This window comes from Pipistrellus hanaki, assembly GCF_964339955.1.
Source record: "Pipistrellus hanaki genome assembly, chromosome: 12".
NCBI lineage: Eukaryota > Metazoa > Chordata > Mammalia > Chiroptera > Vespertilionidae > Pipistrellus > Pipistrellus hanaki.
This window is the reverse complement of record NC_140514.1, coordinates 52,032,392-52,259,067: the sequence shown is the minus strand read 5'-3', so window position 1 is coordinate 52,259,067 and position 226,676 is coordinate 52,032,392. Positions and strand designations below refer to the sequence as shown.

General features: G+C 54.7%; 7 protein-coding genes across 8 annotated transcripts; 3 read left to right on the top strand and 4 right to left on the bottom strand.

The window, feature by feature from the left end:
* The first annotated feature begins 9,972 nt into the window (after window positions 1-9,972).
* Window positions 9,973-23,268, top strand: PROM2 (prominin 2). Its single transcript, XM_084900151.1, has 24 exons — window positions 9,973-10,330; window positions 10,958-11,007; window positions 11,400-11,602; window positions 11,694-11,814; window positions 12,037-12,100; window positions 12,339-12,428; window positions 12,740-12,939; window positions 13,262-13,336; window positions 14,112-14,175; window positions 14,409-14,568; window positions 14,882-15,034; window positions 15,889-16,012; window positions 16,488-16,579; window positions 16,711-16,795; window positions 18,780-18,926; window positions 19,426-19,497; window positions 20,228-20,320; window positions 20,445-20,498; window positions 20,795-20,875; window positions 21,056-21,124; window positions 21,720-21,809; window positions 22,017-22,123; window positions 22,392-22,465; window positions 22,727-23,268. Exons 1-23 carry the CDS (start codon window positions 10,096-10,098, stop codon window positions 22,453-22,455), a joined length of 2,493 nt encoding a protein of 830 aa, XP_084756277.1. The 5' UTR covers window positions 9,973-10,095; the 3' UTR covers window positions 22,456-22,465; window positions 22,727-23,268.
* Window positions 23,269-30,069: 6,801 nt separating this feature from the next.
* KCNIP3 (potassium voltage-gated channel interacting protein 3) lies at window positions 30,070-92,042 on the top strand. 2 transcript variants are annotated; one of them, XM_084900778.1, is made up of 9 exons: window positions 30,070-30,162; window positions 42,867-43,032; window positions 83,736-83,860; window positions 84,641-84,656; window positions 84,943-85,013; window positions 88,045-88,152; window positions 88,759-88,863; window positions 89,416-89,478; window positions 90,096-92,042. In XM_084900778.1, exons 1-9 carry the CDS (start codon window positions 30,148-30,150, stop codon window positions 90,141-90,143), a joined length of 717 nt encoding a protein of 238 aa, XP_084756904.1. In that variant the 5' UTR covers window positions 30,070-30,147; the 3' UTR covers window positions 90,144-92,042. The 2 variants fall into 2 exon arrangements, with proteins under 2 accessions (XP_084756904.1, XP_084756903.1); XM_084900777.1 differs by having other exon boundaries at window positions 84,587-84,656.
* Window positions 92,043-98,506: 6,464 nt separating this feature from the next.
* On the top strand, window positions 98,507-107,410 carry LOC311630864 (oxaloacetate tautomerase FAHD2A, mitochondrial). The gene is made up of 8 exons (XM_084900360.1): window positions 98,507-98,736; window positions 101,131-101,379; window positions 102,630-102,846; window positions 105,500-105,559; window positions 105,745-105,907; window positions 106,773-106,881; window positions 106,969-107,056; window positions 107,200-107,410. Exons 2-8 carry the CDS (start codon window positions 101,135-101,137, stop codon window positions 107,260-107,262), a joined length of 945 nt encoding a protein of 314 aa, XP_084756486.1. The 5' UTR covers window positions 98,507-98,736; window positions 101,131-101,134; the 3' UTR covers window positions 107,263-107,410.
* A 183-nt stretch (window positions 107,411-107,593) lies between these two features.
* On the bottom strand, window positions 107,594-172,231 carry LOC311630874 (glycerol-3-phosphate acyltransferase 2, mitochondrial-like). Its single transcript, XM_084900374.1, has 22 exons — window positions 172,110-172,231; window positions 117,281-117,417; window positions 117,033-117,146; window positions 116,301-116,374; window positions 115,773-115,877; window positions 115,466-115,594; window positions 113,140-113,239; window positions 112,565-112,698; window positions 112,191-112,290; window positions 111,889-112,080; window positions 111,417-111,536; window positions 111,172-111,254; window positions 110,751-110,869; window positions 110,016-110,086; window positions 109,677-109,935; window positions 109,448-109,596; window positions 109,244-109,321; window positions 108,743-108,874; window positions 108,545-108,665; window positions 108,389-108,454; window positions 108,111-108,166; window positions 107,594-107,812 (listed from the first exon to the last, which is right to left on the bottom strand). Exons 2-22 carry the CDS (start codon window positions 117,341-117,343, stop codon window positions 107,696-107,698), a joined length of 2,382 nt encoding a protein of 793 aa, XP_084756500.1. The 5' UTR covers window positions 117,344-117,417; window positions 172,110-172,231; the 3' UTR covers window positions 107,594-107,695.
* ADRA2B (adrenoceptor alpha 2B) lies at window positions 170,329-174,554 on the bottom strand. Its single transcript, XM_084900356.1, has one exon. The coding sequence runs from the start codon at window positions 173,453-173,455 to the stop codon at window positions 172,106-172,108; it is 1,350 nt and encodes a 449-aa protein (XP_084756482.1). The 5' UTR covers window positions 173,456-174,554; the 3' UTR covers window positions 170,329-172,105.
* Window positions 174,555-179,034: 4,480 nt separating this feature from the next.
* On the bottom strand, window positions 179,035-189,623 carry ASTL (astacin like metalloendopeptidase; the record flags this gene model as incomplete). Its single annotated transcript, XM_084900977.1, has 8 exons — window positions 179,035-180,307; window positions 180,753-180,907; window positions 180,994-181,075; window positions 183,113-183,294; window positions 184,014-184,131; window positions 184,843-184,933; window positions 186,210-186,271; window positions 189,578-189,623. 8 exons carry the CDS (start codon window positions 189,621-189,623, stop codon window positions 179,805-179,807), a joined length of 1,239 nt encoding a protein of 412 aa, XP_084757103.1. The 3' UTR covers window positions 179,035-179,804.
* A 2,209-nt stretch (window positions 189,624-191,832) lies between these two features.
* Window positions 191,833-193,916, bottom strand: DUSP2 (dual specificity phosphatase 2). Its single transcript, XM_084901134.1, has 4 exons — window positions 193,441-193,916; window positions 193,225-193,346; window positions 192,765-192,984; window positions 191,833-192,657 (listed from the first exon to the last, which is right to left on the bottom strand). Exons 1-4 carry the CDS (start codon window positions 193,826-193,828, stop codon window positions 192,443-192,445), a joined length of 945 nt encoding a protein of 314 aa, XP_084757260.1. The 5' UTR covers window positions 193,829-193,916; the 3' UTR covers window positions 191,833-192,442.
* Window positions 193,917-226,676: the final 32,760 nt, after the last annotated feature.

Below are 226,676 nucleotides of genomic sequence, written 5' to 3'. Positions count from 1 at the left end.
GAGCCACCCAGGCTCCCCCTGCCCCTCTCCCTGGAGCAGCTGAAGGACCCAGCTGCCCTGCCCACACCCCCTTCTTACACACACACACTCCCCAGCCCTGTATTGAGCTGGTCCCCAAAGCTGCCTGGTGCAGCATGTAGCTGGGGAAGGTGGGGTGGAGCTGGCGGCAGACAGTCCCTCCCTATTCCCCTACAGGAACTTCAGGCATGTGAGCTGGGGGTGCCTCTGCCCCCCAGGATAAGGCCCGGAGAAAGTAGCTCTTTACGCTGCAGGTTGGAGACTTGCATCTGGTCAGGAAGACACGGTCTCCCGTGGGGATGAACAGTTTTGCCACTGCCCCCACTCCTTTCACGGGGAGAGTATGTGACTCAGAAGCCCCTCCCTCAGTGTATGGTGCTCTGCTGTTTTGGGGACACAGACTGCTGTGTAACTCACACCCCCACATTGTCCGGGGAAATGCCCACACTTCGTGTCTGTGACACCCGAGTTCCAGTTAGCAGCACGTGTGCACCGGATGCGCCTGCCACGTGGCAGCTCGCCCTGGAGTGCCTTCTCTGGCGGAGGGGCGGGCAGCCTCACTGTGGGTCCCCCAGAGAGGATGGGGCCCAGAAAAGCGGCCATCCGGTTCCTTCCTGTGTACAGCGTCCTGCCTGGGGGCGCGCCTGTGAGGGGCTGCTGCAGGGGGCAGTGGTGCCTGGGACCAAGGGTGTCAGTGGGGTCCCTGTGTCCTCTCCCCTGTCGAGGGGGACTGCGACAACTCCGCCCTTTCCTCAGCCTGGGCGACACACACAAGAAAGGGAGATGCTGCTGAAGTGGGGCCCCAGAGGGCTGGTCTGCGCGGCCCTCATCCCACAGAGGCTGTGAGCTGAGGCTGTGACACTGAGGCTGGGGCCAGGCGTGGGCGGCCAGGTCTGTGAAGGTGGAGGGGGGGTGGGGAGAGGTGGGAGCAGGCAGGGCAGGTCTCTTGGCTGCTTCTTGGGTGTCTGGCCCCAAGAATGCAATGGGGTCTTTCCCTGAACCTCCCTCCCCCCCTTCCCGTGCCCTCCTCCTGGCCCTCGGTGGCTCCCAGCCTGGCACAGGTGCTCTGGCCCTGCCTCTTCTGCTCCCGCCGCCCCGGAGGGAGAAGGTGCCCCCTGCAGAGGCCCGGTGCCACCCTGTGCTGGGAGCCACCGAGGGCCTTAGGAGCAGGGCCGGCCGAGCAGCACAGGGTGGCACCGGGCCTCTGCAGGGGGCACCTTTGACCTCTTGGGCCTCTCGCATTACCAAGGCTTCTTGGGTGTCTGGCCTCAATACTGACTCGTGCTAACTTGCTGTCAGCTAACCCATTCTCCTTTTGTTTCCACAAACGGTTACGCATCTAAGAATCCATCTGCCAATTGGCCAAAATGCTTCCCCAGCTCCATTTCCTGCTGTGGGTTAGAACCCTCCTTCCCGCGGGTGGAGATTCTTCCGAATCCTCGCTCTGTCATCAGGACCAGGCACCTGAGCTCCGGGGTTCGTGTGGTGGTGGTGGCAGGAGGCAGATCCTGAGCCAGAGCAGGCAGCACGCCGCCCGAAACTCCCCCCTCTGGGCGGCACCCGGTCTCCCGGTCATGGCAGGGGGCTCCTCTGCAGCCTCCACTGGAAGGGGCCGCGTGCCTACACCCTGTGTCCGCTCTGCACAGTCTCAAGGGGACCAGGCGGTCAGCTTTTCCAGCTGCCGTAGAAGAGGTGCGCAGGAGGAGGCTCGGGGTCAGACTGAGCTCCACTAGTGGTTCTGCCGGAGCCTGCAGAGGAGGGAAAGACACATGGACTTCCAAAGAGCGGCCTCCCCTCACTCCTGTGACAGGAAGACGGGGCTCAGGCCGGTGCCCACAGGGCCAGCGGCTCATCTCAGCTGTGACTGTTTCCCTCTGACGACGGGCTCCTGAGGGGCAGAGCCTGCCCCCTGATGCTCACAGGCAGTAGCAGGCCCCCAGTGCCCAGGCTCTGAAACCAGACTTCTGCCTGCCTTCTCCCGGGGACCAGGCCACAAGTGTAGCAGGAGAGCGGGGAGCTGACCTGGAGAAGGGGGCTGGAGGAGGTCAGGGGGCTGGGGACCTGGGGGGCTGGGGGCGCCGTGGTAACAAGGAACACGCTGTTTTCTTAGCTGACGCAGACACCAGTGAGGCCAGGCAGAGGGTGCAGAACCTCCCCGGGGCCTGGGCTGCCAGGACCAAAGCCCCCGCGGCAAACTCTCGTGGAGGGCCTCCAGCACTGGCCGCTTCTTCCGGAAGCTCCCCGCTGCCACCGAGAGCCTGTGCCCCTGGGCCCTGTTCCCCTCCCCCACTCTGACAGGGAGGCTGCCCTGTCCTCCAGGCCGTGCCCGGCGGCCCTTCGGGAGCCACGTCTGCGGTGGCCGCCGCAGGAACCTTCCAGCACGTGCCCAAACCCCCACGCGTGTCCTTCCTGCTTGGCAAGGTTCGGGAAGTCGGTCCCAGGCACAAGGTGCTCACCCTCCCTCACAGGCCCACCCAGCCCACGCCCGCAGATTTCAGCTGGAGACACTCCCATCATTTCCAAACTCTGGTCTTGAGAACAGGTTTTATCTTCGAATGTTTTGAAATCCGCTTTCCTCAAGGCCAGGAGGACATTTATGAGCATGTCTGTGTCTGGGGACTGTGCTGGGGCTGAGGTGGGTGATACGAGTCCCAACACGCGGGGAGGCAGACGCGTGCACAGGGAACGTCAGGCCTGCAGGGATCCCTCTCTGCGCTGGGAACGCCAGGGCCTCCGAGAGAAGATGGCACGGATGGGCAGAAGTGGGGTAGAAGAGGCGTGGAGAACAAGGGGGCGGGACATCATGTGGGCAGGGAAGGGCAGAGAGGCGTGTGCAGTGATAGTGAGCACTTCCAGAAGCTGCAGGGGGCTGAGAGCCCGCCCCCTCAGCCCAGCCCCCCCTCCCCCAGTGAGGGACCTGGTGGCACAGATGATGGCTTTCACTTACCCTGAGGCTGGTGCGGGGCGCTGAAGCACTGAAGGGCTTGACGCCAAGGAGTTACATAGTCTGACCTGCATTTTCCATGATGCATTTTTTTTTTTTTTTTTTTTTTTTTTGAGTGGAAGGGAGGGAGGGAAGCTTCGAGAATGGGAGAGATACTCACTGGTTGCCTCATTCATTCACCCCCGACTGGAGCCAGGGGATTGAGTCTGCAACCAATGTACATGCCCTTGACCTAGCATTGAACCTGTGACCCTTTGTTGCAGCGGTCAGCACTCTAACCACTGAGCAACACAGGCTAGGGCTTCCATGGTCCATTCTGGAGACCTGCTTGGGAGGTGGCACAGGAAGGGCACAGTTGATTGTCTGGATGCAAGAATGAGAGACAAGAAACCAGAGTTGGTTCTAGGCTCATGGGGGGTGGAAATTCTCCAACATATTCTCTCCAAGGTAGCCCTTTATTCCCTTTCATGGACTTCTCACCTAAAACTTTCAGAATGACACTCATTGGGTGGTCTATGAATTTGGTGGGTTTTTGGAACAACTGTGCCCAGCACCCTTTGAGTGCTACCTCCTGCTCAGAGGACTCCTTACACACCACCGCCGGCTGTGCTGGCCCAGCAGCCATGCCGGCACCAGGTAAGGCTGCCACAGAGGGCTGGACCGTGGCTGCGGGATGCTGCCTCCAGTGGGGCCGTTGTTTTCTTTCTCCCAAGATTCAGAATGTGGCCTGAGGTGCTGCGGGCTGTGCTGACCGCCTACCTGAGGGAACAGGTCCATTCTGATTGGACACAGAGGATCCCAGACAGTGCGTGCTGGGGAGCCTTGGCCCAAGGACGGTTGGAGACAGAGCAGCGGCCACAGGATCTGGGCTCCATGCCCCCCAGGCCCAGTTCCAGCTCCCATACTTGCACTCATCAAATGCCTCCTATCCCCTCTACAAATCCCCACTTCTCAGATCTCTCAGCGGCCTTAGTGGGTGTTTGCTTCTTGCCATCAAGTGTGTTCACTATGGCAGTGCCCTGCTCTAGCCTCAGCAGCCTGTGAATGCCCGCTCTGGCCTAGGTGGCCTGTGAATGCCCGCTCTGGCCTCCATGGCCCGTGAATGCCCGCTCTGGTCTAGGTGGCCCGTGAATGCCCGCTCTGGCCTAGGGGGCCCGTGAATGCCCGCTCTGGCCTCCATGGCCCGTGAATGCTCGCTCTGGTCTAGGGGGCCCGTGAATGCCCGCTCTGGCCTCCATGGCCCGTGAATGCCCGCTCTGGCCTCCATGGCCCGTGAATGCCCGCTCTGGCCTAGGTGGCCTGTGAATGCCCGCTCTGGCCTCCATGGCCCGTGAATGCCCGCTCTGGCCTCCATGGCCCGTGAATGCCCGCTCTGGCCTCCATGGCCCGTGAATGCCCGCTCTGGTCTAGGGGGCCTGTGAATGCCCGCTCTGGCCTCCATGGCCCGTGAATGCCCGCTCTGGTCTAGGTGGCCCGTGAATGCCCGCTCTGGCCTCCATGGCCCGTGAATGCCCGCTCTGGCCTCCATGGCCCGTGAATGCCCGCTCTGGCCTCCATGGCCCGTGAATGCCCGCTCTGGTCTAGGGGGCCTGTGAATGCCTGCTCTGGCCTCCATGGCCCGTGAATGCCCACTCTGGTCTAGGTGGCCTGTGAATGCCCGCTCTGGCCTAGGTGGCCCGTGAATGCCCGCTCTGGTCTAGGGGGCCCGTGAATGCCCGCTCTGGCCTAGGTGGCCCGTGAATGCCCGCTCTGGCCTAGGTGGCCTGTGAATGCCCGCTCTGGTCTAGGTGGCCCGTGAATGCCCGCTCTGGCCTCCATGGCCCGTGAATGCCCGCTCTGGTCTAGGTGGCCCGTGAATGCCCGCTCTGGCCTCCATGGCCCGTGAATGCCCGCTCTGGCCTCCATGGCCCGTGAATGCCCGCTCTGGTCTAGGTGGCCTGTGAATGCCCGCTCTGGCCTAGGTGGCCCGTGAATGCCCGCTCTGGCCTAAATGGCCCGTGAATGCCCGCTCTGGTCTAGGGGGCCCGTGAATGCCCGATCTGGCCTCCATGGCCCGTGAATGCCCGCTCTGGTCTAGGTGGCCCATGAATGCCCGCTCTGGCCTCCATGGCCCGTGAATGCCCGCTCTGGTCTAGGTGGCCTGTGAATGCCCGCTCTGGCCTAGGTGGCCCGTGAATGCCCGCTCTGGTCTAGGGGGCCCGTGAATGCCCGCTCTGGCCTCCATGGCCCGTGAATGCCCGCTCTGGCCTAGGTGGCCTGTGAATGCCCGCTCTGGTCTAGGTGGCCTGTGAATGCCCGCTCTGGCCTAGGTGGCCTGTGAATGCCCGCTCTGGCCTCCATGGCCCGTGAATGCCCGCTCTGGCCTAGGTGGCCTGTGAATGCCCGCTCTGGCCTCCATGGCCCGTGAATGCCCGCTCTGGCCTAGGTGGCCTGTGAATGCCCGCTCTGGCCTCCATGGCCCGTGAATGCCCGCTCTGGCCTAGGTGGCCCGTGAATGCCCGCTCTGGCCTCCATGGCCCGTGAATGCCCGCTCTGGTCTAGGTGGCCCGTGAATGCCCGCTCTGGCCTCCATGGCCCGTGAATGCCCGCTCTGGTCTAGGTGGCCCGTGAATGCCCGCTCTGGCCTAGGTGGCCTGTGAATGCCCGCTCTGGCCTCCATGGCCCGTGAATGCCCGCTCTGGTCTAGGTGGCCTGTGAATGCCCGCTCTGGCCTAGGTGGCCCGTGAATGCCCGCTCTGGTCTAGGGGGCCCGTGAATGCCCGCTCTGGCCTCCATGGCCCGTGAATGCCCGCTCTGGCCTCCATGGCCCGTGAATGCCCGCTCTGGTCTAGGTGGCCCGTGAATGCCCGCTCTGGCCTCCATGGCCCGTGAATGCCCGCTCTGGCCTCCATGGCCCGTGAATGCCCGCTCTGGCCTCCATGGCCCGTGAATGCCCGCTCTGGCCTAGGTGGCCCGTGAATGCCCGCTCTGGTCTAGGTGGCCCGTGAATGCCCGCTCTGGCCTAGGTGGCCTGTGAATGCCCGCTCTGGCCTCCATGGCCCGTGAATGCCCGCTCTGGCCTAGGTGGCCTGTGAATGCCCGCTCTGGCCTCCATGGCCCGTGAATGCCCGCTCTGGTCTAGGTGGCCCGTGAATGCCCGCTCTGGCCTCCATGGCCCGTGAATGCCCGCTCTGGTCTAGGTGGCCTGTGAATGCCCGCTCTGGCCTCCATGGCCCGTGAATGCCCGCTCTGGCCTAGGTGGCCTGTGAATGCCCGCTCTGGCCTCCATGGCCCGTGAATGCCTGCTCTGGTCTAGGTGGCCCGTGAATGCCCGCTCTGGCCTCCATGGCCCGTGAATGCCCGCTCTGGCCTAGGTGGCCTGTGAATGCCCGCTCTGGTCTAGGTGGCCCGTGAATGCCCGCTCTGGCCTAGGTGGCCCGTGAATGCCCGCTCTGGCCTCCATGGCCCGTGAATGCCCGCTCTGGTCTAGGTGGCCCGTGAATGCCCGCTCTGGCCTCCATGGCCCGTGAATGCCCGCTCTGGCCTAGGTGGCCTGTGAATGCCCGCTCTGGTCTAGGTGGCCTGTGAATGCCCGCTCTGGCCTAGGTGGCCCGTGAATGCCCGCTCTGGCCTCCATGGCCCGTGAATGCCCGCTCTGGCCTCCATGGCCCGTGAATGCCCGCTCTGGCCTAGGTGGCCCGTGAATGCCCGCTCTGGTCTAGTTGGCCCGTGAATGCCCGCTCTGGCCTCCATGGCCCGTGAATGCCTGCTCTGGCCTAGGTGGCCTGTGAATGCCCGCTCTGGTCTAGGTGGCCCGTGAATGCCTGCTCTGCTCTAGCCTCCATGGCCCGTGAATGCCCGCTCTGGTCTAGGTGGTCTGATGACCCGGTCTTTGTCCCCTTGTGTTGGTTTACGACCTGCTCCCAGGCCACAGGTGGATACCCGAGGCAGCAAAAAGAGGGACCAGCCCTCTGGCCTGCTGTTTTCTGAGCACAGCTAGACAGTTCCTCTTCCTCTTCCCAGAGGGTGGCCACAACCGCTGTCCTCCCAACTGCTTTCTGGAGGGTGGAGTCCCTCCCCTTGTCCAGGTCTCCACTCCACACTCCCCTCCCCTAACTCAGGGCTGTAGGGTTTAGGGACCATGGAACTGAGAATGTGTGAGCCAGGGGGTGGGAAAGTGGCCTCAGGAAATGTTCCCAAGGTAACCATGGTTAGCTGATCCCAGGTCAATCAAAGAATGTCTAGGGCAGAAGGCCCCAGGGGGTAGAAGAGGAAGGGACCTGTGCATGCCCACATGCACGGATGCCCAGAAAGGCATGAAGAAAAGGAGGCAGAACAGCACCAAACTTGGAGCCTGCCGGCTGCAGGGGCTGCTGCCAGGGAGCCCAGCCCCCACACAGCCCATTTGCTCGGCCTCCAAAGAGGAGCAGTTCCATTTCCCGCTCTGTCCAGCGCCCATGCGGGCTCCTGAGCCCTGCCTGCTCTTCCAGGTGGGATTGTGGGAGGGGAGGAGTCAGGCTGGCCAGCCAGTCTGATGGCAGATTGCTCCATCAAGATTCTGCTTGGGGCCTGGCCCCAGGGCTCCATCCCACACACCAAAAAAGGTTGCAGATTCGATCCCCGGTTGGGGTGAATGCAGGAGGCAACTGATTGGTATTTCTCTCTTTCTCTCCCTGCCCTCCTCTCTCTACCCACCCTCATGTGAGGATTAAAAGAGAATTACTTGGGAAGGACAGGCCTGGTGTGGCCACTGGCTATGGAAGATCTCTTCTTCCTGCTTTACTTTGTCCATGGCCAACAGGCAGACGCAGTGTCTTCGCCAACCCTCTGCCCTCAGCTAAGAAAGAGGCTGGTCCACTTGTCTTTTCTTGGAGAAATTCTGTCTTTGAGTTAATGGAATACTAGGCCGCTATATAAAAAGAAGGAACTTTTACCATTTGCCACAGCATGGATGAAACTGGAGAGCATTATGCTAAGTGAAATAAGCCAGTTGGAGAAAGATAAATATCACATGATCTCACTTATATGTGGGATATAATCAACATAATTTGATGAACAAGAATAGATCCAAAGACAAATAAATGGTAGGAAAGGAGGTGGCTAGAGAGCAACCAAAGGACTTGTATGCTTGGATATTAGCATAACCAATGGACACAGGCACGGGGCGGTGGGGGCTTGCCCGGGGTGGGAAGGGCTGTGTGTGTGTGGGGGGGAGGTGTGTATCAATAGGAGAAAAAGGAGACTAGGTAAAACTTCAGACAATAAAAAAAAATAACAGGAAAAAAAAAGAAGAGAGGAAGGGTGAGGGACTGGGCCAAGGCTGCTTATGACCCCAAGCCCCAAGGGTTTCTAGTGCTCCCCAGGAAGCGGGGACATAACTGCACTGCCCTCCCTGCGCCCAACTAAGAAAATACCAAAAAAAAAAAAAAAAAAAAAGCCAGATCGTGGCTGCTAATTGCTCCATAAGCGGATGGGATTCAGCTGGGAAAGGGGTGTTTCCATCCTGCTGGTGGCAGAACTGAACTCAGAAAGCCGTCACCAGGTAAGTAACTATTTAACAGCTTCAACTGGAGGAGAGGAAGAGGAGGGGCAGGCGGGGAAGAGCAGCCCTTCCTGATGGCAGCCTGGGGGCAGGGCGCCCCAGCACAGGCGAGTCAGACTGGAAGGGTGGGAGGTGGGCACAGCCTGCATTTATGTGTCAGTGCCAGGGCAGAGTGGGCCTCCCACCACATACTTGCCTTGGGCCTCCAGGGGCAATGCGCCCCCCCACACACACACACCCTGAACCGAGGAGCCAGGACGCCCCCAGCCGGTTCCTCAGTGATCCTCATCTCTGAGTCACCCTTTGATGAGGCCCGTTTCCTGTGTGCACCCCGTTATTAACAGGACTTTTCCTTCCTCCACTGTGCCTCTTGTTCCCCGGCTCTAAGGAAACCGTGGGGCAGCGATGGGAAGGGTAAGGATGCTGCTGCCCACTTGGCCCTGACTCAGATTTAAGGGCTCCTGCCTCCCTGAGCAACCCACTCACCCCGAAAACCAGGGCAGCAGCCCCTCCCGCCAGGGCTCCCATGGAAACTCACAAACTCCTATCACTTCTTTGGACACAAACAGCACATGCGTCCGGCAGAGGCACTGGGCAGCGGAGATGAGCAGGAGAGGATAAAGGTCGCCTGTGATTTTAGCCGGCTTTGCCCAGAGCGCTCCCGTTGCATGTCTTCCCTCGCGTCCAGCTACGTGATCAGCCATTTGCTCGCATTAGTGCCCCGGGAGTATCTTCCGGGTCAAAGAGCCATTTCCACAGCGGTGTCTCTAATGACTGCTGGGGTGTCATGTGAGGTGCTCATTTGACAGATTCCCCCGTCGGGTGGCCTCGGGGTGGGCTTGGTGTGATGGAAAATGCGCCAGGATCATCCCTGTCCGCTTGGCCCATTTCCCCGGGACCTGCCCGGCTACAGGCAGCGTCTGGGGTCAGGCACACAGAGGCCCGTGCAGACGCTTCGCGGGCATAGCCTGGATCAGTTCTCTCAGCTGCGACTGGAAGGGGCACTCCTGGCCCACCTTGGCAGGGATCTGCCCACCCAAAGGCCTGTGCCTGCCTGAGTGGCCCCTCTGAGAGCCACTCCGGTCAAAGCCTGGTGGCCTCTCTGCTCCAGATGGGCCTGGTGTGGGCGAGAGGACCGCGGTCCCAGAGGAGCTGGGAGAGGAGCCTGGCTCCTAGGCCTGCAAGGCTGCTCTTGCCACTCTGCGCCAGGGCTTCTTTGGGTGGGTGTTTTCCCAGCCCCCAGCCTGGGCTGCTGGGCTGAGCACAGAATATGATATTGGAAATTGGGCCACCCTAGCCAATCCGGAGCTACTGAGTGCGTCTCTAACCCGCTCCGAGGCAGCCCTCCCAGGAGGACTGGGGAGGGGCTGGAGCGCCCAGGCTCCCAAACCCCAGGTGCTGAGGGCGGTGCTAACAGGCCCTGCCCCCCACTCCAGGCCTCCGCCCTGGCCTTCCAGCGCTCTGGGCCAGCGCCCAGGTACTCTGGAGCCCAAACCCGTCAGGCCAGTTTTGGGATCTGAAGGACGGAGGCTGGTGAAGGATGCACTGTCGGCCCTGGGCGCCTCCCGCTCCCTCTGCCCACACCCGCCTGCCCTGAGCTGCAGGCGACCTCATGGCGCCTCTTCTGGGCCTGGGCCTGGGCCTGGGCCTGGTGCTGGCCCTGAGCCTGCCGGGGGCGCTGGCGCTGGACTGTGAGTCCCTTGGCCCCGCTCCGCGCCTGACCTTCACGCGGGCAGCCAGGGACCGGTGGCTGGCCCCTCGTGTGCGGGCTCCAGGGCCCCTGGACCACCTCTACGGCACCGTGCGTCGCTTCCTCTCCACCGTGCAGCTCAACCCCTTCCCTGCCGGTGAGTGTGCGCTCCCCAGGGGCCTCGGGCGGGGCTGGGTCCTGGCCAGCACCCTGTCCCCTTCCACCGCGGAGCAGGGCTTTTGGAGGGCGGGATCCCCAGCATTCCCACCCCCATCTTCCTGCCCAGGGGCATCACCTGGAGACCCTTCCAGGACCTTCCTGTGTGACCTCGGGTGAGCCCTTTTCCTCTCTGAGCCTCAGTCTCTGACCTAATATAGAGGTTACGTTAGAAGCTCCCGAAGAGCTGGCTAAGGTTCCCTCGGGGGCTAGTGGTGCTAGGGGCTGGGAGGGGCAGGAGGGGCTGCAGGGCCTCTCAGCCTGCCCCCTGCCTCTCCAGGGGAGGAGCTGCTAGGCCAGGCTCTTCTCCACTCTTAACCAGGCCCATGGCTTGGCTTCCTGCTGCAGGGCCAGCCTGCAGGGTCCAGGAGGAGGGGCTGGCCAGGCCTCCCCCAACCCCTCCGTCCAAGGCCTGGGCATGATGGCCAGGGGCTGTGGTGACACTGCCTTTTCCCAGGTGCCTTGGTGGTGGGAGGAGACCCTTCAGCGAGCCCGTCTCTCCTGGTGTGGGGTGGGAACAGGGCAGAGCAGTCGCTGCCCCAAGCCCCCAGCTTGACTTTTTCCATAGAGCTGGTGCGGGACTTGCTGAACGAGCCGGCCTCCGTGAAGGTGGATGAGGTGAGGCTGGGCAGGGTGGAGAGGGAGTTTCGGCTGAGCCTGGACTGAAAGGGAAGGCCCCCTCAGCTCAGCCCGCCTTGCTGGCTGTCCCCCAGGGTGGGTCTTGGGCATCCCTTCCTCTCTTTCATGAGCCCTGCAGTCAGTCAGCAGACCTGATTTCAAACCACAGCTATGCCCTTAGCTGGGGTTTGCAGTGAACCCCCACCTCCCTGGAGGGCAGTGTCCTCAGCTGTAAGGTGGTAAACAACAGTAAGGACACGTGCGACTTGCACAGGTTCAAGGACATCCGTGAAATGTGCCCTCTGTGGGCATCCGTCCTCCTGGTTGCCCCGGGGTGTCCTGCAGGGCAGGCTGGTCGGTGGGTCAGAACAGCCTTGTCGCCCGCCCCGCAGGTGGTGCGGTACGAGGCTGGCTACGTGGTGTGCGCCGTCATCGCGGGCCTCTACCTCCTGGCGGTGCCCACCGCCGGGCTCTGTTTCTGTTGCTGCCGTGGCCACCAGCGCTGCGGGGGCCCAGGGAAGGCGGAGTACAAGGAGATGGCCTGTGAGCGCGGCACCCTCATGACCTTCCTGCTGCTGACCACCCTCGTGCTGCTGTGAGGGGTGCCCGGCTCGGGCGGGAGGGCGGGCCCAGGCCCAGGTGCCCAAGGACATCCAGCGAGTTCCTTCCTCCGCCCCATCCCACAGGATTGGCGTTGTCTGTGCCTTTGTCACCAACCAGCGTGTGCATGAGCACATGGGCCCCAGTGTCGAGGCCGTGCCCGAGACGCTGCTCAGCCTCCGGGGCCTGGTCTCTGATGTCCCCCAGGTGAGCACCGGGTAACCGCTCACCCACATGAGCACCAGGCCTAGGCAGGTCAGAGCAGAGTGGGTCTTGCAAATTAGCCCAAAGGGGGCCCCTTCCAACATGTACTTGGCTGCCCCCTGCTGGAGAGTCACTGTACTACACAAATGCACCCCTGAGTCAGGGGAAGGAAGGGCTGGGAAAGGATGGAGGGGGCGCGGTCAGGTGACCACCTGTGTTGCCTAGGAGCTGCAGGCTGTGGCACAGCAGTTCTCCGTGCCCCAGAACCGCGTCTTGAAGGAACTGGATGGTGAGGATTAGCGCTGGCTGGCAGCTGGGCCAGCCCCGGGGGCCTGCTGCCCTGGTCTGTCTTGAGAGGCCCTCTCATCCCCTCATCCTGGGCTCCCCGTGGGAACACCCTCACAGAGGGGGGGATTGGGCCCAGCTGGGCAGCCAGGCTGCTGCAGAACCTGGGGAGACTGGATGGACCGGCCCGGAGGGCTCCTGGCGCCCGGGGACCAACCCTCAGACTGCCCTGTGCTCTTCAGGTGTTGCCGTGAGCATCGGGAGCGCAATCCACACCCAGCTCAGGAGCGCGGTGTATGAGACGCTGGCCTCACTGCTCAGCCTGGGCCGGGGTGAGTGGACCAGCGTCCTGGGTGGTGTTTCTGGAGGCCGGCCCCTCCCTCACTCGCCCCGGATTTCTTTAGCTGCCTTAGCTAAGCCCCACCCTTGGCTTTGTCCTAGGATCCCCTTGGGCACCCTTGCCTGAATGCGCCCTGGGGCCATTTCCCTTATAACTGTTGAGGTTAGAGATCAATGTTGGCAGCTCCTTTTGGCTGGGTGGGGACAAGGGGGAGGAGGGGAGATGTTTTGCTTCCCTCCAGGCCTCTGAGGATGCTGGCAGCAGTGGGGGGACTGCTCAGTCAAGATTCAGGGTGTCTCTCAGCCCTGCAGGTCTCAGTGGACCACCTCCGAGCCCTGAATGCCACCCTCCTGGAGCTGCGGGAGGGGCAGCAGGACCTGGATCAGGCTGTTTTGGTGCACCGAGAGCGCCTCCGTGACCTGCTGCAGGAGCCCGGCTGCCAGGGCTGCCAGGAGACCCTGAGCCAGGCCCATGGCCTGGAGCTGGGAGCTGACTTCAGCCAGGTGCAGGCCGGACAGCGGCTGTTAGAGCGAGGGGGGCTGCCCCCGGAGCTGCCCTGGGTCCCCTGTTTCCCGAGGTGGACCCCCACTCTTCTCCACCCTCCCAGGGCAATGCTGGTCATCCTGGCAGAGGGGCAGCAGCTTTCCTACGGCACAAAGTGTGCCATCAGCTCCTCGAGGTGTCACTGCTGCCCAGGACAGAGGGCTGTGCTGGTCCGGGCATTTTACACACGAGGACACTGAGGCTTCAGTGGCCTCTGCCCCCACCCTCCCTCATGATCCCTTTCAGGCCTTTGTCATTACCCCTCCTCCCCCCCAATCTCAGGTGCCCCATGTGGACGATGTCCTTCATCGCCTGGAGGGGGTCCCGGAGGCCAACTTCTCCAGCATGGTCCAGGAGGTGAGTGTCTACCATGCTACCTGGCCTCTCCCCCACCTGGCAGAGAACTCCCAGTGAGGAGCCTCAGTTTCCCCTTTTGGGTGCTTGCCCAGTTGAACCTAAGACTTGGGTCAAAGCAGGGCCTCACCGTCACATGGTACCCAGGGCTGGAATATCCCAATGGATGCCAGTTCTTGAGCGCACATGGTGTGGTGGGGGAGGCAGGCCCAGAACTCAGAAGCAAGAGCTAGGACCTTCAGGGTGTGGGGGCTGGGCAGCCAGGGAGGGAGCCTGCAGCTGAGCCCCGATGGCAGGCAGGATCTCCAGGGTGGACATGGCTGTGGGGAACCCCACAGCATGAGCCAGCACCTGTGACCCAGGCCTGGACCACCTGAGTTGAGACGGTGAGGCTGTGTGAGGTGGCTGCTGCAGCAGCCCCAGGAGGAAGGAGTGGGGGCTGAGGCTGCGAGAGGGGTTAGAATGGACTCTAGGGAAATACACATAGCAGGCCTGTGCAGGATGGATGGGAAACACGGGAGTCTACTGCAGTAGTCTAGGCAGAGGGCTGGGGGTCAAAGGGAGGGTCATCGAGGAGCTCTGGGGAGTTGAGTCAGGCTGGGCCCAGGGAGGGGAAAGAAGCCATGGACCGAGAGAACCAAGGGAAGGCTGCTTCCCGATTTCCAGAGTTGGGAGCAGAAAATGAGATCCCCTCCCCCTGGGCCTGGTGGTGTGGAGGTCCCCACGCGGGGATCCCCAGGTATAGAGCGGGAGGCACAGCTGCCTTTTGCTCTGGCAGGAGAACAGCACCTTTAACGCCCTCCCACTCCTGGCTCCCTTGCAGTTGGCCGATGTGGTCAAAGGTAAGGCCCTGCCCAGGGGCCAGGCTGGCTGCCCAGCATGCCACCCCACTCCACCCCTAACGACAGGCTCGCTGACTGAGGAGTGGGGCCGTGGGTGGAGGCTGACGGCTATTCCTGGGCTGGGCCTGGAGAGTGGGCCCTCTCTGTGGGTCCAAGGTGATCTTCCTGCCCACCCTTCCCCCTGGGCCCCTGGGCGCCTTCCCCAACCCATTAGCCCCTGCTGCTTTGGGCAGAGCTGAAGAAGGCAGTGGCCCAGCAGCCTAGAGGGCTGAAGACACTGGCCAAAGCGTTCCCAAACTGGGAGGCGGCCTCTCGCTGGAGCCAGGCACTGGAGAAGGTGGAAAACAGTAGCCGCCCCTACCTGAAGGAGGTGCAGAGATACGAGAAATACAGGTGCTCCGGACGCATGGGGGTGGGGTTGGAGTTGCCAGCTTCTTGGTCACCTGGACCCCATTACAGTCCCCATCAACTCCTTGCTGTCCTAAGCCCCTGCCTCCTTTTAAGCCAAGATCCTTTACTCCTTGGGCCCTTGAGATCTGAGCCTGTAGACCCTGTAGAAGCAGGGGTTGTGGTGGGGGGTGGGTGTCAGGAAGTATACAAATCTACACTCTAAGTCCCCAACCTTGGGGTTAGTGGCCCCGCCCAGCCACTAGGTCCTTTGCTAGCCTATCCCTTCTCAGTGACACCCGCTTCTTTTCTGTGGCAGGTGGATTGTGGGCTACATCCTGTGCTCTGTGGTCCTGCTTGTGGTGGTCTGTAACCTCGTGGGCCTCAACCTGGGCATCTGGGGGCTGTCTGCCCAGCGGGACCGCAGCCACTTGGAGGCCAAGGGCAGGGCTGGAGCCCGCATCCTCATGATGTAAGAAGGGTGTGGAGAGGGTAGGGTCTCTCCCATCAGGCTGACCAGGTTCCCCTGTGCGCACTGACACGCCTGTCCTGGGCACTGAGAGACTGACTTGCTGGGTGGTCATGGCACATCAGTAACCCACCTGAGCCCCATAACAACACAGAAACATTTCCACCTCCACACCAGTTGCAATGATAGTAACCAAAGGGCCCCCCCCTTGAGCCCAGACAGAGCCTGGGATCTTTCTTCACCCCGCCTCCAGGCAGCACCACCGATAGCAGGTGGCCCCAGAGAGAGAATCTATTTGCTCTGGACTAGATGGTCTCTAAGGCCAGGGCTGCCATTCAGTTGTGCAGGCTGCTCACTGCATTGGGGTACCTGGCCACAGGGGTGGGTGGGGGCTGAAATCCAGCCCACGTTTTACTCTCTAAGCTCAGGCCCGACATGGGGCTGTGCCTGCCTCCCAAAAAAGCCATACAGGTCAGCTGCACGGGTCCTGCTCAGACCCTCTAAGTTGCACCTGCTGGTGGGTCATGGCTGGCTGTGCCAGGTGGCCCTGTTGAGGGCTGAGTTCTGGAGCTGGTCACCTCTATGCGCCCTGGGCCCAAGGGGCAGCAGTCCTGTCTCTTTGAGCAAAACAGTTACACTTTCCTCTATGCTGCCAGGGCCCAGCGACATTGAGGATGGGGATGGATGGGGTGGGGACAGTCAGCATTTCTAATTCCAGGCCAAGGTGGCAGTCCTCTGAGTTTTCCTCCCCAAAGGGCTCTGCCCTGGAGCCAAAATTGCTGACCACGCTGGCCTGGGATGTGGGTGGGGATAGAGGGTCTCTCTCTCCTCAACCCCCACCCTTCTGCCTTCCCCAGTGGGGCCAGCCTCAGCTTCCTCTTCGCTGCACCCCTCATCCTCCTCGTCTTCTCCACCTTCCTGGTGGGCGGCAATGTGCAGACGCTGGTGTGTCGGAGCTGGCAGAGCGGGGAGCTCTACGAGGTGGGTGGAAGGAGATATGAGCAGAGAAAGAGGGTGGAAGGAAGTGGGGGCCTGAGAAGACAAGAGGGAGAGGAAGGGGCAATGATGAAGGCCCAAGAAAGACAGAAAACCACCAATAGGTGAGGAGTGGGAGCGAGAGCCCGTGAGTGCCTGGGCTGATGCCCAGCCCCAGGGCGGGGACTCCCAGACCTCAGCCCTCTTTCTCCTAACTCTGGGAACTGGGGGTCCTGGTTCCTCAGTGCTTCTCGCAGGTAATCACAGATTCTCTGTTGCAGACCAGCTACCTCCCTTAAGATTTGTGGGAAGGGTCCCTGCTGGGTGTTAGGACCCAGGGAGATTGGAGTTGGAGGCAGGTTTGGGCTGGAGTCAAAGGGGTATGTTGTCTGCTAAGCCAGGATATCATGGGATGGGCCCTTGGCCGGGACAACCTTGCCCCTGCCCACTCCAGGCTCATTTCTCTCTGACCCATCTACAGTTTATTGACACACCGGGGAACTTGCCCTCGTCCATGAACTTGTCCCACCTTCTTGGTCTGAAGAAGAACATCAGTATCCTCCTGGCCTATCAGTGAGTAGGAAGCCTGGGCTGGGACAGGGTGTGAGGAGGAGCTGAGGTGAGTGTCCCATTAGGGTGCCGTCAGTCCCCTGGCCATCCCCTTATCTTTGACACCCATTGTCCCCCCCTCCGCCCCTCCCCAGGCAGTGCAGGAAAGGGGCTCCGCTCTGGAGGGTCTTGCAGCTCAATGACTCCTATGACCTGGAGACGTACCTGGACCTGAGCCAGGTGAGGGAACAGAGGCTGTGGGGACTTTCCTACAGATCCCCTCCTCCGGTCTTGCGTCTGTGGTGGGACCATCTCCTTGAACCTAAGATGTCTGCAAGAGCAATTGAGGCCCTGATGGCAGCTCGGGGCCTGGCCAAGGGCTAGAGCCTGGAGGTTTCTGGGATGTGCAGGTTGGCGGCTGAGTGCCTGGGGCCGTGGCCAACTCTGAGCATTGTGCTCCAGGAAAACTGGACACAGCTGAGGCGGCAGTAGGAAAGGCTGGTGACAGTGAGTAGGAGGCTGAGGGTGTGTCCTGCCCGGGACAGGCATTGGTTGGTATGCTGTGGTTGGGAGGGGGTGACGGTGAAAATGATGGTGATGAAGTTGGCCCCTTGCTGAGCTTACGCTGTCAGTCGGTGGCAAGATTCAATCCCTCAGCCGTTGGACTTTGCCAGAGCTTGGTGCATAGAACGGGGGAAAAGGATCCATGCCATAGGAAATAGTTCTGGGACACAGGAGGAAGAGCTACTGCATGAGAGCTGCTTGGAGAGTGGGGTCCTCCTGAGGGTGTATGTCCTCTCCTTTCCTCTCTCCACCCCTAAGGGAGGTGAGTGAGAGTTGTTTGACTCCCAGGCCCCCCAGGAAGCTTTCCCCAGGCATGTCCTGGGAACCCCCCACCCCTGCCCCGAGCACAGTGACTCCTGATTCTCCATCCAGAAAACCTTCCAACTCCTCTTGAACCCACCGCTCATTCTCAGCCCCCAGGGCAGCATATACCTGAGTCCTGCCAGCCAGCATAGCCACATGGTCCAGTGACAGTCCCAACTCCATCCTATAAGTGGGGGCCTTAGCTTTCTCCTCCTCCAGTGTCTCTAACCAGACAAGATGCCCACAGAGCAGGTGATACTGGGTTCTCAGTCACGACAGACACTGCCTGTGGAGGAAGGCTGGCCAGGGAGGGCTTCAGCAGGGGCCTGGGCAGAGGGGCCCTGCTCTGCTGGCTGGGAGTCATGGCTCTTGTGGGGAGGGGTCTCAGCCGAACGTGGGAGGGGAGGGTCCAGCTCACAGAAAAGTCTGACACTAGGGGCTCAGGTTCAGAGGGACTGGGCAATCCTTGGGGCCCTCTGGCAACATCAAATGTGGCCTTAAGAGTGCTTGTCCTCCAGGAGCTGGTGAGGCAGAGATAAGTGTGACAAGCTGTGCTTCCCAGGGCGCCAGGAGGGCTCTGGCTGCCTTCAGACATCTCCCGTCCCTGCCTGTCACCATGCCTCTGAGGAAGAATTAGGCCTTTCTCCCCGGGGGAGGCAGGGTGGTGGGCAGGAGGGGACCAGAGCTGGGCTCCATTCTCTCACCTGCTGTGAAACCTCGGGCAGGTGAGTGCCCCTCTCTGGACTTAGTCTCTCACCCATTAAACATGGCTGAATGACATACCCTTTAAGTCTCCTCCAGCAATGGCTGGGAAATGCTGAGTGTTCCTTCTTAAACTGTGATCTGTCTTAAGTGAGTGTGTTCATTCATTAAGTCACTCAGTCATCCATCCAACCATCTATCCACCCATCCATCCACTTTTATGTATTCAACACACTTGAACCCCTGCTCTGGCCTCCGAGGGTTTGGTTCAGAATGGGCGGAGGAGGCGTTGCTCTCACAGAGCTGATGGCAACGGCAAGTGCACTGATAGACAGTGTCACAGGGACAGGTGCTCTGAAGCCCCTGACACGTGGTGATGTGACAGGTGGGCTGGGGAAGCTATTTTACACTGGATGCCACAGGGAAGGTCTGTGTTGTTGTCTAATAGCCAGACAGGTGCTTGAGGTGGGCTGGGTATTGGTGGGGATGAGTTGAAGGGAGAGGGTGGGTAAGAAGCAGAGGTCTCTGCGGGGGGGTCTGTCTGGGGCTGGGAGGATCCAGAATGGAGGCCCTGGTGACCTCCCATCTAGGACAGCAGTTCTGGGGCCCTGGCTTAGGGCCTGGACATGTCCCTACCCCCTCCCCTCTCTCCCAGTACTCGGCCAAGCTGGAGCAGGAGTTGCAGAACTTCAAAGTGGATATGGAGAGTCTGGACCTGCTGAGCCCAGCTGGCCTCCGGGACCTGAAGGCCCTGCAGAGCAGTGGGCTTAGTGACATCCACTACCCTGGCTTCCTCATCCAGGTCAGCCATGGGCCCCTCAGGCCAGACCTCTGCAGAACAGAGGGGCCTGAGGAGGAGCTGGAGGGGTGCATCTTGCCCTGCCCCAGCCCTTCATCTTTTCTCAAGCCCCCATGTCCCTGGGGGGGGGGGTGTGGGAGGGTTGTCCCCAGACCATGTGGATCCAGACCATGTGCCCCAGGCCTGTCCTGGTGTCCCCATCCTCCTGGGCTGGAGTGAATGTCCCCCCAACCCCAGGGTATGCCGCTGTCCGTGGTTCTGAATCCTATGTTGAGGCAAATGATAGTGAGAAGTCTCCTCTTCCTTGGGGTACACCAGAGGGCGCCTCACTTTTTTTCTTCTATCTGAATAGAAAATGGTGTATGTCAGTCACAGGTTCAGTCAGACCTGCTGATGTGTCCTTACTGACATACTTGGTGTGCAGTACTTTTGCAAAGACTGGAAATTTGAGGGAGGGGGGAACCAGGGTTCATCCCCTCCTGGCCCCTCCATCTGCCCCTAGATCGAGAAGCCCGTGGTGAACACCAGTGTGGAGAAGCTGGCCCATGATCTAGAAGGACTGTCCCACTCTCAGGTGAGAAAGGAAGAGGGACCCCACTGGGCAGGCAGGAGTTGGGGAGAGGCCTGTGCCATGAGAGGGGGTGAGAGTGGTTGGGCAGGGGATGGGGTTAGGGCAAAGGCAGGGGATTGAGGCTCCCACCAGTGAGGCTCCACACCCCCGGCAGGGCTGAAGGGGTTTGCAGCATCAGTTCTGACTCAAGTTCGGCCACCAATTGGCTGTGTGGCCTTGGGCAAGTCACTTACCTTCCCTGGGCCTTATTTATTCCATCTGTGAGGTCAGACGGACTGACTGGTCTGGCATCACACCTTGGGGCAAGTGTTTCTAAGTGCTCAGTGCTGTGGGGCCCCTGGGACAGGTGGAGAGGACAGTGCGATGGAGCAGATATCATGACAGTTGCCCCTCAGGGGTTTCAGCTCCTCTGGGAAAATAGCACTTTGTATTCAGAAATATTTAGAGTTTAAAAGTTACTTTCCGGATAGGTTATAGGCCCCACCCAGCAGATGCCACTCAGACAGGTTCTGTGGCAGACTTAGGGATGCCCAGCAAGCTAGCAGTAGACCTTGAACTTGAGCTTAGGCCTCTAAACCCAGATCCGGCCCAGGAGTTCAAGGAGGCCTTAGTGTTTCACCTGAGCCTGGCATGCACACCCCTCAGCATGTTGGTTGAACAGTTTGGTAAAGGATATGCTGGCAAGGGCTGCTCAGTCCTGGGCAGAGGCCATTCTGTCCCTGTCTCCCCTCAGGGCAATTATGTGCTGGGGAAGCAACTGCAGGACGAGGCCCAAGGGCTCAGAACCCTCTACCAGGAGAAGGTCCTCCCCCAGCAGAGCCTTGTGGTAAGTCTGGAGGCCCAGGGAGCTTGGGGCCTGTGGGGGAGGGGAGGCAGGCAGGGAGCATGAACAGGGAGACAGGCACCAGATCCTGCTCTTGCCCTGACCAGCCCCCATCTCTCCTCCACAGGCCAAGCTCAACATCAGTGTCATGGCTCTGGCATTCTCAGCACCAAACCTCCAGGTGGCTCTGGAGATGGGAGGGTGGGGTGGAGCAGGTGGGCAGCAGAGGGAGGGAGGAAGAGGCCCAGCTGACTTGGGACCTCACCGGCTCTGCCCAGTCCCATGGGAGGTTGAGGGCTGGGTGGGAAGAACTGAGGTGGGTGAGCAGATCCCTGAGGACCACGGTCTGATCCTCTGTGACCTTGGGGCGGAACACCCTGCCCCAGGCTGACGTGCTGGGTACTCTCTGCCGAGTTCATGAGGGAGGCTGCTCCCTGACCGAGCGGCACACTAACTGAGCCTGTCCCCTCTCCCCAGCGGGAGACCTCAGGTGCCCTGGACAGGGTCACCCACCTGAAAGGAGAGCTGCCGGCCTGGGCCAGCCGTGTCCTGAGGAACGTGAGTGTGGGATGGCCAAGGGGTGGCGGCTGTCTCAGAGCCAGAGGAGGGTGGAGGGGCTGAGGCACACAGGGCTCCCACTCGGCCTCTCCTCCAGCCCTGACCTGATGGGACCCCGCATGGGTACTGGGTGCTGGTTCCTGGGACTCCTGCCAGCCCAGGCTCCTCTCCTTTCTACAGGAAAGTGAGTGCTTCCTGACCCGGGAGATGGACTACTTTTCCCAGTACGTGGCCTGGGTGAGAGAGGAGGTGAGTGGGGCTCAGGCCCCTCCTGGCCTCAGAGCCACTGCCGATCACTCGCTTCCAGTGGTACCAGCCATTCACTCTGCTCCACCCTCTCCAGAGCCCCTTGGAGATTCCCTAGAGGTGCCTTGGAACCCAAACTCCCAAACCTGGCATCCATGCCCCTGCTCGCTAGGCAGCCCTTCTCTGAGGCCTGAGTGGGAGCGGGACAGGCCAAGGGTCCCAAACGTGCTGTCCACACCCATCTGCATGTCCTTCCTCGTGCTGGCCCTTTGCCCATCCTGTCTGGTCCACCCCAGCCCTCAGGCCTGCCTCCTCCTGCAGGCCTCACTGACCAGCTTCCACAAGCTGTGCTGCCTCTCCAGGGAGACAGCAGGCACAGTGCTGGGCACACACAATAGGCGCTTAATGCAGGCTGGGGCATGATGGAAAGGGCAGGAGCAGAGCTGTGTATCCTTACAACTCTGTGTTCCTGTGTCCGTGTGTCTGTCCATGTGTTCCTGCGTCCCTGATCTCCCCCATGTGTCCTGGACCTGTCTGTGTCTGCCAACCTCTCTCTGACTCTGGGTCTGCATGTACCCGCCTCCTGTGGATGCCGCAGGTGACTCAGCACATCGCCACCTGCCAGCCCCTCTCTGGAGCCCTGGACAATGGCCGTGCGATCCTGTGTGACATGGTGGCTGACCCCTGGGTGAGTGCCGGGACGGTCCTATGGGCTCATGGACATTAAGGGTCCCTGGGGGCATGCATAAGCAGGGCCTGAGGCGGGGCAAGGTCCCTGCCCCAGGCCTGCACTCAGCTCTGGGAACACTGCTTCCTGCCCCTCACTGAGGCGGTGGGGGCCTGTGGTACTCAGCTGCCTCGCCCCGGCGAGCTAACCCCACACCCTCTGCTCCAGAACGCCTTCTGGTTCTGCCTGGCGTGGTGCACCTTCTTCCTGGTCCCCAGCATCATCTTCGCTATCAAGACCTCCAAATACTTCCATCCCATCTGGAAACGCCTCAGGTGAGGGGCTGCCAGGCCTGTGGAGGCAACAGGGGCCCACACCCCTCCTGAGACGCCCCGCCAGGCTGAGGAGGAGCATGCTAGCCCCAAGGAGCCACGCTGAGGAGCCACCCTTGCTCCTTGCTCCAGCGCACCCAGCAGGCATTGCTGCTCAGATCCACCCCCTCCCCTCCCCCTGGAGAGCATCTGAGGCGGGAAAATCAGGGCTCTGGGCTTGTTCCCCTTGGGCTGGGGTTGTGCGGGGTCCCTCATTCTCTCTCTGCCACAGCTCCAGCAGCTCTGAGGAGACTCAGCTCTTCCACATCCCCCGGGTCACCTCCCTGAAGCTGTAGGACCCCTTGGGTGAGTCACCCCATTAATTCCTTGGTGCCAGGGCAGAGGTTTGGGGGAAGGAAGGGGAGGAGCTGGGGCCCTGAAGCCTTGCCCTGGGTGCATGGACCACCGTCTTCTCCTGTCCTGGAGCCAGGTTTTCTCTACAACTGGGGCCTCCAGGGGGGTGGCAGGTTCTGGGACTTGGTGGGGTCTGGTCCGCCCAGCAGTGGTACAGGCCCTGGCATGTACCCCATTCCTCTCACTCACCTCTTCGTTCTGAATCCATGACAGGTTTGCTGGCTGCAAGGTGATGCCGGGCTGCCGCCTTCCACCTTGACTCGGCCTAGAGGATTCCATTGGATTCCGCCGCTCTTGCCCCCAGAGCCCAGGCCAGCGTCCAGGCCTGGACGGGTCCCCCACTTCCAGCTTCCTGACTCCATCTTGCCTGTTCCCTTTCCACCCCGTCTGCTCACGGCCCCCTTTATTCATTCTCAAAATTGCTGCTGAGCAACAGGGCCCATGGGTTCTTCCAGGCGTCCCTCCTCCTCCTCCTTAGCACGTCAGCACCGAGCAGACCCTGTTCTCCCCCTATTGGAGCCCCTTTCTTAGCACCTTGGGTGGGACAGAGGCCCTGCCCACGCCCTCTGTCATCATCCATCCCTCTCCCTGCACATGCCCCACAGCACTCCCCTCCCTCCCCTCCCTCCCCTTTCCTCAGAGTCACTCTGACCCCTCCTCAGTCACATGGTACATCCTCCCCCTAGGGAAGCTCACTCCCCTTTGTCCTTTCCTTAGCGTATCCCACCACCTTGCTGGTCCCCAGGGACCCCTCCTGCCTGACCAAACTAATCAGGTGAAGCCACTCAGCAGGCAAGGTGCCACCTGGCTGCCGCATGGCCTCTGAACCCACTACTGCCTGGAGACTTGTACCCTCCACAGCTCCAGCCTGATTTCCTGGCCCCCAGCCTGTGTGAAGCCAGAGCCCCCTGCCTGCATCCCTGTTTGGAAACAGTACTGTTCCAAGCAGCTCTCTGAGTATTTGTTTCTGGGAAAGGAACCTGGGACCTGGGACCTGGGCCAGAGCAGGGCCTGGCTCCCAGGAAGTAGCTCTTTGACAGCCCCCACCCAGCTTCCCCAGCCAGGACCTGGTGGCCACAACAGGGTTTTGCACTGTGGCCCTTACTCCTGTGCATGTGGCCTGGGGTCCCCCCGTCCACCCTGTGCTCTCTGCACGCCGAGCCCTGGGTTCCAGAAGAAGGGAAGAGGAAGCGGAGAGAGGACGAGAGATAGGGTCCCTGATCCAGTCAAGTGCTCTCACTTCCTCAGCCGTGGCTCTGGGCCCTGCACGCTAGGTCTCCTAGGATAGAGCCCTGTAAGCAGTCGGTGTCTCTTGAGTGTGGAGAGGAGAACCCAAGGCCTCCTCTGGCCACAGGCATCCAGGGATTCCCCCAGCAATCAGCAGGTGGGGAGGGCCCACTCCAGGAGCAGGCAGACCCGGTCCATGTGCTCGTTCTAACGCTCGTTAGTGGGGGCACCTCAAACATGTTATATGAAGGTCCTGGGCCTCAGTTTCTTCATTTTTAAAATGGGAGCAGAGTCATTGCCTCCTCATAGGGCTGGGGAAAATGTGACAATGTATGGAAAGCCATTGGTACAAAACACATGCTCAAATGCTGCAACGTTTGGCCATGACTGAATCAGGGACAGAGCAGGGTCTGGGCAGGAGTGCGGGAAGCGGGAGGTGGGCCCCTGTGCAACGGCACTTTAAGATTGTGTTCTGCTGAGTTCCGGGAGTGTCTGTGTTTAATTGCATCTTACAAACCAACAACAAAGTTGCTATTAGAAAGTAGTATGGTGCATACACAATGTATTGTCACTGTTATAAGCACACTCATACAAACATCCCAGAATGTAGCACAATCGCCTCTTTTTGGCTTTTCTCAGAGAGTTTTTTCTCTCTCATTTCTTATCTGTTGCCCTGAGCAGGGCAAATGTAGCCCCTGTGTTTTAAGAATGAAATAGATGGGATAAAAAAAGAAACAAACTATTAAAAAATAATTCCTAGCTCTCTATCAAAGTTGTCTATCTTTGATATATTTGAGCATATTAAGCATAGTTATTTTGAAGTTCAGTGACTCCCTAACATGGGGCCTTCACGGGTCTGTTTCTAGTGTCTGTTGTTTCTCTTGTTTGTTTGTTTGTTTTTTTTTTGTTTTTTTTGTTTTGTTTTGTTTTTGCTAGTTTTGTATTCTCTCCTCACATACTTGGTGATTTTTGGCTGAGTATCATATATTACATCTGAAACTTGTATAAGTAATTTGAGGTGTAGGACAAAGTTTTCTTCCCCCACCAGGGTTATGCTTATATCTGGCAGGTTGCCTGGGATCTAGCAAACTGGATGGCTTTCTACTTTCTGGGGCTGAAATGACTTGCACTCCCTTGGAGGGCTGACCCGTTTCCATTCGTAATGTGGGAGTGAAGCTCTCTGGAGTCCCAACCCAAGACATGCAAGGTTTGCCAGGCACCCTTTCTCTTGTGAGGCTTTTACCTCCTTTGCCCCAGAGGCTGTTAACAGCTCTGCTCAGCAGCTCGCTGTCTTGTAGGACCAGCGGGATCCTAGGGAGAAAGTAGCTCCAGATGCCAGGCACACGTCTCTGGGTTCCTTTCCCTGATCTTGGCCCTGTGACCCCTTACTGCCTCGTTTGGCCCTCAATACCCCAAATCAGACTAAAAACATATTGGAGCAGCTTTTAAGTTGACCTCAGTTGGGGATTTAGTCCACACGCCCCAGTCCACCATGATCAGAAGTAGCAATCCTGAAAACATTGATTTGCTTTCCCCTGTGAATTGGGAAAAGGCAGTTGTTGCTCTTTGCTTTCCCCTGTGAATTGGGAAAAGGCAGTTGTTGCTCTTTGAACTTGGTGTCCAGACCCTTGGCCCAGCCATCCAAACACTTAGTTATAAGCACACTCACACACATTCCCAGTATGTAGTACAATCACCTCTTTTTGGCTTTTTCCAGAGGTTTTTTCCTCATTTCTTATCTGTTGCCCTGTGCAGGGGAAACAAGTCCCTGTGTTTTAGGAATCACTGTAAGTTCCAATTTCTTCCCCAAGACTTTGGCACTTGGTAGGGGACAGAGACAAAAATAGCTGCAGAGGAAAATATATCACACATTTCCCTGATTTTAAATTGCTGGGATCCTAAAATCTGAATCCTACTTCACATGTGAAACGAGGCCCTTGTGGCCACAGGCTCATCTGTAACCAGGACATTCCCTGAAGGGGGTGGGGACTGTCTTTGTTTGATGTTCAGCAAAAGAAGCTCTGAGAAGCTGGGTGGCTGGTTCAAGGTCTCACAGGTAGACCTTGTTTGAGATCCAGGCCCCTAGTCTGGTGGCCCTAGAGGTTCCTTCCTGGGCCTGCTGCCAGGACCCATTCCCTGTGGGTCTGGGAGGGAGGCCCTGACTCCAAGGAGATTCTACAAGTATCTTTGCTGTCCTGTGGCAAAAGGGATGGCAGATTGGACATCCTGGGAGTTCTGTCAGACAGTCCAGCCTGGCCATTCCAGAGCAAAGGCCCTGTGAGCCGTGAGTGGCAGATTCTGCCAAAGAAATGCTATATGGGCCAGGGTGTCTGAGTCCCACCTGGGTCTGAGGTCCCAGGTGGCTGACTAGGGCGGTTCTGGCTGGCTCAGGTGTGCAAAAGAAAGGGACAGAGACATTATGGAGCTGTGGTACGCACTAGCAACTGTGCTAAGCACAGGTGAGCTAGAGACCTGCTCGGGCTACCAGGGGACAGAGACGTTTATGGAATGGCGGGATGTACACACTACAAATGTGCTGAGCACTTTACATGAATTAACTGATGGGCTGACGTAGCTACTTACCTGTTTATGGTTGAGAAAACGAAGGCACTGAGACTGTGAGCTGAGTAGAAAGGGCACCACTTGCCCAAAGGAATCAACTGATAATTGGGGCATTTCAGGTGATACCTGAATTCTCTGGGGTCAGCCTGAGGTCCTGCTCTGGGTGGTTACAGACAGACAAGTGTTCTCCACCATCCCAGAGAGCCAGGTCCTCCCTACATTTAACTCCCAGCGCCCTGTCTCCAGGCCTGAATGCCGGGGGCTGAGCCTATACCCTGGTGGGCAGCCCTGTGCACACACCGTGGGCTGTTGGAATGATGCCTTTTCCCCGGGGCCCACAGTTCTCTCCTGTGCTGCCTGGACGTGTCCGTCTTGGAGCAGTTGGCACGCCCCATCTTGCAGACACACACTGCGCACCACGTGAGAAGGCGGGGTGCGCGGAGACGATGTCACCCCTGACCTCCGCCACAGAGGTGCAGAACTTAGGAACCTGGACCCCAACACACTGAGGGGACCCAGGAGCAGATGTTGAGGTTAAAGGAGGGGATTTGGGGTGGGTGAGCTGAGCCCACATAGGTGGGGTGTCTTCACTTCAAGCCAGAAGGAAAGGGGCTTACAGAGGGTCCCCTGGGCTTCATGATGTCCCCGTAGTGCGAGAAAATCCGGGGATGACGTCTCCCCCCAACCCGCTGCTTTTCTGGTCCAGATGAGGGCCCCCTGAGAGGGACAGTCAGCACGGTCCTCAGGGCAGACTGGAGGGTGAACAGGGCTCAGCAGAGAATGTGGAGCTCCCTGGGGTGTTGGAGCTGCAAGGGTTGTTGGGATCCATGTGAGAGCTAGTCAGGGGATGGTAGACATGTGCCCAGCAACGACCAGGTTCTGAGGACCCCTGGGGTGCCCTCAGGGGAAGGGATACAGCTTTAAATCTGCCAGACCCAGAGTGCAGTTCCCGAGAGCTCCCTCTGGAGGCCGATGCTGCCACTGCAGGCCCCGCCCCACCTGAACTGGTGGGGCACCAGGTTGCCAGCAGGAGGGCCCACCAGGACAGGGGCTGGACCAGAGCCTAGATTGCTGTGTGATGTGAAGTGACAGAGACCCACTGGGTCTCCCCACCAAGCAGCATCCCAGCCCTTACAGGCTTCCATCCAGCACCAGAAGAGGTTTCGAGGGCCAGCGGAAGACATAGGCTGTCAGGTGGCTTTCCAGTTCCATAGCTGTGCTGCTCACAGTGACGCCTGGGTGCTGAGGAGTCCAGAGAAGAGCTGGTTTTGGGCAACAGACATTTACTGAGGTCCATGTGCAGAGTGAGACCCACCTCTACCTAGATAGAGGCCCTTCCTCACAGACAGTGGCTCTTGGTGGGCAGTGGCCCAAACTCTGAAACTGTACTGAGTACTTCTCTCTCAATCTCCTCCCTTCTTCCTTCCTTCACTCCTCCTCCTTCTCCTTTTTACTCTCTCTCTCTCTCTCTCTCTCTCTCTCTCTCTCTCTCTCTCTCCTGCCCTTAGCCAGGGTAGGCAGAGCCAGAACCCAAGAAAAGGGCCCAGGGAAAAGGTACTGGCTAGGGGTTCCAGGGAGCCAGGTTTGAGTGCCTACTGAGGGAAGGGTTGACTTGGGCCTGGATGGAAGAAAGCCCAGGACACCCCAGCACTCAGGGGTGGGGTGCTGTGAGCTCCTCCTGAGGTGGGATGAGAGAGGGCCCAGCCAGCTGAGACGGCTGTCTCCTCTCAATGGCAGCAGCACTCAGATGTAAACAAGAAAACTCCACCTTCTGGAACAACCCCTGACTTTTCCTCTTTCGAACTCCGCCATCCCTGCCCCCACCCCTGATGCAAGGAAACCACAGCTGAAACCTCAGGCTGAAGTGCTTACGCTGACCGGTAGGGCCTCCCACAGCCTGCCTTCCTCAACCTCTTCTGGGTCTGATACGCTGCCAACGAATCTCCGGAAACTCCCGGACTCTCCTGGGGAAGTCTGCCTATCCCACGTGCCCACTGCCTGGGGTGCTGAGCAGAGGTGGGCAAGGGTCATGGCCTGGCACACATTCCCCAAATCTGTGTTTTATGAGGGGCACCCCTTGCATGGCAGTTGCAGTGGGAGGTTCCCAAAGGCACAAGGGCCTGGTGGAACAGGTGGGGGGCAATGCATCCTGGGTCTTGTCACAGCTGGAGGCTCTTTAACTCAAAGGAGCCATTCTGAGTGGTTTGGGGTCCCACCTCTGCAGGCCAGGCCAGGCCAGAAGGAAGGCCAGGCCCATGCTGGCCAGCGTGGTGGCAGACTGCCAGGCTGGTGGAAGGAACCTGGGAGGCAGGGTGGGACTTAGCCACGGCTCTATTTGGAATGGAAGAGCCAGGCTTCCCGAAGCAGCTGTGTCACTCGTGGACCCTAGGCAAGTCCTTAGCTTTCCTGGTCTCACTTTCATCGCGTCCGGTGCTGACACTCCCCACAAGGCCACTGTGCAGACTCAGTGAGCAATGAGTCTCTTGTGGGGTCTTGCTTGGAGCCCGAGGCCACTGGTGAACTGCTCTGAGGCTCCCGGGGAGCTCAGCCCGGGACCAACCCTATACCTCCTCTCAGGCCCAGCCCTGGGAGTCCAGCGGGATGGACACCCGGCTGTCTCCCGCTCTGCAAGTGGTTGTCTGGACTCAGTGGGCCAGCAGCTCTGGCTGCTCTCGTCCCCTGCGGATCTGAGAGTTGGAGTGAACTGATTGGCTGAAAAATAGGAAAAGGACGTGTGAGTGCCTTGTGCCCGCTGCTGAGGAGGGTGTCACAGGGCTCCGTTTCCATGGGAACCACTGGCTCAGGCTGGCGCTGGGGTGCAGAGAAGGGAAACTTGGTGAGGCTTCAGGCACCTGGCTCCAGGGTGGTCTCCCTGGGGGCTGAGCAAATGCCCTGGAATCTGCCACCCTCTCGAGGATGCCCAGGGACCCTCACCCCTTCCTCTACTCCCACCCAGGGGATCTGACGAGATCCCTCAGCCACCCGGATGGGGTTCCAGGCAGGGACAGATGACAGGCCCTGGAGAGACAGGCTACCTGGGAGGGCTCTCACATGGGAAGCCCCAGGGATAATTAAGTGGTGGCAGGTGAGAGGTGAAAGAACCCCTGTGTGTGACCCGCATGATGTGGCCCTGGTAGCTGTCACCATCTCCGGGTGGTGAGCCTCCATCTGTGAGGCCATTTCGGACCTGGCACTCCACAATGATGTCCCACAGGGAGGAGGGTAGCTGAGGGGACACCAGGGTCTTGACTACAATGCATGGCCTGAGGTCCTCTCTGGTCCCTCCACAAGGTGTTGTGAGGAGGGGGCAGCAGGGACAGGAGGGCTGCCCCTCACTTGGGCAGGAACTCAAGCCAGAGCTCCCCTCTCCCCGCCCTGGGTCGTCCCCCCCCCCCCACTGTATCCCAGCCTCCCCTAACCAAAGTGGAGGAGCAGAGAACGTGTATTAGAGAAAGGGACAGAGTGGGGGTGACACAGAGAAGACCCCTGGTGACAAGGGTGGAGGGGAAACCCAGAGGCAGGACTTTCCAGGCTGAGAGGGCAGGGTTAGGACCATTTATCCATTTATTCAGAGTGCTGCCTTGGCAGACGGTGGGGTGGAGAGAGAGAGAGAGAAAGATTGAGAGAGAGAGAGAGAGAGAGAGAGAGAGAGAGAGAGAGAGAGAGAGAGAGAGGCAGAAGGGGTGGAGCCCGTAGAAGCAGACAGGCAGGGAGGGGTGGGCAGGGGGCGGGCGAGAAGCTGCCAGTCCAAGCAAACATGAGGCAGCTGCCAGCCCTGCCCCGCAGTCCCGATCTCCTGGGCTGTGGGGAGGGGAGGCCGGCAACACTTTCCCTCGGCTCCCAGGATGCAGCGTGCCAAGGTAGGCGGTGGCGGGGCTGGGGGCTGCCTCAGACCACCCAGGAACCTCGCTCTTCCTCCCTTTTTGAGCTCATCCCTTGCTGTCTCTGTAGGATCGCTTTGGGAAAAATAAGTGTTGGGGTTTCCTGGCTGAGAGGCTAGACTCCTGGGGTCCCATTTGGGTGGGAGAGAGTTTTTAGGTGTTTGTGGGACAGAAGCTGGACAGAGGAGAACCTGGGGTCAGCCATGTGGCTGGTCCTGCTCTGGGAGGTCCCCGAGCCTGGCTCCATAGCCCTTAGAGCCCCGGGACCGTGCATGCTGGGAGGGAGGGTTTATGCTAAAAGGCTGGCCAATGAATGCACCTTTTAATGATTCAAGTAATGAACGAATGCCTATTCCTAAAGGGCCACGGGATCCTTAACTGATGGGAGTTTGGAGAGAGAGAAAGCAAGGAAAATGCCTGGGGTAGAGTTCAAGCTATGGTGGCAGGTAGTGGGAAGGATGAATAATCGTTAAGTGAGGAAGAAGGAGGGAAAGGAACGTAAGCTGACCCCAGAATACAGTTAACAATCAGAAAACGTCCCGAGGCCGTGCGAGCTGTGTGTGTGTGTGTGTGTGTGTGTGTGGGGGGGGGGGGGTTGGGAGCATCTCTCTGAGGCAAGAAGTAGCACCGAGAGTTGGTCTGTGTGCAACAGAACACCCCAAATAACAAAGTTATGATCAATGCTGGTTGCATTTCTCTCTCGGGGCAGTGGAGGGTGGTCCTGGAAGTCCATGGTCAGCAGGGATACAGGCTCCATCCAGCTCCCTGGCTTCCATTCTGAGGGTACCTTACGGGCCAACAGGGAGCGCCAGCACTGCATGCAGTAAAGAGAGGAGAGGAGGAAGGGCAAAGAACTCAAATTCAACCAGGGTCTCCTGAGTAGGGGAGCATGGATGCCCCAAAAGACGATTCCTATCTCTCACCCATAAGAACAAGGGCGAGCAGGGGGCTTGTGGTCGCCCCTGTCCCACTAGTCCATCTCCCAGGGGTGCCAGGATTAGCAGAGGTGACAACACAAAACTTTTCAGGCCTGGCAACGGGGCAGGTTGAAGAGGTGCTTTCTCTCCCAGCAGCCCCCGTGGGCAGGCAGACGTAGAGGAACAGCGCCTTGTCTCAGGCTCACACACTGCAGGCTCTGTGCACGCACACACGGCTGCCAGCACAGTCCGTGCACATCCATAGGCCAGTGGGAGCACAGCCACACGCAGCACCTGCCCCCGGCCCTGGGCTGCACAGTTGCATGCACACAGAGGTGGGTTTCTGTTCAGTTGGGCACACAGCCTGCTCAGTCCGCCCGGCGGAGGACAGTCCTCCTCTTGCCTGGCCTCTGCCCTAACATCCAGAGCTCATCCTGGGCGCTTGGCTGGCCCCATCCCTGCCAGATGGGTGGAGGGAGTAGCTCCAGCCCAGCAGTTGCACCTGCCCTTCCCTTGGCCAGTGTGACTCCCCACTGCCATCCGCTCTCCTCCCTATAGGATCTGGCTCCCAGCCCTATAGGATCTCGAGGGGCCTTGAACCTGCCAGTAGCCTTCCTGTGACGGGAGCAGGTCCCACACCTGCAGGTGCAGGGCCAGGCAGGGACAGTGGTCCTTGAGGAAGCTGCCCCTGGGCCGCTCACCAAGGTCAGCGGGAGGACTGGTTGTGAAAATCACCTTCCTCACTAGTGGCGGGAGGGACGGCAAGTCAGAGAGCAGGCTGCCTGTCACTGCCACGGTCAGTGCCCAGTCCTCGGCCTCCTGCATGCACCCTCCTGTCATTCATGGGTCCTCACAGCAGCCCAGAAGGGAAGCTCGGTCACTGCCCTCTGCGGACACCGAGGCTCAGAGGAGGGAGCAGCCTGCCATCACAGCACCCAGGCTTGAACTCCGTGAGCAGCGCAAACGGAGCTGCGGGCTCTGCTGGGATGGGCATGCCTGCTGCCCGGGGTTCCAGGAGTGAACCTCCACCTGCCAGGCTGCAGCCTTCCTGCAGGGCGCTTCTATCAATAGGACTGCTCCCTCAGTCTGCCTGGCTGGATCTGAGGCATGAGTCAGAGGCCTGGAGAGGCTCTGACTCTTCTCCAGGTGGAGGCTGGGAGGTCAGGACTGGCCTTGTACTTCGTCATTTCCCTGGATCCACTTGCGACCCACGAGGTAGCTCTTGGCATTGCACCCACTTCACAGGTGAACCTGAGGCCTGCCCTTGATGGCGAGTGACACAGCTGCAGCTGGGATTTGAAACCTGCTCTGTCTTACTCCCTTAGGGCTGGGGAGGGGGTCCGGGGAGAAGACTGCAGGGGACAGATGCACACCGGCTGGCTGAGGTGGGGCCCTCTCCCAGCGGGGGGCTGGCTCTGTGTGCTTGTGGCTTCGAATCCCCTGAACCCTTTAGTGACTGCGCACAAGCAGACCCACACCCAGCCGTGTCTCCTGGATCGGCCGTGCACCCCTGAGCCTCCACAGCCCCTTTCCAGAATGCAGGCCCAGAGCTGCAAAGAAAAGAGCCCCAGGCTTGTGAACTCAGGATCCCTTTTCTTACAGATGCTTCTGCAAGAGTGGGAGCTGCTTTGCACACTCACTCTGGCTTGGGGCCAGGGGGCCCCCTTCCCCCACCACGCCAAGGCAGCCCTCCCTGGTGAGGCCAGAGCAGCTGCTGAGCCTGATGTGAACCACAAGGGCAGCCTTGGTTTCCAAGGCAAAGCAACAAGAGGGGAGAGAGCTTGGCAGGTCTCCCTCCACTGGTCCCAGACAGGGGCAGGAAGGAGCCTGAGCAGAAGGAGGGTGCAGTGTGAAGTGAGCTGTACCCCTGCCTCCCCCCACCAGCTCCCCATCCCCAGCTGCTGATGTTCCCTCCAACAGGTGCATCTGTCAGCTGTGATCAGCCCACATCCTAGAACCACAGAGCAGCCACGGACAGGGAGAGAGCCCAGGGGCCCTGCAGGCACCAGAGTGGGATGGGTCAGGGCTGAGTTGAGCTGAGGCAGGACAGCCAAGAGGGTCCTGTCCCACCTCCCAGCTGGCGTGCCCGCCCCCCCCCCCCCCCTTGGATCTGCTGCTTCAGGTCTCTGCCCAGCCCTCCTCCATCAGGCCAGCCTGTGCCCATGTTGGCTCAGGTGGGCACAGCAGCTGCTGGCTCTCTCCAGCTTCCTCCCCAACACTGTCCCTCACCCCAGCACTGCCCCCCCCCCGCCACCTTTTGCATTTGGGCACTTCCAGGGCTACAAGAGGCAAACCTGTTTCTCCTCCCCGCCCCCCACCATCCCCCTGCTGCTGATGCCCAGTCCATCCTGACCGTTTTAAGATTTTCTCAAGTTGGGCAATCTAGGCAGTGACTCCAGAGAGCCAATCCTAGCCCAACTCTTCCCTGTAGAGTCTGTGGGTCCGGGCAGGGCCCATCCCCTCCTTGGGCCTCAGTTTCTGCACCTGGAACTCAAATATACGTATAGCCTTCGTTCAGTCCACACATGAGTCAGGGCCATGTGCTGACCAGTGGGGCTGGGTGTTGAGGTCTGGATCACCACCAAAAGTGCCATGACATAGATCCTCGCCCACATTCACAACATATGTACCCTGGCCCATCACAGTGCCCCATATACACCATTTACCAGGAAACCTGGGGCCTGGAGAGGTAACGTGGCTGCTCCTGTGGGCTGCTAGCCTGGCTCTGCACCAGCCAATCTGGCCTCAGTCCCTCAGCCCCAGCCTTCCACCAGCGGATGGCATGTCCTCGGGCAAGTTATGCAGCTCCTCTGTGCCGAGGTGTCCTCACTCTCCTGGGGAAACATCATCGACCTTCTACCAGGGGTCCTCAAACTTTTTAAATTGGGGGCCAGATCACGGTCCCTCAGAGAGCTGGAGGGCCGGACTATATGAACTACTAATCCCTACTGTAACACCTTGGCTGCGCTCACTGCCCAAAAAACCTGGCGGGCAGGATCAGACTCCCCTGGGGGCTGCATGTGGCCCTCGGGCCGTAGTTTGAAGACCCCTGTAATCTAGACAAATGAGATCTTATACTAATCCTGTTAGCATGCCCCGGAGCACAGTGAGAGCTCCATGAAGCCGGGAGGTGTCCATGTGCCTGTTTTCTGGTGACTGGGTGGAGCCCGGAAAGGCTGGACAATAGAATATGGTCAGTGAGCGGCTGTGGGTGGGGTGGCTGGGTTAGTGAGACTCTCACCTCCCGGGCAGCACGTGGCAGGGAGTGGAGGATTTGCGTCCTGGCCCGGGTGGCAGTCACCAGAGGCCAGTTCTCCCCTCTCCTGCTCCAGGGCTCTGAGAAAGGAAGCGCCAGGGGTGTGTGTGTGTGTGTGTGTGTGTGTGTGTGTGTGTGTTCAAACACGTGCCCATGCAGGTGTCTGCAGGGACTCATGACAAACCCAGCTCCCCCTCATCAGCCACGCTGCCTCGCCCACATCTGTCTCTGTCCAGGGGCGGGCGGGGAATTGAGGATTCCAGAAGCCTCCCGTTCCAAACACTCAGGGCTGCACGACGCGACGCCCACCACCACTTCCTGCCATCTGTCCCAAGTGATGGAAATAGAGCAGGCGACGAGTGGGTGCTCAGTGAGCCAGCCTGCGCTGCGCACCCCGATGGGTGAGGGCCAGGCAGCCCGTCTGAACAGACCTCCCTAGGGCAGCTCTCCTGGGAGGAGAGAGGCTGGGCTGGAGCCTGGAGCCTGTCCCCAGGCTCCTCTCTCCCACCCCAGCCCCAGCCAGGGCCAGGCAGCGTTGTTTCAGAAAGGGGGCCTGGCGGAGTGTGAAGGAGGGCTGGAGGACAGTGAGGCAGGAGGCCAATTTGGGGGCTGCTCCTGCCCAGGGAGAAAGGGGGGCTGAGCCAGAGCCAGGCAGTGGGATGGGTGGTGGACATACTTGTGTGCCAGTGTTTAGGATCTGCTGCATATGTGGGTGGTGATGGGGGTCACGGTGAAAGGCCCAGCATTTCCTGTCTGGGGGAGAGGCTCACTAAACCTGAGCTGTGCTTTCACATGGATGGAGTGGCTTTAACAAAGATCAGAGTCCTCAGGCAGGCAGGTGTGGGCACGCCAGGTGCTTCTGAGGTGTTGCTAGCTGAGCAGGGAAGCCGTGTCTTCTGCCAAACACCATGGGGCCATGGGCTTTGAACAGGGTGCCAGCCCTCTCTTGGCGTCAGAAGGATGAAGAATAGTGCTAATCACTCCTTCTGGGGGCTTTGTGTATGTGAGCTCAGTTAACCTTTCCCACAGTCCTGTGCGGGCACATTATCATCCCCATTCACCGATGAGGAAACGGAGGCTCAGCTGTGTCAGGTACTTTGTCTAGGTCACTCGGCCAGGAGGAGAGGGCCCAGAGTTCAAGTCCCTGCTCAGCTGACCAAGAGTCCCACTGTTCTTGGCTGCCTGAAGTAACAGTAACCAGCCTGAAACCACCCCCACCCCTTCCTAAGTGCATCTTCTGAACCAGCATCTGCTGGTCGGAAGCTGCTCATGCTGCTTTGCATCCATACGTGTCTGTAGACATTCGGGAGACATTGCCATGCCTTTTACATAGGTGCTTACTCACATGACATCAGCTCTGGGAACTAGGTCCCACATGGCCTCCACCTATGCACCCCATCCCCACAGCAGCCTTTGCCTGCGGGTGGCCTCTGCCAAGCCTGCTCTGGGCCACTCTCAGGAGTTCTCAGAACAGCTGATGAGAACCATAGACTGACCTGGCTGTTCAAAGGTCTGGCCTTGGTTTGCTCCCAACGCCTGGCCAGATGGGCCCCACAGGGTAAGGCTGTGTCTACTGTGGGCACCTGACCTTTCAGGGGACCTGTGGTGAGTGGGGAGCCATGAGGTGGGATGTTGTTTTGTCGAAGGTGATCTGGCCTGGGAGGTGTGGTGGGCTCTCAGGGGATGGTGCTCCTGGGGCAGAGTCCGTACCGGATTCTGGGGGAGCTGGAAGGCATGAGGGTTTGCTTCCTACCTCTCTGTGGTGACCTTTCAGCTACTGAAGAGTCACCGTGACCCCCATCACCACCCACATATGCAGCAGATCCTAAACACTGGCACACAAGTATGTCCACCACCCATCCCACTGCCTGGCTCTGGCTCAGCCCCCCTTTCTCCCTGGGCAGGAGCAGCCCCCAAATTGGCCTCCTGCCTCACTGTCCTCCAGCCCTCCTTCACACTCCGCCAGGCCCCCTTTCTGAAACAACGCTCCTGGCCCTGGCTGGGGCTGGGGTGGGAGAGAGGAGTCGGGGGCAGTGCTGGCCAATAGAAACAGTGCAAGCCACAGGTGCCACTTCAAATGTTCAGGTGGGTACATAAAGGACATTTTTTAAAGAGTGAAATTATTTTTAATAATATATCTTATTTAACCCTCTGTAAATATTATCATTTCTATGTGCAATTGATATAAAAATTACTCATGAGCCATTTTGCACGCTATAAGTGAAGGCTGGAAATCCAGCGCGTGTTTACACTGAGGGCACATCTGAAGCTGGACCAGCCCCAATCCAAGCGCTTGGTAGCCACAGGTGGCCAGTGGCCCATCTCGGCCTCTAAGTCCCTACCTGTTGGTCCTCTGCCTTCACCAATTTTGTTTTATCTGTGCTATTGTTTTTTTCTTTAAATGAACTCACATTTTAAGCTTTAACAAGTGACTCTAAGAGTGGGTCTTTAAATCATTGCTGTAAATGGAGTGCTGGTAGCAGCTGCTGAAGTAGGTGTCGATTGAGCGTGCATGAATCAGGAGGCCTCAGCTGGAAGTAAATGATGAGGATTCATTCAAGGGTCTTCCAGTTTATAAACCAGAAACACAATTAGGCAATGCCTAAGTGTCCTGAAGAAGTAAGAAAAGTTAAAACTTCTTATAGGAAAAAACCGACATTCTTGAGAAGAATTAGTCCTGCCTTCCTAAATTCTGGCCTGGTCTAGGAGATAACCTTTAAGGTGGCTAGTGGTCTAGATTGTTATGTTAAGGCTATTGGATATGTGAACATTCTCTTCTAAATTCTTCAGGGGGTGATCAGAGGGTTATGTGTAGTATTTCTATTATATATATATTTCTATTATATATATTTCTATTATATATATAAAATCTCCAGGCCAAAGTGGAGAGTTCAAAAATTCAAGTTCCCAGGTTACTTTAAAGCAAGAGTTTCCTCACACCCCAGTCTACTTGGTTTTAGTAATTTAGCAGCTTGACTACAGTGAGTCTATTTTATTTCTTCACTCTTTCCTCAAAGGTAACCATAGCAATGTCACCAAAATAAAAACAATAACCTGTTGGTATGTTGCCTGTGGAGGATATTTTTTCCATTGCTTTTGTAAAAGAGGGAAACCACCGGGGTTAAGGGGGGTGCTAAGCCATCTCTTGTGCCAGGCAGAGGTAGCTCCTGGGTGCCCAATGGCAGAGCCCTTCTTCCTGGAGCCAGTGACCTCCAGGCAGGCCCCCTGGACACACTGGAAGTTGAGCAAGCTGGGCTGAGTCCTCATTGACCTTGAGTGGGTGAGAGCGCAGCACAGGGCCGGGGGAGCTTGGTAAGAGGGTGTGAGAAAGAAACTAGGGAGAGTGTGGGATCCAGTTGGTTGATTTGGAGGAGTGTCTAAGTGACCTCGAGAGATTGGTGTGTGCATGAAATAAGGCACATAGTAGGTGTATCGCCATGCGGCATCCTATCTGTCCCTCTCCTGCTCCTCATGGGCAGGGGACTTGGAAGGACTCTGGGACCTGGCCCTGGTCCTCTTGGCCAGGCAGGAGCTGGAAGTCTCGGGGCTCAGGGGTGAGTGATAGGGCCTGGCCCTGCCCACCTGCAGCCTCTGCTCAGAAGGAACCTTGTAGACTTCAGAGGAGGCAGCAGGTCCCCAGTGTCAGCCTAGTGACATTTCTGGGACCCGGACCAGAATGCCCCTACTGCCAGATGTGCAATGGGAAACTCAGCATGACCCAAAGGCCCAGATCGTCTGGCTTCATTGGTCTCTGCACTTAACTTGGGCCATCCCCTGAGGCCCATGGGAGATGGAAGCTCTGTCCCCTGTTGCAATGACACTGACATCAAGTGATGTGGGGAGGGAAGGTAAATTATGGAGAGTGTCATGGGACTTGAATCTAATCATTAGTTATATTTATTGAGGGCTTTGTGTATGGTTGTATTTTTTAATATTCTTCTGTGTGTGAGTGTAAGAGAGTATTTCTGACTTGAAACTTGAGATAATTGTAGATCTTCATGCAATTGTAAGAATAATCTGGAGAGATTCTGCCCTGATGGTAGCATCTTGAGAAACTGTAGTGCAAAGGTCACAGCGGACATGACAGTGGTGCAGTCCACCAGTCTCATCTGGCTTTCCTAGTTTTACATGCACTCATTCATGTGTGTGTGTATGCGTGTGTGTGTGTGTGTGTGTGTGTGTGTGCATGTGTGTGTGCTTAGTGTTTGCGATTCTATGTACTTATGTAGCTTTGTGTTTCCACCACCGCAGTCACAACACAGAGCAGGTCCATCGCATGCATCTCATGAACTGCTCTTGTATAACTGCACCTCCCTCCGACCATCTCTGCCCCATTATTAACCCCTGGCTCACTAATCTGTTGCAGTGTTAAAATGTTGTCATTCTATATAAATAGACTTGTACAGTATGTGATCTTTTGGGGTTGGCTTTTTTCATTCAGGATCATTTCCTAGGAATTCATCCAGTTTATTATTTGCAACAATAGTCCATTCCTTTTTTGTTGTTGTGGTTAATCCTCACCTGAGGATATTTTTCCCATTGATTTTCAGAGATAGTGGAAAGGAATGAAGGAGAGAGAGAGAGAGAGAGAGAGAGAGAGAGAGAGAGAGAGAGAGAGAGAGAGAGATCTGAGAGAGACACATCAATTGGTTGTATCCTACATATGCCCTGACGGGGGGCAGAGAGTGAACTGTAACCCAGGTACATGTACCCTTAGCTGGGAATCTAACCCATGACCCTTCAGTGTTCAGGCCAACACTCTAACCACCTAGAACACCGGCCAGGGTAATAGTCCAATCCTTTTGATCGCTGCCTAGTATTCCATGGTGTTACCCAAAAAGCACGCCTTGGGCCTGTCTAGTTGGGACTATTGCAGGTGTAGCTGCCGTGGACATTGCCTGCAGGCTTTTGTTTGGAGGATTAAATGCTCAGGGCACAATGGCAGTTGCATTATTTGCTTTTAAAAAATGTATTTTAATAATTTTTTTTTTTACAGAGAGGAAGGGAGAGGGATAGAGAGTTAGAAATATCGATGAGAGAGAAACATCGATCAGCTGCCTCCTGCACACCCCCTACTGGGGATGTGCCCGCAACCAAGGTACATGCCCTTGACTGGAATAGAACGTGGGACCCTTCACTCCGCAGGCCGACGCTCTATCCACTGAGCCAAACCAGTTATGGTAGATATTTGCTTTTTTAAGAAGCCACCAACTGTTCTCTAGAATGGCTAATGCATTACCTCCCGATCAGGTTCTGCATTTGGTGCTGTCACTACTTCTTAGCCATTCTGAGAGGTGTGAGTGACATCTCATGACAGCTTTCGTTTGCATCCCCAGGAGGCTGATGGTGTTGATCATCTTTTCATGTGCTTCTTGGCCACCTGGGCATCCTCCTCAGGGAAAGGACTGTGCGTGGCTTTGCCATCTTCTCACGGATACTCTGTTCTTTTACTGTTGGGTTTTGAAACGGAGGGCCTCCTGAGTGCTGGGCTCTTGATGGGGAAGAGAAATTCACACAACAGGCCAGGGCCAGCCCTCAGGTAAATTACCTTGTTTACCTCTGACTATAAAATAAACCATCAGCTTGCAGTCTGGATTGTTCTGTGGCCTCAGCTAGGCACAGAAGATCCACCTAGACCCAGTTTATTCTCTTTGTCTTTTCTTCATCCTTCACTGGTCTTCCCTCAGGCTCACTGAACCCTTGGCTGTGCTGGCTCGGCTCACAGGTGGAGGAGGGAATGAATGTGCAGATGGGGGTGGAGAATGCACAGGTGGAGGGGAAGTGTGCAGGTGAAGGACAGCAGGCTGTGCTGGGGTGGTGGCAGGTAGATGAGATGAGGCTGACCAGGGTCAGGCAGGGCTAGATTGGAGTGGGGCTTTGCAGGTTGGGCCAGATCATTGGGGTTTTATCTGAAATGCCCCTGGGTGTGCTAAGCAGCGATTAGGGGGGATTTTATTTGTGTGGGGGTCTCCTCACTGACACAGCTGTCCTGGACTGTTACCTCCCAGCACAGAGGCCCGGTGGGGTGGGAGGGTGGTGTGTCATCTCTCAGGGCTCCCTCCCTTTGCCTCAGAGCTTCCCAATCCAGGGGAGGGAGCTGGAGTGGCTATAACAGTCTCTGACAGCCCAGCCAGACCCTCTCCCAGACAGACAAGTGTCAAATATTCATGAGGATCAGAAGCCGTCACTCCCCTGCCCTCCCCCGAGGTCTGATGGGCCTAGTCCACAGGACTCAACCCCTCCTGGAGGCTGTGTGGCCCTGCCACAGCCCAGCCACTGTGGGCCCCTCATTCATACTGTAAGGATTCCCCCCCCCTTGGCCCCCCACTTCATAGGAGTGGCTCACAGGGGTCTGAGCCCTCAGTCATGTAAAGACCTGGGCCAGGACCCTTACCATCCCCGTCCCTGGAGCTGCTCAGGGAGAACAGCCGGGGCTCCTAGCCTGGGAGCACAGCAGAGCCTTGTGAGCGGGGACTCTGCCCTGACTAGGGGGCTGGGGAAGCCCTTCTCAATTTTCCAGGCCTCTCAGGGGGCCTGGCCTCAGGAGAGCCAAGCAGTTCATGGCCAAGACCACCTGACTGTGGAACCAGGAGACCATGAGCTGTGTGGCCCTAAAATGCAAGTCTCCGTGGGACTTCTTTCCTTGTTTTTAAAATGGGGGTGGCGTTGCTGACCTCTGGGTTGTCATGACAATGAGATGACACTGAGACCAGACTAGACTGCAGGGAGGGATGTCTCGGCCGGCCGTGGAGCCTCCAGGCTTTCCAGGAGGAACGTACCCAGGGCCCCCTGGTCTCTCCTGTCGGCTCAGGCCTGGGCAGCAGAAGGAGTACGAGGGCCAGGGGTGTCAGCCCTGTCCTGAGAGGGGGTCCTGCCCAAGGCTCTGTGGCCACCTCAGTCTCTCCCTCTGACAATCTCCACTAGCCCAGAGCCCTCAGAGAAATTCATGCGGCAACGAAGCAGCAGCTGCCTGTCTCCTCTCACCCCACCCTGGGACCAAAATAAAGACTTTATTCATCAAGGCCATTTCTCTCCCGAATAAGATCATTAATAATGGAGAAGACAGCCCCAGCCAGTTTGGCTCAGTGGATAGAGTGTCAGCCTGCAGAGCACAGGGTCCTGGGTTGGATTTCGGTCAAGGGCACAGACCTCGGTTGCAGGCTCCTCTCCAGCCCGAGTGCAGGAGGGAACCAATCGATGTGTTTCCATCACATCAATATTTCTCTCTGTCTTTTCCTCTCTTCCACTCCCTCTAAAAATCAATGGAGAAATATTCTCAGGTGAGGATTTAAAAAATAAAAATAAATAATAGAGAAGATGCCCCCCTGGAGGATGTGTGTACATGTATGTATGTGACTGCATGTGTATATGTGAGTATGTGTCCATGTGGACATGTGTGGAGGGGCCTCCCTCAGCATCCCTGGCATCCCGGAACCCTGTCTCTCTGCTTGCTCCCTCTTTATGTGCCATCAGGATGGCAAGGTTGCTGCAGCTCTGGGCACCACTTCCCCTGCCTCCTTGCCAGGGTGAGCCTTGGAGGAGAGGAATGTGGGGGTGTTACCAAGGAGGGTGTGTGGTGGGAAGTGGCTTGGGGGGCTGATGACTATGAGAGGGGCACCCGGCAGCTGGCACCAGGCTGGGGAATGCCCCAATAGTCAGGATTAGGGGTTTGGAAATGGACCTGGTGGCCACTTCACCAGATACTGACCAGGAAGCCCAGTTCCTCCCAAAATGTGTTTGAGCCTCATGGGGGTCCTCCCAGCTTTGCTGTGTGACCCGTGCAGATCCGCTGCCCTCTCTGGGCTTCCGTCAGGGGAGAGGCTGTGATCTATAAGAGACTATCCAATTCTGACAACCAGACCCATGCCAGGGCGGGAGTTTGATGAGCAAGTCTACATCTCACCTCCCTCCTTCCAGGGGCCCCATTGTGTGCCAAACCAGGGTGCAGAGCGGGGAGCCCACAGGCCCTGCCCTCGACCCGGAGTCCCACTGACGCAAGGGCAGACCCAGTCCCTCAGCCCAGAAGCCGGGGAGCCCTCGTGGCGGGGTCCTAAAGCCTGAGTAGGGCTCCCTGGCCCTGAGAGGAAGGCTTTCCACAGCCGGTGAGCAGCACAGCCAGTGGGAGAGTGTGTGTTCACAGCCAGGCCGGTGCGGCTGGAGGAGAGTGTGTGTGGCCTCGATGGTCATTCTCCACTCTGCTCTTCCTGGGCACTGGGCTGCTCTCCGGGTGGACACAGTCTCCTGCAGCATGCCCTCGCCATGCAGACCAAGGCTCCTGCAAAGAGAGGTAGGCTTGTGAGGCACTGGGCAGGAGGGCCGGTGCAAGAGAGAACGGGCCGGTGCAACTCTCTGGCCGAGACTGGGGGGCTCCTGGCACGCAACCCCGGAAGACAGGTCCCTAGATAGAGGTAAGGATGGACAGCCTTGCCCAGGAAAGTGGGGGAGCCTGGAGCCATCTGGAGGTCCCCTTCGTGAGCAAGGGTTCAGACCTCTGCCTGTTCCTGCTGCAGGAGATGATGAAGGTGTCCGACGGCAGCCTCCTGGGGGACCCTGGACGCACGCCACTGAGCAAGAAGCAGGGTGCCAAGTGGCAGAGGCCGAGGCTCACCCGCCAGGCCGTGATGCGATGCTGCCTGGTCAAGTGGATCCTGTCCAGCGCTGCCCCGCAGGGCTCAGGTAGGGCTGGGGTGGGGCTGGGGACCTGGTTGGAGCTCTGTCCTGTCTGCGGGCTCAGAGATCACCCTGGGGGCCCAACCCAGGCCACACCACCGCTGTCTCCATCGGAGATGTTTTCATTCATTTGAGCCCACCTTCATTCATCCTTCATTCATCCATGCAGGCCACTGAGCTCCAGGCAGGGCCTCCGGAGGTGGAGACAGAGGGCTGGGACCATGCTGAGGCGCCACTGGGGTAGCTGGTGGGGTGGAGCCCAGTTTCAGAGGCTGACAGGCTGGGCTTGCTGCACCCACCTCACCGGCTGGGTAACCTGGGGCCGCAACTCATCCTTTCTAAGTCCTGTTGCCCGGCCAGTGTGGCTCAGTGCTTGAGCATTGACCCATGAACAGGGGGCCACGTTTCAATTCCTGGTCAGGGCACATGCCAGGGCTGTGGGCTTAATCTGAAGTTGAGGGGCATGCAGGAGGCAGCTGATCAACGATTCTCTCTTGTTTCTCTCTCTCCCTCCCTCTCCCTTCCTCTCTGAAATCAATAAAAATATATTTTAGAAGGGGGGCCTGGTGCCCACCTGCAGGGCACATGTGAAGATGGACAGAGATGTGTGGGGTCTGGGAAGAGGGGCCCTCCCGAGTGCACACAGGACTGGCATTGGCTCTTTGCTGGGCCTGCATTCTGGTGTGTGTGAGGATGGATAGAAGCCGCTGCCCTGTGCTGGCCGTGGCAGTATCTGGTATTTGCTGTGTGACCTTGTGCAGCCCCATCCTCTCACACACATGCACAGACCATGCACTCATACCTGTGCACACCTACCATGCACACATGTGCATACAATCATGAACACCTGTGAATCTGCTACACGTGTGCATACCTGCTCACCATGCACATACAGATATCATACACAGGTAACCATGCCACACACACAAATAAGTGTGCATGAGATTGCAGCTCTGACTTTGAGAAAAAAGTACAGGTGTGGCTCTGACAGCTGTCTTGTTTGTTGTCTCAGACACTCTCTGATTTCCAGGGGGCCTCAGTCCCCTTCGCTGGAGAATGGGCACAGCCCTGGCCCCATTCCCTCAGCAGGAGGGGGTAGGAGTGAGGAGGGGATCTGGCACAGAGGCTGGTAGCCAGCTCCAGCCAGGCCTGTGTCCTTTACCTGAGAACCCACTCCAGGGGCTCCCACCCCTCCAGACCCACCCCTGCGTCCCCAGGAGTCCCTGCCTGTCGGTGCTGCTGTCATTCTGGCCTGACATTTGCTCTTGGCCTTCCCCAGAGAGGCCTCCCATGGGAGCTCTAATGCACGTGAACACATGTGCGGTCCATGTGCGATCTATGTGCTTTCCTCCACTTCTCGGGGCAGGTGAATAGCTTTTGCAGGTGGCCGAAACATGAAGTCATTACAAGTTTATGCAAACAGCTCACCTGGGAAGCTCCCACACGATGCTGATCATGCTGCAGCCGGATAAACACCGGCAGTCCCTGTGGAGAGCGGAGGAGGGGGGCGTGGCACTCCTAACAGACACGGCTCCTCCTCCCTGGCTGGAGGCTCCATCTCCTCCCCTCCCCCTTTATGGCTTTCCCTGGTGGCAGCACGAGATCCTCCCCTTCCTCCCGAGATCTTGCAGCCCCTCCTCCTGGCCTCAGTGTCTCCCTGTAGCTCCCTCCCTACTTCTCTCCATCAGCACCCTGCCCCGCCCCAGGCCTTTCTCCGGCTCCAGTTTCCTCCAGTTTCCGACATTCAGGCTGGGCTGGGTGCGCAGCGCCACCCCTTCCCCGGGGCTGGGAGCACACGGAGCACGTGGAGCGTGGGTGGCCGTGGAGAGGGGCGGCTGGGAGCAGGCTTGCTGTGTTTAAGGCCACAGTGAGGGGGCCGAGGGGACCACACCCACATGTCCCACCTTCAGCTCGGGGTGGCCCTGAGAGGGCAGGGCCTTTCACATTCAGCTCCCACCCTGCGATCCGGACGTGTCTGCTGAGGGGAGAAGAGCAGGCCCGAGAGCCATCAACAGCTCTGGGTGGATGTGTTTACCAGGCAGCTCGCCAGGCAGTGCTGATCACTGTTGACCAAAAACTTGATTGGTGCTCAGGGAGGTCACATGACTCAGCAGGTTGCGTGGAGAGAGGGCAGCGTGGGTTCTGACCCGGGGCCTCTCCCTGCCCACTCTGACCCTTGTCTCCCGTGTCTTTTCTCTAGGGAGCTGAGGGAAGAGGGAGCTTCTGGGGTTTGTGTGGGCAGCACATGCTCCTGCAGGGACAGCGGGGACCATGCCTACCTCCCCTGCCCCACACGCCCTGTGTGTCCCTCAGGACAGCACCGCTGTCACAGGGAGGGCAGTGTTGGCACCTGAAATGCCGCACTGGGCAGCGGACGCCCCGAGCCTCCAGGAGCTTCCTGGGCTCTGGGCACGGGAACAATGGGCGCCATTCAGTGCAGCTCCATGGCACCAGTGGAGAGGGGCGGGCAGCGAGACACTGTGCCCATTGTCAGGGTTTTTCCATTCGCAGGAGCCAGTCAGAGGCGGGTTTCTGGGGCAGCCAGAGCAGAAGCCCGGCCCAGGCCCGGGAAGCCGCACTGTGTCACTGAGCTGGGCCACCTCGGCCCAGAGCGGGAGGGACTCAGGGGCCAGAGTCCTGCGGGCCCAGCTGACCAGCTGCCTTGGCGCCTGCGTCACTCGGGCTGCAAGGGGCCCTCTAGGACGGCTGTGCCCAGGAAAGGGGACACAGGGCAGGCACGCCCCATACTCCCCAGCACTGAGCCATCTCAGTGGCCCGGAGGCAGCCCCCTCTGAGAAGCTTCTTTGGGATCTGAAACCTCTGGTCCGGAGTCAACGGAAGGACTGTGGGTGGTTGGCTGGATGGTGTGAGGGCCACTGCCACCACTTCCCTCGGCCCTGGACCCATCTCTGGCCGGAGGGGGTGAGGAGCAGCACCAGCCTCCCCAGGACAGCCCCCGAGCCTCGTGCTGGTCTGAGCCAGCTGACAGGGGCGCCCTTGCCTCTCTGTGAGGCTCTGGGCACTGGGGCAGGGTGAGGCCAGGGGACTTGTAGGCGCCGGCCTTTGGCTACACTTCCTCGTTGTAAAGTGAGTCGCTGATGAGAACAGTGGAGTGTTGGACACTGTGATGGGTGGTGGTGTTGGCAGAAGCCGGCGGCAGGGAGGAAGGCCCATGGGCAGACTGTCTAGTGAGGGACCCAGCCGGAGGGAAGGGATGCAGTGTAGCTGGCCTGCCACCTGCTGGCCGGCTGGGCACTCGACAGCAGTTGTGGTCAGCCTGCCCCGCCCCGCCCCGCCCAGTCCAGGGAGGGGCCTGAGGAGCTTCCGTCCACTGCAGCCAGGAGGACAGGCGGGTGACCAGCAGACAGGCCTTCCTGCCCACATGACCTGGGCGCCTCAGGCCCTTCAGAGAACTTCGCAAGAGACTGGCTGCCACTCCTCCAGCCTAGTTTCCTCCCCTCCCCTGGCCCTTGAACAAGTGGCTGGCAACTGCCCATTGTAATCTCTCCTGCCAGGCCACGTGGGCCAGCAGACATGTTCAACATTCTGCCCGCCAGGGCGATGTCCCTTCTCCACATCCTGCCCCGAGTGGGCTGTCATGCCAACTTAGACTTGGTGCCAGCATTTCCTGCAGCTCTGTCTGTAAACGATATACTAACACATCTCCTCAAGTGGTCTTAGGGACTCCCCAGAGGGCCTGGGGTGTGGGTTGAGGGAAAGATGGCAATGCAGCTGTTTATAGGGGGGTGGGGGCCTGAGCGCCTACATACACACCTAAGCCATACAGAGCACATGTGCATGACGACGGTGCCTTAGCGCCGAGGGAGAGTGGATACGCGCCCCTGGTGGGCTTCCCGGCCTCAGGGCCACCCGGCGGCCCATCCCTCTCCAGGGCGCCCGGTAAGAAGCCACTCGTTCTATGTCCAGAGAGAAGAGACCCTGGTTTTGCTCAAAACCCGAGGAGACCATGGAACGTTGCTTGGGGCCCGCCAAGGGCCCTACAGGACAGAACACGCCTTGGAAATGTGCTTGGTCATCAGGCCAGCGTGGAGCAGCCTCAGCTGCGGCCGGCCTTCCCTGGCTCTCAGGGAGCAGCCCGGAGCCGCCACCAGCTGTGATGTGTCAGGAAGCCCGCCGAACACGGCGCTTACACGTAAGAGAAACCCGAGCGCCAGTGACTTCACTTGGAGGCTAGCAGCTGCTCTTTGAGCATCCGGGCTGGCACTGGCCGGCAGCACTTAGCAGCCTCAGGATGTCAGAGTCAAGGTCTTTGGGGTTTCCTGCCCTTTCCCTCTGTCGCAAGGTCGTTGCTTTGGCTCCAGCCACCGTGGCTTTGCTCCAGGCGAGAGGAAGGGGAAGCGGGGAAGGGAAGTGGCGGACCCCCTCCGGAGGGCGGCGCCACAGACACCTCCGGAGCACTCCTTCCAGCGGCACTGGCAGGACGGAGGAGGCGCCCGGCGGCGAGGAAGGCGGGGAGTGGCAGTTTCTAAGCGGGGCACGTGTCCACCTCCGACAACAGCTGAGGTGCGTGGTTGGGAAAGCAGAGGAGGATGGATGCTGCTGTAGCATTCTCTGCCAGCCGTGCCTCCGGGGGTCACGGCGACAGAAGCACCGGTGCCCAGAGGCCGCGAGCAAGCTGCCTGCACACACTGGGCTCTCGGTGACTGTGGGGCAGCGGTGGTCGGTCAGCAGTTCCTCCTCCAGGCACACACTTGATTTTCCCTGTCCTCCTCGTCAGAGGGACCCCTGCCCGTCTCCCCGTTTCATAGAGGCACCAGCAGGGCTGGGGAATGGGGTCAGTGAGCAGAGGCCAGGCCCACCCATCCCCCGGCCCTGCCCAGGGTCCCTGCTCCCTGAGCCTTCCGCAGGGGCTGGGCAGGAGCAGGGCTGCTCCGTCTGGAGCAGAGAAGCCCTGGGACCTGCAGTGAATTACACCCTCTGCCAAAATTCACACCAGCGGCACCTCCTCATCGGTGTGGGGAGCTCAGGAGCCAGGCCACCCCCTCCATGTCCAGGCAGCTGCAGGAGCCCCTTCCTCCTCCAGGAAGTGGGCTCAGGTCCTGAAGAGCCAGAGCCAGGCTCAGGGAAGCGGCCTGGCCGGCCCTGGGTGGGAGCGGGGATGCCGGCTGAGGGCTGAGGAAGGCCCAGCGGACAAGAGGGGTGGACAGGCTGAGACCCTCAGGAGAGATGCTGAGACAGACCAGAGGGGGGCGGGGGAGAGAGCATTCTGGAAGAAAGGCTCTGGGTGTTCAGTTGGGGGAGAGGCAGGCAGAGGACGGACAGAGCTGGAGGGGTGGCAGGTGAGGGTGAGGGCAGGAGAGGGGCCCCTGGGACCAGGTCAGGCCCAAGGATGGCAGGGTGCAGAGAGGCCCCTTGCCCTGTCTGGGGTTGGGGGTGCCCCAAGGCTGCAGAAGGGCCAGCATGGCTGCAGGAAGTTTCTGGGCAATGCCATCAGCTTCTTCCGCTTCATCTCTGGGAGCCAGGCTGGAGGTGAGGAGCGCTCAGCAGGCAGGATGAGGTGCAGGAAGGGGCTCCGAAGGGCACCCCCTAGAACAGGGCGGTGACTGGGAGCAGTGGCCCTGCCCTGGGACCTGTTGGCTGTGAGTGCCAAGCCAGGCCCCCCTGCTCCTGGGCCTGGGGAGGGAAAAGAGGCGGGGACTGGGTTCCTTCTCTGGGGCCACAGACTCAGGCGCAGTCAGGCAGGCAGGGAGCCATGGCCACCGGTGCACACTGACCCCATTGCCCGGCTCCTCTGCCTCCTCCCTCCCCAGGGAGCCTTCTCCAGGCCCGTCAGAGACAGCGGTGCCGAAGGGCGAGGCGTGCACAGACCGGCAGAAAGTGCTCAGTGACAGCCATCTTGCAGCATCGAAGAAAACCAGAACCAGCCGCCCTGGGATTTCTGGCGGGGATCCAGAGGGCACCCCCGGATCCAGCTCCCCTCCCGGGCAGAAGCCCAGTGTGGGAGGGACTCCTCCGCAGGCCGGACGCCCTTCCGCAGGCCTCCTCTGCCCACGTGTGTGCGCAGCCCAGGGCTGAGCAGGACCAGCAGGAGGGAGGCCACGGCCAGGAGGCAGTGTGGGAAGAGGAACTCCTGCAAGGGGACCCCAGTTTCCTTGGCTGGATGCCCGGAGGGGGTGCCAGGAGATTTGTACTCTGCAAGGGGAGACCCAGCAACTCCCAGTCCTGTTGCCTCCTCCAGTCGGAAGGACTCAAACGAAAAGAAGCTATGGAAACCATGAGATTCCCTGGAGAGATACCAAGTGGAGTCCTAACACAGAAGATGTCAGTGTAGACAGGTGACATGTTGGCGTCTTGGCCAAAACTCACAGCCGCTTTTGCAGCCCAAAGATGCTCCCAGCTGCGGGGACCATGTGCCAATGCCGAGCAGGGCTGGGCTGGCCTTTGTCCCCGAGCCAGGGTGAGGCCTAGTCCCCCAGCCTATGCTTGGGGAGCCATGGCCACCTGCCCGTCCCGAGAGCCTCGCCCAGAGCCTGGTGCGCCAATTCCTGTCAGTATTTGAATGTTAATGAGTAACAGGTAAGGAAGAATAAAAACCTAACCAACCACCTAAAATCCGTGGAATAGTAATGGTTTAAAATACTCAAAAGCAATAGAAATCTCCATGAGTAGGAAGACAGAGTTCCGACAGAATGAGTTTGGCTGAGGAGGTCCAACGGCGGTGAGTCCGAGGCAGGGTGTGACCTCAGCCCACGGTGGGGGCCTCGGGCTGCAGGGCACAGGAGCCCAGGGTCGCCTGGGGCAGGGCAGTGACAGCCGTGCTGACTGCAGCCTCAGTAACGGGGTCTTTGCTTCTGGAAGCTTCGGGCTCAGTTAGGAACAGTGTTTCCTGCCTGATACACTTGCAGCCTGGGAGGGGAGGGGTGCTTTCTCTGGCCCCATCTGTCTCTCCGTCTCAGCCCATCTCCAAAGGGAGGGATGATGCTGCAGGTCTCTCACCGACAAAACACAGGCATGGGCTTGCTGGCCCCTCCCCTTCCAGCCCTGGGGGACGGGGGACGGGGCATGGGCGGGGGGGAGGGAGGGCGCTGGCTCTGGGCTGGCAGTATGGTGGGTGGGGAGGAGCCCCTGGGAGCGGGGAGCCAGGGGGCTGAGAACAGGCTGAGTGTGAACCCTGAGACGCTGCTGAGAACAGACGCTGAGGCAGGAACACGCAGAGGGAGCTTGGCTCTCGGCACTGAGACCCTTCAGTCCGCTCTGGGGAACTGGGCTCCTGCGCTGTGGATGGAGTTCGGGCGGACCCTGTGCTCACCTCCCAGGTCGGGGAGGCTCAAGGACTCCTTTTACTTGGGGATCCCCTCCCCATGACGGTCCCAGGCTTAGGGTTGGAGAAGGGAGGCAGAGTGTGGGCAGGGCCCTGGGTGTCCCCATGCCCCTCAGTTCGGGGACCAGGCCAGTGCCACTTCAGGAGCACATGATGCCCCATGGCCTCATCCGTGGTGTGAAGGTGGCCCCTCCCCAGGTCATCTCTCACGGAGGAGGATGGAGCTCGGAAGGTGGGTTGGGTCCGAGGGAGCGCTGCAGAAACACCCTCTGCCTCCATCACCATCGCTGGTGTCCATGTCCCTCCTCTGACCCTGGTGGCTTCTGGCCAGTGTTGCCAGTGGCCATTGCCCTGACCTCCTGCTGGTGTGGGTCCGACCCCCCCTCCCCCTGCCCCGGGCCCTGTATCCCCTCAGCTGCAGGGACATGTGCCCAGATCCCACAGGCATCCCAGCAGCCCCTCAACTGGATAGGTGAGGGCAGGAGGTAAACCCCCAGCACATAGCCTGCCCCTCCAAAGAAGCCCTCCCTCCACCTCACAACCTCCCTCTTCCCCCCTGGTGGGCCGAGGAGGGGTGGTCACCAAGTCTCTTTCCCAGGCCCCAAGGGTGTGACCTGCATGGCTGGTCTTGGCGTTGGGATCTCTGCCAAACTCAAGATGAAAAGTCTCACTTAACACCTGGAATCCACATCAAGACAGCCTGTCTTCCAGGTCATGCAGCCCATTCTGCCCAGGCCCAGGGTTCCCAGGAAGGAGGCAGGCACAGGGCACAGGCAGGGAGGGGCCAGGAACAGAGAAAGGGGGCAGAGACTGAGGCGGCGGAGGCCCGAGACTACAGACACAGGTGGGCACAGCTGGCTTGAATTGTCAAAGCATCATTCTTGATGTGTTAAAAATAGAATTCTCCTGCAAATAGACTGTGTGTCAGGTTCTACTGAAGTCCTGGATGAGGGGAGAGCAGAATGGCAGAGCTGGTTCAAAAACACACCCAGGGGGGTGCAGAGAGGGTGGGAAAAAAAGCACCGAGATGAGCGTTCAGTTAGAAACGAAGTAGAAATCCAGGGCAGAGAAGCCCCACCCACCAGTTTATGCTGTCTGCTTGTTGATCAGTTCCCAGGCTTGTAGGATGTCTGGCCCCCTCGGCGGTGCAGCTCAGGTCTCTTCCCTGCAGTCAGCTGTCCCCAGCAGGCGTCAGTCCTCACCCTGCCGGATCGGAAAGGTCACACAATGCTCTTGGACTTTGCTTTCAAAATTTAAAAACAATTTTTAAGGATCTCATCTTTGCCACTCATTGCCGTTAAAGGTAAACTGGAGCATATTAAAAGAGTTTATTTGAGCAAACATCCATTTGAATTGGGTAACGCCAAAGTGAAGGTGTCAGGAGTGCTCCAGCCACAGGAGCCGGGGAGGACTGTGTAGAGCAGATGTGGGAACAAAGCTGGGCATATTGGATTGGCTGTGGCTGGAGCGGTGGTTATTGGGGACGGCCTCCTAGGCTGTTTGTGATGGGCTGTTCATGTTTCATTTTTCTAGACTTGACTCTGGCTTAGGTTTTGGTTTGTTTGCGGAGGCTACCATGGCATTAGAGCTGCCTCAGTCTGCGGCCTCCTTGTTTAAATACTTGAACATAGCTCTGCAATGAAGCAAATTCTTCTAACCTCTCTGGGCCTTAGTTTTCTCTTCTGTAAAATGGTCCTAAGAATAATGAGGTCATTATGAAGGTTGTTGCCAGATGTACATGAAAATCTCTGACTTTCACCTTCTCCACCTTCCACCTCGGTGGGGTCCTATATGGGCTTCCTTTCTATTGATGTGTGACTTGGGGCAAGTTACCTGGTCTGTCTGAGCCTCCGTTTCCTCGCCCATGAAGTGGATATCATGGAGGCTGGTTGTGAGGACTCTACCAGAGTCCATGAAGGACCAGGGCAGTGTTTCCCTCGAAGTGTCAGTGGCAGAGCTGGAGGTAATGGGGATTATGGTGACCCTGAGAGAGGGCTTCCTCCTTTCTTTTCCTTTCCTGTGAAACTGGAGCGGGAGAGGGCCATCTTCAAGGTCAAGCATCATCTCTGAGTCTGTGACATCTCCCCTCCCCACTCTTAACTGGCCACAGGGCCTGGGAGCTTGGGAAGCGTTTGTGGCTCCTGGACCCTGGGGTGGGGGTGGGGGGCTGCCTTTGAGCCTCTGCCCCCTCCTGCCTCTTCCTGGCTTTTGCTGAGAGGTTTTTTCCAAATCCTGAGAGACGCTGTCCTTCCACCACTCAGAGCATCTCCCAGACCCGCCCAGGGCTTTGCTAACAAGGTGAAGTTCATTAACATGAGCAGCTTGACATCCTGCCTAGCGTTAATGGGGAAGCTGGGGTTCTCCAGACAGATATAATGGGCTGCTATGGCCCCACCCCTCCAGCGGCCTCTGCCCACCAGCCTCCCTTATTGCCTGCCTCCAAATGGCCAGATTGAAGGGGTAGGATAGGTGCGGACAGAGATGCAGACAGAGGGGCAGTGGGGAGGCTCACTGACACTGACTGGAAAGGTGGGTAAGGGGAGCCCCCAGAACGGTGTTTGAGAGCCACCTGCCCAGACCCTGGTCCCTTGGGCCCCATTCCACCCTCCTGCCAAATTTAGTTCCCAGATGGTGTGTGTGTGTGTGTGTGCCTGCGCGTGTGTGTGGTGTTACTGTTGCTGGGGGGCCCAGTCCCTGACCTCTGGCTTGGAGGGGGATTGGGGCTTTTTAATGTGTGTGTTTGGGGGTGTAGGGGAACAGAAATAGCTTCCAGATACTCTGATAGGAAGAAATGTCTTTGTGCCATGCTTGGGGCTGCTCAGGGAAAACCCAGAACTTTGGTGACTGAGCAACTGGGGCTTGGGTCAGATTCTCAGGCTGCAAACCTGGTGCTCCTTGGCGGGGCCACTCCAGTCCTGTGGGCTCTCTCCCTCCTCACCTGCCAGCTAAAGGGTCTCTCTTGACAGGCATTCTCCCACCTTCCCACCAGGGGGCAGCAGGGACCAACATGTCTGCCACCTTGAACCATTTTCATCTTGAGCCACCAGCTCCGCATTTTCCCCACCCACCTCCCTTGCCTCTGCACACCTTTGGCTGTCATCTCCCATCCTTGCATCCTGGCTCCTGAAGCCCTGAGCTAAGCCTAGGACAGTCTGAGACCCTCTTCCCAGCAGGCATCCCCTCCCCCTGCTGCCCATGAGTGCCTGCCCAGTTATGAGCTCTGTATGCCTTGGGGTGGCAGTGGTTCCTTCTAGAATCACCCTAGGGAGTGACACAGGAAGACTTTCCTTGCTGTCTTCCTCGGTGTGAATGAGGGACCGGCTCTGAGAGGGGCCATGCCCACACCCTGGCTTATGCCCGGCCGGGGGTGGGGCTATAATAACCTGAAACAAATGCTCCCTAATACAGCAGACCCGGCTGCTGACCACGGCCTCTCGGCCGGCAGTGGACTGGCTGTCAGTCTGTCAACTAGTTTCTCAAGTTTGGGTGCATGTTCTCCTTCTCTTTGAAATGATGCCACAGAGAGAGAGCAGTTTGTTTTTTGTTTATTTTCTAGTGCCCTTGCATTGCAAACTAAAATTATAGCCTCTTCCAACTCTGGGGGAAATAGGAGGGGTGGCTGGAAGCCTTGGGACCACATCCAAAGCCCCTTGCCCTTCGAGGCTGGAAGGTCAGAAAGGAGCAGTGACAGGATGAGAGGCAGAGGCAGGGACAGATAGGAAGGCAGGTGTCCTGCCTGGGCCTCAGGGACCACATTCTCCCCCACCTCCCTTCAGAGCAAGGTGTGGCCTGGGACCCCCTGTGCTCACCAAGAATTGTCCCTCCCAGAGAAGGACAAGCTGAGGGCTGGCCTGAGCAGTGACCAGAATCTGGGGAGTGGGGGGGGGGTGATGAAGGACAGGGGAGGATGGCTGAGACTGCACAGGCCCCAGGACAGAGTGCAATGGAGAGTAGGCCAGTGGGCAACTGAGGGAGGAGGAATGAGGCAAAAGGCCAAGAGGAGCAACCAAGGAGCAGCCACCCAGGTGTACTGAGCTGCGGTCGCGCAGGAGGGGGAGCCCGGGAAGTCTGCAGCACCTACGTTTCCAGAAAGAAAAGAGAGAGAGCAGGAAGGAGGGCTCATGTGGGGCTCCCCCAGTCAGGCAGGAGGCTGCCCCCCAAAAAACAGAGGATCTGCCCCAAAAGGGGAATGAAGAGCCAGGGGCAGGTGTGGAGGGAGCTCAGCCTTGGGTGGAGGGTGAGGTGCCCCCGCCCCCCCCCCCGCCAGCTCTGCCCCGTGTACCATAACCCCGCAGGTCACTCATCCACCTGTGAGCGTGGGGCGCATGCCAGGTGGCGGAAAGCATGGAGGGAGCACTCCTCATCTGTTCCTCCTTGCTCCTTCCTCATCCTCACTGTCCTCCCGGGAAGGCCTCTCCCTGGAGGGGCTCCTCCAGCGCATGCCCCACCCCAGAGGAGCCTCACAAAGGAGCCCTCTCCTGCCCCAGCCCCTGAGGGTCTTTCACCTGCTGCTCCTCAGCGGGAGGCTAGGTGGTCCTCCCTGCTCAGCGCCTCTGCAGGGCTGCTGGTTCTCCCCCTTCAGACCGCTCAAACGTGGCCTCCTCCGAGCGCTTGCCCTGTGCTACCACCCAAGCCCGGCACACGCCAGGTGCTCGATCACATGGCACCTGACAAAGTCGCTCTCTCTTCTGGGATCCAAGCCACCTGCTCGCTGGCCCTGCGGCTTTTCCGCAAGGAGAACAAGCAGGACTTTGGGCTGCCCAGCGGGCCCAGTGCTAGGGACCCCGAGAATCAGACCCTCTGCTGTTCACATCACACTGACCACACCCACCTTGGCCCTGCACCCGGGGTCCCATCACCCCTTTGCATTTGGGAATCCCAGTCCAATGGCTCTGAGGTGACAGGCAGGCCCCCTGCCTGCCCTTTAAGGAAGTGTCTGCACATGCACACACGCACACACGCACACACGCACACTCAGTATGCCTGGAAGCAGGTCGTTGTTTAGAGCCAGTTTGTGAGACTTCTGAGCACCTGCCAAGACAGAGTGAGGGGCCACCCCAGGAGAGGGACCGGTGGGCAGAGTGGGTTCTGTGCGTCCAGTGGTGCTGGGACCACAGCTCTGCCCTCTGCCAGGCCTCACTCGGGTCCTGCGTGGTGGGCAGTTCCAGGAGAACCTGAGACTTAGGGAGCCGACGGTTTGTCCATCTTTGCACCCAACACATATCTGTGAAGTGCCTCCTGAGCCTGGCACAGACCAGGGCATGAGCCCTGCTGGAAAGGAAGAGGAGCCAGGGGCCTTCCTCTCCACCCTCTCCTCCTTTCAGGGCCCTATCTGACCCCACTCCCAACACAGCAGGGCCAGCACGGCCAGGCCTGAGCTGGGGTATTTGAGACCTGCTGCAGCCTGTGCTGGACAAACCTGGGGCTCCCCAAGCCCTGCACCCTCTAGGTGTAGTTTTTCCTTGCCCACCCCTGCCCCCCTCATCTTCCCCAGGCCCAGAAAATGGATCACATACATGGCAGACTCTACCCCGCCCCCAGCCCTGTGACTTGGACCTGCTGAGTTCTCATGGCACAAATGGGGAAACTGAGGCCTGGAAAGAGAATGAGAACTGTGCAGGCATGGGTCTGGGGACTCCCAGGACAGTGCTCTTTCCTCTGCTCCCCACAGGTGTCTCAACCTCAGCCCCTCAGGGTCTCAGCACTCTGAGGAGGGTGGAGGGCGCCCTGTGGGCGGCTGAGCTATGTCCAAGCATGGATCTCACAAGGGAAGTGTTGAGGGGAGTCTGTGGGGAGGCCAGAAGCCAGGTGCTGGCTTGGCTGTGTTCACTGTACATGCATGCATGCGTGTGTGTGTACATAAGCATGTGCATATGTATGTGCACACGCTTACTGTCTGCAGGTCCTCTGTGACTGATGTGGCCTGTGAGATTGCCTGTTGGGTGAGGGTGGGGAGACCAGGTGCTGTTCTTGCAGCAACAGCCTCACCCAAGATCAGAGGGTCCTTAGAGATGGCTGATTGGTCACTGGGGCAGCCTGGCTGGTACAGACCCCAGAGAGCCAGGATCTCAGGGTGGAGGGCTGCTGGGCGTAACATGGCTTGGCAGAGGAGTAACAAGCCAGGCATCCTGTAGGCTGTGGCCTTTGTCAACTCTTAGAGATGTGTCCTTAGGCGTGTCAGCTGCTGGCTTGTGGGGGCTGAGCACCTCTTACTGGCCTGTGGAAAGAGGAGAGGGTGCCATGGAGAAGGGGGAAAGTGGAGATTGGGTGGAGGGCTCTAAATACAACCCAGAGGGCTCCCAGAAAGGGTGGGAGGGGCCTGGGCTGCAGTCCTGGCTGAGCCACTTACCAGTGAGGTGACCTTGGGCAAGTCACTTCACCCCTCGGAGCCTCTTCCTCTTCTGTGGGATGGGGGCGGAGGGAGGGGGGGTATGCTAGAACTCCTCTCTGGCTGCTGTGAGGAGGAAGTGAGACGCAGCCCTTAGCCAGGAGTGCCCGCACCTGGTGAGTGCTCAGTGATTGCTCTGGCTCTGGCCCCAGGCTGAGCCTCACACTGGTCACCTCACACTGATGGGACTACTGTCAGAGTACCCATGCCTGACGCTTAGGCTGGCTCTGTATTCCACCGAAGCAAGCTCTGGGCTAAGGCCAGAGCCCCGGCACCTGCCCCAGATAGGCCTCACCGCCCACCCACTGGACGCAGGCCAGTGGGACCGGAATTTGCCGAGTGCCACCTGGATGTGCTCTGTGCACTGAGGTGGGTATCACCAGCCCATTTTACAGATGCGTCCTGAGGTCCAGGGAGGTTGAGCAGCCTCCCCAAGTGACCAAGCAGGAGGGCCTCTCGGTGTCTGACCGCAGAGCCCGGTCCTGCATGGAGCCCCTTGCCTGTGGCTGCCAGCAGGGGTCATGGCAGGGGCTGAAGCTGCACCCCTCGGGCAGCCTGATGGGGAGTCTGTTGGGCAGGGACCCCTGCTAAGCTCGCACTGGAGCACTGTCACATAAGCTGAGTAAACGTTTGCAGCCATTATGGCGATTGATCGGTTCGATCCTGGGCGCTGCTGGGTAAGCCCTGCTTACTCATGCTTTCTTAAAAACAGCCTCTGCTCTCACATGGCATTAATAATTCAGCTCCTAATAGTCTCCAAGAGCAAACCTGAAAATGCCAGCTCAGGGCCTTTGTCTCTCTCTGCTCCTCCTCCCTGCCTGCGGCCCTCACCCCCCTTCTGCTTCAGACCCAGGCCTCCATGCCCACCTGTGAGCACTCCCAGCGGGGCCGGGCCCGGCCTGGGGCATCTGGTGTTCCCCATAGCAGCAGCAGCAGGAGCAGGATGAGGAGGAGAAAGAAGGGGAGGGCCCGGAGTAATTGAGCTGCAGGGCTGAGGGGGGAGGGGAGGAGGTGGGGAGGACAAGGGGGCATCTTGAGGTGACAGGGGAAGCCCATCCTGATTGGGTCCCTAGACAGGGCCCAGGCCAGCAGTGCTCCTGCCGTGGGCTGGGGAGTGGGTGGAACACTCTGCTGGGTGTGAGCCTCCTGCGCTGGGCCCCGTGGCTGTGGGTGCTCCCTGGTGTCCTCTGGGCCATCTTGAACAGGGGTGGTCTGGGAGGCTGCCCAGACTAGAGGCCCAGAGAGCACCACTGAGCCCCACTTCCCTTCTTCCTGGACCCCCCACCCCCACCCCAGGGTGACCAGGGTGCAGGGAAGAATCGCCTGAGTCCCCAGGCAGAGCGTCTCCCGTGAGATCCTCATGGCCAAGCAGGCCAGGCTGACGGAGGCTGACCCCATGGCAGCAAGGAGGGACCAGTGTGGACCTGGGCCAGCAGCCACCTCTGCAGAGGACCACTGGGCCAGGGCACAAGGCTGTGGCCCCCAATCTTGGGCTGGCATGGTCCCATGGAAACTTCTGGAACTCCTCTTCCCTACAGCCTCAAGCCAGGCCACGAGCACCCAGTGGTACATTTACTCAACAAGCAGTGGGGTGTCTGCCAGGTGCTGCCCTGGGCCCTGGGGACACAGCAGGGAACTGGACCGATCAAACCCCTCTAGAGGGCACAGCCTGTCACAGGAGATGGGTAATAAATGACACGTTAGAAAGGCTATTAGAAACGGCTGCAGAAATCACACAGGGAGGGGAGGGGCCACTCAAGGAAGGGTTCGGAGGGAAGGTGAATAAAGACCTGAGGGGAGGGCGAGCCAAAGGGAACCTTTCCGGGCAGAGATGGGCGAGCTGGCATGTCTAGGGGCAGGGAGGAGGCCCAGGTGGAGACGCCCCATGTGGAGAAGGGTCTGGGGGCGCCGGGGGGCCTCAGCTGCTCCTGGCAGTGAGGCAGAACCCAGGGTCTAACGTTGGGCCAGGAGCTGCCGGCCGCCTGGGCTGCCCCGTGGCTGCTGGCGGAGGGGCAGCCTCAGGCCCAGGAAGGAGCTGGGGCGCTCAGGCCCCAGGGCTAACCAGGTGGTAGGAAGCAGGAGGGCCTAGCGGCCTTTGAGAGTGGAGCTGACAGGATTAGCTGATGGCAGGAACATCAGGGGCAAGAGAAGGAGAGAAGCTGAGGCTCACGTGGGTGAGTGTTGGGTCCTGAGCATCCAGAGGTCTGGGCAGGCGGGCGGTTATTTACTGTGAGAGCCTGGAGGAGCAGCGTGGCTGGGGGAGGAGCAGCGTGGCTGGGGGAGAGCCTGGTTAGATGTAAGGCATCTGCTGGCGTCCTAGTGAATATTAAGCAGCTGGGATTGAGGGAGGCTGGACTGCAGAGAACATTGGGAGCCTTTGCACATAGACAGGATTTAAAGCCAAAAGACCGGACGAAGTGAAGGTCTCCGACTCTTGTCTCCTGCCCTTAGCTCACCCCTGTCGTCTACAGCAGGTTTCCATTGTTTATTCCACCCAGAAGGGCACCTCCATCCTGTTCTAACTGCTGGCTGGGCTGGGTGAGGGCCCGCAGCACTTCACATTCGTTTGAGCTGGAGGTGGGCCCTGGCTCAGCCCGGCCAGTGAGACCTGCCCAGGTCTTCTGACAGAGAGCGGTCCCATGTCTGGAGGGGAGAGGCTGTGACACGCAGGCCTGACACTGGTAGCCAAGTGTCAGGCCACGTGAAGGAAATTTGGGGAGAGTGAGGTTGACATGCTGAGTAGGAGTGCGAGAAGTGAGAGCACTGTTTGAGCTCATGCTTCTGATCACTTCTATCCCCTTCTCTTCCTGTGGTTTGGTTTAAGGGACAACAAATCCCTCTGCCTGAGCAAGGTGAACCCAGGCACCCTAACATAGCACCTCAGCAGGCAGATGGTGAGGGGCGTGTGGACAGGACAACAGGGAGGCCAGCACACACCTTGCCTGGGCAAGTGTCACCTTCAGGAGAATTTGCTGAACACCACCTGAGAGAGGGGTTAGCGAGGTGGAGCTCTGGCAGCTACTCAACACGCATTTGGAGAGTACATGTGTTAGGAGAGTACACGTGTTAGGAGATTACATATGTTAGGAGATTGGGCCAGGGCCGCGCCACGCACATATGCTTCAGCTCTCCCATGGGGGACAGGAAAAACAACCAGAAGAATGAAGAAGCAGTGCCCGCAGCGGGCCAGAAGTTACTAAGAACCCCCAGAAGGGTCTCACACCAAAGGAGAACGCTTGCACAAGTGCCGAGTAGGAAGCTTTCAGATTTGGAGGGAGTGAACAGAGCAGGTGGGGTGCTGAAGTAGGGTCCCTGGCTAGAGGCTGCCCCACTGCCCATCTGTGCATGAAGGTGCCCGCTGCAGACCAGAGCTAACAGGGCATGCAGACCTGAGCGGCATGGCAGGGCCCGGCTGACTGGCTATGCCCAAGAAGCACCGGGCACCTTGTCCCAGAGGAGAGCGATGGGCGTAACCCATACTTTGCACCACCACTCCCTTCACATGCAAACATAGACGTGTGCCTGAGAGCCACCCGGCTGAGGAAACAACACTGAAGAAATGGAATGAAGGGTAAACAGCAAATCAGCACAGTTACTAAGACAAGCAAGAGGAAGTATAGGCTAGAGTACATAAACTATTATTTTTAGAGAGCCCGAGGATTTTATATGCAGACAGAAACTCAACAACCTTGGATGTGAAGGCATAATTGCTGAAGCGTAGGAAATGTAATCGACGGTGTGAACATCAGAACCATCCCCGTAGAAGACACATTAGTGAGTTTGCCTCTTTGATCTGAAAGCAGGCACCGAGAGAGCAGAGCATAGGACACGGTCATTCAGAGAAAAAGTGTGTCATGTCATTGAACCTTCCCAGCGATGCAGTGAGGGAGCCGCACTTGATACCTTGCCCAGGCCCACAGCCAGGAGGAGGGTCTGCTGAGGGCCTGCCCGACTGGGACCTGGGACCACGGAACTAAGACAAGCTGCTCAGTCCCTGAAGCTCACGTGGCAGATGGATGTAAACATGTGTCAGTGGGAGGGATTCTGTGGGGGAATGCCTGTGAGAGGCGCCGGTCGGGTGCTGTGCATATTTTGAGGACAGGGTGCTGGGTAAGAGCCTGCTGGCTTGGGAATCGGTCAGACCTGGGTCCTTAACCCCCATCTGCCTTTCTTTTTGTGACATTTGGGAAGGCTTTCTGCTCCTCTGGGTCTTGTCCTCATCTGCTCAGTAGGAATCTTAACGACACCCCTGGCTGCTTCCCAGTTTCAGGGACTCAAGGAGATGATAGACATGGACCTGAGTGTACGAGCATGGGACCCCCTGCCTCGTGGGGGTTCTGTCACCAGGTCCCCGTCTCCTTGCTGCTTCTCGCTCTGTTAAGCGGGCAGCTGTACACTTAACTTTTCATACACGACTTAGAAAGGTGGGCTGCACACTCGGCTCTTCCAGACGTGTGACGAGGAGAGACCAGAGTGCTCGCTTTAGGGGAGTCCTGGGCAGCACGGTCTACCTGTCCTGCTCCCTGGACCCTGGACCCTTGTGTACAGCACAGGGCAGCCCCACCCTCCTGCTGCTGGGTTGGGGTGGGGCTGCGGGTGTTACTCCCTTCCTTTCAAGCTATTGCAGGCTTTAGATGTCCCGGTCCAGGCCAAGGGAGGGCTGAGGAAGGAGTCTTGGCCAAGGCATTGAGCAGCTGGGGTCTTGTCCCCACTGTGCCACTGTGTGACTTCACAGCCCCGTCATCTGGGAAGTGGCAGGTGGCAGGAAGGCAGCCTCTCCCACCCTCTAATGTGGCTGTGCTGCGGCCAGCGCAGCCCTTTCCAAGGGAAAGGAAGGAAGGGAGGAAGGGAAAGGAAGGAAAAGAAGAGAGGGAAGGGAAGGAAAGAGAATAGGAAGGGAGGGGAGAGAAGGGAAGGGAAGAGAAGAGAAGAGGATGGAAGGGAAAGGAAAGGAAGGGAAGGGAAGGGGAGGGAAGAGAAGGGGAGAAGAAGGAAGGGAAGGAAAGAGAAGGGGAGGAGAGGGAAGGGAAAGGAAGGGGAGGGGAAGGAAGGGAAGGAAAGAAAAGGGAAAGGGAAGGAAGGGAAGGGTAGGAAAGGGAAGGGAAGAAAGGGAAAGGAAGGGAAGGGGAGAAGAGAGAAGGGAAAAGAAGGAAGGGAAATGAAGGAAATGGAAGGGAAAGGAAGGGAAGGGAAAGGGAAAGGGAAAAGGAAAGGAAAAGGAAAGGGAAAAGGAAAGGAAAAGGAAAGGGAAGGGAAGGAAGGGAAGGGAATCTCCATTGCCCTTGAAATAAAGTCTGAACTCTCAGCTTGAACTCTGGCCCTGCCTGGCCCTGTCCTCCCCACCCCTCTCACCCCAGCTCTTCGTGGTCTATTATGCTGGCTCACATTCAGTCCCTGCCCCAGCCCACCCCTGCTCATGCCATGTCATTCTTTGCCGTCCTGGAGCTACAGAGCCTGGTCCATCTGCCCCAGATCCTCCTCACAGCTCCTCTGCCTTCAGACCAGGGCCCTGAGCCTGGAGTGGGAGCTCCTCTGATGGTGTCTCCTGCTGCAGTCTTTGCTCTGTCCTGTCCCAGCTCTTTTGTGGTCTGTCTCCCTCTCTAGAGTGCAAGCTCCTTGTGCCAGCGCCTCAGCTGCCACATGAGTGCTATGTCTGCGGCACCGAGCAGACACTCGGCAGGTGTCAGCGGAGTAATGCAGGAATGCCCTTGGCCTCCTCCGACTCTGAGTCTTACACCTCTCCTCATGGAAGGAAGATTCAAAGACCATGTTTCCTCCTCTGGGTCCAGCTAACAGACTCCTCTGGGCCCCGCCCTCTCTGTGAAGACCTCACAAGTGCCTGTCCTCACAACAGGGATGCTGGGCATTTTCAAGGAGTTTTCAGCACAGACGCTCAGATTAGAGTCCCAGCGCTTCCCGAAAGTGGTGGGTGGAGCAAGTCCTGTGGTCCCTGTTCTTCGCAGCTGTGAATGGGGATGTTGATGGGAATGTTGTGAGGATCAAATGATGATATGCATGTGAGTGCCTAGGGGAGTGGCTGGCATCTAGTGAGCACTCAGTAAACGGAGCTGCTACTATTACTATTATTATTTGCCAGACCCCTCGCTTTTCTGAGCTCAGGGAGAAGGATGAACTGGCGAGGCCCCCAGCCTGTGGGCAGCCACGGTGGGACTCAGATCCAGGACCTCCAGCTCCGAGGCCAGTACTCTGCTTCTCCCTCTGCTCTCCATCTTCCACCCCCGGGCTTTGATTCCCAAGTCACTAACCTGCCTCCAGCTGACGCAGGGCATTTGTAATAACCTCCCTGAGGCCACCGCAGAGGCTGAGATACTGGCACCAACTGTCCAGGATGGAAATTCCCCAAGACACTGGGGGCCCTCAGCTCAAGTTCAAACAAAGAAATGCTTATGTCCAGACCGACAGCAAGAAAGGGACTTGGGAGCACTTAGCGTCAGTGTCATAAAACATGAGGATTGATAACTCCGTGGACTGGGGCGCCTGCCAGGGGAACCAGCACACTCTTGCCAGCGATACTTCCTATTATCTGTGCGCAGGTCCCAGCCAGGATTCAGGGGGACATTAAGGTAACACGACACCAGGTAACATGTGCATGGAGGGCCTCCCAACCCCTGTGTACAGAGCACGCCCACAGGCATGAGTGCCCCTGATTCCCACAGTACCACCATGAGAGGGGGCAGGTCGAGGTGAAGGAATGCCCCCCACTTTTGAGATGAGGAAATTGAGGCAGAAGGAGGGGAGAAGCAATGTAGCTTAGGTCACACAGCCCTGGATCTCCTGACTCACTATTACCCAGTCCTCTTGCAAACAGAGAGGTGGGAAAGCCCAGTTCTGGTCAAGAACATAAACTTATCCAGAGGGGCTCATGAACCAACATGGTGGACACTGCAAACGCTAGGCTCTGATGTGAAGTTGCTGAGAAGAGCCATAGTTGGCCTTATCCGGTCCTGCCAGGCTGGGGCTGGTTGGTTTCCCTGGGCTGGAGCTGAGTGAACCTAAGATGAGATGAAAAGTTCCACATGAGAGAGGGATTGGGGGGATCCTTGTATCACCTGTTCAATATTACTAGACTCTTGTACCCCCTGGAACAATAGATGTGGGTTCAGCTATGCTCTGTGTGGGGATGGAGACGGGAAGACTGACCTTTTCTCCTGACCAAGGGGGCACCGAACAGGTGGCTGGGCAATCCAGAGAGAGTTCCCATAAGTCGGCAGTGACACCTGGAGACCTGTCCTCATGGCCAGTAGCTCAGTCCTCTCATGGCTTCCAAGCCTTTCCAAGCTTGAGAACCAAGGGAACGAGAACTCTTAAATTAAGGAGCATGAAGGTGTTTATCTTCCAGAGACCGCTGGCTCACGATTTCTGTGAGGGTGAAAGACTTTTCCAGAAGCTGTTTCTGACATGGGAGACTTCTCTCTTTAGTACTTCTTGAGGAATATGTCTACAGATGACTGTTTTCTTAGTTTTTGCTTACTTGGAATGCCCTAATTTATACCTCCTCAGGACCACCAGGAACTGGCACCAAGGGAATCCAATTTTCCTTATGGTATTGCCCAAGCCCTCCAATTCAACAGACCCCTGGGGGCCACACAGAACCCATCCATATATTCTCTGCTCTGGCCCTCCCATGTGGGAGGGTTATGGCTACAAGTAACAGAAAACCTCCATTCCTTTAGCTTCAATGATAAGGAAATGTACCCTGTCACACCCAAGTCCAGCAGGAGGTGGCTCCAGGAGCAATCAACTCTTACCAGCAGTATCATTACCGACCTACGTTCTTGTATCTACACTGCAGCAACCTTATCCCCAGCCTGCTCCCCTTGTGATCACAGGATCAATGCCTAGTGCCAGACATCACGTCCCAACACGACAATGTCCCAGGAAAGCAAAAGGTCCTTCATGTACGTCTGGGATGCTTTCTCTCATCAGCTTGCCAGGTCCCCAGAGCTCACTGTGTGACAGGCAGGTAATGCCACCAAGTGACCCATTTTGCAAGAAGGAAAGGAAGGCTTGGAGAGATGGTGTGCCTTGGCTAACTCTGCCAACAGGTTAGGGTTGGACTAGACACTCTGCCTGGTTCTCCTGGACACCAGTCCAGAAGTCTTGCTGGTGACATCAGTATAGCCTCTGCTGAAATAATTTGGGGAAAGGCATCATCAGACATCCCATTAATTATTTCTTTTAAAATATTTATACAAGGAAGGTAATGCCAGTACCTTTGGGAAGCTTATAATCTAGTGGGAAGAACAGAAACAAATAAATGAACATATAAGTAAATATCTAAGTTCACATTGTGAAAACTGCCAAGATGAAAAGAAGTGGGGCCATGATAGAGATTAACTAGAAGGAGGAGGTCAGGGAAGACACCACTTGCAGAAGTAATATTAACTGAGACCCAATAGATGAGTTGGGTGCAAAGGAGGAGGAAACCTGGCTGGTGCTGCTCAGTGGTTAAGCATCGACCCACAAATCAGGAGGTAACAATTCAATTCTTGGTCAGGGCACATCCCCAGGTTTCAGGCTCAATCCCCAGTAGGGGACATGCAGATGGCAGCTGATCAGTGATTCAGAGGAGGAGAAAGGAGAGCATACAAGCTCAGGGAAGAGTGTGCACAGAGATCTGGAAGTGAGAGTCCTGGGCTCACTCAGGTGGTTGCAAATGTGGCTGGGTTCATGTGGTCCAGGGAGAGAGAGTGGAGGGGCCAGACCACATGGGTCTGGAAGGTAAGACTGCTACTGAATTAAAATCATAGGCTCTGGAACTGGACTTCTTGGATTTAAATCCTGAAGCTGTGGTTTAACAGCATTGTGCCCTTAAGCAAACCATCAACAACATGGTGCTTCCATTTCTGCCTCTTATCAAGTCTCTACCTTATCCGGAGCTATGAGAAATGGAGATGATTATGTTGAAGTGCCTCATGCATAATAAGCATAATAAGTACTTGGTAGATGTCAGCTGCTGTATGGGCCTTGTTAAGGATTTTGCTCCTTGTTCTGTGAGTGATGGGGGACCCCCCTTGAATGCAAGGAACAGCAATCCAACTCACTGGCTTGAGAAAAAATAGGGGGATTTATTAGCTCATATAATTTTTTAAAAAATAGAGGTTTATTTATTTATTGTTAATCTTCACCTGAGGACATTTTTTCCATTTATTTTCAGAGAGACTGTAAGAGAGGAATGATAAAGAGAGAGAGAGAGAGAGAGAGAGAGAGAGAGAGAGAGAGAGAGAGAGATATGAGACACATTGATTAGTTGCCTCCTGCATGCGCCCTGACCAGGGCCAGGAATTGAACTTGCAACCTAGGTACATGTCCTTGACCAGGAATCAAACACACAACCTTTGGACCTGTGAGCTGACACACTATCTCCTGAGCCACACTGGCCAGCCAGGGCTAAAATATATAGGTTTATATGTGTCGTCAAGCTTGGCTGGATCCAGGCACATAGCACTCTCCATTCTCAGGCTCCCTGTCACAGGTGGCAGGGTGGCCACTTAGCTACCATATGAAAGAGATTGCCTCTTTCCTGCTTGTCCCAGGACCAGTCTCGTGGAGGTCTCTCATTGTCTTAGTTCCTATCTGGTGCCCTGAGCCAGTCGCCATGGCAGTGGAGAAGGGAAGTGGAGTAAGAAAAGAGGAATTGATGCTGAGCAGCCAGTTAGATCTCCAAAGGTTCAAGGTCACTGGCCTAGGTTGGCAGGGTGTTCTAAAAGGAAATTGAGGTGCTGGTCCAAATCAGAAAGAGGCAGGTGGAGCAGGCAGCCACAGGCAGTGTAGAGTCAGAGAGATACTGGATGTTTTACACAGGGAGGGATAGACAGGGTCTGATGCCCCTGAGATGACCTGTCCACTGAATGCTGAATGGACAAGATGGGAGGAGGGCAGAGTAGAGGTGGGAAGAGGCATTGGGGATCAATGTCACAGTCTGGGGGAGAGGTGTGTTTGTGTCCAGGCTAGTGGGAGTGGAGCAGAGATGGATGAGAAAGAAGCACAGAGCCAGAGCTTGGTGACAGACTAAGGAGCAGTGGGGACAGGTGGATTGTAGGCCAAGAGCCAGGATTTGGCCCAAGCAGCTGAGGCAGGGGGCTTCAGGGAGGGGAAGGTTGTGGGAGGGTTGATTTGAGGGGAAGAGTGAGATTTCATCTTTAGATGCCCTGCATTTGAGTAGCCCTGAAAAATCCATGGGCAGGAGTCCAGGAGGCATATTTTTGGGATATACTTGCCCCTGATTCTTAGAAAACACTAGTGGCCCAGTGCAGGAATTCATGCACATTGAAATTAATTAGAATAAATATTTTATATCGCTATTCACCCTTTCTCTATAATAGAAGTGTCAACTAAATTCACAACCAACAATGACAGATCAAAACACAGGCGTGCGATTGGTGCCAGCAAGGGCTTTATATGTATTGTGCATGCTTGAGTCAACTTAGCCTTTTATATATATATATATATATATATATATATATAGAATAAACTTGCTTAATTAGACCCACTTTCTTTTTTTATATATATTTTATTGATTTTTCACAGAGAGGAAGAGAGAGAGATAGAGAGTCAGAAACATTGATGAGAGAGAATCATCAATCAGCTGCCTCTTGCACACCCCCTACTGGGGATGTGCCTGCAACCAAGGTACATGCCCTTGACCAGAATCGAACCTGGGACCTTTCAGTCCGCAGGCCGATGCTCTATCCACTGAGCCAAACCAGTTTCGGCTAGACCCACTTTCTGATGTAGCTAAACTTTTTCCAGCCCAGTGAAGCACCCCAACTTCTCTTTCAGGTAATTGTCAGCAACACAGCAGTAAATATCAACATGAAGCAGATTATTATTGTAGAGCATGCAGGGAGACAAAGAGTAAAATATTTCACTGCAGCAGTGTTTGACTATATTCTGTGCAGTGAGAAAACCTGAAGTCATTTTCAAAGTCCACCATTTCTTCTTTTCAGTCAGGTCAAGTTTCTAAGCTTTCTAAATCTTTGTTTTCTAGCTAATGAAAAGAAAATAGGATTCCACCGAGTCTCCTATCTACCTACTCAGGGACTTCTGTGAGGATCAAATGAAAGGAGGCATAAGAAAAATGCTTCACATACATTTGGTTAAAGTGTAAAATGTTTCCACCTGGCTATAAAGCAAGGCATGTTCCTGAGCTGAAGAAACTGCAAGGAAGCTAGTTGTCACCAGGAGAGGAAGCCAGGCATTGTTATTACCCGGACGGATGCTTAACATATGAGCCTTTTATATTTATAGATAAGAAGGATAAATAAATTAAATAATTTTTAATAATTATTTAATTTATTTAATAATTAATAATTCTACTGGGCTGTTCTGCCCAGTAGAATGCATGGGAACCAAGGGAAGCCTTCGCTCAGGAACAACTTACTGAGCTATTTGCAGGGAATGTGTTTCTGGAACAATATCTACCTGGTCTAGTCCCTCCCTTAAGAGTAAAAACCTCCTAGGGAGCTAGGTGGCCAGGACCAGTAGGGTGGGGGCATGCAATGAATCTTAGTCCAATGGTTGGATCCCACTCCCCAGGAGTTGACATGCAGCTGTGGTTATTTATGAGAAAGCATGGTGACATGGAAGTCGTCTGGGCAAACAGCCGAAACTCAATGCAGAATGACATGGCCAGGCAGCAGAGGCCTTGGGGTCTCTGAGGAGAAGGGGGTTAACACAGTGTGGTGTGATCTGGGGTGGCTTCCTGCTGACAGAACTGGAGTGACATCATCAGTGTGCCAGACAAAAGGAAGACCATGAGCTCAGGCGGGGGGTGCAAGCCTAGGTGTGGAGTGTGCCTTATCCTGCCCATAGCTGTTGGGTCTCTAAGAACTTTCTAAGTTAGATCAAGACACCAGGGCCTCTCTGGGCTTCCCAGACATCCTGAGATCTTCAAGTGCCAGCTCGCCCCAGTTTTCCCACTCAGCTGAGGAAGAGTGAGCTGCTCCCTACTCAGGGGCCTTCACCCTTCCCTACCTCTGTCTGTGGCAGCCCTCAGCACCCTGACCTGCAGAGATTTCTCTGTGCCCCTCCTCTTAGCCCACTCCTTCCCCAAGGCAGGGAACTGGCCAGGAAACTGTCATACCCTCTGCCACAGGAGGCCCTGGGGGTCTTGGGGAGGGATGAATGCATGCTAGGGCAAATGGACCCTGGTAGGGGAGCCAGAGGTGGCTGGGGAAGCCCTGGCTGGGCACTTCTTGCATGTGGGGTGCCCCTGGGCCCTGGGGGCTTGTCTGTGCCTGCCTCGCCCTCCAGATCTAAGGGAGAAGCCAGTGTGACAGAGCCACCAGCCCAGCCTCAGTGGACTGGGACTGGCCTCAGAGCTGGCAGGCCCCAAACTGGTGAGTGAGCAGGGAGTCAGCTTCCATCCATTAGGCCCACAGCCCGGCAGCCGATGCTGAGCAGACGTTCTGCTCTTGGCCCTGCTATCTACTTAGGCATCGTTAATATTTTACGCTGCAGAGCCAGGGGATCAATGTCTTGTTTATAGCTCAGTGTTTATGGGCAGCCATTGAAGCTTTCACAGGGAAGATGTGCAGGAGCACCGGGGAAACCGAGGCAGGAGAGCAGAGCTGGGAAAGCCCCAAGAGGACCCCAAGATGGCGTCCTTTGCTTGCTTGGTTCTCTGTCCTCCCACCACTCTCTCATCTGGCACCCTGGACACACCCAGCTTCAGAACACACCTTAAAGGGCCATGCCGGCCCCTTCGGCCCCACCCAGCGAGGCTCTCACTTTGGAGACTTTCACACACTCTAGTAACTTGCCTGGTCCCACACGTTAGCCTCTCTGCTTACACTGCCTTTGGCCATTGGAGACTCATTGCATCCCACTGCAATGGAATGGAAAACTGTGTTTACGGTGCTTTAAAAATGTCTCCAACAACTCAGACTGTTAACTAGTGTTAAATCCTGAGGTTGAACTGCTCGGCCCAAAGTGAGGCGCTGAGCAGCCTCCTCCCCTTCCGTTTCCACAGAAGCTGCACCCGTGTCCTCACCCTAATCCACGCTCTAGGTCCCGCTTTCCTCCTCTGCACAACAGGGGAAAAGAAATGCCTCCTGGGGTGCCCTCGAGGGTGACAGGTAACCCTAGCGAGTTGGCTCCTGTCACTAGCTCCAGGGGGCCCTCCGCGCACAGCTGCGCTTTCCCACCGAGCTCTGTGCTGGCGCTGGGACACAAGTGCCCGCTCAGGATTTGTGATGACAGAATGAATGCGTTGCAGAGGTTCCCTAAGTGGGAGTTGCGATTGTTCAGGTCCCAGGTGCAAACAGGGTTCACGCTCCTGGGCGTGGACCGGGTCTGGGTTTCCCTCCACGAGGGTTCGGGGAGGACAGAACTTGTCCGCAGCGCCGTGCGCGCCTCGGTCCCTAAGCCCAGGATGGAGCGCAGCGCCCACCGGAGGAGCAGAGAGCAGAGGCTCCAGCCCCTTGACTCCGGGATCCCGGGTTCCGCCCTGCCACGCCCCTCATCTCCCCTCATTTCTCCTTCCTTTCTGCCGCGTTTCTTTCCCACCTAGTGCCCCGGGCAGGAAAAAGGCAATCCACAAACTAACTGCCCTCTCTGCCCGGCCCGCGCGGAGCGCTCGGCACGCACTTCGCTCTTCCCCGCAGTTGGGAAGGCAACAGGCCCTCCCGGAGGAGCTGAGGTTCCGCAGCTAAGGCAGGACTTGAACTCAGCTTCGCGGACTCTGGTGCCAAAAGTCCACACGACCTCTTAAAGCCCCGAGCGCACCCGGGTTTCCAGAACTGAAGAATTTTGGAGACCCGGGTCAAGTTTAACCTCCGGCTGAGGGCTGGACTATGGAAAACCCCGGGCCGGTGGGCTCCCGGATCCTTCGAAGGCCAGCTCCGTGCGGCGGCGGCGGCCAGTCTGCGCACCTCATCCCGGAGGGGGAAGCCTCGCCTCCAGGCAGCGGTGCTGCGCTCTTGCTTCCCAGTCCCTCCCTGCTCGGGAGGGGGAACCACCCGGCCCGCGGCCTCCCGGGGCTGGCGGGGAAGCGGTGGCCCGGAGCCAGGCTCCGTCCGGGGCTGAACCTCTCGGGGCGGGGCCGCCTCCCCCCGCCCTTCCCGGCCGTGGTGGGGGGGCCTGAGGGGACGCCTCCAGGGTGGTCGCCACGCCCAGGCCAATGAGCGTGCGGGAGCCGCGATGGAGGCTGGGTGCCCAGGAGGGCCGGGACCCTCGCATACCTGCTGCCGCCTGGCCGGAGAGGGGGCGAAAGGCGCGGCGCCTGTGCGGGGCATGGAGGCGCCTCTGGCCCGCGCCGCCGCCGCCGCCGCCGCCGCCGCCGCCTCCGCGCCTCAAAGTTTGCCGACTGACTCAGAAAGTTGCGCCCCGGATCGGCCGCCGCGCTGCGTCGCATCTCCGGGCCGGGCCCAGCTCTCCGCCGCCGCCCTGTGCGGGGCCCCGGCCCCGCAGACACCCGCAGCCCCGCCTGCTGGGGGCATGTGAGCCGCAGCCTCCCCCAGAGCCGGCGGGCGACACCGGCCCGGCGCCTCGGAGGCAGCGCGCGGGCCGCCATGGGCATCCAGGGCATGGAGCTGTGCGCCATGGCCGTGGTGGTGCTGCTGTTCATCGCCGTGCTCAAGCAGTTCGGCATCCTGGAGCCCATCTCCATGGAAGGTACCGTGTGCTCCCGGCCCGCTGCCCTGGGCCAGGGCCGGCGTCCGTGGGGAGGGAGCCGCACGCCTCCGGTTGGGCACGCCTAGCTCCGCCGCCCGGCCGCCTCCCGGCTCCGGGGCGCTGGCCTGGGGCTAAGGGGTCAGAGAGGTCTTGGGCCGGAGTGGCCTCCAAGGGAACGGAGCTGCGGGGCTTAAGGTGGGTGTGAGCGGGGTGCCAGGTGGCACCGTGAGCCGCAGCCCCGGCCGTCTCAGGCCTCCCGGTCTGAGTGTCCGCGGTGAGCAGAGCGGCTTGGGCCGCCCGGTGGCCGGAGGTGCAGAGGGTGAAGCTTGCAAGACCCTCCGCCCTGGGTGCTGGGCGGTGAGTAACATACGGCCTCTGCTGTGCGTTCCCGGCTGTCCCTTCGCCCCCATCCAACACCAGGCGAAGCTCAGGCCCACGGGATCAGTAACCAAATCCTCAGGCGCCACCTTTCTGCCCCAATAAAATATTAACAGAGGAGACAAACCTACTCTTAAATCAGACACTGCCGGCTCCCCCAGACCCCTGGCAGAGGCCTGCTTCAGCCCGTGGTGCCTGCTAACCAAAGGCCGGCTGGGGGAGGAGCCCCTGCAGGGCACACCCATCCTGAAGGGGACCTTGACTCACCAGGGCTGTGACCTGCCTCCCGCAGTACCAGAGGCAGTTGTACCCCTGGACTTCGGGGAAGGGGCCAGCCGGTCCTGCTCATGTCACCTGTGTTCCCCTGCTGTCCTCTCAGAGGAGGATGGACATCCACCTGCCTCAGCGCTCTGCTGACCTTGCCAGGGTCCAGCTCCTGGGACTTAACCCCGGGGGCCCGGGGAGGGGAGGGAGGGGACCTGGCCCTGTCTCCCAACTGCCCGCAGCCCCTTGGGGATGGACCCCAATCCCTGCAAAGGGCTGCTGAGGGCAAAAAGGGCACAGGGCCAGGAAGCCAGGCTTTCCCTCCATTCTGCCTTCTTTACCTGAAGTTCATGCCATGTGCCCTTCAAAGCCCATCCTGCTCCATCACACCTTTTCTAGGTGCATTCGGCAGGCCCAGATAGAAGAAACTTGCTGGGTTGGTTCTGAGAGACATCACCTTAAACTTCACACCTGGAGAGGAAGCTTGTCCACGCCAGGTCTGCATTGGCTGGATGTGACCCAGGCAGGGGCAGTCTGCCATGGGGGGCCTAGTGGGCGATGCGGGCACTTGGGCTGAGGTGGGGGGCTGAGCACTCCACACTGCTGTGGAACCCCGCTTCTTGCCAGGCACTAGCATATCCTCAGTCTCTATCCCTTACCAGGATAGGTGTGGCAGGTGTGGGGGGTCTCGCCTCCCTCCCCGGGTGGACCACGAAGGCTGTGCTCCCAGGGGCTGCTCTGGCAGGTGGGCGGCCGTAGGACAGTCAGGAATGTGGGTGAAGGTGCTACGGGGCATCCTGCTCACAGGTGTGGGCCAGACTGAAGTCAGCTGTCGTGATTCCTAAGGAGAATGGATTTCTACACAAGGTGGAGAGTACGCACAGCACTACAGGTGCTCTAGTCAACCCGTTAAAACACCCACCTCAGGCTCAAATGAGTTTCTCTTTCTGCAATATTTGCCCACTTGTTCCCCTGAAGTTCTGGAGTCTGGATGCTGTGGGAGGAGCATAGCACCTCAGAGTCAGCCAGGAGTCTGTCACCCACACATACTGGCCGTAAATCTCGCTTAACCTTTCTGAGCCTCAGTTTGACGCTCTATAAAGTGGGGCCAGTAATAATTCCTGCCCCATTACGCTGTGGCTGACTTGTAACTGGTCAGGGGGGCTGTCACGGCCCCAGAACTGTTCTTGGTGTGTGATAAATGCACAGGCTTGGTGAACTATTGCTGACATCCATAACGAGTAACACAGGGACGAGTTGTACTAACAGAAGTGATTCACTGCTGAAAACATCCTCTCCCTCAGACAGGCCCCTGCCTGCACCACAGGGAGAGGGCTGTAGTTTCCGATGCTCCTTGTTGATGGGGAGTGGGGCCTGGTAGTGCCTGGGAGGGCCGTTGGCTGGGCAGTGTCTAAGGGACTGTCAGATGGGCTGTGAGGAGCCCTAGCCCTTGGGCTCCAGCCTGGATGTGGGCTGGCACGAAGGGAAGGGAACTGGTGCCCAAGTTCTCTCCAAGCCTGTGTATGTGCGCATGTACGAGTGTGTACATACACACACACACACACACAGAGGGATGTCTCTCTTGTCCTCTCTGAGCCTCCGTAGTGCTCATCTGAAGAGACCAGACCGGAGTTATGAGGCCCCTGGGGATTGTTAGGAACTAATGGATCCAGGTTGTAGGGATGCAGGTTTCTAGAAATAGATGCAGAAGTTGAAAGGCCTCCCTCTCTCTGCCCTGGTCTGCTGTCAGTCTCTGCCTCTGGTGACCTGTCAGGGGGAGTTCCGGCCTGGCTGGTCACCAGCTCACTGGGTGACTTTGGGGCACTGTAGTTTCCACATCTGCGGAATGAGGATAGCAATAGACTACTTCCCCGTGCACTTCAGAGAGGTGGGGTCAACAACCACACTTTGCAAAATTACAAGTGGAACTCAGCTCTAAGACCCTCCGAGGGCTGGGGCACACCTCGGCTGACCAGCCTTGTTCTCAAGACCAACAGAGCCCTGACTCCAGACCTTTGTGTCCACACCTGGGGCCCAAGGCTTGACTCTGGCTGCTTCTTATCTCAGTTCAGGTTTGCTAAGTTCTAGACTAATAGCCCTCAGAGGACATGTGGTAATGTCTGCAGGCTCATTTGTGAGGCCGGAGTGTAGATGGCTGAAGAGAAAAGAGGAGGGAAGGGGAGCATGGGGCATGCCCATAACAGACTGGTGCGTGGCCTGGCCCACCACCACTGTTCCTCCAGCGCAGCCCCATTCTCCATAGCTGCCTCCTTCCCACGGCACCCATGGGGCCTGGCCTTGCCACGGGGACCTGGAGCTTATGTAGAGGGCTGCCTGAGAAGGCACATGGGCATTCTTTAAATTGTTAGCTGAGCCCAAGGCACTGGCAGAGTACCTTTGTCCAGGAGTCAGCAGGGGCGGGTCTAGATATGTAAATCCAGTAATGCTAGGGCCTAGTTAAGAATGCAAATAAGCTCCTTTGACCCTATAAAATAAACCCGCTGTGTGGCTCAGTGCTCGCTGCCTCTCCATCAGAGAAGATGGCGCCCACCTAGCGCCCAGCTTGATGAATCTATTTCTGCCTCTTGGTCTCTTCTTTCATTCTTTAATTTCTTAATCCCCAGCTTCTCTACTCAGGAACCTGTCATTTTCCATATGGACACTGAAAACAGAGAAACAGGCCCCCCACAAGCCTGGAAGACCTGTGGCTACTCTTGGCTTGGGCCACTGTATTCCACCCACGCCCTCCTGGCTCACCTCTCTTCTCCTCTCCCTCCCCCCCAGCACCCTCTCCTACCAATGTTGGATTTGCTTGGGGTGTCCTGGGCTCGCTTGCCTCTGGCAGGGGCCGCCGCTCTTGGTACACTGCAAGTCCATCAGTGTACATTGGCCCTGACAGTTTTCAGATTTAGGGTGCTGATGACAACGGCTAGCCAGCAGCTCTTGAGTGCTCTCTCAGGCACTCTGTGCGTGTCAGCATCCTGTCCTCATTTTAGGCTCATTTTACAGATGAGGAGACTGAGGCTCAGGGAGAGGAACTGACTTGCCAAGGATACCCATCCGGAAAGTGGCAGAGCCAGGACCTTTCTGAACTTTGGCACACTGCGTGCGCGTGTCGGATTCTGCAAGGCTGCGGGGGCCGTGTGTGCCCCAGCCTCCTACAGCACAGGTGTCAGGAGCTCAGAGTGGAAGCAGCCGCCTGGGTCAAATCTAAAGTGGGAAGAGTCCCACTCACAAGCCTTGTGAGAACCAACTGTGTGAGTGTGAGCAAAGCTCAGGAAGCAGGCACGGCACAGAGGAGCATATTGTGTCGGCTCCCATGGCTTCGGGCGGAAGGAACCTGGCCCCAAGGACCCCCGGGGTCACGCACCACCGACTGTGTCCAGATAAGCAACAGTTGAGCCAGAGAGTAGGGGGCGGGGTCTATAGCAACATCAATCCTGGGGCTCCAGCCCACTTCCCCGTCCAGCAGAGACCAGAAACCACGCCGCCAAGCCCATCTCTCCCTTCCCTTCCCCCAGAGCCAGCCCAGCAGGCAGTGGCCTGGGCCAGTGGGGACAGGTGCCTGCCTGCACCTTACGGAGGACAGATGCGCACGGTGGTAAAGAGCTTGGCAAGTGCCTCCTCCTTGCCCACTAACTTCTAGCACAGTCAGTGGTGTGTGACCCTGCGGTCACTTGGGCTCGGTCATTTCTGCCAGAAGCAATGGCTCTGCTTTCTGAGCTCTGCATCTTAGCTCAGGGGTCTCCTCTCCGATGATGATCTGTTTTAGACATTCTTCTTTTGTCAGCTGTGAGCATGGACATTGTCTTCTCCCATTTCTGCTGAGTGTCCTTAACTGGCCTTGGTTGAACAGAAATCCTTCATTTTAATGGGATTGAATTTTTAAATTTTTTTCCCTTTATGCTTTGAGCTTTTGACGTTTTCAGAAGTCTTTCCCTACCAGGTAGTTAGCAAGATACATTTTATTTGAATTGTGCAGCTCACCTTTTCTATTCGGGTCCTAGTTCACCTGGAGCCCACTTTTGCACGTAGCATAAAGGGATCCAGATTCGTGTTCTGTATGTGGGGAGCCAGCTTTTCTAACTCCATCGACCACACAATCTGACCTCTCCTCAGTCTCCTGCCCCCTCTATGCCTCTTTTTTTGAGCTCCCTGTTCTGCTTGTGGGTTTGCTTGTTCTTGCACCAACCACACAATTTTAACACAGTGACTGCAGTGTGTACCAGTATCTGATAGGGGAAGCTCCCTCTGTACTCCTCTTTTCCAGAATTTAATGGACCTTTTATTCCTCGTTCTACATTTCAGAGTAAATTTATCAAGCCTCAGAAAGGCCAACTAGATTTTTTGATTAAGAGTGTACTGAGCCAAAACCGGTTTGGCTCAGTGGACAGAGCGTCTGTCTGCAGACTGAAAGGTCCCGGGTTCTATTCCGGTCAGGGGCATGTACCTTGGTTGCGGGCACATCCCCAGTAGGGGGTGTGCAAGAGGCAGCTGATTGATGATTCTCTGTCATTGATGTTTCTAATTCTCTATTCCTCTCTCTTCCTCTCTGTAAAAAATCAATAAAATATATTAAAAAAAAGAATGTACTGAATTTACAGATTACTTTGGGGAGAGATGAAATCTTTATGATATTATATGGTCCTATCTAAAATGGAATGTCTCATGTCTTCAGATATCTGACTATACAAAGGTCCTTTGAGTTTTGATTAATGCTTAGGTACTTTTTAGTTTTTATTGATATTATGAATGTTACCTTTTTATTATATTTTCTAAGTGGTTATTACTGGTGTAGAAAATTGTTATTGATTTTTATAAATTAATTTTGCATCTGGCAACCAAATTCTCATGTATATTGATTCTTTTGGTCCCTGGGGGCCCTATTATTGACAAGTAATGTTAGTGTTTCCTTTACTTTCTGTCACATCGTTTATTTCTTTATTTCTTTTTAAAAAATTTTTGTAGAGCATTGGTAAGACAGCAATTAGTGACGATTAAGGCCAACCTTGTGATGGCAGCCCAGATCTTAAAGAGAATGTGTCTTAACTTTGCCATTAAATCCAATGGCCTGCAGATAAATATGTGATTTGCAAATGAAAGCTGCATCAAGTTAAGACAGTTCTCTTGAATTCCTAGTTTGCTAAGAGTTTTTGTTTGTTTTAATTAGAAACAGATGCCGATATTTATCAGTGCCCTTTTGGATTTTCAATGATTTTTCCCTCCTTATTCTCTTACAGGTAAAATCTTCTTGATCAGGTTGCACTTTTACTTTTTGAAAAAACTGTTGGATTAAGTTGGCTAACATTTGGTTTCATCTTTGCTCAGAATTGAAATGAGCATATCATTTTTTTGGTTTTCCAGCTTTATTGAGATATAATTGACATATAACACTGCATAAATTTAAGGTGTACATGTATGCATAGATGCATGACCCAGGGACACAGACAATAGGGTGCTAAAGACCTGGGGTGGGGGGTGAGGGGTGAACTGAAGGGTCAATGGGGGGACAAAAGAAAACATATGTAATACTTTCAACAATAAATATTTATTTTAGCCGAAACTGGTTTGGCTCAGTGGATAGAGCATCAGCCTGAGGACTGAAAGGTCTCAGGTTCGATTCTGGTCTAAGGGCATGTACCTTGGTTGCAGGCACATCCCCAGTGGGGGGTGTACAGGAGGCAGCTAATCGATGTTTCTCTCTCATAGATGTTTCTAACTCTCTATCTCTCTCCCTTCCTCTCTGTAAAAAATCAATAAAATATATTTTTAAGAGTTTTATTAAAAAAAAATCCTATCTAATAAAGAGGGACATTGCTAATTGAGTGCCCCGCTCTCAAAGACGGCAGCATCCACAGCCACAAGATGGCAGCGCCCAGTCCCCTCAGCCCCCAAGCTGCCCAGGGCCAGCCTAAGGTGCAGGCAAGTCTCATATGTTGGCTGCCCAGCCACCCAGGGCCGTCTGAGGCTCAGATAATCAGGGCCTGCTGAGGCTTGTGCTGCCGGCAGAGGCAGCAGCAGAGGTGTGATGGGGCATCTGCCTTCCCCTGATCTCCAGGTCGCCTCCTGCCCCTGAGGGCTCCTGGACTGTGAGAGGGGGCAGGCCAGGCTGAGGGAACCCCCCCTCCAGTGCATGAATTTTCATGCACTGGGCCTCTAGTAATACAATAATAAAGAGTAGGTTTATGAATAATACAATCACAAGTAAATACATAATAATACAAAAATAAACTGTGTTTCATGAACTCACCACTGAAAATCTACTTTTTGCCCACCCCTGGATATGTATATCCAGGATTTTTGTTTTATTTTATTTTTTGGCTTTTGAGGAAAAGGATTAGGTTACTTAGGCTCTTTAGTTCATGGGACAGTGTCAGTCTTTTTTTTTTTTTAATATATTTTATTGATATTTTACAGAGAGGAAGAGAGAGGGATAGAGAGTTAGAAACATCGATGAGAGAGAAACATCGACCAGCTGCCTCTTGCACACCCCCTACTGGGGATGTGCCCGCAACCAAGGTACATGCCTCTGACTGGAATTGAACCCAGGACCTTTCAGTCCGCAGACCGACGCTCTGTCCACTGAGCCAAACCAGTTTTGGTGACAGTGTCAGTCTTGACTCATTTAAAACCTCTCTCTTATTTTTCCCTTTCCCTTTTATTCCCCCATTTCTTCCTCCCCTGGAGCTGTTATTCTAATTTTTATTTTTTATAATTTACATATAGTGCCATTTGCTTGCTTGGGTGCCCCGGCCTATGATTTTTTTGGTTTTGTTTTTGTTTGTTTTTAACAGCACAAGTTTATTTTTCTCATTCATATGCAGACTAGAAATCAGAGGTCAAGATGCCATCAGGTTTGGTTCCTTCTCAGGCTCTCTCCCTGGCTTGCAGATGGCCGCCTCTCACTGTGTCCTCTTGTGGTCTTTCCTCTGTGCATGCATGTGTCTGGTGTCTCCCAGACCTGTGAATTTTGGCAAATGCATAGTCATGTTACCACCACCAAGCTATAGAACAAGCCCATCACCGTAAACAATTCCCTCATCTTGTAGTTAGTCCATTCCTTGCCCCCAGCCCCTGATATATTCTCCTTCTCTATAATTTCTATAATTTCACATTTTCCAAAATGTTGTGTGATTGGCATTTTACATTAGGTAGCCTCTTGAGTCTGATTCTTTAACTTGCCAATGCATTTGAGATTTGCCCCTGTTGTGTGGCTATCAAAAGTTTGCTCACATTCATTGCCGAGGAGTATTTCACTGTGTGGATGTGACACAGTTCAGTTATCCATTCACTGGTCCAAGTGCATTTGGGCTATCTTAGGTTTTGACGACTGTGAATTAAGTTGCTTTAGATATGGACATAAATTATTGTGGAAATATAATAGGCTTCATTTCATTTGGGTAAATAACCAGCAGTGGGATTTCTGGGTCACGGGGGACGAGTATGTTTATAAGAAATTGCCTCACTGATTCCCAGAGGTCACCACCACTGTCATTCCTGTCAACAAAGTATAACAGTTCCTGCTCCTCCGCTCCTTAACATCACTTGACGCTGTCAGTATTTGTTAGTTAAGTGATTCTAATATATTGTTATGGTTTTAGTTTGCAAATGATGTTAAATGCCTTTATTTGTACTTACTTGTCATCTGTAGATCCTCTTGTGTAAAGTGTTTGATCAAGTCCTTTGCCCATTTATTAATTCTGATGGATTTTAAGAGTTGTTTATAAATTCTGTCAGATATGTGATTTGCAAATATTTTTCCAGTCTGTAGTTTATTTTTTTATTTATCAGTCTGTCTTATGGAGCAAAAGTTTTACTTTTTCATTAAAAAGTGCAGTTTATCAATTTTTTCTTTTATGATTTTGCTGTTGATGTCATTGCCTAAACCTAGGCCATGAAGAATGCTTTGCCTAAACCTAGGCCATGAAGATTTTCTTCCATGTTATTTTTCCAGAAGTGTTATAGTTACATGTCTTACATCTAAATCTGTGCCTCATTTTGAGTTAATTTTTGTATAAGATATAATGTTTAGTCAAAGTCCATTTTTTTGGTAATGGATGTTCAATTTTCTAGTACCATCTATTAAAAAATTATTCTTTCTCCGCTGCACATTTGTAAAAAATCAGCTGGTTATATTTGTATGGTTCTGTTTCTGGGTTATCTGTTTTGTTGCATTGGTCTATGTGTCTATCTCTCCTCAAACACCAAACAGTCTTGGTTATTATATTGTATAATAAATCTTAAAGTCAGATAGACTGATTTCCCCTTGATTCTTTTTCAAAACTATTTTAGCTATTCTGTTTCCTTTACCCTATAAATCTTAGAATTATTGTGTGTACATCTATAATTTTAGAATTATTGTGTGTACATATAAAAAAATCTTCCCAGGATTTTTATTGGAATTCTGTTAAATCTGTAGATAATTTTGGAAATAACTGACATCTTTATGATTTTGGATTTTTCAATCTCTGAACATGGTTGTCTCTTCACTTATTTCAGTCTTCTGTGGTTTCTTTCATCAGCATTTGTAGTGTTCAGCATTCAGATTATGTGCATGTTTTGTTAGATTTTTACCTAAGTATTTCATTTGTGGGGCAAGCAATTGCAAATAGTATTGTTTTTAAATTTTTGTTTCCAATTGTATATTGCTGGTCTATAGAAATGTGACCAATTTTGTGTTAACTTTGTAACTTATGACCTTACTAAGCTCACTTATTAGAGAGTTATTTTTGTACATTATTTGGGATTATACATAATCATGTCATCTGAAAATAAGATAGTTTGATTTTTTTCTTTCTAATCTAATTCTTGCTTTTTTTTTTCTTTTTTCTTTTCTTCCTCCTCTGCCACCCAACACCTTTTGCATTGATTACTACTTTCATCATGATGTTGGATAGGAGAGGAGAGAGCAGATATTCTTGCCTGTTCTTAACCTTAGGGGGAAGCTTATTTATTTAGAAACGTTCTTCTTTTCTAAAATAGGTATTTAATGCTTTAAATTTCACTCTAATTTATCTGCATGCCACAAATTTTGATGTTATCTTTTCAAAAATTCAATTCAAAATATTTCCTCTTATTTTCTTGCTGATCTTGATTTTTATTTGATACCATTTTCCTTCATCCTGAAATATTTCCTTTAGCATTTCTTGTAATGCAATTCTGCTGACTGCAAACTCCCTAGCATTCATTTACTGCAAGCATGTCAAACTCCCGGTCCGAGGGTCGCATGCGGCCCACAATGAATATTTTTGTGGCTGAGCCAATATAATGGTATGTAAAAAACGTTTTAATAAAAATTTTGTAACTTAATTTTTACAATATCCTGTTATACATAATTATTAATAACGAACTACAATGTTCACTAATAACTGATTACTATAATTGTGTTGCATTCATTTCCCTTATGCACAGGTGCACCATTTCTCTCCACAAATACTAGCAGAGAATATTTTAGCAGCTAATTGCCACGTCATTAGTCTGGAGTGACTTGTTTGGTGTGCACAACTGGAAATATTTCACTTTCGGAGAATAAGAAAAATAGGTTTATTTGCATTACACTTATTAATTTGTGCAGTTATTCAGTGTCTGGTAAGTTAATGTTCAAGAAAAAAATTAATTTTTATTAAAATGTTCTATTTTATGCTAACAATGACTCACTTATTTCAACCCTTTGTATTCAGCATGTCTCTATCAAAATAAACCTACATTTCTATGGAAATTGAAGCTTTTAAACCTTATTTATTTGGACTGTGTTAGCCTTTGAGTTTGACATGTTTGATTTACTGGAAAATGCCTAAACTTCACCTTTTTTTTTTTTTTAAGGATATTATCAATCGAAATAAAATTCCAGGTTATCATATTTTTCCTTTCATCAGTATGAAGTGTTGCTCTGTTGTCTCTTGGCCTACATAATTTCTTGTGAGAAGTTAGGTGTTTTTTTTTTATTGTTCTTCTTTTTTAGAGTCTCCCTTTCTCCACTGGATTTTTTAAAAATTGTCTCTTTACTTTTGGTTTTCTTCAACTTGACTGTTCTGTTCTTACATGTGTTTGTCTTTTTCTTTTTCCTTCTTGGGATTCACTGAGCTTCTTGGATTTGTGTATTGAGGTATACCTCTATTCCACTGCAAGTGCTTCCTGGTATGCATCCCTCATAATGTGGTTCCCCATCCTGTCTTTGACAAACTCTTGGGATGCCTCCAGCTCCCCCTAAAAAATACAGTTGCCATGAGCATTCTTCTACATGTCCCCTTAGCTGGGTACGATTTTATTTGGGATATTAGAACCCAGAGTAGAATTGCTGGCTTGCAAGGTTTGCCTATACTAAACTTGACTGAGGATTGCCAGGTGTCCATATGATGATAGGATGATTCTCAAGCGAGGAAAGAATAATGGTAAGGAGAGCGGAAAGAGTGGGGAGAATTTCTAGGGCCTCATGCTTGAATAGGTGAGAAGGGACTGTACCCACTGTGTAAGTGGAGGAATTAGCCAAGAACAGGGACAGTTCATCCCCAGAGAAGGAGGAAAAGTGGAGGTCTGGGCCAGATGCAGGTAGATGGATCTGTGTTGTGGCCGAAAATTTTCTTCTATGGCTTCTATTTTCTTGGTGATATAGGAAGCAACCTGAGGGGCAGGATGGGGAGGAGGTATTGGCAGTTCAAAGAGAGGAAGGTATGAAATATCTGTCTTGGAGACTGGGAGTGTGCATGACCAAGGCAAGAGAGCCCACTTGCTGGGCAGTCTGCAGGCTGCTCTTGGGTTAGTGAGAGTGGGCAGTGCTTCTGGGAGAGGTCGGGCATGGAGCAGGTCCAGTACAGGGGTCTAAGGGCTCAGGTTAGCAGTACTCCATGCCTGGCACTGTTCTGGGCTCTGTGGGCCCAGGCGGGCAGTGCCAAGGGGCTACTGATTACCACAGACCCATAATTGTGTGGGGTGCCTGGGCAGGCGGGGCTGGTGACAGTGTGGTGGGAAGGTCTGCAATTATGTGATCAGGTTGCTCAGCAGGTGTAGGTACTCAGTGCTTCTCTGTCTATAGCTCTATTTTGTATTATAAAAGTGATACATACCACACCAAGAAAATTTAGGAAAAGGTAAAAAAAAAAAAAGATAAATAAAAAAGTAGATCATCTGAAATCCATGCTCTCCCCATGCTGCCGAGAGGCAGCTACTATTAGTTAATATTTGGATGTCTTATTATTAAAGAAAAGCTCTGTCCCTGCCCAATGGGCCTTTGAAATCTGACCTCATGTCAAAATGTGAGTAAGTCCCCCCACCAAATGTAGCCAAGCAGCAGTGTGGTAGGCTGAATGGGCCATGAGGGTCCTCTCCCCATTCCTGGCAGAAGTCAGGGAGGCCTGCATGGAGGGGGTGGCCATGAATTGGGTCTTGAAGGTTGAGGGTCCCTTGAGCCTGCCTTGCTGTCTTTATCCCTCCTGTCTCCCCTTGTTCAGTGTCTTTCAAGGGCAGAGCTAGCTCCCAGCCCCTGTCCTACTGTGTGGCTAATAGGGTGGTCACGCTGCAGGTGAGACGAGTAGGGATGGCCCACTGTGTGTGAGGACAGGGAGGCAGAGTGGCCTGAGCGTGCTGCTCCACGATAGCCCCTCCCTTTGTGCAGGGTGAAGCCTGAGTATACACAATACTCATGCAAGGAGATTCCCTCCACCCCCGAATCAGCCCCTGGACTGGCACCCTCTCCCTAGCAAGAGGAGAAGGATGGTGGGGGTTTAACATGTTCCACCCTCCTGGGTCTGTGTGCCCCTCCAGATAGCAGCGACAGTGAGCTGGAGCTGTCCATGGTGCGCCACCAGCCAGAGGGGCTGGAGCAGCTGCAGGCACAGACCAAGTTCACCAAGATGGAGCTGCAGTCCCTCTATAGGGGCTTCAAGAATGTGAGTGATCCCCACCCCTCAGGAGAGGCCCTGACCCACCAAACCCCTTTACCTTTGCCTCCAGGAAGGGGAGTTCTGGCTCAGGCAGGCCTTCTAGAAACTTCCATGGAACAGCAAATATTCTGGGGCCTTGATGAGGCTCATGCTTTGTGGGAGACCAATCTGGGGAGTGTGTAGACCAGTGTTTCCCAAACTTCTCTCATGATGAGAATCACCTGGTGGAGTTGTTAAAACACAGATTCCTGAATCCCAACTAAGAAGTGCTAAACTAGAATTTTTGGGAACATATAGGTAAAATTGTATACTTAACTAGTGCTCTAAGACAGATTTTATATACAGAGCACTAAGTTAGGTATGCAATTTTACCTATATGTTCTCAAAAATTCTAGTTTAGCACTTCTTAGTTGGGATTCAGGAATCTGTGTTTTAACAACTCCACCAGGTGATTCTCATCATGAGAGAAGTTTGGGAAACACTGGTGTAGACCAAGCCCCTGAGTCAGTGTTCTGAAGGCCCTGGGCTTCTTTCTGTGTCTATGTGCTGGCATAGGGAAGGGTGTACAAGACCAGATTAGCCCAAGGGGACCAGCTCCCCCCTCTCCTCCCACACACACCTATCCCTCCTGCCTCACCCCCCAACCACCAGGCTCTCCTGGGGGCCCCGAGGGAGGAGTCAGGGTGCGGGGCTGGGGTGGCCGAGGCTGCTGAGGGTGACTTACTGCTGCAGGAGTGTCCCTCGGGCCTGGTGGATGAAGACACCTTCAAACTCATTTACGCACAGTTCTTCCCTCAGGGAGGTGAGTCTGAGGCCAGACCCCTGCCCCTGCTTCTCCCAAAGCCCCCACTTTGTCCCCTGGCAGTTCTGCAGAGGGCGGGTGTCCCTTTACGGGGAGGGGACCCTCACCTCCGCCTCCGTGCTCCCCGCCACCACTTGCTTCCTGGAGGCCTGCTGCTGCCTCTATCCCATTGGAAGGGGGTACCCCAGCTCAGGACACAGGCGGACTCCCAGTGGGGCTGCCTGACGTGGGGGCTTGGCTGCCAGGAGGCCCCCCTTACCCCAGCCAGTGCCCTTGTCTCCTCCAGATGCCACCACCTATGCACACTTCCTCTTCAACGCCTTCGACGCTGACAGGAATGGGGCCATCTGCTTCGAGGTAGGTCTCTGCTGTTCCCTCCCATGTCCCCCGTGGCAGGCCAGGCGTCCCTCCGCCCTGGTCCACACCCTCGGGCTCTCTAGAGGGTCAGGCCTGGTCCTGATGTACATGGACCCGCGTGTGCCCTGGAGAACAGGTGGACTGTGTGCGGCTGGCCCGGCCTCCCTGTGAAGTCAGTAGAATTTGGTTTTGTTGTCTGGCCATTGTCTTCCCAGCCTTGTCTTCCAGCCCAGCCCAGTGAGCCCAGAGCCACTGGGGCACCCTGAGGTGGCAGTGACCCAGGGTGAGCTTCCAGAGGAGAAAGGGACGGGGTCCCACTGAGAGATCTGTGCCGACAGTGGGCTGCAGGCCCAGCCCCAGAATTCCCCACCGTTGTCGGAAACAGACAGAGCACCTGGCCTGAGCAGGCTCCTGCCAGCCCAGCCTGGTGTCTCCGCTGTCAGGAAGGGGAGCCTGCCCCCACAGTGTCCGCAGCAGGGCCTCGCCTGGCCCTGTGGGCGGCCATGGGTCCCACCCAGGCCAGGCCACAAGATCACTTGAAGGAGGCATCTCGGTGGAGCCCAAGCCCCTAAAAATAGCTGCAGGTGAAAAGCTGAAACCTCTTAGGGGAGGAAACCCATGCTGAGAGCCAGGCGTGATCGATAACCACTGGGCCAAGGGCGGTGACAGGAAAGCCTGCGGACCAGCCGAGGGTGTGTGTGTGTGTGTGTGTGTGTGTGTGTGTGTGATAATAGTAGCCTTAAGATAGCACCTAACATTGCTGCATTCCTCTATGTGCTGCTGACATGGCCTGGGTGATCACAGGGTCTGCCCCCTCAGCCCACGCTCAGGGCTCCTGTGCGTGTGTGCATGTGCAGTGCCTCCAGCTTCCCTTCTCCGTGAACCTGCACACAGTGCACACCCCGTCAGCACAGGGGGAGACAGCAGGGAACACTCACTGTCCTTGGCCCCTCGCTGTGACCAGTTTCTGCAGATCCTTCTCGAGGCTCCTGAGACGCCTGGGAAGGGGGTGTGGGAAGGTGCTGGTGTGAGGGACACACCAGGGCGTTGTGGTGGTTCCTCTCGTTCTGAAATCAGAGGCTCAGACTGCTCAGCAGGGCCCCTCTGTGCCCAAGGGCCAGGAGGGGGCAGTGCCAGGAAGGCCGAGGTTCCTCTCTGGTGGCCACCCTCCTCGGGAGGGCTCTTTCGATACTATTAGAGTGGTGGGTCTTTGGGGGCTGTGTCAGTGGCTGAGGTGAGAGTGCTGGTGCTGAGGCCCCTCTGCCTGGCACCTCTCAGGCTGTCCCCTCTGGTTCATTTGGCCTTCCGTGTGCTTCTCTGCATGTGAGGTAGCGCCTCTGCGTCCACATGGTGTGTGTTCTCCGTGACGACCTTTCTCCTGATCCCGGGGTCTGCTTGGGGAGGCTCTTCCAGGAAGGGAGGAGGGCAGTGCCTCCCCAGGGACCGCCCACCGGCCAGGAGGGTCCCGCAAGTTTGTGTGGCACTTGGCCCCCTCACGGCTCAGACTCAGCATGTTCTGGAAATGGAAACTCAGGTCCGTTTACGGGCATTTGCAGGGATGCCGATGCTTTTGTATGTTCTTGAGAGACAAGACCCATATTAATGAAAATGGATTGAAACGGGAAAATATGAAAACTTCCCTGCCCTCACCAAAGACTACCAGAAACTAGATGGGCTAGACCAGCAAACCTAGCATGGAGCGTGGTCCCACCTTCTCCCGCCTGGTCCCCTGGGCTGGGCCAGAGGAGGGAGCCCGAGGCCGGCCTTCCCGCCTGGGCTCAGACAGTGCTGCACGCAGATGCTGTCCGGGGCCTTGCTCATCCACCTCACTTGTCTGCAGGCCCTGCTCCCTTGAAGAGTCCTGGCTGGCATGTGTCTCAGGGAAGCTGTGACTGCCTTTACCCTCCCCTAACCTCCCCCCCTAAGTGACCCGCTCCTGGTGACTGACTACACAGGATGTGCCCTGAGCAACCAAGAAGGCCTGCAACTTCAGTCACACCCTCGGCCCCACCCCTGGCCGAGCTCCTGCCCAGTGCTCCACCCGGCACCCCTCGGGGCACCTGGATGTCTTAGTTTGGAGGCCTCTCTGCGTCACTGTGTGGCTTATAGGAGCCCCTCAGCCCGGGCTCTGCTGCAGGGACAGCCCCAGAGCGGGGCTGTGGATGGGATAGGCTTCTTTTGTCTCGGATTTAAGGCCAAGGAGTCACAGGACTAGCCATGGCCCCGCCCACGGTTGTGCTGTGTGGGTTGGCGATTTAGACTGGGAAGCTGTGGACTTGGGGCCACCGGTGTGTCACCGAGGATGGGCCGGTGGCTCACAGGGCACAGTGCCACCACCTCTCTCCCGGTGCCACCGCTGCTGCACGACACTCACGGAGGGACACTGAATGGGGTGGTTGTCAGAACCCAGGGAGCCTGTCAGACCCCAGGGGAGAGAAAGGGGTGTGAACTCAGAGGCTTTGACTCTTCGCTGCTGAGGAAACCGCCAGCAAGAGTCAGCGGTGCCCTCGACTCCAAGGACTGTCCGCGGTTTTCCTAGACACACTTTCATCTTCTTCACCTAAACACACACGAGGTCAAGAGTCCCGTAGATTACAGGTTACAGACATTGGAAAATAGCAGCTAACACTCCACATGCGAGGAGGCAGCCTCCTCTGACTGTCACTGTTCTCACGGCAGCACAGGAGGCCTCCGCTCCTCCTTCCTGACTGTGCATCCTCAGATCCTGGCAAACTACGGGGAGGGCGCCCCTTTCTGAAAGAGTGCCCCCAGGTGTCCTCCGTCAGAGCAATGCATGTGGTCTAAGACACCATACATTTGAGATGATCAGTATCAGCCACCATGTCATCCCAAACACACACACACACACACACATTTACACACATTTACACATATGTACACACTGTCAACCTCATGGTCCCTGCCTGCTCTGTAAGGGAAGCCCCTCACTCTAGAGCTGTGACTCAGTGGAAGCCACACAGCGAACTGGAAACAGAATCTGGAGTCACCCCGCACCCTCCCTCCCTCCCAGGACTTCGTGGTTGGCCTCTCCATCCTCCTGCGAGGCACAGTCCAGGAGAAGCTCAAGTGGGCCTTCAACCTCTACGACATTAACAAGGACGGCTACATCACCAAAGAGGTACGGGGACTGAGGCGTAGCCCTCTGCCCTCCTGGCCCCACTGCTGCTGCCCAGGCTGTCCTGCCTCCCCTCCCCGCCAGAGACCAGGTGGGGGACAGCCGCCAGGGGCTTCTCCTCTCCTGGGCTCTGTCCTGGGCCCCTGGCTGCAGGGAGCATGGGGCTGTGTGCCCCTCACTACACATCTGGGTTCAGTTCTGCAAGTGTCCTAGGACCATCCCTTCGGCCTAGGGAGACACAGGTGGAGAAGCCGAGGGTGGGGCTGGCCTTGGCTCCCACCAATCAAGGGGAAACGGGCGCGGGGGGGGGGGGCGGGGGGGCTCACCACATGGGGCCACAGTTGAGTTCTTTTGGCCCAAACACTTTTTGTATACGAAACAGTGGCTACAGTCTCAAATGTTGGAGACAAAAAATCTACCTCTGACTTTTCTTGAAGAGCCAGAGCTTCACTGGGCAGAGCAGGGGTGGGGGCAGAGCAGGGGTCCTCCCAGCTGGCTCAGACTTGCCCTGGAGGGGATCTCCACCCATGGGTGCAGCCCTCCCCTCTGGCCCTTGCACCCTCCCCCATCCTTGCAGCTGGCCTCATGCCAGCCCCTCTGCCCCTCCAGGAGATGCTGGCCATCATGAAGTCCATCTATGACATGATGGGCCGGCACACCTACCCCCTCCTGCGGGAGGACGCGCCCCTGGAGCACGTGGAGAGGTTCTTCCAGGTGAGCGCTCCCGCCGGGTGTGCGGCCAGGAGAGGAAGGGGCTCCTGCTCAGGGCACCTGGGCGGCCCCCCTGAGCCCACCCTCCCACAGGAGGGTAAATGGGCATGCCCGCTCGGCTGAACCTCGGCTCAGGGCCAGCTGGGCTTACAGATTCCGAGGTGGCTGACATCTTGGCGTGTCCTGGTGCCTCCCAAGAGCTCCCGGCTCCTCCAGGGAAACTGTCCGCAAGAGGAATGGGGTTGGGTGACTTCTCTGTGTGCCCATGGGACACGTGGCCTTTGTGCCTTGGTTGCTCCATCTGTCCTACTTGAGTATCAGGGTGAATTCTGGGAATTGTAAGCCCAGGAGGCCGTCAGAAGCATCTGGGGCTGGAGGGCAGACTGGGGTGAGGTGAGCTGTGGGGTGCAAGGAGCTGAGGATCCAGTGTAGGGGACAGAGGGTTAGGTTGGGGTGGAGGAGGTCCTTTCTCTGCCACATCCTCAGGCCTGTACCAGGGGCAGGGACTGTACCTGGTGAGACACAGGCTCATCGAGGGCGTGGCTTCGGTTGCAGAAAATGGACCGGAATCAGGACGGGGTAGTGACCATTGATGAGTTCCTGGAGACCTGTCAGAAGGTAGGTGTCTTTGGAGTTGAGAACACTTTGTGTCCTGCCCCGTCCAGTCCTCAGGCCACTCCCCACCCCAAGCTCCCTTTCACTCTTTCATCTGAACCCCTCCCCCGGCTCCTTCTAGCCACAGCCCACTTGGGCACGCCATAGCTCAGCCCTGCCCTTGTGTGCTTTGAATTAGAGGGGGCAGATGTGGGGCCAACAGGGGGTGATGAGGCAGTGTGGCCCTTGGGCAGGGTCACGCTGGGGGCCAGGCACCTGGAGCCTCCCAATTTTGCTGTCTCTCCTCTGCAGAGCACCCTTGGGGTCGGGGAGGCAGGGCGTCTGACCTCTGCCACTTGCCTCGCTCCCAGTGACCTGTCCATGGCCTTTGGCTTCCGCTGGGTGAGCAACCAGGGAGCTTTGGCCTTCAGTGAGTTAGCCAGTCCCAGATGGGCTGCAGTCAGGCCTTGGGGCTGAAGACAGGCTGGGCCTGACCAGCTCCTCCTGGCCCAGGGACACTGACAGAGCGGTCCCTGCAGAGGCTGGTCCCTGACCAGAATCTGCTCAAGGTGACCAGAAGTGGGCACCACCTGCCCTGTCCACCTGGGTCCGACCCGGCCTCTCGTCCCCTCTCCACGTAGGACGAGAACATCATGAACTCCATGCAGCTGTTCGAGAATGTCATCTAGGACACACGGAGGATCCCCAATGGCCATCGTCACCACCTCAGTTCTGCCAGGAGCAGCCTCCATGAGAAACGTTTTTCTAATATATTTGCAAAAAGTGAACAGTTTGCCACACACACACACGCACACACGCACACACACACACACGTGTGTGCACCATTCCTCTGGGCTAGGTGGGGGAGGGGTGCTGCTTCTGGTTGGGAGCTGGGTCCAGGCAATTTGAGCTACCCCCCAGCCAGCCCACCCCAGGCCGGTGGAGTGAGGCTGCCTACGCAGTGGGCAGAGAGAAGAGCAGTGTCTGCAGCCATTGGCTGCTGGGTATGTGCAGGCTCGTCTCCAGAGTGAAGGCCCCTCCCTCCTGCTTCCCTTCTTTGCCTCCACCATGGGCCAGGCTCTGGTCTTCTTGTCTCCCAGCCATTCCCAGCCCACTGACCACACTCCCACAATGCACCTCACCGCAGAACCCTGAGGGACAGCCGGGGTAAAGGTGTTTGGACTAGGAAAGAAGCGATGGAGGTAGAGCCTGCTGCTTCCTGGAAAGGTTTCCTGGCGAGCTCTGTCGCGAGGATGAGGGGCCATCCCTGCTGTCCCTCCATCACAGAAAGGGGCCCCTTTAAGCTCAGGGTTGGGTTTCCCGGGGAAGAATGTGAGGAGACTGCAGACCCCACGAGATGGGAGAAGCCCTCTACTTGCCCAGGCCTGGCTCAGTGGGGACAGTGGTGGTGCTGCCCCCACCCCTCAGGCTCTAAACTGTTCGCCCAAGTCACCGCAGGTTCCAGGAAGAGGCCACGTGGCTCCGGGACTGGAGCCCGGGTGGCCATCCAGCCCAGGAAGGGCTTCTCGGTCCCTTGTCCCTCAGCCTCCATCTCCCTTGGCCCAGCAGTTTGGTTGAGCTCCCCTCCAGTTGGGGTACTGAAGCAGTGTTGGCAACCTCCACAGGGGTTCACCCCAACCCCTTACAAAAAGCACAAGCAGCCCCAGAGCTCAGGGGGAGCCCATGAGGAGCTGAAGACACTGCTTTTCGGAGACGAGGCCCTCCCGGTGGGCTGAGCCTGGCCCAGGAGCCCTGACACCGTGGCCTGCAGGCGGCTCAGGGAGGTGGCCTGCAGGTGGCCCAGGGAAGGAAACGGGGGTCTGTTCTGTGACTCAGATGGGGCTCAAGCCCGTCCTCAGCCTAGCTCACCAACATTCAAAAGCACAAACCCCGGACTCTGCTTGGCTGGGTTCTGCTCTGGGGTGGGGCCAGTGTCCACCTGAGGCCAGAGACAGCAGCGAGAGCTGGGGCCTGAGGTCGGTGGGAGGCCCACAGGGGCCTCCAGGACACACAGAGTGGTGACTGCTTCTGCCTGGCCAGGCAGCAGGGACTTCCGAGGCACATTCCCAAACATACATTCCATCGGCTGCCATCCCGCCTCTGCTCGGCCTGGCCCAGGGTGAGCAGGGCCTTCAAGAGAGGGTGGGATGGCGGAGGCCATGGAGACTGGTCTGGTTCGGGCATGGGGACTCCTGGGCACCACAGGTGGTCCTCCCCTTGGAGTTGCACTGACACCCCATCTCCAGTCTGACTGGGGGTCCCTCTCTTCCTCCAGGAGGCATCAGCTTTCCCTGGCTCAGGGATCTTTCACCCCCCGCCCCGACCTGCCCCCAGCCCAGCCCCCCAGCTGGTGTAGCTCTGCTTCTCAGGGACCAGGTCGTCGGAGAGGGTCACACCATCCCTCTGCCCCTCTTGGCCTCGGCCAGACTGGCTGCCAGGAGAGGCCTGTCTCCCATGCTGGGATGAGGACTGGCCGCATGTCTGCATGGCAGAAGCGTCTCTCCTGGGCACACCTGGGAGGGTGGCACCTGTTCTCAGCGCCCACCAACATCAGTCCTGTATATTTTAATAAAATAAACTTGACAAAGGAGTGGGACTCACCTTGACTTATCCTGTGAGTTTTGGTCCAGCCCCTCACACCTCTGCTCTCTTATCTGGCTCCTGCCCAGTGCTATGCTGGTGAGTGTTTAACAGGCCCCGAATGGTAGCCAGTTTCCACGCTGGATTTCAAGCTCCCGATGTGATGTCCCTGAAGGCCAGTTGGGAGCTTTTATGAGAAATGCCAGCCTGCAGCTCCCACACAGAGCCAGCGGGCAGGGTACCTTCTGGAGGTGCCATTTATGTCTTGTTCCCAGATCACTTTTCTCTACCAGTTCCAGGATGTCATTTCTGCATGTCCCCTGGGCTGGAGGGCACAGGACACAGAGCAGAAACAGAATTTGCCTGAAATATGTCTCCCTTTCCTGCTTTTTATTTTCAAAAGTGTAAACTCAGGAAGGATTGTGCCAGGTGAAGGGCAGTAAACGAAAACCTGGGGAAGGAGAGAAAGGGGGTCCCTAACTTGGAGATAGAGAAGAGGTGGGTTCTGGGGGTATTGGTAGTATTTCAAGGGCCAGACCCAAGGCCATGTGACATCATCACAGCGACGAGACCAGGCCTCTCTGGGCCACCAGCTTTGCCTGATGAGCATCTCAACAGGAGCTAGGAGGGCAGATGAGAGGACCCCATACCACCATACACCCCAAAAGTTCCACCCCGCCTGAAACCGAGGGCCTTGGCACACTCCTGGCAAGGGAGCCGCCTGGCTGCTGTTGGGGATGGGATGGCCTGCATTTGCCATTGGCTGGCCACTATGTGGAGCCCATTCACCCTGGTCACAGCCTGATGGGAGGATGGGAAGCCGAGCTGAAGGTGCTAAGACCTCTCAGCCATTAAAGAATAGAGTCAGGACGGTGGCTCCAAGCTGGGTGTAAGCACTGAAATATCTCATTCACGATGGGCCAGAGAGCTCAAAATAGGGAAAGCCCATCCACCATCCATCTATCCACCATCTACCTACCATCCTCCCACTATCCATCCACCATCCATCCACCCTCCATCCACCATCCATCCACCCTCCATCCATCATCCATCCACCATCCATCTATCCACCACCATCCTTCCATCCACCATCTACCTACCATCCACCCACCATCCATTCATCATTCATCCATTATCCATCTGCCATCCATCCATCATCCATCCACCATCCATCCATCATCCATCCACCATTCATCTATCCTCCATCCTCCATCCATCTATTCACTACCATCCTTCCATCCACCGTCTACCTACCATCCACCCACCATCCATCCATCATCCATCTGCCATCCATCCATCCACTATCCATCCATCCTCCATCCTCCATCCATCCTCCATCCTCCATCCTCCATCCATCATCCATCCATCCATCCATTTACCATCCACCATCCATCTATCCACCATCCATCCATTCACCCTCCATCCATCCATCAATTTGTACAACTACTCAGCACTTTTCTGTTCCTGACACTCAGTGCAGAAGGGATGGCTGGCTGTGTCCTCTGTGTGGCTATAATAGCAGTGAGGAGTCTAGAAGGACCCCTGGGAAATCAGTCATGGAGAAAATTATAAGGGGAAAATTATAAGACTTTGTCAACTATAAACAAAGAAGTAAAAATCAAAACAGTCATCATTTCAATAATGTACATATATGTGATATATGTAACATATCGCATATTTTGTTTTATCCAATAAATGTAAAGTTTAACATTAAAATAAAAGGAAATGGGCTCTTGGCCTAGCCAATTTTGCTTGGTGTTGAGAGCATCAGCCCATGGACTGAGAGTCTAAGGTTCAATTCCAGTCTAGGGCACGTCAGCCCCAGTTGGGGCTTATGAAGGAGGCAACTAGTTGATGCATCTTTCTCACACTCATGTTTTTCTCTCCCTGTCTCTCCCCCTCCCTTCCAATTTATCTAAAAACCAATGGAAAAAATGGGTGAGGATGAAAAAAAATGCAGGCTCATTAGTTTCCAATAATATGGAGTATGCAAAAATCTAGATTCTAGATTACTCTTTCCTCTGTAAACAACACAAATCCTGGTTTCACCTGGGTCAGCGACAATCACATGGACTGTCTGAACCAGCTGGTCGTAAAGGGAACGTGCAGGGGCCAGCTGCCTGCAGAGTGAGCTCAGCCAGGTTCTGAGATTGGAGAGGAGAGTGGGATATAAGTGGGGCCCAAACTACCCAGGGAGGTGACTATGGCCGTCCCAGAGCCAGCGCAGTTTTCCCGTGCCTACATAAGGCTAAGACGAGAGCTCTGGAAAAAACTCTACCATCTCACTCAGACCCTGCCCACTTACATGGGGAAATTGCATAAATCTCCAAGAGAAGATAAAGGCCGAATCAGACCTTGTCCAGAGCTGAGATGTCCTTTTATGGGAGTGGGCCTGACAGGAGGCCTGGGCTGGGTCTGGAATATACTCAGGTTCAGTCTGAGCAGGCACTACATGCAGCCCTCTCTTGGGTGGTGGCGGAGGCCATGCAATCCACAAACTGCCCCCCCGCCTCCCGGCTCCGCTGACTGCCCAGGGCCATCAGTGCTAGGACTGGGCTCCCTGCTGTCTGCTGGTGCCTTTAGGTTCTGTCTGTTCCTGACCAGGAATCCCCAGCATCCTCTAACTCACCCTACCCTGCCCATCTTCACTCTCACAGCGGGACTCCGGCCCAGGGCCCCTCAGCTCAGCTCTCTGGGCTGGCTTTGAAAATTATCAAACTGTCCTTTGGATGCAGAATCTATGTCTACCCCACCCCTCTGCCCGAGATGGCCTGTCCGTTGCCTGATAGTAAAGGCCTCAGCAGCGTCTCTCTCATGCATCTCATGTGTGTGCTGAGGAAGGTCTGCTGATGGAACACCAGCCTGTTGCCTCTCTAGCACTCCCCTCCTCTGGCAGTAGCCCCCAGTCTCCCTGGGGATCCCTCCCTCTCTCCCTCAGCCCGTTGGTGCGTGTCTTCCCTGCTCAGAGTGGTTGGTTGAGGGTGGGCACCTGGGGCCTAGAGGGCCAAGGGAAACCCAAGCTGGGAATGCTGGGAAAGGCTCTGCTCCTCACCATCTGAAGCTTCCGGGGCCGAGTCCTGGGGCTGGGGCTGCTATTTGGTAACTGGAGGAGCCAGGGAATGAAGCCAGAGCAGAAGGAGGGTAAGCTGGCTGGCTGAGGGATGGAGACAGAGAAAGCAAGTGGGAGGGAGTAGGGTTCAGCCCTTGAACTCAAAATCAAACTGTACCTTAAGCAAGCCCCTCCCAATCTCAGATTTGTCACCATGTGAGCAGCTCATAGGTTGCCCACCTGCAACACCCCGTCCCAAGCTCGCTTAACCTTTCTCATCAGCTACAGCCCTTAATGTCAAGCTCAGCCGTGGGACCAAAAGTGCTTTCCAGACGTCAGTGAGCCCTGAGGGAAGGGGGTCAGGACAACATGCCTGGCCTATCTCCCTGCCAGACTGTGGGTTCTTGCCAGCAGGAGCCCGGTGTTCACCTGTGGGGCCCCAGGAGGGCCCTGCGGCGAAACATGGGGAGGGAGTGGCAGTGATGCTGCTGCACCGAAGGATACAGGGAAGGAGCCACTGCCGCGGAGCAGACAGCCCCAGGGGCCAGTTTGGAAGGCACCAGGATCAACGTCTGTTTGAAACACCTCCTTCGGAGCACCCACCCCTACCCCACCCAGCCCAGCTCTCTTCCACCCACTTTCCTGTCCTGAGCAATTGTGGCTGACTCCCATTCCTTAGAGTTTCACTAACAAAACCAGGCAGTGCTGTCCCTGTTTTGAAAAATCACCAAATACAGGAAGACATCCAGGAACTAAAGTAAGGCCCTGAAGAGCAGGCCATCAGTCAGTCCCTGACTGCCATGGCCAGCTAGCGGCCCGCCAAGTAAGACTGTGAACCCCGCCAGGCTCCCTTGCACTGGCTCTCAGAGTGGAGAACGCATTTCTCCGTTTTGTTTCTCCAGGTGGAGCAGGCTGTGCTCTTCCAGCTCTGCTGTGGTCACATTTCTGGGCACAGTCCCCAGGCCCTGGTGTCTACAGTGCCATCTTTTTGTACATTCGCATGTTTGTGGCCCAAAAAGCAACCCTGTGCTTCTAAAAGGCATGGAGAACAGAATGGATGCTTCTCCTCTCTCCCTTTGTGTTGGTAATTTCGGCTCCAGCCAGCAGGTTAGTACAAATTAACCTGTTTGCAAATTCACTCATCTTTTCTTCAGCAGACATCAACCCATCTAGTGCACTTTTCATCTCAGATATTGTAGTTTCCGTCAATGGACGTTTGCTTTGGATCCCTTTAAAAACTATCTTCCATGTTTCTAATGAACTTTGAATAGATGGAATACAGTTGTAGTAACTGTTATAATATTCTTGTCTGTTAATTCTAACATCTGTCAGTTCTGAGTTCCATTAAAATGCTAGATTCTTCTTGCTATGAGCCACGTTTTCCTGCTTCTTTCCAAGCCCGGGCTATCTTTGATTAGATATCAGAATCTGTAATTTTGACCTTGTTGGTTGCTGGATATGTTTTATTTATTTCTGTAAACATTATTGAGCTTGGCCTGTGATGTGATTAAGCTACTTGCAGTGTTTGATCCGGTGGACCTTGGTTTTATGACTTGTGGGGCATTACTCCTCACCTCCCTATGGAGGCTGGACACTCATGAGTCCTCTACCCTGTGTCCAGAGATTTCTGAGTTTTCCAGTCTGACAGTGGGAAGAGGCACTGCTCCTGACGCCAGTGAGCCCTGATTCTTGACACTATTCCCTCTGATTCTTCTCGATGAGTCTTGCCCTCTCTCAGGTAGTTGCCTCGCGGACATGCACTGCTCAGGACCTGCTTTGAGGGGGCACCTTTTCAGAATGCCGGGGCTCTTCTCTCCAGTACTTTGTTCTGCAAACTCTGGCTTCCTTGGTCTTACCGGGCCTCAGCCGCATTCTTGCAACTCATGGGGTATGCAGGCTCCCCTTTGGTCCACCCTCCTCCTGCACAGCCTGGAAACTCTCTCAAAGCATTAAGCCGGGGCAGCCATAGGCCTCATTTGTTTCCTGTCTGATATCACTGTTCATTATTTGATGTCCAATTTCTTGAAAACCATTGTTTTGTGTATTTTGTCTGAGTTTCTTGTTTCATGCAGGGTAAATCCTGTCCCTCTTACTCCACCTTGTTCTGAAGCAGAAGTCCTCCTCTCCTTGCCTTTTGGAAGGCGTGGCTCCCAACTCTGCCTAAGTTATGTGTTTCCCTGCCTCCCTGTACCCTGCAGTTTTTCTGATTGCTCCTCTGCTGCTGCCCACCCTTACAGGGTGGGTCTCCTGCTAGGGTTTATGCCAGGCTCTTTAGGGCAGTCCCCCTGTTCACTCTCACGCCCACAGTCTTCATTTCTATCTATGCTGACCTCTTTCTATCTTGAAGCCAGACTAGAGCCCCAAGCTGCAACTGCTCACTCTGCAGTACCCACTTGAATGCCCCACAGGCACATTAAATACAACCCATCCAAAACCCAGCTCACCATCCTCCCTCAGAGCTACTGTCTCTCCAGAACTTGTTTCCACAAATAGCACTGCCATCACCAGGCCAGAGACCTAGGAGGCAGCCTTGCACCTCCTTCTGGCTCATTCCCAACTCCTGTCATCACTAAGGACTGTCAGTTCTACCTCTTGAACATCTCTGATCTCTAATCATCTCGGCTGCACACCAGCCACCACTGCTCTCAGCCACCCACTCAGACACCTTTCCTTGGAGGATGACCAGTGTAAAACTACTCAAATGTACGTCTAACCATGGCATCCCCTGTAGGACCTGCCTGTGGCCTCCTGTGTGCTAGATAAGACTCCAGACGCCTTCTTGGGACAACTGAAGCCCTTGATTATCTGGCCCTTGATTAAATCTTGGACCTCTTGCCCAGAGCCCCTTTTCCAGTATAGGTTCTCACTTGCCAGAGGCCTGGAGAGCTGGGTTGTAACTGCCTGGCTAATTAAACCACCTCTTCAGGAGAATGCCTGTCCTCTGACGCTGGAGATTTTGCCTCCCACTACCCTGTCCTGAGCCCAACACAGAGCATGTGAAGCCAGGGCTGCGGTGGGTGGGTGTAAGAGGCTGGACCTGGGGTCAAAAAAGGTGGTTCCCCTCCTCACTGCAGTGTCAGCTTGCACAAAGCACTTCCAGCCTCAGGTGCCCCATATGTAAAATGGGTGCAATCATCCATCCTCTCCTCAATAATATAGCACAGATTTGCCTTTGTCAACCAGCGCGCTATAACTTGGTTTCTTCTACCGCATTTGCCCAATGATGGAAATGGTGCCCTGCTCAAAAGCAGGGGCCCGACACGGGGGAGCGCGGCGTCCAGTCCAGGGCACAAAACGTCAGGAAGATTAGCTCTCGCTGTGACAGAAGGGGGCCTTCCTGCAGGCTAGCCGGGTACCACCCAGAGGCCTGCAGGCTCCAGCGGGGCCCGCCCTCCAGCGGGGCCCGCCCCCAGAATTGGGCCCGCCCCCATCACGTGACTTCCGGGACAGGACGCAGCGCCCTGCTACTGGCAGTCGTGCTGGACGTCACCCGGAGCGCCGCCTCTGCCCACGTCTAATCCGAGAAGCCAAGGACGCGCTGCAGCGGAGGTCCCCCTGCGGGTCCTAGTCTCTCGGCGCCCGCCAACCCCAGCCCCAGCCCTGCGACCTGGTCCGATAGCGCAGGGCGCGCTCCCGACACCCGCCGCGGCCAGGTAGGTCGGGTTCGGGCCGGCGTGGGGGCTTCCCCCGCGCGAGGACGGGACTGGACCTCGGGTCGCCACTCAGATCGCACCGCCGGGCGCTCGTGAGCGTCCACTGAATGCAGGGGACCTAGCCGAGCACGTAGGGAAACCGAGGGGCTGGCCGGTCGTGATGCGTGGGGACTGACGGTGGGACGCTGTCCCAGGTGCACACTTGTGTGCTGTTTCCCCCTCACGTCGCTGCATCCTTTGCCTGGGTTGGAAGAGCTCAGGCTTTGCTGCAGAGATGGAACGAACAGCTGATGCGCCAGGGCCACGTTCTGAAGGTGAAGGCTCATCTGAAGGCCTCAGGGCCCCTTTCTGTAAAACGGGGCGCACTGTCTGAGGGGATTATGGTAGGACCAGCGAGAACCTGCATGTGCAGTTCCCGTGGGAAGGGCACAGTCAGTGTGGGGTGGGGGTTATCTTGGAGAGCAGGTGAGCAGCCAGCCTTATCCCAGAGGCGGCAGGCAGCCAGCAGGTTCCCCTGAGCGTGGCTGAGAGAGGCAGAGTGTCTGGGCATGGAGGACCCTGCTTCTCACCACAGTTTTATGGGCTATAAAGTGCCCTAGGCGGGGTGGGCTAAAGCTACATTATGCTGCGTGTACACCACCTGGTTTCTGAACCAAAAACTTCAGTGTCACCTGGACATGGATTGAAGCCCCAGCTCTTTCCCCTCCTTGGGAACGTGGGTAATCCCTTAACCTCTCTAACTCTTATTTACATCTGTAAAATGGGCTAACAATACCTACCTGCCACGATTTTGAAAATGAATCAGACATTGTGGATAAAGCCCTTAAATGAGACCTGGCATTCAGTGGGAGTGATTACTGTTGTATTTTAGCGTTGGAGTGTCAGCACTTTGGCTAGACCAACCTTTATCGGTGGCAGATTGGGCTTACGGTATATAAGACAGGAGGGCAGGAGGCTTGAAGCTCCATTTTTCTGGTCAGACTCATTGGCCAGCACAGCAGTTAGATCAGTTACCTGGGTTTATGTGTCTCTAACTGAACAAGGCCGATTTAATCTTTAGATGAGGACCAGGAGTCTGGGACTAACCTCCACGTACCTGAGCAGAAAGGGCCGAATTTACAAGCAAGGAGCCAGGTAGGGGAGGGACTGTTCGGAGGTCAGACTTAGATTAGAAACAGAACAAAAGGGATTTCTCTTTGAGTGAACTGGAACTTGAAACAGGGTTTGAGCCCTGTTGGAACCTTCTAGGTGATTTGAAGAAGGAGGGCACAGCCATGCCTCCTGAGGTCGACAATCACCAAGCTTTCCCTCGTAGTGAAAAGTCAGCCCCTGCTTCAGGCATTTGTTCATTCAACAGAGAATAGCTGAGAGCCTCCGCGTGCCAGGCACAGTGGACAGGCAGCAACCTTGGTTCACCCACAGGCCATGCTATTCACCGTGAGAGAGGTGAGGCCCCAGAGCGGAGAGGAGACAGCCTGGTGGGGTCTGCAGCCTTTTCCCTCAGGCAGCCTGGGCTCCAGCAGGAAAAACGAAGCATTTACTGTCTGGAGAGGCGGGTGGGGGCAGCTCCTGGAAGGCTGGAGCAGGGGGATTGTGGTTTGGTAATGGGAGCAGCGGGGAGCATTTTAAGTGGGAGGGTAACAACCAAATTGTCATTTAAAGAATTGCTTATGGCAGGTGTGAAGTCATTTTTCCCAGCCGTCATTTGCTTATGGTGAGCCCCACTCTTATCTAATTCCTAGTCCTGCTCATCTTAGCCCAGCCCAGCCCAGCATCACTTCCTAAGAAACTAGACAAAGCCCTGCCCCGGGCAATCAGACCAGCAGGGAGCTCTTCTGCAAGGGAGCAGGGCAGCCCCAGCTTTCCTTTCTCACCTGTTTTACTGAAGAACCTTAGAAATCTTATATGACAGGGGCTTCCATTTATAAAGGGGTGATTATCCAAGGTCACAAAACCTCTTCACACTGCCTTGGTCACACTTGCAGGACCCTTGATTGTCACAGCAGGAGTCCCATTGCTGAATCCTATCCATTGTTAACATCTCTTTTCCTGTGAGCAGAATGGCAGGGCTGAGTATGTCTGACTAGACTGTTTGCCTCAGTGGTGCAGGTACAGTGCACGATTTCAGAAAGCACTGGTTGAAGGGAGGCTGGATTCCCTGGCACCTAGCTCAGGGCCTCACATGAAGTAGTTGCTCCTCTAGAAATGTTTCATTATGTGCATTGAATTGAGCAAAACCCACCTTATGAAGCACAGAGGGTGAAATAACTTACAAATCCAGACCGCTTTCGTGTGGTGTGCCAGAACTTGGGGGCTGGAACTCGAGGGACATTGGGATCCTGACGATGGCTCCCAGCCCCCTCTGTACCCTGTGACCCACTGTTTTCTCCATAGACTGATGCTGCTCTCTGCTAGAAGAAGGCTGCTCACGGCTCTGCTGCAGGCTCAGCGCTGGCCCTTTCAACCCTCCAGAGACATGAGACTGGTGCAGTTCCAGGCCCCCCACCTGACCGGACCTCACCTGGGCCTGGAGTCAGGGAATGGCGGAGGGGTCATCAACCTCAATGCCTTTGACCCCACACTGCCCAAGACCATGGTAGAGTTCCTGGAGCAGGGAGAGTCCACTCTCTCAGTGGCGAGAAGGTAAATCAGCAGGCAGTATCACCCTGTGTTGGTTGCCCTGGGAAACAGAACCAGCAGGTAGCTCTTTTGCAGGGAAGTAGGGTAGCCTGAGCTTTCTTTTCTCACCTGTTCTTTTAGTAAATAAAGATTCTTAGAAGTCTTATCTGACAGCAGCCGCAGTGTTTAGTGGGGTCCAGGAAGGGTGATTATCCAAAGACCACCAACTCCACTTCATCACAACTTCCCTGGGGGTGAAGTTGCTGCCTGCCCGGGAGGGGTGGGACCCAGGATCCTAAGTAGCATCTTGAGAAGTTGGAGGAGTGATTGGACTCTTGGCTGCTTAGGGAAAAGAGGATTGCATGGAGGTTTTCTTGGGTTTGGGCTAGATTAGATGGTGACTTCCCTGAAGCGGAGGAGCCCTGTGGCATTTGGTCTAAAGCACATGTGTCAAACACAAGGCCCGCGGGCCAAATCCAGCCCGCCAGGCCTTGCAATGTGGCCTGCACCGCGCTGTCAGTTTATGACATTGTCAGTTTATGACTGTTCAGTAAACCATTCGGCCCGCGATTTAGGCTGGATTTTAGATTTTGGCCCTTTCTCTGATTGAGTTCGACACCCCTAGTCTAAAGGTATTGGTGAACAGTAACGACCACTTTGAGATATCGTTTTACCTATTAAACTGGTGAAAATACAAATGTTTGACAATACACAGTGTTGGTAAAAGTATGTTTCCCAAAATTCATCTCCCAAGATTGGAACCTATTTTGTATTCATCAATAGGGAATTGAGTGTGTCTCTATAGTGCAGTAGTATGTAGCCATAATAAACTGTTATGGTGAGATCTTTAAAATGTATATTTTAGTAAGGTGTATAAAGAGTGCTATCATTAGTATAAAATGACAAGAGGAGAATAATAGAATAGCTGTGAAGAGCTGCATAGGACACTGTATATCTCCAAGGCTACAGCGGGGTGAAGAGGAGAAAGGGTAGAAGAAAGACCTTCCCAGTTACTCCCATCTGCACCTTCTGAATTCCTTTACGTGGACATGTATTGCCTGATGGGGGGAAGGAAATCCACATTGGATAAATATGAAACCATGCTCTGATGTCAAAGACAATAGCTGGCCTTGATTTTCACACTGACTCTGATGGTTGATAGATCTAAAAAATATAGACAGCAAAACCTGCAGCTGAGGAAGGTTCTCCCCAGCATGCCCAGGACTGCCAGCCTGCTCCCATCCGGCCCCTCTCTCCTGCTCTGGTCTCTGCAGAGCCCTGGCTGCCCAACTGCCAGTCTTGCCACGGTCAGAGGTGGCCTTCCTGGCTCCAGTCACACGGCCAGACAAGGTGGTGTGTGTGGGCATGAATTACGCGGACCACTGCAAGGAACAGAACGTGCCTGTGCCCAAGGAGCCCATCATCTTCAGCAAGTTTGGCAGCTCCATCGTGGGGCCCTACGATGAGGTCATCCTCCCACCTGAGAGCCAGGTGGGTGCCTCCCCATGGCCCTCTCAAGTCCCTGGGGCCCATCACAGAGGCGCAGCACCCAGCTTACAGGAGCCACCTATAGTGCGTTAAACAGAAACTAGAGATTATAGAGTAATAAGACTGGCCTCATAAAAAAAATTAATAGAAGAGAACTTTGTTATTTCTATTTGGATTACAAAAGTAATATACTTTCATCATAGGCACTTATAAAATTTAGCATGCACCTTCTAAGAATAAGGACAATGTCCTATGTAACCATAATACCTGTATCACAACCAAGAATATTGTCATGAATAACCTCTGATACGAAGTCCAACTGGGAGGTGACTTTCAATTTGGGTACTGCTTTGTTGTTTGCTGACCCAGGATCAAACAAGGTCACACACTGCGTTTGGTTATGTCTCTTTGGGACCTGCAATCTACAGCTCCACAGGAATCAATCCATGGGCTTTTTCTCCAAGAGCCAGTTAGTAAATATTGGAGTTTGAAGCCAGTAGTGTCTGTTGCAATAGTTCAACTTTGCCACTGCGGTGTGAACACAGTCACAGCTGATACATAAATGAATGAACGTGGCTGTGTTCCAGGAAAGCTTTATCTACAGAAACAGTCAGCAACCTTGGTTCACCCGCAGGCCATGCTTTGCTGACCTCTTTCTCTGCCCAACAGCCTACTGCTGTTTTCTTTCTTTCTTTCTTTCTTTTTTTTTTAATATGTTTTTATTGATTTCAGAGAGGAAGGGAGATATAGGAACATCAATGATGACTCATTGATCAGCCGCCTCGTATACATCCATTGGGGATTGAGCCTGCAACCTGGGCATCAAACCGGGATTTCTTGGTTCATAGGTGAACGCTCAACCACTAGCCACCTTGGCCGAGCCCATTTTCTATCTGTTGTGACACAAGTTGTCTCACCATGTCCTATGGTCTGGACTTATCTGATTGTGCTTCATGATCAGATCTAGGTTAAACATTTTTGTCAAGAGTTCTACACAAACGTCTCAGTCCATTTGGGCTACCATAACAAAATATACTGGGTGGCTTATAAACAAGACATTTATTTTTCACAGCTCTGGAGACTGAAGTGCAAGATCAAGGCACTGATAAATTTGGTGTCTGGGAAGGCCAATTCTTGGTTCCTAGATGTCTTTTCCTGTGCTCTCACATGTAAAAAAAGACAGGGAGCTCTCTGGGGGCTCTTATAAAGGCATAATCCTCATGGGGGCTCTGCCCTCATGACAATCACCTTCCAAAGACCACACCTCCGAATACCATCACATTGAGGGGTAGGTGTCGAGACATGAATTTGGAGGGACACAAACATGCAGTGTATAGCACAGATGTTGTGTCCTCACACTGCGTCCCACTGGGAGACTCCTGTCAGATGCTTAGTTTGATCACTTGGTTTACTGGCTGTTCATTAGGTGCATTTCTGTGGTACTCAGCAATCTAGTTGTTTGAGACCAGCGACTATCTTAATGCCCCACTGTTTTCATCTAAAGATTCCCTGGTCATCCTTACCTTACTCTAATGCACTGGGGGTTAAAATGGGATTTTTTTTCCACCATGCCTTCTATTCTTTATTAGCTGGCATTCTGTGAACAAGGTGCCTCCTTTTTTTTCTTCTTTTTTTTTTTTTTTAAACTCTATTCCTTTAGTATTATAAATTTCTGATTTTTATTTTTATCCAACATTTTGTAATCCATCACTTACAGTCCTTTTTACATGCAAATGATCTGTTTGGCCAGTGGGGGGTTCAAGTTGGCCTGCAGCCCCATCACTTTTTGAGCACTTGCTTGCTTTCTAAGATAGCACGGGCTCATTAGTATATTAGACCTGGAATTAGCCATTTCCCCAAGGAACCTGGTTCTTTCTAGTGGGGTGCGATGCTAGAGATCAAAGTCAGTGTCAGGTATACTCATAGTAGCTCTGGACCATTCAAAAGAGCAGCCAGTTTAAAACATTAGATTGTGTTTTTTTTAATAGCACTTTGCTAAAATTGGAAAGGCTGATTGTTTTCATTTTCTGTGGCCTGTATATTTTTGGTAATTGTTTATTCAAGCTTTTTGCCCACCTTAATGCATGAGTTAATGCATTAATGCACTAGAATGGTGCCTGGCACACAGTAGGATTAGCTATCATTACTTGGTATCCATCCTTTTTTGGAAGTATTAAGAATGACTTTTAAGAAATATATGTATTTTTATTAATTTCAGAGAAGGGAGAGGGAAAGAGAAACATCAATGATGAGAGATAATCATTGATTGGAGCCTCCTGCATGACTCCTACTGGGATCAAGCCCATAACCCAGGCATATGGCCTGACCAGGAATCAAACTGTGACCTCCTGGTTCATAGGTCAATGCTCAACCACTGAGCCACACCAACCAGGCAAGAATGACTTATAAATCCAGTCCCCAGACCAGTGTTGCTCTTCTAGTCACCATGGGAACTGTACCTGTATTAGTGGTGTTGCCTGTTGTTGCCCAATGTTTATGGGTGTACAAATCACACCCACTACCACTCTGGTTCATTTTATGACTGTCTGCCAGCAGCTGACCCCACTGGTGGGGGCCCAGACCCCAAGATATGCGTGCAGCCCCTCAGCACTGAGAGGCCCAGAGCCAGGTGGTTTATGCTCCTTTCCCACTGCAGGAGGTGGACTGGGAAGTGGAGCTGGCCGTGGTCATTGGGAAGAAAGGCAAGCACATCAAGGTGAGGTTGAGTGGGTGGTACCCACTATCCTGGCCTTAGGAAGCCGTCAGCTTGGGCACCTGCCTTGTTCCTTGCCTAACACTTTTGGTGAGCTCTGGCTACTAGCGTGGGATAAAGGTTTTGTTATGGGGGCTAGTGTCACTGTTACCTTATCTCTAATCTGGCCAAATCCCCTGCCCCCATAGGCCACAGATGCCATGGCTTATGTGGCTGGCTTCACTGTGGCACATGACGTAAGTGCTCGTGATTGGCAAATGAAACGCAATGGAAGGCAGTGGCTGCTGGGAAAAACCTTTGACACTTTCTGCCCCCTGGGTCCTGCTTTGGTGACCAAGGACAGTATAGCAGGTAGGTCTCTGACAGTGCCTATGATAACGCATCTTGCTCTGCTCAGATATGTCAGAGCAAAGAAATAGCAACGCTCAGGAAGTGGGAGTGTGGGACAGTTCAATGTGGAGCCCCCCCTCCCCAGCTGCCTTTCACTGATTCCCTACAGAGCAAGTCTCAACCTGGGCTCAGTGGACCTTCCACATCCCCTCACCCTCTAGAGGACCACAGCCATAGAGGTGGTGAATCTGCATTCGTCAAGTGAATTATAGGAAACAGTGTTCCCCTCATGGTGGTTAAGCTCTCCCTAGCTGCCATCTGGGAGTCTAGACTGGAAGGAAGCAAAACTGGCCCTTGAGCATCACAGAGAATGGCTGTCACAAAGCCCATGCATTTTTTATCAGGGAGACAAGACCAACAGGACCCTGCCCAGCCACTGTGGCCAGGGCAACACTGGCTACCAGCAGCAAGGGCACCAGGTGCCGGGAAGAAAGGCCATGATGCAAAGGGCAAAGCATGGCATTTGGATAGGGGTGTGTCCAGGGGGTCAGCCGTCAATCAACCGTGAAGTCAGACTGTGTTCTGTCTGCTCTAAGAGGGTGTATTTGTGAATGTGTGAAACAAAAGACAAAAATGTGATTAGCCAGGACACTTACTGGTGTGCCACCACCTGCTAGTCAGGTACCAGAGGTTCACTGCCCTGTTCCTGCAGTTTCCTTTTTGCATTACAGGTGCTGAGTCTTTATTGTCAGTCGTTGCTATGGATAGACGTCCTTCTTTTAAGGCAAAATTGCCATTTTTTCCTCACCCTGGAGGGTCTGGGACACATTCAGGTGGGGTTGAGGAAAAGCAGGAAGAGGTCCAAGGTGTGTTTTGTGCATTTCAGATCCACACAACTTAAAGATCTGCTGCCGGGTGAATGGGGAGGTGGTCCAGAGCAGCAACACCAATCAGATGGTGTTTAAGACAGAAGAGCTGATAGCCTGGGTCTCCCAGTAAGTGAGATGAAGCCCTGTCCTACACAGCTACCTGCAGCTGAGCCCTCCATCCCTGGTCTCACCTGGCCCTTTTGCTTGCCCCAGGTTCGTCACCCTTTACCCCGGGGACATCATCTTGACGGGTACCCCCCCAGGTGTTGGTGTATTCAGGAAACCTCCTGTCTTTCTCAAGGTAGGTTGGCCAAAAGGAGGAACGGGAGGACCCAGAGGCCTGACAGGCATGGCTCAGGCTTGAGAAGCCCAGGCCTGTGTATGTGTGTGTAGATTTGTGTGTGTCAGACTAAGGTCTACAACCTGGCGACCACTCCATTGCAGAAGGGCGATGAAGTCCAGTGTGAGATTGAAGAATTGGGTGTCCTTATCAACAAGGTGGTGTGATGGCTCCTGCTGAAGGTCCTGGACTTAAGATAGAGGTGGGCATCCACTCTCACTGTACAGGGCAAGGCCCAGTGCTTGCCCCCTCAAGGCTCCTCATCTAGGTAGAGGGGGCATCTCTCCTCTTCAATAAACTTCTCAGACTAAGTCAGTAGCTTGGCTTCTGCCTGTCTTTTATGATTTGTTTCAGGGAGCAAGATAAGGACATTGCCATGGGGTGCTGAAGGAGAGAAGACACTACATACCCCAAAACACACTGCTGGGCTTGGAAAGAGGACCTGTCCAGCCCAGTCCTCTCCTTTATTACACCAAAGGATGGAGAAAGCAAGAGGCAGCGAGAGACAATCGAACCTCAATGATTTTACGGGCAGCCTCTGGCTCCAGGGCTCGGTGTATACTGGGGCTGAGAAGTCTCAGCACAGGCTTAACCACAGTTCTAGCCACAGATGAATTGCTGGATAAACTGTTCCAGCTTCTCCTGATTGTCCTGGCTGGCAAATGTAGGGGACAGGTGGAGCATGGGGCCTGCAGGGCTGGGCGTCTGCTGCAGCACCTATGCCATGGAGAAAGAGTGTGAACACTCACCATGCAGTGAGACCTCTGGCCCCTTAGGCCATAGGGTTTGAACACAATGCAGCCTCTTACACCATCCCCAGTACCCCACCCGGGAGTGGAATAAAGAGGTAGTCTGGGAGACCAAGGACAGGGAAACCATCCCATCTCCAACTCCTGCCTGTTCTTGGGAGATCGTGGGGAAGACCCAGAGTGGGCATAGGTGGGCTTCCCTGAGCAGCTCTATCAAGATGGAGGGAGAGGGGATAGGAGGAGGAGGTGAGACTGGCCCCGCTCACCCCCAAGTCTCTGAAGGTCCAGACAGCTTTGATGGCGAGACTTGGGTCCGCACACTCTGGTGGAAGAAAGAAGCTGAGCTTGAGTGAGTACAGAGAGATTTTGGCATAGGCTTCTCTTGTCGAAAGAAGGAACCACCCAAGGCAGGACTCAGATTGCACCTAAAGGCCTTTCTACTGTAGCCCTCCTTCCTGGAGTGGGGCTGTCACTGCCCAGTAGAGGGCAGCAACCACCAGCAAGCCCCTGCCTCCTAGGCACCACCTGGCTGCTTGGGACTCACCGAAGAACCCGTCCTCCTGGGCAGTGGCCTGCAGGAACTGGAACAGCTGCTCCACGTAGCCTGACACTGTGGGGCAGAGGAGACTCAGGCCTGGCACAGGCACAGCCTGAGCTCTCAGCCCCTCCCTAAGGAAGTCCAGGAGAGTTTGGGCCTCACCCGTGTCAGGCAGCCGGCCCTGGTGGAGAAAGGTGGCAGCCTGTGCGAAGGCCTTGAGCAGCGGGTTAAGCAGGCGGCACAGGAAGAGGAAGAAGTCGGGGCAGCGAGACTGCTGACTGAGCTGGAGGGGACAGACCAGGTCAGGGCAGCTCCCACGGTCTCCCCTGCCTCCTTCCCCAATGGCTTCTCCCAACGTACCCTGAAGTACCGGCCCTCAGCCTCCTCGAAGTCGTCACTGTCACTATCAGTAAAGTCCCCACTCGGTTTCCACAGCAGCTTGGCCCTCAAACGCCGTCGGCCTGTGTCACAAGCCTGCCGGGAGCCTGGGGTCTGGGAGCCGGAGGAGCCATTGGTCTGTCAGGCTGGCCAAGATTCAGCCCCGAGCCCCCGGATCAAGTACATGGCCGACCAGGCACTTGAGGAAAATCAGTAAAAGCAGACCTAGGGAACTCAGGAGGCCTCTGCGGGCCACACAAGACCTGCTGAGCCAACTTGCAGGGTGAGAGGAATAGGCACCCACCCTCAAGGTCCACAGCCCTGTGGATAAGAAATGGGGCAGGAGGAGTGCAGAGACCCTCAGCGGTACCACTGTGCAACCCTGTCATGATAGCTACATGGGCCCAGTGCTGGTACGGCCCACCAAGTCCCACGGCACAGAACAGCAGAGGCAGGGGCTCAGTCTTCAGTGGCCCTACCTACCTCCTCAGCGACCAGAAGCCCACACTGGATGAGACGGTCCAGCACCTCCTGACAGTAGCAGTAGGAAGATTGGCAAGGCTGGGGAGAAAGGCATCAGGTAGCCTTAGGAGAGCCAGAAAGGGCTGAAGGGCAGGGGTGGGGCAGGCACAGCCCCTCCTATCACTGAAGGGGTGCCAGGCCCGAGGGGGCAGTGGGAGGCCTGACCTGCAGCAGCAGCATGTCCTGTGGCAGCAAGTGCAGCAGCAGCAGGACCTGGCGGTACAGCTCATTCTGGCCCAGCAGCTCGATGCCCTGCAGCTCCCAGGGCCCCTCTGGTGGCACTTTGCTTGCCAGCAATGCCCGAACTGCACAGGCTGGGGAGGGGGGCAGGCATGAGGAAGGAAGCCATTCCCTAATCTGACACCCCACCCATCCCTGAGCCCTCAGGACTCACCACCCAGGGCCTCATTGAGGAAAGCAGGCAGCAGCTGGGCGCTCAGGCGTGCCAAGTGCATGAGGCCTGGGCCGGGCCGAGTGACCACCAGCAAGTCCCCCTGGTGGATGCGCAGCAGAGCCACGTGCGCCCGCAGCAGGCTCAGTGTGTGCCGCACCAGGCACCGCAGCTGACCTGAGAAGCCCACGTCAAAGCCACGCAGCAGCGTTTCCTCTGTCAGCCAGGAGAACTCCCCCAGCAGCTGCGACAGGTACACACCCTGGTGGGCAGTACCAGGGCTGAGCAGCAAGGTCACATCCCTTCCCCAGCCATCCCTCATCTTCCCATCACACTGCCTACCTTCTGGTGCTTAAACAGCAGCAGCGTCGCCATAATGGCCGTGCTCATCACCGCAGAGCTTGCCACACTGGCTGTAGCGGGGGTGGGGGATACTGGTCAGGAGCTTAGGTCCAGCAGCTGGTTCCATCACCCAATGTTTGGGCCAAGAACAGTCCTCCCCTGCTTCCCTGGCAGCAGCCTGCCTCCCCAACAACTCTACCCCAGGGAGTTGTAGGCACCTTCCCAGTGGAGAGCTGGCATTACTAAGAGTATTCTGAGACAGGCCTGGAGCCAGGGACCTTCCCTGCCTGTAGGCCTACCTACAAACCCAGTGTCTGCCAGAGGCGCACCTAAGAAGACAGTAGTAATGACCATTTTATTAAGAGTCCCTCTGTGTCAGGCACTGTGTTAAGTCCCTCACATGCATTATTCCAGTCAGTGACCCATTTATAGTGCAGATCAGAGAGGTGAAGTGGTGAGCTTGAGACAGGGCCAGGGTGACCTTGGATCCAGGCATCTGCCCTCTGCACAACCCATACTCTGCAGCTCAGGCAGCCATCTGTGGGCACTCACTAGGGGCTCCCTCATGTTCTCCCTGGTTGCTTCACTCCTCCTCACGTATCCCAAGTGGGCCACACATGAGGGAGGGTCAGGTACAGAAACCCACTTGGAATGGAGGGCCCCTAAGACCTGCTGACCCAGAGAGAAGGAACAGCGCAGGACCCTCCCCAGTTGCCCAGACCTAGTTCCCCTCACCGTTCAGGGTGTGACGGCTCAGCCTCCTGACCAGGAGCTGGTCTTCTTCCTTGAGGGCCAGAAGGGGCCCAGTTATTGGGGTCCACTCCTGCTCCTTCTCAGTGTCGGGGACGACAGTACTGGGACAGAGACAGATCACAGGATGAAGGAGCCAACCTAAAGGCAGTCTTGGGGAAACCCAGAGCTTTCTCCAAATGGTGTTTCCCCAGCTCAGCTCCAGGGCAGGATGGCTCCCCAGCCCTTTCTAGCCCTGCCATTTCGCACACTGAGATTAGAGGTGAGGAGGGGTGTGAGGCTCTGTTCTAGATGACCCAGAGTATCTGATGAGAGGAGGCCGGAGCTGGCGATGTCTATGGGTAGGAGTTGAAGGACTGCTTGCTGTGCCCCTGAGAGCCACACCTTCCCCTGCTGCTACCCCTACCTTTGGCCCAGCACAATGGGCTGCAGCAGCTGCTCCATGGTCTGCCTGCTGCCCCAGCAGCTTCTCGAATTGGTGGTGTATTCCTGCCCAGAACATGACTCTCAGGTGGCCTATCTGCCCACCAAACACCTGCACAAGTCCACGGAGGAAGGTGAAACTATCCCTGTAGTGGCCCTGAGGGCCAAGCTGCCAGAAGCCCCATGCAGACCACAGATCCTCCCAATTTTGCCCAGCAGACATCATACCTGCAGGGAGAAAGGCTGGGCCAAGTGCACACGGGCACAGACCTGGGGGCCGCAGCCCCAGCCTCGCAGGCTACGTAGGACAGCCAGAGCTCCTGTCCACAGCCCCAGTGGGGCCGTGGCCTGCAGGAAGAAAGGGGCTAAGGGAGCTGGCTCGCCTGGTGCAATGCTCTCTGCTCAACTTTATCTTGCAATCTGGTACATGACCATGACCTCTCCAAGCTCATGTTCTCATTCATGAAACATGAGAAATCCCTCCCTAGCAGGGTCTTTTGTGTAAGAAAAGAGGATTTCTGTATCAGCAGGGCAGGTGCCACAGGATGACTGTAGGGGGATAATTCCTTTGCACCTCCCTGACCCTCGCCCCGGGGGGCACTCAGCCATAGGACATAATACACTGTGCCTCCTCTCTGGAGTAGGTGTCCACTTGGAGTTCCAAGTGGCAGGAGGGTCTCACATGGTGTGTATCACATACATCTGGAGCCAGGTCATAGGTGACGGCCACCGGCACCAGCATAGCATCTTGGACAACACCCATCTGGACTGCCTGCACCACCAGTCCCAGCCAGGCCTGGCCCAGGGCCGACAGCCAAGGCCCCTGGGTCCCAGGGAGCTCTTCCAGGAAGATAAGCAGGGGCTGCCTACTGACCAGCAGCTGCTCCACAACCTGGAAGGGATGGGGAGGTGGTAGCAGAGGCAGGTGTCAAGGCCAGAGCAGCAATAGGCACTGATACCCTGGCCTGAGCCCCAAACACAGGATACACTGGAGGCACTCACCGCTTGGACCACAGCCCTTGCAAGAACCCCTTCGGAGCTGTCCAGGGAGAGGTTGGCCTCTGGGGGCAGGAAAAGCGCCCCAAGCTTCCTCAGCAGAGCTCTGTGGGGTACAAGGCGGACAGAGTCTGATGAGGGAAGGGACCAAGCAGGAGGCTAGGAAGAGCCTCAGCCCTCCCAGGGCAGCCTGGCTCCTGTCTGAACATGCTCAAGTCAGGCACGGCCTCAGAAACCATAGCTGACCATCTGAGCCCACAGGCTGAACCCGTAGAAGGTTGTGAACAAAGAGGCCAGGAAGAGGGCCTGGGGGGAGCTGCTGCAGCACAGCCCATCCCCATCCCCACACCCCGTGCATGTCTGGGGCACAAAGCTTTTACCTGAGAACGGGGGAGCAGGCACATGGGTCCCAAGCCACACGGACCACGCCCAAGCCCTGGGAAAGCAGGACAAAGGGCAGCAGGATCCCATCCACAAGTGACTTGTGGGTAGAAAGAAGGACGAGCGGTGAGCCCTGCTTGGGGAGAGTCAGAGGGAAGTGCCAACCCACCTCCACCCTCATTATGCAGGGAGCTGAAACCAGCCACAGAGTGACAAAGGGTTCAGCTGGGTAGTTCTTCCTTGGAGCACATTTCCCAAAAGGAGAGGAGCTCTGTCGACAACTTTTAAGGAAACACACTCATGTAATGATTGTAAAGACCATGATGAAAAGGTATTAGAGGAAGCCCCCTGGAGCAGAGCTTGAGACACGAAGAGATGGCCATCAAAGAGCAACGGAGGTAGGTGGGACTACCCCTGCAGTGGCTCTGAGGGTCAAGCTGCCAGAAGCCTCATGTAGCAAAAAACTGTATCCAAAACACCAGGCAGTGGGGCTGATCCTGACTAAGGGCTCGGCCTAGCTCTGCTCCTGCCATCCCATCCCATCCCATCCCATCCCATTGTGGGGAGGGCTTACCGTCTGGGAGGCCTTGTGGACCATCTTCAGGTGGCCCTTGTGGAGCTGCACGTTCAGAAAGAGGCAGTTCAGGAACCGCAGAACCACCCAGCTGAACAGCCTGGAGAGCAGCGAGGCCCAGTCTGAGGTGTGGCTCGCACTGCCCACGATGCAAGGCCCCTCAGCATCTCAGAAGGCCTCCAGTACTGACCCCACTTTACAGAAGAGGAACGTGAGGCTCAGAGAGATTACAGGAACTGCTGAGTGGTAGAGAAAGCTAAGAAGAACTGGACTGGCAGGTGGGCCCACGGTCCATGCCTGTGAGATGCTGACACTCCCCCAGGAAGACTTCATGGTGCAGCTGCTTCTCATCAGCTTCAGAGCATCTCCCTGCCCCAGTATACCCCAAAGGAGATTAGAGAACTAAGACTCACTCCAGGAATAGCCTGGCCGGCTCTTTGCAAACTGCTGGGAAACTGAAATAAAAAGGGAGGAGTTTGTGACGAGAAGGAAAAGGGATAGTTGAAGAGGACTGGCTTAAAATGAGGGTGGAAGCATAGCCTGAAGATGTGGTGCACAAGCATCATGTCCTCATTTGATGCAACAAGATGGAGCAACAAATGACAGCAGGTCAGGCTGAGAAAGACAGTCTGGATGGGAGCCTGTGCCCCTTGCAGAACTGCACTCAGAAGGAAGCAAGGCCACACAGTGTGTTCTTCTCTATCAATGTTTGGCTGCTCAGTACAGAGAAGGCAGGTACCTGGGTTCAAACAGAAGTGATTGTGCCCAGTGACTCCTTCACAGGAGTGCTATCATCATGAGGAGTCCTGGAATTGAAGCTGCACCAGGAGCAGCTGATAGTGTAAAGGTGGCCAAGTCAAGGGACTGGACATCTCAACAAAGTCAAAAGAATTTTCATGTGGAGGGCTAGTCAGTCACCAACCTCTTCTACTTTCTATTCTTCCCCAATTAACTTTTCAGTTCTGGCAGGACAGCTGAATCTGACACACACTTCCCTGCACTCTTTTTTCCTCCATAACTCATTCATCCCCTGACTTTAACCATCATCCGTGTGCTAAAGCTTTGTGAATGTACATCCCTGGTCTCAGCCCTCTTCTGAGCTCCAGACTCACATAAACAAATGCCTCATGTCAGGTGTCTGAAACTCTGTATCCAAAACATCCTTTGTGGGCCAAACTCACTCCTCCCAAACCCAACCCTCCACCCACACCACCAAGTACTTGGCCAGAAAATGGCTCTCCCATGAGTTCTCCCTTTCCCCTCACTGTCCCAACCAGACCTCCAATCTACATATCACTGAGTCCTATTAGTTTCAGATTGGTCTCTCAGTCCATTTTTCCAACATCTACTATCACCCCCCAATCCAAGCCATCACCATGTCTCTACTGGACTAACAAAACAGCTTCCAAGACAGTTTTCTGATCTCTAGATCTCAATCTTGTTGTCATTCCCCACTTTCCATTAGTTGTCACTGCACTTAGAAATCAATAAAACTTCCTGTATGGCCCTGTGTATCTGGTCCCTTCTACCTCTGATTTCATCTTCAACAGCTCACTGCCAGCTTCCAGCTACCACAGCTTCATGAGCAACCCCGGCTCTTTTCTGTGGCCTCAGCTCATGCTCTTCCCTCTAGTGGGACTGTTCCTCCCATTCTGGTACCCCTTCCTCCAAGGCTGGCTCCCTTTCCCCCTTTCATGCCTGGCTTACAGGTCTCTTATGCCTCCAGGTTCTCTGAGCCCCAGGACTTATCCTGTTCTTGCAGCATATGTTTCTCTGTTCACTCTGACATGTGTACCCTTTCATTCCCTCTGGAACAACACTGTATCTAAAAGGAGCCCAAAGTGCAAATGAAAGTGAGAGGGAGCAGGTGATGACAGCAGGATGAATTCAGGAGGGAGCATGGACGCCTATAAGACGGGGGAACCAGTCACCATTGGCTGTCTCCCTCTCTCCACGGAAACCTGACCTGGCAAGAGGTGAAAAGTTGGAGGTGGGTACTGGAATCTGGGCTACAACCAGAGGCTCCTGAGTGACCCCAAGATTCCCAACCCAGGACAGTAAACACCCAGGCCAGCAGTGATGAGAAACTGGGCTGGAAACTGGGGGCTGGCTCAGATCAAAGCCCCATCCTATATCCAACTGGTCCCACCACGGAGCCAGCTGTCCTCAAAAGGCCTGTTTCCAGAACAGGGGCTCCCTCAGGCCCCTGGTAAACATACCACCTGGCTCCCCAGTGGGGAGGCCGGTCCTTCCCCAAGCCCAGTCAACACTCACTCCCCAAAAGGGCAGAGCCCAGCCTAGGGACAATGTCCCTCAGCACAGTTACCTGAGCAGGAAGGGGCGAGGCGGGGCCTGGATGTGACCCAGGATGCGCTGCACCTCTTTCTTCACAGGGCTGGGCCCCTGGCCTTCCCCAGCTCCTCCTGGAGCCCTCCCTGCGATGACATCCTGTACCCTATGGTGTGGAGGGTGTGGTTTCAGGCTGGGGCATGCCTAAGGGCTCTCAGGTCACTTCCCTCAGCCCCAGGGCATAGCTTCAGACCTGGGCAAGCTAACACTCTAGAAGCCAGCCCTCTCAACCACCCTTCAAGGATCCCAGTAGTGGCAGCCCGACTCCAGTCCCTGCTCCTCACCCAGTGCTTTCCATGACTTTCTGTGAGGCATCCCAGCAGGGGGGTACGTGCTGCTCCAGGGACCACAAGAAATAGCAGAGCCTCCGAACCAGCCAGCCCCGAAACCTGAACACAGCCCCAGAAGCGAGAGGAAGACCTTTCAGAGGGCTTACCCTGAAAGATCTTCCTCCCACTAAGGCCCACAGAGGGTAGTCCATCAGGAAAGAATCACACCCAGTCCCATGGCCAGGGAACACCTGAGTTTGGCTTATCACAGAGCAGGATAAGGAAACACCTGCTCATCTGTGCCCCATTCCCACCCACTCCCCACTGAGTGGAGTACAGGTTCAGGGCCTGACACATAGTGGGCAGCCCATAAATACTAATAGAAGGAGCCACAGGTGTTTCTGCAGTTCCCTGCCTTTCCTGCTGTGGGTATGGAGTAAAGGGTAGGGGTCCTTCTTTCCCATTGGATGAAGAAAATGACACCACAAGCAGGGCCCTAGCAGTCCCACACCTCAGGGCCTCCCCACCCCTGGCTGTGATTACCTGGTGTTCTCCTCCTTTACCAGGATCACATTGCAGAAGCCCAGATCCATTATGCTTCTGTGGAAGAGGGACTCCTGCCCGAGAGAGGCAGGAATGGCATGTGTTTGGGGGGGCTTTGCAAACTGGCAAAGGAAAGCCCCTGCTCTGTCTCTTGCAGTCTCTGCCTGATGGACTATCATGTCTACCAGGAAACAGGGCTGTAGAACAGCATTTCCCAAAAGATCCTGATGCTCACTCAGGAAAAAGGGTTCTGCGGTCAAAGTGGAAGCGCTGTATTCTCTACAGCAGTGCCCTCCTGCAGAGTGGCATATTCAAGTATCTGAGAAGGTCTCTCGTCTACAGCAAAGAACATTCATGTAGCCTGGATCTCCACTAGAATTGTGGGTTCCATAAGCACCAGCACATGAGGTGCTTATGGAGTAGGACTTTAAGGCTGTGCTGAGTGTTGGGCAGGTCCCCCAAATTGAACAACAGGACTGTGCAGGCATGGTCAGATCCTAGCTCTCTGACCACACCCTATCCTCTTCAGGTGCCTCGGCACTTCTCCACCCAACTCTCCCAGGCCTGCGAGCCAGCCCCAGGCCAACACCACCACCAGCACCAGTGCTTCCATCCCCTCCAAGACAAGAACAAAGGCATGGGCAGGGAGGGCCAAACCTGGAAGGACATAAGGGAACCCCAGCCAAGCTACCTCAAGCTCCCCAGGCTGGGGCCCAGCCCTACACTACTCACCCAGCTCTTGGGGGTGCAGGTCTGGCAGCAGCGACCCACAAAGGGGCGATATTTCCCAAGGAATGGAGTGACAGCCTCCAGCTTCATCCCCAAGCCTGAGGACAACGGGCTAGTCTGGAAAGTGGCCACAGGGAGAGGTGAAAAGACTCAAAGTCCTTGGCAGAAGGAGGGAGGCTCTAAGAATGAGGTGCACAGGAGGGGAGGGGAGAGGGCAGAAGGTGTTCTGGGAATGGAAGGGGCCATACTACCTCCCGGCCGTTCTGACTATTGCTCTGCTGAGTTCGGAGTCTGGTTCCCAACATGGTGTCCATGGGGAGTTAGGGGGACTGTAAGATCTGAGAGCCAGCCACTTCTGCCTCTCTTCTTCTCACCACAGCAAACTGACCTGGGGAGAGATGGAAGGATAGAGGGGGTACTGGAGTCTGAGCCACAACCTGGAAGTCCTGAGGTGACCACCAAATTTCCAACATTGGGATAGAGAGACAACATCCAGGCCAGCAGTGGTGAGAAACTGGGCTGGACGCTGACTTAGACCAAAGCCATGCCCTTTACTCCACTGGTCTCACCACAGAGCCAGCTTTCCTCAAAAAGTCTCAGTGCCCAGATCAGAGCCATCTGAGGGTTAACATATGGAGGCCAGTTGTCTTATCATCAACACCCACCCTGCCATATCCCAGCACAGATGAGGGCTATACTGGAGATTCAGACCCCTTCTGTGCAGAGGGAAAGAACAAGGCAGGAAGGAGTTATGAGACTGCCAAAGAGGAAAAGACTATGGTGGCAAAAGACATGAGGTGCTGCTCTTCTCTTCCACACCAGAAGGTGGCACTTCACCTACTCAACCCTTACAGGAATGTGGGCCAGGTACTACGTGGGGGATAGCTGGGGAGTCAGAACACAGAGAAATACCACACAGATCTAATGCTCTTATTGGAAACAAGACATATTTTTCTGCAATCCATCCTCTCATATAGCACTCTAAGTAGACAATCCCACTGGGTTTCTCCTCAGCCGCTCCTTCCCATAATATTCCCCTGAACTAACAAATATCTATTCCATAAAGCAGCACTGAATCCCTCCTGGCCCTGAAATTCCGCCCTAAAACCCCCTCTACCCTGACCTCTCACCATGTCCCTGCTGGGTAGGCTGGGCCAGTTATTTATGCTATCCCTGCCCCACCACACACTGCACATGCCCATGAGATGTGCCTTCTCCCTTCCCACCAAATTCTGCCCATGGCTCTAACTCCATGATGCTTCCAGATCAGCCTTTAGGACAGGGGGTGGGGAATGCCAGGCCCGTGAAATCATTTGGTCTGGCCTTGCCAAGGCATTAGGGATGAGTTAATGAAATTTTTGACCCAATACAGCAAGCTAATTTTTAAGTTGATAGTTTTGTATGGCTTACAAATGATGTTATAAACATCCAAATGGCCCTTGGCAGAAAAAAGGTTCCCCACCCCTGCTCTAGGGTTTTCCTCTCCTCCTTGCAAGGCTGGGAACCTCCAGAGCTGAGATGTCACTTCCTCTCATCATCCGAAAGTGTCCTGTGGCCAGGGCTTTGACGGACTCATCTCTGCCTAGCAGTCTGCCCTGCACAGATGAGGGACCCAGGAAGTGCGAAATGACTGGCTGTAATTTCCTCTGTGTCTCCCCCTCTCCCAATTAGCACTGTTTAAAACCAGGAAGCCAGGTGGTACCAGGGTCACGATTCCTGCAGTGCAGGAACTCTGGTAGACTCATCCCAAATGCACCTCCTACTTTGAAAATGTTCTCACAGCCCCATTCACAGACACTTGGCACAGGGAGCTCTCAAGCCAGGCCTGCAATCTGGGGAATTCTGCTTCTTGGCAAGGAGGTTGCTGTCCGCCCCGCCCCAGACCACCTCACTCAGAATCTAAACCCACTAGATCGGTGCTAACCACAAAGGGGCCAGAAAGAACAAAAGACAGGGCCAGGGATAACTCCCATTTGCCAACTGCGTCCACTACTTAGCACACTCCATCCAGAGGTCAGTTCTGGGATATATCTTCCTAGCACCTGAGCCCCCCCCAATTGGGGATCTGTGTCAGTCAGTGGCTCCTACGTGGATACCCCCTCCTGAGGTGGCAAGGGGCAATCCTGAGGGCCAAATGCAGTCCATGTGCCTACTTGCTGCACACAATATTCTGAAACATGGCGATAAAACTAGAGAGCTTGTGAGGTTAAGAATCCTGGTTTCCAGCTGCTGCTGTTGAAGAAAAAAGCCCTGAGACCGGGCCTCTGAGGCCGGTGGCACACAGGCCTTCAGCTGGCAGGACCCCTGGGCCCAGGCAGCAGGGCCCGCCACACCAGTCCCACCTGCTGCCTGCTACCCCTTCCCCCCAGCCCCCCCACCCCCCAAGTTTGAAGCCTTCTATCAAAGGATGACATCCCAATCTGCTCCCTACAAAGCAGCATGATTTGAACGTGACCTCTTCACCCTTAGGCCCCGGCCCCGTGGCCCTCAGAACCTGGTCCCTCGCCAGGCACATGGCGCGTGCTCCCTGCTCAGCCAGAGTCTGCGGAGAGGGGGCTCTCTCTCTCCCTCTCCCTCCCTCCCTCCCTCCCTCCCTCTCTCTCACTCTCTCTCTCTCTCTCTCTCTCTCTCTCTCTCTCTCTCTCTCTCTCTCTCTCACAGACACACACACACACATCTCTGTCTAGGGTGACACACACACACACACCTCTGTCTAGGGTGACCATAGGCCAGGCCCCTGCGCAGCGGTGTCGCCAGTGTGGCCTCACATCATGGCGGCGGGAGGACTCGCTGCCTAGCAGGCACCTCAGGGCCACGGCTCCTCCACCCCCAACCCCGCCCCAAGGTCGCCCAGGCGGCTCCTGAAGCGGAAAAGACCCTGGACGATCCCAGGCCCAGCCTGGCCCGGCCCGGCCCAGCATCGACTCCAGGTTCTTACCTCACACCCGCGACCCAACTCCCGCCAGAACCGCAGCCTCCCGGGAGGCCTAGGCCCTAGGGCGTGACCTGGAGGCTCTGCGCGCCTTCTGGGAGGCAGCTCTGAGAGCCAATGGGAAGGCGCGCTGGGCCCTAAGCCCCGCCCCCACCCAGCGTGCTGCTTGGCCATGTGACCCGGCCCAGGGCGGGCTGGGCGGGGCTGACTGTGCACCCGCCCCTGGCGTGGCCCTGAGTGCCTGTCGGCATGCTGGGTCCCCAGGGCTGGACGAGGGCAGCCAGGTTCTAACGAAAGCGTTTCCAGGCTACCAAGCCGCCAAGCTGGAGTTTAGGTTCTACAAAATTCCGAGTTAGGGACATTTAGAAAAGACTGAAGATCTAAATGATCGCCAGAAACTAGTTTTGGGCCGTGAAAAACAAATCAAGCAGTACTACCCTGTGACATTTCCTTTGCTAATTAGAACTCCAGATTACAGTCAGGGACAAGCTGCAGTCACGAGGTGCCCGGGTTTCAGCTAGTCCTAGGACCAATGTGTCTACATCCCTGTGGTTATTTGATTAATACCTGACTCCTACCTCAGCCTTAAGCTCTGGGTGAACAAGCGCTTGCATCTTTCCATTGTTCCCAGCACCTGCAGGGGACCAGCAAGCCACACAGACTACCAAAGAGGGAATGACTGATTTGTTCCCACCCAGCCACGTGTGTAATGAGTGCACTTTAAATGCCAGAGAATCCCACTGCATGAACAAAGGCACAGCGGAACCTGGCTGGGCCCCACAGTACAAGGCGGATTCACATTCCTCCCTCTTCTCTAACACACCACCCTCGTGTGACTGCCTCCACCCTTCCTCTCCAGGGTGTAGCCATATTTCCCTTTTTTATTCCACTCTGTCTATCTACCCAGGCTGTATATCAGTGTCCACCCACTGTGACCCACGTTTGCAATGTTCTTTTAGCACTTGCAGTATCCATTTTGTCCCCCTCTTATCTTTCTTTGTGTCATAATACACTGCCCACAAATAAACCCCGAGATGGTGAAGCTCAGAAACAAAAACACCTTTATTTTGAAGTTGTAAGTTGCCTCCTAAGAGTACAGACTAGAATTTAGCCAATATCTCTTTGCTCTATGAACTCCATGTGGAGAGGCAGTGAGGTTTTGCAGTTGTCAGTAGGGAGATTTGATGCTGAGAAGTCATCTGAAGACAGATGCTTCAAACGTGACAGTTGGACAGATTGGGATGGCAGAGACCAGTCTGACATCTAGTAGAGTTCTGTCCTCTGTTTTTGTTTTTGTTTTGTTTTGTTTTTTAAGAAATATGTGTAATTTTTGTTTGTTGCAGTTTAGATCACCTTTCAGACCTGGATCTGCTACCAAGGAGGGTTGGCCTAATATATAATATCAATTCTCCCTAAATTTATAACTTCACTGTAATCCTAATAAAAATTCCAGCTACATGGACTTATTTTGAAATGTGTGAGGGAGAAAGGCCTACAGAACCCCACCCTCCTCCCCAGACATTCAGACACACAATGACATTGTTTTAAAACCCCCAGTATGGTGCTAGTGGAAGAATGGACAACCCACTGGGTCAGTATGGAGAGTTCAGAGATGGATCCTGGCTATAGGGGAGTTTAGGGACAATAAAAAATACATCACAAATTAGTGAGGAAAGAGTTGTTCTTACTGGGGAAACTGGCTTTATAGAAAAAAGCCACAATGTAATTTCATACAAGATGGGTGCTGAGAAGGTGGATTAAAAAGTCAAGATGGCACAGGCTGGTGTGACTCAGAGTGCCAGACAAGGGCATGCACCTGGGAATGATTCTGGCCCCGGTCAGGGCACGTGAAGGAGACACCCAATCAATGTGTCTCACCTCAATGTTTCTCTTTCTTCCATTCCCTCCCTCCCGGTCTCTCTAAAACTCAATGGAAAAAAATATCCTCAGGTGAGGATAATAATAGGGGGAAAAAAGAGTCAATCTGAATGGTTAAATTATAACATTGGTAGAAAATAACATAGAGGGGAACATTTTTGAGACCTAGAGGGAGGAAAAGATTTCTTAGACAAACTATCAGAGCACAATTCATTATACAAAAAGAAAGAAAGAAAGAAAGAAAGAAAGAAAGAAAGAAAGAGAAAATGGGGAGGGGAGGATTTATTATGTCAACATTAAAGCTATTTGTTCCAAATGACACATGACAAAATGAAGGAAGATATATGCATAGTCTAAAATTTACAAGATTAGTCGAGTATCAATATACAGGAATTCCTACAAATTAATAAGAAAAATAAATGGACAAAGGTTATTAGCAGGCAATTCTTGTAAGAAATACATGAGGAGATGGCCAAAGTCATTAGTAGAGAAATGCAGATTGTAATAATAAGATACTTGAACAGACTTTTCTCCAAAGAAGACATACAAATGTCAATAAGCACATGAAAAAGTGCTCAACATCACTACTCATTAAGGAAATTAAAAACAATCAAACAAACAAGCAAAAAACACAGCAAGATACTAACTCACACCCATTAGGATGGCTACTGTAAAAAACAAACAAACAAAAAACCCCAGAAAATAATGTGTAGGTGAGGATTGGAGAATCTGGAACCCTTGTGCACTGTTGGGAATTAAAATGGTGCAGCCATTAAAATATATATATATATATATATATATATATATATATTCCTCAAAAATCTAAGAATAGAATTATCACCTGGCTCAGGAATTCCTCTTTGGGGTATATAACCCCAAAGAATTGAAAGCAGGATCTCAAAGATATATTTGTATTCCCAGGTTCTTAAGAGCACTATTCATAATAGCCAAAAAATGGATGAAACCCAAGTGTCCACTGACTGATGAATGGCATACAAAATGTGATAATGGAATATTATTCAGTCTTAAAAAGGAAGGACATTTTGACACACACTATAACACGGATGAGCCTTGAGGACATTATGCTAAATGAAATAAACCAGTCACTGAAACACAAATACTATCAGTATGAGACATAAAATAATTCAATTCATAAAAAAAAAAAAAGTAGAATGGTGGTTACCAGCGATAGAGGAAGGGAGAAATGGCAAGTTAGTGTTTAATGGGTACAGAGTTTCAGTCTTGCAAGATGAAGAAGTTCTGGAGATGGATGGTGATTATGGCTGCATGACAGTGTGAATGTACTTACTATCACTGAACTGTACACTTAAAAGTGGTTAAGATGGTAAGTTTTATGTTATGTATATTTTACCACAATTTTAAAAACAACAACAAGATATCACATTATAGCTATGTGATAGGCAGAATTCTAAGATGAGCCCCAGTGCCCATGTCCCTATATAATAATCTCCTTGAGTATGCAGGACCTGTAACTTGCTTCTAATCAATAGAATTTAACAAAAGTTATGGGAACCACCTCTGATTAGGTTACAATTTATGGAAAAGATGATACGAATTTTCTGATGTAATTAGAACCCTTAATGGTTGACCTTAAGTTAATCAAAGTGGAGATTAACTTAGGTGGGCCTTACCTAATCAGGTGAGCCCCTTTGAAAAGGATGTAGAGGTCAGAGACTCTCCTGCTGACCCGGGAGAAGCAAGTCACCTTGAGTTTTACAGCTACGGAGAGACAAATTCTGCCAACAAATGGAGACAGCCTGGACGTGGCTCTTTCTCAAATCAAGCCTCTGATAACAAGGCTGATGCCTTGATTGCAGTTTGAGCAGAGGACCCAGCTATGCTGTGCCAATTCCTGGTCCACAAAAAAAAAAAGAAAAAAAAATGGGAGATAAAAACTGGGTGTCATTTTTAGCTACTCGGTTTGTGGTAACTTGTTACCCAGCAGTAGATTACTAATGCAATCTGCAAAGCAGGACAAACCTAGCTGGATAAAGACAAGTGTTGGTGTTGAGTGGAGATGCTGCTGACAGCGCTGCTTATGCGAAGGTACAGCAGTGCGGTCACTGTGGGCGTAGTGAGCCTATAGTACACACCCCCACACCCCTGCAACTCCATAACCAGGTAGAGACACAAACAGAACTGACAGTTCCATGGGACATGCCTTTCACTGTGATCACTGCAGAGTTCTTTATGGTGGTGAGGGGCAGAAGCCATTGGAAGCAATTTAGGGATCCATCTCAGGGCTAATGGGAAGAATGAGAATGGGTCACAGCATGGAGAATGATGTAGCAGCTAGGAAAGCAACAGGGATGGGTCTTACAAGGATGATGAGTTTAAAAAAAATAAAGAAAGTAAGAAACAACATGAGAATAAAAATACTACCATTTGCAGAAACAAAAACCACCTAAAGATACTATTCATTTTGCAGGAGCACATATAAGGGGGGAAAAGACTTGTTAGCTCATTGCCTATGCAGAGGAAGGGATGGGAGAGAGTCCAGGGATGAAAGAAAAGAAGCAACAAGGGAGGAGTCTTATATGGACCAAAGGCAACATACAGAGTTTAAACGACTGAAGAAGAAAATAAACCCACTGGAGGTCCAAGGGAAGCTGAGGTGCAGCACTGTCCACTCCTCCAGAGGGAATAGCTCAGTGGGCAGGTAGAGAAAGAAACCAGCAAAGTTGCTGAGGTGGGAGCAGGACAGACTGCCTGATGGTGAGACTTTCAACTGAGTGACAGTCCAGCTCAAACTGTTTTGTTTTTCTAAAAGATTTTTTTTAATTGATTTTTAGAGCAAGAGGAAGAGAGAGAGAGAGAGAAAGAGAGAGAGAGAGAGAGAGAGAGAGACACCAATATGGGAGCGACACATTGATTGGCTGCCTCCAGGAATTAAGCCCACAACCTGAGCATGTACCCTGGCCAGGGATTGAACCAGCAATTCTTCAGGCACAGGATGATGCCCAACCGCATCACACCAACCAGGGCTTGTTGTGGTTTTATCTAAAAAGCAGCAGCCCTAGCTGGTTTGGCTCAGTGGATAGAGCATCGGCCAGTGGACTGAAGGGTCCCGGGTTTGATTCCGGTCAAGGTCACATACCCTGATTGTGGGCTTGATCCCAGGTGGGAGGCATGCAGAAGGCAGCCACTCAGTGATTCTTTCTCATCATTGATGTTTCAATCTCTCTCTCCCTCTCTCTTCCTCTCTGAAATCAATTAAAACGCATTTAAAACAACAACAACAACAAACACCAAGACACTTATTATTCAAATGACTGAAAAGCGCAGAATTAGAGGTAGGTTCTGGTGCTTAAATAATGATGTCCCTGATGCCTTTCTGATTTGCTTTCTCCTGGGTTGGTTCCATTCCTAGGCTGGCCACACAGGGGACAGGCATGTTTGAAGCAATTGCCACCTGTGCGGGTGCCTTTCCAAGGCTCCCCCAAAGGCTTCAGGGCTGACTGTCTTGGGCCCGTGAAAAGTCACAGCGCAGGCCTGAACCAATCCTTATGACTGAGGACCACAATAAGGGAATGCTGGTACAAGGAGCGGCATGAACAAACGCTCAGCACCAGGAAGCTGGAACAGCAGCACAGCTGGCTGCCGGAACAGCATAGCAGTTCAGGGTCAGCAGGCACCATCAGCACCCCTGATCAGGGGACAGCATGATGGGATCTGCAATGTGCAGGGACCACTTGGCAGCTAATGGGGGGTGGCCTGGTGGGAGTGGTGACATTCAAGCCCTTTAGCATTTCTTCCAAGAAAGAAAAGGCCTCCTGAAGTGCCTCCCTCTAGGTCCTTCTCCCTGTAAAAGAGCCCCTTTCCCTGAGAGCGAAGAGGCCAGCATGCTCAGAATGTTTTCAGCTCACACGTCTGGGGGAGGGCCCTCCAGGTGTCCTGGGTCATTGCAAGAAAGAGCTCTCATGGAAGCAAACCCATATACTGTGCTCAGTTGCCAGGAAAGTACTTAGCTGGACTGCATTCATCCTGCACCAGGCGGCCTCAGAGAAACAATGGTCATACCCCCTCGACAATAGCCTATTTGGGCCAGATCCAGGGTCTGGCTTCTCCGGCACCTAACCACCAGCTTTTCTGCCCCACCCGCCCATAGCAGCTGGTGGGTGGCTGCAGCATTGTCTCTGGGACACCAGGGGCCATGCTGGGTGGGCAGGGCCATGGTGGGGGGCCACATGGGGTTCTGAAGGTCAGGAATGGCCTTTGTCTATGCGGCCCCCACAACACCTCCCACCCAAACCACTCCTCCCCGCTTCCTGGAGTTTTGAACACAGTTCTCGCCCTCTCTTTGGCTCTGCTGGGCGGCATGGTTATGTAATACGCAGCCAGCCCCCAAGGCTCTGCCCGCAGCATGTGGGCAGAGAATGGGCAGTGCTGCTCTCCTCAGAGTGGAGCGGCTTGGTTCTGGCCTGCATCTGCCTCAGGAGCAGGAAGTGGAGAGAAGGAAAGGTGAGTTAGTTAGAGTGCTTTCAGCTGCAAGGAACAGCAGGCCCAACGGAAAGGGCTTGAACAATGAAGGAGATGGTCTCCTGCACAACAAGCCCGGGCATAACAGCCCAGGGCCAGTCTGCTCCGTGCTGCAGTGATAGCCACAGAGACCGGTTCCATCTGCATTTCCATGCTGCCTCAGTGGGCCAGCTCTGTTCTCAGGCCAGTCTCCCTCATGACCACCAGATTGCTGCCATTGCTCCAGGCATCACCTTCAGACGTGACCACACCCCGCAAGGGGCCACCTCTTCCTGGAGAAGTCTGTTTAAGAGTTAGGGAGCTTTTCCCAGCATCCCCAGCTTCTGTCCTATTTCACTGGTCAGAATTGCATCACACCCATTCTCGCTCAGCCTCCAGCAAAGGGCACTGGCTTAAGGGCATGAACGAGCACGACAGTATGGGCTTCTGATAATCCAGCATAGCCCGGCAGCAGCTGCTGCGCCAGGACAAAAACGTTCTTCCCACCCTGAGATCGGTGGAGAGGGAATTGGGGCTCTGGTCCTGTCTTTTCCACCAGTCACCGCCTGACCCTGGACATGTGAGGCCCCCATCGGTGTCCCACCTGACAGGCACTCTCTCTGCACACCCTGATATGGCTTGGTGGCAATGAGCCCAGACAGGGGCGGGATCATTACTCCGGAAGCAGTTGTGGCAGCACCTCTGCCCTTTGTTAAGATCTGCCTGGGCAGCCTCCACTGCAGCTAGGGGCAACCATGTGCGCTATCCCCAGGCAACGAGAAAGAAGGGGACCCTCTTGGATCTTTCTGGGAAAGATTTCTTCTGTAATGGAAGTACCCCCCCCCCTGCCCCGCCCTTTACTTTTCTCTGTCCTTTTTCCGTCTTTCCAGTTTGGTGGCCATTAACTGAGGATGTGATGTTTGCAGCTATAGCAACCATTTTGTAACAACGAGGGAAAGACGAAGAAAATCGCAGACATGCCAACCTTATGCTTTGACTTTATTGGACTGTAACACAACCCTGGAACCGTATGGATTTGCTATATGAGTAAAATAAACTCCTGTTCAATGAAACCCCATCCGTTGTGGTTTCTATACTTGCAGTCAAGTGTACCCTAACTGACACAGAACTCAGCTTCTTCATCAGAGAGGAGAAACGAATGGCTCCGGGGATGGCCCGCCTCCGGGGGCTGAGGTCCTCTGTGATGAGGGAATCCTTCCAGGATTTCTGTGGAGTGCTATGAGATAGAAACAAAAGGCATGCCCCTATGTAATTTCAGATTTCCTAGCAGCCACGTAAAAAACAAAAAACGAAGAACAGGGAGAATTAGTTTCAATAATATAATTTAACCCCATATATTCAAAATATTATTTCAGCATGTAATCAATATAAATTAATGAGATTTTTATGATATTAATCCATGAGATGATGTATGACAATAGTTAGACATTAGTGAGATATTTTACTTTCTTTTTTCGGGACCCATGTGTATTTACACTCACCACACATCTCGATTTTTCTGCCCCTGTTTCAAAGGCTCAACAGCCACTGTGCTGGACAGCGCAGGCCTAGTGGCTGTACCTCTGGATATTGGGCTGGTAGCAGCTGGCATGAGCGACACCAGGGACTCATTTGTGACAGAGAGCAGGGCACCACCAGCCCCTGATGGTCCCTGGCTGTGTGTAGGACAAGTGAGAGTCCAGTTCTTTCTGGTCAGGGATCCTCCGTGGATATGAGCACCTCCTGTTTGCATCTCAGAGTCCAGAGCTGTGGGCTCAGTCATGGTGGGCAGGAGGGCCCTAGCTGCTGGATCGGAGGAAATGGCAGCAGCCTCCCTACCACGCCGGTTAGGGGGAAGAGTCCCAGTGGACTATGCCAGGCTAAGAAGGAATGTTAAAAGCCTGTGCTGGGAACATCCTGCCTCTGAAAAACTGGGTGAGCTCAGAGCAGGAGCCAGTACACGGCTTTTCTCTCAGAAGATGGATAGAAACTGTTGCTCAGGCTTTGGAGGCTGAGAACCAGAAACTCCAGGAGGAATGAGATCAGCTGTGGGAAAAGGGTTTGATCCTGTAGACCAAAGAGAACAGCAGGGAACAGGCCAAAAGCCGAGTGCGGGAGGACAGGCGGCCGCTCCCATGGCTGTGACCTGCTAGCTTCTGTCTGAAAGTGGACCAGCTGAGGAACATGCTGAAGGGAATGACAGAGGGGTGGGGGAAGGAGGTGGCCAGGAGAGGAAGGGAAGCTGGGCTGCTGCAAGAACACGGCAGAGGGGAGGCCTGTGTTGCTGGAGCTCACAGGAGTGGCTTTGGCCTTGGGCTTTCAAGAACCAAGGGCAGTGGCCTAGGGACAGCAGCCTGGGAGAAGCACTCTTTGGTCCAGCCAGCCCTCCCTGCAGCCCTCTGTCATTCCCTTCAGCATGTTCCTCAGCCTCTCTCCCCACCTTTCAGACACAAGGTTGCTGAGAGAACCAGAGAGGAAGGGCACTGGCCTGGCCTCCCCTGGGAAGGCACAGCCCAGGCCTCCAGGGTCTTGTGGACTCTGCCCACCCCCACGTCAACTCTTTGCTCAGCACCGTGATAGTTGCAACCACTGGCTGTGGCCGAGCAGATGTCCCTGACCTTGGCCCATAGCAACACTCCTTTTCCTTAGAGCTGGTATGGGATCCAGGAGCTGAGAGTACCTTCAGCCAAAGTGTGTGTCCTCTTACCTAACCTCACAATCATCACTCTCACCTGCTTTATAAAGGAGAAAACAGAGCCTCGGGGAGGCGAGGGTCAGCCTGTGTAATAGCCAGGATTGGTTTAGTTATGCTGCTGTAACAAACAGTTTCAAAATCATAACTTAACACAACAGTTTACTTCTTGCTCCCAGGGGCTGGCGGGGGATTTGCTTCATGAAGGCCACTCGGTGGCTCAGGCTGATGGAGGCTCTCTCTCGGGAACAGTGGCCTCCTCAGGCTCCTCCAGGAGACCCAGATGGAGGGTGGCATCCTGGCTCTCTTATGCTTTGGGGGGACCCTGCCTGACTAGAAAGGAGCAGAGAAGTCTGGGAGAGCAGCTGGGGTGTCTAATAAGCCACATCCAGTTGAGAAGTGGGAGCAGGATTTTTGCTGAGGAGTGTCAGGTGTAGACACCCTTCACTTCAGCATCATGCAGCCCCAAACCATGGGCATGCTGGTGAGCTCTATGGATATGCAAATTCAAGGGGCGTCAACACCACTACCCCAAGATGCTCTCATGAGCTACCTCCTGAGTCTACCTATCATCTCTGCAAGCCAAGGGTCCTTTCAGGCGAGGGGCAGTCCATGGCACTCCTTACCCCACTCCCACTCCCTCTGGGCCTGCCCTCACACCTGTCAGCTTGCACTCTGTCCCTGCGTATTCTCATGACCCTCAGCTGCTCTCAGGTTTCTGAGCCTCATTCCGGTGGAATCTGGAGCCCCAGTCCTCCCCCATCCCAGAGTCTGCCCAATCCTCCCTGGCAGCAGCCTTGCTAACAGCCTTGCTAATCCATTAATTATCTTCTTCCAGTGGAGGAGCCTGGTAATTGAATAAAAATATATTAAAAAACAAAACTCAGCCCCCTCTTTTAATTGCCTGCCTGCCTTCTGGCTGTCTGTTTCCTCCCGTTCTCTCTACTTGCTGGGCCCTTGGTTCTCTGCCTCTGGGCTCCTGATTTCTTCCTGGCGCAATGGCGTTTGTCCCCACCTTCTGCGGAGCTGGCCATAGGGTGCGGGTCAGGGAGTGAGTGCCACCAGAAGCCTGTGGGCAACCTCCCTCCTGCCTGACGCATGTGGGAGGCTGAAGGCTGATGAGGCAATTTGCCCAGGAACGAATGGAGTGGTCCAGGGCCAATGGGAGAGTTCAAAGGGGAGCAGATTTCCATTTAAACAAAAAGCCAAACTTCTCATCCGAAGAGCTGACCAGAGGAGCTGCTGCCTGGAAGGGCTGTTAGGAGCCTCAAAAGGTGCCTGGAATGTTCCTGCCTCACTGACCACCTGGAGGGCTTCTGACCTCACTCGGCCTTTGGGTCTGACCTGACTCACCACTGCTTTACTCTGCATGTCACTAGCCTGGCCAGGTACAGACAGAACTTGGATGAAAAGAGAAAGTTTCAGAAAAGTGGGTATAATATGAACCCATTGCTACAATAAAACTCCCTGAGTGTGGTATACATACAATAGTATAAGTTTGTAAATAAATTTTTAAGAGGTCTAGCAAAATGCTCACCAAACTGATAAGAGTAGTTATTTTGGGAGATGGAATGGGGAGAACTAGAAGGGAAGACTTACATTTTTTCTTTTCTGTTTAAATTATTTTATCAGGAAGGGAAGCAAGTGAACATTTGTCCTCCATGACTCTGTGACCTCCGACAAGTGGCTTGACCACTCTGAACCTCAGTGGCCTCATCTGTAAAATGGGGCTTGTCGGGAATCCTTTTTCACTCCATATTAGGACTGTTGGTTGAAAGCAACTTAAATCCAAGCCTGTGTAATAAAAAGGACTTGGGATCTTTATGCATCTAGAATCAGGGGTCCTCAAACTTTTTAAAGTGGGGGCCAGATCACGGTCCCTCAGAGAGCTGGAGGGCCGGACTATATGAACTACTAATTCCTACTGTAACACCTCGGCTGCGCTCACTGCCCAAAAAACCTGACGGGCCGGATCAGACTCCTCTGCCGGCTGCATGTGGCCCGCGGGCCGTAGTTTGAAGACCCCTGGATCCTAGGCAGGAAACAGAGGCTGGGAATATCTCTTCTTCTCTCCTTGATGTGAGCCTGATTTCTTTTCCAGCTTTAAAAAATTACATCTCTGCTTCCACATTCCCCACAGTAACTGGGTTTATATATTATTAGAGGCCCAGTACATGAATTCATGCACAGGTGGGGTCCTATTGGGCTGGCTGGCCAGGGGGAAGGGCTACAGGAGGTTGACTATGGGAGCTAACTGGCCACCAGGGGGCAGCTCCTGCATTGAGCATCTTCCCCCTGGTGGTCAGTGTGCATCATAGTGACTGATCATTCGGTCATTTGGTCATTTGGTCGTTTGTTCATTTGGTTGTTCAGTTGCTTAGGCATATATATATATATATATATATATATATATATATATATATATATGCCACTAGTCTATCTATCTATCTATCTATCTATCTATCTATCTATCGATATATAGACTAGAGGCCCAGTGCACAAAATTTACAAATTGGTAGGAGGGTCCCTAGCAGCTGCCATCTGGGTACTCCCTCACTCCCCCCCCCCCCCCCCCCCCCCGTCAGCCCCACCCCCTGGTTGAACTTCCAGATATCTCCCAGTTGAAGGGACAATTTGCACACTATGCCTTTATTATATAGGACTAGGGACCCATTGCAGGAATATTCCTGCAAGACTTCCCGCGGGCTTCCCTTCTGCCACTGCCATCTCTCTTGCCCCCCCCCCCCCACTCCTGCTGCAGCACGCCCAACCCGCTGCGCTCGCTGCTGCTGCCTATGAGGCCACGTGCTGCTGCTGCACCGCCCCCCCCCCGCCCCCCCCCCCCCGCCCGCTCCCCCACCCCCACATGCACCTCCATTGCTTTCCCTCCAGCAGCCGCCTTGCTTTCCACTTTTCCTCCCTCTTCCTTCTATGCTATCTTCAGTTTTCACTCCTCCCTCCCTCTTCCTATGCAAATTAACCGCCATCTTTGGTGGGTTAATTTGCATACTCACTCTGATTGGCTGTGGGCATAGCAAAGGTATGGTCAATTAACATTTTTCTCTTTTATTAGTGTAGATGAGACCAGCCCACTAATTAAAGTCTAGGTCATAATTAAAGTCTAGGTCATAATTCTGAAGTCCTAGGAAAGACTCTTATTGTCCAGATTGGCGGCTGTATCAGTCAGGATAGGCTGGGTTATGCTGTAATAACAAACCACCCTCAAATCTTAATGGCAATTTATTTCTGGCACATCTACCATAAGCATAGTCACTCATTGACCTAATTTGATGGAGGCTTCATCTCAGCAGGTGTATCCAGGATCTCAGAGACCAGGACAGGGAACATGGGTGCTTAATCTTCTGTCTGGAATTCATAGGCCACATCACTCTCACTCACATTTTATTGGTCAGGTGAGTCAGATGACCAGGCCTGAACTGAAGAGGATGAAGAAGTCAGCTCCTCCAATGAGATAAAAGAGATGTGATTTGTGAACAGCCGCAGTGACAGCTGTCACCAAGACCCTTGCCCACTCTTTCCACTCGGCCCATCACGGGAATTTCCCACTATGTAAAGAAATGTTGCCCAGAAGGAGAGAAAGATTCCTGGGGAGGTTCCATTTCTAGCCTTGTAAGTTGGCTCCTTCTTTGTGGTAGAAAAAAAAAAATAATAATCTGAGAGAGAGCTAGGGTCCAACAGATTCCCAGAGACTCCCTGTGAATTCCTGGGGTCTGGGGGTTCCCCCCACCCCCAATCCAACCTTGCCCCTCCTCCAGCATGAAAGACACACTTCTAAAGGTGGGTGGTGTCTGGGGGCACTTTGCCAAAGTCTGCCTGGGGATCCAGCAAAACTGAAGCTGCTGTTTGCTCTGGGGGTCCCTCCTGGCTGCACCTACAGAAAGATCACCAGGTGATCATGTAGGGGAGGTGGAAGGCCTATTGGACTTTGGGATCCAGAGGCCTGGGTTCAAGCCTGGCTCTACTCTGTGACCTGGGCAAATCAGTTAACTCCTAGAGCCTCAGTGTCCTCATCGCAAACTGGGTTAATTTCACTGTCTGCCTCCTCCCCTGGATTCTTGTGAGGATGGCTGTTATGGTGGTGTCACAACTGTTTGTATAGGGCAACTCTGGACAAACACATTGGGTTTTCTCTGATGTGACGGCATTCCTGGGGTCCAGCTTGGGGACTGGCTCTTCCCACCTTGCTCCTGCCCCGGGAGTGGCCCTCCCACCCCCATGTAGAGCAGCCACTCTGCCAGCTCTGGAGAATAGCTCATCTCTGAGGTTTCAGACAGAATAATTGCTTCCTCCTCTCACACGTGCCTGTCCGGGAAAATCACACAGCCTCCCCACGTGCACCCACACGCTCCACAGCCATTGTTCCCTCACCAGCCAGCAAAAAGCTCCAGAGTGAGGCCTGGGAAGATGGGGATAAGCTGAAAAAGGGGGACTGACACCCTCAACCCTAGAGAGGCTCCAGGCAAAGGGCTCCCTCCAGGAGCAGGGAATAGGCTTCTTCTGATTCCCACATGCTGGGTTCCTGCCACATGCCTGGCTCTGTGTCAGGTCAGCCACCAGCACCCATTCTGCTGAGGCCCTGACCCAAGCGACAGTAGGAGCTGGCAGGCAGGAGTGGGTGTCAGTGCCCCAAAGATGAGAGGAGAGCTCCAAGGCCTGTGCTGTTTCCGCATGGGCTTCTGCACTGCTCCCACACTCTTGCTACTGGAGGCCTGGTGCCAGAGGGACCCTGGAAAAAAGTAGAGAGAGGGGCTGCTCCCTGCTCTGGAGGGGAGAGCCAGGGACACAGGAACCCCAGATGTCCCTCCCAGCACTGGCCCACGGTGCCTCTGTTGCCGGCACTGCTTGGATGGGAGCTCAGCCAGCTCTCGGACCTTAGGCCCCTCCTCCCACCACAGGACTCTATAGTGAGACTCCATCCTGGGGTGAAGTCTCCGAGGTCCCCATTGAATGGAGGCATCTGCTGAGCAGGCAGACTCCCCAAACTATGAATGAGTTTCTCCGGACAGGGAAGGTTTGCCTGGGAGGGGGTGCTCCTCAGCCGGCCAATGTGGACCCACCCTTGTCTGCCACTCAGGCCCTGTGTCTGGGGCTCAGGGAGCTGAGGAAGTGAGGGGGCAGAGGCAAGGGATAGGGCAAAAGGCAGACAGAGCATGTTGGGGAGTCTGTGGGTCTCAGACCCCTTTTCTACAGTGAGATAGACCTTTGCTCAGAATCAGTTCCCACACGTCATGTTCCTCCCAGACACTGCCCTCTCCTGCAGGAGGAAAGTCAGAAATAGCTGTGGCGCCAGGGCCCCCACCCTTCTTCCCGAAGAGGGTGCATCCTGCTCCCTCTCAGAGGCTGGGGTGGAGAGAGCCAGTCTAGGAGAAAAAAGGGAGAGGATGTGGCCCCCCTCCCTCCCAGAACAGGGCCCAGGAGCGGAGGGACATGCCTTGTGGACACCATTCCCACAGCTCCCTCCTCCTGACCCCTCCACACACCCCACACCAGCTGCCCTGCCACTGGGCCTGGCTCCACCATCCACCAGGAGCCAGAGCGAGCCCAGGGAGGCAGGGATGACTTTGTGAACCACAGGGAAGGGGTCTGTGGGCATCGCTCAGAGACAATTCTTGGGGACAGCAGGGCCCCAAGGGGGCTGAGAATTAGCCAGTCCCACCATATCCAAGGCCATAAATATGCCATGCTCTTTGACCCACTAATCCCACTGTTTGGAATTCTTCCCAAAGACATAATTGCAAGGGGAAAGAGCTATACGTGCACAGCTGTTTATAGCAACATTATTTATACTAGTAAAATCTGGAGCGAGCCAAAAGGCCTGCTTGCTGTGGAAGGGAGGGCATAATACATCCACGAGGCAGAAGACTCATTACACTGCCAAGAAAAATGTCAAACTTGGAAACTTTCTTGTGGAATAATGTTAAGGGAAAAGATAACAAACTTGTACGTATTTATTCCGTCAGCAAGTGGTGACGAGTGTCCTGTCTGGGGCACGTCACTGTTCTAGCTCTGGAGAGACCATGGTGAGCAGGACCAAGCCCAGCCTGGGGAAGCCCCAGCAGACAGCCTTCTGGTGAAGGATGAATCCATGAATCATAGCACTCTCCAGTAAGGGCCTCCCCGAGACAGGAGATGACAGGATGACAAGTGTTCCTTGCTCCCTGACGCCCTCTGCTGCCCACTGTGAAGTCTATCCCATCTGGGCAGGTGAGTCTTCAAGGAGTGGCCCAGCTTGGAAGAAGCCTGTGGTCAGGCAGGAGCAAGAAGCCAGGGTCCCCATATGCCAGTCAGGCACCAGGCCAAGGGCAGTGGGCACTGCCAGCCAGAGGGTCTCCAGTCTCCTCCCCACAGGAGGAATCTCTCTCTCTCTCTCTCTCTCTCTCTCTTTCTCTCTGTGGTTGGGGGGATAGAAACAGTTCCTGAGACTGTTTCCTACTAACCTGACAAGTGAGGGCTCAGCAGTGATTGCAACTCAGGGCTTGGGAGTCTGTCTTGCCCCAGGATGGTCACTGCTGACCAGATGATGAGACCTCGGTTCTTGTTTTCTTAAAGGAAATATTTCAATCAAGAGACAAAGTGCAGCGAGCACTAGTGCACTGCTGGTGTAAGTGCAGGCTGGTGCAGCCACTGTGGAGAACAATATGGAGTTTCTTCAAAAAATTAAAAATGATAATAGATCAACCGAAGCACTTTTATACATGCATATAAGTATAACCAATGGACACAAAACTCTGGGGAGGGAGGGGATGTGTGGGAAGGAGGGTGGGGGGCAAAAAAAAAAATCAATAAAATATATTAAAAAATAAATAAATTAAAAAAAAAAATTAAAAATGAAACTCCCATTTGACCCAGTGATCCCACTTCTGGGAATATACCCTAAAAAACCCAAGACACCAATCAGACAGAATAGATGCACCTCTATGTTTGTAACAGTGTTGTTTATAATAGCTAAGATTTGGAAGCAGCCCAAATGCCAATCAGCGGATGAGTGGATAACAAAGCTGTGGGACATTTACACGCAGGAATACTGTGCAGCTGTAAAGAAGAGGGGTCTCTTACCCTTTGGGATAGCATGGAAAATATGCTAAGTGAAATAAATCAAACTGAGAGAGACAAATATCACATGATCTCATTTATTTGTGGAATTAAATGAACAAAATGAATTGACCATCAAAATAAGACCCAAGGCAGGGACGCATGGAACAGACTAACATACCTCGATGTGAGAAGGGGGTATAAGAAGAGATAACCCACAGAACTTATATGCATAGCCCATAGACATGGGCAGTAGGGTAGTGAAAACCTGGGGGGATGGGTAGAGGCTGGGAGGAGGGAGGAAAGGGAGAGGTAATGCGAGATATCTGTAATATTATCAACAATAAAAATATTTTTTAAAATGAAAAATATGCAAGATAATTTTTTTTTTAAAGAGATAAAGTGCAGCAAAGCAAGAACTTATTGGCCCTGGCTGGTATTGTTCAGTGGTTAGAGTACTGCCCCATGCATCAAAGGGGTGCATTTTCAATCTCTGGCCCTGTTCCAGGAGGCAGCCAACAGATGTCTCTCTCACATCGATGTTTATCTCTCTATCTCTCTATCTATCACCTATCTATCTATCTATCTATCTAGCCAGCTCTCCTTCTCCCCCTCCCTTCCACTCTCTCTAAAAATCAATGGAATAAATAAATTCCAGTGAGGATTTAAAGAAAAGTATTTATTGGTCACAGCAAAAACACACTCAGGACAGTGAAACAGGAAGGGCGCAGAGGCAGCCAAGGGGAGCCCCTGCCCAGCTGCTCTCCTCACCGGGAAGCCAGAGAAAAGAGGGCCTTGGAGACAGGGCCAGGGGGTGAACCTGGATGAGTGGCCACCTCTCCGCTGGGGCCCTTAGCATTAGGGATGCCCGCCTGTGGGGGAGGAGGGGGAGGGGGAGGCACAGGCGTGCTCCCCTGCAGGGGGGGATCTTCGGGGAGATCTCAGGTGCGGGTCTCAGCAGAATACTCATTAGCTTTCAGGTGTGCTCCTCAGGGTCATGCTCTGTACGGATTGGGCCCCACCAGGGCTGGGGTCACTAGCCAATACTGCAAGTCCTGAAGCAGGCCTGATGCCGCTTGTCTGGTTTTGCTGCTTTTCTGGGCCTGGAGCTGAAATACCACTGAGGCCTGATGCTATTTTTAGGAGGAAAAGCCAGGGGGTCGAAACTGCATGACCAGTGATATGAAAAGTCAGAGGTCTAAACTACATGACTAGTGAGGTGCTAGGGAGGAAAGATTACTCTGGGGGAAGGTGCCTGTTTTCCCAGTGTTGCCCCTCGCCAGGCATCCGAGGCTTTCCACCCTGCTGACCTTCTGCACCTGGCCCCTCGTCCTTGCTCTGCTCATCTGTCTAAGTGCCTATACCAGTCAGATTACACTTAAGAAGTGTCCCATGGTGGCCTGGGAGACAAGGGGGCGGGAGGGAGGGGTGGAAATGTAATCTGAAGGTGGGCTGGTCCCAGTCCTGCTGGCTCCGTGAAGCACACCCCGGGCAGGAGGAGAGCACGTGGTCCTGTGGGGGCAAGAGATCAGAGCCCTGGAGCTGGGAGCGGGGCACTCAGATCCCCAGGAACCGGAGGCCTCCACTTTCCCAGGGCCCAGGGGGCTCCCTGTTGTGAGGGGAGCCAAGGCAGAAATTGCAGGGGGTTCCCCCCAGGTCCAGGGTCCGGTGGAGCCACTGGCTCTGCCCAGGGCTGAGAGCAGGGATGCTCGCTCTGCTGCAGCTGCCCCGCCCAAGCAGGAGCTGAGAGACAGCCCTGAGCCTGTGGGAAGCACCAGGCAAACAGAGGAGTCGCAAGCTAAACATGCTATTAGCAGCGACAGAGAAGCCGATTATCTGCACAGCTGTCAGAGCACCCTCAGCCCCTCACACCCACGCCTGGGAGGGGCCGCTCATCTGCCTTCCGTCTCTGCCTTCCTAGGGAGAGAAAGGCGGGCAGGGCTGACATTTCGGGCCACCCCTGCCTTTCGCTGCTGATCTGGCCTTATGTCTGGTGACAGGGGACCCAGACTCCAGGTCTCCCCCTGTCCCTGGTCCCCGACAACTGGGCCCTTGTTTCTCAGACTGTAAGCTGGGGGTGAAAGTGACTCCACCTTACAGGATCACTGGGAGGGTCAGGTGAGACATTTTGGGTGGAAGCACCTTGCAAATGGTGAAAGGCCATGATGTCATTGCTGTGACGATTCTTCCATCAAAATCCTCATCTCCAGGGACTCACTGTTGGCTCCCTTCGCACCGAATGAAATTAAGGCTTAGGGAGGTCAAGCAATTTGACCAAAGCTACCTGTAATCAGAGGTAGGTGTCAGTTTCTGGTGTTGAGCCAGGACACCTCACACACGTGTTGTACCTGGGGACCCGAGGTCCAGAAAGGTGGCCACAGAGAGGATGGAAGGCAGACAGATTTCCCAGCCACTGCCAGATCCTTGCCCTCAGCTGGGACAGCTGGCCAGAGGGAGCAGCTGAGGGATGCCCTCAGGCAGAGAACTGAGACGAACCCCAGCAGCCTTCCTGCATTTCCTCAGCTCAGGGAGCCTCTAGGACCAGATCCTAGAGCAGTCCTCCTCATCGGGGGGTCGGAGGGTGCTGTGAACACTTAACAAGGGGACGGATCTTAAGCCTGACAGGTCTCACCTGGCAGGAGTGCCTGGGCCTGGGGAGGAGAGGCAGAGTGAGGGCACTGCCAGCCTGGCCGCCCCTGCCTCATGCCAGCCTTTTGAAAGCATGGTGCTTGGTGCTCACAGGCAAAGGGGCTGGGGAGGCAGGAGGATGATCCATCGCACCGCGTGGGAGGGGTGCTGAGGGTGGGAGGTGACTCATAGGACAGGGGGGACAGGAAGCTTCTCAGGAACAAGTGGAAGGGAAGGTTGCTGGTGAGTCAGGGACAATGGGGAGAGGGTGCGTGGGGAGAGCTGGTCCTGTGAGCGCTGTGGTTTGCACCCAGCACTGTGCACAGGGGATCTGGCTTTTCATGGTCCCTGCTGCTGCCTGGCTCTGGTGCAGAGACCTCGGCTCAGCACCAACTGCCCATCCTGCAGCACAGTGCCCAGCAGGCCCTCACTCAGACCGGCCGGGAGGACTAAAGGGCTGCTGCAGGCCCAACCCACTGATACCCCTCTGAGGCCATCCCCCACAAACAGCAAATGCCTCACCCAAGGCTTCCTTGCTCCTTGGTTCTCGTCACCCATATTCTGGCTGGGCTCAATCACTGTAGTTGCCTGGTTCCTGGCACTTGGCCCTGGTGGAGCACAGGGGAACAGCACAGCTCAGACTATGGTATCTCATGCCCCAGGGAGAGGCTCCCATCTGGGAAAAGGCAGGAAAGAAACAGGCTGATCCTGTCAAACCTAGGCCCCAGCCTATACCCTCTGTACCCTTTTCTCTAGCCCTGTCCTCCACACCCTCCTCTCAAGACACCTTTCTGGAGTCCAGCCCATTACCAGATCTCCCCCAGCCTACTCCTGATCCCCACCCTGCCCTGCCTTGGTCCAGGCCACTGTCCCCTTCACACTTCATCTGGGAGCCAGCCAGGCAGCTCCACTGAAATGGAAATCCATTCACAGGGAGTAGAGCAAGGGTTCATGCTTCTTTCTCTCTCCATCCATCCATCCATCCATCCATCCATCCTCCCATCCATCCATCTCTCCTTCCAATTCTACAACCATCCATCCATTCATCCATCCATCCATCCATCCATCTATCCATCCATCCATCCATCTCTTTTTCCAATTCTACAGCCAGCCATCCATCCATCCATCCATCCATCCATCCATCCATCCATCCATCCATCCTCCCATTCATCCTTACTTCCTTTCTCCCATCCAGTAGCATTTCAGAATGCTTGGTGATGCCACCAGTACATGTGGGTCTCTGGGAACATCACCTCCCCAAGGGGCAGGGATTGCTACCTGGTTTGTTCTCTGTGGTGTCCCCAGAGCCTAGGAGTTGGCACAAAGTCGGTGTATAATACATATTTGCTGAGTGTCACACAAGTAAAAGAGTGAATGGATAGATTGTTTCCCTGGAGAATGGGAGTAGAGCCCACCAGCCTCACCTGACTCTGGATGATCCAGGTCAACTCCCTGGCCATGCAGAGGTGGTGATCAGGCCCAGGGAAGGGTGTCACTGATCTGCCTGAGGCTGTCTGTTGAGGTCAGGACAGGTCCGGTTGCCCAGACCTGTGCCCAACCCTGTGTTCAAGATCTGCGCGGCCAGAGCAGTGCCCTGGGAGTGAGCCAGTGAGCAGAGTCAGGGCAGAAGCTTGGGGGCCTGGCTGGATGCCCATGGAAAAAAGATACAGCCTGCACGCACTAGGCAAATGCTGCAGGAGCCTGCTCTGTGGCTGGGCCTGCCTGGGCTGGGTTTGGATACCCCCAGCAATGGGGGAATACGTGCATTGGGTGGCAAAGCTGTCCCAGCTTCTCTTGGGGGTGTCAAATCCCCAGCTGGCATTATAATCTGGCCACAAAGAGGATGGGCAGGCTCGGGCTTCTCTTTCCCTCTCTGATCTCTGGGCTTGATCTGCTCTTCAGAATCATCAGGAAATGCTGAAATAGATGTTTAGGTTTGTCAGAACATATTCTGGCCCAATACATCTGTGGATGGCTCAGAACCATTTACAAACTCTGCTGCTCACTTAATTGGGGAATGACCACAAAGGGCCCTTGACTGGAGCCACCTGGGGAGGTCTGCCTCTGGGCCACCTCACAGCCCTGGGCCTCGGGCTTCTCACCTGCCACATGATAGGGCTTCATGCATCCCATGGGGGTTGGCAGGTCTCATGGGAGGTGACGTAGTGACAGCACTTAACAGGACTCATTGGAATTTACTTCTGCTGCAACAGCACCTGACAAGATGAGAGTTTGTTTCTCTCTCACATCTGTCTGTGGAGAGCCTAGAGCCAACTCAGTGGCTCTGCTCTGGAGGAGGTGTCTCAGAGGTCCAGGGCACCCCACTCCCGAGCAGCCCCATCATGGCCCAGGCAGCTCAGGGTGAGATGAGGCCCTTGCAGAGCTCCAGCCTCCCTTCCCTCTGCTGGCACTTCAGTGCACGCCCAGCTTCTCTGGGCCCCGTGCCTTGTCTGTAAAGGGGACAGGTGACGCTGCTCATGCAATCAGGGTCTAGGGCCCCCACTCTGGAGGCTCAGGGAAGGCTGGCGACCATGCGCCTCTACCTCTGGCCCCATGGCTGCCCTGACTAACTCGTCCTCAGCCTGGGCCTCTGAGGCTGCAACCATGAGAGTGGCTTGCTGCTTCTTCCTCAGTGCAAGGGGAAGACTCTCAGGGCGGGGGTGGGTGCTGAGATATCCAGGTCACCAGCAGAGGTCAGCTTGGGAGCTCCCTTGCTCATCTCAGAGCCTCCTCCCACCCAGATGCCCAGGGCCTTGGCCCTTTCTGGGCTGGTGATGGTTCTGTCAGCTGACTCCCTCTGTGGCCTAGGCATCTTCACCCTGCTGTCGGTGTTTGTGTTGTAAAACAGAGGGCAGTGATGAACACAAGGTGGGTTGTAGGCACTGGTGAGGCGGTTCGGCATAGTGCCCCTGCCCACCATGTGTTCTGAGCCTGTCTTGGGCTCTGAGCCCCTTCCTTCACATTGCTGTCTGCAGATGCCCACATGGACCCCGCCTTCAATAGATCTCTGAGCAAACTGGGTCACTGCTCTTCCAGAACAGGTTGACCCCTGCCAAGTACCCTTCCTTCCTCCTTCCCTCTACAGGATAATGTGAGAACTGCTGTGTGTGTGTGTGTGTGTGTGTGTGTGTGTGTGTGTCCGCGGCCCAGCACTCAGGCTGTACCACCACTACCCTGGCCGCTGGCTTCTGACAGCTGCCCCATTGCTTCATGATGGTCTTTACTTGTAAGCTTGGCACTTAAGATCCTGGGAGACACAGCAGGTTGTCTAACAATGGCCACTCCTAGGTCCTCTACTTCCACCCTTCTTCCTAGGGCACATGTAGCCTTCCATTAGAACGATAAAATGTCAGGTGCTTGCTTTTCCAGCTCCTCTTTATCAGGAAAGCCCTGTCATGTGATTCAATCCTAGATAAGAGGACCTGGCGGCAAGGAGGAGTCTGCTGAGGTGTCTGAGGAAATGGCACCTCTGCTTCTTTGGATGTGTGAGGGCATGTTGTCTAGTGCTATGGCAGCTGCCTAGTGACCATGAGGAGATAAGCCCAGCGTGGAAAAATGGTTCTTAATCATAACATTGAGCTGCTAAATTAGCCAGCCTGGCAATGCCCTGACTCCACTCGTCATGTGACAAAATAAAGCATTGTGTGTTTATATACCTTAGCTGGTCAGTTATTTTACTATTGGCCAAAAGTGCTCTACCTGATACGAAGACTCAACACCGCCCAGTGCCCACCTACCTGTCTCTTCAGCCTCATCTTCACCATCTGATGCATCTCTAGGTGGCGCCTGTTTTACTTTCTCTTTGTATTGCCAGTTGCCTACCAGGCCTCTCTGGTCTCTTCTAACAGGTGAACTCCTTTCCATCCCTCCGAGCCCAGATCAAATGCTCCCTCTTTTACAAAGCTCCCGAGCTGCCCAGGCATAACTTGAGGCCCTGCTTGTTACTTCGAATGCCATCGCTGTGGAATTTCCACACAAGTCTCTGTCTGCTTGTTGGCTGGCCACGGCCCTGCACTGTGAGCTCCCTGCTGGCACAGATGCTTTCTCCTTTACCTGGTGCGCCTAGTGCCGCCCCTGTGTGCTGCAGGTGCTGAGCAAATGCTGAACGCCGGATGGGCACAAACACTGCCTCCTCCAGCCCTCAGCTCTCCTGTTCTTTCCCAGCTGGGCAGGGAGATGGCATCTCTGACTCCCAGAGAAAAGCATGGCTATGGTCACCAGACTGGTTGGAGCAGACCGGGGACTTCAGGCTGGGTTTCCTGGCTTCTGTCCAGGGCTCTTTCCAGAACTGAGTAGGGAAACTGGGTGTGTTTCAGGGCTGACTTGACAGCTGTCCAAATTGACATGACAATGAAGAAGGCAGGAGCTGAGGGAGCAGAGGGAGCTGTCAGGTGCTGCACAATGCTTCCTGCCAGCCACTGTGGAGCAGGGCGGGGCAGGGGAGAGGGGAGGGAGAAGGGGGAAAGAGGACGGGAACTTGGTGATGGGCAGGGGCCTGGGATCTCTCCCCAAGCACACACCCCTTCTTCAGCCCATGCTCCGTAGCCTTGGTAGCAGGAGAAGCCGTGAGTGAGGGGAAAGGAGCCAGTGAAGTGGGTCAAACATTACACTGGGCAAAGGTGTGGACCCTTGGCCGGTGGGCTCAGGGTGCATGAGGATCCCTTTGGGCATGCAACCAGAGGGCGTTGGAAGACTTTGAACTTGGAATGGTGCCTTGACTATTGGGGACTGGGCAGGGATTAGTGTCAAGAGCACCCTCCCTCTCCGGGGAGCTGAGCTGGGCTCCTGGGCTGCAGCCCTGCTCCTCTGAGCTGACAGGAGGCCTGGGTAAACGTGGCAGCCTCCTGTGGATATGGGGCCTGAGTGCTGAGCTGCCTTGGCTGCAGCGCTCAGCCTCTCTGGGCCTGGACTCTGCAGGCCTTCCTCTAGCTGCAGACAGGTTTGCTTCCTCAGAGCTGAGCCGCCCAGGCACGGTGGAGGTGGAGAAGGGCTGCGGGGAAAGTGGGAGGGCTCAGAAGCTGCAGCCCGGAGTTTTATTTTTTATTTATTCACTAGGTTTTTAAAACGCCTTAAAAATTGCTCAAGAGTGTCTCTTTAAAAAGAAACAAACCACTTAACTGTTCCAGACGATGCTGAAGTGTCTCTTAACTACCTCCTCCTCCCAAACAAGTTTCTGTCCCCAGAGGTAATGACGTCAGCTCCTGTTACTTTTTAAATAAAAATAATATATGCAGCTTTGGCCAGTGTGGCTCAGTTGGTTGGAGCATCATTTTGTGTTCCAGAAGGTCTCGGGTTTGATTTCTGGTCAGGGTACATATCCAGGTTGTGGGTTCGATCCCAGGTTGGGATGGCACTGGAGACAACCATTTAAACACACACACACTCTCTCTTTCTCTCTCTTTAAACTCTCTCTCTCTCTCTCTCTCTCTCTTTCTCTTTCAACTCTCTTTCTCTCTCTCTCTCTCTCTCTCTCTCTCTCTCTCTCTCTTTCTCTTTCAACTCTCTCTCTCTCTCTCTCTCTCTCTCTCTCTCTCTCTATCTCTCTTCCTCTCTCTCTCCCTCTCTCCCTCTCTCCCTCCCCCTTTTCCCCTCCCTCTCTAAAATCAACTTTAAAATTAGAAAAAATAATGCATGCAAAAATGTATACATGTTCATAACAATTCAAGCAAAACCAAATATTTAAGATAAACTCTCTCCCCCAAATCATCCTTAGTAACAATTTTTGGGGGACTCCTGTGGGTCTTTTTAAGTTAGTGTATAGGCATTAGGTGTTTGCCGTTTCCTCATAAAATACCCATTCTTCTTCTACACAAATGGGGTCCTCTTTTCATGTGTGCTACCTCTTGGTGTTGTGCCCAGTGCTCTCAGAGGTTTCTCCTTGCACACCCGAGCCACCCGCACCCCTGCGTCTGTTTACCTCCCCTGGGGTGCACTGGGTGTCCTTACCCCTGAACGCTGTGTACCAGCTCCCTGAGGTGGGCCACTGGGCCATTCCCTTTCCCTGGATGCCCAGGAGGAGCTCAGGGCCCCTAGTTCCGCACTGTGGGAGGTGCAGCCAGCCCTCCTGGTTCCAGGCTGCGGCGGGCACTCCCAGGCGCCTGGGCGGCTAAGCAGCCAGATGGCGTTCCTGGGAACCTGGGGCAGCCCTGGGTTCAAACTGCCACCTCCTGCTGCTGGTGACCTCAGGCTGGCCCTGGTGGAGGCTGAGTGTAGGATGGAGTCCATCCAGGCCCTTCCAGCCTCTGAAGATGGGCTGGGGCTGGCGTCCGCTTCACTGCCTTTCCTAGCAGATGACAACCTCTCACTTCTACCCACCCTATGTGGTCCAGAAAACTCCTGGGCAGAATCCAGGCAGGACACCACTTCCCCCTGTGCCTGCCCCCTCACTTCACTTCTCCATCCATTCTCATACCACAGGCCCCCAAGCGATGTGATCTACATGAGTCTGTGTGGCCAGCAAGGCCCAGCAAAGGGGGCCAAGGCCTAAGAACCTTTTGAGTCACCTTTGGGGATCCCCTATTTCTCCCTCCAGTGCTGCTACCCACCCCACAAAAAATATTAATAGCTCTAGCTATTTGCTCAATCTGCGGACTGAAAGGTCTCAGGTTTGATTCCGGTCAAGGGCATGTACCTAGGTTGCAGGCTTTGGGGGAGGTAACCAATCAATGTGTCTCTCTCACACAGATGTTTCTCTCCCCATCCCTTTCACTTTCTCTAAAAATCAATGGGGAAAAAATCCTCCTGCGAGGATTAACAAAAATATTATATAACAATTTTAAAAAGGAGAGATTTAATACTTCTGGGATGTAGATCTTCTTTAACAGGAGAAAGCTGCTGCTGGAGCTGTTTGGCAGAGTCGAGAGAGTGCTGTTTTCTTAGTATTTTCGGTTTTTCCACGAGGTGCCTCTAGTAAAAACACATTCCTGGGATGTGACCTCCATGTGCGTCGCTGGTCATTAAAGCTGCCATTTGTTAGTGTTGGCCTGTTTGTTTGTTTGTGGTCTTTGCTGGGGGTCTCTCAGTGACAGGATGTGACAGTGGAGGTCGGGAGAGGGACATGTCCGCAAGGTCAGGAGGAGCTGCCCCAGCAGCTGGGAGCCAATTATCAAGGTCAAGCAGCTCGAAGGTCAGACGGTTCCCGGACCAGTAGCTGCTGGGGAACCTGGAGGCGTGCAGCCCCAGTGATCCGTGAAGGTGGCCACGTCTGCATCTTTCCTCAGGGAACTTTGGGAAGAGACATTCCATCAAAACAAGAGACCATAACAAGAAAGAGTCATCCTAATGGGCAGTGCCCAGCCCTGGCACTGGCCAGCTTCCTGAAAGTTGCCCTCCTCCTCCACAGGGAGTGCCCAGGCGGGGCTGGGGCCACCAGGGAGAACCAAGGCAGCAGAAGGGGGACGAGCCCAGACAGCTCAGCCTGAGGGGTCCTGGGGAGCAGGGGGAGAGGGAAAGAGCAGAGGGATGAAATCAGGATTCAGGTTCCCAAGGTCCCTTGGTTGTGCCCTTTTTGGGCACCAGGCAAGGGTCCAATTATGCAGGTTGGTCTCTGCTCAACCCAAATACCAGCTGCTGGTAAAAGCAGCTGCAGAAGCTGGCCTCAGACCCAGGGCCTCCCCACACCCCTGCCTGTCCTCCTCTCCTCGGCCTGCGTGGAGGAGGTCCAAAGCCCTTCCCCGGGGGCAGCTTGGAGCTGCTTCCTCCTGGCCAACCCTGCTTCCCTGGGCTCAGGGGACACCTGTTGACATTCATTCACGTGACTGAAGATCCAGGGAGCCTCAGAGAAGGCCTCCTACTGAGGTGTGTGCAGTCCCTCCCACCTGCCTTCCTCTCTCCGTGGCTCTGTTCCTCCCTCCCCCTTGCACCTCTCTGTTACACTGAGCAATTGAGCTCTGGACCTACAACCCTAAGTGCAAACCCAGCCATCCCCTGTTCAGCCAATTCCTTCAGCTCACAGGTCACACACACACACACACACACACACACACACACACACGTGTCACCCATGTTATATTCGTGTGTGTGTGTGGGGGTGTTTGAACTCCTGCCCTGTTCAACACTGTACAGAGAGGCCAGCTTCTATTTGTGGAACCCAAAGAGACAACCGCACCCTCTGGAGGCCTCGGATCCATTAGAAAAGACACAGCTGAGCTCCAGTGGACACTGACATGAGCTCCCGTGGGCTCTAGAGACGTGAGGGCTCAGTGCAGACCCCTCACCTTGGCAAAAGGAAGCAGGGCCCGGGATTCAGGTGGCGAGTGGCTTCCAGTCAGACCTCAGACCTCAGTCACCACTTTCCCCTGTGGACAGCTGAGCTGGGGACATGGACCCAACACACAGGGGACAAGGGCACACAGGTTACTGGGCTTTCCCGGGCTCCACCCAGGCCAGTGGGGTGGCAATCTGAGGTCACTGAGGAAGAAGCTGCCTCTAGGTTCAGTGGGGACAGATGCATGATGGGCACAGAAGTGGTGACGTGTGACAGATGATTTGCCAAACCTGGTCCAGATGGCCTCTAAGATCCTGTTCTTTACGGCTTCCCTGGTTAGACAGCAACTACTACCCATGTGGCCACAGGTCCCGGAGCCTCTGAGAGGCCAGACAAGGATCCCGTGGCCCCAAGGCTCTCTGCTCCAGAGCCGATTTTCCTGGGACCACATTCTCTGGAGGATAACCTGCAGCCCAGCCATCTCCTCGTCTCCTACCCGCTTTCTTGTCCCTCAGGGAGTGGCACTGGTGATGCTTTGACAGTTGGCACTGGTAGTTGTCAGAGCTGCTGTGTCTCCTTCCCTGAGCACACATTGAACCTCCTTTTATTACCTCATAATCACTGCCTGTAAAGGAGCTTTGTTCTCTTTATTTTGGAAATTGAACAGTTGTCGTCCCCAGAGCAAGAGAGGAACATACCCACTGGGCGGTCACTGGGGATGGGCAGAGGCTCTGGGATTGTGATTCTAGAGGCCCCAGGTTCCTGGTGACCTTGTCAGTGAGCAAGCACCGCCTGGCGCCTGCTGGGGTGGCAGGGCGGCCCCGTACCGCTCAGGCGGCTCTGTGAGTGTTAACGGCCGGAATAAGCGTTGTCCTAGTTGAGCAGGTTCCTTCATTCCTCCTCTTTTTATGACACATTATGTCACTTCACTTTATGGAAGACCTAAATCAGCACCTATCTTACTAACCAAAAGAAACCCAAAGAAACTTGGTGCATTTACAAAAAAGGTGAAAAGCAAAAAGTAGTGGGAAGCCACTGCAATGGGAGTGTGCCAGGCGGAGAAGAAAAGGGTGGGGGCGCTGGGCCAGGCTCCCAGGTGCAGAGGTGAGAGGCACTGGGGAGTCAGTGCAGACCCTCGAGGCGGCTCTGATGCCTGGTCAGGGAGGAGCTGATAGGGAAGAGCCCCTCTGTCAGTGTCCCTACTGCTCTCTGGGGCCTCCAGTGGGGCTGGCTTGCCCCCATCCCTGTCTAGAGAAGCAGCCAGAGCCTCTCCAGCTCTTTCATGAGATAGCGAGGGTGGGGGAGGGGCACACACACAGCATCCAGCCCACAAAGGGGCCTTCCTTCTCTGCCTCATTTCCTCACCTGTGAAGTGGAGACCCCCCCCTCCCCCCCCCCGCCCCAGCCCTCCTCCCCCTCCTCCCCCTCCTCCCTGAGGCTCTAGTCTCCTTCTAAAGTCATGAAAGCCAAGATGAGAACAAGTCCACTCTTTTTTTTTTTTTTTTTTTTTTTTTTTTAATATATTTTATTGATTTTTCACAGAGAGGAAAGGAGAGGGACAGAGAGCCAGAAACATCAATGAGAGAGAATCATCGATCAGCTGCCTCTTGCACACCTCCCACTGGGGATGTTCCCGCAACTTAGTTATATGCCCTTGACCGGAATCGAACCCGGGACCCTTCAGTCCGCAGGCTGATGCTCTATCCACTGAGCCAAACCGGTTTTGGCACAAGTCCACTCTTGTAAAGTGAAGGCACTGGGAACTGGAAAGGGCCTCTGAGCTATTCTAGTTAAGCCTTCATTTTACACAGAAAAAAACGGGCCCAGGGAGGTAACGTAATGTCCCTAAAAGGAGCCAGTGACTGAGGGCAGAGACAGAGCCCTGCACCAGGCTGCCTCCACCGGAAACACTTCTCTCACCTTCTCTGCCTGCCCCAGCCTCGCAATAGTTCTCCTCAGCCTGCCATGCTGGATGGGATCACACCAAAGGACAGTTTCTTGGAGGTGACTAATATGCATGTCCTTTTAGACAGGCTTTAAATGGCTATAAATCACTCACACCTTAGCATGAATTAACTTGGGCAGCTGTTTTCCACAAAATCAAAAAACAAAGGCAGTGGTGGGATGAAGATTTTTAAGAAAGGGGCAGAGAAAGGTATCGCTATGGGTCCTCTAGCTATGTTCAGGGGCCAAGGGCGCTGCTATGTTACAAAGAGGAGGCCTGGTTTCAAGTCCGGTTTCTCAAATGTATTTGCTTTCAGCCCCAAGTCCCATCTCGGTAAATGGCAGCAGTGCACTGATTGAATCAAAGTCCCTTCCAGGCTGATATTCTAGTTTTTCCCGTTGTAAGAAGAAGGTCCCAGGAAGGGGGTGGTCAGTTTTCCAGCTCCTCACCCCCACCCCAAGGCCCAGGACAGGAAGGACAGGCCTCAGGGCCCTTCACCACACTGGACAAGTCCTATTGCACGTCTCCATGAAGGCAGGAGGACATGCTGCAGCAGGAGTCAGTCACAGAGGAAATTTCTGCCTCATCCTCTGAGCGGGAAGGGGCCTGAACCTCAGCCCACTCCATCTTCAGCTTGTAGCAGCCTCTCCCAGGGAGCAGGCCCTGACTTCCTGTGACAAACACAAACATCTGCTCCACTGGTGAGTCCTGTTGGCTTACACAGCTCTCTCGTGGCCATTATTTCTCTCTTCTTATGCTAACAGTGCTTTGTTGAAGAACAGCATAATTAACATCCAATGAAGAGCACAAGTCTTACACGGGTACCACTCAGTGAATGTATACACCCTGCAGTCACCACTCACAAGGAGATAACAGATAAGCCTTTCAATAGCATCATTTATTTATTGCTCTCCACCCTTCCGACTAGAGTTGCCATATATTTTACCTCTATATTTTTACTTTTGCTTTAAATAGTAAAAAAAATAAAATAATAAAAAATAAAAATAAAAATAAAAAATAAAAAAATTTAAGTGTAAAAAACAATAATCTTTTATATTTGTCCACATTTACAAGTTCCAGCACTCTTAGTTTTTTCCTGGGAGTCTAGCCCTTGGCCTGCAGAACTTCCTTTAATATTTCTTCTAATGTAGGTCTCCTAGCAATGACATCTCCAAGCTTTTATTTGTGTTAATTTGGCTTCTATTTTTGAAGGAGATTATTATTAGATATAGACTTTTAAGTTCACAGACTTTTTGTCTAAGCCCTTTAAAGCTGTTCTTCAATTGCCTTCTGTCTTCCCTAGCTTCTAATAAGAAATTAGCTATAACTCTCATAGTTTTTTCTCTGACTATTTTCTGGATGGCTTTAAGATTTTCTCTTTACCTCCCTTTTCTAGCTTGATTAAAATGTATCTAAGTACAGATGCCTTCCTTGTTTTATCCTGCCTGAGTTTCCTAGGATTCTAAAACCTGTGTGTTGATGTCTTTCATCAGTTCTGGAAAGTGTTCAGTCATTCTCTCTTCATATTTTTAAAAATATATTTTATTGAATTTTTACAGAGAGAAAGGGAAAGGGATAAAGAATTAGAAACAGTGATGAGAGAAAAACATCAATAAGCTTCCTCCTGCACACCCCCTACTGGGGATGTGCCCACAACCAGGGTACATGCCCTTGACCAGAATCGAACCTGGGACCCTTCTGTCTGCAGGCCAACGCCCTATTTACTGAGCAAAACCAGTTAGGGCTCTCTTCAAATATTTATTCTGCCCCGTTCTTTCTCTCTTCTCCTTCTGTGACTCCAATTTTACATATGTAATACTATTCAATATTATCTCATACACTTTTATTGCTCTCTTCAATAGGTTGTCAAGCTTTTTCTCTAAAGAGTCACAGTGTAAATATTTTAGGTTTTGCAGACCATATGCTGTCTTCCACAACTACTCAGCTCTGCCACTGTGGCACTAAAGTAGTCAGAGACAATACTTACATAAGTAGGAATGGTCATGTTCCAATAAAACTTTACTTACAATAACAACAGCTGAGGACAAATTTGACCTCATGTGAAAAGCAGCATGATAATGACACCTGAAATGAAATAGTGTGAGTATACTGCATAGCCAGTGCACAAACAGTGTTCAGCGATGTCCATTGCCTGCCTCCCTCCTTCCTCTCCCCTCCCCAGGCTGGTGAATGACAGACGCCTGCAGATGTGATTAAGCACCCACCATCAGTGACCTTTGAAAAAATTAGGGAGGCATGAAAGATGCCAACAGATAGGTAATAGGGAAACTTTGTACCCATTTCAAAGAAGAGATTCAGAATCCTGCACACAGCTATGCTTGAATATTATCTCTAAAAAGGTTCTTAAATTATTTAACAGTTTAATTTTCAAGAACTGGGAGGCAGCATCTGCAGACTCTTCTAGAGGGAGGCAGTAGTCACCGATGTGCAGGGCTCCTAATCTGGTCACATTAACTGAACACCTTCTCTCTTTGATATTTGAGTGGCATTAGGAGGAGGATTAGAAGGACAGCCTTTCTTTTTCTTTTTGTTCATAAAAAATTTATGAAATTTCATTGTAAGAAAAGTCTCCATTGCATGACTTAATAGCACATTTGCCTGTAATTAAAATCTTAAATATTTTGCTGACATCAGTTATGAAAATTGAACCAAAATGTATCATATTTCCAAAGCAATACAGTTGTCCAAATTAATTCAGTCTTTAAGAATAATTTTCTCTTTTCTTATTCTAATCATATGTTCTTCCACTTACACAGAATAAACCAGAATTTCTTGATTTGGCAAACTATCTCCTGATATCCTGGAGATGATGCATATAGGTTATATTGTATTGTAGTTCTGTGGTTTTTTCCCCCAGATGACTGAATAACTAACTATTGGTTAGTGGACCTTTGATACTATGCCATCGGTTCCATCCTGCTCAAAGTCTTGGCAGAGTGTTGGATGGGTCACAGTGCATTTTCACAAATCTCAAGGACTGCATTGGCTGGAGAGGATACTGATCTCACTGAAGGATGAGATCCAGATTAAAAAGTAACTCAAGAGTTCGGAGCAGTGGGTACATTCCAGACATTGCTGGCAGCAGTGAGAGAGCACAGCCATTCTGGGAAAATACCTGTCAGTTTTTATAAAATTAACGATACCTCTACCTATGAGCCAGCAATGCTGATATTAAATATTTACCCAAGAAAAAGAAGACACGTGGCCACACAAAGGCTCATACAACAGTGTCCTAGGTAGGTTTATTCTTAATAGCCGACAGGAGATGGCCAGGTGTTCATCAATATTGTGTTATAACCATACAGCAGAACAAAAAGGAACAAACCACAGATACAGGTAACAATCTGGGTGAGTCTCAAAAATATCCTGCTGATTAAAAGAAGCCTGACACTGTAAAATTCCATGTCAATGAATAAGCAAAACCCATTAAAACAGTGCTTGCCTCTGGAAGGGTGAGATGGACATTGGCTGGGAAAGGGCTTGAGGGAGCTTTTCTGGAGAGCTGGTAACAATCCGTATCTTGATAGCAATTTGGATTACACAGGAGTGTGCATTTGTTGAAACACGACTTGTGCATTTCATTGTATATACCCAAAAAACATGAACAAATATTGCTCTCCGGGCAATTGCTTGGGGCAGGTAAGTGCTTTGTGTGCATACTTTGCAACTTACTTGGAAAGTCATCAGAAGATAAGATGGATCAGTAGATAAGATGGGTCGGTAGATGCCTGGAATGCTGCAGAGATAGCTAGATAGCGGCACAGTCAAACGCAAATTGTAGAATCTGCAATTGCAGCTGAAGGGCATGGGGTGTTGCAGGTAGGTGCAGGCCTCCTTTGCTGAAGCAGGAGGCGAGAGCATCCTGATTCACCAGCTGTGCACCAGGAAGGGGCTGTGACCAAGTTTATTACGAGCACCTGTGCTGCTGCTGTTAGGCTGAAGTAACACGTGCCCACAGCCCCTGCTCATGGGCGGCCCCCGCCTCCCCCACGTTGCTCACATTCTTTTGAGACTGGAGACCCCACTTTGAAAGAGACATGAGCAAATACACAAGTGTATCGGTCGGAATAGGCTGCTTTTCACAGCAGTGATAAGAGCTCCCCAATTGTCAATGCTTCGTGTCCACTGTGGTTGGCTGTGGCTCTGCATCATGTCATCTGGGACCCAAGCTGACAAGGAACTTTTACCTGGACCATTCTCTCTACCTGGTGGCAGTGGTAAAGACATGGCAAGCCGCAGCTGCTCTTACAGCTTCTGCCTGACAGGGACATATGACACTATTATTGGCAAAAACCCATGACATGGCTATGCCTTGGTTCAGAGTGTTAGATGGGTCACAGTGCATTTTCACAAATCTCAAGGACTGCAGTGGCTGGAGAGGATAGTGATCTCACTGAAGGGTGAGATTCAGATTAAAAAGTAACCCAAGAGTTCGGAGCAGTGGGTACATTCCAGACACTCCTGGCTGTGAATGCCCATCATCCCTCAGGGAGGGGTACTGCTCACTGAGGACTCCGTAAGGGTGGTACGACAGATGACATGATGGTTTTCTCCCGACACTTTAGAAGATGAGACTTGCTCCCTGGGGAAGGCTGAGGACATCTCCAGTGGCTGGGAGTGACTGGATTCACTGGTAAGGAACAGGCTTCAAGAAGCACTTTCTAACAAAAAGAACTGCCCAACAATGGAGAGCAAGGCAGGCACACACTGACTGGGCACCTCCATGGGCCCACTTGGTGGCTGGTGCAGAGGTATTATGGCACTGTATCCTGCCTACCTATCTGGAATTCTGGGCCCAGCTGCCCACAGAATAGTGAGTTCCCTGGCACTGGAAGGAAAGAAGCAAAACTTGGTTGGCCAGGGGACAGTGCTGTGGATGGAACCTCTGCCTGCAGGTGAGGTCAGACCCGAGTGAAGCTCCCCAGAGTACCCTTGGGAGGGGCACGTGGGCAGGATGTTGTGTACCCTCTCACTGTCACCTGCCCCTCACAGCTGCCCACTGAGCTGCTGCAAAGTCAAGTTCTGACGAAGCACACTATCTGGGTGGGGCCTCAGGTGGAACCCCCTCAGGCTTGGGCAGCTGCCCAGGACTCAGAGACCTTAAATGCTGGTCAGGACAATTACTCACCATCCCCGTGACCTTGGGCAAAGGGCCTGGCTGCAGGGGACGGGGCCCTGAACAAGTGCATTTGCCCGAAACTCAAGCACCAGGCCTGGCCTGTGTCCCGAGGTCTCTGCAGCATGTGCCACAGCCATGCTGCGAGAGTGCCGGCCAGCTGTGCAGTGCAGCACCCGTGTCCCTCCCAGGGCCTCACTGCTGAGCAGGTGCTTCTAGTGAGGCCACACGCCTGCTGCGGGTAAGAAACTGCTGCTCTCATTCACCATGTGCTTCCCAGAGGTCTCAGACCCATCTTGCCCTTGTGATAATCTCCTTGTGAGGACGGTCCTTTCTGTTTTGCAAAATGCAAAGTGACATGACAGAGACTCTGCAGACTCCAAACTTGTGTGTGGCCAGGTGGGAGGTGGGGGTTGGGGGGTGAGAGGAGGGTGGTTGCAGGGGGAGGGGGGGGGCGGTGATCTAGCCCCAGGGCTAGTCTAGAAGTGGAGGCAAAAGAGAAAGGCCCAGTCTACAGCCCAGACACCTGCCTGCCCAGGGATCACTCTGCCCAGCGGAGGTCTTCGGGTCACTGGAAGACCAGCTCTCCGCTCTACCTCTAGGAGGGAATCCGACCTCACAACTTCCTTAGAGAAGGAAGCTTGCCAAAGCCACACCACTGGTAAGGAACAGGCAGAGACAGGGTCCACATCACCTGTCTTCAGAGCCCAGATCATCACAAGGCCCTCCCTCCCACCCAGTCATGGGATGGCTCCTGTTGGGGTAGGAAGCCCGCTTGCTCCTTCCCCTAGCCCCGGCATGACCACCACATCCTGGAGTCAATTCCCAAGGAACTCGGCCTGCACTGGGAAGTGTCACTTTAATTAGGCAGCAGATGAGGTCAAGCTTCTAGGCATTCACAGTGGCCTCCCCTCCCTTCTGCCCTAGGGGTCCCGCCCCTAAGCCATTGGCTCCCAGGGTGGTGGATGTCAGGGAAAGGGGAGGAAGAGTCCAGGCTGGGCTCCAGGCTGGCCATGCAGAGGCCAAGGCTGCCAAGAGCTGCTCATATCTGTGCATTTCTCAGCATCCACATCCCTTCGCTGGATTCCAGGGGCCAAAGCCCCTGCCCCTCACTGGGGACAGCAGCCTTCTACACTCAGCCAGAGGGGGCCAAGAATTCTGGCTGGCTAGCGTCCTGCCAGACCTCAGCAGAGAGGCATGCAGAAGGCCATGTCTTCAGAGCCCTCCGGAGCCTGGCCTGCCTGGTCCCATACACTCGGAGGCCGGACCTCGGGCTGCTGCCTTGTATGGGCTCCCCCATCCCTGCTCCCTGCAGGGCCACAGGCAACTGTCTCACTGCCCCTGCAGCCGCAGTACCTTCCCATTTCCCCCTCTTCTTTTTCCAGGACCTGAGTTAGGCACAAGCTTCTATTCGTGCTCACAGGAGCTGGTGTGCTCCATGTCCACTGTGAACCCCTCACACCCTCCCTGTGAGGTGCCACCTGTAGGATTTATTTCCATCTCCCTTACCCCCTTCCTCCTCCTGTTCTCTCTTCCTCCTCCTGTCCCCAATCCTATCCTTAAACACCACGAATCCTTAGAACTATCTCTAGTGTGATCGGTGTGCTTGTATTTTCAGTTTGCAGGACTGGTTTTGTGAGATAGCCTGCATCTATTGCAAGACCTTTTACTCAGCATCGTACTCGTGGGATCTTCCCATTGACATGTGCACTTTAAATGGGTGAATATGGTATGCAAATTATATCTCAACTAGAGGCCCGGTGCATGAAGGTTCGTGCAAGAATGGGCCTTCCTTCCCCTGGCTGCTGGCACCGCCTTTGCTCTGGCTGGAGTCGCCTTTCTGCCTTCCCACGCTGCCCAGAGGCCTGGAGTAGCTGGGGTGGTGTGGAACACCTGCATATGCAAATTAACCTACCATGTTTGTTGGATTAATTTGCATATTCACTCCATTTGGCTGGTGGGTGTCTGGGAGGTATAGTCAATTTGCATCTTACTATTTTATTAGTGTAGATAAAGATGTTTTAAATCTCTTTGGAGGCATTTGCAGTGTGGTCCTCTTTTCTAGGCCACAAAGCTGAGGAGAGGACGAAGCAGCAGATTCTGGATCCAGATGCCAGCAGCACCCAAAACCTTCTGGTCACCTTAACCAGACCATACCCCCTCTCTGGACCTCATCTCATCTCATCTCAAGGACGGAGGGACCAGGTCATTTCTGAGGGCCCTGCCACCCTCAATGTGATGTCCGGAGCACTGGAGCCCCTGAGCTGGCAGCCCCTGTTCAGGAAATCTCTCCTGGACGACCATCGTCGTGCAGGAGCAAGTGCTGTGCTCAAAACTGTTCCACTTGCCACTTTCTGCTGCGCTGAAGCACCAGACGCCACCCAAGTTTCCAACAAATAGAGGACAGCAGCATAAACTGCAGCTGTGCTGTTTAAAACGGGGCCTGAAAACCCTGACAGCGCGAGGTGACGCTGTTGCTGTGACGTCTGGTGGAAAGGCAGGACCCGGGGCTGAGCGAGGGCCCTGGGCTCCCTGAGTTAGGCACACGCTTCTTCTTTTTTTACAAAGAAAAAAATAGTGGTGTTTATTGATCTCCACTAAATAATGATGTTTATTGATATCGAATTTCATCATAGCTATGACCTTGAAGAACAATAACAAAGTGACAGTAGCTATTAAAGGGTCTGTTTCATTGACGATAATGAGACTAACTAGTATTCAAAAAGGGCCTATGTCAGACACGGAGAAACATCCAATTCCCTGGATTGAAGACCAGACCCTGAAGCATAGTGCTATCAGAAAATCATAAACAGAGCAAAAAGGTTGTTTCTGATGTTTTAAAAATGGATGGTAGGCACACACTTCTAAGGAGCAGAGCACAGTTGGGGCTGGCGTGTTGGTGAGAAACAATGAGATTGAGCATGTCACTCTCTTCTACTGAAGAAGCCCACCAGTGTCCCCGCAGCGCTGCTGGAGTGGCCTGCAGGCTGTAAATCAGAGCCTCAGTGTGAGCTGTGCGTACGGGTGGCCCGCAGGCCACAGCTGCCTCCTAGGGAACAGGTGGGCTGGGTTAGGAAAGGCAGGAGGCTCATGCTCACTCCACAGGCTGCCTCGAAGACAGGGTCCCGAGTAGGCAGAACTCCACGGGGACAACTTCCACGGACCATAGCGTGCTCCAGTGGGGTAACCCTGCCTGCACACCCTGCAGAGCCATAAGGTCCCCCAAATCTCCATGACTTAGCACCGACTGATCTGTGCTCACTTTGTAGTCTCATGGGAGTCAGGCAGCTCTCCTCCAAGCGGTGACTAGGGACTGGGCTCCAAATCAGCCTCTGGTGCCATCACTCTAGCCCGAGGCTGTTGAGGAAGCTGCACAGGGAAACTGAGTGGCAGAGTGCACAGGGGAGATCTTATGGACGAAATAGAAGTGGCCTGGGTCTCTTCTGTCTCCTTCCCACTGGCCCAACTCACGCCTAGGTCAAGGGGGCTGGGGGCGCGGTAACGGTGCTGAGGAATAAGGGGAGCCCCAGGCTGGCAGGAGCCTGAACAGCTCCTCTTTGAGCATCCACGTGGGCACTTCCTCCCCCACACCCTGGAGGAGATGTGCATCGTGAGGGCATGGCCAGCAACTGCTGGCTCAAACTCAGCAGCGGAGAAGAACTAGCCCCTGGAGGCTGCAGGCCAGAGGCGACGCTCCCCAGCGCCAGGCAAGGCATCTGGACTTTGTCCCGTGGGCAGTGGGGAGCGGCTGACGGGTTTGAAACAGGGAAGTGCTGTGGGCAGGTCTGGGTTCCAAAGAGATAAAGATGCCGAGGAAAGGGAGGTGGGGAAGGCAGGGGCATGGAAACCAAGCCAGGAGGTCCTGTGAGCAGGTCTCTGTGACCCAGAGGGAAGTGTCTGGACCCCTGCTCTGGTGCTCAGCCTCCTTTGTCTCCGTCCTCCATGGTGCCTGCAGGACCCCAGGCCGGACACCGGTCCCACCCAGAGGGCCGCCGAGGAGAGGCTGCCCAGGCTCTGGGAGGGCGGACTTGAGGCTGTAATTCTATTGCGAGCGTCTGGGAGCCGGCAGAGGCAGAGGGCCGATAACCATGTTTTGTTCATTGCAGGCGCCGGGGACATCACTCAGGCCAGTGAGGAGCCATTAACCCGGACTGACTGTGCCCTGCGGGGAGACCACCGTCCAGCAGCCCCTCCAGGCCAGGGCCTTGCAGCAGGAGATGAGCTGGTGTGTCCTGGGAGGCTGGGAGTGTCCTGGATCATTGACTGGGGAGAAGGACAGGTGTTCCCTGATGTGTGCAGGCTGCCTGGTGCCCAGCACACCAGCGCCTGTGAACCCCTCACACCCCTCCTGCCTCCCGGCTGCTCCTCTACGCCCTCTCTTCCTCTCAGCCCCTCCACGGGGAGGCAGGAGGCCCCTGCGGATTGCCCTGCCCCTGACCCTGACCATGGCTGCTGTTCTTCTCCCCCTTGACCTCACTTCCTATCACGGGCCTCGCGCTAACCACAGTGGCTGCCCTACTACCTGTCCCCAGTGCTGGCCACGGGCGTCTTGTTTTCTTGTCTGACTTGCATGATCTCACCTCCTTTTTATGATTTTATGATTGACCTTGTGATCACTGTGCTTTCCCAATCCACAGAGAACCGGGCTACTGCCCAGAGAGGGGAGAGCCTGCCTGAGGTCACAGCAGCAGGGGGAGAGCCAGGATGGTTAACTCTTCGCCTCCTGCTCCCTCCTCAGCCCTTTCCTGCCTGCCCACTCTGCAGAGTTCGGGCTCCTGGGTGGGTGAAGCAGTGTCTGTGAATAGACCCACCCCCAGGTCTGGGGTGAGTGGCCTCAGGGTTCCATCCCAGTGGACAGGAGAAGGGAGAAAACGGGACTAAAGTCCGGGTAAGGGAGCTGCACACTGTGTGCTGGTCCCCGTGACTCCGAGGAAACCAGTCTGCCTTCTAGCGGGAGAAGAAGCCAAAGGATCCCCAAAGGGAAGCAGGAAAGACTGGCGAGAGAGCCTTACCTGCAGGGGCTCCGGTGGGAGGGGGAGAAGGAGCTCCGGAGACCAGTGCGCACTCCCAGCAGCAGATTGCTCCCATCTGATGCTACATGACAAGTGCAAAGGGCCGGCCCATGTAGGGACACAGGAGGCGGGAGAGGGTCATTGCCAGAACTGAAAAGTTCAGCGTCCCGATGGGGGTGGGTAAGGCATTTCCGCCATCCCCAGAGGGAGGAAGGGAGACAGGCCAGGTCCTCGCACACTTCCTGAAGGACCCAGAGGACTGGGTGTTAGAACCTGTGGGAGCTGGGAGGCTGGGATCCCATGGGGCCCACACTCAGTCACACAGCAGTTCCCTCTCAAGCTGAGAAGGGCCTAGGGAGCTTGGAGAATGAGCTGCTTTCCTCAGAGGGACAGAAAGAGGGTGCAGGGCTGGCACCATCTGGACCAAGCAGGCCAAGCAGGCCTGAGCTCCCGCAGTCCTCATGCGGCACATGAGCCACAAAAGTGCCCAGACCTGCAACTTCTGGGGCGGGCGGGTGCGGGGAGTGAGAGACACACGTATGAGGAGTGATACTGTCAGGCCCTTCTCAAGGTTGACAGCCAAAAGGCAGCCACCCTGTCAACCAGGGCCTCCACAAAGCCTGTGGGGCTTTCCGGCCTAGGCATACGGACGATGGGAGGACCTGGGGTTTTGGTCCCCACCCTCCCTCGATGTCACTTCCCCTGGCCTGGAAGAGGCTCTGTCGATGCGTCTCAGCTGTTAAAAATAACCCGCCTTTCCATCATCCCGTCAGCCACACTCCGGGACAGTGTGTTCCAAGTCCCAGCTGCTCTCCAGGGACCCGAGCAACGGGGCAAGAAGGGCTATGGATGTTCCTGGCTGCCCCCAGCGAGGAGAGCATGCCCCGAGGCCAGGGCCCCACAGGCCTGTGACTCAGCTCAGGCTCCCCAGCCACAGGTCAGCCCGCCTGTCCCCACATGCCCAGGGGTTAGGCCCAGTGACGAGAGCCCGGGGTGCTTGTGGGGTGCTCAGAGGCTGGCAGGCACTGTCAGATGTGTGGGCACCCCTAGTGACCTGGAGCTCCCAGCCAAGAAGGGGATGCTGTGCCCACCTTTTTCTGCTGGCTTCCTCCTCTGGTTCCCAAAAACATTTCTGCTGGGCCTGGAGGGGACTTTACAGGGAGTCAGGGAGAAGGAGGGACTTGGATGCATGTGAAGCTCATGTCCCTGTCCCTCTCTGCTGTGGCCCCCTCCCCAGTGGAGAGGAAGAAAGAAGCAGCTGCACTGAGGGCTAAGAGAACAGGCTCTGGAGACCAAAGACCTGGTTCGAATCCCAAGAACACCGCTGAGAACAGTGTGACCTTGAGAAAGTTACCTAACCTCTCTGTGCCCTGATTCCCTCACTGGTTAAGCAGATGCTCATGGTCCCAACTTGCAGGGTTTCTGTGAGAGCTCAATGCGTTCCGGATGTTGCTAAATGCACAGCGAGCACTCAGGAGATAATGTCATTCCTAGAGAACCACGGCTGAGAGCACTGACTGGGGAATAGGATTTCAAATCCTGCCTCATCCACCGACCAGCTGTGCGGCCTGGAGCAAGTTGCTTGACCCCTCTTTTCTTTCATTTCCCAGCCTGTAGCATGGAATGCTGCCACTCACCTCCTGGAGCTGTCGCAAGTCTTCTTGTGTGGGTGCCCTGAGGCTGGCGCTGAGTGTGCAGAGATCACTCAGTAAGTGTGCAAGGCTCCAGTCAGGACAGCCTTCAAGCTGGAGTCCCAGAGAAGGACAGCAGAAGGCAGAGGACCGGGCCGAGGCAGAAAGGCATTTCCGTTGGCCCATGCTTCTTCAGGAGCAGTTGAAGGCCTTCCTGGCCACACACCACAGAGGCCTGAGGCTCACGGAGTGTGCCTGCCCTGGCTCCCCTCAGGGCCCCACAGGCTTCTTGAGGCCCCTCCTGCTCAGCAGGCCTGTGGCAGCCAGCAGCCCCGCCTGTCCGCTCCACCGCCATGCTATCCCGCCGCACTCAAGGGTGGGAGAAGAAGGAGGGAGGGACACATAGAGGCAGGCAGTGGGAAGGAGACAGAGGGAAGAAGCTTAGGATCTAGAGAAGAGAAAAGAAAAGGGGAGAAAGAGGGGAGATGGAAGAAGGTGAGGAAAGGGAGGAGGAGGAGTGAAAGGGAGACTCACAAAGTAAAACAGAGAACACAGAAGTCACAGAAATATTTTGGAAATTTAGAAAATAGATGTGATCTGTCTGAAAGGCCAAATGGGAGGGAGAGAGGGAGGAAGAGACACCAGCTGGGAACCACAATGTGGGGACCAGTAATGGAGCTGGAGACAGCCTGATAGCCACTCTGCAAACAGGACTTCACCTAAGGATCAGTAATATGTTGTCATGACAACAGATACAGCATTTAAGGCAATTACTGTGAAGAATGGAGAAGAGGTGGCAGCTCTGGCTGGTGCTGCACCCCAGAGAGGGAGGTCTGGGAGGCAGCCCCGGTTCTCCATCTGCCCCTGTCCCACCCAAGCCCCTTCCCTGGGCCTGAGTCTAAACAGGGCCTTTCCAGCCCAAGAGTGTCAAAGGTCAGCGCCAGGGGGACCCCAGAGTTTCTGAGAAAATTGCATATGGATGCACAGTTGTCAGCAAAGGGGGGTCTGAGGGCCAGCTGGGGGCCAGGCCAGGCAGCATGGCGGTGCTGGGTGAGTGTGGTGCTTCTTAGGACAGCACCTTGACTGGGACCAGAGATGAGCTGAAAGAGTAGGAAGAGCTGCAGGGCACTGGGGTGAGTGGCCTCAGGAGTATGTAAAGCCAGGTGAGGATAGTTCAAGGTCACCTGTCCACACTGCCTTCCTTTTCCTCTATAACTTGTTTTCTAAGCCATTTTTTTTTTACAAATTACTTTTAGCTCTGTGCTTTTACAAATAAGTGTTCTCTTATAGTTTGTCTCGGCTCTGAAGTCTTTCTAGCTAACCTGAAGTACTGATGTTGCTGAACCCTGGTCCAGTTTGTCCCCACTGGTCTAACACCTGGTACTGTTCTGGCCACCCCCAACAGAGCTGAGTTGGTGAGGCAGGGCTGAGAATTTTGAACCCTCCAGAGAACTTAGCAATAGACTTGAAAAAAGCAAAGGAACCTGGCTGGTTTGGCTCAGTTGGTTGGAGCATCGTCCAGTACACCAAAAGTTGGTGGGTTCGATTCCCAGTCAGGGCGCATACCTAGGTTGTGAGTTTGAATCCCAGAGGGCATGTGCAGTGGGAGCTGGAGGCTGGGGGTGATCTCTCTCTCTCTCTCTCTCTCTCTCTCTCTCTCTCTCTCTCTCTCTCCTTTCTTCCCTCCCTCTTTTAACTCAATAAAACATATCCTTGGGTGAGGATTAAATAATAATAAATAATAAAAACAAAGAACAAGAAGAGGAGGAGGAATCAAGAAGAGAGGATAAAGGGACTGAAAACCGTGCAAGCCGCTGGTCAGCCCTGGACTCCCTCCTGTGTCCCTGGAAGCAGGCCTGTCCAGAACTGGCCCCATCCTGAGACGCTCACTGAAATTTCATGCTACCCCAGCCAACTGTGACCCGAAGGGTGCAGATGAACAGGGACAGGGACTCAAGGAGCAAGAGTGGCCCTGCACTAAGGCTTAAGGGCAACCATGTGGAATGACCTCTGGGTGGTTAGGTTTTGTCCCAGTGGAGGCTCTTCTGAGTGAGGACTGGGAGAGGAGCATGGGAGGGAGGGTGGAGAAGGGGGGTGCACTCATCACAAGCTGGATTCGGTTGAGTCAAGGGGAGCTGGTACACTGAGTGCAGAGAGCAAGGCCAGCTGGGCAGAGGGAGAGAGGCCTGTGTCTTCTGAGGCCTCACCCAGGCCAGTGGTCAGGACCCCCAGGGTCAGGAGAAGGGCTATGCTCCTGCCACCCTGATGAGCTTTGCAGCCAGGAGAGGAGGTGGCTCCTCACTGGCCAGAGGGCACAGAGCCACCACATCTGCCCCTCAGCCTCTACAAAGCCTCTCTCAACCCCTGGGTGGTGGTAGTGGTGCCATGTCTGAGCTGAGGCCCCGCAGAGTGCCCTGAGTGTCTAGGTGTGACTCTGGGCATTGCCCACTATGTGACCTGGGAGAACTCCCTAGACCATCTGGACCATTTCTGCATCTGCAGAATGTTGGGGCAGTAATGGAATCTGAAATACCAGGTCTCAGTAAGCTGGTTCCTTTTGCCTTCACCCTCAGAGTTCCCATTCCCTGCACACCCCCTCAAGGGAGCAGGAGCGGGGCGCTGGGCATGTAGTGAGGGGTCTGGAGACACCCATAGGTCCCTGCATACCAGAGCCACTCACGCAGACCCAGGGAGCAGCGCCTCAGAGACTCAGGCCGGAGAGAAGAAAACAAACAAGTTTGCTGGCCTCCCTCTCCTCCCCTTTGCCTCCTCCTCCTCCCCTTCCTCCTCCTCCTGACACTCAACCCTCTTCTCCACTTCCTGGAGCCAGGAGACCCTGACATCCCAACTTATTTTTAGTCAGCTGCCTCTGGAGCAGAGCTGCTGGCCCTGGCCTCACCCTGTCCCTGCCTCTGGAGGTTAGTCTGGGGCCAGAGGGCACCTCAGAACATGAGGAAGCACACACCCCTGCAACTCTCCCCCTCCTGCCTGAGACACCAGCCACCCTCACACACCCCTGCAACTCTCCCCTCCTGCCTGAGACACCAGCCACCCTCACACACCCCTGCCACCCTCCCCCCTCCTGCTGAGACACCAGCCACCTCTGCTGCAGAGTGCCCTCCAGCAGGCCTCCTTCCCATCCTGCCCCACGGCCCACCAGGCCCACAACCGGGTCTGCCTTCCCAAGTGTCAAGTGTCATGTCACTGCTTCATCCCTCCATGCTCTGCAGGCAAGGTGCGAGGCCTCTCCCTGGCCCCTCCTCGCTCTAGAATGCAGGTGGCATTGGCTCTCAGGAGCCCTTCCAGCTGGCACTGAGCTCCATGCACTGAAGAGTCAGGGCAGAAAGGGCCCGGGTGCCCAGGCAGGTTCCAAACTGCTCATCCCGGACCAGCTGTCCATCCAGTGACTGCAGCCTAGATAGGCAGGGCAGAGAGCCTCGCTGGGGCAGCATCTGCCCACCTCCACTGTCCCCAGCAAGTCTTTTCAGGCCCCAAACTTGCACTCTCCACTCAGCAGCCAAGGCTGTGCTGTGGGGAACTCACAGCCATCGGCCGGCTCCCCCAAGCCAACAGCCAACAGTTGTTGTCCAAGCTGCTTCTTGAGGCTCTAACTGTCCACCCCACCCCCTCCACTCTTCCTCCCTCCCTCTCTGAGTTCAAATAAATCTGGCTCTCTCCCCTCACCATGTTTCCAGGGTATGTTAGCAACCCTGGAGAGCAGTGTCAGGGCTGCAGGCCAGCCCTTTCCTTCTTACTACCTGCCAGGCACAGCCCGAGCTACACAGTGTACAAGACAGCTGTCCTGCTGCTTACGGTTTATTAGGGATGAGGAGCAGACAGGTAAGTAAGACATCTAGCCTGCTAATTGGTGAAAAGTGCCAAGGATAAAACTCACAGCAGAGAAGGGGGATAGGAGGTTGGCTGGGGAGGGTCCACATAAGGTGTGGGTGTCATGGTAACATTGATGGATGGGGCTTCAGAGCAGGCACTGCTGTGGGCGCTGTGCAGGTGGATGAACTCGGGGCTCAGACTCTGCTCCCGGAACAGGAGTCCTACATCTGTTCACGCCAGGTGATTGGACTCCCCAGTGGCAGAACAGGCAGCGTAGGCAGACGAAGTTGAACCATCCTCACGTGACTTTACATACTCCTGAGGACATTAGACCTCCAGTGCCCTGGCAGCCCTTCCTACTCTTCCAGCCCATCTCTGGCCTGGTCAAGTGCTCTCCCAAGAAGCACCACTCTCCCAGCCCTGCCATGCTGCCTGGCCTCGCCCCCAGCTGGCCCTCAGACCCCGCTCTGCTGACAACTGTGCATCCACATGCAATTTTCTCAGAATCTCTGGGGTCCCCCTAGGAGCTGACATTTGACAGTCTTCTGCCCTCTATGCAGTAGCACTACAGGGACCCTGGGGTCTCTGGACTCAGCCCTGTTTACACCCCAATGGCCCCCTCACACCAGGCTGGGCAGCCCTCTTCCCCCATAACCTCTGGGATTCAAGGCCAGGATTCTCCCTGGACTCAGGGGCAAATGGTTTTCATCTGGCACACGAGCTGCAGTTGTTTGAGAATGCCTGCCCAGTGCTTTCTGCAGCTAAGTTGTAGCTCCCAGAGAGAGCTCTGCGATCCATTGCTGATGTCTGTCATGATCCAGTGGTAAGGTTGCTAGCACTGGTGTGCTGAATTTAACTTGTTTGCCTGAGCACCTTTGCCTCCCAGCCTGGGTAGAAAGCCTGGCAGAAGCTCTGAGAGGGAGAGGCTTTGGATCCCTTGGAAGCCCAGGTGAGGGTAAGGGGTAGAGCAGATTCTGTACACAGGATGGGGCCATTTCCCAGGACCCAGAGTCCACCTCCTTCCAACAGCAAGTCAGGGGACACCTTGTAGAGGACTTGGACATCCAGAGAGTAATCGGAATGTCTCTGCTCTGTGGTGCCAACTCTGCACTCCACACTCCATCAGGATATCTTTCATATCATCTCTATCTCTTCATATACCTCTTCAATCTTTTTTAAAATATATTTTTTATTTATTTCAGAGAAAGGAGAGGAAGAGGGAGAGAGAGAGGGAGAAACATCAATGATGTCAAGCACAGGCTGGGTCCTGCTAGACACCCTGGCCTCCCAACCTCTACAACACCCACTCCCTTCCCCCCCCCCCCCCCCCCCCCCGCCTTCCCCGCTCCTCCATTGCCCCGCACAAGTTCCTTTCCCTGTTCCACCAGCTCCCAGCCTGCCTTGGGGGATGAATGAATGTCTTTCAAGGTGACCCTTCTAAGGTTTCCACTACCTAGATTTCCCTGGGACACAGATGTCGTGAGGAGGACAGGGATGTGGCTAATGGTGTTTGTTACTTAAGCCTGGGGCTTGCAGAGGAGGAATCCTGGTGGGCAGTGGGCAGTGGGCAGTGGGGGGGCTGCTTCCTGAAAAGCAGATCTGCTGGAAAAGGCCGAGGTGACTCGGTTTTCTCTCCTCTCTGTCCCTGCCCAGGGGCTCCTAGGGCAGCACCCAGGACATGCCCCAGCCCAGCCCTTTCATCTGATGAGGAATTTGAAGCCCAGGGAGGGGAGGGGATTTGCCCAAGGTTATCCAGGAACTTGGTGGCCCTGCTGGGACCATGAGCCCAGTCTCTGGGCCCCGGCCAGTGCTTCTGAAACAAGAGGGAAATCCTTCCACCAGCCACCAGCCTTGTGCCCATTCTAATCTCAGCTGCTAGGCCAGCAGTGGGAGGGGGTTTGCAGCTGGAATAGCTGTGCCAACCGGCACTTGTCAACAAACGCCCAGGGGCCTGGTGGAACCTGTGGCCTGCGACACCCCAGCCCAATCCTCTCCTGAACGAGGAGGGGAGGGCTGGGTCTAGCCCTTGCTGACCCCAGTGTCCAGGGACTCCCAGCAGCAGGCACAGGCAGCTCTCACGCTCCCTGCCTCGCAGCTGCGGCTGGGCTGGGGTGGGAACTGGACGTCACAGGGACACGGGCTCTGCACTGCCCCAGCCCAACCCTTTCTCCTCTTAATGCAGCCCAGGTCCCCCTGGGCAGTCCAAGTGAGTTCTGGGTCCTCTGAGAGTGGAGTGGCCGAGCCCCCAGCCCCAGAGGGACCTGCCCCTCCCCAGGGAAGTCAAGGGCAGGCCCCTACCTAGGACTCTGGGCCAGGCTCAGCACCTCCCCAAACTGGCCTGCCAGAGGGCCAGGGCGGGGCCCCAAAGGGCGATATTGGGTCACAAATAGCCTCCACTTGCCAGAGACAAAGGCTCATTTGCAGTCTCCAGTCTTCCCTCCACAGTGGTCCACAAAGCCTGCAGGGCCAGGGCCATCCCAGAGAGAAGCGGACAGAGGGCCAGCAGGAGCCGGAGGGGAGTCTCAGAGAAGGGGGAGAGGGTCACTGAGGACCTGGAAGTGGAAAGGCCGGGAGAGGGGAAGGGAGGGGAGAGAGGAACAAAGGGGCGGTGGAACCCCAGAGGGAGAGGGTGTGTGTTAAAAGGGGGTTGCCTCTCCCTTTGAAATCACTGCTAATCAATAGGTGACCGCAGGGCCAAGCCAAGGGCAGGAACCTTCCGCCAAGGACTGGGGAGGGTGTGAGGAGATCAGAGCCAGTGAGCCCTGGGGAGGCTGCAAGTTGACATCCAGCTCCTTCCAGCCCTGGCCTTCTGACAACAGCCTTCCCCACACCGCCGGACGGATGCGGGAGCATGCAGGATCCCAGAGTCTAATTTTAGCGTGTGCTCCCTGCCTCCCCTGCTAACAGCGAGCAGAGCCTGGGAGGGTGGGAACATCCTACCCCTCCTGGGCCCTGCTCTGACGGAGGTGCCAACAAGCAGGGAGGTCACCCCCAAGCCCGAGTCTCTGCTGTCAGAGGCTTTGCTGGGCTGGGCGGGCTCAGAGCCAGCTCCCCATGCTGACAGGGCAGACCCCGAGGCCAGTGAGTGACACAGTTGGGTTAGATTGGGTGGATTTGTAATCCTGCCTCTGGATGACCTCTGACAAAGGCCCTCAACTTCCCTCAGCCTCAGTTTCCTCATCTTTGAAACTGGATAACAATGGCTCTGATCTCAAATGATACACGGCAGGCACTGGCCCTAATGACCCGGAGCTGCCACATCCCTCTCTCCTCTCCTCGCCCATCTCAGGCCCCAGACTGCCAGGTCCCTCCAGAGCAGGCCTGCCTCTGCACTGAGGGTCAGCGGTGAAGAAAACAGCCCGTCCTGTCCAGGAGCCTGACTCAAGAATGACTAATTACTTCCTGGGATCTCAGCAGCTGGACCTTCCAGGAGGGGTTTGAGGTGGGGCAGAGATGGAGCATCAGGCCGGAGATTCTCATGGGCAGAACGGGACACTGAGGCCCCAGGAGGGACCCAGCCTGCCAGGGGCAGCCAGACGGGTAGTGGCAGAAGCAGGTATGACCCTGGCCTCCCCACCACGATTTTCAGCGGCACAGAAGTCCCACCCCAGCGCTCCTGCACACAGGCACCAGACCCTGCAGCAGAGGCCCCATCCGGCACCCGGGCAGCGAAAGGTTGCCCACTACCACTTCCTTCCCAGCCAGGAGCAACCCCATTTGTAGGTGGCAGATGAGCAACCCCCTTCCCAGCACTCCCCCAAACACACAAGATGGAAGTCATGCAAAGGATTGGGAGGGAACAAGGGTCTGGTGAACCCCCAAGCCCCCCTCCACCTTGCGTCTCATTAGCAGGTCAGCTGGCCCTCCTGCCACAGTACCTTCTAAGCAGTGGGTCAGGGTGCCTCCTTCAAGAAAGCTCCAAAGGGGAATTTCCAGCACCCCAGATTTCTCAGCAGCTGGCCTGAGGCAGGGGCAGGGCCTCGACACCGTTTGAAGAGTGTCTCCATTGACCATTGGCCTAAAAACCCCGATTCTTACAGAGTGAGGGCAGTAGTGGGGAGAGGTCTTCTCCATCGGCGCCTCCCGTGCTCCTGTGGTCAGGGACCTCCCCAGAAGAAGTGCTTACAGACCCTCAGAAGACTGCCACCCCTCCCTGCTGGCCGCCTGTCCCCACCCTTACCTCCAGGCATTTGCTGGGGTAATTCCTGGAAGGAGCAGTCCTCCCCCCACACACTCCTATCTGTTGCTCTGAACCCATTTCACCAACCCACTAACCCTAAAACAGGCTTAGGGTACAATCAAAAGTAGGTGCTGCTCACACAGAACAGCAGGAAGTAGTGTCTGAGAAGGAGGTCCCCTCTGGAGCCAGCAGTCCTGGGCTCCAGCTCAGGTGTACACATAGCCCTGGGCCAGTGCCGGGACTGCTCCTCAGGTACTGAGAACCGAGTTAGGTCCAAGGCAAGTCCTCTGTCTCTAGGCCTCAGTCTCTCCTTCAATAAAATGCAGTGGAAACCCTGTAAAATTCAGACATCGTGTGTCAGTGACAGACATGAGCAGTCAATCACAGCACTGCACTGAATCCAGCTGAATCCAGCCCAGATGCAGCTCAGAATCCCCACACAGCCAGGCAACTGGATGAAAGTTGGTGCCAGAGATGGGACAACAATATCTCAGCATCTGAATTTCATAGCTGTGATTTGGGCACCCAGCCTCAGTTTCCTCTTCTGTATAGTTGCCACACCAGCAAAGGGAGCTGATGTATTCCGAATGAGATGCCAAAGGTCCAGTTCCAGTGGGGCCTTTTTCTGCCACCATCTGGAGACTGGGAGGGAGCTCCTCCCCCAGACCCATGGGCCTGCTCCTTATAGATCCCAATCAGAAAGAGTTCCAGAAAAGCAATGACTCAAGGGAACAGATGAACTGCTCTGATCTGCCCTAATCAGGCCTCGGGGCCCTGGCAGTGGGTGCAGGCTGGTGGGAAGGGCTGGGAGCTCCTCAGGGCAGAGCCTGGCTTTCTTTCTAAGTCCCAGCAGAGCTCCAGGTCCCCAAGTCCACCAGTGTTGGTGGACATATGGAGTCTCCCCTGGCAAAGGCTGTGCCCTTGGAAGTGTGAATCCTGGGTCACTTCCAGATGCTGGGCCTCCCTGCTCCTCCCTGGCACCTCCCTAACCAGCCCTATCTCCTGCTGGCCCTGCAGCCAACCTGCTGTGTGGGCCTGAGCTGCTCTCCCTGAGGTGGACCAGGAGGCCTGGAGGGCTGGACTCCTGTGCACTGGGTGCTTTGGGGCTTCAGGTGCTTTTTCTGGAAACGAGGAGACTCCAGCTCAGATGTAGTGGCTGAATCTCAGCAAATCAGCTCCACTCACCTCCTGCCCTCGCTGGAGACAGCAGCTTACATTCCACAGAGTGCCCTGTTCTTCCTGCTCATGCCACATGGGTGGTGTTCGATCACCTCTGCTGGCCCCACCCCTGCTCCTGACTGCCCAGCAAGGCCAGTTTCCTGCTGACTCTCAAGCTGTCAAATCCAGCACACAGCACCCTTTGCATGTGCTGTTTCCCTGCCTGAAACTCCTCCCTAGCTCGCCTCTGGGTATTCCTGCTCTTTCCCTGAGTCCCAGCCCAAAGGGCACCTCCTCTGGTAAGGCTCCCTTTCCTCCTTCCCCACGCAGCCAGCCTCAGGCTCCATGGCCACGTCTACCCTCACTGTCTTATAATGAGGAATAGGGATGATTTGTGGACAAAGCAGTGGGCAGATGAGTGGGTACCAGCTGGCCACAGTCGGAGGAGGGCAGGGCATCTGGCCCATGCCAAGTCTGCTACAAGTAGCTGAGGAATAACTACGGCCGGCAGCCCTTGGGCAACGACGACACAGCATGCTTATTACAAAATATCTTTTATTGATAAAATAGCTCAGACCTTTAAAAAACATCTTCATATCACAATAAGGAGGCCACAGGCAACAGAATCATCTACTGAGACCAGTCAGTAGATATCACAAGTCAGCCCCTCCCTCAGGGCCACCTACCTACCCAGCCCTGCCCCAGGGCAGTGCCCTGGCCTCACACGGAAACTGAGGAACAAACTGAGGGACTCCCTTTGGTCCCCTCCATTCTCTCTAACCCAGAAAACACCCCTCGCACTCTGGCCATAGGGATGCCAACAGTCCCTGCTGCTTAGCCCACCCAGTGAGGACCCCGCTGGCTTACTGTGGAAGTCAGGCACTCCTATGGGGGCCCTGGGAACCATCCTTCACATGCTGCAAATTGTTCTGGGTTCAAGTGTCTGGGGTGGGGGGTTGAGAACCAGGAGGAAGAGGCCCTGAAGCCCCATCAATGGGGAGAGCCACATGGCTGGGCTGGAGGTGGCCAGCCAACACCCATCCGCACCCATCCGAGGTGGGATCATTGGGGCCCATCTGGGCCTTAGAGCCCTGCCTGGCACTGAGCCGTGAGGCTCCCCCAGGTATCCAGAGGGCCCTTGCTCACCTGCTTCAGCCCAGAATCCCGCCCGGGAGCTCTCTCACCTGGCACATGACATGGCTCTCATGTCAGACCATTCCCAGGATGTGGGTATTTTTAGCTGTCTTGAGGAAACAATTTGCCTTCTTGATGACAAAAGACTTAACCCCCACAGAAAACGCTCTTGGTGTTGCAGGTGAAATGCCAAGTTGTCATGCAGCATAATAACTCAAACCTTTGTAGGCACAAGACACATTCTCAAAGAATTCCTTTAACTGAAATAGTGGTTCTGTCTGCCACCCCCCACTTCCAGTTTGGGGTAGGAATCCACCCACCCCAGGCTCAGAACTGAAGTCTGTGGAAGACGGGTGGTGGTAAACACAAAGTCGGGGCTTTCAGATCACCAAATAATCACATTTGCTGGGTCTCTAGGTTCACCCATGGAGCTCAAAGCTTTGTGCAACGCCTTTCATCTCCCTGCAGCAGGTAGGCAGCAAGCTATTGTTGCCCTGGATTTTGCAGGGGGTGGCTGCTAGGGAGCGGGAATGTCCTGTTGAGGCAGAGGCCAGACCTCCAGAGCGGCGCCGCGTGGGACTCAAATCACAGCTTCTGCCTTCAAAGGAGCTACAAATCCAAAAGCAGGGGAAGGGGGAGAAGGGCCAGGGACAGTCAGCCTGCAAACCCCCACCCGGTGCCCAATGGAAGCCACCGGTCCTCCATGGGGATGCATGGCCATCCTTGTTTCTGCCTCCTCCTCGGCCTCCCGGGGAGAATGGAAGGCTGGCTTCCTGCTCTTTACTGAGGAAGATGAAAAAGAAACAAAACACCACAAGCAAGTGGCCTGCCAGGGACCACAAGGCCCTCGAGGAAGTTTACAGGGTTCTGGGGTTCCGGAAGGCCAGGCTCTATCCAAGTCTGACCTCAGCCGCACTCAGGCGGGCCCAGGCCTCCTCCATCCGCCTGCGTTCAGGCAGGACGTGGAGACGACCCCCCACCGCCAAGCCAGCAACAGGCTCAGCACAGACCCTGGGAACAGCACCCCTGCCCCTGCCCCTGCCCCTCCCAGTGCTGCCTGCACTACCTGGGCAGAAACCGAACAGCCCTGTGCCTAGTTCACATAAAACAGGGCAGGAGGCAGCGTGGCCCTGGAGCTACCTGGCATCAGCCCTACGAGGGCAGCAGGCAGGCGGTTGGCTCACCAGGCCGTCTGGGTCCACTGGCGGCAAAGGATCCTTCGGAAGGCACGGCGGAAGTCCTGGTTGAAGATGGTGTAGATGACAGGGTTTAGCAAGCTGTTGCAGTAGCCAATCCAGAAGAAGAAATGGAAAAGGCCTTGTGGCACCTTGCAGTGCTTCGGGCAGATGGCGCCCAGGCTGTAGCTGAAGAAGAAGGGGAACCAGCAGAGCATGAAGGCGCCTATGACCACAGACAGCACGAAGGTGAACCGCTTCTCCCGGGTCAGCTGAGCCCGCCGCCGCCGCCGCCACCACTTCCTGCCTGCGGCGTCCATGCCCCTGCCCAGGAGCACCTGGCCCCGCAGGGTGGCCAGCACCCGGGAGCCCTGCGGCTGCTGCAGGGGTGGGCTGCAAGCTGAGGCAGGGGATACCGGCATGGCCTGAGGTCCACACTCCTCCTCTTCCTCCTCCTCCTCCTCTTCAAATTCCTCCTCCGGAGACGCCCCACAAACACCTTCCTTTGGACCCTGGTCTGCGTGGGGAAGGGCAGGCCAGCTGGATGGCAAGGCTGGGTTCCCAGGGTCTTCAGTGGTCCCTCCCTGCTCCTTCTCCCCAGCGGGCTTGGGGTGCCCATTGGCCTCCTCAGAAGCAACCAAATGGGAGGCCAGGGTCGGCAGTTTGGCCGACGTTCCCCTGGGGACCGGGCAGGGCTGCTTAGATTCACCCTCCCCAGGACCCCTCCTGGCCCTGGGACCTCTGTGGTGGCTACGTCTAGCGATCAGGTAGATGCGCAGGTAGACGAGGATCATGATGAGGCAGGGTGCGAAGAAGGACCCGAAGCTGGAGGCCAGGATGTACCAGGTCTCTTGGTTGAGCTGGCATTGTGGGCGCCCGCGGGGCTGGGGGCCGGGGTCGCCCTTGTAGAGCAGCGGAGGCAGCGAGATGAAGGCTGCAATGAGCCACACGGTGAGGATGATGCACTTGATGCGGCGCGGGGTGCGCTTGGTGTTGTACTCCAGGGCGCGGCTCACCGCCCAGTAGCGGTCCAGGCTGATGGCGCACAGGTGCACGATGGACGAAGTGCAGAAGAGCACGTCGAGCGCCAGGTACACCTCGCACCACGCCTGCCCGAAGTACCAGTAGCCCAGCAGCTCGTTGGCCAGCGAGAACGGGATGATGAGCGTGGCCACCAGGATGTCGGCGGCAGCCAAGGACACCAGGAACAGGTTCTGCGGGGCGCGCAGCGAGCGGCTCGTCAGCACCGCCAGGATGACCAGTGCGTTGCCGAAGATGGTGAAGAGGATGAGGAAGGAGATGACCGCCGCGATGGCCGCGGTGGCCTGCACCGAGTAGGGCTTCTGGTAGTCCATGGCAGAGCTGGCCGGAGGGGGCGTTGCTTGCCCAGCGCGAGCACAGCGGGCGACAGTGTTGGCCCCCCAGCGCGGCCGGAGGAGCGAGGATTCCCCAGGGCCAGGCCAGTGGGGCCGGGAGGTTGGGGGGTCCTGAGACTAGGCACTGCTCCCCGACGTCCTCTTCCACCAGCGCCCGCGTCCGTCCCCGCAGTCCGCCCGGAGAAGTTTTCCAAGTTGTCCCGCTGCGTCCCCGCCCCACCGAGGGCTGGGGGGAAGCTGCGCCCTCCCCCCCGGAGGCCACTGGACGTGCTCGGGGCGCGGGGCTCCCACGGGCTGCGGGGGGGTGCGCTGCCGGTCCTCAGAGGAGGCGCGGTGGCGGCTCGCGGGCTCGGGCCGGGAGCCGCGCCTGCAGGCAGCCAGCGTCCGCAGGCGAGTGGGGAGCCGAGTAGCGGCTGCGGGAGGGAGGAGACTGGAGGCGGGGGAGGAGGCGGGGCAGGTGCGGGGCGGGCCGCAGGCCGTGGCTGGGTGGAGGGGCGCCACAGCCTCCGGGGTGCTGGACTCCGCGTCGGCGCCCGTGCCCCTGCCCCTTTCCCCAGCTTCGAGCGCGGGGGTCCGAAGGGGCCCGCATCTGGGGTCTTTGGAAAGCTGGAGGGATGCTCGCGGGAGTGGCAAGTCGGTGTGCACGGGAGCAGGGATGCTGCGGGAGCTTGGCCGCGGGCACCCAGGGGACCTCTCCCCTACGGGCTGCGGGGCTGAGGGTGAGGCGGGGAGGCTAGTTTGGTGGGCGCGTGCTGATGACTGCTCCCATCGCCCGGAACCCCAAGGAGAGGGCGGATGGGTGTCGGGCGCCAGATAACAATAAGCCCAACGAGCCGCAACAACGCTGGTGCCCGAGAAAGAAGAAGCCTACGGAAGTGTTGGGGACTCCGAAGACTACCCCAAACCCTCCTCCTAAAGCGTTCTCACCCAGACTGGGCTCCGTCAGCCCTGCGAAGCCCAGGGAGGTGCCCGTGGCCGGGTGGCGAGCGCCCCCTGCCGCTGTCTACGGCGCACCGCGCCACCATGGCTCCGCCGCGTCGGGGACGCTGAAAAAACGCTCCAAGCTGGGGAGCAAGCAAGTGCTCAGAGATTTATGGCTTCGGCTGTCCTGCTTCTCCTGCAGCTGCCTCGGTTTCCTCCATGAAGGGCAAAGAGGTAAGGGGGAAACTGCTTTGGACTCCAATCTCAGCAGCATAGGTTTTTGGGGGGAGTGGGGGCTCTGGGCAAGCTCAGCCCCTTGGCCTGGAGGAAGAGGGTGTCCTCCCGCCCAGAACAAGGACACTTGGTGGGGGTCTCAGGGGCAGCGTGGAGAGGAGCTTCCCTCGCTCCTTGTGCACTCTGGGCCCCTCTGGGGTGGCCCTGGGAAGAGGAGTTGGGGTAAAAAGAAATTTCTGACCAAGCACACACCCCACCCACCCCATCCTGGCTTCGAAGAGCTGTGGAGCCCTGCTCTTCCTCAAGCACCCTGCTCCTACCCACCCTCCCTGCGGCCACTGCCCCCAGGGCCACCTGGGCAGCCTCAGGGGCGCTCTTTATGCCGCTTCAGGAGCCCCTCATGCTGTCACTCCAGCCCGACCTGGAATCTCCAGCGCACGGGGCTGCATGCCACCCTCTGTGTCTGTTTGCCTAGGGCAGTAGGGCTGTGCGGCGGGACCCCCTGAGCCAGCATGCCCCGGACCTTCCTCTCAGCTCCATCCTCGTGGGAGCAGGCGGTACGCTCTCTCAATGCCCACAGACAATGGCTCATCCCTACCCAGGCTCAGATGGGCGGCCCCCCAGACCAGCAGCCATGTGGTAGGGACGTGGGCCTGTGTTCCTCCTTGATCCTGGGCTATCTGCCTACCCAGCCCCTCTGTTAGGTGCAAGTGCCCACAGCCAAGTGGGTCTGGTGTTGTCTGGTGTTGCCAGCCTCTCTTGCCCTATCCAGAGGCAGGTTTCATGGACTCATCCTCCCCACTTGCTGGCCTTACAGTTGGCAGGGATGGAGAGCAGGAAGGGTAGAGGGTGACTGTTGGAGTCGGAGGTGCGGCCACTGAAGCAAGTTCCTGCCTGTCCCATGGCTCCTGTCCGGGGCTGTGCAGTCTGAGGGCCCTGATGGCCCAAAAGGGCTTGGGAAGGACCACTTCTCACCCTCTCCAATCATACCCAAGCCAGGAGTCCAGACACTACAGCCCACATCAGCCTTTGTCTCCGGCACATTTTTTATAAAGCCAGGGACACTGCAGGAACTGAGGCCAGAGCTGCTCTACTCCCTCCCCTGACCCACGCAAGCCCCCCTCAGGGTTCTCACCTGGGCTTTCCTGAAGGGGCTCCAGCTCTACCCAACACAGGCCCTGCTGGGTGCCAGCCTGGGTGGAGACAGCAGGGACAGTCTACAAGCACCCATGAGGCTCAGGCACCACCCCATGCTGTGTCACCTGCATAAGTCTGGCTTTGGGGGCAGCGGGGCCTTTATATAACTGGATTCCTGCTCCTCTTTGCAGCTCTCCATCTCCCCCACACACACCTTCCGGTGCCTGTTCCACCCCATCTTGCTTGAATCAGAGCCTCGGGCCACAGCAGGCTTCCTTCAAGTAGACCTGACTTTCTGTTGTCATCCTGTTCTACCAGGCAGGATTCAGGCCCAGACCTACAGCCTGCCAGCAGCAGGAGCTGCCTAGCACAGGGACTGGCCAGGCTTCCTGGGACTTTTCTCCCAAGACCACCCTGTCTGACCCAACCTCACCTCTTCCCACCCCACCAGGCTACGTACCTGTTGGTCCCTGGACATGCCCTGAGCTCCTACATCTCCAGTCCTTTCAGTTGCAAAGGACTATTTGCTCTGCCAGAAACACTCTCCTCACCCTTCCTCCTGTGCTTGGTGGGCCCCCCCCTCTCTTTAAGGTACACTCACGTGTCACCACTCTCTCAGGCAGAAAAAGGTACCCTATTGTCCAAGTTCATTAATTCCATGCACACAGCACCTCTGTCATGCTCAGAGCACTGTACTGAGATGGCAGCCAATGGATATATTGCATCACTCCCCCCATCAGAACAGACATCTCTTCTGTCCCCAATACATGGCTAAGCTTGAATGGTGACGGGCAATGGCACAGGTATCAATGGATGGCATACACATCAGCCTTTCTCAGGTAAGTAGAGTGCCCACATGAAGGTGCCCTCGAGGGATGTCCTTGGAAAGGGGGGCCATGGGGGAAAGGTGACCTGGTACCATGTTTCCCAAGGGAGGCAGACATTGTTCAGTCCCAGCTGTGAGAGTACAGCAAGAGCTGGGCCGTCTTAGCTGGAGGCTCTGAAGCCACTTCTGCAGCCTGAGCGGCGAGACTGGGCCCGGTGCTCCCAGGCCAGGACTCCAGCCACTCCGGGCCCAGCAGGGTGAGCTCCTGAAGCCCCAGCCGTTCAAGTCCCTGGGACTCTTCTCCCCAGCCCACCCTGTCTGACCCAACCTCACCCCTTCCCAGGCCCTTGAGCAGTGCCCTCTAATGTCAGTCATCCTCCTTCCTCCTTTACACTCACCTAACAAACCCCAACCCTGGTCAGAAGTAAATCATCATCCACTTTCTGCCTTTGACCAAGTGGCTGCCTTTTCCGGAGCAGAACACTCACTGTATCGACTGGCCTTGCTTTCAACTCGCAACCACACATCTCCAGACTTTCCTAGAGCCGGGCTCCCCTCTTCAGAATTGGCTTTGCTTTCACTCTCCTCACCCCCCCCCCCCACCCCCTGCAAGCTGTGACTTTGCCTCCCACTCAGGAGAAAGTGGAAGCCATTAGGCTGTCAGCCCACGTGCTCCCTGCCCACTCATTCCAGGCTAACAGCCCCAGACTTAACACCTGTTTCCCTGAGCCTTGCCTCCCCCCTTGGTCCTCAGTGCTGTCAGGGTGCCCTCACCCCTGCACCCATCGCAGGTGTGGGTTCCTCCACCTCCAACACACACTCCAAAAGCACCCACCTCTGCCCATCCCACAGCCCACTGGCTCTTGCTTGTGCAACTGCAGTGCTTCCAGCTGTTCTCCATGTTCCCATCCATTTCCGAGAGCATCCAGAATGACTTTTTAAATATTAAACCAGATCTTATCACTCCCCTTCTTAGCAGCTGCTCCTGCTGCTCTTGAATAAAACCCTCCTTCTGACTGGCCTGGCCCTGTCTGCTCCCTGCTCTTCATTTCCCATTCACTCCGGCCTGACAGACCCTCCTCTTCCTGGCTCAGGTCTTTGCACCAGCTTCTCTTTCCCCAGATTATCACAGGGTAGCCTCATCCTGTCACTCAGGTCTCAGAGATGCCAACACCCTACAGGAATGCTGCCCTCCTCCATCACTTACAATCCCAGGTGCTTTCTTACCTGCCTGCGGACCTTCCATCCCTCTCCCCACCCCTGAATAAACTCCATGAGAACAGAAACCCTGCCTTGCTTACCATGCTGTTTCCAGTGCCTCTAACTGAACCTGCCCAACACCTAATTCATAATAGATGTGTGGACCGAGTGAATAAAGTGGTGAGTGAGCCCACATAGCCATGTGGTTGGGGATTGGGGAACAGGCCACAGACCTGGGATGGAGTGGCTAGCCACCTGCTCTGATTCACACCCCAGAGCCCCACACATACCACACCCTCATGCTGGAGCTCCAGGGGCCGAGCCAGGGCTGGAGCCCACAGACAGGGTGGGGCTTGTGAAACAGGTCTGGGCCCAGAGCTGGCCTGGGCAATGGGCTCTGTGGTGAGAGGTGGCCTCCGGGGAAGGACTTGGCAAGGACAGCTTTATCCCTGATCACTCCCAAAGAGGAGGGGCACTCTTCGCCTTCCACCACCACGTCCCCCCAGCCCCACTTCACTCGCTGCTGTATGCAGATTCTGAGACCAAAGCCACATATTAATGGAGGCCTGTGATGGGAAGCCTCAGAGCTGGGAGGACCTCAAGGGCACAAAGCATGTCACCTCCTCCACGTGACCATCGGGGAAAGCCAGCCCAGAGCCAGAGGCCACCAGGCTGTGAGGCAGTCACTCATTTCTCTGACAAACAAGGCACTACAGGTGCAGGTCTAGTTTAGGGTTGGCCCAAAGACTTAGCTTAGGGTGCTCCCAGGGGAGCGGTCCCTCTGCTAGGGCCATGGCCAGAGCCCCCAGCCACCCACTGTAAACTCACTCAGATCCCTGTCCATTCTGGAGTAAGTGGACAGCATTTCCCCACATGAGCCTTCTCCGAAGCTAATGCTGGAGATCAGAGTCCTGTTCAGTCTCAGAAAATCCTTGATCCAAGAGAAACTGAGGGCAGGGGCTCTAGTGCCCTGTGAGCCCACATGTCCCCTGAGGTGGGCAAAGGCTGAACCTCAGCCTCAGTCCCCCCCTGGAAAATGGATATGACCACCTGAGGGCCCACCCAGGGCAGTGAGGCACAAAGGCACTCGTGTGTCGGGGAGCGAGGGGGGTAGACGGAGTTGTTTGGGAGGAGGGGAGCTTGTGGGGAGGTAGTCAACACAGCTCAGTGCCCACCCCTGGAGCAAATACCCAACTTTATTTCTGCCTCCCCTGAACATCTGAGGTGCCTGGCCCTCCTGGCCCTCCCACCCTGAGCCACAGGAAGTGCCACAAGGGGCTCCTGGCTGTTTCCAGGCATCCCTGGAGGTGCTCTTTGCTCCAAGACAGCCCTCACCGGAGTGGCCAGGAGCTGAGGAAGAGTGAGCTTGGCTGACGAGGACAAGCAGGGTGACTTGCCTGCCTCTCTCCACCTTTCAGGGCCTCTGGGGGGACAAGGCTCCAGGAACAGCAACGCAGGCTGGAAAGGAGCTTTGAGTCCTGTGTTCAGGGCCCTCATGTTCTTGGTGACTTCCCACTGTGCATTCCTGTAGGGCCCCCACCTCTTCCTCATCTCCCTCTGGGCGACAACCCTGACTCTGGAGCCTGCGCTGGGGATGGGGGGAGAGAAGGGTGGGCTCTGAGACCCTCCCGAGAGCAGGCTGGAGGCTGAGGTGCAGGCCAGCATTCCTAGCAGACAGGAAGCTGCTCCCACAGTCCCAGCCACATGGCTCCCCTCCAGGCCTGGCCCGAGGGAGAGGGGCCAGTACCGGTAGTCCATGCTGGGGGCTGGGCCTCAGCTCCACAGGACTTCCTCAGGCTTGAAGGCTAGAATCTTCCTCCTCATCCCTTCAGCCTCCTGGCCATAGAGAATGTCACCTCCAGTCCCAGCATCCTCCAGGGCTGAGGGAGACACAAGAGCAGGCAGAGCCAGGCACCCCCAACAGGCCTGCCTCCCCTGACAGACCTTTGTCCCCAGGAGCCTCGGGAGAACATGGTGTGGAAGTAAGGGGCAGAAGGAGAGGCTTGGGTCTCAGACAGGGAGGTCAGTCTGGGGCTGGAAGACAGGAGTATCACCTAGAGAGGCCAAGGGTTGCTTGGCCCAGCTGCTCTGGACAGAAGATGCCCTCCCCACTTGGGGACAGAAGCCACAGGCTTGATCTCTGGGTGTCTCCAGGAAGTTCCCCAGAGCTGGTTTTCCCCAAACAGCCCGGATAGGCGCTGGCTGGTCTTCTGGAGATGGCGCTAGGGGCATAGTGGACATGTGGGCCTGCGGGGGCCACTCCAGGGGCCCCCCAGGAGCAGCTGCGCCAGACCATGAGCTTGCAGAGAACGCTGAGGTCTGAGGCCTCCTTGCAGAAGCCTCCACACCAGACTTGCCCAGGACTGAGGGCTCCCACTCCAGCGGGCTCTCTCCAGCCCTGGGGTCACTGGGGCTGGAGCTCCTGGACTCTGCCAGCAATGCCTCCAGCAGCCGCTGCAGGCGTGGTCCAGGGGCAGCAGTGGGGCTCCCATCGATGCCATGGGCCTGGAACTCTGGAGCAGGAGAGACAGAAGGTCATGTCCCAGAATCAGAGGGAGAAAGTGTGGGCCCGGCCTTGGAGAGCCAGAGCGCTCTATCCATAGGGATACAAGGCTCCTCTCCAGGACATAACCCACCATGCCCCTGCTGAAGCATTCAAGTTTTTCTATTTACTTTTAAGTCTCAGGTACATCTGGAGTTTCTTTGTGCGTGATATGAGTTAGTACTTCATTTTTTTTGAATGGACAACTGGTTATCTTAGCCCTGCTGACCTCTGCACCTCAGCTCCCACCGCACCCCCCTCAATAACACCTTCTCAGTACAGGGACCTTCTCCGGGCTCCTCTGGCCCTAGAGCCCTAGAGAATGTCACCTCCAGTCCCGGCATCCTCCAGGGCTGAGGGAGACACAAGAGCAGGCAGAGACAGGCACCCCCAAGAGGCCTGCCCCTGTCACTCACCTCTCCCCTGGGGGCTGGGGTCACTTGGGCTGCAGTCATAAAACCGGAGGACGCGTGTGATATCCGAGGCACTCAGGTTCCGTCGCTGGCCGATGTGGACACTGGGGGCCCAGAGTGGCATGATGGTGGGTAGCCCGCTCCGGCTGAAGGCGAGCCTGGAACCCAGCAGGCAGGATCTTAGTCTGGATCCCAACAGGGCTGCCAGGCAGTGCGGACGGAGAAGAGGAGGAAAGGGACTCACCTCCCATAGTGCAGCACAGATGTGTAGTCGTAGGGCACCAGCATGTTGCTGCTCTGAGACTTAATGAAGTTGATTTCAAAGCCTGAAAAGGCATTTATCAGTGGGGAAAGAGAACAGATAGTGGTGGGGTGGTGAATAGGGGGCTTCTGGAACTTTATAAGCTACTTAATTAAGCTGAGGGATTCAAAACTACTGCTGAATGTGCTTCTTTCTGCACCCCCCCCTCCCGCTCCTACTGATCCCCGCTTACTACCCCATCCTAGGAGGGGTCCAGACATGCACCAGGCCACCTAAGCACTTTCCACCTGTCCTCATCTCCAGCTCCCCTGTATAAAGTCTGTAACCTACAGCTTCCATGAAGCACTAGCTCTCACAGAGCCTTGGATGCCCCCTACCCACCAGGTGGAGTGCCCCTAGACAGTGCTTATTTATTCCTTTTAAAAACCCTTCCGTTATTAAACAATTTGGAATAAGCAATATAGTCATCTGGTTCAAAAATAAAAATTTTTTAGGTATACACTGTCTCCCCGTCCACCCATTTATGAGTTCCCCATGTCTCCGCTCCCACAGCTAATTACTGTGAGCAGTTTGCATATCCTAGCAGCGTGTGTTCTGTTACATATTAACTAAATGCAAATAGTCTCATTTTTTACAATTCTTAAGCAATTTTCCCACTAGGGTAGCAGGTGTTTTCACCTGTTTTATTGTTAGGAAACAACACTAATAAACTCAAGAGCTGTTTCTTATCTCATTAATTTCTGCTTTTACCTTCATTAATTCCTCCTGCTTCCCTTTATTTTTCTTAGCTTACACTGGAATGCTTCCTTTGCTCTATTCCATTGATAGAAGTATGCCTTGCCTGAGCTGTGAGCTGTTGGTTCTGATGCATCTTTATGATTTCTTCCTCTTAAAATTCCACCATTTCTTTAACCCCAGAGATAAGAGAAAGGCTTGCTATTTGTTTTTTGTTTTTTAAACTTTAATTTCCAAGTAAGTTTGATTGGTTATTAGTTTCTACTTTCTATTTTATATAATGACAAAATGTTTAACTTTAGTTTTTCAAATTGGAAGTTTTATTGCTGTCATAGGGTATGTTTTCACAAGTATCCCATGGACACTTGGAAGGTTATAGTCTCTGTTCCCAGGGTAGGGTCGTCCCCCCCCTGCCCCCGCCCCCACTTCCCTAGACTAATTCTGCTCTCCAGTCTTCATGCCCCAGGGCACCCTTCTCTGGGACTCCATGGTGCTGGTCTAGGCACCCACATGCCTAACCCCACAGTGCCCTATGACTGCGCATCGTGCTGCACTGTGGGAGGTGGCGCTCACTTCAGAAGCCCTCTGCTTGCAGGAAGCCTTCTGACTCCTCTCCTCTTCTCCCACCCCCCCAAAAACCAAACCCCCGACCATCATCCACTCTAACTCCCACACCCCAAACCAAACCCCTGACAATGCATCCCCTCTGCTCCCTTCCCCATGAAGCAGTAGTCTCTATTCCTCTCATCTCCTGAATTAGGCCATCCTCCCACGAGGTTAGACACCCTGCCCCCCCCATGCCTGGGATCAAACCCCCGGTACCCAGCATGGTTCCAAGAACACAGGCCATCTGTGCAGTGGCCCACTCCCCAGACCGCCTCCCATGCTTCCTCAGCCCTACGTGCCCCCAGTACCCCCTCACAGCACTGCCCTTGGCCACCCGCATCTGTCACTGAACATACACAGCCATTACCTCCAGGCCTCTGCTTGGCTCAGCCCGCCCCCACCCACATGGCTGTGCATGAGCAATGCTAGTTGGGTATACAATGAACAAATCCATAGGATAGCAGCAGCCCATCCTCAGGTAACTGACGGTGTCCAGGAAGAGAAATGGTGGTGCCCCAACCCAAGCAAGACTACGGGTGGGCAGGTGAAGGCTTAGAACCCAGAATAGCAGCATGTGGGCCACCTCCCAGGTCTCAGAGAGAAGGGGCACCCCACCTTCCCCATGGAAGACAGGCAGATGGTGGGGAGATGGACAACCTCTTCCAAATAGCCAGGGAACTCCTCAGACACTGGCCCACACCGGTGGCCCACTCTCCATGGACTCCTAGACCCCACCTGGCTTGTGCACCACCTGGCTTACCTGGGAGGATCTCATTCCAGTTGACACGAATATAACGGTCCCGGTCAGCCCGTGAATGCTCATGCCAGAAGCCCAGCACATGCATGAGCTCATGCAGGACAATGCCTGGGCCCTTCCGGAGACAGGTGGGTGCCAAAGATACCACCTGCATCCCTCCGCTGCGCCCCACGCCAGAGAAGCACCTGCAGGGCCATGAGAGTGAGCTGGGTAGGCACCGGTCCAGAGAGAGCTAGGCAGAACTGGCCCTTCCCCTCCTCCCTAGTTCAGGAATGAATGAGACCAACATGGGCCAGGCTGTTCCTAAGTCCCTTCACCGCCTGGCCTTCTGTGAAAGGGATGCACTGAGCTCTCTTACCAGCCTGGGTTGTAAAGAGGAGGTAGGAACTGATAATAACAGGGGTAACAGAAGCAGCTCACTGAGTGAATGGGCCCACACAGGGTACCCCGGATCAAAGCTACCACACATTAGCTTAGATCCCCGACAAGCTAGGAAACAGCATGCCCCTCTTTCGGGAGAAGGCAGAAGAGGCTCTGAAGTCAGGGGACTTGCCTGGAGTCAGGCAGCTCTTGCATTGCAGAACCTGTCCCGGGGCCAAGCCTGTGCCACCAGACCTGCACTCACCCACCAGCCCGTGAGGTCTCCTGGGGATGAAGGCTACGTACAGAGGGTCAAGCACCGAACTCCCTCCCTCCCCACTTCCTGCCCTGCGCACTATAGGCCCAGCTCACATTGGGCAAGTCGCTCAGTGAGCAGGGGTATTTGGACCTGGGCGGTCGGGCCCAGAAATAGGTTTTAGAGAATGACTTAGTTCATTCCAGGCTGAACACAGAATAAAGCTGAGGAACTCACCCTGCATGCACACTCACATGCACATGCATGCACACACCCAGGAGCACTTACCCAGACACGGGGATGATGGAGATGAAGTCTCTCTGGCCACGGTAGGCCACAAACCGGATGCATGTGGAGAGTTCAAACTCAGCAAATGCCTGCAGGATGACCTTGCGGCTGGGCTCATCTGGGGAGGGGACACCTGGCTGAACACTCAGACAAGCCCCCAGAACCCTCCTGCCCCCTGCAAGTGTGCCTGCAGGGCAGGAAACTGAGCCTTGAGTCACTCCAAACGTGGAGTGTCAAGGAAAGGCAGCGTGATGAGGGGAAGAAAGCTGGGCTCCACGCGGAACATGGCTTGTATGATCTTGGGTCGGTCACTGTCCTCTAGGCCAATTGGTCTCAAAATGGATCAGAGTGTCCCAAATGCACCTTCCCACCAGCTTTCTAGGACCTTAACTCACCCCCAGCCCCAGCTCAGGAGGCCCTAGGAATAAAAGGACTTCTGAGGTTTTTCTGTTTGTTTTAATACTTTGTTGGTTACTTTTTGTTTTATATCTTACATATGAGTGACCAAATCATTTTGATCTCGCTTATTTACTTAGCATGATACTCTCAAGATCCATCCATGTTGTTGCAAATACAAGATTTCATCTTTATCATGGCTGGGCAGTACTCCATTGTATACGCTAGTGTGTACCACATCTTCCTTCCTCAAAAAGGAGGGGCCTTTGGGGGAGGGCCTCTGGGTGGTGCTGGGAGAGGGGCTTGGGCCTGTAGAGGGAGCGGAGAAAACCCAGGGAGGAGCACAGGCTGCACTGGGGATAGGGGTGGATGGGGCGGAGCCGGGAGGGGAGGGTCCGGGAGGGGTGGCACTGGGCTCCCAGTGCTCACTCACCATACTTCCTGGAGAGCAGAAAGGGGACCTCCACCACACCCTTGTTTTTGGGCCACTTGTTGTTTGTAGCCGACAGCAGGCGGAAAGGACTCTGAGGACAGAGGACATTAACTCAGGGACCTCTGGGGACACAGACCAGCCAAGCTCCCTGCCACCAAGAGGGACACACCTCAGGGCACAAGAGCCCTAAAGATATGAGCGGCAGGACACGGGCATGTGAGGGCGGGGGCCATTAGAGATGGGGCAGAAGCTGGGCTTCAGCTATGTGAACTTCGATGCACATAACACAGAACTTGCTACCAATTCTATCAAGCCAATAAAGCACTCATCCCTGGAGAGGTTGGCTAGGAGTCCCAGGACCCTCCCCCACTGCACCCCACCCCACACCCTCCCTCTCCTGGTGCTGGTGCTCCGGGAGCACAGCAGCCCCCAAGCACCCTGAGTGTGCGGTGGGGAGATGGGGCAGCCCCTTCCCTCTCCTCCCCCGCCTGATTCTAAGGCACTACCCTTGGCCTCAGCAACTCTCCGCTTTTCGTCCACCAACCTAAACCCTTTGAAGCACAGGTTTCACAGCATCTGGCATGTCCTGCCCCACGGGCCAGAGGCTTTACTGGATTCTGTTCTTACGCCAGGCACTCCCTGGGGAATGGGGGACAGGGGCCTCGCCTTGGGCTATCTGCCTGGCCCTGGCCCTGGGGTTCCTACCCAGCCAGCCCAGCCAGTCTCAGGCCGCACCACTTGCAGGCAGCCTCCAAGCCATAGAACAGCCTCACTCTCACCAGGTTACTGCCCCATTCTGGAGCCTCTGTCATCACCGTCTCCTAAAAGATGGCAGTGCTCTCATAAACACAGAGCGCTTCCTTCCCCACTGGCTAGTCCCCCCCCCCCTCCATCCCGCCCCCCATTCCCATTTCTCCTGCTCCCTTTCTGACTCTGCTGTCACCCCCTGCCATGATGATGTCTGCTTTACTCCTTGTTCTGTCTTCCCCAGACCACCACCACTTCCCACAGCCTTACCAGCCACTTTTCCAACCTGTGCTCAGCTCTCCCTTCATCCCAATACTTCCTGAGCATCTCCCCTGGACAGGGTACCAAGCTGGGTCTTGAGGGCTCAAACCCCCTCCTTCAGGAAGCCCTCCCAGCCTACCACCATTCCAGATGTTACCCTTTCCTCCCATTCAGGCTGGCTCTTCCTAAGAGAACCTTCACTCTGACTTTGGCAAGAAAGGGTGTCTACCAAGCTATGAGCAACAAAGAGATCCCTCCTATGTCATTGCCCTCCCCCCAAGACATCTGGGTGTGAGAGGAGGTTCAAAAGCATCTATCATCATCTGTGAGGTCACTTATACTGGCTCCCACTCACTCACCGGCCGGAGGATGTCTCCCTCCAGGAGGAAGCTGCTCTCCGGTGTTTCCTCAGGGATGAGCTCTGGGAAGGAAGGGAGAGAGGTGTGTGGGCCCAGGCCCCCAGAGCACGTGCTTTAGGGACAGCATCTCAGAGGCCGTGGCTGCCAGAAGAAGCTGCCCCGGGTTTGTTCCTCCTCCAACTCTGGAGCCAGAGCGCCCCCCGGGCACCGAGGCTCTTCTTCCCTGGGCCTCGGGCAAGTTGGGTAGATCCTGTGAGCCACCTTCTACGAAAATGAGATGCTTCTCAGCCTGATGAAGGCTTCTCAGCCTTGCCCAAAGGTAGTCCATGGCTCCCATGATGACCACAAGCCAGTACCAACTCCTGCCTCCTGGGTCAGAGGCCCTCTGCTGTCAGGAGGCAGTCTTTCTTCCAGTGTCTCCATCACCCCTGCCCAGCCACATCCCTCAGACCATGCCCTGGGCTCTGTCCCACCTCCTCCCCATCGAATTCCTGCCCCTCTAATCCCTGCTCCTCTGGGTGGTATTCAGGACCTTTGCAGTGACAAGTGACAGAAATTCCAGCCCAAACCTCCTAGGAGGAGGGTGAATACTGGCTCAGGGAGCCTGGCTCTCTCCCGCTCCCCGATCCAGCTTGTCTCTCCTTTCTTCTCCTCCATTTCTGCCGCAGCTGCAGCCCTTCTCCACAGTCTCTTTCCCCACATCTAAGCCCCATGAGGACTCCTGGAGGAGGGCCTGAGGTTGGGTTCCCTAGAAGAGCCAAAGCCAGGAGCCAGCTGGCAACAGTTTCCAATTCTGAGTAACTGTGGCATGCGGGAGCATTCTGGGGAAGAACTGGGCTCAGCTGGAGGGTAGCCTCGGCCTGATCCTGAGACAGGCCAGTGAGCCAGGACAGATGGACTAGGGAAACTGAGACAGCTGAACAAACTGAGCAGTTCACAACAGAGCCAGAAGAATACCTCCCTAGACATAGCATGTAGGCCTCAGTTGTATTTCAGCTCCAGACCCAGAAAAGCAGCAAAACCAGGTGGGTGACACCAGGACCAGCTACAATGACTATCCACCCCCTGCCCTGACACTGACCAATCAGTGAAGACCACGACCCCTGGGGAGCACACCTAGGAAACTGATGAATAATCTGCTAAAAGCCTCCCCTAAAATTCCAGCCTGTGAGAAAGATGAAGCCTAAGACAAAGGTCCCCGCTGTGCTCTCCCTCTGGGAGCAGCCCCACCATCCCCTTTCCCTCTTCTTCTACCACTTCCTCCCCCAAGGGCACGCATCTCCTAAACCCCATGAGACTTGCAACCTGGGAAGTGATGGGCAGCAATAGCTCATCCCAGGCTTACCCCAAAGCCCCCTTTTTCTCTGACTTCCCAGAGAGCTAGGGCAGCCCAGCCTAGGCTCTCCTGTCCCCTCTTCCATACTAAGCCCTTTCTTGTTTTACTGTCCCCAGCTTTAATAAACATTCCCTCACTGCTACCTGGACTGGTGCTGGGAAATGTTTGTTGCACGAAGACAAAACCCACACACTATGGGCAGGCCCTAGGCAGACCCGCCAAGGGCCAGGTTCACCTTCCCGGTAACCGTCCAGCAGAGCTCTGGGCCCCGTGGCACCGTGGACTTGTCCCGCCTTAAGGCAGGGGCCACATGCACCCGTGAGTCACTGTGGGCCCCCGGGCAGTGGAGGGCAGCTTCCCAACATCCCTGGCCGAAGGCTTTCAGCTGCGAGGCCTCAGTAGCCAGCATTCCCGGCAGCTGGGACCGTGTGCTTCCGGCTGCTAATGGAGGCTCATTGAAATACTGCCCAGGCAGCCAGCAATACCCTGTTTTCCCGAAAATAAGACAGTGTCTTATATTAATTTTTTCTCCCAAAGTTGCGCTAGGTCTTATTTTCAGGGGATGTCTTATTTTCGGGGAAACAGGGTAGTAGCAAAAAGCTTTCTCCATGGCATCTAAAAACTGATGCCAGGGAAGCCTCCATTTGGGTCTTGCCACCCCCAGACAGGTCAGGGTCACCAGAGGCAGTGCCCTGCCCTGCTCCTGCTCAGCAGTGCCAGTGCTCCAGATCGGCTCACAGAAAGAAGGGGGCAGCTCACACGTGACTTCCTCATCCGCAGAGTCCCACCCCCCAGGGCAAGGTCACCATTCCCCTGGAGAAAACTTCCAACATCTGGACCCTCATCGGCATTTCTCCAGCGTGGTCCCAGGACGTCGCGTCCTCCTTCTCCTCCTGAGACCCCAGACAGGGAGGCCCTGGCCTCGTGCCTCTTCGCTCTGTATCCCCAGCCCGTCCCCTCACACCTGCAGGCCGCGCTGCACCAGGTGGCCGACATGTTTGCCAACATCGCTAATGACCGAGCTGGACACCAGACAGAGAGAGCCCACACTTCTGCTTGGCCATTCACAAATCCTGTGCGTCCCCGCTTCTGTAGAGGTAGCCCCCGCCGAGAGGTTACAGGAAGCCGGTTGGGGAAGTTGCAGGGAGAACAGCTACTTCCCCAGAGCCCACGCGTAGGCGCGCTTCCTCTCAGCGTCTCTGCCCAGCTGAGCTGTCAGCACAGTCTCCCCACACCCCCTGCACCCCTCCCCCTCAAGACATGTGCCCTCACCTTGATTAATCGCAGGGATGTCTTTGTCCCAAGACGACTGGGCTCCCTCAGGGGTGAGGACTTCTGAGAACCTGCTCCCACAGGCTCCCGGACAGCTGGCGGCTAGGGGCGCTCCTAGGATCAAACCTGGCCCAGACATACATGGGCCCACGCGCCCCCATGTGGGAGAGGATGTCAGGACGTGGGAGGGGATGGGTGACCCTCCCTTCACAAGGGAGGCCTCCAGCAGGCAGTCCTGGGAGCCTGCCTGGCCACACCTCTCAGCCCCCGCCAGTGCCGAGGCCTAGACAGCTTTGAGGAAGGGGCTCCCTGAGCCGGACCAACACCGGCTGCAAAAGGCAGACCTTGCTCAAGAATATGTGGGTGTCTGAGGTGGGGGGACAGCAGGAAGGAGGGACAGGGACAAAGCTCAGGCTGCAACACTGGAGGCAGGTGTGTGTGGGCCAGCCTCAGACGCTACCCTACAACTCCCTTCTCAGCCCAGGCCTCTGGAAATCAGGCTCAGCCCCGGCAAGCCTCACCAGGCCAGCAGAACTAGGCTTCTGGAGTGCCACACCTGCCAGGCAGGCCTCTGCTCCAGACTCTTCAGGAGGCCTCCCCGTGGGGGCCCTGGAGTTGACTCTAGGAATATCCCTGGAGAGCCCGCTCTTGAGCCATTCAAACCAGCTCAGAGCCTGGCAGGCTCCAGCCACACCCTCCCGTCCCTCTGCCCAGCACTCTGCAAACTGAAGCCCAAGCGGAGGGTGAGGCAGCCGCTTACCTGGCAAAGAGAGCAGACCCAGCATCCAAGGCCAGAAGCCCCCCATGCTTGTGCTGTCTGTGGTGGGCCCACTGAGCCCTCAGCAAGCTGGAGCTGGAACCCAGGCCGGAGGAGGCAAACTAATTAGGGCCAAGTCACCCACCCTTAAATAGCAGCTTCTCCTGCCCCCACCTTCAGCTTCTCCCCAACCAATTCCACCTGTAGCCCCTCCCCCAACCTACTTCACCTGCAGCCCCTCCCATCCTGGCTGAGCTCCCCACCTCCAGCCTCTGGACCCTCCTCAGATCCTTCCTACCTGGCTAAAGCGGACCAGAGGCAGGTACAAGGCGCCCTGGGGGAGGCGCCCTGCTGGTGGTGTGCCTCTGCTGAGGTGCCCTCCGACCACCAGGGGGCAGAGAATCACCAAAGAAAGACGCCGAGGCCCAGCACAGGAGGGACCTCATCCTCCAGCCCAGGGAGACCCTTTCCCCAGCCCGCCTGTGCTCAGATGTGGGAAAGCTGCCTGAGACGAGAGGCCCCCCCGTCTATCGGTGGAAGGAGGGAAAGTTCACACACATACAGGAAGGGGACAAGCACAGGAACCAGGGAAAGTTCACACGCTGGATGCCTGCTGGGGCCTGCCCTGGGCGAGGGGGAGCCTCTTGGATACCTAGATCCCCACACAGAGGTGCATCATCGCCATTCCTCCCCACTCCACAGGTTCAAAAGCTAAGCTGCTTGCCCCTATTCCTGCACCTCTGAACCCCCTTAGCCTTCCAAGAGGTCCATCCTATGTGGTCGTCACTGCACTTAGATCCTGCCGGCAGAGGATTTGGGGACTCCAGTGAAGAGAAGCCACAGAACCAAAGATGCCAGGTTAGCACCTCTCGGCATCCTGCTGTCCCTGGAGTCCAGGTCTCTCATAAGAATGGGATTGGCCCATCGGGAGACGTGATGAGGACAGAGGTCCCCACTGCCAGGCCGGACATCAGCACATGGAGCCGACCCTTCAGATGAGAGTGCTCGCTAGATACAGTCATCCCAATGCTCAGCACGCACCCTGCTTGGGCAGAGAAAGATTCTTAGGTAAGAAATGCAGTTCGTCTCGAGGACGTTATGTTGAGTGAAATCAGTCAGTCACAACAGGGCAAAACTGTGTGATCCCACTGGAAAGATGCACAGATTCCCCGACAGGGGAGAACAGTGGCTGCCAGGGGCTGGGAGGGCAATGGGAGTTATTGTTTAAATGGGAACAGGAGTTTCAGTTTTGTAAGAAGGAAACGTTCTGGAGATCTGCTGTACAACAATGCAAATAAATACGCTTACTGCTACTGAACACCACACGGAGAAATAGCCAAGGTGGCCAAGTTAGTCAGATGATGACACCCTGCGTGTCTGAGTGGCCAGGAGGCAGAGTGGAGGCTGAAGCAGGATGGGCGTCACAGAGCTGTCCTCAGGGGCCTCACGCCCACTCTGCAGCCTCAGCAGCACCTTCACTGGGCTGGGCTGGGCCGGTCTCACATCTCCCAATACCTCCTTTTCCCTAGACACCCTGGGCTGGTAAGCAGCGTTCGGTAAAGACACACGCGTAGGGTCTGTGTGAAGAGCAATGAAACCCATTCCTGATGACATGTACTCAGTACCAGACACCATGTCACATGCCTCCTGGGGACAAGGAGCTCTGGGACCGGGTATCATGGGCCCATCCAGGAATGTGAAATTGAGAGGCTGTGCTGCTGGCCAGGGGGCAAGTGGAGAGGCCTGGCACACACACAGCCACAGAAAGAGCCACACACGCAAACACACACAGACACATGCAGGGATGTAGGAACACTCATGCACGTGATATATAGGTGTATGTAGACCAAGAACAAGACACCCATATCCACAGGACAGCACATACAGGGATATGTACACACACACCTCTATGCACAAGATCCAGAAAGAAAGTGGGGTCTGACCAGGGCAGTGCTGGACCTAGTTCTGAGTCATGGTCACAGCCTTGCCCCACAGGACCAATGCCCCTAACCGGAACGAGGTGGGAGCGGTCACCCAGAAACCAGCTCCTGCAGCTGAGACAGAATGATGCCTGGGAAAGGCCACCAGCACAGGAGTGCTGGGCCCCGAGGGCACCCCCTGCCAGCGAGGGCACACAGCTCACCTTCGCACCTTCCTCCTCCCTTTCCCAGGCCCCAAGCGCCAGGAGAGGTGAGCCCTGGGTAAGAAACAGCTTTTGAGGCTTTCCCCAGACGCTGACTCGAGACCAGATGCTTGCGAAATTTTTTTTTTAAACAAAACAATATTTTATTGACACATTCTCAAGGTTCTGTATAAATATAAAGTGCTAAGTTTCCAACCCCGCCCACAGGGCTGGGAGGAAGTAGGGGAGGGGGTGTTAAATATCAGTTGAACACAAAGAACTTTCCAGCACCGACACGGCGTGAACTTTCCAATACACACACACAAGCCAGAGGCCCACCCGAGGGACGCCAGGGCTCAGGCTCCAGCCCCTGGGGGGCGCCACCCGCAGGTGGGGCTCCTGGCTGTCACAGCTTGTTCCTTGGGCTCTCAGGCTGCCAAGGGTTTCAACACAATGGACCACCGGATCCACGGGTGTGAAGTCCAGTTAGTTTCTGCCGGAGGATGGGGAGGAGGGAGGGAAGTAGACAAACCCTCACTCTTGTCCCCAGATGAGGGCCAGCCCTCAGACCCCTAGCAGAAGAGCACCAGGTGAGAGTCCAGCATTCCTGTACTTGCAGCGCCCCTGCGGGAGCTTTCCAGACTCCAAGCAAGGGGCGGGTTTCCCTGTGGTGAGGGGGGCTGTGAGGTCCCCAAGGCAGCCTCGCTGTCCCAGGCCAGCTGCCCTGGAGCCACAGCTGTGGCACTTCAGTGGCATAGCACCTGAGTCTCAAACTGTAGCAGCTGCCCCATGAAGCTGAAATTGGGGGAGATGACCCCCCGGCGTTGCTTAACAAAGTCAAAAGCCTCATCCAGCCGCACACGGTGGCTCTGGATCAGGTATGCCAGGCAGATGGTGGCAGAGCGGGAGATGCCCGCCTGGCAGTGCACCAGCACCCGGCCCCCACTGTTCTTCACGGAATCTGCAAGGGAAATGGGCGGGGGTCAGATGGGAGGTTGAGCAGGGAGGAAACCATGCCCCAAGTCCCTCCCTGGACCCCTCCATCCTGGGGCCAAGTACCCCCCGTACCAATGAAGCCTATGGCCTCCTGAAACCAGGCACTGATCTCCACCATCTGGTTGTCCTCCACCGGGATGCTCTTGTAGCGCAGAAGGCCCTCGAAGTGGTTGGGGCAGCTGGCAGAGACGTTGAGGACAGCGGTGATGCCACAGGCCTGCAGCCCCTGCAGGTCGGAGGAGTGGCTGCAGCTGCCCAGGAAGAGGTAGGGCAAGATCTCCACAGGGCCACCCTGGGGAAGAGGGGAGAGAACGGGTGAGCCTTCCCCACTCAGGCCGGAGGAGCCCTGCGCCAGTGCTGACCAAGACCAGGCTCCTGGGGTATGAGGACACCCAGGGGCACACAGCGCTCACGGGTAAACACATCTCCCTTGAGCCTCAAAACAGGCTGCAAACACCCACAGACCCACAGACCCACGCCAGGCACAGTGACACAGGGGAACAGGGACAAGGAGGCCTGATCTCCAACTCACCTGGTCATAGAAGGGAACCCTGGGGTCGGAACGGTTGCTTTCTGCCCCAGGAGGAGGCGTCGCTGGGGCGGCGGACTCGGAGCACAGGTCGGGACAGCAAGCCTGGAAGGCATCGAAGCCTCCTACAGGGAGAAAGGGGCTTCGTCAGCGGGAGGCCCGGAGGGAAGGGCGCGGGAGGGCTGGGCTGAGCAGGGGAAGTGGGGCCCTGCCGCTCACCTCGAAGGAAGCACACAGCGGTGGGCCCGGCGTGGGTCTCGTGCAGCAGCGCGGCCAGCAGCACCCGGGCAGGGCAATCGGGTGCCAACGTGGCAAGCGAGGCACCGGCCTGGTCCAGCACCACGGCCCGCGCCAGCTCCCCGCGGGCCAGGCGCGCCCGCAGCGCGCGGTCGGGCAGCAGGCAGGCGAGGGCGGCGGCGGGGGGCCCGCGGGCGCGGCGGCGCAGCAGGCCGTTCCAGGGCACCGGGCGCGCGGCGCGCACGTGGCGGCGGCAGAAGGCCAGGAAGGGGCGGCAGTCCAGCAGCAGCGTGCGCTCGGCCTCCCGCGGCTCCCGCAGCAGCGCCCCCAGCGCCGCGCACTCCAGCTCCCGCGCCTCTTCCAGCCCCATGGCCCGGCCTCTTCCTGCTCCTTCTCTGCGGCCCCACTTCTCCCCTACCCCGGCTCTGGCAGGCCCCGCCGTCCCGGCCCGCGGGCGCCCGGCCTTAAGTAGCCCGGCCGGGCTCGGCCCCGGATTGCCATATAAGGGCAGCGCAGGAAGGCGCCGGTGCCGCCCCCGCAGCCTCACGCGGGCTCAGCCCAGGCTGGGGGCGGGTGCGTTGGGGTAAAACGGGGACCACCTCTGGAGAGAAGTGTGTGCCAGGAGCAGTGGGGCCCAAACATCCCCGTTTACGCACCAGCCTGGAATCATGTGCTCACCTTTTGATCTGCCCCGGGCAGCAGCTCTCATAGGCACAGCCCCCACCCCCTCCCGGGGACTTGGAGCCCTGGTGCCCCAGCCCTTTTCTCTGTTCCTCCCAGGGTGTTCCCCTGAGGAATGTATTTCAACGAAGGCTGACCACCGAGATTTCTGCACCGGAGGGTCACTGTCTCTTCTACCCGACCTTGGCGGGAGGGGCTTGCTTTCCCCTCCTCTTTCCCGTCCCTGCTCGCATGGCCGAGGCCAGCACTCAGCACAGCAGGTTAGTGGCCAAGCTGGGCGAGAGCTTGGTCCTCTGAGGCCAATACCCTGGGCATCTGGGTGAGGAGGACCCCAGCCTGGGAGGGGTGGAAGAGGCAGGGGCCCATGATGAGTTTCCAGTATGAGCCGGCAAGGCTTCCTCCCCAGCCGCCCAGGGAAACCCCAGGGACCCAAACAAAGCACTTCCCCAAATCACAGGCCAGCTCTGGAGGGGAATTCTGCTGCTGACGGTGCTGGGCTCTCCCAGGTACCTCGTGGGAATTTCAGGAGCGGCCCCAAGGGGAAGGAGAAGAGCTACCAGAACCTGCTCCTCCATTGTTCCCCTCCCCCCCCCCCCCTCTGCCTCCTTCCTCCTGCAGCAGACCCCTGGATGGCAGGGACCCTGGTGCTCCAGCAAGACCGTGAGCAGAAAGAACCGGAAGCTCTCAATCCTTCTGCCCACCCCAGCCGAAAGCCCTGGGGCAGGATGTGGTGAGCCCAGGTGTGTGGGGGGATCCGAACTCCAAAGCAGAAAAGTTCAAGTGGGTGGGGACAGTGCCCTGGAGCTGCCCCCACAGCCACCCAATCCTAACCTCCTCAGCCCCCTTCCCTGAGTCACCACGCTGTGCCCTCAGAGGACCCCTCCGCTCCCCGGTAGGCCCCCAGCACAGACCTTCTTGGAGGACTGCAGCTGGGACCCCTGTGTACTCCCCAGCCCTCTACTGGGCTTGCCGAGTCTGTGTGCCAGAGCAGATCTGTATGCAATTCCACAATGTCTGAGACAGCTTGCTGATTCTGTGTGCTGCTGGGGAGAGGGGACACAGGTGAGAGAAGCTTTACAGGTGCCCAGGATACCTGAGATCACACCACCCTCTTGTGCCTCAGTGTCCTCATCAGAAAGATGGGGGCTCCGAATAGAGCAGCTACTAGCCTACACTGGTTCCAGGACTCTGAGGCCATGCCACTGTCTGGGCACCTGCAGTGAGCTGGCCCTCTCTACCAGGCCAGTCTGGAGGCTGATTCAGCAAAGCCACAGCAGAGCCTGGGAGTCTGGGCCACAGATCCCAGAGTCCGATATGGGCCTTATCCTTGGCATCAGCCCGCAGATGACTTAATGGCTGATTCCAGGGGCAAATTATAGAGCACATGAAAGGACAGTCAGGCCCAGGCGTGCTGACCGTGGGGCTGGTGTCACCTGCTTAAGCTCTGTCCTTGGGGAGGAGGAGTGAGGACTGGCCGGCTGGGATCCTGGCTCAGGAGGAAATCAGCTGGGCAGGGTGGGGCCTCCTGGGGAGAGCGGTGACCTTTCTGGAAGTTCCCGTGAGTGTGGGGGTGCACTGCTGAAATTTGCTCCAGGCTCCCTGGGGCCCTGCCCACCACTCTGGCCAGAAGCAGTGATCTCTGCCTGTCGTGGCTACACGTATGCAATGCCATTTGCTGTGGGGCTTTTCAGCTCTGGAACACAGGCTCAATGAGGCCTGACTTCCACCATAAAGGAAAGGCTCCCCTGCCCCTCCCCCCATTCCCAAACTGGGGGAATCCCCACCCCCATACCTGGTGAAAGTCTGAGGCCCAGGAAGAAGAGGGGGGAAGAGAATGTAGCCCACATCCCACCCTATTTCTGCTCTGACTAACGATCCCCCGACCCTTGGTGAGTCATCCGTGGCTGTCTCGTCCCCTTTGCCACCTCCTCAAGGACCACCGCTTGCCCTGGCGGAGGGAGGGCAGGGCTCTGGGCACGTGGTGGAGGACACGTGGTGGAGGACAGTGTGAGGAGGGGTCTCCCTAGACCTGAAGTCTCACTAGGTGGTGAGGGGGTGGCAGGAGGTCTGTGCCAGACTCAAAAGGTTTTTTGGATTTTTTGGTCCTGGCCTGGCTCTTACAGAGCAGACACTATCAAGTAGATTTGCGGTTTGGCTTTTTTTAAAACTTAAAATACCCAACGAGAACATGTGGTTATTGGGTGTGTTTCTCTCTCCCCCCCCCCCCCCCTTTTATCCCTTTGTGTGTTCTTCTTTGTAACCAACCGGCTGGCTCACATCACTGCCCGCTCCCCTTCCCACCTTTGGGATCCCTGGTCTCCCCTGCCCCACAGCCACCCAGCCTCCCTGCAGAGCGGCTTTCCCATCCGGGCACAAAGCACAGAGCTCTGTGCTGAGATTGCCTCCTCCTTCCAAACCCACACCCAAGCACATGCCCCGGGAGGAAGGAAGAAACGAATGGCGTGGCCACAATCATAGGCCAGGGCAGGTATGAAGGTAAGAGTGACGAGTGAGGCCACCCCCAGTCCAGCTCAGGAGTGAGTCAGGATGGCGTCAGGTTTCCTGCGCCAGCTTCTACAGAGGCAGTGCGGTGGCCACCCCCACAGCTCAGCCACCCCCACAGGCTAGGCACCCCCACAGGCTCCAGCCAGCCGGGGACAGTGACTTCATGCTTATGAACATGGCCCTGTCCGCAGTGGGAGGGCGGACTGGGAGGAGAGCTGACTGCAGCACCCACCCTCAGCTAGGCCTGTACGTGGCTGAGGGCACTGGAGTCTGGAGTCTGTTCGCACATGTGTGAGTGCAGGCAGGAACACACTTAGACAGCCATGCTGGTCATGGTGAGCACAAGAAGGAAGTCTCCATGTGAGACAGGCATGGCTTCGACGCCTGCCGAACATTCGCTTTTCCTCATTTTAACAAACAGGCTTCGAGCCTGCCCTGAGCATCCATTCCCGATCATGCATTCCTTTCTGTGCTTATTAATTTCTTCAGTTACTCAGCTCCTCATTTAAAAGATGTACTTGGGCACCTATGATGTGCCAGGCACTGTTGTGGGAGCTGGGGATCCAGCAGCAAACCACAAGCCACTGCCCTCGGGGAGCTGTCCTCATTGTCTCAATAATATTTATTTTGGGATTATGTTGTGTTCATGACCAGTGAGACTTGTTATCCATCGAGAGTTATGAAGTAGGTTCCTTTTAAAATAAATGTTAGGCTTTGTAACAACTGAGTTGAATGGTCCAGATGGCACCCAGAGATGCTACCAAGTGTGGCAAGATAGAGACATGAGTCAGGACATGTTGCCAAAAAGTGGGACCCCGCCTCAGCACGGTGCCATGCCGTGGGGTCTGTTCCCCGCCTTTCTGCTGTGGCCTCCCATCAGCAGTGGAGGGGAGAGGAGGCTGCGGCCCTGAGATAGGGGTCTGGGAAAGTCAGTCTCATTTCCAAGCCCAGAGCTGGCTCCTCTGGCTCATCAAAGGGTCCTGGGCTTGGCCACACCCCTGGATTTGTGGGGCTTGGAGCTGGAGGAGCCCCCCTCCCTGGTCTCTTTCCTTGGCATGCTCCCATCGCCGGCAATCCGTGGCCCCCGACCCATGGCAGCAGTGAACCAGTCCATTCCTGCCCTGCCAGCCGGCTGTCCCTGGCGTAGGTCCTGGCGGCTGAGGAGGAAGAGGTCGTTGCTAAGGAAGAACTCTGTCGCCAGGGTAATGGTTGGGCAAGAGGTGAGGGACTCTCGGAAATGTGGCCACTGTGGTCAGAGGGTGTGTGGCTCTGTGTCAAAAGAACTCCCAGGGCTTCCCCGCAGCCTAAGCCAGACATGTGAAGGCGGCAAGGGGACTTCGAGGCCCGAGGAGTCGAGCCCGCCCTTCCCCTCCTCATTCCTGCACTAGGCCACCCAGACTAGGCTGGCCACCCCATAACGCCCAGCACCACCAGCAGCCACAGCAGCAAGGGTGCACGTCAGGGCGCCGTGGGGGTTCAGGAGCCGTATCAAACATAGCGGGGCTGCTTCCTCGCTGTGTGGCCCTGGACAGGTGATTTCACCTCTCTGTGCCTCTTTAAACACTAGCGATGACTAGCACTGAGCTAGGTGCTTCTAGGCACTGCGCATCCGAGGGGCAGCCTCAGTACCTCCCTGTGCAGCTTCTAAGGGGGCTGAGTCAATAAGTGGGAGAACTGAGATTGAAGCCTGAGTATTAAGCACTAGGATGCCTCTCCTCTGGGGAGGGTCTGCCAGAATCCGCTGCCCCTCACCCCCGTCTCCTGCATCCACCCCTTTTCCAGCACACCTGCCCTGTCAGGTCCATCTCTTCATGAAGACACTCACACTGACCTGCTTGTCATGTGCCCCACCCTCTTCTAAAACCCCAAAGAGCACTAAGCGTGGAAGGACTGGTGTCCCAAATACAAATGGGGGACCAAGGCACCAAGAGGTCAACTAATTGACCCAAATTGTCACAACTGATGGAGCCAGGGTTTAAACTCACTATTTTGAGGTCCTCCATCCTGCCCCCTCCCCCGAATCCAGGATTCCCACCCCACCCAACAGGCTTTTCCCAACTGCCTCCCCCATTGACCAAAGCCCTCCTGTCTCCCCCCTGGGCTCTGGCCACTCCATCCACCACGCAGGAGGCCCTTGCGGATTTTAGTGCCATATCCCGGTTCAGCTCCCAGGGGGCTGGGAGGCACAGCGCCCGCCCCAGGGCTGCCTGCTGCATCTCTAGTGATGCTCACTCACCTCTGTGCCCAGCGAGCCCTCACGGAAAGGTGATTGCACAGGAGGCTGACAATTCGAAATGTGGGACCAAGGTCAATGCCAGGATAGGGCCCTGCTTGGGTCCCTCACCCTGAGTTGTACCGGCTCAAGGGCAAAAGAGGCATTCCTGGGTCCCCAGAGTAGAGGATGGCTCCAGAGTAAACACCCCGGCATGTGAGTGGAATTGCCCTTGTAACTTGCACAGAGAGCTAGATGTCCTGGGTTTAAGAGGCCCTGGGCAGGCTGCACTGGTCCGGCCGCTGGGTATGTACTGAGGGCTGGTTCTGTGCTGGGTGCTGGGGGTGCACCAAGCCAGAGAAGGTTCCTGCCTCATGGGACCTCCCCGTGGGGAGACAGAGACAAATAAACCAAAACTGAGCTGATGTCAGACAAGGGTAGGACTCCCAGTGAAGTCAGTGAGGTCCAGCAGGGGCCTGGAGGAGGCCGTGGCCTTGGAGCTGTAACTTGAGGGATGAGACAGCCAGCCAAGGATGGGTAGGAAAGTGCTGTCCAAGAGGCTGGGCAGCAAGAACCAAAGCCTGAGCCAGGGAGGAACCAGCGACTGGAGGGGTGGGGCGTCCCCTGTAGGGCCAGGTTGCTGAGAGGGTCTGATTGGATTGAAAGGACAATGGGAATCCTTGGAAGGTCTTGGTAAAGGGAACGAACCATCTGATGGACCTAGAGCAGCCCCACTGCGGGTGGAGAACAGATGGGGGAAGCTGCAGGGAGAGGCCAGGGCTGCGGCTATGGTTGGGGTGGGGAGGGGGCAGGGAAGGGCAGGCAACAATGAAAATGGGGAGGCATCCAGGATCTGCTGGGGGCAAAACCAACAGGAATCGTGCACAGAGCAGGGAGGAGGGCTCCAGTCTGAGCTGAGGTGAGGGGGCCAGCTGACTAAGGGTGGGGTGAGACAAAGGCTCCCTCCCTTTTCCTAACCCAGAGGCAGGGGACCTAGGGACCAGCTGCAGGATGCCAGCTGCTGTGTGTGCCCATCTCGCCCCGGGACTCTGTTTTATAGTCTGGAAGAGGGCAAGGGGCAGAGAGGGGAGGTTGCAGGGGGGCTGGCAGTCTTAATGGGGGCCCAGGCTGGATTGGCAGCACAGATGGCTGGAGGGTGGAGGCCAGAGAGGATGTGGTTGGAGAGGATTAGTGAGGATGGGTTAGGGCAGTGGTTGGCAAACCAAGACTCCTGAGCCACTTGCAGCTCTTTGGTCCCTTGAGTGTGGCTCTTCCATAAAATACCACATGCAGGAGCGCATGTACAGTGTGATTGAAGCTTCGTGGCCCATTTGAAGAAGTCGGTTTTCAGCTCTCAAAAGAAATTTCAATCGTTGTACTGTTGATATTTAGCTCTGCTGACTAATGAGTTTGCTGACCACTGGGTTAGGGGGCCCAAAATTGGATGGTGCTGCCCTTGAAGATGATGGGCTCCTGACAAAGCTGAAGCCATCACTGCTCATGGAGCTGCCCTGGCTATCCACAGAAGGCCTTGCACACGCACATACTCACACACATGTACCCAGACTCATACACTCACATGCCTGACCTTGTACACATGGTGCCATACACCATCACACACCACAAACTCAAGCACCTCCCTCACCCTGCACACTGGGATGTCCTCCCAGGCTCCAAGACAGCCCACAGGAACCCCTTTATGAGCAATCCACCACCCCAGTCTCCACAGGGGCTCGTCATCAGGCCTGCAGGCTCGTCCCTGGCTCCAGGCCCACTGCCCTGTCACACATGCCCCACCTGCCCTGTGCAGCTCACATACCTGCGCACCTGACCACCAGCCCTGAGGCTCGCCTGCCTACCAGCACCAACCTGGTCTAACCAGGAACACAGTCCAGCCTGGACACAGCTCTCCAAGTGCATTGCCCACTCAGACAGCTCAGGTGTGACTTCCCCTGCTCTTCGCAGCTGCCCCACCCACCCCTGCTGCCCCAGAAGGAAACTAGACTGCAGGGGTCCAAGCAGGACTGCTTCTCAGAGCCTGGCATCCTAGACACACGCGTGCGCGCGCACGCGCGCACACACACACACACACACACACACACACACACACACACATGGTCAGTGCTGCTCTGTGGAGTGGTCTTCACCTGGACCAGAGGCTGAAACAAGATGCTCTATGTTGGTCTTTGGGTTTGCAGATTTGGTGCTGAGGGTCCCATGGAGGTCAGACCCCGTGGGTGACTCCAGGGCACCTCATTGTGAGCTGGGCTTTGCTGTCACCCCCACTGACACAATCCTGGGGAGGCACCCACTGGCCCAAGTCAGAACACTGCTCAGGGAGAGGTGCCCAGCAGAGCAGGCAGGGCGGAGGGGTTCATTCTCAAACACCTCAACCCGAAAAGCTTATCTCTGCTGCCACTGCTCCTTCCTGGGTGTAGCTGACCCAGTCCCTAGCTTGACTCACACACAGCAGGGCCTGAGCAAGGAATGTCTGCCTCAGTTTCCCCAAGGGCAAGGGCAGGCCTCGAATTTAGTTTAAGATAGGGAGCGCCCGGCAGGCAAGGCAGGGCAGGGCAGTAGTGACGTAGGCCAGCTCCCCGGAGCCTGCGGGGCTGGGCATGCCCAGATGCCTGGTGCTCCTGCCATCTTGGGGCGGGTTGGCTGGGGCCGCAGTGGGCTGAGTTACGGAGTGCAGGAAGCCGGTTGAGGCCCAGGGCTCCAGGGCACAGCCCCGAGGACAATCATGGGCCAAAAACCTAGGTGGCTGTGTTGCCAGTGGAGTGGGGTCCTTGCGGTGTCACAAGGAAAGCATTCCAGGAGACGCACAAGGGGGGATGAGGTCTGGTGATGAGATTTATTTGCAGTGCCAGATGCGAAATCCAAGGGGTTCCCCTGAGTTTCCAATGCCCCATCGCTGTCTGTCTCACCACGGAAAAAGGCCAATCTTGCCTCCATTGGGCCCCGGTTTTGTGCCATGCCCAGCCTGTCTCACCATCCAGCCAGCTGAGTTTGTTTGCCCGGCCTGGGCCTGTGTTCAGAGTCTGCACAGCTGCCGGGCTCTGCTGCTAGTCCCACATGGCCGCTCAGAGAGAACCCGGGAATGAGCAGGGCCAGTGCGTGCTGGGGGGGTGGGGGGGGGGGAAGGGGGAGAAAGGCTTCTTTGTTAAGCTGATTATATTATTTTGGGATTAAGAAGAACCAGACTGACACTTTTTCAAAAGAATCAATCAACTTCCCAAGCTTTGGCAGGCTTTTGATGGGCCCACTGCCTAACTAACCCCATGCTCGGCAAACTGCAGCTCGGGAGCCACATGCGGCTCTTTGGCCCCTTGAGTGTGGCTCTTCCACAAAATACCACAGCCTGGGCAAGTCTATTTTGAAGACGTGACATTAGAAGAAGTTTAAGTTTAAAAAATTTGGTTCTCAAAAGAAATTTAAATCATTGTACTGTTGATATTTGACTCTGTTGATTAATGAGTTTGCCGACCACTGGCCTAACCAATTGCTCCCTTGCCCAGGTTAGACTGACAGACCTCTATGGTCACCACCTCGTTTACCTCCCCCATTACTGCTCTATCCCCTAAGGATCAGGTGGTTCTCTGGGGAGTGTGTGAAGCTGTCACTTGCCGGGAAGCAAGCTGGCTCAGAGTCCCATTAGCTCACAATGTCCGACTCCCTTTGCTTCCTTCCCTTGGGGATATCTCGCTGCCTATGCTAACAGCTGGAGCCGCCCCCTGCTGGTCTGGGTGCTGAGGGTGAGGGAGGTGCCCATAGGAGGACCCCGAGGAGGGCAAGAGGATGGTGTCCTGGAGAGGCATCTTGTGCGGCAGCCGAAGGCATGCGGTCGGGAGGGCACCTATCCCACCGGAGTCTCTCCACTCAGGCTGCCTCCGGCCCACCTGTCCCTCTGGGATCTGCTGCGTCTCAGTGCAGGCACGGGACTACAGTCAAGGAGGACGGTGCAGCCCTAGCCGTTTTGGCTCAGTGGACAGAGTGTTGGCCTTCAGACTGAGGGTCCTGGGTTCAATTCCAGTCAAGGGCACATATTGGGGTTGTGGGCTCAATCCCCAAAGTGAGGCATGAAGAAGGCAGCCGACCGGTGATTCTCTCTCATCACTGATGTTTCTATCTCTCCCTCCCTCTCCCTTCCTCTCTGAAATCAATAAAAACAAACAAACAAACAAACAAACAAACAAAAACAAAAAAGGAGGAAGGTGCAGAGGGTTCTGGTGCGTTCTGCCTTCCTTCCTTCTCGGCTTTGCTTCACCCAGGCCTCACCCTGGGGACTTGCGTCAGCCCTGCTTTTAGAGGAAACAGGCCCAGAGAGGGAACGTGCATCCTGCAAGGCCACGTCCAGGGCCCAGACTGGCGGGGAGAGGGAAAGTCTTGTTCAGGCTGCACTCCCTCCCGCCCCTCCACCCCTCTGCAGAGCTCTGCCAGGCCCCCAGGCCCAACCACGGAGGAGCCCCTGCCAGAGCCAGGCTGGGCAATGGGGCTGTGAAGCCTCCTTGCTTTCCTCTGTGATCTTCGCCTTCCTATCCAGAACCCCGGGGGCCCAGGAGAAGCTGGGTGTGGCCACATAGTTCTGGGGCCATGGGCCAGGCAGCCTGGAAGCACTGAGGTGAGGCCAGAGAACCAGGGAACCAGGGCATACTGAGCTCCATGTGGGGACAGAGGCTCCCACAGAGCAACTAAGGGAACAGAAACCTCTTATACACCAACAACGGTGCCTCCCCTTCCCAGCGAGCCCTGCTGGGCAGCCCCCGTGTGGGCTGGAGGGCGGCTCAGTGAGTCACCCCGCCTCAGTCACCCAGGGTGAGGGGCCAGGGCCGCACAGCCCAGCCAGCTGTTTTGAGAATTGAATGAGCCAGCATTCGGGAAGGCATTTGGGAAACTGTGAAGGGCTGCCCTCATGTAAATCACATAAATAATTAGGGAACAACAGACTCATGAGTGTGGGAGAGTGGGCTGGCCTCCTGGGATGTGGGGCAGCCCCCACCTCTGCAGAGACCCCAGAAGAGCCCTTTCTCCCTCCCACCCGCTCCCCCAGCACAGGACTGCCTTCTCGGCCACATGTGCTCATCCGCCCACAGCCAGGACAGACCTCCCCGCAGAACCCTCCTTATTAACACTCAAGCTCTTGGCCCGTCAAGGCCCCCTGGCTCCTGTGGGGGCTGCCCACTCTGTTTTGGCCCCACCCCCTCTTGCATCTCTTTCATCGACCCTGGAATTTCCCTGGAGGAACCAGGGCCGCCAGACCCCAGCCACACACAGTAGAGGGGCCCAGCCTGGGCCAGGAAGCCCTTGCCCAGGGGTTTTAGAGCAGCTTTTCCATGCCAGGGCCTCCCCAGGTTCTGGGACGCAAGGCTACGCTGGCTGTTCTGTTGCCCACCCTCCCCCACCTCACCCCCCCAACCCCCCCTTCCCCCCCTACCCACCCCCACCCCGCCCAGGCCCTTCCCTCTCTACTCCAATCTGTGTGGACACCGGCCCTGCCTCCTTGGCCCTTTGTCTCTTAATGGTCGGCCAGGAGGTGCCGCCAGCAAAGGGAGAGCAGGAGGAGAGCTGGGCGCTTCGGCTCCCTCCCTCACTGCCGTGGCTCCAAGGTCTGGGCGGTGGGGGGCCCCTCCGTGCCCATGGCATGCCCCTCTGCCCAGCCCCAGCGAACACGAGGCTCAGAGGATGCCCCTCCTCTCCAGCCAGATGCAGGGCTGGCCTCCAGATGTGAGGGCAGTAATAACGCAGCATTTTCCTGCTCTGCCTTCAGGAAGTGGAGTCTGCTTCTCCGACTTTGTCAAAGCGAGTCACAGGGACAGCGGGTTCTGACGCACCGCTCCAGAGCTGCCCTATGTTTCCTTGGGGGGTAGGGGCGGTGCAGTCTCCGTGAATGCAAACAAGCCAGCTCGTTCAGCCAGGGGTGTGCTCAGGTGTGTTCCCTGTGGCCTGGCCTGAGGCTGAAGGGACCGGCAGACCCCACCTCCAACCTGCTTCCTGCCTGGCCATGTCCCCGTAGCAGCCGGAATAAACTTTCTAAAATGCAAGTTTGACTGTCACCCCTGTCGGCACTCAGGTGTGCTAACGGGGTTGGGTTGGGCTGATGGGACAGTAGCTCAGGTGTAAGCTGGGGTGCAGGTACTCAGGGCTGGTCTGGAGGCTCCCCTCCTTTAAGCAACCAAACATCTGGGTTCTTCCATCCTGTGTACACCCTCCATTTCCAAGGTCACCTCATAATTCCAGATGGCAGCTCCTGCGTTCATACCAACATTCTAGCCAGCAGAAAGGAGGAAAGGGCAAAGAAAGATGTGCCCCCTTAAAAGCTTGAAGGGTACTTCTGGGACATGGGGGGTCACTTCTGTTTATACTCCAATGGCCGGAATATAGTCACCTGGCCACACCCAACTGCAAGAAAGGCTTTTGTTATTCTGGGCAGCCGGGTGCCCAGCTGACATTCCACAGTTCCTCCCCGTCGGAGCAAGCATGTCGAAACACTAATCCCATTCCACACCCATTCAAGACAATAGAAAAGTGGCATCTTAGAACACAAGAAGCAGAAAAACAGAAGCCTTATTAACTCCAGCAAACACAGTGCTAAGGGTGAAGCTCCAGGGTCATTCTCCTGAAAGCGGGAAGGAGACCAGCGTGCCCACGGATGGCTGCGGGCTGTGCGCTGGGGTCCTGGCCTTTCACCGAGACAAAGAAAGATGGGGATGGGGTGGGGTCCAAACCATTGTAATTTGCAGAAAATACAACTGCCCATCAGAAAAAATCTAAGAGAAGCAGCTAATAAGTATTAGAACTAAAAGGAGAGGTCAGCCAGGGAACCAGATACAAGGGCACCTTACAGCGAACATGGCTTCTCCACACACTGGGGAAAACAATGAGAAATTGTTTAGAATCACGCCATTCAAAATATTGATAAAACCATAAACCACTAAGAAAAAAGCCCAATGGAAATGTGTAAGACCCACAGGACGATGGCAGTGAAATGTGGTTGAAGAACAGGATGTAGCGAACTGTATAGACACTTGTGTCGGTCCCAGGAACAGGAAGAGTTGACATACAGGTGCCAGGTCCGACCTGACTTGATCTGTAAATGTTCAGCCCAAGTTACAAGATGTCTTCACGGGCCCTGATATGCTGGCTTTCATATGCATCTAAGAGAGAAAAGGTACAAAAAACAGCAAAGAAATTTTTGCAAATTAAGAACAAGAAGGAGGGTATTGTCCCACTTGATATAAAAATAACCTACGACAACAATTTAAATAATAAATAAATAAAAATAAACTATAAAAGTCTAGTGCTTTTATAAGTGTGGTCCTGGCATAGTAATGGACCAATGGGCCCATGGAACTAGCTAGTCCAGTTAGTGATAAAGGTGGCATTTAGAAGCAGCAAAGCAAAGACTATACTTTAAAACACAGCAATGGGACAACTGGCAAGCCATTCTCATAGCATTTGCAAAATGCATTCCATGAGGAATAAATCACTTAAAATAAGACCAAAATATACAAGTATTAGGGAAAATATATACCAGAATATGTTTTTAAGTTTGAGTTTAAAGGGGCCTTAAGCAAAATGCAGAACACAAAAGCATATGTGAAAGATAATAGGTTTGATATCATATAAATTAAAATTTTCTGTCTGATTAAACTTACCACAACAAAGGTAAAGTCAAATGAGAGACATGGGGACAATATTTGAAAAACAAATAGCGATAAGAGGTTATTATTCAGCCCTGGCCAATGTGGCTCAGTTGGTTGAGTGTCCTTCCATGCACCAAGAGGTCTCGGGTTAGGGTTCCATTTCCAGTCAGGGTGTGGGCTTGATCCCCAGTAGGGGGTGTGCAGGAGGCAGCCAATCAATGATTCTCTCTCATGGATGTTTCTCTCTCTCCCTCTCCCTTCCTCTCTCTCTCTGAGAAGAGCAATTAGAAAAAGGTTATTATTCACTTATTCATTCATTCATTCATTCATAGAACACTTCATTAGGAGGGTGCCTACTATGTGCCAGGTACTGTCCTAGGTGCTAGAAACAATAAAATAAACTAATGACAAAATCCTCTGCCCTCCTGGTTTGTGCATTCTCGTGGAGCAGGAGAGACAGGCCATAAGGAAATGAACGATAGTATGTCAGACAGCAGCCAAGGGAAGAATCCTCACAGGGAAGGAGGGAGGGGGTGCGGGGACGGCAAGCAAAGATGTGAGGCCTCTAGGAAACAGGCAGCACAGCAGGAATGCAGTGCCGTTGTGGTGGGGGAGGCTGCAGTGGGTGGAAGGGGGTCAGTGGGGAAAGTAGAACATCTGTAATTCTTAGAATAATAAAGAAAAGAAAAACCCACGAGCACAACAGAACAACAACAGGCCAAGAAATGCAAGTGTCCAGTAGATATGGGAAACACATATCGTACCCACTGGGCCCACATGGCCTTGGTCAAGGCAAACATTCAGCAAGGGAGGGACAGGGAAATGAGGAACCTCATGCCCTTTCGGGGCAGAGGGTGGTGGCATTGTTTTTTCTAGAGGGCAATGAGGCAGGACCTATCCAAATGTTAAAGCTCATACTCTGTGACCCACAAGCCCGGCTCTGGGTGTTATTTTAGAAAAAAGAATTGCACAGGATGTCCATGCAGCACTGTCTGTATCTGCGGGGGACACGGGGCAGAAGTCTTGCTCAGACAAGAAAGGAGAATGCTGGGGAGGGGCCAGGCCAGAGGGGAGACTGCCGGTCCTGAGCAGCCAAGAGGGTGGACTCTGGCCAGGGAGCAAAGAGGCCCTCAGTGGCACCGACCCACAGAGCTCAGGCCAGCTGTCTGCAGTGCTCTGTGCTGGCGGGCCCCAGCAGGGACGCCTTTAGTCCCCCTCACCCGCCCATCTTTCAAGCCCTCGCAGACCCTCAGGCTGAGTCCAGGGCCTCTCTCAGGGCCCCCCAGAGCCCTCCACAGGCCTCATCGGGACACCCTCGATGCATGGGCCTCCCTGAAGTCAGGGAGTGGGCCAGCAGTTTCGCTTCCCCTGCTCTCGGCTCAGCCTGGCCCAGCAGGCCTCTATCAGTGCTGGCTGCAAGGACGGTGAGCTCTTTGCCCTGCTCCTCCTTTTATTTCCAGTTTCACCCTTGGGTACCAGGCCTCCCTGGGGGAGCTAGGAGGCACACCCCTACCCCATCTCTCTAAAGCTGTCCTCTCACCCGCCGGCCCGGGGTCAGATTCTGGCTGGGGAAGGCCTGCGGGAGCCGAATGTGACGCCTCCCACGCAGCCCAGGGTCTTTTTCCGTGCTCAGAGCGTGCTACCCCAGGTGGCCGCCTTTGCTGGGAGGCACCTTAGTTCTCACAGCCCCCTCTCTACTCACATCCTGTTTCCACTCCTCTGACACCCTGGGCCCCACTCCCGCCCCCGACCCCTGGGCTTTCCTGGTTTGGTCTAGGGGACACAGGCCTCTCGTTTTCAATTCCTGGGGGTTGGAAGGAATTGATACTCGATTCTGCTCTCCTGAAGGGACGGTTTTAATGTGTCAAATGTGCTCTGAGCAGCAGGCTCAGCTTCGGCAGGTGCCAAGGTGGAGGGAAAGGATGAGGGTGAGGGGCAGGGCAAGGCCAGGAGGCTGGGCTCCCGACCTGGGGCCTCCCAAGTTGCCACCTGGCCTTGGTCAAGGCCCTTAAGTGACCAGATCCCCACTTTCCTTGCCTACCAAGTAGGAACGAAGGGGATGGCCTCTCTGGTGAAAGCCACAGACCAGCCAGGAGCCCCTGAGACCCCAGTCCCATCTCTCCAGGGACAGAAGGCTCATCCATCACACCCACCGCACACATTCTCACATGTGTGTTATATCCTAGTTGTCCCAGAAGTCTATCCACTCCATGGAAGCTGGGACAGGGGGAGGGGAGGAGACAGTGCAGCATCACCCATATCCCCCACCCCCACTCCCGCCCCCGCCCTCGCTCACTGTGGTGTCACTTCCTCCCAGGTGGGAGCCTTTGTAGTGCTCGGAGTAAGAAAGGGCAGGAAGGGGCCCCGTAGCACAAAGGAACCCCCTCCCCTTCCTTCCTGAAGCTGGTGTCAAGCCCCTCCAGGGAGGGCAGGCCTCCACGGGCCCTGCAAGGCCTCCATCAGCAGCATGTCCCCTCCAGGGCAGGTCCCTGGCATCTGGAAGCCCGGCAGGCCCAGCAGAGGGCCAGTCCATAGGCATCGCACCTCCTGTGGGGGAGATGACTGCTGGTGACAGGAGGGCAGAGCCACAGGACACATTCCAGCCACTGAAATGTCACTTCTGAGCTGAGGCCCTACAAAGCCCTGTGGGAGTCCCTCAAGGCAGAGCAGCCTGTTGGCGGGAGGCCTGGGAGCCAGCCCTGAACCTTTGTTGACGGGTTATGGGTTACGGGTTTTGTGGTCGGCATGTGGGACTGTAACAAAGTGTTTCCCAAACCCCTGACCACCAAGGCTCAGCTGCAGGGCTCCATCCATGCTCCCACTGGGACAAACCACCCCCTGGGGCCCTGCTCCCCTGCCCTCCAACTTCCCTCTCACATCTAGGACTGTTAGATCCCTCTGCTTCCTGCCACCCATCACCATCCTGGTTCCCAGCGTCTCCGCAGCCTTCAGACAGCTAGTCACATGCAGCTTGTCACCCCACCCCAGATCCTGGACAGGGAGCGGGGCTCCTCTCTCTGGCCTGAGAGCAGCACCTGCAGGATTACCCAGCCTCCCTTGTGGAAGGGTGGCTGCCACCGCGGGGCCTAACTCTGGTTACCATTGTTCTTAGCGCCTCTGCCATCAGTCTAGCTGGTCTGTTCTCTGCTCTGTGCCAACTCCAAGGAGTGTGAAGGTATAAAGGAAATCCCTCCTATCCCACTGGGGCCCAGGTGACTGCTCACAACTGGCCTATGGGTAATATTTTCAATTATTGTCATTTAGGAATGGTCTTGTGTCTCCAGCACCTACGCACGGGACCAAACCGCTTGCTCCTGTCCATGGCACTTCATGGCTTATCGCCCCTCCTGCCCCTGCCCAAACCTGAGCTCCCTTCCCTCCTTGCCATTCTGACTCCATTATGATGTCGTCTCAATCCAGCTCTCTAGCTGCCAGGGCTGTGCTAACTACACAAGTTGATCAGTCTCTGGGCACCCCTCAGGTCCCTGATCCCCGGGCTCCTCACCACCCTGCTCTGGCTGCCCAGCGGCTGTGCTAACTATAGTGAGGACACAGAGTTAGTAAACCAGGATAGAAAAAATAAAGTTGAACCCCTACCTCACAACAGATACATGATGGAGTACACATCTAAACAGAAAGCTAAGAGGTGAGCATGAAGGAGGACGTCCTTTATACCTTGAGGGAATAGAGATTTTGAAAGCACAGACTATATATAGAAAAAAAAAAAAATGATGGATTCCACCACATAAAAATTAAAGATCTCTGTTCACTAAACAACACCATAGGCAAAGTTAACAAAGAAAATGTTTGCAATGTCTGAAACTGATCAGAGTTATTGCATATCTATAGTAATAAAAGTGTAATATGCTAATTAGACCGGACAGCTAAACAATCTTCTGGACGAAGCCGGGGCTGCGAGGGCCGAGGCAGTCACCACAGCTGCCAGGGCTGAGCCCCGAGCACAAATTTCATGCATTGGGTCTTTAGTATATATAATATTTGGTTTCACAGAAAATACAAACTATTACAGAATTCTAATTTAGTATATACAAGGAATTTTTGCAATTTAAGAAGAAAAATAGAAGAATTACATAAAAATATCAATAATGGATATATCCATAATGGGCAATTCATATAAGGGAAATATGGATGGTTAATAAGTTAATAAGTTTAAGAAATACTTAAGCTTCCTAGCAACTAGAGAAATCAACAATAAAACTGTGAGATATCCCTTTACACCATCCAGAAAAAAAAAATTAAAAGTACTATACTATCAGATGTTTTCAAAGATGGAGAAAAATGTGACAGTATTGAATCAAAAAAGTATGCTACATATTGGCAAAATATCTCTGTATCTTTACTGTTAAAACATGACAAGCGCAAAAACATAACCCAGAAAACCTTCCCTATAAAGGGTATGAGATGAGTGGACTAGGCTAAGAAGAAGAATGATATTCCCATTTTGCTTCACATGGAATATAAAATAAAATGTAATGTCAACATATATGTAATAACATAGAATAAGAAATAATTGGCCTGGTCGGCATGGCTCAGTAGTTGAGTGTCGACCTATGAACCAGGAGGTCACTGTTGCAGGCTCGATTCCTAATAGGGGCATGCAGGAGGCAGCCGATCAATGACTCTCTCTTTTCATTGATGTGTCTATCTCTTTCCCTTTCCCTTCCTTTCTAAAATCAATAAAAATATATTTTAAAAAAAGGAATAATTGAAAATATCCTCAAACATGATGCTTAACTCACATCATATACAGAAATCCTTGAACGGATCACAAACCTAAAGGTAAAACCTAAAACTATAAATGTCTAAAAGAGAACACTGGGAAATCTTTGCATCTTTGAGTTAGGCAAACATTTCTGAGATAGAACACAAAAAACATAAAATAAAAAATGGATAAATTGGACTTTATCAAAATTATGAACTTGTGCTCTTTGAAAAATCCAATTTAAAGGAAAAAGGCAAGCCACAATCAGGGAAAAAATATCCCCAGCACATATATCAAACAAAGGACTTGCATTTAAAACATATAAATATACAACTCCACAGTAAAATGACAACCCAATTAAAAATAAGCAAAGGTTCATTGCAGACATTACACCAAAGAAGATATACAAATGATCGGTAAGCATATATGAAAATGTTCAACATCATTAGTCATTAGGGAAATGTAAGTCAAAACCACAATGAGATACCACTTCACACCCACTCGAAAAACACACACAATAATAACTGTTGGTGAAGGTGTGCAAAAATTGAACCATTGTAAGTTGCTGGTGAAATGCAAAATGGTGCCGCTGCTTTGGAAAACAGTCTGGCGGTTTCTGAAAAGTTCAACATAGGCTTACCATGTGACCCAGCAATTCCAGTGCTAGGTGTTTACACAGGAGAATTGTAAGCATATGTCAATACAAAAACTTGTACATACATTTTCATAATGGTATTATTATTCATAATAGCCAAAGTGAGAAAAACTCAAATGTCCAGCAACTGATGAATGGATAAACAAAATGCAGACAAAACCGGTTTGGCTCAGTGGATAGAGTGTCAGCGGCAAACTGAAGGGTCCCGGGTTCGATTCCGGTCAAGGGCATGTACTTTGGATGCAGGCACATCTCCGGTAGGGGATGTGCAGGAAGCAGCTCATTGATGATTCTCTCTCATCAATGTTTCTGACTCTCTATACCTCTCTCTTCCTCTCTGTGAAAAATCAATAAAATATTTTTTAAAAATGCAGTATGTCCTCAATACAGTGAAATATTATTTGGTCATAAACTGGAATGAAGTACAGATTCATACTATAGCATGGATGAGCTTTGAAAACATTATGCTGAGTGAAAGAAGCCAGGCACAAAAAACCACATATTGTGTTAATTCCATTTGTATCAAATTTCCCATAGAGACAGAAAGTAGATTTGTGGTTGACAAGGACTAAGAGAGAGGGTTAGAGGTGTGATTGCTAAGGGTCTGGGGATTATTGAGGTGGGAGGGGGTGTTTGGGGTTAGATAGTGGCAATGGTTGCACAACTTTGTGAATATGCTTAAAAACCCACTGAATTGTACTCTTTAAAAGGGTGAATTTTATGGTATGTGAACTAAATTCATTTTTTAAAGGAGAAAAATAAAATAAAATTCTTATGTTGTAAAAATTCTTATAGTGTAATAAGACAAACAACCCAGTAAAAATGAGCAAAAGATTTAAAATGACACTTTACAGAAGATTTATGGATGCCAATAAGCACATAAAAAGATGCTAAACATCATTAGTCATTAGAGAAATGCAAATTAAAGTTATAAAGAGAAGACTGGTCATAACAAGTTTGGGCAAGAAGATGGAGCAACTGGAACTCTCATATACTACTAATGGGAATATAAAATGTTACAACCACTTTGGAAAACAGTTTGGTGGTTACTCAAAAACATTTAAACATACACCTACCACATGACTCATCCACTCCACTTGTACGTAGTTATCTTTAAAAAAAACAAAACAAAACAAAAAACCTCAAAAACATATGCACACAAAGACTTGTACATAAATGTTTAGGGTAGCTCTACTTATAATAGCCAAATTTAGAAATAATCCAACATGTCCCTCAATAGTGAATGAATAAACAAACTGGTATATCCATTCAATAGAATCTATTGAATAGATAATACTTAGCCATATAAAGGAACAAACTATTGATAATGCACAAATCTCAGAATCATTGTGCTGAATGGAAAAAAACCATAGAAAACATTTGGTATAGTGCTGGCCCAGTAGCTTAGTTGGTTAGAATGTCATCCTGATACACCAACGTTGCAGGTTTGATCCTTGGTCAGGGCAAATACAAAAATCAACCAATAGGGAACATTTGAGATATTTAAAAAAAAAAAAATTTTTTTATGGATTTCAGAGAGAGGGAGAGGAAGAGATAGAGAGAAACGTTAATGATGAGAATCATTGATCAGCTGCCTCCTGCATGCCCCTTTCCAGGGATCGAGCCCACAACCTGGGCATGTGCCCTGACTTCCTGGTTTATTGGTCGATGCTGCCCTACCTGACTTGGCTCAGTGGACAGTGTTGGCCTCTGGACTGAAGGGTCCCAGGTTCGATTCTGGTCAAAGGCACATGCCTGGGTTTCGGGCTCAATCCCTATGAGGGAGTGTGCAGGAAGTAGCCCATCAATGATTATCTCTCATTGACATCAGCTGGGCAACATTTGAGATCTTATTCCCCATTCATCAGTTTGGCTCAAATAAAAATTTTTTTCAAATAAACTTTTATGCCGAAACCAGTTTGGCTCAATGGATAGAGCGTCGGCTTGGGGACTGAAGGGTCCCGGGTTCGATTCCAGTCAAGGGTATGTACCTTGGTTGTGGGCATATCCCCGGTGGGGGGTGTGCAAGAGGCAGCTGATTGATGACTCTCTCTCATCGATGTTTCTAACTCTCTATCTCTCTCCCTTCCTCTCTGTACAAAATCAATAAAATATATATTTAAAATATATATATCAAATAAACTTTTATAAAAGTAAAATAAAAAAGAACCAATGAATTCATAAATACGTAATTGGATCAACAAATCAAGATTTCTCTCTCCCTTCCTCTCTCTCTATAATCAATCAATAACAATTTGTAAAAGAAAAAATTAGTATATACTGTGTAATTTCATTTATATAAAGTCTTAGAAAATATAGACTATTTTATGGAGACAGAAAGCATATTACCTTGGCTAGGTGGCTCAGTTGGTTAGAGCATCGTCTTGATATGCCAAGGTTGAGGGTTTGATCCTTGCTCAGGGCACAAACAAGATCAACCAATGAATACATAAATAAGTGGAATAATAAATTGATGTTTCTCTCTCTCTCTCTCCCTCTTCCTCTCAAAAAAAAAAAAAAAATCAATTAAAAAAAAAAGTATTGCCCTGACTGATAGCTCAGTTGGTTGGAGCATCATCCCATATACCAGAAGGTGGTGGGTTTGATTCCTGGTCAGGGTACATATGTTGCAGGTTCAGTCTCTGGCTGGAGAATGTACAGGAGGCAACTGATCAATGTTCTCTCTCTCAAATCAATCAAAAAAATCCTCAGGAGAGGATTAAAAGAAGAAAAAACATATATCCTTGGGTGAGGATTTTAAAAAAGTATTTTTAAAAAAAGAAAGAAAGAAAGTGATGAGTGGTTGCTTGGGGATGGGCCTGGGAAGAATGTCAAAGGGGTTCAAGGAAACCTTTGTGGGTGATGAAATATTCATTATCTTAATTGTGATGATGATGTCACAGGTGTATGAACATGTCAAAATGGAATAGATTGTTCATTTTAAGTATATACAGTTAACTGTACTTTGATTAAACATCAATAGAGTTGATGGAATATAGTATATAAATAAACAAACAAAAACAGACCCAAGTAAAGATGTCAGGTTGAAAACACGGGTTTACTTTTGCTTGCTCTTACGTCAACAACAGTAAAGGAGGCAGAGTTTAAGGCAAGCCCCTCATGATCAAAGAGAGGGAAAACAGGAAAATGTTCTAGAAACTGGAAAACAGTGCACAAAATAGTAAAGGCTTAAGAGAAACAAAAAATTGAATTCTTAGCCTGGAGTGGGGACAAGGGCCAATCCATTTTACATAGCAGAATCCCTAAAAGGCTCAAGATAAGTGAGACACAGTGGGCGCGGGTGGGGGAGGGAGGGTTAAAGAGAGTGGGCTGTGTATTACATAGCAGAAACTTGGTGCAATACACAGCCGGCCCACCTACAGTGAGTGAAGCTCACAGCCAGCCACCAAAGCATACATGTCCAGAGACCCCAGACTTTCTTAATATGAACTAACAGCCAATAGCTTTTAGCCACTAAAAGGGAGTGGGGATCTAAAAGAAAAAAAGCAACTCGGATTAAACAAATTAGGCAGGGAAGAGAACACTTTAACAAAAAATCATAAACATCCTTAGAGGGAGGAGATATTGCACTCATAAAACAAGGATGGTTAACCACAAAAGGGAACATTCAGAAAGCAATTCTCTTGGGTAGCAAAAATAAGAAAGCAGAAATTAAAATTCAGTATCAGGGCTGAAAGTTAAAGATGAGGGAAACTTCCAGAAAGCAGAGCAAGAAGACAAATGGATAAAAATCAGGAGAAAAAAGAAAAAAAAGAGGACAAGTTCAAGTGAGTGGACATCTGAAAGGCCAAAAGAGAGAAGAGAGAAAATGAAATAATTCCAGAAAATTTCCCAGAACTGAGACACATGAATTTACAAATGAGGGTCCAGTGAGAGCACAATAGGTGTACATTCTCCAGCCAGAGATAAAAACCAGGAATGAAGAGCAGAGCTCACAGCCCCAGACAGTTTGCTCAGTGGTTAGAGCATTGTCCCATGGACTGAAGGGTCAGGGTTTGATTCCTAGTCAAGGGAATGTGCCTCATTTGCAGGCTCCATCCCCAACCCTGGTCAGGAAGTAATCAATCAATGAGGCTCTCTCACATGAATGTTTCTCTCTGTCTCTCCCCCTCACTTCCACTCTCTCTAAGAATCAATGGGGGAGATGCTGCACGGACATGCTCCCATGAAAAAGCTGGAATTATAACTAAAATATGGAAAGGCTTACTGAATAATCAATGGAAAACTAACAGATGAGAACACTGATAACTGAGGATCAAAGGTGGAGACTACATAGGTAGGAGGGGTGGAGGCGTGAAAGGGTTGGCCAGCCACCCACAGACAGCAACTGAAGTCCAGAGATATATCTCAGCTGCGGGGCGGGGTGAGGTGGAGGTGGGAAGGGTGCCACTGAGAACTCTGGAAACTAATCCCCAAGTTGGGCTCTCCAGCAGAGAGCACCAAATCTGAGGAGAATACCCATATAACATTTAGCTGTGAAAAGCAGCAGGGTGCTGTCTGCCAAGGAGTGGCAGCTGACAATTTGGCACCCTCTTGAAGGCCAATGCACAAAAATTCCCTGTGGAACCACCCACCTTGTACTCTGGCAGAGGGAGGGTGAATGGACTGGAGCTGTAAGAGTAGAACCCAGGACTCGAGACTCGGGGGAATAAAGGTCAGAAGGCAGACACCCCAAGTTTCCTGGGCCGAGTCATTTCCTCACACAGGGGAGGACTTCTTTCCCATATAGACATTTACCTTACCTGGAATCAAGACAGTCACATACCTTATTGGAAAACACCTTGCCCTGGGGCCACTTAATAGATTAAAAGTAACAATTAGCTTCTAGTCAGAAGCAACTGCCCTACCCTGTCCTCACCACACCTGAGGACAATTGCCTGGGGGAAATTCAAGTCAGAATCCTATTAGTCTGTAGACAGAGGCGGTCTCTGGAGGTTTTGAGTCTTTGCCTGATCTAATTAATCAGAAACAGCCTTTAACACTGTCTTACCTTAAAGATTGAGAGGTGTAGAGGATTTACCTAATACATAGTCACAAACCCAAATGGAAAATCAAAATGAGGAAACAAGGAAACAATCCCCCAATGAAAGAACTAGAGAATTCTCTAGAAGAAATGATAAATGAAGCAGAGATAAGAAATTTATATGAAGCAGAGTTCAGAGTAATGATGGTAAAAATGCTCAACAGCACGAAAAAAGATATAGTAACTATAAAAAAAAAGAACAGCTGAGATAAAAAATGACATAAATCAAGTAAAGAACACATTGGAAGGAAAACATAGCAGATTAAGGGAAGCTGAGGATCAAATCAGTAAATCAGAAGACAGAGTTGAAAATATCAATCAATCAGAGAACCAAAAAAGAAAAAACAATTAAGGGAGCTGTGGGACAACTTGAAATCTTATCTATAATAAAAGGGTAATATGCAAATAGACCATACCTCTGCTACACCCACAAGTCATGCCCAACAGCAAATCAGAATGAGTATGCAAACTAACCCCAGCCAAGATGGCTGCGGCCACAGAGAGCAGGAGGGAGGCTTGGGTTTCCCAGGCAATGAAAGAAGTCAAGCTTTCTGCCTGCCCTATCTGGCCTAAGTCTCCACTCAAGTCTCCACTCAAAGTTTCAATTATAGAAGGGAAACAAATCCAAACAGAAATGGCGGCAGTTACAAAGCAAGCAGAAGGCTTGGCTCTGCTCCAGGCTACAAAGTTTCAATTGTAGAAGGAAAATAAATTTCAGATGCCAGGGCCTCCGCTTGGATTGCTGGGGGGTGTGGCTGGCCTGCAAATGACCACAGGCCTCTCACCCAGGCCACCCCATGCTCCAAGGTACCCCCCACCCTGATCCGGGACACCCTTTAGTGCAAACAAGCAGGCTCCCACCCATGCACCAGGCCTCTATCCTATCTAATAAAAGAGTAATATGCAAATTGACCATCACTCCAGCACACAAGATCAAGATAGTTGCCCCCATGTGGTCAAAGATCCTGCCTCCATGTGGACACAAGATGGCCAGCAGGGGAGGGTAGTTGAGAAGCACCAGGCCTGCAAGGGAGGGCAGTTGTGGGTGATCAGGCAAGCAAGGAAGGGCAGTTGGGAGGAACCAGGCCTATAAGGGAGGGCAGTTGGGGGTGATCAACCCTGCATGGGAGGGCAGTTAGGGATGACCAGGCTGGCAGAGGAGGGAAGTTGGGGTCAAACAGGCTGGCAGGGGGGCAGTTAGACATCAACCAGGCTGGCATGGGAGTGATTAGGGGTGATTAAGCTGGCAGGCAGAAGCGGTTAGGGGCAATCAGGAAGGCAAGCAGGCGAGCAGTGGGAGCCAGCAGTCCTGGATTGGGCCTAAACGGGCAGTCAGACATCCCTCAAGTAGGGGTCCCAGATTGGAGTGGGTGCAGGCTGGTCTGAGGGACACCACCATCCCCTCCCTCACCCCCATGCTCGAATTTTGTACACTGGGTCTCTAGTGTAATAATATTAGAGTAGCAGGTATGCAAAAAAAGGCAGAAAGCGTGAGAGGAATAGAGAACATGTTTAAAGAAATAATGGCAAAAAACTTCTAACCTGGTAAAGGAAAAAGCCACATAAGTTCAGGAGGCATAGAGAACCCCAAACAAGAAGAGCCCAAACAGACCCATATCCAGACCACATGTTAGGACACAAAACAATTAAAATGCCAAAAATTAAAGACAAAGAGAAAATCTTAAAGGCAACAAGAGAACACCAACAACAAAAACAAAAACAAACCTGTTACCTACAAAGAAGTTCTCATAAGGTGTCAACCTGATTTCTCATCAGAAACTCTAAGGGCCAGAAAGGAATGGCATGGAGTACTCAAAGAAATGAAAAACAAGGATTGAAGATTAAGATTAATATATCCAGCAAAGCTATCATTCAAAATAGATGGTCAAATAAAGAGCTTCCCATACAAAAAAAAAAAAAAAAAGACTAACGGAGTTCACACCACAAAGCCAGCATTACAAGAAATGCTAAAGGGATTGCTATAAGGGATTGCTGAGAAGGAGAAGCAGAGAGAGAAACCTAGCCATACAGAATTAAAATGGCTGTAAAAAAAAAGTACCTCAAAAGCCAGGCCGGTATGGCTCAGAGGTTGGGCATTGACTTGTGAACCAAGATGTCACGGTTTGATTCCCAATCTGGCCATATACCTGGGATACAGGCTCAATCCCCAGTGTGGAGTGTGCTAGAGGCAGCCAATCAATGAGTTTATCTCATCATTGAGGTTTCTATCTCTCTCTCCCTCTCACTTCCTCTCTGAAATCAATAAAAATATATTTTAAAAAAATAAGTACCTCTCCAACAGGCACAGTCGCAGAGGGGCCATCAGGAGAGAACTTGGGGGTTAAAGAAGTGGGGCATAGACCCTTACTCTCCCTGCCCCCCACCCCAACTTGGCCTGAACCTTCACCCCTTCTGAGGGTAGTTTCCTGCCCCCATGGCTGCTTCTCTTCCCATGCACAGCTCAAATCGGGAGCCAGGTAACAGACAGAGACTTGGCTGACAGCAGATGCCCTCTCACTGCAACAAGACTTGTTTGAGATGTCTTGTACCCATGGTGTGGGAAAGTGGGTTTTTAATATCCAAGTCCAGCCTAGTATCAGGAATGCTCAGGGCCTACTCAAGAAGGCAAATAATCCTTTCCACTAATACAAACGGTAAAATAAGATTGTTGTTAGAGTGTTGAATTTGGCAGTTGAATAGCAGTCAATTTCTCAGATGAAATTAAATTGGCTAATTAAAATAAGTGAATATTTTAGAAAAATTGATTGTACTGTACAAAAAGCTGTTCCTAAAGTGTTAACAAAAGTTCTTATTGGCAGTTCATCTCATGGCAAAATTGCATATCATGTAATGAACCTAAAGCAGTCATATTTTAGCGCAAATAATTAAAATGTAAAAGCTATCAAGACTACATTATAAAATTTCCAAAGCCTTCTAATATTTAAATTAAAAAAGGGGGGGTGACAGTGGGAAAATATCATGTAAGGAAAAGTATTCTGTGAGTAAATTACATCTAGAAAATTTGTACTTTAGAAAATTAACCTTTATTTGAAATGCTAACAGCAAGATACCCATGAAAAATACACATGATGTCAAAACAAGCCAGAGGAAAATCATTTGGGCAAAAAAAGTGAAAAAGGATCCCAAGTCAAATTTATAGAAAATATTCCTTTATTAACTTTTGGTTGAGAATATGTTTGTATATTTTCAGAAAACAACTCAAGACCACCTGGATTCCTACAACAGAAAGGAATTGACAGGAGTGCTCCAGCCATGAAGACAGAAGAGAAACAGTTCAGAGATGGAAGACTCTGACAACGCCTTGCCATACTAGCAGATAGCAGCTGTGTGTCACTGAAGGATGCCCAGGGCCAAACAGAGACAGTCGGACCTGCATCACCACCATTTGTCCACCAACCAGATCTGAAATATCATGGCTGACATGTACACATAAGGAACTGTTTGACATTGAAATTGGGACTCAAAAGAACTGTTTTTCCCAGAAGGGAACTCACTACAGACTGATTCATTTGCCTCTCAGCATAACCATTATGGCTTGTCTCAGTTTCAATTCTTATAAGGGTATTTCTTGGATCACATGATCTCAAGCATTAAGGGGAAATAATGAACAACATAAACTGATGAACAAAAACAGACCCAGAGACAGAGAAGCAGCCATCAGACTGTCAAACCTCAGAGGGAAGATAGGGGAGGGTGGGGGTAAGGGGAAGAGTTCAACCAAAGGACTTGTGTGCATGCATATAAGCCTAACCAGTGGTCATGGACAACAGGGCGGGGGGGGGGGGCGGGTTGGGGGGAATACGTGGGGAGGGTTTTGGGATGGGAATGGGGGGATGGGAATGGGGGGATGAGGACAATTATGTGATACCATAATCAACAAATCAATAAAAAATAAGTACCTCTCAATAATAACTCCAAATGTAAATAGATTAAGTGCTCCAATCAAAAGGCATAGGGTAGCTGAATGGATACAAAGGCATGACCGAACTATTTGTTGTCTTCAAGAGACCCTCCCCCTCCCCCCCCAAAAAAAAGACACATACAGGATGAAAGTGAAGCGATGGAAATAAATTTTCTTTTCTTTCTTTTTTTTTTAATTTATTTATTTTTAAATCAATCTTTATTGTTCATATTATTACAAAGGTTCCTCATTTCTTCCCCCCTCCACCAGGTTCCCACCCCACCCTCTGCCCCCTCCCCATCCCCCATTGTCCTCATCCATAGGTGCACAGTTTATGTTCAGTCTCTTCCTCCCTCCCATTCCCCGATAGTAAATCCCTTTTCAGATAGTAAATCTGTTACTTAGCATTTTCTCATATCAATAATACCTCCACATGCCCAATGATACACTTCACACAAAAGACATTTTCAAATAGGTCAACCAGCCTCATCCAGGCCCCACCCAAGGCACTCACAGATCAACACCCCAGCGCTATATTAACTCAACACATCCAGATCTAAGCCTTCATCACTTGATTCAGCAGACCCTCAAGTTCCCGCAAAAGTTTCCAGCCATGTCTGAGAGGCAGCCGTGGGCAGGTACAGGCGAGGAGCGAGCTGTTTCGGGCCTGGCTGCTCCGGGCCTGGCCTCTGTTGCTCTGGTTCGTTCCACAACCAGCTGCTCCGGGTCTGGTCACTGCCGCTCCCGACCTAGTTGCTCTGGACTTGGCTGTTGCTGCTACAGGCCTGGCCGCACCCGACCCGGCTGCTCTGGGCCCGGTTGCTCCGGTCCCGGCCGCTCCGGGCCTGGCCGCTCCCAGCCTGTCAGCCGCTGCTCCGGGCCTGGCCGCACCAGACCCGGCTGCTCCGGGCCTGGCCGCTCCCAGCCTGGCAGCTGCTGCTCCGGGCCTGGCCGCTCCCAGCCTGTCAGCCGCTGCTCCGGGCCTGGCCGCACCAGACCCGGCTGCTCCGGGCCTGGCCGCTCCCAGCCTGGCAGCCGCTGCTCCGGGCCTGGCCGCACCAGACCCGGCTGCTCCGGGCCTGGCCGCTCCCAGCCTGGCAGCCGCTGCTCCGGGCCTGGCCGCACCAGACCCGGCTGCTCCGGGCCTGGCCGCTCCCAGCCTGGCAGCCGCTGCTCCGGGCCTGGCCGCACCAGACCCGGCTGCTCCGGGCCTGGCCGCTCCCAGCCTGGCAGCCGCTGCTCCGGGCCTGGCCGCACCTGACCCGGCTGCTCCGGGCCTGGCCGCTCCCAGCCTGGCAGCCGCTTCTCCAGGCCTGGCCACTCCCAGCCTGGCAGCCACTGCTCCGGGCCTGGCCGCACCAGACCCGGCTGCTCCCAGCCTAGCAGCCGCTGCTCCGGGCCTGGCCGCTCCCAGCCTGGCAGCCACTGCTCCTGGCCTGGCCGCACCAGACCCGGCTGCTCCGGGCCTGGCCGCTCCCAGCCTGGCAGCTGCTGCTCCGGGCCTGGCCGCTCCCAGCCTGGCAGCCGCTGCTCCTGGCCTGGCCGCACCAGACCCGGCTGCTCCGGGCCTGGCCGCTCCCAGCCTGGCAGTCGCTGCTCCGGGCCTGGCCGCACCAGACCCGGCTACTCCGGGCCTGGCCGCTCCCAGCCTGGCAGCTGTTGCTCTGGGCCTGGCCGCTCCCAGCCTGGCAGCCGCTGCTCTGGGCCTGGCCCACCAGACCCGGCTGCTCCGGGCCTGGCTGCTCCCAGCCTGGCAGCTGCTGCTCCGGGCCTGGCCGCTCCTAGCCTGGCAGCCGCTGCTCCGGGCCTGGCCGCTCCCAGCCTGGCAGCCGCTGCTCCGGGCCTGGCCGCACCTGACCCGGCTGCTCCGAGCCTGGCCGCTCCCAGCCTGGATGCTCCGTGCTTGGCTACTGCTGTTCTGGGCCTGGCTACTCCCAACCCGGCTGCTCTGGGCCCGGCTTCTCCGGGCCCAGCCACTCCGTGTCTGGGTGTTCCTGGACTGGCCACTCTGGGCTTGGCCGCCTCAGCCTCAGGCCTGGCTGCCACTGCCCCAGGTCTGGCTGCTCCAGTGCTGGCCGTTGATGCTCTTGTTCTGGCTGCTGCTGCTCTGGGGCCTGGCCACTGCTGCTCCGGGCCCAGCTGCCACTGCCTTGTGCCTGGCCACTCTAGGCCTGGTCGCCGCTGTTCCAACATTCTGTCCCTTTTTTCTCTCTTTTTTTTTTTCTTTTTTTTAAAAAAAAACAAAAACGCATTTATGTTGCAATGTTGGCTGGTGCGTTGAGTTCTGACTTAGTCTTTGATTTTTCAAGATCTTCTTTGTATTCTTTCTTAAGTAATTTTACTATCATTTGCTCTCACTTGATTTCTTCACATTGAGAACTTCTTTGGTTTCTTCCTCCTTGTCCTGGGAGCTCAGCAGGTTGGCCTGTGGCACCCCTTTGTTCTCCGCGGGCTCCCGCGCTGCTCCAGCCTGTTGCCGGGGTCAGCGCCGCCCAGGAAGCAGCCCCCGTCCTTGGCTCCGTTGCCCGCACTCAGCAGTCGAAGGCTCAGGGGCACCCCCCCCCCCGGGGGCCCCGTCGCCCGGCTCCTTGCTGGCGCCCAGCTGGCTGGTGTCTGGCAGGGGCTCCTGCTCCACGTCGCGTTCCTCCAGTCTGGAGCTTTCTTTCTCTCTCCCACTAGGGGAGTCCAGGATCAGAGTCAACAGACTGTCCTCTGCGCACAGTGTGCGCGACTCTGGGGGCTCGGCCTTTCGCGGCGCTCCCAGGACTCCACCTCACAGCTCCGTCTCCCCCTGCCCAAGCCTGGGTCCCCAGGGACTGGCCCAGACCTGGAGTTTGGGGCGGTCTGGACTGAGGCTCAGAGCTGCCGCCGGAGGCTTTGTTTCTTCCGGCTAGGGTAATCCAGCATCAGAGTCAACATTCAGTTCTATGCGCACCATGTGCGCGCGACTCCAGGGGCCCCGCCTTTCGCCGTCCCCCGGGATTGTCTCCCCCTGCCGGAGCCTGGGTCCCCAGGGTCTGGCCCATAACTTGGGGCTAGCGCTGCTGGTTCGGGGGTTCAGCCCAGGCTGGGGGTTCTATTTCCTTCCTGCTAGGGAACGCCGGGCAGCACCCAGCCCTCTCCTCCTCTCCGGCTGCGACCTCTCCGCGCCCGCGTGCGTGCGAGCGCGCCGCATGTCTCCGTACCTTAGGCTTTTTTTTCAGCTCCTCTGATTTTCCTTCTGGTTTTCTCCCTCCTTCCTATTGTAGAGTTTTCAGTCAGTCGACTACCTGTAGCTCTGGGCAATGTCCACTCTACATTTTAGTTGTATTCCCTTGAAATTGTTGTGAGCTGCTGCGGCTAGGTGTATACCCGAGCAGCCATCTTGGATCCTCTCGGAAATAAATTTTCCATGCAAATGGAAAAGAAAAGAAAAAAACTGGAGTAGCAATATTCATATCCAACAAAATAGACTTTAAAATGAGGGCTATCACAAGACACAACAAAGGTCACTACATAAGGCTAAAGGAATAGATCCAACAAGAGGATATAACCCTGGGAAACAGACATGCACCCAATATAGGTGCTCCTAAATATATTTAAAAAAAAACTTCTAGAAGACTTTAACGGAGAGATCAACAACAATACAGTCATAGTAGGGGACTTTAACACCTATCTTCACTGGACAGATCTTCCAGACAAAACTTAATAAGGAAACAGAGACTCTAAAGGACATACTGGATCAAATGGGTTTAATTGACATTTATACAACATTTCACCCCGATGCAGCAGTATATATATTCTTCTCAAGTGCACATGGGTCATTCATAAAGATAGACCACATGTTAGGACACAAAACAAGTCTCTAGAAGTTCAAGAAAATCCCAGAGTAAGTGGAAGGAAGGAAATAACAAAAATTAGAGCAGAAATAAATAATATAGAGACATAAAATATCAATGAAACCGAGAGCTGGTTCTTCGAAAGGATAAACAAAATTGATAAACCATTAGCCATATTCATCAAGAAACAAAGAGAGAGGACTCAAATAAATAAAATCAGAAATGAAAATGGAGACATAACCATGGACACCATAGAAATACAAAGGATTGTATGAAAATACTATTGCCAACAAGCTGAACAATGTGAATGAAATAGATAAATTCCTAGAAAAAGTGCAATCTCCCAAAACTGAATCAGGAAGAATAAAAAACCTGAATAAGCCAATAACAACTGATGAAATAGAAGCAATAATCAAAAAACTCCCACCAAACAAAAGCCCAGATCTGGACGGCTTCATGGGGAGTTTTACCAAACATTCAAAGAACTATACTCCTCAAACTATTACAGAAAATCCAAGAGGAAGGAACACTTCCAAACTTTTTATGAGGCCAGCATTATCCTAATTCCAAAAGCAGATAAAGACACTACTAAGAAAGAAAATTACAGGCCAATACCATAGATGTTAAAATCCTCAGCAAACTATTAGGAAGTCACATCCAGCAATATATTAAAAAGATCATACACCATGATCAAGTGGGATTTATTCCAGGGATGCAAGGCTGGTACAATATTCGTAAATCAATAAACGTGATACATCACATAAACAAATTGAAAGACAAAAATCACATGATCATATCAATAGAAGCAGAAAAAGCATTTGACAAAATCCAACACCATTTTTGTTAAAAACTCTCAGCAAAGTGGGAATAGAGGGAACATACAATATCTCAACATGATAAGAGGCCATATATGACAAACCTACAGCCAACATCATACTCAATGGGTAAAAACTAAAACCATTTCCCCTAAGAACAGGAACAAGACAGGGATGCCCACTTTCACCACTCTTGTTTGACATAATACTGGAAATACTAGCCATAGTGATCAGACAAGAAGAAGAAATAAGAGGCATCCAAATTGGAGAAGAAGTAAAACTGTCATTATTTGCAGATGACATGATATTGTACATAGAAAATCCCAAAGGCTCCATCAAAAAACTACTACACTTAATAAATGAATTTGGCAATGTAGCAGGATATAAAATTAGCACCCAGAAATCTATGGCTTTTTTATACACTAATAATAAACTCCCAGAAAGAGAATCTAAACAAACAATTTCCTTTACCATTGCAACAATAGAATTAAGATACCTAGGAATAAACTTAACTAAGGAGGTAAAAGACCTATACTCAGAAAACTACAGGACGTTAAAAAAAAAAAAAAAGAGGGGGCGGAGCTTGAAGATGGCGACCGAACAGATGGACTTGTTCTGACCCCGGTCCCAAAACAGATAGAAGCAACATCTGAGTCGCTCAGGGAATGTTGATTAGCAGCTAAGGGGCAGCGGATCACTCTAGGAAGGTAAGGAAGTGTCCGCTGGACAATTTTTCCTGACCAAGCGGCCAGCACTCCCGACTTCTCCCGGAGCTCCGGGCTCCGCGCAAAGGCAGCGCCACCCTACCAGGAAGGGAGCAGCTTCTCTGAGGCCTGGAAAACCCACAGCCGAGGAGTCCATCGAGCACCTGTGGCGCCCCGATCGGAGCAAGCGCGTGGATTCAAGGAAGCTCTTCAACCACCCACAGAAAGGTCAGAGTTTGCGTGGCTAGGCTGAGAGTTCAGGCTGCGATAGCCCCATTGCTCCCGCGAGGCCCCGCCCCCAGAGCAGCCCTGAGCACCGCGGCCCTGAGCGCTGCGAGGCCCCGCCCCCAGTGCGGCCCTGAGCTCCACGGGCCCACCTATTGATATATTGTAGCACCAAAGCGCCGCGAGGCCCCGCCCCCAGTGGGGCCCTGAGCGCTGCGCCGTGAGGCCCCGCCCCCAGTGCGGCCGCGGCCCCGCCTATATTGTAGCCCAG

What these genes read in the sequence shown, in the direction of transcription:
- PROM2 (XM_084900151.1), top strand. Translation starts at nt 10,096, where the DNA reads ATGGCGCCTCTTCTGGGCCTGGGCCTGGGCCTGGGCCTGGTGCTGGCC. An exon ending in GCTCAACCCCTTCCCTGCCG is followed by an intron (nt 10,331 to 10,957) that starts GTGAGTGTGCGC and finishes CTTTTTCCATAG; the next exon opens with AGCTGGTGCGGGACTTGCTG. An exon ending in GTTGGCCGATGTGGTCAAAG is followed by an intron (nt 14,176 to 14,408) that starts GTAAGGCCCTGC and finishes TGCTTTGGGCAG; the next exon opens with AGCTGAAGAAGGCAGTGGCC.
- KCNIP3 (XM_084900777.1), top strand. An exon ending in CGCTGCCCCGCAGGGCTCAG is followed by an intron (nt 43,033 to 83,735) that starts GTAGGGCTGGGG and finishes GTGCCCCTCCAG; the next exon opens with ATAGCAGCGACAGTGAGCTG. An exon ending in ACGGCTACATCACCAAAGAG is followed by an intron (nt 88,153 to 88,758) that starts GTACGGGGACTG and finishes CTGCCCCTCCAG; the next exon opens with GAGATGCTGGCCATCATGAA.
- LOC311630864 (XM_084900360.1), top strand. Translation starts at nt 101,135, where the DNA reads ATGCTGCTCTCTGCTAGAAGAAGGCTGCTCACGGCTCTGCTGCAGGCT. An exon ending in TCCTCCCACCTGAGAGCCAG is followed by an intron (nt 102,847 to 105,499) that starts GTGGGTGCCTCC and finishes TTCCCACTGCAG; the next exon opens with GAGGTGGACTGGGAAGTGGA. An exon ending in GACCAAGGACAGTATAGCAG is followed by an intron (nt 105,908 to 106,772) that starts GTAGGTCTCTGA and finishes TGTGCATTTCAG; the next exon opens with ATCCACACAACTTAAAGATC.
- LOC311630874 (XM_084900374.1), bottom strand. Translation starts at nt 117,343, where the DNA reads ATGGACACCATGTTGGGAACCAGACTCCGAACTCAGCAGAGCAATAGT. An exon ending in CCTGCACCCCCAAGAGCTGG is followed by an intron (nt 116,375 to 117,032) that starts GTGAGTAGTGTA and finishes TCTCTCGGGCAG; the next exon opens with GAGTCCCTCTTCCACAGAAG. An exon ending in CCCAGCCTTTCTCCCTGCAG is followed by an intron (nt 111,255 to 111,416) that starts GTATGATGTCTG and finishes TGTTCTGGGCAG; the next exon opens with GAATACACCACCAATTCGAG.
- ADRA2B (XM_084900356.1), bottom strand. Translation starts at nt 173,455, where the DNA reads ATGGACTACCAGAAGCCCTACTCGGTGCAGGCCACCGCGGCCATCGCG.
- DUSP2 (XM_084901134.1), bottom strand. Translation starts at nt 193,828, where the DNA reads ATGGGGCTGGAAGAGGCGCGGGAGCTGGAGTGCGCGGCGCTGGGGGCG. An exon ending in CGCTGTGTGCTTCCTTCGAG is followed by an intron (nt 193,347 to 193,440) that starts GTGAGCGGCAGG and finishes TTCTCCCTGTAG; the next exon opens with GAGGCTTCGATGCCTTCCAG. An exon ending in GGAGGCCATAGGCTTCATTG is followed by an intron (nt 192,658 to 192,764) that starts GTACGGGGGGTA and finishes TTTCCCTTGCAG; the next exon opens with ATTCCGTGAAGAACAGTGGG.